The sequence below is a fragment of the Kogia breviceps genome, chromosome 7 (genome assembly GCF_026419965.1).
Source record: "Kogia breviceps isolate mKogBre1 chromosome 7, mKogBre1 haplotype 1, whole genome shotgun sequence".
In the NCBI taxonomy this organism is placed as follows: Eukaryota; Metazoa; Chordata; class Mammalia; order Artiodactyla; family Physeteridae; genus Kogia; species Kogia breviceps.
In genome coordinates this window covers 54,946,326-55,232,242 of record NC_081316.1, presented here as the reverse complement: position 1 = coordinate 55,232,242, position 285,917 = coordinate 54,946,326, and the positions used below count along the sequence as shown (strand labels likewise).

The 285,917-nt window shown below is 38.5% G+C and overlaps 2 protein-coding genes, 1 long non-coding RNA gene and 1 other non-coding gene across 32 annotated transcripts; 2 read left to right on the top strand and 2 right to left on the bottom strand.

The window, feature by feature from the left end:
• The first annotated feature begins 34,403 nt into the window (after positions 1-34,403).
• On the top strand, positions 34,404-72,300 carry CCDC83 (coiled-coil domain containing 83). Its single transcript, XM_067038336.1, has 10 exons — positions 34,404-34,498; positions 40,752-40,836; positions 47,695-47,857; positions 51,480-51,647; positions 54,820-54,911; positions 57,662-57,730; positions 63,231-63,352; positions 66,851-66,930; positions 67,637-67,839; positions 72,139-72,300. The coding sequence occupies exons 1-10, from the start codon at positions 34,404-34,406 to the stop codon at positions 72,298-72,300; spliced, it is 1,239 nt and encodes a 412-aa protein (XP_066894437.1).
• A 20,893-nt stretch (positions 72,301-93,193) lies between these two features.
• PICALM (phosphatidylinositol binding clathrin assembly protein) lies at positions 93,194-199,773 on the bottom strand. Of its 28 annotated transcripts, none has more exons than XM_059068488.2 (23): positions 199,212-199,773; positions 168,013-168,155; positions 164,586-164,661; positions 161,066-161,168; positions 145,228-145,321; positions 141,814-141,925; positions 140,070-140,176; positions 137,736-137,777; positions 134,332-134,417; positions 132,386-132,509; positions 131,978-132,114; positions 129,672-129,775; positions 124,381-124,530; positions 120,689-120,769; positions 116,448-116,555; positions 114,764-114,895; positions 114,641-114,671; positions 114,365-114,464; positions 110,732-110,755; positions 109,282-109,341; positions 107,677-107,781; positions 95,817-95,919; positions 93,194-94,539 (listed from the first exon to the last, which is right to left on the bottom strand). In XM_059068488.2, the coding sequence occupies exons 1-22, from the start codon at positions 199,339-199,341 to the stop codon at positions 95,827-95,829; spliced, it is 2,142 nt and encodes a 713-aa protein (XP_058924471.1). In that variant the 5' UTR covers positions 199,342-199,773; the 3' UTR covers positions 93,194-94,539; positions 95,817-95,826. The 28 variants fall into 28 exon arrangements, with proteins under 28 accessions (XP_058924471.1, XP_058924472.1, XP_066894424.1 ...); XM_059068489.2 differs by having other exon boundaries at positions 114,764-114,880; XM_067038323.1 differs by having other exon boundaries at positions 124,381-124,509.
• LOC136794504 (uncharacterized) lies at positions 199,061-218,537 on the top strand. Of its 2 annotated transcripts, none has more exons than XR_010841389.1 (3): positions 199,061-199,087; positions 200,371-200,573; positions 216,631-218,537. It is a non-coding gene; the product is annotated as an uncharacterized lncRNA (long non-coding RNA). The 2 variants fall into 2 exon arrangements; XR_010841388.1 differs by lacking the exon at positions 216,631-218,537 and adding an exon at positions 202,829-202,992.
• A 55,630-nt stretch (positions 218,538-274,167) lies between these two features.
• TRNAA-UGC (transfer RNA alanine (anticodon UGC)) lies at positions 274,168-274,240 on the bottom strand. The gene has a single exon. It is a non-coding gene; the product is annotated as a tRNA-Ala (tRNA).
• Between the last annotated feature and the right edge of the window lie 11,677 nt (positions 274,241-285,917).

Here is a 285,917-nt window from a genome sequence, read left to right as displayed (position 1 = left end):
GTTGCTCTGCGGATGTGGGATCTTCCTGGACGAGGGCTCGAACCCATGTCCCTGCATTGGCAGGCAGATTCTTAACCATTGTGCCACCAGGAAAGCCCCTTAAGCCTTTTCTTCACATTGATTTCATTGTGTTGTTATAGTTAGTTGTCACAGGATATGCCACTTCCCACCAGTTTTAAATCTCCCCCAATTCAAGGACCCCTTTTTTCTTTGTGTTTCTTCTCATGACTTCCACCCTTCCCCCAAACCCATCTCTACCCCAAATGACTGTACACCATAGGCACTTAATTAATGCTTGTTAAATTCCATCTCATAGTAGACATGTTACAGAGAGCAGCACTGTTGACACCATGGAAAAGTAAAAGAAATTAAACAAAAACCAAATCTTCTAGTGAAGACATGAGTTTGTCTTTAAGTTATGTTGATTTACAACCTCTTACCCACCAAAAATGGAAGATATTGCTGTACAAGATAATGCTGTACAATTACATCTAGTGTGGTAATGTGGTTATGTGACTTATAGCAAGCAGTAGGTATCAAATGTACAGCATTTAGCATGTAACTCAGTCACAGTACTGGGTCGCCACAGCAGGAATTTGGTTTTCTAAATAATTTGCAAATGCTGAATATCTTTTTAACTTTTGGAAGTACAAAACTTTGGCCTTGGATCAAATTGTGTTAGCAATCTCTCCACAGTCTTTAATAATGCCTTGCATTTCTACAGGGCTTTGTATTTTCAAAGCTCTTTCACTCTGATTATCTTGTTTGATCTTCATATCAACCCTATGATGTAGCAAGGGCAGCTATTAGTATCTGTATTTTACAGAAGAAGATAGGAGGGACTTGAGAGGATCCGGTTCTAAGCTCAGGCCAAATGGCACACTAGTGACACAGCCAAGATTAGAACCCAAGGATCTGTAAACCAGAGAGATTTCTGATATTTATGAACATTTTGATTTTTTATGACATTTATGAGCAATGGTCTTATGCAGACGTCCTAGTTTATATTCATGTGCATATATTTTCATAGAGTTCCTTTTAAAAAGTAAAGAAAAACCTTCATGGTGATCATCTCCCTCAGATATGTATGTGTAATAGTCATAATTTGTTACTTCAGTGCCTTTCATCTGCACATATCAACATGCATTCCAACATTAATTATTCTTTAAAAACATTTCTAGGTTTACTCTATCCATAAGAACAAATTTTCTTATTTTAATGTTTAAAGAAATAACATATTACTTCAAAAAATAAAGACCTCCAGGGACTTCACTGGTGGCACAGTGGTTAAGAATCCACCTACCAATGCAGGGGACAGAAGTTTGATCCCTGGTCCAGGAAGATCCTACATGCTGTGGAGCAACTAAGCCCATGCACCACAACTACTAAGCCTGCACTCTAGAGCTCGCTAGCCACAACTACTGAGCCCGTGTGCCACAGCTACTGAAGCCTGGGCGCCTAGAGCCTGTGCTCCGTGATGAGAAGCCACCCAATGAGAAGCCCGTGCACCACAACTAAGAGTAACCCCCGCTCGCCGCAACTAGAGAAAGCCCGCATGCAGCAACGAAGACCTAACGCAGCCAAAAATAAATAAATAAATTTATTTTTAAAATAAAATAAAATAATAAAGATCTCCATGTATATGAAATACCTAGAATAATCAAACACAAAAAGACAGAAAGTAGGATAGTGTTTACCAGGGACTAGGGAAGGGGGTAATAGGAAGTTATTGGATACAGAGTTTCATGGTGGGATGTTGAAAAAGTTCTGGAGATGAATGATGGTGATGGTTGCAGAACACTGTGAATGCACTTAATGCCATAGAACTGTACAGTTACAAATGGTTAAAATGGTAGATTTGTTACCGAACACAAGTTTGTGTGCCCAACACACAGTGAGGCCAAACAAACCGAAAAGTCAGAGTTTGGAGCAGAGAAAGGATTATTGCAGGGCTCTTGCCCAAAACCCCCCCCGAACTCCCTGAAGCATTTCAGCAAAGCATTTTTAAAGGCCAGGTGAAAGAGAGTCATCCCAAAGGGTATGTGATCCACTCCTGCACAATTCTCTGGCTGATGGTGATCAATCCTTAGTCCCCAGCTGGTCTGAGGGCTATGTGCTCATGATCGTCAAGTAGTTAATTTCTTCCACTTGGTGGTGGTTTTTAGCAAATGAAAAACTCAGGAAATATGCATGAGATACTATTATCTGGGTAGTCAGAGAGGAACTACAGCAGAGGATATGGGGGAGGGGTCTGTCCTGGGAAGGTCCCATAGGGTCCTGCTCCGTTACAGATTTTATGTTATGTACATTTTACCACAATTTTTAAAAAGTAGAACACCATCATATTTTATTAATATGATTCCCTCTAATAGAAGTTTCTTTACTTTTTTTTTTTTTTTTCCAATTCACCTTACCTAAGAGCCCCTTTACACTTGCTGTGGAAGAGACGATAGCAATCTGTAGGGAGCCCTACTAACCTTTTTATAAAACTCTAAAATGAGGTTAAGGTTTGTGTGATAAGGTGGGATCCTAATAGATTTTTATAGCTGCTACTAATCAAGTACTTCCTACCTGCCAGGTATTGACTAAATGCTTTTACCTATTATTTCATGTAATCATCTGAGCAGCTCCAAGTGATAACAGATGAGAAACTGGGTTATATGAAGGTTAAGGTACTTGCCCAGGGCTGAAGAGCCAAACATGAGGTAGTAGAATCTCCCTTCAAACAGCAGTGGTCTGGGTTACACGATTGGACTAAAGCAGGGTAACTTCCTCAAGTGCTCCTTAGGAGACTACTTCCTCTGTGCTGTGATTACCGTCACCTTCCTTTTACAGAATCACCATGTCCTGTGTGGCTAGGACTGTGCTGTTCAAAATGGTAGCCACTAGCCACATATGGCTACTGAGCACTAGAAATGTGGCTAGTCTGGAGTGAGATGTACCCCAAGTACATCTCAAAAAAAACCATAAAATATCTCATCAATAATTGTTGTGTTGACTAGATGTTGAAAGATAATATTTTGGCCATATTGAATTAAATAAAACATGTTATCAAAATTAATTTTTAAAAATTTTAATTTCATCTGTTTTCCTTTATTTTACTGTAGCTACTAGAAATTATTAAATTAAATACGTTGGACTTCCCTGGTGGCACGGTAGTTAAGAATCCGTCTGCCAATGTAGGGAACATGGGTTCAGTCCCTGGTCCGGGAAGATCCCACATGCCGCAAAGCAACTAAGCCCGTGTGCCACAACTACTGAGCCCGTGCTCCATAGCAAAGAGAAGCCACTACAATGAAAAGCCTGCGCACCGCAACAAACAGTAGCCCCTGCTTGCTGCAACTAGAGAAAGCCCGCACGCAGCAACAGAGACCCAACGCAGCCAATAATAAATAAATAATTCAATTCAATTAATTAATTTATTTATTTATTAAAGAAATAATATGTTGCTCTCATTCTCCTTCTACTGGACAAGGCTGCTCAAGGTTGCCTGGGTCACTTCTGCTACCTTAGTTCTTCACTGGGAGAAGGGGAGTAACCTTCATTTCCCGATGGCTCAGTAGAAAGTTCTGCCTTCACCTCCTTCCCACCATTGTGCCATGTCCAGAGAGGGCCTTTTGAGTTATCATGTACAAAATAGGAGAGACATATTGAAAGAGGTTACCTTTGTGTCTATTACTCTGCTTTTGAATTCAAAGCACAATAATTACAAAATGTTGTCATTACTACTGACTGGGGGTTTTATCCCCTATTCCTTTTCAATTACAGAGGGATCTTGAGTAATCATACATTTCAAGAACGGAATGTCTGGTTAAAATGAAACATAATCCTGGTCTACCCTTTGTTTATTCAGTTGCTCATTCATTCATTCATATATTCATTTCATATTACAAATATTTACTGAGTGAACATTATGTACATGGTATATTGCTATGAGGAATTCAAAGATTAACCAGATTAGTATCTGCTGCTGATTCTCTTTCAAAAATATATTCGTTTATTTCTTTGTTTATTACACTGGACATCACAGGCAGCCTGATATAATAAAAAAGCCCTGGACCAGGGGTCATAAGGCCCAGAATCTAGTCCTAGTTTTATGAGTTATGTGAAATGAGCAGGTCTCTTCAAATCCACATCTCAGGTTTTTTCATTTATAAAATTGTAAAGTATAAATATACCAACTCTGCCTATTGTGAAAATAAGATAATGAAAGTGGTAATCTACAAATGACCATTTCTTACTTATTAAAAGACACTGCATTAGAAGCCAAGAGACTTGGCTTCCTTTCTGGACCCTACTAACAACACACTGTGTGGTTTTAACCTCTCAAGCCTCAGTGTCCTTAAATTAAGAGGTTAGACTGCATAGATTCCAAGATGTCTTCCTGCTCAAAATCCCAGGTTTTAAGAATTTATGATTTAAAGTAATCATTCTCTGAAGATCAGCGTTTAAGTTTACCAGAGTCATAATTATCATATCAATTCTCTAGCCATAGATCTTATAGGATTTAAAAGTATGAAGCACTAGACACTTCCCTGGAAATTGTGCCTATTTGTTTGCAGAAAAATCTCTGCATCAGCTTTTTTTTTTTTTTTGTAACAGTGTTTTGTCCTCTGCATTTTTTAAAAGCCAAATGCAAGAGGACAGAAAATAAAGAAATTAAAAACAACTGTTTTGGGCTTCCCTGGTGGCTCAGTGGTTAAGAATTCGCCTGCCAATGCAGGGGACATGGGTTCAAGCCCTGGTCCAGGAAGATCCCACATGCCGCGGAGCAACTAAGCCCATGCACCACAACTACTGAGCCTGCACTCTAGAGCCCGCGACCCGAGCTGCAACTACTGGAGCCTGTGTGCCTAGAGCCCATGCTCTGCAACGAGAGAAGCCATGCAATGAGAAGCCGGCACACCTCAAAGAAAATAGCCCCTGCTAGCCGCAACTAGAGAAAGCCCGCATGCAGCAACGAAGACCCAACGCAGCCAAAAGTAAATAAATAAATAAATTTATTTTAAAAAAATAAAATAAAACCAACTGCTTCAATCACCTATTGGTGTGTAGCAAACCACTCCAAAACATAGTGGTTAAAACAATGATTTACTACTTCTCACGACTCTGTAGGCTGGGCGGTACTGCCGCTGTTCCCTCACTACTACTTGGAATTTCTGAAGTGGCTGCATTCAGCTGAGAGCTCAACTGAGGCTGGAACATCCAAGATGGCCTCTCATCCTCTGGGGCCACTCTCCACGTGACCTTTCCTCATCCAGTCTTCTAAGTCCAAGCTTCTGAAATGGCAGCTGAAGCCCAAACATTACAAGAGACAAGCCCCGGGCTTCCCTGGTGGCGCAGTGGTTGAGAGTCCGCCGGCCGATGCAGGGGACGCGGGTTCGTGCCCGGGTCCGGGAGGATCCCACGTGCCGCGGAGCGGCTGGGCCCGTGAGCCGTGGCTGCTGGGCCTGCGCGTCCGGAGCCTGTGCTCCACAACCTGAGAGGCCGCGGCGGTGAGAGGCCTGCAAAAAAGAGACAAGACCCCATGTGCAACTATTTGTGTCATGCTTGGTAACATACTCTGGCCAAAGCAAGTTCTGTGGCCAAGTTCAGAGTCAATACAGGGGATCTGAATATGTGGAGGCATGTTTCATCAAAGACCACCGAGGTAATAGTCTACCACTACAACTTCCATTTGACCGAATTCTAGATCTTATCCCCATCTCTCACACTTCTGCATAAATCACTCCATTCTTTACTTCTGTGCCTTGTGCATACTTCTATTTCTGCATATGTCACACTCCACTTTAATCATCAGTTTATATTTTTATATTTCCCACCAAAATGGGAGGTACTTGTACAGAGGAGAGACAGTGTCTTATTCCTCTCTGAATGTCGATCATCTATCAAAGTGTCTCCACATAGGAGATACTCAATTAATAATATTAAACCACCAAACTGAATTGTTTGGAACGTCACCAAATGTCAAGAGTAGAGCGCCCGATTTCAGATTGCACAAGGGCAAGTATTCCTAACCTAGGTTCTTTATTTTCACTAAACTCTATCTGAAATTTACCATTTCTTTCAACTGTAAATGTATGCAACAAACTACAGTAGTAATATCGGTAGGTGTGGGAGTTTTTCACCAACAGAAACCTCAACTCTTTTAATATCACATCACAAATATTGTACATATTACAATTTTTAAAATAATTTGAACAATCCATTTTAATATAATCGGTTTTCTTTGTAGTCCCAAGTATTTTACTTTATTCCATTTAGAAATATTATTCTAGGGAGTACGTGGGCTTCACCACACTGCCAGGGCTTTCAGAAAAGGTGAAGAACCCCTGATTAGGATGAGCATATGACTAGGGAGAATTTAATACCTTTGGAAAGACACCCCCTCCTCCTCCATCCCACTAGAGCCACGTCAGCACTACCTTGTTAGAAAAGCAAATTATCAGGCTTACCACAGACCTTCTAAATCAGAAACCTGGGGTTGGGGCCCAGCAATCTGTGCTTTTACAAGCCTTCCAGGTGATTCTCCAAATTCTTGCAAGTTTGAGAACCACTGAACTAGGGAAAACAGTAGTGAGTTGAAACGGAGCAATACAAGGGTAGCTGAAGACCATTTAATCAATCAATAAGTATAGACAGATACCTCCTATTTCCTCAGCACTGGGAAAAGTATTGTAGGAAAATGTTCTATATCTTAATTTGAGTGATTATAATGCAGATGTATACATATATAAAAAGACTTTAGGCTCTACACTTAAGACTAGTGCACTTTATGTGTGTTACATGTCAATTTAAAAAATAAGTATACATGAGTGTAATACATAATTCTTGTCTTTGAGGAACTTTCTGTTCACTTTAGAAATCTACTAATGCAAACATTTGTTGAGTACCAGAGGTGAGCTGGATGATAAGTGAATAGCCAGGCATGAAATCTGTCCTCATGAAGTCCTCATTCTAGTAGGGGAGTCAGAAAATAAATAGCAATTATGAAACAGTGATAATGTCCATTATAATTATAATAAGTACCACTAAATAATTACCATATTTCATTGATTCTAACATGTCCTTTTTTTATAGCTTAACATTTCTGAAATCAAAAGGTGTCTTAGATTCTCTAGTTGCCAGTTTAATTAGAAGGGTTTTCCTAATGGCATATAAAATAATGGTGCATCTTTAGTTGATGGCATCTTAGATTTTTGTGTAATTTGATAAATTCTAAACTATTAAGTACCACAGGTGTTCAAGGTTATGTAGATCTATAAGCATTCCAGGAGTCAAAAAGGGTTTCAAGAAAGAAATCAGATTTGTGGTTCCCAGAGGTGGGAGGTGGCGTGAGGGGAATTGGATGAAGGAGGTCAAAAGGTACAAACTTCCAGTTATAAGATAAATAAGTACTAGGGATGTAATGTACAACATGATTAGTATAATTAACACTGCTGAATGTTACATGTAAATGTTGTTAAAAGAGTAAATCCTGGGCTTCCCTGGTGGCGCAGTGGTTGAGAATCCGCCTGCCGATGCAGGGGACACGGGTTCGTGCCCTGGTCCAGGAAGATCCCACATGCCGCGGAGTGGCTGGGCCCGTGAGCCATGGCCGCTGAGCCTGCGCATCCGGAGCCTGTGCTCCGCAATGGGAGAGGCCACAGCGGTGAGAGGTCCGTGTACCACAAAAAAATAAAATAAAAATAAGGAGCAACCGAAGATTTCTGAGCAGAACAAAAGGTTAAGTCCAACACTGGTATACGGAACAGACTCAGCAATAGAGGCCATATGTATATATGTCCATTTTCAATGTTGGGTCAACGTTGTTTGAGTTTAAAAGAAGGAGACACACTGGCTCAGGGCTCAGGGAGGTTATGAGCTGACAGCGAGCCATGGCAAATACAAGAGTAGTACACCTGAGCATGTAGTAGAGACAAATGGGCCAACACTCAACCACTCCTCCAGACCCAGTGGGAGAGCACCCCACTGGGTGTTAGTCTCTCCAGCAGCCAGACCTGAAGGACCACGCTAGACTACTGTTGAAACCAGAGCCCGCTGTGCCAGCGTTGGGCTGCTGACTGTTGTCCCCTCCCCACTTGGGCCTCATGGAGAGCCCCAGATGCTCAAAGACTTGTTTATTGGCCTTCCTTTTTGAGGAGGCCTCATAGGCTTCCCCAATTCGTTCATTTAATCCTCACCACATCCATGTAAGGCAGGTGTTACCATCTCCATTTTACAGGTAAGGCGACTGAGGATCAGAGAGGTAAAGCAATTTGCCCAAGGTCACAGAGCTAGTAAATAGCAGAACCCTCTTCTGTCTCCTCTCAAAGTCTGTGCTTTGAACAAGTACTCTCTGTGAGTCTCAGCCCTAACCAGCCTGTCAGATCAATAGTTTCAGACCCCCAGGTATGGAAGCTGGAATTAGTACTAATACAGCCTGGGTTTGGTGTGCTCACCAAATTGCAGCCTTGTCCCTAGCCCCTGTTATGCTTGCCTGTCTATAAGACTGGATCTTACCGTAACTTTTTGCTTTGCATTTTAGTTACTCTGCCGGGTGGGGAGCCTACCCTGAATCCCTGACCCTTTGACCCTCTCCTGCCAGTCTTGTCCTCCCAGTCATGATCCTTCTCCAAAATAGATAACCCGCTGAAACCCCAGTCTTGTTTCTTGCCTGGATCTGACCACCATCACTGTCTGGAAACTGCTGCTGGGCCCCAATCCCTGACATCTGATTTCCCCCAGTTAGGTCAGGTCATGTCTAAGGCTCCAACCTAGAAACTAGAGCTGGGCTCAGACTGAAATAGAGCTGGCCAATAGCTGTGGAACATAGAGGTAAGAAGGGATCCAAGGAGAGTATCTAAGGATGAAGGCAAAGAGGGGAAGCAAGAGCCAGGCCAAAGAAGTATGAATCCCAAGGAGGCTGGCAGAGGGGGAACCAGACAAGAGGAAGGAAGACTGTAACCAGAGCCAACATTACAGAGGAAACGGGTGCATAAGGAAGGACAGAGGTGAGTGCAGCAACAACTTCCCAAGCATTTAAATATGGAGACAGGGCTTCTGATAGGGTCTACCAGTGTATAAGGTTGCAAACTGGTTCAGACACCCAGAACTGACCTCCTTCTGGCTCTGTTTAAGTCCTCAGGCACTATCAAGGACTGTTGGTTGCTGTGACCACAATCCAGCCCAATCCCAGCCTCTTCCGGCTCTCCACCTTCATTCATTCATTCACTCATTCAATTAAACATTTGACCCTCCACTAGAATATAAGCTCCATGCAGGCAGAAACACTGTCTATCTTTTTTCATCATTTTAAGGCCTAAAACCCAGAACAATGTCTGGCACGTAGTAAGCACTAGCTATCAATTAGTTGAACGAATGAATAATAAATGAATGTTTGGAAAATGTATTGAATTCTAGAGTATTTTCCGAGTTGTGACAGTAACCTTACTTAGAGTGCCAAGCACACATTGCCCGCTGATATTCACCAACAATAAAATGAGAGATTTGAATAGGCTAGCAGCCATCAACGTGTATAGTCTTTTGTCAGACACTTAAGACACTGAGATTATTTAAAAATTTCTAAGAGACAAATAGCACATGGACTTGAGAAAAGGAAAAAATACACTTTAATTAGTCAGGTTTTAGAACATCTAAAACAAAATAAATTTTTTTCTTTTTTTTTAAAGTTTAGAACTAATTTGTGGTCAATATTATCAATGCTACTAAACATTTGCCAATGGTTTCAAAATAATTTGCAACAAAGAATGCCTGCAATTTGTCAAAAATTATACAGTCAACATTGTAGGCAAAAAAATTATGGAGTTTGACCACAAAAGTTTCTAGACTTGAATGGAGTCCCCAAAGGAAAATATTGATGCAAAGCTTTGAAATTTTACTTTGTATTACTTCTTAGGGCACTAGATCAGATAAGACTCAAAAGTTTTCAGGATGCAGGTAAACTCCACATAAGCCCCAAATCATCTATGTACTGACTGCAGGATGCTGTGGTCAGTCAGGTTGGAGCTCTGTCAGTCACCTTCGTGTTCAGAGTAAACAAATAACGATTCTTGGACTTGCACAGAAACAATGGCAAACCCTGAGCAGGGCTTTAACTTTGAATTAAAAGAAACCACAAGCCACCAAACTGCTGACCGTGAACATGTTTACATTTTATCTGATGGGGGGTGAGTGCAAAAGAGTTTGAGTGACTTACAGAGCTGTTGTCCGTGGTGTGGTCAAGGGAAAGAGGACTGGGGGATATGCAATAAAAGGATCCAGCTACATACAGCTAGAGGCTCAGAAGGTCCCAGGCAAACTTGAGCTTGGGTTGGGCAGGTATTACTGTCTGTTGGGTATGTGAGTGGAGGGAAGGGACGCTTAAGTAAGTAACAGGTGTCAATCAGAGTGACATAGTCTATAGAAGACTGCTGAAAGTCTGGTTTATGATCATCAAAAGTGTCAGTCTGAATATAGGGAATGGTTGACAGAATTTTGTTAAAGATTTCTCACTAAATGTCATACTGAATGTCTCGGGGTAGAATGTATTGCATTGAGTAACATACAGAGAAAATGTTACAACCACCAGTGAGAGCTTGCAATGATACATTTCAATACCTAAATTGAAATTTAATTTCAATTTCAATTTCAATACTTCAATTTCAATTTCAATTTAATTTCAACCTAGATGCTAAATTCTGCCATTCTAGGTAAGATAAAGCAATTGAGGCACCAGCAAATATTACCCCTCCCTCTGCACTGGGTAATTCAATGCGAATAAATGAGCCAATAGGAAGTAAGCTCCTTGTTTACCAAGGAAGCAGGCTAAGAGGAGCAGGGGGAGGACTACAAGAATTTAAAGCCATGACCACAGACCGGGGCTCCTGTGGTCTATGTAATGTCTGTCCTGTGCAGATGACTCCCTCAGAGTCTATTCCACTCTTTCTGCTCTCTCCAGAGCCTTGACAGAGGTGAGCAGAGCTGAGATGAGATCTGGGATGAGTCACATCATGAGCGCTACTGTCTGCTACATTCATTCATAGGGAAAGGATGCTGGGACGATTAGGTATACTGCTGTAGCTAAGAGGTCAAAGAATGAAGTTTGCATAAATCAGTGCCACTTCCTTCTTTGTTTACTATTCCTATTACATAGCTTATTTACTTTTTGAAGTGTCTGATGCTGAATGTGAAACTCAAAAGAACCGTGAGGGTGAATTATAGATGAAAGGGAACATTCCTCTGGCTAGTTCCTAGAAGCTATTTTGCAACATGGAGCAATGCTTTTTATTTCCAGGCAAGTGGACTGTCTATAGCAGAACCTTAACTGGGGGATGTGTGGATGGGGAGGAAAGAGTTGGGTGCATGATTTCTAGCCAAGTTGTCTGGGGTTTGGAGCAGGGCTCAGCCTAAGCCAGAAACTGAAATATTAGGTAAGGAAACTGAGGCAGAAGCCCAACTGTACAGATTTTGGCAACACAAGAAGATTAAGGAAATGATGCTCAGAGTCAGAGAGCAGAGAACTGAAATTCAGGCTGTCATTTCCCATGAGTGTAACCCTTGACAAGTATCAACTTCTCTAAGCCTGTTTCCTTATGTGTAAAATGGGGATAATAATAATCTCATAGGTATATTGTGAGAACTAAGCTATATAAAGTATATAGGCTAAAAATAAACACTTCTTTTCTATTACATTAAAAGCTCCCTGACAAAACCTGAAGTCAACAGAAGGGAAGTTAAAGATCACAGAGGAAATAAATAAAATAGAGATTTAAAAAAATAGAATAAAACCAAGAGCTGGTTTTTTGAAAGGATAAACAAAATCGACAAACCTCTGGCCAGGCTCACCAAGAAGAAAAGAGAGAGGACCCAAATAAACAAACTAAGAAGGGAAAGAGGAGAAATAATAACTGTTACCACAGAAATAAAAAACCATAATAGAATACTATGAACAATCATATGTCAACAAATTGGACAACTGAGAGGAAATGGACAAGTTTCTAGAAACATACAGCCCACCAAAACTGAATCAAGAAGAAATAGATAATTTGAACAGACCAATTACTAGAAGTGAAATAGAATCTGTAATTAAAACAACAACAACAACAACAAACCTCCTGGCAAACAAAAGTCCAGGACCAGATGGCTTCACTGGGGAATTCTACCAAACATACAAAAAAGAACTTATACGGATCCTTCTCAAACTCTTCCAAGAGACTGAAGAGGAGGTAACACTCCCAAAGCCATTCTATGAAGCCACCAGCACCCTGATACCAAAACCAGACAAAGACACTACCAAAAAAAGAAAATTGCAGGCCAGAATCTTTGATGAATATAGATGCAAAAATTCTCAACAAAATCTTAGTAAACTGAATCTAACAACACATAAAAAGATCACACACCACGATCAAGTTGGATTCATCCCAGGTTCACAAGGATGGTTCAGTTTCAACATATACAAATCAATCAATGGGCTACATACACCACATCAACAAGTGAAAAGAAAAAAACTGTTATGATCATTTCATAGATGCAGAAAAAGCATTTGATAAAATTCAACATCCACTCATGATGAGAACTCTTACCAAAGTGGGTATAGAGCAAACTTATCTCAACATAATAAAAGCCATTTATGACAAATCCATAGCCAACATAATCGACTCAATGGTGAAAAGCTGAAAGCCTTCCCATTAAAATTTGGAACAAGACAAGAATGCCCACTCTCATCACTTCTGTTCAACATAGTACTGGAAGTCCTAGCCATAGCAATCAGACAAGAAACAAATAAAAATTATCCAGATTGGAAGAAAAGGGGTAAAACTGTCATTATATGCAGATGACATGATACTATATATAGAAAACCCTAAAGACTCCACACAAAAACTTCTAGAACTGATAAATTCAGCAAGGTATCAGGATACAAGATTAAGACACAGAAATCAGCTGCACTTCTTTACTCTAACAATGAAATATCAGAAAGGGAAAGTAAGAACAATCCCTTTTAAAATCACATCAAAAAAATAAAATACTTAGGAATAAACCTGACCAAGGAGGTGAAAGGCTTATATGCTAAGAACTATAAGATGTTCATAAAGGAAACTGAAGATGATTCAAAGAAATGGAAAGATACCTTATGCTCTTGGGCTGGAAGAATTAATATTGTTAAAATAGTCATATTACCCAAAGCAATCTACAGATTTAACGGGATCCCTATCACATTATCTATGACATTTTTAACAGAACTAGAGCCAATAATCCAAATTTATATGGAACCATAAAAGACCCAGAATTGCCAAAGAAATCCTGAGGAAAAAGAACAAAGCTAGAGGCATAACCCTCCCAGACTTCAGACAATACTACAAAGCTACAGTAATCAAAAGAGTGTGGTATTGGCACAAAAACAGACATATGGATCAATGGAACAGAATAGAGAGCCCAGAAATAAACCCACACACCTACGGTCAATTAATCTTTGACAAAGGAGGCAAGAATATACAGTGGAGAAAAAGTTAGTCTCTTCAGGAAATGGTGTTGGGAAAGCTGGACAGTCACATGTAAATCAATGAAGTTAGAACACTCCCTCATACTATACACAAAAATAAACTCAAAATGGCTTAAAGAGTTAAATATAAGCAAGACACCATAAAACTCCTAGAAGAGAACACAGGCAAAACATTCTCTGACATAAATCATAGCAATGTTTTCTTATGTCAGTCTCCCAAGGCAATAGAAATAAAAGCAAAATAAACAAATGAGACCTAATCAAACTTATAAGCTTTTGTACAGCAAGGGAAACCATAAACAAAATGAAAAGACTACCTATAGACTGGGAGAAAATATTTGCAAACGATGTGACCAACAAGGTCTTAATTTCCAAAATATATAAACAGCTGATACAACTCAATAACAAACAACCAAACAACCAAATCAAAAAATGGGCAGAAGACCTAAATAGACATTCTCCAAAGAAAACCTACAGATGTCCAATAGACACAGGAAAAGATGCTCAATATCGCTAATTATTAGAGAAATGCAAATCAAAACTACGATTGAGGAATCAATTCACATAAGTCAGAATGGCCATATCATCAAAAAGTCTACAAATAATAAATGCTAGAGAGGGTTTAGAGAAAAGGGAACCCTCCTACACTGTTGATGGTAATGGAAATTGGTGAAGCCCCTAAGGAGAACAGTATGGAGGTTCCTTAAAAAACTAAAAAGAGAGTTACCATATGATCCAGAAATCCCACTCCTGAACATATACCCAGATAAAACTCATAATTCAAAAAGATACACACATACCCCAATGTTCACAGCAGCACCATTTACAAGGACTACTACTCAGACATAAAGAAAAGAATGAAATAATGCCATCTGTAGCAACATGGATGTACCTAGAGATTATCACATGAGGTGAAGTAAGTCAGGCAGACAAAGACAAATACCATATGATATCACTTATAAGTGGAATCTAAAATATGGTATGAAAGAACTTATTTACAAAATAGAAACAGACTCACAGACATAGAAAACAAACTTATGGTTACTAAAGGGGAAAGGTGGGGGGTGGATAAGTAAGGAGTTTGGGATTAGCAGATACAAACTATTATATATAAAACAGATAAACAACAAAGTCCTACTGTATAGCACAGGGAACTATATTCAATATCTTGTAATAAACTAGAATGGAAAAGAATATATATATATATATATATATATATATATATATATATACATAAAACTGAATCACTTTGCTGTACACCATAAACTAAGAAAACACTGTAAATTAACTATACGTCAATAAGAAAAAAAGGTTAAAAAAAACTTAAAAAAAAAAAAAAGATTATAAGCTTCCTGAAAGCAAAGAATGAATCTTAGCAGCACAGCAATGGCTACATAGAAAGAGTGTTTAATAAATGTTTACTAATAAATGAAAAAAAATCCAACGTATTCCAGAGCCTATCCCCAAGTAAGGCTGAAGTTGTAGTCTATACACATTCTCATTCTTACTACTCAAAGGGAAGTTCATGAACCATTGACATCACCTGGGCACTTCTTAGAAACACCAGATATCTAACCCCAGCCGAGGCCTAATGAATCAGAAGATCCATTTCGGCCTGATCCCCAGAAGATTTGTTTACATGTTACACTTTGAGAAGCACTGCTTAGTCAGGAGTAACAGGAGGGATAAGCAGGCCTGAGTCTCCTGTTGGAAGACATCTAGTGGCTCCAGCTGGGAGGGACTGGGGGAGGCAGGATCTGTCAGATAGCGTCCAAAGTGATTCCTTAAATTGTGACTTCTGTCCATCAGGACCTGCGCAGATGGCCAGGCTGCTCTGCATCAGAGGAGCTGGGACCTCAGGCTGGCTGGGCAGAGGCAGTCTGCAGGTTGCATGAAGGTGTGAGCAAAGGTGGAGTTTCAGAGCCTCAGCCCGGGCTCAAAGGCAATGGATGTCCAGTCCAGAGGTCAAAGAGACAATAAGTCAAGTCCAGGTGTATCAGGTGAGAGAAGCTAAAACCAGTTATGCTGGTCCAGAGAGCCAGAGTCTAGAGAACAGAAACAGACAGTTCTACTAATACTGAGCTGCTGATGGGTAAGACACAGAGTGAGCTCTCCTTTTAGGAAAGGCTGCTCTTTGTTCAGGTTTGTAGCTCACCCCCTTCAGTGAGTAGTAGGTGGGTGTGTCTTTGTAGCTCTGTGTCTGTAGTCCATCTGAGGGGGCTCAGCATTACAATGAAGGCAGTGATGAGGCTTGCTGGAAGGTTCCTGTCCTGCCGACTTAAAGAGACAACAGGGTGGGAAAGTAAAAATTCCAGAGACTATTTCTGAAATTTTTGTGAAAAAATGGGCAGAAATTCCCAGGACCTTTTGCTCACACCATAACCCTGTGTGTTTTCCGTCAGGAGTGGGCTGCTCTTCAGGAGATAATAAGCCGACGCCCCCAGTCACCCAGATAGCATTCTCTCAGGGGGAACAACATGGAATCCTATTATTGGAGGATAGGATGTGGTAGTTTTCAATCACTTTTTTAATCCCTGTCTTCTAACACTGTCTTACTCAGATCCCTAACATTTGAAATGGATGTTAGCAAAGGTGCTCTCACTGAAGCGGAAGTTGGAGCCCAGAGCCATTCCCTTCCACCCCGTACTCCACAAGGCCCTCTGAGTCCCCTTGGTAGAATGTCTGGGTTCCGTGGGGCAGTTTGAGAAGCTCCACTTGCTCTGTACTGGTGCTGTCATTATACGAATGGGAAGGAGGCCCATGCAGACAAGGTCTTCCATGACCTGGCATTAGTTCACCTCACCATGGCCATTGTGGACTTTTCTTCACATACTCTCTCTTTGGGGCCTTTCTATGTGCTATTCTCTCCATCTGAAATACTCTCTGCTCCCTTCCATGCTTCATTTTCTTCCCAGCCTGCCTGACTCCTCTGGAACCTGAGGATCTCTGAAGAGGCTCATCTGTTCTGTCCACCGTGCCCAGCACAGTGCCTGATCAATAGTAAACGCTGTGTGTCTCCTTTTAGAATGAATGAAGGAGACCACTTACAGGAGCCTTGCTCCACAGCTGCTTCACCAGCTCCAAGGCTCAGAAATGCTGATGGCCCCCTCTACCCGAATATGGGCTGGTCGTGAGAAAATGCTTGTCCAGTCTGTGCTGATTCCCTCTCTGGGAGTTCTGATTGGTGTACAATAGTGTCAGGTTGAAGATCCATGTAACTGGAAAACTGTGTGTAGGAAAAGCAGAGTGAGACACCCTTAGAAAACGTTGGTAGGTCCATGTGGTAGCTGCCTTCAAAGGGGCCCTAGGGATTGGCAGATTTGGCAGGTTTTTATGATGACAGTTTTCAGACATCATCCTGACCTTCTGCTACACTGAGGGTTTAGAAATAAAGAGGTCTTAAATCAGACTACCTTCTAACCCCAGTAACCATATTTGACATTCACAGTAGGTAATCTTCCAAAAGTTCCACAAGGAATTATTCACTACTTCCCTGGTGACAAAATACAGCCATAAAACATAGTGTTGGTTATTTCTCAGGCATCTCTATGGTAGATGAATAAATCTCTCCCAAAAGACCCATCTGACAGAAAAAACAAAGAAAAAAGCCAAATAAATATGAATTAATGTTGTGCTAAAATTTTTCTGAATATGCAAGAAATCAGAAATGCTAAATCAACCTAGACCAAAATTGGCTCTCCCTATTAGTATGTGGTCAGTAAATTATTAAGGAAAACTAAGTATCTCTTTTGATAGTATTACCTTAAACATTACTTTCACAAGCATTGTAGAATGATTCAACAGGCTAACTCAAGTCTGCTTAAGCGTCATTTTATTTAAAGTAACACTTCCTGGTAAACAAGTTTTTAATTAAAAAGGAAAATTATATCTACATCTCTTGAAGATAAAGAAGAAACTACATAATATTTAACTATCTACAGTTTCTAACTCTACTTAACTTGGGCACCAGTTACAAAGGAAAACTACCTGGAAGGATAATTTCTCTCACAATAATCCCTTCCAATGAGACAGGACTTAGCAATTTATAGTGTTGACATACATGATTTCATTTGATCCTCTCAACAGTCCTGTAAGTCAGGTATAACAAGAATTAGTGTTAACTTCATTTTATAAATGAGGATGCTAAGCCTGTGGAAACTACATGACTTGCTCATGGTCACCCTGGTAGTAGGGTTCAGCTAGGCCTTGAACCCAAGGTTTGTGATCCCAGGTCTATCTCAGTGTCCTTATCATGAGGTAAACTATGGCTATGTCTGCCTGATGTCTTAGATCATATTCCAGAAGGACCTTGAGGGTCTTCTAGAGCAGTGGTTCTCAAACTTTATTTCTTAGAAAACTAAAGGTCCATGGTGGTACTTAAGAAGCCACCATAGGGAAGTGAGAAGACAGGGTCCTGGGCTACTATCCCAACTGAGCAACTTTGTTTATGTCCCATATACTGGATCTTTTAGGTAAAGTTTCTTTGGAATTCCACAGCTTTAAAAAGAAGTCTGGAACTCCAGAATACTAATCTAAACTACTCATTTGACAGATTGGAAAAGATCCATAAAGATCACATAATTTACCCAACTAAGACTAGAAACCAGTCCACTACTCTGTGATTGGGATAAAAGTTAATCCTCTCAGTACAGTATTTTGTCTACATCCAAAGCTGCCCAACTTCAGTGTGTTATCAGGAACATCTGCAGGGCTGGTCACAGAGTTCTGGGTCCCACCTCCAGAGGTTCTATTCAATAGTGCTGGGGTGGGGCCTGAGAACCTGAGAACCTGCATTCCAGGTGATGCTGAGGCTGCTGAACCAGAGAACACATTTTGAGAACCACTTGTCTACAGGATATAAAACAACAGAAAAGTCAACTGAATTGACCAGCTAATTGTACATTTCATCAATTTTATTTCATGCTGAGAAAATGGTAAAAGGAAATTCTCCCTTCAGAATTTATAAACCCATTGCTTTAACTACGCTTCTACACATTCCTCAACAGCTAGCATTGATATTCTATCACATCAAAGATCCTAAACTATCCATGTAGCAGATGGCATTGGTGTTCCAGCCCCTATCTGCTCATCCAGCTTCTGAGTTTACCTGCAATCGCAGTGGGCGGTTTCCATGCACACTGCCAGCTTCCCATCTCAATGGCTGACATCTCTTTGTGTCTCTGAGGACTTTCTTTAGCCAATAAGAGCTTGCTCAGTCCACAGGCAGTGTGTGTGTGTGTGTGTGTGTGTGTGTGTGTGTGTGTGTGTGTGTGTGTAATTAATGTTCCCACTTTCCTTCAAACAATGAGGCCATGACTGCTGAAAAATACTCCAGAGTCACTATCCCTCTGTGGGACAATTGGGAAGCTTGTTCAAATGACTCCTCAGACGGTCCCTAGTGAGACGGATCCCCAGTCTCCCACAGCATCAAGTTGCTCATTTAAAAAAAAAATTATTATTTAATTTATTTATTATTATTATTTTTTGGCTGCGCCAGGTCTTAGCTGCGGTACACAGGATCTTTTAGTTGTGGCATGAATGCGGGAATCTAGTTCCCCGACCCGGGATCAAACCCAGGTCCCCTGCATTGCGAGTGCAGAGTCTTACCCACTGGACCACCAGGGAAGTCCCCTAAACTTGCTCATTAATGCACCTTTTATTGGTATTTCTCCCTTTCCTGTTCACTTCTCTCACTTCCTTATTTGTGCTTCCAGGGATCACTTCCTAAATAAACTATCTGAATCTCAGGCTCTTGTCTCAGATTCTGCTTTTGGGGGAACACAAACTAAGACACTCTATCTCCAAGTTCTTCATCAAATTCATGGAAGCATCACCTGCTGGCTGACCCACATCTGCTCTTTTTCACCTTTCCATTCTATGCCCTGGGGCTTTATTCACAGGTTTTTGGATTGGCTAATCCAAGTTAAGTGCTAAATAAATAATACAATGATTGTTGCTGCCATAACAGTAACAAAAATACAGACTGTTGAATCATGTGCAGATATTCATGATTTATTAATTGTATACTTAAGTAGCCACTCTTCAGAAAGAGGCCCAAGTTCATTTAGTATCAGATCTGTGAAGGACGACAGCAGAAAAAAACTGGCATTATGCATATTTTTCAGGCATCATTATGAAAAGCAACCATCAATTCTGAAATGGAGATAAGTTTCCTCTTGTACTGTCAAAGCAAGATTAACTTTCAGCAAATATTTACATTTAAGGAGTGCAGTTTCAGCTGTGATGTCATTGACATTTGTCAAACTGCAGTTCAAATCTCAATTAAAAAAAGAACTGTCTGAGAAACAAATTGTCCTCAAATTGAAGCCAAATAATGGAGACAGATCTCTTTGGTTAAAAAAATAATTAAATTAATCAAACTTCATCCTAAATAATAGAGCTATTTCATTTATTTAATTCCACTCGTTGGTGGCTTAATTTTTTAAAGAAAACAGCCTGATTGCAATATAACTGACATATAATAAACTGCACAAATTTTGACATATGTATGCACCCATGAAACCACTGTGCTGGCTTATTTTTGAAAGCAATTCTACCTAGTTTTAAGTCTATATCATTTTAAAATCCACTTTCTGGAATAAACCATTAATTATCACACTTATGCAGTGATTCATTATGGGCTAAAGCTCTGTACATTACTCTCTATTTGAAACGGCTATATGAGTATGTTCCAAAGTGCATATGTGCAAAATAATAAATACATTCTAATCCCCAGAAATTATGAGGCATGTCTTACAAACAGTAATAAAAGCTACCACTTATTTAGCATCTATCATTGCCAAGGTCTATTTTGTAACTTTTTAGATACATCATTTGTAACCCTCAGAACAATCCTATGAGATCAATATTATTAACTCTATTTCACCAGTGAGCAAATTGAGATTAGAGACATTCAGTGATTTAGAGACACTTACATAGTTAGAACATGACGGAGCTGGGAACTAGATTCATCCCACTATGCTAATATTTCCCAAACCATTAATTTATTCAACAAATATATGCGAGGCTCTAGGTTAGATGTTGGAGATACAGTAGTGAAGGTCATGGTTCCCAACATCATAAACTTTACAGGCAGGGGTAAAGAGATATGCCATTTCATTGAAATATGTTCTGACATATGTATACACCTTTGAAACTGACAGCACACTGAAGATTATGAACATACCCATTACTACCATAAGAGTCTTCAAGATCCTGTGTAATTCCTGCCTCCCGACCCTACTCTACCCACGACAAAGCAACCATTGATCTGCTTTCTCGCGCTATACATTAGCTTGCATGTATTTATTGAGGCATAACTTACAAACTCACCAATTTTAAATGTAAAATTTGATGAGTTTTGATACATGAATATCAGCAAGTAATCACCATTACAATCAAGATACAGAACATGTGACAAGGAATATTCTAAGTTTAGACAAAGTTTTACCCTTAAAAGCACAAAGTTCATTAGTTTCAGAGAAAGTCAAGGGCGGTACACATGGAACATTCATGCCTTATCCCAGGAACACACCAAAATCAATGCCACCTTGCCTCCTTTTTAAACCTACACAGCTATGGGAACTTGCATTCTTGATTGTTTACAGGGAACTTTTATGATTGCCTATTACTCTTCTTACAAACACCCCTTTGGTGCTTTAGGAAATAACTTCAAAGAGAACATAACAGGAAGGGGGTATACTTTGATTCATTCACCACTGTGATTTCTCTGTCCCCAATCAGCCTAGTGACCCACAGTGGAAAGTTTCACCCAGCTCAAAAGTTTCTGTCAGCCACGCTGTCTCAGACTTCTTTCCTCTCTTTTTGTTCCCCAGCCTCCAGTCTCTTCCCATTCCATCCCTGCCTAAATATCACTGTTCCATTCATTTTTCTCAAGTCTCGCTTTTGGCATGCTGGGAAACATTCCGCGGCTCTACAGTGCTCACAGGATGAAGTCAAGCTCTATAAGGCCGCCTTTGTATGCTCCACCTGTTTGCACTCATGCTGATGAGCACCTGGGAGCCAGCTCCCCGGGCTGAACCAAGCGGCTGCCCGGCCCCAGCACAACGTGTGGAGCGTTGCATCTTCCCTGGACCCAGCACAACGTGTGGAGCGGACCTGGGCCTAGAAAAATGATATCAGGACTGTATTTGCTGCAAATGGATAAAAATGAACATCCTAAGCTTTATTTAGAGAGCCTAGTAAGGCCCTTAATTGGCATTGTTAAGAAATTTCAGTGATTTATGTGAATATAGGGATTCAGATGTAACAATAACTTAGAGGTTTTTTTGCTGCATGTGTAATTTCTCTGTCAAATACAAAGCATGCAGTGACTGGGTTACTTTCTGAAAGGATCACCATATTTCATTTATCCACACATTCACTAAATATCACTTGAGCACCTATTACATATCAGGCTCTGTGCTTAGCCCTGGTGGTATATTGGTGAAGCAGAGAGGTATCACCTGCACCCTTATAGAGCTAACAGATTAGCTGATGGGTCACTACAGGGTAAAGAGAGCCACAAAGCAGAGATAAAATGCTTTCTGGGAGCTATGGTAGACACTATTGCCCTGCCCATATCCCTTAGAGCTCACCAGGCAAGCCAGAGGTTTCTTCCCACCAGGGACTCTCAGGCTGAGTGAGAACTTTTCTGGCCCAGGGGAACAGGAGCTCAGCCCTTGCGCGGTGCAGGCCGTGATTGCTGGGGATCAGTGTCTTCAGGTGCAGCCCTAAACCAATGGCAAATGAGGATTGAGAGTTAACTACCCGGCTTCCACCCAGAGCACCCTGGCAACTCTGAGGTTGTTCCATGCTGTCTTAGCTTGAGCTGCCATTAACAAAATGCCATAGACTGAGTGGCTTAAACAGCAGGAAATTTTTTTCTCACAGTTCTTAGAGGCTGGATGGCTGAGATTAGGGTGCCAGCATGCTTGGTTTCCGGTGAAGCGTCTCTTCCTGGTTTGTGGGCTCACGTGACCTCTTGTGTGCCGAGAGAAAGACAGAGAGACAGAGAGATAGAGAGAGAACTCTCCGGTGCCTCTTTTTGAAGACATTAATCCTATTGCATCAAGGTCCCACCCTCACCATCTCACTGTAGGGCCTTCTTGATGTTTAATTACCTCCCTATAGCCCCTATCTCCAGACACAGTTACATTTGGGGTTAGAGCTTCAACATACACATTTTGGGGGAACACAGTTCAGTCCATAGCATACACTGTCTCCCAGAGTTCTCCACTGAAGCTGAGCCCCAGTTACCCATCTCTCAGTAAGTTGTTCATCAATGCATGCTGAATTGGCTTCTTTTTCTTCCCTCCTCATTTCCCCATCCTCCTACCAGAGCTCCCTGAGACTACCTCCCAAATTAACAACTTGCACTCAAATATCAGTCTCAGGGTGTGCTTCTGGGGGAACCCAACCAGTGACTGGAGCACACAGCAGGGAACCTGCCCTAGACCTGGGGGCCTGGATTTTAGAAAGCCTTACCGGCTGTGTCAGTAATTCTTTCCTGAGGGCTTTGTGGGAAGACACTTAAGGTCTTAAGCAAAGGAATGAATCTCTGGAAGAACGTGGAGAAAGGATTAGAGTAAATAAAAAGTAGAGTCAGGGCAACTAGTTGGGAACCTATTTCTTCAGTCAATTAGGGAGAAGGCAGTGAAGATGGAACCTGACATGGTGCTTAGTTCAGCTGCTCAACAAATATTTTTAATTAAGATTAATGAATGGGTTCAATCTACTGAATTTCTAGGTAGATTGACAGCTCGAAGGTTGATTAGGTCTAGGGTCTGGGGAAAGGAAAGAGTTGAGAATAACTCCCCATCTTCAGGCTTGAACAGCTAAGTAGATGCTAGTGCTATTGACTGAATAGGGACACAGCCTCTAGGAGAAGAGGCAGGTTAGAGGGGGTAGGAGATATTGAGTTTGGGGCATGATGTGACTGTGATACATCTAACTGATGTTGAGTAGGCAGCTGGGTATACAGGTTTGCAGCTGGGTCAGAGATGCATATTTGGGTCCCACCAGACCAGCCACATGGGAAATATGACCCAGAAGAGCTCTACTTTTCCTACTTTCTGGCATTCCCTCTAAAATAATATTTTAGAAGGAGTATGATGGAGAACTAATATTTATTGAGAACCTACTATGTGCCAGGAATTGTACCAGGCATTTATTTAATCTTCCGAACAGCCCAGAGAGGTATGCAATATTATCTCCATTTACAGATGAGGAATTGCAGAGCAGAAAAGAGAAGTAACTTATCCAAGGTCACACAGCTGGTAAGCAGCTTCAGAAAAACTCTGGACTTACTCCAAATTTCATGTTCTTAAAGAAAATAAGCATCAACAAAGCGTGGTTCTGTATCCTATGTCTCTCAGTCTCTCTAGACACCACAATGAGCAATTCGCAAAGTCAAGTGCATTCGGTAGAAGGATCTTTCAATGTCAGCACCCAAAGACTTCTCTCCGCAGTGCCCTGTTGAGCTACACATCCCTCATTTAGACAGTTCTCTCTCCAAGTGATCCCCCTGCTGGTGACCCTACCGTGTACTGCCCTAACTGAAGTCTCTCAATTTTTGTCTCTGGAGATTTGCTTTTTCTGGAAATATCTTCTAAAAGGAATCACATAATGTGGTCTTTTGCAATGGTTTTCTTAGCTAGTGTGCTGTATAAAAGGTAAAATATTTAGTATTTTTCAACACCATATGAAGTGTAGGGAGTAACCCCAAACCTCATTATTTCTTTTCATTAAAAAATACAGCACACTACCTTGGATGTGCTAATATTGATTTATAGTCCTGAAAATGTCCCAATTATTTTCCCTTCTGCAAACAAATACTTTTTTGTAGATCTGCATTAAACTTATACATTTCTTTGGAAAGAACTGACATTCTTCAATGTTATATATTTTCTCTTCAGGCACACATTTCCTTTCCAATGCAATATGCTAAGTCAAAAGTTTTGAGAACTTTAAAAAAATTGTTATTTAGATTTTGAACATATGCTAGCAGTATGTAGTTAAACGCTTTGTTCTTTTTGTGATATTTTTATATGACACACTTTCCCATAGTCTATTCTAAATCAGTGTTTCTGATAGACAGGAAAGCTACTGAATTGTGAATTTAAAATTTGGAAAAAAAAGTATGGAGGTTCTTCAATAAAGTTAAAATAGAACTACCATAGGATACAGCAATCCCATTTCTGGGTATTTATCCAAAAGAATTGAAATCAGGATCTCAAAGAGTATCTGCACTCCTATGTTCACTGCAGTATTAGTCACAATAACCAAAATATGGAAACAACTTTAATGTCCATTGATAAATGAATGGATAAACAAAACATGGTACATTCATATAATGGAATATTATGTATCTTTAATGGAAGAAGAAAATACTACCATTTGCAACAACATGTATAAACTGGAAGACATTATGCTAAGGGAAATAAGCCAGTCACAGAGGACAAATACTATATGATTCCACTTATATGGAATATCTAAAATAATCAAGCTCATAGGAGGGGGAAATGGGGAGCTGCTATTCAACAAAGTTTCATTTATGCCAGATGCATAAATTTTAGAGATCTGCTGTTACATATAGTGCCCATAGCTAACAATATTGTATTATACACTTAAGATTTTGTTAAGAGGGCAGATCTCATGTGTTCTTACCACAATAATAAAAAAAATCAAGGGGAAAACAATTATATAAATACAGTTCTTAAAAGGTGGAAATTATTATCTATACTGCCCTATTCTCCAGATATGAAGTAGTGTTACTCCATGAGAGAGTGGCATGGACATCTATACACTACCAAGTGTAAAATAGATAGCTAGTGGGAAGCAGCCGCATAACACAGGGAGATCAGCTCAGTGCTCTGTGACCACCTAGAGGGGTGGGATAGGGAAGGTGGGATAGGGAAGGTGGGATAGGGAGGGTGAGAGGGAGACACAAGAAGGAGGAGATACGGGGATATATGTATACGTACAGCTGATTCACTTCGTTATACAGCAGAAACTAACACAACACTGTAAAGCAATTATACTCCAATAAAGATGTTAAAAAATAATAATAATTCCTTTCATATGTTTGCTGGAGGCAGAGCTTCATAGACTACTTCCTGGTGTGGAGGTAGGCATCTCACCTGAGTCACAGAAGGCTCCAGACATTAGGCAAGCTGATAACTTGAACCAGGAAGATGAGGTCATTCTTTTTGCCAGTCGCTGCAATTTGGCAAAAGGCAGATCCTGAGACATGTTTCCTGGACCAGAAACTAGACCTAAGGGAGAGGCTCTTAGGCAGAAAAAGATTGGAACTGTGGTCAGTGGAGTTCATCCTGGAAACTGTCCCCATCCTGACTTCTCTCATCCTCCTCCACACTGTGGCCAGAGTGAACATTTGTTATCATAAAAGAGCGTGGTTCAGAGGACCCATCAGGATCTGTCCCTGCTTGCTTCTCCAGCCTCCCCTCTCGCTCCTTTCTTCTCTCTGGGACCCTATGATCTAACCATTAGGAAATTTCTTTCAGCTCCATGAGGAACTCATCATGCTCATTTTCACCTCTAGGCCTTTGTACATGCCCATGCCTCTGTGCCAACCCCTCTCACACCCTCCAAACTGACTCATTTCTGCTCACGGTCAAGACTCCGTTTAGACGTCACTTCCTCTAGGAATTCTTCCTCAACCCTCAAGGCTGGGCTCGGTTTTCCCTTAGCACTCTGCTTTTACCCCTGTTCCGGGGGTTATCCAGCTCTGTTGCAGTTGCCTATTAATTTGTCTGCCCCTCCCTCTTCCTAGACTGAAAGCTCCTTCAGGCAGAGACAGAATCTGTCCAGCATCTGCCCTCATGAGATACCCCAAGTTAGAACTGCCCAGTTAACTTGCTCCTAAATTCCTGATGCATAGAAACCGTGAGATAATAAGTGATTATTGTTGTCTTGAATCACTAAACGTTGGGGTAATTTGTCATATAGCGATGGACAACTAATGCACTATCAAAGCTCAGTGGCTTAGAACACCCGAATCTCAGATTCTGTAGGTTAGTAACTGGTGATCTCTTGCTCCTTGTGGCATCAACTGAGATCAACTCAGCGATACTCAGCTGATGCATGGGCTGGTTGGGAGCATCCAAGGTGGTTTCACTCACAGGCCTGGCACTTTGTGGGCTGGAAGGCAGGACTCAGTTGGTTAACCACAGAGCCTACACGTGCTCTCTCTAGCATAGTCGTCTCAAAGTAGACTTTTTACGTGGCAGCTGGCCTCCCTCAGAGCAAGTATCCCAAAAGAACCTGGAAGAAGCTGCATGAGTTTTTATGACCTAGCCTTGGAAGTAACATAGAGTCATTTCTGCCATATTCTGTTGGTTGAAGCAGTCATAAAGACCACCCATATTCAAGAAGAGGAAACAGAGATCCCATCTCTTGATGAGAGGAGTTGTCAAATAACTTTAGCTATTTTTAAATTAACTTTTAAACATATAATTTATATACAATAGAATGCACCCATTTAAAGATAATTTGATGAGGTTTAACAAATACATACACCCTGTAACCACCACTGCAATCAAGTTATAGAACATTTTCTTCATCCTAAAAAGTTCCCTCCTGCCCCCTTGTAGTTAATCCCCTCATTCCCCCCATCAGCACTAGGCAACCAGTGATCTGCTTTCAGGATTTTCTACAATTTCATGTGATATAGTATATAATTTCTCACACTCGGCTTTTTCACTTAGCTAAGTTCTTTTGAGACTCATCATGCTGTTAATGACGGGTCAAAACATAATCTCCTCTATGAGTTTGTCACCATGCCTGCTTAAAGGTGATGTAAACTTTTCCCCTCAAGAGAATATTTTACTTTACAACTTTTTTTTTGGCAAAACACCAATTTAACTGTTTCAAATTTGTCAGGAACAAGGTTTTTGGATAAGAAGTTATAGCAGGGCTTTTATACTTCTCAAAAGTAACTTTGTTGTCAGTAAAAGCTCTGATTTACTAGAAGTTTGAACTGGTTTACAAAGCCAATGGGTTAATCACTAGCTTGTGTTCCTAAAAATTGTGAGATTTAATATTAATACATTTAGTTGATTGCCTTATGGCCTATTTGCAGAGGTAATGAAAATAGGTTTTAAAGTATAAAATGCTTAGCAACAGAACATACCAAACAAGTTCTTTGTGTTTTTGCCAAAATCAGACAACATATTTGGCTTTTTCTACCACAGAAACTCTCCTGCCTCTATTTCTGCCTCATTCAACATGGCAAAGCTAACAGAAAATCAAGGTCAAATGAGGAAACTCAGCAAATGGTTTTTATCTGGCTTCACTGTTTGACCACAAACTGGCAAACACCATAAGAAAAACTGCACAGGAGATAAATGATAGGGTAAAAGTACATTTTTGACCATGGGCCCAGGCTCTAGCAAAAAAAGCTGGCCTAAGATTTATAGAAAGTGATTTGGGAATGAATTCTAAGTACTGAAGAATCACAAAATTGTTTTTCCATTGAACAGCAACAAAAAAATCCCCATGCTTTAAAAAATTTGGTGGTAGCTTTTTTTTGTCCCTCTTGCATCAAACTCTATTCAATAATTTTACCCCATATCCCCACCTGTTGTTATTATTATAATTGGCACTAAAGAAATATATAACATTAATAGTATAAAGGACGGTTCGAATAAGCTAGGAGACATAAACGATCTCAAACTGGCTAGGTTTTGGATGACTTTTTATTGATGAGAAAAACTACCTTAACCAAAGGTAATTAATATTTTTATTCACTGCTTCAGTTCCCTTCCTTAAGTTCTTAATATGTATTAATGTAACAGCATTAATCATAAAACATATGAAAATGTATATTTTTAAATCAAATTCAAGAATGCCAAACAGGAGACTTATGCAGAGAGTGGAGGCCCAAGAGAGCGCCTCATTTTTGTCTTCTGGGGACAAAAGGATGAATAATTGACTCTAACTAAGTGCTCTCAGGATGTAAGAAATTGTCTTGAGGCAGAGAATGAGAACAAACGCAGATGAGGAAAAGAGGAACGTTAGAGGTTGAAGGTGTGTGATATTTTTTTCCCCCGAATTAGGAAAGAGCTGCCAAAAGTGGAAAGAGAGGGAAAGACAAAATCTATACTGGTTTTCTTAAGGTTTAGAAGCAATAAAGTAAAACGAGAAAGAAAACAAGTCGGATAAAGGACTTTTAAAGCTGTAAGTTACCTTACAAGCATTTAGACCAGGGGTTTGCACTTTTGTTTGGAGTTAAAAGAACTCTTACACAGGGCTTCCCTGGTGGCGCAGTGGTTGAGAGTCCGCCTGCCGATGCAGGGGACACGGGTTCGTGCCCCGGTCTGGGAGGATCCCACGTGCCGCGGAGCGGCTGGGCCCGTGAGCCATGGCCGCTGAGCCTGTGCGTCCGGAGCCTGCGCTCCGCAATGGGAGAGGCCACGGCAGTGGGAGGCCCGCGTACCACAAAAAACAAACAAACAAACAAAAAAAGAACTCTTACACAAAACAAAAGTAGACAGGAGAAAAGCTGCCCAGGTGGAACGGGCGGGTAGGGGTGGCGGGGGCGCGCTGAATCCCCGTCACGCGCCCACATCCCAACACCGTAGGACGCTACGCGCTGCTTGAAAACCACAGACCAGTCCTGCCGTCTCATTTTACAGTAGAAGAAACAAGTGAGCCGCTTACGGTCACAGAGCCCGGATGTCAAGTCTCTACACTTCTCACCACTTCCCGGTTTGCCACTAGAGGGAGGCAACGTGGGCGAGCACGTCTTGCGGAGTCAGCTGGGGGGCTTGCGGCGGTGACAACCCCGCGGGAAGAGGTGGGAGGGCGCGGTACCCGCAGGGTGGCAGCGCGGGACCTCGGCCTGATTGTTCCCCTTGCGGCCACCAGGTGGCGCGCCTGGCCCACCGCTCGCGGCTGTTTGGTGGTGGGCGGGGGAGGCCCTAGCTCGCCGGTCGCCTTGGAAACGGAGGGCGCCGCGGCGGCGCCTGTGGAGTGAGTGGGCCTGCTCAGCCGGCCTGACGCGAGTGCTACCTCCGGACCCGTTACCGTGTATCCGCACCTGGAAGCCGTCGAGGGGAGGTCAGAAGGCTGCCTAGCCTCCTCGCTCGGCCCCGACTCCTTCCAGTCTGACACTTAAGACTTTACGAGCATCTCCGCCCCACCCCAACGGCCCTGCTGCAAGTGAAAGTTGAAAATGTCATCCATCTAGCTATTTTTAAATACCTTGATTTGAATGTATAGTTATTTAACATATCTCCAAACTGGCTCTATCTTACATTTTAAAGCTGTTTGGGGCTATATATACATAATCTATACAAAAAGAGATGGGTCTGAAATTTTGTAAAACTGTTAGGTGATATCACTACTAAGAGGCTTTAAATTCATTCAGGTTTTTGTTTTTGTTTTTGTTTTTTTTAACATGTGCTGGAGAGCATTTCTAAAATGTTTTCAATTGTATTGAAAATGTGTTCTAGCCTAATTGAGAATTTGAGTTTACAAGTTATTTTACTTTCCAAACTCAGGGTATATACAACATTATGAGCAAATAAATAGGGCCACTAGGAAAGAAAGTGAGCATGCATTATTTGCCAGTCAGTTATTCACATCAGACATTTATTGACCATCTAGTTTGTGCCCATGAGAGATGCTGACCTATGTGCCAACATCTGTGTTTGAATTCCCAAAGATATGAGTTGCTGAAGTAGTTACTATTCAGTATTTAAGGAGTTATGTTTTGTTGAAGATGAGTGCCTTGATAGTTAGATGTGTGCCTTTTAAGTTAGAATGCTGTTTAACGAAGGCTCTTGGAAGTACTGCATTATTGTTGTTGTTGTTAGATTTACCTAATGTTATAGCTTGTTAATGGCAAAGCCATGACTAGACTTTAAGACTTCCGGCACCCATATAGAGACCTTTTAACTAAATGGTGCTGTCAACCCCTGATGGAATCTTATTCAGAACTTTTGTCATTACTAATGCTATTAAGTAAACATCTTCCATTTTAATCTACATTTATATAAATCATTAGCTAACAAACATCAGGATCCATTTCAAACGTCTGGAAAGGTATTAGGGAGAATTGCCCTCCCTCCCAGCCTCCACAAAATTTGAAAGGAGTCATTAGGAGGCTTCTGGATATCCATGGCTCCACAAAGCCATGAAAAAAGTCATTAGGAGCTTTCTAGGTATTGAGCCAGGATCCTGAGACTGTGCAGGAAGGGACACACTCCTTGTTTTTTGGGTAATTTTTCGAAGTCAAGTAAAGCATTATGGGATAACAGCTCATTTGAAGAAGATGGCTACTATATGTCCCTTTTTACTAAATAGACTTCTTACTTTTCACTGAGAAGCATTTGGGGAATATTTTTTGAAACATTTTCTGACAGAAAATGATTATGAAATAGTCTCTGAAAAGGCTGGATACCTGAGTCCTTCAAACCCACCCTCCTCACCTGCCCTCACTATATAGTGTGTGTTATTGATGCCCAGACAGTTGGGAGAGGAAAAACAGACAAAAGGTCATGCCCTGGGCGAAGATCTCTCTAGCATGCATTACTTATATCGTTTTCTCAAGCCTTTTAAAGTTGCTCTTTTTTTTTTTTTTAGCTTCTGCTGGAGTATGCTTCTTTCTTCCTATCAGTCTGAGTAGAGAGCTCACCTCTTCTACATTTTATAACCAAGGGCCAGGAAAATTGCCACACAGAGAACAGGCATTAAATAGATGTTTGAAATTACTGACAAAGCCGATTAGGTGTCTGTCAGGAATTATTTTAAGTGAAATCTTCCTGGAAGATAATTACGTTACTTTGTGACTATTTTTCTAGAATTCTCACCTTTTACTGAGACAGAAATCCGGGACTTCCCTGGAAATCCAGTGGTTAAGACTTCGCCTTCCAGTGCAGAGGGTGAGGGTTCAATCCCTGGTTGGGGAGCTAAGATCCCACATGCCTCAGGGCCAGAAAACCAAAACATAAAACAGAAGCAATATTGTAACAAATTCAATAAGGACTTTAAAAAAATGGCCCACATCAAAAAAAAAAAAAAAAAAAAAAGACATGCTGAGATAGAAATCCTCTAGGTGGTCAGGAACTGTAAATCCTTGTAAATGTTTATTAAAATCCCCGTTGTTTGTAGTACATTAATGCAAAAGTACATTTTGAGGTAATGTCATCACCTTATTGCAAAAAGGCAGCTATTAAGCAGGCAATCCAACTGGCTTACTAATTTTCTGTAAAGTGTGTGAAACAATGAATCTTAATATAGTTAATGCACAAATCATTTGTGCTTAATGGATCTACATTTTCACTCATATTTTATTAAAATCCTCTGCCATGAGCTGCAGTTAGGTAACTAATTGTATATTGGTCAGAGAGTTGAAAACATTAGAGCCAGGTAACTGAAGTAATCGAGCAAGATGAGGTCATTTTTCCTCCAGCACCAGATGGGTACCATAGGTGGGAACCATAACTCTTTTTTTTTGTTGTTGTTGTTTTTTTTGTTTTTTTTGCGGTACGCGGGCCTCTCACCGTTGTGGCCTCTCCCGTTGCGGAGCACAGGCTCCGGACGCGCAGGCCCTGCGGCCATGGCTCACGGGCCCAGCCGCTCCGCGGCATGTGGGATCTTCCCGGACCGGGACACGAACCCGTGTCCGCTGCATCGGCAGGCGGACTCTCAACCACTACGCCACCAGGGAAGCCCTGGGAACCATAACTCTTGATCTCTTCTATGTGACTCAGAAAGAAAATTAGAAATTAATGTTGTTTTAGCTTTTAAATAAAATATTTTATAGTAAAAGTTTTTGTTAAATACTGTTATTATAAAATGAAACACTTGACAGCATGCTGTTTTTGTGCAACAGTCAATTTAAACATTCTAATTCTAAAATAGAAAATAATATAAAAATTCAATTCTGCATCTGAAACAAAAGAAAACAAATTTTTTTCCTAGCTGATAAGTTTCTGTGACCTGTGATGGTATAATGAAACATTTTGGTATGTAGCTTATAGAATTATTCTCAATACTTTCATACCTGAGAAGATATCACTTAATATATTGCCGTGTCTTAATATATTAAATCTTTCTGATGTGTCACCTTTGTGATTTTCAGTTAAAAATATTGTAGTATATTTGCATGCATGAATACTAGAATCGATTAGGATGCAAAGATGAACATGCTTGGCTGGAAAAGAAAAGTCTCAGCCACAAAGACTGAGCCTTGCTGGAGGTCTGGTTATGTAAGCAGCATGTCTGCAGGGGAAAAGTGTGTCTTCATTTCAGAGAGTTCCTCCACTTTGGATCTGAATGACCTATGTAGATTGCCTATTCAGTGATCCAAATCAATGATGAAGGCTGACAGTAGCAAACCACATGGATTAGTCTTTTCACCTCTCATCATACTTGGCAGCAGGCAGACATCCTCTGCTTTAGTTACCTGAAATTTAAAGAAGCATAATCTGGAGCCATAACTAAAGGGGCAGAGTACTTATTAAGCTCTTTCTATATGTCAGACACTATGCTAGGTGCTTTAAATATTAACTTATTTAATCCTTACTACAGCATTTAGAATAAGGTTTTTTTTCTCACTTTAGGAATGATGGAACTGAAGCTCAAAAAGATTCAGTAACCTACTCAAGGTCACACAGGTAGAAGATGGTGGTTCTAGGATTAAAATATGTCTGCCTGATTCATCCACCTGTCCATTCATTCATTTGACAAGGACTGCATCTACTGTGCTAGGTGGGGAAATAGAGTAATGCACAAGAATTACATCATCCCCACTCTCATGGAGTTTCCGGCCATTTTAACAAATAATTACAAACGTTATGTTCTTTCTACCACACCCAACTACTAACACACTGATTGAAGGTTAGGCACTTATTTTCTTGAGATTAATAAAAATCAAAAGATAAAAATCTGTCAAGGAAGACTATGATCTTAAAAGATGTGCATTAGTATCCATACCAAATCCACAAAGCTATTTCTGCTTACCATAAAAATCTAGGAACCTTGGGCCTGATTTTCTCGTTTAAAAAAATAATAGTTTTTATTATTAGTTACAAAAGCAATTAATAGCTGATGAACAGTTACTGTTAATAACATTATTATTATCACTCTTCTTATTATTTTGCATTTGTAAACCTCTCAACCATTTAAAAAACACTTTAATGTGTCCTTTTATTTGTTCTTTATAACAATCCTGGCCAAACCTAATTCTTTTGGATCCCAGTTCTAATTCTTTTGGAGCCTAGTCTCTTGGTGCTCATAGAAAGTTGTGCTGTTTGGGCTTCCCTGGTGGCACAGTGGTTGAGAGTTCGCCTGCCGATGCAGGGGACACGGGTTCGTGCCCTGGTCCAGGAAGATCCCACCGCGGCCGGGCCCGTGATCCATGGCCGCTGAGCCTGCGCGTCCGGAGCCTGTGCTCCGCAACGGGAGAGGCCACAACAGTGAGAGGCTCGCGTACTGAAGAAGAAGAAGAAAAAAAAAAGAAAGTTGTGCTTTTGTTTTGTCTTACTTTTTAAAAAAAGACATATATCGAGCTGCTTTTACATGTGGTGCACTCTACCAAACATTGTGGAGACATTAAATGATTGAAAAAGTTTAGCCCTTGCTCTTAAAGAAGCTTCACAGGGGCAACAGTTGTTGATGGATAATGTAAAAGAGTGAGTCTCAGACAGTTTTGGGTGGGGGAATGCTGCACCTGGGCTAAGCATGGAACTCACCAGACTCAAGAATCCAATTGATTCATGAGGTCCCAGCATTGTGGTGGATGTTAGCTCTCGGGACATGGAAGCAATCTGGATGGAAGAGCCAGTTTTAAATTAAGTCCCAGCAGTGCTTTATCTCGTAATAAAGCAAAGAATTTATTTATTCTTCCTATGTCTCTTTTTTAAACAGGTATTCTTCTTTCTAGCTGAGCAACACAATGGAAAACACATCGAAAACAAATAAAAAGGATATTCAAGATGGACCGCCAAAAGAAGTCAAATTGCCTATCAGTGAAGCACTTCTCGACTATCAGTAAGCTTAGATTATGAAATCCCAAAGTTCCCAGACATAAGTGGCAATCATTGCTGCTAAGACTCATATGACTCCAATGGAAAATGAAGTGCTCAAAAGGTATCAGCGAAGCTGGACTGGAGGTGGATTGGAGGCATAATTGCACTCTTGTGCTATGTGCATATTTTTTAAAGTTTTTGCACATTGACTATAACACAAGCCAAGCAGTAGCTATGAAACAGCATTCATAAATGGGTTTTGGCTCCCTCCCTCCCTTCATTGTATTATTGGTCACTCCTCCACATATACACAGCAGCTTGCAGGCTTACCTCTTCAAATACAGCATAGAATAGTTAGTGTACATCTATAGAAGAGTAAAAGAGGACAATTCTTTATTTTTTAATTTCTAGACATTCCAATTTGCATTATCCCCAAATGCCTGTAGATCAAATCCAAGTGATTTAGAGATAATTATTTTTAATAAGAATATTTCTTTTTTTTTTTTTTGCGGTACGCAGGCCTCTCACTGTTGTGGCCCCTCCCGTTACGGAGCACAGGCTCAGGACGCGCAGGCTCAGCGGCCATGGCTCACGGGCCCAGCCGCTCCGCGGCATGTGGGATCTTCCCGGACCGGGGCACGAACCCGTGTCCCCTGCATCAGCAGGCGGATTCTCAACCGCTGCGCCACCAGGGAAGCCCAATAAGAATATTTCTTAATGTCTCTGTCCCAGGCGATGGAGACAAAAGTAGGGGTGATACATATCCTGTATTTATGTTTTATCCAACTAACGGAGAGGAAGCCCCTTGAGAGCTTTTGAACCTCAACTTTGGGCCCAGGGTAGGTGTTTTAATGTGTAACGCTTAGGGAGTGAGTGAGTAAGTGTCAGTCTTTTTTCAAATAAGAATGTACTTCATGCATATTGAACAAGTATTTGAATGTTTACCAAATACAAGGCAAGTTCTGGGCACTGGAGGACACAGTGAACAGGACCACATGGTCCCTGCCCTAACGAAGCATGGGAGATGGACATTAAATACCTAGTCCAGTCTTTTCAAAAAATTACACAGCTCTAAATAAGATTCTATGAAAGAAAAGTGTAGGGTGCTGGGTAATGGTGTAACTGAAGGACTTGAAATAGATCAGGAAAAGCTTGTTTGAGGAAGCAATGTTGAGCTAATCTCTGAAAGAGGAACAGGTGTTAAGGAGACATAGTGTCATGGCCAGAAGGGTTTATGGAAAAAAGGCTGGGGTGAGGAGGAGCTGACCACAGTCTAGGAAGTGAGAAATGGCAGAGTGAGGGAGAGGGCAGAGCAGACTCTGGGGGTTTAGGCAAGGGTCAGATAAGCAGACCCCTGTGGAACACCTGGGCTTTGGAAATGGGAAGCCATTTACTGGAGGGCAACAAGGTTGAAAGTCAGGAGTTCACACTGCTGGTGACTAGGCCTTTGTTTAAGAGAATTGTTTTTAACAACATCCATCTCCTTGCAAGACTCCAAATCTATTCATATGTTCTTTTTAGAAGATAGTGAGTGAAAGGGTCAGAACACTGAGAGAGAAACATCCATGGGAAGGGACTTTTAACGAAGTTCCCTTTATTTTCTAGATAACAATTAAGTGATGACCAGATTGTACCTGCACTCATTTCTCAGCATAACTGAAAACTTTGCTCATCTTGTCTTAGCAGAGGTGGACAAAAAGTCCAACTCTGTGATTACAATCTGGTCTCTAATCTGCTTCCATGGCTCACAGTGATGACATCCAATTACAGCTCCTTCTCTCTCTTCTGGGTCAACCAGAGGGCAGTCTTTCTCCTCTTTAACAGAGGTTTACAAAGAGGCACACATTTAAAAATTCTCATGATCTAGTGAGAGACACAAGTTGAATATTCCCGTGCTTTTGTTCTCTTTCCTTTGTTAAAACTAAATAAATAATCTCATGGACTGGAACAGCCTAGGCCTTACTGTGCTCTTCTGGTGACGCTTTACTCATTCCATGTGTTCCGAGGTGACAGGACTTTTGTCACATGACAAATAGCCAGGACACCTCCCTCCACCATCTGAGGAAGGATTATCCAAGGGTCCCCTGGCAGCATCTTATATTTCTCTTGTACAATCTCAGCTCCTGACAAAGAGCTGAGGGCACACAGTAGGTAGTCAATTCCAAACAGTTAACTTAAAAAAAAATCTATCTCAAGAAAATAAAGTCATGAACCTATATGGTTGTTTGTGAAAAGCTGAGACTGCCAGTGTTGAACCTATAAAGTGATCATGTCTTAGTCTACCCCCACCCCTTATCCTCAGAGATTATGCTCTTAGATTCCCAGTGGATGCCTGAAATCACGGATAGTACCGAACCCTTTATATACTATGTTTTTTCCTATACATATATACCTTTGATAAAGTTTAATTTATTAATTAGACACAGTTAAGAGATTAACAATAAGTAATAATACAATAGAACAATTATAACAATATACTGTATTAAAAGTTATGTGAATGTGGTCTTTCTCTCCCTCTCTCAAAATATCTTATTACATAATGCTAAATCTATAAAGTGATCATCTCTAGGTAATGGTGGTTTTTATTTTTTCCTTTATACTTATTCCCCCAAACCCAGTTTTCTACAATGAGTATGGACATAGATATAGAAATAGGCGTGGATATAGTTGTGGGTTTAAAAAGTAGATAAAATTATAGATTCTTTTTTGGAATCCAAATTTGTTTTCTTTCTCAGAATTTTCAGTGAAATTGCATGGAAGAAGGAAGTTGACACATTACTATGTTGATGCAAATACTCAATAAACAACCTGTAATAAAAATAGAAAAGAGTTTTATTCAAGCCAAACTGAGGACTATAGCCCAGGAGACACAGATTCAAGAAGCACTTGAATTGTGTTCCACTGACTACGAAATGGGGAGGCTTATATAGGCAAAAAACCACAGTTACACGTTGTTTGTCAAGAATTAGGATTGGAGCTGGCAAGAAGTAAGGGTGCTTGTTAAGCAAGGATTGGTTGGGGTCCAAAATCACCACATAGTTATAAGGGGAGAACTTGAGACCATAAGGTTGCAGCTCACAGCTGCTGGCAGATATTGTTTTGAAAACGTCTGGTGGTGTCTTTGAGTTTGATACAGTTCAGAAAATTCAGGTTGTTAGTGATGCAGGAATGTATGTGAAACCACATCCACAATGACCACCCAACTCCGTTTTGAATGCCTGAACCACGGTTACTCCATTTTGATTTTTAAATGCATTCTTTTCTGTCATGGTTAAAGCAGATGTACAATGCATGTTTGACAGGCCACAGGCTGTCCTAGTTAGCATAAAGTTCAAGCCAAAGCATGTATAAGCCAGAATGACTTCCCCATACCTCAATATGTGAACATTTCTTCCATCAACTAACATTTTAATAAGGAGGGAAGGGGCAAGGTGACACATTGCATTACTATTAATTTCATATCGCTGTTCTTTAGAACAGTGTGATACCCTTTTCAAAGCACTTTATTGTATATTACCTCATTGGTTTATCATCCTATTTGCGTCAGCATTTAGTGTGATGTGTGGGTTACTAGGGCACTGAATAGATAAGGGAGATGTGAAAAGGAAAAATTATATGGAGAACAGTGAGGCTCGAATCCCCACAGTGGCTAATGGTGTGGAGCTCTGAGGCTCAGCTTCATCTGCATCCTGGTAAATCCGTCTCTGAGGCCTGAGGAGACTGAAGTGAATTCCAAGGGGAGGCTAGGTGAAGTTACACCTGCAACTACCATATGCTCCAGAGGGGGCCTGATGAAGCAGCCAAAGCCTTTAGGGCCTCTCAGAATCCACCCCACCCCCAGGCTTGCTGACGCCACTTAGACCTTTCTGAACTGCTCCCTGCAGAGGGAACACAAGACAAAGCCGTAGGTTGCTTGCTTCTAACTTCTCAGAGGGGAAAGGGTGGCGGGCTGAGGGTAGGGTTGCTAGACCTAGCAAATAAAAATACAGGATGCCCAATTTAATTTGAATTTTGGATAAACAACAAATGATTTTTTAGTATAAATGTGTCCCCTGCAGTAGCTGGGCCTGAGACTGGATGTAGTCTCCAGCCTGGTCTTTGCACAGTTAGTCATCCATCACCAAGGCAGGCTCTCGGCTGAAGCCAGGGAGTCAGTCTGTGAACCAGCCTGTTCAAAGATTCAGTTTCAACCGATGCAGACCACACACTTGTGATTCATTTACCTGCTTCCCCCAACCCATGCACAAAATTGGGATCACCGTATTTATAATTACAGAAATTATGTAAGTAATGAGCATGCATCTGCATAGGCTCTTTTCAGATAATTTTCATTTATAACATTTTATTTTTCCCCTAAAAATGGGAGGTAGAGAAGGCATTCCTTCAAATTTGTACACATCTAAGCTTTATTGAGGTAAGAAGTAAAAGATGGTTTATCCTTACCTATAGTCTTCTTACCGTTGTTGGAGACCACCCTATCTTTAGAGGTCCCTTCCATTTACCATCCTTCTCATAACTTGTCATTTCCCCCACAGCATTTATCACAGTGTGTAAGTAATATTTTCGTGTGTTTTTTTCTTTAAGGGTTAGTAAAACGTAAGCTCTTTGAGGGCAAGGGCCATGAAGATCTTGTTTGTCATTATCTCTAAACTGCCTAAAACAATGCTGGAGACATAGCAGATGCTCGTTAGACCTGTGTTGTGTGTCTGAGACGTGAAAGGGAACTCAGATCAACTGCAGAATTTTGGAACCAAGAAGGAAGCACAGAGTTCATCTCCTTTAATTCTCTTAGTTACAGAAGAATAAACCAAGGCCTAGAATGGTTGAGTCCTTAGGTGGAGAACCAGGCTGAAAACCCAAGTTTCATAGTATCCAAACAGAGCTTTTTGCCACTAAAGGACTTGATCACTTTTTCTTTTCATGTTTTGTTTTTTTCTTCATTTGGAAAGAAGGAGCCTTATTTTTCTCTCTACTAAGTTTACAATATCATGAATATAAATATTTTGGGGGAAGGACTGAGGATGTAATATTCAAATTCAACTGAAATTTGCTAAGCACTTACTCTATACTAGAAACATTCACATATGATTTCTTATTTTAAACCTTATACAAATACATAGAGCTGGGTATTGTTATCTCTCCCTTGATGGCTTGGAAATTGAGGTTCAGAAAATTGACTTGTCTGAGGTCATGTAAAGTAAGAAGTGATAGGGACAAGATCGAAAACCAGAGTTTCTCATTCTTTAACCACTCCTCTGTTCACTGTACCACAGAAGTGCTATATTTTTGTTTTGTTTTTTTAATTGAGGCAAGGGGTTTACATGGAGCTATTCCTCTTCCTTTATTTTGGTCTCAGATTTAAAGTTGTAAGATTTATTAGTTAATAGAGATACACTTAACACTTCAAACAGCTATCAAGTGCCTATACCAAAGTCTTTCTGTACTTTTCTATCTCTCTTTCGTACCTAACAGACATTCAACAAATACTTGTTGGGTGTTGAAGAAATGTATTTGTGTCAGGAAAGAAGCTTTGAAAAAGAAAAAGAAAGAAAGAAGCTTTTACTATTTATAGAAGAGATGGTATACTAATGAACTTGAACCAGTAGGTCAGCCTGGTTTACCTTACTGTTTCAAGAAGCTGTGCTTACCCCTGTAAATTCTTTGTTTTGTTATTTTTATATGAATGTTTTTGGAATTCTAGAAAACATGTTTTCTGGATGCCCTTTCCCTTTAAGCTGAATTATTTATAATGAGAAAGTATAAAAATTATAACTATGAAATACAAATGGGGATTGATTTTTTAAAAACTTGAAGTTATCTTTCTAATACATATTTTAGTGAGTAAAATATACTCAGAAACACAAAATCACTTAAGATTCTTGTGTGTGTGTGTGTGTGTGTGTGTGTGTGTGTGTGTGTGTGTGTGTGTGTGTGTGTTACGCGGGCCTCTCACTGTTGTGGCCTCTCTCGTTGCGGAGCACAGGCTCCGGACGTGCAGGCTCAGCGCGGCCATGGCTCACGGGCCCAGCTGCTCCACGGCACGTGGGATCTTCCCGGACCGGGGCACGAACCCGTGTCCCCTGCATCGGCAGGCGGACTCTCAACCACTGTGCCACCAGGGAAGCCCCTCACTTAAGATTCTTATCCCTAAATAGGTCTTTATAATATGTTTAATACTTTATTTCAATTCAAATTAATTTAGATTAATTTTTAAATTTTATCTCAGTTTTTCCTAAGGCAAATAATCGTAAAATACATCTTGTCTTTGTTATCAGCTGTCAAATAAAGGAAAATGCAGTAGAACGATGCATGGCTCAAATAAAGAAAATTAGAGAAAAGAACCAAAAGTATCATGAAAGAGTGAGTATAAAATTTAAAGCCAATATCTAGTCATTAAACATTTACACAAATGCTTTAAAAAATTGTGAGTTATGATGAAATGAACTCTAGGAAATTATCTTCTTTAGCCCTTGGAGTTGATAAATTTACACTATATTTAAATATATTTTTGTACATGGGAGACAAGAGGATACTGCTGTTCTTATTATATTAATTATAATGTCAAAGGAAGTCAGCTTGAATTGTGTTATTTAGATCATGTGGACACTGAATCTTATGTTGAAAATTTTAAAGCTCTGCAACCAAATTTATCTTTTAATTTCTTATATAACCACACTATAAAACATTGGTTCTCTATTTTCAATTTCTGTATCTGTTTTCCTTTAGATTTTCAGTGTGTGCATATGTAAATATTATCTGAAAAGTACAATCTCAGTTGTTAAAATGACTAATTTATTGTTTAAGTGATTTATTTTTATGAAATTAGAATAAAATGACTATCAAAGGGGTGCTGTATATGACTATCAGGACCAACAGAAATAAAGTTGGGAAGCAGTAAATAATAACGCATACAACTTAGCTCTTAAGGGGTCTCATGAGTGAGGAAATACTGAGGGTGTCTGCTATTAAAACATTTATTTTATATGTACCCTGAAATTTCCACACCTGTTTTATTTGGTTTTTGTCTAAAAAGACTATATCTACAAATTTTAACAGAATTTGGGTCAGAGACCTAAATTTGCATCCTGACTGTACAACTTACTGCTGATGTCATTTGGGCCAAACTGGTGTAAGCCTCAATTTCCCCCTTGTAAAATGAGGATTCCTGTCTTCCTTATAAGGTGAATTTGTTCATTGGTTCAGCAAATATGTATTGGGCAAGACAAGCCCTGGTGGTGATATAACTGTGACCCTGACATTGTCATGATTCTGAAGAATCAGTCACTTGCAATAGGACCTAAGAAACTGAAGTCTGTGGATGAGAGTGGTAAGGGGAAGTCTGGCTTAGGCACTTGGAGGCAGGTTCCACATGACGTGATTCCAGAGCACATGAGAGTGAGCCGCCATCAAGGGGCCAATGCACATCCCCTAGTGGTCAGCATGGGAACTCCCAGGCCAGCTTTGCGATTTCCATTTGGTTGTGGAAAGGACAACAGATCAGGACTGAGGAATCACTTTCCCATAACCCATCAATTGGAGCCAGAAACAAAGTTCTTGTTTCCATGAGGATTAGCTCAAGAATGCGATAGGTCTAAGTTTGCTCTTGGAGTCATTAGTGGACCCAGCAGTGAGGAGCATAGTAATGCAGACTCTAGCTCAACTGTATGTATCTATTTCTTTCCATTTATGCTGTTATTGCCACAGTTTAAGCCACCATCATCTCTTACCCATCCTTCCTCTAACCAGTACATTTTCCACAGTGCAACCAGAATTACCCTTGGAATACGGTAAACAGTGCTTAAAACCCTGCAGTGGGGCTTCCCTGGTGGCACAGTGGTTGAGAATCCGCCTGCCGATGCAGGGGACATGGGTTCGTGCCCTGGTCCGGGAAGATCCCATATGCCGCGGAGTGGCTAGGCCCATGAGCCATGGCCGCTGAGCCTGCGTCCTTAGCCTGTGCTCTGCAATGGGAGAGGCCGCAACAGTGAGAGGCCCGCGTACCGCAAAAAAAAAAACAAACAAAAAATACAAAAAAAACAAAACCCTGCAGTGGCTTCCTACTGCACAGAAAGTAAAATCCATAGTCCTTCCTAAAGTCTTCAAGGCCCTGCAAAAGCTGAGCTCTGCTCACCTCTCCAATCTTGTCTCCAGCCGCCCCACCCTTTGCTTACCCCTGCTTCTTTTAAATATTAGAAAACCTGATCTTTTTCTTACTATGGTACAACACATGTACAACCTTACTATGTACAACCTGTACAACAAAAAGGCTGTTTCCTCTTCCCAAAATGCTCTTCTCTTGGCTAGCCCCTGTTCATTCCCCCCATCTGAGCTAGGATGTTGTGTAAAAATATTTCTCCATTATTCAGTTGAAAGCCCTTTAGGCAGCAGCAATCAAATCTTACCTTTGTTTCTCCAGAAAGGCCCAGTATGAGTAGATGTTCAATAGATATATATTGAGTTGATTCACACAAACACCAGTGGGAGGAAAAAAATTTGAGGTCACAGATATTTAAATTGCTAAGTTAAACATGACTCATTAGCAAGATATATTTTTCTCTTCAGTTATGTCGAAATTGGAAATGCCCCTCTTCCTTCCTACCCATCATCTCTTCCTATGTGTTTAGTTCTGTTTAGATGATCACCTCACTTAGTATCTTTCTTTCTGTTTGCATTCATTGCTCCACTACATCATTAGGTATTTCATAGTTCAGCGTGTCCACATCCTTACTTCCCGATACATACTTTCACTCCTGCTATTCCCCTACAACAGCTCTAGCAAAAGTTGTTAATGACCAGTTAGCCAGCTTCAATGGGCTCTTTGTAGTCCTTTCTTTACCCCTCACTCCAGCAGTCACTCCTGTCATCTTGAAACTCTCTTTCCTTTGGGTTCCAGGATATCACTCTTAAATTTCCTTCTACTTCTCTGACCATTTCTTCTTGGTTTTCATTGTTTTTTTCCTAGAACCACCCTTTAATTAGGGTATTTATCAAGGTTCTGATCTCAATCCTTCTCTTTCACTTTAAACTCTCTGGATAATATTATTTAACATCATGGCTTCAAATGCCATCTTCATGGTGATACTTCTCATATGTATATGTAACAGAATTCTTTTTTTTTTTTTTTTTTTTTGCGGTACGCAGGTCTCTCACTGTTGTAGCCTCTCCCGTTGCAGAGCACAGGTTCCGGATGTGCAGGCTCAGCAGCCATGGCTCATGGGCCTAGGTGCTCCATGGCATGTGGGATCTTCCCGGACCGGGGCACAAACCCGTGTCCCCTGCATCGGCAGGCGGACTCTCAACCACTGTGCCACCAGGGAAGCCCCATAATCCTATTGAAAGTGTTCCCGACCCAATTCCAGCTTGTATGTGTGGAGGCTTCCTCTCACCAGCAAGCAAATCTCAGACACAAACGGGGTGTCTGAGAGTTCAGCTCAATTCTGACACTACCTACCAGGAGATAGGATCAGATTCCACAGGTAAAGGGCTCAGTCCCACAAGACCACCCTCCACTTCAGATGCCAGCTCCAGGTTGTTATTTGTGCTTCTGACCAACTGGCTATAAATCAGAGGCTTACACAACCCCTTCCTCATGTTCAATTAATTTGCTAGAATGGTTCCCAGAACTCAGGAAAACCCATTTACTCACTAGATTACTGATTCATCATGAAAAGGATATTAAAGGATATGAATCAAAATCAAGAGCCAGATGAAGAGATACATAGAACAATGCCCTGAACAAAGGAGCTTCTGTCCTTATGAAGCTTGGGGCCTAGCACAGTGTCACATGGAAGCTCTCTCAAAAAGGACCAAAAGACGCTCCTTTGTCCGGTTTTAATGGAGGCTTCATTACATAATCATGATTGACTAAATCATTGGCCAATAGCGGCTGATTCAACCTCAAGTCCCACTCCCTTCCCCGGAAATCAGGGGGAGGGAATGAAAGTTCCAACCCTCTAATAACTTGTTTGGTTCTCCTGGCAACCAGGCCCCTTCCCTCTCTCCCCACCTGTGGGATTCAAAAGTCACTTTCATTAACATAAACCCAATTGTGATGGCAGAAATTCCAAGGGTTTTGGGCACCGTGGACCAGGAACTATGGGTGAAAACCAAGTATAGCTAAGAAATATGTTTTAGTCATCTGAATGACCAAATAAATATATTTTTATAGATTACAATATCACAACTATACACTAAAAAAAAATGTAAAAACTGGTGAAATCCAAATAAAGTCTCTAGTTCAATTAATAACATTGTACCAATGTCAATTTCCTGGTTTTGATACTGTACTATCATTATATAAGATTTTATCATTGGGGAAAGCTGGGTGAATAGTAGATGGGAACTGTGTGTCCTATTTGGGCAACTTCTATTCTTGTTCTTGTGAGTCTTAAAAAGTTTTTTAAAAAGGCCATGAGATGGCCTTATAACAAAACAAAATTAATCCTTTCTTTGTAGCTTAATTACTAAATTTCCTTTCTTCTATTTTATAATATGATAATTATTCTTCCCTCAAATAATAAATGTACTTCACTTCGTAAGATAAATGTCATTTTTTAGCATATTGGTGGATATATTTAAATAAATTTTATTTTGGTATGTAGCTCAAAATAATTTTTCAGACGTAGTGAATTTTATAACATTGTCAGACACATTTGTTTTCTATTTGAAATTCATACAGGATTTGGGAAGTTTAATATAGATGTTATTAAATTTATATATATGCCTATACATGCATGTGGCCTTTTAGATTCCCAGGAATATGTCAGAGCTTTCAAAGCTCTCTCTGGACATCTCACCTGCAGCTTTCTTTTAAAGTTTTCTTTGTCAGCTTGTTGTTTACCTCAACTTTTATTACTGCCGCAGGGAGCTGTAATGTTCAACAATTGTTGACTGTTTTTGACAAACATCTGCCTCTGATTGTTTTTTTTTGTTTTTTTTGCTGTACGCGGGCCTCTCACAGTTGTGGCCTCTTCCGTTGCAGAGCACAGGCTCTGGACGCTCAGGCTCAGCGGCCATGGCTCACGGGCCCAGCCGCTCTGCGGCATGTGGGATCTTCCCGGACCAGAGCACGAACCCATGTCCCCTGCATTGGCAGGCGGACTCTCAACCACTGAGCCACCAGGGAAGCCCCCTTTGATTGTTTTTGACCAACATCAATCTGGGAAAAGGCTGCTCACACATTGGGTAAGCTCTGACTCAGGTCAAATAAAGACAAGGTTTCCCAGTGGGATTTTCCAGGTAATTACCAAATAGGTCAAATAATGACTGTTATTTGGGAATTGGGCTTTGGAAGAGTTCTGTTCCCCTCACTTCTCTCCATGACCCTCAACCCCAGGCTGCTAAGTTGCTGGTTTTTACCATAACCATGGGGCTTTTGGCTTTTAGAGCAAGTGAAAATGCCACAAAGCTCACTGTCCTTACCAAGATTCAACCATTTTTCTTGAATAAACACTCCCTGGAAGTTACTGCAAAGCCTTTAATTTCAAGAGTTCTGAAAAGTTGATTTTGACAATTTTTGCCAACTTTTTCTCATTGCTTTTATGAAGGAGAGGATTTTCAGAAGTCTTACTCCACCATTCCTGCTTACATCATGCCCAATAAGATTTTACACAGAAGGAAAGAGATTCAGTTTTCAGATATATCATATTATGAACCCTTCGGTACTAAAAATTCTTCAGAGACAGAATTATGATACTTTAGAATATTACAAACAAAAGATCAGAGAAGTTAAACCACCAAATTTTGAATATCATATCTTTTTAATCTTTATTTCCATTTTTTTAAATCACTCAAAGCCTGTCCAGTTCCCAGTCTTTTTTTTTTTTTTGCCTGTATTTCTCAATACTGAGTATCATCATAAAGTTAATTGTCTGTTGCTTTCTTTCAGCTTATCAAAGTTTTAAATTAAAATTCAAATGCACTGAAATGGCACTAATGTCACGCAGCCTGTGCAATAACTTAAAGAGCACTAAGGTTACATAATCCTGTCCAGGAGTTTATTAAACTAGAAATCAAATGTTTCAGCCCTCAACTTCAAAGTTTGTTGGATTAAGTGTTAAAGAATTGAGTTTTAGTAGGCCGTAGCACTATCAATAAATCACAGATATTTGGATTACCTGAAAGAAGTTTGCTACCCGAACTGTGGGTTGTGGGCCAGTAGGCTTGGCATCACCTGGAGCTTATCAGAAGTGCAGAATTGCAGGCTGCATACCAAACTTACTGAACCAGAATCTGCATTGTAACAAGGTCCCCAAGTGTGGGGTATACACATTGAAGTTTGAGAAGCACTGGCCCAGAGAATCAATTTTGGGAAAGAAAATACTCTTACAGTAGAGTATTCGTGTAGGTTAAGAGGATAAAAGACATGAATATCAGAAATAAAATATAATGTTGAAAAAGCTATAGTAAAGAGAATGTTAAATTATAGGAAAAATAATTTTTAAAAGAAGTATTAGAATATTTTAAGTATATGCATTTTATTAGGTTTAAGAAATTGAAGGAGAGACACCAGGAAAGTAAGGATTAAAACTTAAAGGGAGGCTAAGAAAATTACAAGGAAAAGGTATTAAGTTCACACACAGTAAAATATCTCTACATATACATAATAAGCTAGCAAGTGCAAGAATAAACTCTAAGTTGATTAAGTAAGAAACTTGGAAACATAGGTGGGATAGTCACAAAAGGAACACAGTCCATACTTCAGGTGTGGAGTATTGAAATAGTAACCATCACCCCAGAACAAGAGAATTAGGGTCATTTGTGAGAAAAAACAAAGAATAATGTAAATTCCACAAGAGCAGTACTTTTGTCTATTTTGTTCACTGATATATTCCTAGTGTCTAGAAGACGACCTGGCCTATGGTAGATGCCCCATAAATATTGACTAAATGAATGATATTTCCTAGAAAAGAAAGGTGTTTGTGGGAATTGAAGAAACTGACCTCTGAAATCTAATTTTAATGTTCACCGATCCTATGATAGGGTGATAGACTGGCAGATTAATAATGCAGGTTTTAATATGTAACTTTCTTTTCAGTGATTACTGTATTGATGGGTTTAATTTTGAGTCTTCCACATGTTCTTTAGAGATGTTATTGAGCAACTTATTTTCATTAAATATCTCTCATTTTGCAAACCTCAATGTGTAACTCTATTTGAGGGAAATCAATGGAAAATACTTCAGCAGATGTAATTAACAACTGTTGATATTCGTGACAGAATAAACGCTTAAAGGATGAACAGATTTGGCACATAAGGAACCTACTGAAGGAACTGAGTGAAGAGAAGTCAGAGGGATTAGCAGTTGTAACAAGAGAGGAAGTTGAAGAAGCAATGAAGGAAAAATGGAAGTTTGTAAGAGACCGGGAACAAAACTTGAAAGGTGATTTAGAAACTTAGAAAATTATCATAAAGCTGTATCAAGTTCTTTCTTGAATGTATTAATGCTTTTGTCTCCTAATATGTTCAAAAGGCTGTGAACACATTTCAAATGACATCATCACCACAACCACAAACACATATAAGTAAGTGGACGAGAGAGGGAAATAAAGTGGGCAGAGATACTGAAGCCAAGTGAGGAGGAGGAGTAAGGGCAGTGATCAAAAACAAAGACAGAAGAAACCCCTCTGACCCTTAACACCAGACAATATCCTGTTAGGTACCACCCTGAGCTCCCTGCAATGGGGATCTGTTCTTTTTTTTGAGAAATTCTTTTGTTTCGTGTCTTCACAGGCTTCAGCCCCAGTTAAGACTTGGGAATGGTAAGGTGAGTGTAATCATGAGGCTTCCTCCCCACCCCCAATATCTCTAAGGGAGCTAAGCCCCCTCTTTGGATGGGGAAAGAGGGATTAGAATTGGAAAAGGGGAAGTTTGTAGGACATGGATAGAAATGATGCTGGTACAGAAGATGAAGGACCCAGGACATAGTCTTGTCATGGGCTCAGGAAGTACCAGGGTTCTGAGGGTAAGTCACACACAGTTTTGACACGTGCATTAAAAAAAAAAAAAAAAAAAAAAAAAAAAAAGCCCTATCCCTTCATCATAAACTTGCTGCTCAGATTTCTAAAACTTTTGCCAGAACCTCTATAAATAGCGTCTCAGCTAGACAGCTGGAAAACAAGGGAGAGACTTGAGTGCTCTTAGGAAGCAGTATTCGAATCTGAAAGGTGAAAAAAGGGACTAGATTTTCTTGAGTTTCCCCAAGCATTTTATTTTATTTTTTTTTATTTATTTATTTTTTTTTTTTTTTTGCGGTATGCGGGCCTCTCACTGTTGTGGCCTCTCCCGTTGCGGAGCACAGGCTCCGGACGCACAGGCTCAGCGGCCATGGCTCACGGGCTTAGTTGCTCCGCGGCATGTGGGATCTTCCCGGACCAGGGCACGAACCCGTGTCTCCTGCATCGGCAGGCGGATTCTCAACCACTGCGCCACCAGGGAAGCCCTCCCCAAGCATTTTAGAGAGACTCCTTACCCAAGTGCTTGGCGCAGAGCAGGCATTCCATTTGTAGATATTTGTTATTTTGAAAGAAATAGTTACCGACACCAAAGGTCAATCAGCAAATTTCATTTTTAGGGGGTCTCTAAAACTTTCCCATAAGCCTCCTCCTGCCAAGTCCCTGTGTGGGCAACAGTGATGTCATGAGGTGGTAGATGTATTTTCTGGTCGGGCTCCTGTCCAGGAGAGTTATGCTTATGTTTGGAAGGAATGCTTTAAGAAGTTCACACCCTTGAGATGGGTGTAAGACCAAAGCAGATACTTAGATGTGCTCACTAAACTGCCTTCAAAGGGAATGGACCCGGTTAGTTAAGGTGTGCCTGTCTGTGGTTTGGGCTGAGTGCTGGGGTATGTGGTTGACTGGGGACATGCTGGGTGACTAAGAACAGGAGGGCTGGGCATGTGCAGTGATCCAAGGAAGAAAGAAGCCCACAGATGCTGAGGAAGAGAGGGAAAGAGAACAGATGTGTCTACAAAGGATCCCTGAGGAAGTGACATTTTATACAAGGTAGTCAGTCACTTTCAACTCAGTCTGGTTCTTGGAGCATCACCTGGCAGCTTGTGATAGTACAGAACCTTGGACCCTCATCCGGACCTGCTGCATCAGCGTCTGCATTTGGACATCCCGGATCCTAGGGGAGTCCTGGGCACAGTAAAGTTTGAGAAGTGCTGACAAAACTCCCTTCTTCCAATGTTTAGTTAGGACTCTCAGTTGCAAGGATAAAAATCCAATCCAAACTAGTACAAATGTAAAGAAGATATTAATTTTTTCATGTAAACAAACAGAAAAGGCAGGGTGCTACGGACCTGGACCCGGAGCCTCACATGCTGTCAGATCTCAGCGGTTTTTTTAAAATTTCCCTCTCTGGCTCCCCCACTCTCCCCCTTCATCACCCTCCCTCTTTTTTCCCCACCTCCTCCCCCTCCACCTGCTCCTCCTCTTACCCGTCTTCTCTCTCCGCCTTCCCCCTGAAAGTTGGCTCCTTTTTCTGAGAATGTTCTCCCTGTGAGGCTGGAATTCTGACCAGAGACACCTCTGAACTTACATCCTTATAACCTCAACGTGGAGACAAAAGAGACATGTTTTCCACCAGTGAAAAGATTTCTAGGGGAGGACTCCGAGCATTTGCCTAGCTTGGGGCACCTGCTCAGCCCTGGACCAATCCCTAAAGCCAGGAGAAGGGGCGACTGTAATCGGTCTACTTATATGACAAGGGACAGGAGACATGTGTTACTAGAAGGGAAGGGAGAGAGGAATTCTGGGAAAGTAGAGCAACAGCCACTACAGCCCCCTCTCTTTCAAAAGCTTCAGTGACATCAATCAACCCTCCCCACAAAGACTGAACATGATGCAGGGCTGAGACAGCAACAGTCTGCCCACATTGGAGGACAGCTGATCGCTGGGGTGCAGTGTTCTTAATTGTTTAATGATAATAACAAGTACCATTTGTAAGGGAGTTTAAAATATATTATCTTATATTCTTAATATATTAAGTATATATTAATATATATATATTTAAAATATATTATTATCATGTCTTGGAAAAAGACATGTCTGGAGTCCTTCTGGACCTCTGGACTGAAGAACACCTCTCTGGCCTGAATGGAATGCTTCAGTCATAAACATCTGGTGAGCATCACCTAATCGCCAGACTCTGTGCTAAGTGCTGGGTTGACAGAGATGAATAAGATGTGGTCTTGCCCTCAGGGGCTCTCAAACAAGATGATGCGTGGTAGTGAGCCAAATAGCCATTCAGTTCATTGGACCTGGCTTTTTGTAATGCTGCCTTTTCCAGAATATTCAGCAGCAGATACTCAGCCTAAAGACTGAGTAGAATATCATGTATAGGAAGTACACCAGGGCAAGCTGAAAGTTTATATGATTGAGAGGGCTACATATTTGTACACACGTAACTGGGGAACTTATGTTTCACTCTGAAGTCTCACTGTGTGGGGTTAGTGGAAGGCAGGTTATTATGACTATCATATGCTATCATTTCACACAAGGGAAGCTCAAACAATTGAACTTTAAATGATGGAGTCAAACAACTTACCAACAAAAATGGTCGCCAAGTACTGTGGAAGGATGTTAAGTTGAAATCACTTTGCCCAGACACACAATGACCAGAAAAATGACAATTTACTAATAAAAAGTATATGTGACATAATATATTGTACAAAACAGGACACTTATCAAGCTATCACAGGCATAATTTAAGCTTGTGGGTCCCTAGGCGTATAGGTTGATTGCATGTTACAGCTCTCAATCGCAGCCCCAAACCACACAACTACTTTATAATTGGAAGTTTAATTTTACTTAGATTTTGAATCATGAGGGATAGATAAACAATAGTTTGAATAGTTTAGATTTCCCTAAATTATAGATATAAAATAGTATTTATGAGTTGATATTTTCATATCAGACCTTAACTTCACAAAAACCGATTGCAACATATAATGGTTGCAAGGACAATAGAAATGACAGAAAGTCTTGATTTTCTTTCAACAGATATGAGCATCCAAATAAATAATGCTGAGAAACTATTTCTTGAGAAACTCAGTGAGAAAGAATATTGGGAGGAGTACAAGAATGTAGGGAGTGAACAACATGCTAAACTCATTACCTCCTTACAGAATGACATCAACAGAGTTAAAGAGAACGCTGAGAAAATGTCAGGTCAGTTGCAAGAAAGCTGGTTCAGATTCAATAAAAAAATCTTTCAGGGGCAGACATTTGGTGGAAGACAGAAACGGGTACCCCCGAATCATCCGTTACTCTCAGCTGTCAGCACAAGCACTACGTGCCTAAGGATTAGGTGAAGGGAGGAAGTAAAGAAACTATCCCAGGACCACCTATGAAACTGAGAAGGGGGAAGTAAAGGGACGGGAGTGTGTGCCTATGTGTGCGTAGAAACCCTGCAACCGACTTTGAGAAAGAAGCTTCATTCAGTGGGTGGTGTCTGCATGCTCTCACACCTGGGTCTGGGCCAATTCCACCAAGGTGGGAGGGTCCTGGGAAGGGGTTATATTAAAGAAGGAATTCACCTGAGGCAAGCTAAGGCAACCTGCCCAGGCTGGACAACCAGAATCATTATAGAAAAATGGCCAAGTAAATGCTAAGTTGCAGTCGGGGAAAAAAACAATGCAAAGCAAGCTTCGGCCTCTGAGAAGTGTGGTCAGCTTCTGAGAGGTGACCATATTAGACCGGGCATCTGAGCAGCCAGGAGTCTAAAGGCACAAAGTCATAATCTCCCAAGCTCCCATTTACAGTGTTCCAAACTTTTCTGGGAAGGAGACTTGTACATACTCCCAGTTTCTATGGCCGTATTCACAAATGTTGTGGTTAATAGTTGCTACCTGAAGCATCATCTGAATTTCAAAGGATAACAGGGAGATTTTCACATCCTCCCTTGTGCTAGCTACTCTGCTTTTAAGAAGAAAGACAGTCCATAGAGTTGTATATGGAATTTGGAACAGAGTTGGATGTTATTATAGCTTTTTCAGTATTAACATGAGGGAGAGCTACAACTTTACCCAGAGCATATTTGGTAATCTATTTTTTATGATTTATAGCAAATAATTAATATATAATGTTATCAAGCTCCAGTTTTTATGTTTTCTTTCAGATGCTAAGAATGTAAAATCCATTATAGCTCAACTCCTGATGCATTGCAACTTTTAGATTGATTGTTGTATTTTGTGTGGTAGAAAGTTTAAATAAATATCTACCATTAGTCTAGTGGACTAGATCCTGAACTGAAAAAAAAAATCCATCAGAAATGAGACTGGAATGATTAAAACATTCAAGCAATTACTTTGAATGAGATTAAGAAAAATACAGGTTTTATATATAGAGAGATAGATATACACACATACATACATACACATATCCATATATATACATATCCATATATATATGTGTGTGTGTGTGTGTGTGTGTGTGTGTAGGTTGGAATAATGAAGACGTCCATTTTCTTATTCTCCATATGTCAAGTTAGACTAGACCCAAAACCCAATGAACTCTTGTTTATAAACCTCAGCCACTCTTATTCCAGCTCTGTTAGAGGTAGAAACTGATGGTTCCTAGCCCCCTTTCTGGCCACTCCACAGCCTGGGAGAGCTCGTCCCTTCCCTCCTTCGACTCTCCCTTTCCCTCACCAAAGTTGCCATTGTTTGCTGCTTCTATCCTGGCCCTGAAGGCTCAGATCACTGCCTGCCAAAGACTTGCAGTTGGCCAAAGTTCATTTTCTTCAAAATATTTTTCAGTATCTGTTGTGTTCCAGGGACTGCGGTAATACAAAGATACGGAAGAGAAGTTTTTACACTCTGCTCAGAGTTTTCCTTGAATAGGGGAAGCAGTTATGCCAGTACAAAATACAAGGAGGGCTGAATAACTCCTGCCTAGCTCCCTGCCCCGCTTTCCAGAGCCTTAGATTGGCTCTAAACTATGGAAAGATCAGACCTGCAGATCTCCTTCCCTGTAGCCTAAGATCCTCAAGAGTTCTTAGTGTTGGCTTTGGTTGACTTGGTCTGTGAAGAAATGTTTCCCTTTGAAACAATGTCCTAAATGCCAGCTATGTTCCACAATACTCTCAGTACAATACAATTGTTTCATTATAGAATAAGTTAAATGGGTCTCTGTGGACCAGTCCAGAAATCTAGCAACAGTAATTGTCAACATCATTTGTATGGGAAGATACTTTCTGACTTCCAACTAATTATGCTTCAAATGTTATAAAGAAAACACATCTGATGGGGACACATAACACAGATGTTATCATAAAGCACAACTAACTTTGGCTATTCTTAGATTTGGAGGGTACACTGCCCTCCTGTTGCACACTGCTGACTACCTCACTGTATTCAGTCTTTGCTCAGATGTTACCTCCTCAAAAAAGCTTTCTCTGATCACCCTATCTAAAACAGAGAATTTTAGTTTTTCTTCATCACACACCTCACCACCTGAAATATTATTCATTCGCTTCCCCACTAGGATGTACATGTCAAAAGGGCAGGAGTTTTGTCTCTTATTTGGCAATATTCCCAGTGCCTTAAATAGTGTCATGCACATCAAAAGAACTTGATGATGATTTGTTGAATGAAAGAATGAACAAACTGGACTCATTTATCCAGCTTTATTTCTCTCCACTCTCTAAAGCAGCCTTCATGTCACTACAGCTTGCTTTCCTTAAACAGGAGTGTTGATTATATGATCTCTCAGCATCTTTCAAGGCCCCCAATTTTAAGATCCTTTGCTCTCTCAATTCTGACATTTATGATGTAAGAAAATCTGGAGAGGATAGAGAATCCTGCACTTCTTCATCTCTGTTCTCCCTTCTTGCTCTGAACCCAACTCAGAACATGTCTACTGACTTTCACAGCCCCTCTCCTACTCTCTCTCCTTATTCTGTCTTTCCTGCCCCAGGAAAAGCATGCCAAGAATATTGGAAAATTAGTTAGAAGGAGTTAGATGTAGAGGATGCCACTCAAGTGTGTAATCAAATCTCTTCATATTTTTGTGGTAGAATCAGAAGTTGTGTGATATGAAAGGTAGACGACGGCTGCATAGGTACTAAAGTGTTAGAAATTCTCCCTTTGGAGAGACAATCCTTTAAAACTATGACTATTCATGAGACAGATATCATCGTAAATGAATTCACATTAAGGTGTTAGTAAATTATTGGAGCATTTCTTCTAATTGGAGGTACTAGATGCTTCAGTAAGAATGTACCTTGAAAATTCAGAAAAGGAAAAGTACATAGAAAGGAGAGGTGGGGATCTTGGACAATAAAAATTATAACTTCATAGTTTTACCTAGGATCTTAAGGTTTCTAATTTTCTTTTTAAAGAACAGTATAAAATCACCCTGGAAGATGATAGAAAGAGAATAATCAGAGAAACTTTGTTGCAACTGAACCAAAAGAAGGAATGGGCCACAGAGGTATATCTCAATTTTCTTTCTTTCTTTTTTCTGATAGTAGATTTTTATTCTTCTCACACAGAATTTCAAAATTTTAACTGAAATGTAGTTGATGTATAATTCTTCTCACCCAGAATTTCAAAATTTTAACTGAAATGTTAGTTTCAGGTGTACTACCCAGGGATTTGACATTTGCATTCGTTATGAAATGATCACCATGATAAGTCTCATAACCATCTGTCTCCATACAGAGTTATTATTGACCATATTCCTTATGTTGTACATTACATCCCATGGCTTATTTATTTAATAATTGGAGGTTTGTACCTCTTAATCCCCTTCACCTATTTCACCCACCCCAAGTCCTCTCCTGTCTGTATTTCAATTTCCTTAAAAAATAAAGCTCCCAACCCCCATTTCTTTCTCATGGTGTATTATAATGGTCAGAAACGTGTTTTGAAATTAGGCAGTTTAGTTTAAATCACAGTTCTACCACTTACTGGGTGTATAAACTGAATTTATACTTGACTTTTCTGGGCTTTGGTTTCCTAATCTATAAAAAGGGGACAATAATAATATTTACCTTTAATGAATAGTATGAGGATTGGTAGTGCCTCATAAGAGCAAGAGCTCAGTACATTAATATTTATTTATTTTTAAGTATAATAATAATGGCTACAACAAATTATTAAATTAGATTTTGGATGAATTATAGGATGAAATATAATTTGTCTAAAAAGTACTTTCTTACATATGCAAACCTAAGAGAGTACACTTTACATTGCTGGAGCTTTAAAAATTGGGGATATAAAAAAATGTTTGAGATGTAATTTCCAATTCATGTTTTCTAATCTTCGTTTTGCCCCAAATGCCTGACTTTCTTTCCTTTTCACTGCCCTTCCCCTGTCTCCAGACTATCTCCTAAATCAGTGAGGTCCCTGCTGGGATTGTCTCTTTACCTGGAACATCCTTTCTTCAGAGTCATAAACGTCTGGTCTTTTCTTCACTGAATTTCAGTTGCTCTTGTTTGTTGTTTCCCTGTTGGTTCAATTGTTCTTTCAGTGTTACTATTCTACTGCATGATTTTACTGATTAACACAAATACAGAGGATGTGGAGAACTGACCAATGGTTTTGTCTGCCCATGCAATTCAGCCCCTTTGTTACTGAATATGATTAAATGGTGAAATCAACAATTAAGTAACCTCATCATAGTTAAGATGATTAAAGCTGCATAAGTAGATCAAATATGTTCTCAGTATGTACATTCAATATATAATGAAGACTGTTCCCAATACTGTTCCTAACATTTTATATTGAAGTCTCTCAACAATCCTGTAAGGGGAAGACTTGCTAATAAAAAGACAGAGGCACAGAGAAACTTTGTAACTTGCTCAGAGCATGTGGCAGAATAGAGACTTAAGATAGCTTCTTCAGATCATTACTCTTAATCATTACATTGTACATTTTCTTTTCCCCACATAATGCCAAACACCCACACACGTGAACCAGTTTTCCTCATTTTCTCCGGCCATCTTATGTGTTAACTTCTAAAATCTACTACTTTTGTGCAACCTTGGCTGCTTATTGGAGTCACCTGAGAAATTTGTTTAACCCAGGTGGGTCCTGGGTCCCACCCACAGAGATGCTCATGTAATTGGCCTGGGATGTTGCCTGGGCTTTTGGATTTTTCAGAATATCCAGGAGATTCTAATGTGTAGCCAAAGCTGAAAACACTACTCTATTGTTAGTGAATTAAGCCATTAGTCAACTAAATTCAATTATGAGTGACTTCCTACTTTTGTTCAAAGAAAATTCTATGTTCAAATAAACTTTAGACTTATCAGTTGGAGCTGAAGTATAAAAATTCCTGGTTCCTAGGAAATGGAGGGTCACTCTTAGGTCAATTACAATGATTTAAAGAAAAGAAATTTATTGCACATCTTCCTACTTTAAAGACTTACACAAATTTATCCATAACATAGTTTTAAATTATTTCAATCCATGCTTATGAACCAGAATATTTTCTTAATTTTTCTTCTTGTGGTTATGTCCTTCAGTTCCTGTGTTTGTAGCATGGTATCCATATAAAAGTACCTCACATATAACCAGAATCTGTCATCCATTATAAAGTTCCTTTGGGTGAAACTGTAAATATTCTAGTAACTGAATATGAATTTACATTTTAAGATCCTTCTGATAAAATAAGGATTCTCCTGTTTGCTTTGTCTAAAATGCCTTTCTCCAGGAGACTATCTAGCTACAGCCTGCTACCCTGAAACTACTGGCTATTAGGTTTGTAAGTATGTATATTGTTATTATTGACATGCAGAAATCTTTCCAACTAAAAAGGTAGTTATATAATCTATTCATGCCTTTGCTATATGTTGAATTATGTCTGTGACCATAAACTTGAAGAAAGTTTGATCACTGCAGTTTAATCATCTTAATTGTGGAGCAGATCAATTAATGACTGATTTCACCATGGCAGCCAGATTCAGTCACAATAGAGGCCAAATTGAATGGACAACCATTGTCCAGTACTCTCAATCACCTGTGTTAGGCAATGTAAATCAGCAAAAACAATACAATAGGATAATAAAGAAAGAACAACTGCACCAAAAGTTTTTAGGTATATTTCCAAAGTAATTGCAAAACATAATTTTAAATTATCAGATAAGTTGATTGTGTATCCCCATTGCTAAAACTCTTAAATGGTATGTGGCAGCTCTTCTTTAATACAGAAAAAAAATTTTTTTTTTTTTTTTTTAGAATGCTATAAGGTTCATTGACAAGGGCAGCTATCGAGAGATCTGGGAGAATGACTGGCTCAAAAAAGAGGTAAGTGGAATTTTTAGAAACAAAAACAATTTCTTCTTTTTTATTTTTTTGAACTGGAAATGACTTTTATTTATGAGCTGAATTCATGGGAAAACCATGGAACCGTGACTGACTGAGGTAAAATGAAATTCAAGTGGAGTCCTAATCTTATTACAAGTTGTTACTCAATGAACACCATAAATAATCTCAATAATAAACAGAAATCATTTTTGGTGTTACAATTCATATAACATATTCAAGTGTGCAAAGCTTCTTTATGTCCTAAAACTGATCTGGCTTTCCTCTGGACCCTACTTCCTCATGGGTGATGGGAGCAAGGTTTAAGGATCATTTTAACCTCATTCTCTGCTGTTTTAAACTGCCTCTGTAGGTATTCAAATTGGTAGGGAAGAGGTAAAGTTGTCATTATATGCAGATGACATGATACTATATATAGAAAACCCTAAAGACTGTACACAAAAACTACTAGAACTGGCAAATGAATTTAGCAAGGTAGCAGGATACAAGATTAACATACAGAAGCGGGTTGTATTTCTTTACACTAACAATGAAATATCAGAATGGGAATGCAAACAAACAATCCCTTTTAAAATTGCGCCAAAAAATAGAAATAAAATACTTAGGAATAAACCTCATCAAGGAGGTGAAAGACATATGCTGAGAACTACAAAACATTAATACAGAAAACTGAAGATGATTCAAAGAAATAGAAAGATACCTCATGCTCTTAGATTGGAAGAATTAATACTGTTAAAATGGTCATACCACCCAAAGCAATCTACAGATGTAATGCAATCCTTATCGAATTACCCAAGACATTTTTCACAGAACCAGAACAAATAATCAGAAAATTTATATGGAAACATAAAACACCCAGAATTGCCAAAGCAATCCTGAGGAAAAAGAACAAAGCAGGAGGCATAACCCTCCCAGACTTCAGAAAATATTACAAATCTACAGTAATCAAAACACTGTGGTATTGGCACAAAAACAGACCTGTGGATCAATGGAACAGAAAAGAGAGTCCAGAAATAGACCTACACACCTATGGACAATTAATCTTCAACAAAGGAGGCAAGAATGTACAATGGGGAAAAGAGAGTCTCTTCAGCAAGTGGTGTTGGGAAAGCTGGACAGCTGCATGACATCAATGAAGTTAGAACACACCCTCTCACCATACACACACACACACAAAACTCGAAATGGCTTAAAGACTTAAATATTAAGAAAAGACACCATAAAACTAGAAGAGAACACAGGCAAAACATTCTCTGACGTAAATCATAGCAATGTTTTCTTATGTCAGTCTCCCAAGGCACTAGAAATAAAAGCAAAATGAACAAATGAGATCTAATCAAACGTATAAGCTTTCGCACAGTAAGGGAAACACAAACAAAAAGAAAAGACAGCCTACACACTGGGAGAAAATATTTGGAAATTATGTGACCAACAAGGGCTTAATTTCCAAAATATACAAACAGCTCATACAATTCAATAACCGAATATTTCCACATAGATGTCGCAAAGGCACTTCAAACTCAACATACCTGAAGCATAATTTATTAAATTTCTTCTTAGATATTCTTTTCCTTCATTTCCTTTTTTACCATCTGCTCAGACACCCGAGGTAAAAATGTCACCATCAGCTTCTTTTCCATTTTCCTTGCTCCCATTTGACTGAAAAGAGTTGGTTAGTCTAGGAAACAAAAGAATTTAAAAATCAATATGCTTTCTATGATATTGACAATTATCTTGAAATTGCCTTTATAAAGTCATGGTGGGTAGGAATCCATACTATTTCCAAAACTAATCATGATGAATCCTCAATTTTAAAAAATAAGTATTAATTTTAAAAACTCAAGGTGAGCTCAATAGTTAAAGAATATTAGGGAGAAACTTGGTTCTTATACTTTTATTAAATATAACAGTATGATCCTAGTGATAATAATTTAACAATTCAAACCTTAAATTTTATAAGATATCATAGATGTTAGGTTCAGAGAAAATAACTACAAAAGTTTATATTCGACTGAAAAGAAAGGCCATTTTGTGCCTTGGTCCTTCCTACTAAAGCCACAAATTACATTGTGTTTTGTTTTATTTTTTAATTCTCATAATTCAGTGGAAATAAAAGACAGAAAAAATGTCAAGTTTAACTGAATCATGAGCAAAAAGAGCTCACTAATAAAGAACAAATCATATAATTTAAAATATTTAATTTCTCTTTATTTCAATAAATATTCATTTTTGCTGTTATTAAATTTACTCACAAAATTAATTAAAACCAGTTTTGGTTATAAGTACTATCACAAGAATTGAAAATTGCCTGGAAATAGAACAATGTATGTCAATTAATTTCTTTGAGGAAGGCTTAGAATGAGTAATAAGGGATATTTAACAGTGGAACGCCCCCAAATATTTTTCCATTTAACTATCTTTCAACAATAACCCAAAACTTACATCTCTGGGAAGAATGAGATGTCCCATTGCATGACTTTTATTATCTGGTTTTATTTAGCATGCTTATTAGGAAAATGAAGAAAATTCAAATTTCCAAATAACCTGGACTAACAACAAATTGAAAGCTGGAAAAACTAGGCAAAGGGATTCAAAGAGGTTAGCAATCAGAGTTTCAAACGTGAGGAGGCATAAAGCTAACTTGGATCTTGCAGGGGAAAATTTCAAAAGCATGCATTTTATTCAGGACCCTAGGTCCCTGACTTATAATAGTTTTAACTAAATTATCTTGCTCAATTTCTTAAGTACATTTCTTGGGTATCTGGGGAGAAGCAGGGTCGGGGAAGGAAAAGAGGTCTTCTAATTCCTTCTTTATACTTTTTTACCCCAGAAACTAAACGTATTTATATGGCTTATAAAAAGGAACTAGTTTTCATTTCCCTAACATTTCAAAAGACTGGGAGGGAGATAGCAATTGATGAGAACCTTACTTAGCACTCTATAGGGGTAGGTGATGTCACAGGATATCCATAGCTTGAAAGATTGGACTTAACTCCCCAAATGGCCCTCATTCCCAGCTTTGAGAGGAGACCAAGAATTGTGTGTGCTGCCTCCCAAGTATACCAAACCCTTAGGTCACACATTCTATTAATTCCTTCTTTTACAACCTCTAACTATGATTTTTTTTCTCATCCTTTGACATCTGAAAATTATAAACTTTTCCTTAAGGCATTCAGGCTTGTAATCAAGTTGATCATCTCTTAAAAACATGAGATCCTAAAGCACCAACACCTAGCTCTGTAATGTAGAATTATGGACTTAAATGGTTTTGTGAAATTGTTTAAGGCTGGTAAGTAATATATGCTTTTCTTTCCATCTCTAAGCCAGCAGCAATATTTGAGCCTTTTCTATGACACTGGTACTGTTTTATATTATAATTATTTGTATATTCGTTTACTGGATTTGTATACTTGTTCCCTCTTTTGAGGGAAGGAGCCACACTTTATTGGATTTTATATCCATCTACCTCTAGGACAGAGCCTTACCCACGGTAAGAATTCAAGCATTTAATAAATGACTTATGTGAAAGGGATATCCATCTGGTAATATACTGAGTGCTTCCAGATTCCAAAATACAATAATTTCAATGACAAATCAAAAATGTTAGTCATCTTCTTCTAAGTACTCATCTCAGTTATGCGCTTGACAACTCCTAACAAGAGATACGGAATCGAAACCCCTACCCTGTGCCTTTATTTCATCATATTCCCTGGAGACATGTTCCTTTTTCCAGTTTATCATTCTCACCAGCCGATCACTTTTTATTTTATAGTCTTATTTCTAATTCTTCTATTGTCCTGACTTCTCTGCACAAGCACATCTCAATCCAGCTCATGCTGTTTTGGAGGGCAGAGAGGGAAGGTGGGGATTTGTTCTAGTCACATTCTTCTATATATTCTTCCCACAATCAAGCTTTCCAGACGCGCAGGCCCAGTGGCCATGGCTCACAGGCCCAGCCGCTCTGCAGCATATGGGATCTTCCCGGACTGGGGCACGAACCCGTGTCCCCTGCATCAGCAGGCAGACTCTCAACCACTGTGCCACCAGGGAAGCCCCAAAATACACTTCTTAAAGATTGATGGGAACTCTATCAACAGAACCAGCAAACTTTGCTCATGTTTGAGTTAGCCACATTTCTTCAGTAAACATTAAGCTTGCTATATCTATGAAGGACCTTCCATCACCTGCGAGATAGAAATCAAACTCTTTAGCATTACTTGGCTCCCCTACTTGTCCAGTTCTTTGACTTCTCCCCATTCCCATTTTATTTCTATCCACACCAAAATGTGCCTTTATCCATGTGGTTCCTTCTGCCTAGAATATATTCTCTCTGGTCTGCTAGAGAATCTCTACTTGGCCTTCAAGATCCAGAAGAGAGGTCATCTCTTCCATTAACTCCCCCTTACCCCCTCACACCTGGCAGATATAGGGTGAACCTCTTATCTCTCCCACAGTCCCCGATGGCTTCCATTATGATTTTATCACACTATTTTCTGTTGCTATCACTCTTTCCCATTAAACTAGGAGATTCTTGAAGGTTTTGTATCTTATTGATCCTTTGTTCCCAAAGCGTACTATAGTTTTTGACACATAGTAGGCATACCGTACAATTACATGAATGAATGAATGAACATTTCATCTCTCTGATGTTTCTCGGGATGACTCCAGCACACTCAAGAGAGAATATAACTGTCCTATAGAGGCTGATAGAAAGGGCTCCTAGGCCTGTACTTCTCTTTTTTAAATGCCATAATAAAGATTTTTTCCCAGTATTATTAATTTTCATTGTGTTGTTTATAATTAAACTTAGATAGAGCCTCTTTTAGCTACTAACACCAGAGTGATAAATTAATTAGTCTTATTTTCTTATTTATCTCTGCCTCCAGCTCAGATAAATCCAGTGATGTTTCTGAAGAGTAGGAAAGGACTACTCCTGCCATTCAGTAATAACTGCCTAATCATGCAACCAAGTTCTCCAAATGACCAGGAAAAAAGTCCCACCAGTTCCTTCTTAGAGCAAACCCAGTAATAAATAATACAGGATACATCTTCCCCTCAGACATATGCACTTTAAAAAAAATTAATTAACTTATTCATTTTTGGCTGCTGTTGGGTCTTTGTTATTGCACGGGCTTTCTCTAGTTGTGGCGAGCGGGGGCTACTCTTCATTGTGGTGCGTGGGCTTCTCATTGCGGTGGCTTCTCTTGTTGCAGAGCATGGGCTCTAGGCGCACGGGCTTCAGTAGTTGTGGCACGCAGGCTCAGTAGTTGTGGCGCGCGGGCTTAGTTGCTCCACAGCATGTGGGATGATATTCCTGGACCAGGGCTTGAACCCGTGTCTCCTGCATTGGCAGGTGGATTCTTAACCACTGCACCACCAGGGAAGTACCACAAATGCACTTTTAAAAGTTGAATTTTTTATAGAGGACTAGATAGAACTAAGTCCATAAGTACTAACACCCATTCTCTTTTCCTGAGAATAGATTGCAAATCACAGGAAGGAAGTGGAAGAACTGGAACATGCTATTCATGAGCTGGAAGGAGAAAATTTGGTGCTTATTGATCAGCTGTTCAACTGCAGACTTGTGGATCTCAAAATACCCAGGTGAGAGTCGTTACATATCTAAAAAGTATTTTTTTAAACATTTGTATCTGTAAAAATTCTTTTTTTTAAGATGACAATTCTTTAATATTTGAAAAGAAAGGAACTCACAAAATGGCCATGGGGAAGGTATAAGATCATTACAACTGACCACTGGTCCAGTGCAGACTTCGAGTTGCTTTTTCTAACAATGCACTGTGGTCATAGTAGCAAACACTTAACATGAATGTCACAACTGCTGTCCTTCAGAAGCCTCTGGGCCAGCAGGGAAATTGGGCATAAAAATAAATGCATTAACAGTACAGCAGAAGAGGTACGGGGTTTGAAGCCAGCACACAGGAGGGAGTGATCAACTTGAGGGGAGATCCTGGAGATGTTCTGAGCATCTGGTTACCTTGTGGATTATAGAATGGTTTCCTTTGATAGTTAATGAAAGAGGCAAACTACTTTCTAGGCAGAGAACACGGCCTGGCATTCCAAGTAACATTTATTCCTGCATGAGAGAAATCAAATATGTATATGGCTTTGTAGTTTAGGTTATCTCTTTTTCTTACCCGACAAAAAAAAAAGTCTTAATATGCCAATCTTGATGGAAAATTAGAGCCCTGGAATGTGGTATTAAAACTCCAAGTGGCATTCATAATTTGGACAAGTAGTCGGCAACAAGAAATAACCTAAATAGTAACATGCTTAGGAAGATAGAGGAATTAAATCACACAAATGTAAGGTGTACATGTGCGAGATGGGAGAGAAACATCTGCGTCTGGGCAGAGAAGTTCAACATGGTGGAAGGGTCAGGAAAACATTTCCACCTGAGTAGGTCTGTTGCTTGTGTGGCGTGGAAAAAATACTATTTGAGACATAATAAAGTATTTATTGTTGGCAAACTTCCTAATGTGCTCCAAGAAGGGTGGATACAAGTTGTGGGGGTTTTGTTTGCTGAGCTAAGGGATGGCTGTCGGGATACAAGACTGGAGAAACTGGGAGATGGTGCAATTACTTTATAGGCTGAACACTGGGTGGGGCAGGACAGAGAAAGAGGCCACCTGCCTCCCTTCCACAGTCTATGTGTGCTGCCCTGGAGCCACAGATAGCAGTGTAAATGAGGTAGGCAGTCAGGCTGAATGAATTGGCTGATTACTGGACTCCTGTACTTCCAGTCTCTTGAGCTGATGCCCTTGGGGGTCCCTAGGGGGTGGGGGGCCTCACTGTCCCCCCAGGAGGCAAGGCTCTCTTTTGCCAGCCTCGTCCCTATGATCAGACCTCCAGCTCCACACTCCCGTCCCCTCTCTACCCCGAAGCACCTGGTGTTGCCACCACTTTCTTTGTGATCACGCCCAATCTCTGCCAGCTGTGCCTTCTAACCACTGCTCCGCCTGTTGTCCACTGTGTTCTTTTTCTCTCTTCCAAGCCAGCCAACCCTTAAGAAAGAGCTACCCTGTAAACTGCCAACCCCACTTCCTGCTTTGGTCAGCTCAGTCTAGGGCACCTGATTTGCTGCTGATGTGGATGTGAAGTGCTCATTATAATAAAGGGAAAGTCTTTCCTTGGCCAGAGAGAGCTTGGCAAGGACAGGAAAGGGAGATGAGAAACTTTTAATGGTGATTTTCATTAACTTGTTTGCTGTATTGTATGCAATTTAAACCTATCCTCTAGCTTCCCCACAGAAATTTTCAGTAAAATCCACATGTTCATCAATGCTTTGTGGGTTGGTTTTTCTTTAGTGAGAGACCTGAGTGCTTAGTTTTGCTTCAGAGTTGGGAGAGATGAATTCAAAATCTGTCCGAGGGAAAAGAAACAGCATGGGCGATGTTTATAAGAACTGGATTAGGTGCCCGGTATATGCCTCCATGGCACACTGAACTTTTCCTTTGTAACTAGCATTTATCACAGTAGTGACTACTTTTTAAACATCTGCTTCCTTGCTAGATTGTCCTTGAGACAAGTGTTTAGGACATCTTAGAATGACCCGAATAAAGAAACAGAGAAATGTGTAAACCCTCAAGTATCTGTTACAATGCTTATCCAGAAGGAAAAATTCAGGAGCTTTTCCTGTATCTATTTTCAAGTCAAAGAAATTTTAACACATACCGTGTAATTTATGGTAACTGCCCTTTCCACCTTTGTTGAGAATTTAGTCCTGTATATTCTGGTAGGGTGAGAAATAGACATGAACAGTACCCAGTAAACATATAAAAACTTCCCTATCTGGATGAAGAACGGGGTATTCTACCTAATAGAGTTACTGTATTTCCCATCCAGAGCTCCCCAAACTTCTTTCCTTCCTGACTCCCATAGAACATCATAGTATTTGTCTGATATATTAGATGAGCTGAATAAGCTAGAGGTGACTGCCCAGGGACTCCCATGCCACAGAGCTGAGGCTAGGTGGACCAGTACCTCAAATCTAACACTAGTTTCATATGATAACGTTCTGTAAAATATTTTCTATAACAAGTGTTGCTGCCCTGTGGTGGTACGAAAGTGACAATAAACTAATGATTAAGAGAGAAGCCAGACTTCAGAAGGTTACGGCGTTTAGTAAGATCTTAAGTTATTCAAAAGAGTAAAACCAGGAAAGAAGAGAACTCTGTGGCCTCAGACTTGTCCACCTGCAGACCAGAGTTTCACTCAGTTAACTCTTAAGAAGGTTTTAAGATATAAATATTGTATGTAGTTACATTATTTGCTGGAGCTTTAAGCATCTCAGATAACACTTCCTTCGTGGTCTTTAAGTAATTGACAGCCTGTAATCCAGGGGATTCACTCTGGATGCTGAGTTGCTAAGCATGAAGTGTGGCTGGTGCATCTGCAAGGGGCACTTGCTTCATGCTAGCTTCAGGCAAACTTCATGGCAATGCTGTATGGAGCTTTCAAGGTATCATGTCTTCTGACTGAAAATTCCACTGGCCTCTGCAGCGCAGAGAGCTGCAACAGCAGACGCAAACTCACCAGGCTTGGAGCTGGAACACGCCACTCAGCGAGAGCCAGAACCTAGGTGTCATCTTGGATTCCTACTGCTAACTGTCTTTCTCTGTTTCTCTTTATCTCAAATCCCATCCCATTTCTCATCTGGATTCCCTGCAACAGTGACGTAACTGGTGTCATGATCACTCTCATTTCTGGGACTTTAAGTCTGTTATTTCCTAATCTTGGGATGCCCTCCCTTCACCCCAAGCTCTTCCCTGGCGAACAGCCCCTGGTGTTTCAAGACTCAACTCAGGTTTCATCTCCTCCTGGAAACCTTTCCTTACCTCCTAAGGCTAAATCCGGTGCTGCTTCTCTCTGCCCCATGGCGCTCCTGACACTATGCTTCTCACATAAATACCCATCATGGTACAAACCATCACCATAAAACACTGTGAGCCTGTCTGCCACCCCACCGGGCCTGATGCCCCTTTTTCATCTGTGTCTCCAGCATCCAGCAGAGAGATAAGACACTACTGAGCAGGTGGTACAATATTTGTTGACTGACAGACTACTTTTCTTATCTGTTTTTAGGCGACTATATCTTGCTCAAGCTGTTGGACAAGAAGTGCCACATGAAGAAATGCCTTTGGAGTTGCCAGAAACATATATAGGTATTATTTTATTGTAATGGTGATTTTTTAAAAGTTGACAAACACTTAATTGTGCTTATTATGGACAGGAACCTTATATCAGAGAGCTATTCAGGGAATAGATGCCTGCCAGCTCCTCCATATTTCTCTTGTTCTTGCAGAGCGTACCTAACCCATCTCCTTTCTCTAGTCTTATTTTCAAATCAAAGTCACCATGTGTCACAGTGAATTAAATAGACACTGGTAGGGAGGGATGGAATGATGTCTACACTGGCATGGTTTGTGCTCCAGTTTAGCCAACCAACCAAAATACCAACACACTCACAGGTCCCCATGTGATTATTATAACTTAGTAGCTAACAGAAGGAAATACAACCTAGACGTGGTTTCTAATAATAGGACTTACTCTTACTTTAATACCTAGATTCTACATTTCTAATTCTCAGATTTTTCTCCTCCAGGAGATTCTCAAAGGTCTTTCAAATTTAAAATGTGACAAAGGAGTGTATATATATATATATATATATATATATATATATATATATATACACATATATCTGAATCACTTTGCTGTACACCAGAAACTAACACAACATTGTAAAGCAACCATATTTCAATTCAAAAGAAACTAAAATTGAAAAATAAAATGTAACAAAGTATATATTGTATTTTTATTTTTAATCTGTTCAAAAATTGTACATAATTAATTTCTTTGCACTCATCCCAGAAAAGTCACAATCGCAACCTGCAGAAGTAAAAAGTAGAGACTTGTTGAGCTTATCACTTGGGAGCAGTGCTTTACATCTTAGTCATGAGGATAGCAGCAGATACGGCCAGCATCTGAAGATAGATGAAGAAGAGAGTTCCGGTATAGAGTTTGGAGCCTCTGACATGAAACACTTACTGTATGAGGATGAGCGGGATTTCAAGGTAAGATTCATGAGAAAACATCTTGACTACTAGAGAAAATGTTGCTTTATTAGTTAGTGGAGAAAATTAACCTGAAGTATGGATGCTGAAAAATTCTATTTGCAATTATTAGTAAAATTTGCCAACCATTCATGTCTGTCACTAGATACTATTTTCACTCCTATCCTTGCCCAACTTACTACATATATTCATTTATAGACATCCATTTCTAGTATACCATGTAAGTTATCTAGTGCTACATAACAAATTACCTCAAGAATTAGTGGCTTATAACAATAATCATTTATTCTCTTTCAGGGATTCTGTTGGTTAGAAATTTGGGAAGGTCTCCAGTGGACAGTCCTCACTTGGGTTCTCTAGAAGGTGCAGTTATATTTGGCTGAAGGCTTGATTTGGGCAGGAAGATCCACTTCCAAGGTGGCTCACTCACATGGCTGGCAAGTTGATGCCGGCTAAACTGGGGGCCTCAGTTCTTCTTCACATGGGCCTCCTTACAGGGCACCTTTATTGTCCCTTTGTTACAGTATCTGGCTTCTTCCAAAGCAATCAGTACCAGAGACCAAATGTTTCATATGACTTAGCCTTGGAAATCTTATGCCAACACTTCCATCAAATTCTATTTGTTGATGTAGCTACAAAGTTCCACCCAAACAGAAACAATGTAGCTTCTGCATCTTGAAAGGGGAAGGTCAGCATCATATTGTAAGAAAATCATGTGGGATAGGATGTATATTAGCATAACCATCTTTGTAAAGTACAAACAGTCACATATACCATTAGGTGAAACCTAGGTTATCAAACCTTTAAATTTTAAAACGTTTTGGTACATTCCAGTCACTTTCACATCCACCCCTTGCTGTTTTCCCTCTTGGTACTATCAATAACCTTGAAAGTTCTCCTAGAACTTAAAGTCTGGTAGGAGAGTGATTTAGAAAGCAAAAGAAACTGAATAAATCAACAAAAACCATTTTAACTAAATACAACTCAGTCCTGCTACCATCAAGTGATAATTTAAAGACTAAAGCTCTAGTCTCTATAACACTCAAACACCCCCATGAGTATCTTGGAATCATGATGCCTTGTATGTTACAATAACCTCATGCTAGTGGACAACTGTCTATAAAATTCCCAACTTGCATACCATTTGGTTAAATGAAAAACCTTCTTACTTTTTATTTTTTTGCTTTTATCCATTGAATTTCTTTAAATTTCTTTTTATTTGACTTACAATGTTATGTTAATTACTGATGTACAGCAAAGTGACTCAGTTATACATGTATATGTATATATACATTCTTCTTCATATTCTTTTCCATTATGGTTTATCACAGGATATTGAATATAGTTCCCTTTGCTATACAGTAGGACCTTGTTGTTTATCCATTCTATGTATATCAGTTTGCATCTGCTAATCCCAAACTCCCACTCGTCCCTTCTCCCACCCCCTCTCCCCCTTGGCAAACCACCAGTCTATTCTCTATGTCTCTGATTTTCTGTTTCATAGATAGGTTCATTTGTGTCATATTTTAGATTCCATGCATGATATCATATGGTATTTGTCTTTCTCTGTCTGACTTACTTTACTTAGTATGGTAATCTGTAGTTGCACCCATGTTGCTGCAAATGGCATTATTTCATTCTTTTTTATGGCCAAGTAGTATTCCACTGTATATATGTACCACATCTTCTTTATTCATTCATCTGTTGATGGACATTTAGGCTTTTTCTATGTCTTGGCTATTGTGAATAGTGCTGCTATGAACATAGGGGTGCATGAATCTTTTTGAATTATAGTTTCATCTGGATATATGCTCAGAAGTGGGATTGCTGGAGCATATGGTAGTTCTATTTTTAGTTTTCTGAGGAACCTCCATACTGTTTTCCATAGTGGCTGCACCAACTTACATTCCCACCAACCGTGCAGGAAGGTTCCCTTTTCTCCACACCCTCCCCAGCACTTGTTACTTGTAGACATTTTAATGATGACCATTCTGACCAGCACGAGGTGGTAACCCATTGTAGTTTTGATTTGCATTTCTCTAATAATTAATGATGTTGAGTGTCTTTTCATGTGCCTGTTGGCCATCTATATTTCTTCTTTGAAGAAATGTCTCTTTAGGCCCATTTTTTGACTGGGCTGTTTGGTTTTTTGTTGTTGAGTTATATGAGCTGTTTGTACATTTTGGAAATTAAGCCCTTGTTGGTTGTGTCGTTTGCAAATATTTTCTCCCATTCTGTAGGTTGTCTTTTCCTTGTTTATGGTTTCCTTTGCTGTGCAGAAGCTTATAAGTTTAAGTCCCATTTGTTTATTTTCACTTTGATTTCTATTGCCGTAGGAGACTGACCTAAGGAAACACTGGTATGATTTATGTCAGAGAATGTTTTGCCTACATTCTCTTCTAAGACCTTACTTTCCACGGAAGTTTTTGATGTGGTGGAAATGTTATTTATTGTATGTGCTACAGACTGAATTTTGTCCCTGCCCCTCCCCCAAATTCATATGTCGAAGCCCTAACACACAATATGACTATGTCTGGAGATACAGGCTTTAGGAGTTAATTAAAGTTATATGAGGTCATGAAGATGGGCCCTAATCTGATAGGACTGTGACCTGATAAAAAGAGGCTTTGCCTTGTGAGAACACTGTGAGAAGGCAGCCATCTGCCAGCCAGGAAGAGGCTCTCACCAGAAGCCAATCATGCTGGCATCCTAATCTTGGACTTCCCAGCCACCAGAACTGTGAGAAATAAAGTTCTGTTGTTTCAGTCACTCAGCCTGTGGTATTTTGCTATGGCAGTTCAAGCAGACTAATAGAGTATATTACTTCAGAATCCTGCTCCAGATGGTTCTGAAATATATGGTAGACTTCCATCAATTTACTATTCTCCCATCTCACATTATTGTAGCTCTATAATTATGTATTTTAAAAGCTATAGTTATATGAATTTTTGAGAAATATTAATAAAACACTGCCTTCCTTTTTCATTCTTTGATCTCCTAAATTCTAATAAATGTTTATTAAGACCCTCACAACATGCCAGGTACTTGTTAGATGCTTGAGAATTTAAGGGGGAGAACAGGAAGAAATGAAGTCTCAAAGACACCTATGTGGCAGGCATTACCGTAAATAGTGTACATGCTAGTAGAAAACTGGTAAGAACATCATTGATTACTGTACAGGAGGAATGTACCTGTATCTGTCTCCCTGACCAGTCTTTTGCCCCAGCATTTGGTACACAGCCTGGCACATAGTGGGCACTCAGGAAAGGTTTGTTGAAGTGTTGAAGGAATCCAAAAGAAGGAGTTACAGCTTGGAGAGGCTTCCAAGAGGAAGGCACACTGGGTAGGGCTGGAGCTGTTTCAAGTCAGTTTGGGGTTTGCTGTGGGATTTCATATAAATTAGACTTCTAATTCTGTTTGTTGATATCTGAAACTATATTCAGTTTGACAGAATGTGGCAAGTTTTATATCTATAGAAGATCCTGTGAAATGTGCAAAACCCATGTAGATTTGCTCAATATTAAAATACTTATCATCAGGCTTCCCTGGTGGCACAGTGGTTGAGAATCTGCCTGCCAATGCAGGGGACATGGGTTCGAGCTCTGGTATGGGAAGATCCCACAGGCCACAGAGCAACTGGGTTCGTGAGCCACAACTACTGAGGCTGCGCGTCTGGAGCTCGTGCTCCGCAACAAGAGAGGCCACGATAGTGAGTGGCCTGCCCACCGCGATGAAGAGTGGCCCCCGCTCGCAGCAACTAGAGAAAGCCCTCGCACAGAAACGAAGACCCAACACAGCCAAAAATAAAAATCAATTAATTAATTATTTTTTTTTTAAAAAAGATATTTACCTTCAAAGATGTTTGCAGATCATTCATTTTGTTCTTGAACAATATAGAAAACTCTGCTGTGGTTATATCCTGGCCAGCAGAGGGCTACGTAAATGCAGCCCATACTTCCTACTTCCTTTTACCAATTAAAGAGCTTGCAGAGAATATATCTCTCCACTGTAGTTGATGTTCCCTCCCCGGCTCAAGCCCCCAAAAGACAAGCCTGCAAGCCTTGCTGCCTGCTCTTTGGGAGATTTGCCTACCATGCCCCCACTGGGTATATAACTTTACTGAGTGGTTTTTATTTACAGTAGCTCTCATATTTCACATGTTATACAGCATTCAGACAATTAGGAGGGCAATGAAATCTGTCATACAGAGGCCAACTATAGTAAATAAAACCTGATCTATGAAGGCCGGTAACTTGCTGAATAACCTCTCCTATTCTCCTCTGTGTCTGTTCACCACAGGATTATGTAAACTTGGGCCCCCTGGAAGTGAAGCTCATGACTGTGGAGAGCAAGAAAATGCCCATCCATTTCCAAGAGAAGGAGACTCCAGTCAAATTCTATGAAGATGTCAGGAGCCCAGAAAGCCACATCACATATAAAATGATGAAGTCTTTTCTCTAAGACTGAAATATGCAAAGTAAAAACAACTTCTTATACATTTCCTTTGGGAACTGAGGTATATCAGTCGCACATTTTATTTACTCTTTGGTCCATTTTTAAAGCAGTTGTTATTTCTAAAGGTCATAATTACATTTAAAATCAAAGATCTGAGTATTCAGCTATTCATTTACTTGCGTGGCCTGAGTGACAAAAATGAAAGTACACTTTATATTTCAATATTCAAGTATACAGGAGCATGACAGTGGGCCAAGATGGTCTCTGAGGTTGCTTACCACTTAAAAATTTACTGATCAATCTAGGATGCCAATATGAAATAGTTCAATTAGGAATTTTCTGAGAAAATTTAGAGGTTTGCATAGCACTGACTACACATCTTTGCTTCTGAGGGTGCTGAATGATAGATAGCCAGTCCACAATTCAAGTCTACTCTTCTTTAACCTAACACTATAATGAAAATCAAACATTTTAGAAACAAATTTGAGGGTGGTAATTTCTTTTATAAAAATATTCCATCAATAGGGAGGTCTAGGGCTTCCCTGGTGGCGCAGTGGTTGAGAGTCCGCCTGCCGATGCAGGGGACACAGGTTCGTGCCCCAGTCTGGGAAGATCCCACATGCCGCGGAGCGGCTGGGCCCGTAAGCCATGGCCACTGAGCCTGTGCATCCGAAGCCTGTGCTCCGCAACGGGAGAGGCCACAGCAGTGAGAGGCCCGTGTACCAAAAAAAATAGGGAGGTCCATCTCCCATCAGCTATATCAAGTCTAAACTGCTGAGTCTCTATCCAAGGTCCTTACTCCTTCCCTCTTATTGGTACCACAAGCCAAGGACACTCTGACTGTGCCTGAATTTGGCATCAGCTTTCCATTTTAAAGCTAGTTCTACTTATAAAGATTTTTACAAGAAACGCCTTGTTTTTCTTTTTTTTTTGAAACATCTTTTAAATATAAGGCCACAGAGAGATTGAAAGTAAATACACCATGCAAACATTAACCAGAAGGAAGTTGGTGTGACCAAACTATTAGACAAAGTAGACTCTAAGGTAAGAAGTGTTAAGAAAATAACGAGAAAATGAAGAAATATATGTCACAATAATCAGATTAATTCATCAGGATGATATAACAATTCTAAATAATAATATAATCTCAAAATATATAAAACAAAATTTACCAAACTAAAAAGCAATATGGTAACCTTATGTATATTTTACCACAATAAAAAAGAAAAAAGGCAGAAACAAATTCACCATCAGACTTGAAGGTCTTACCACACCTCTCTCAATAACTGATTAAAAAACAAAACCAAACCCCAATCATTAAGGATGTAAAAAGTTAAACAACTGTAGATTACACATACTTTTCAAGTGTACATAAAATATTTACAAAAATAGACTATATCCTGGGCCATAAAGTAAGTGACAACAAATATTCAAAAAGTTGAAATGCATGGAACGGTTCTCTGACCACAGTAAAAAATAACTAAAAACAACAACAACAACAACAACAAAGCTGTAATTTTCAAGTAAGCAAGATACTTCGGAAAAGCCTATGTGTGAAAGGAGAAATCACAAGGAAAAAAATACTCGGAATTATAATGAAAAATATGACATCAAAACTTGTGGGAACCAGCTAAAGTGATGTTTAAAGGGAAATTTATAACTTTTCATGTATTAAAAAGAAGAAAGTTTGAAAATTCAATCATCTAAGCTTTCATCTCAGGAATCTAAAATAAGCAGTAAAAATAAACCCAAAGAAAGTAGAAGAAAGGAAATAAAGAGCAGAAATTAATTAAATAGAAAGTTGACATAGAAAAGAGAAAATCAACAAAGTCAAAAGCTGGTTCCTTGAAGGGTTAATTAAAATTGATAACCCATAGTAAGACTAATCAAAAAAGAGAGGAAATAAATGAAAAAGAGACATCACCACAGAATTACAGACATTATTAAAAGGATGAAAGGAAATTAAGCAGAAAAAAACTTACCCCATAAATTTGACAATTTAGATGAAATGGAAACATTTCTTGAAAAATATTTCTACAAAACAGGAGGAAATAAAAATTCAGATTTAGGCCTAGATATGTTTTTAAAAATCCAATCTGCATTTAAAAGATTTAAGAAGCTAGCTGGCTTGCTTCACTGGTGAATTTTTCCAAACACTTCAAAAAGATACAATACCAAATATACACAAACTCTTTCAGAGAATAGAGAAAAAAGAAACACTTCCAAATTATTCTATGAGGTCAATATTATTCTAATACCAAGACCTGGCAACATCATTACAGGAAAAGAAAATTAAAGGCCAGTATTTCTCATGAAGATAGATGCAAAATCATTCACAAAATATTAGCTTATTGAATCTAGCAATATTATAATATATAATATTTCATGAATAAAGAATGCAAGGTTGGTTTAATATTCAGTAATCAGAGTGGAAACATGAATGAGATCAATGGATTATATCAATATCAATACCCTGGTTGTGACATTGTACTATAATTTTGGAAAAAATGCTTATTTTTAGGGAAACTGGAAAAAGAGTACATGTGATCTGTCTGCATTATTTTTGTACAACTGCATGTGACTCTAAAGTTATCTCAAAATTAAAAAATCAAGGGTAAAATGAACAGAACATAGGTGGGAACTCATATGACCATCTCACTAGATGCAGCATTTGATAAAATTTAATAATGTGATAAAAATTCATAATATGATAAAGCTCTCAGCAAAGAAGGAATATCTTTTTTTTAAAAAAAAAAGCCCTGTAGCTAAAATTGTATTTAATAGTGAAATATTAAACATTTTCCCATTGAGGTCAGGAACAAGACATATATTCACCATCACACTTCTATTCAACAGTATTGACTAGAACTGGAGTGCTCTAACCAGGCAAGAAAAAGGAATTAAAAGCATAGAGATTAGAAGAAAGAAGCAAATTGTCTTAGAGATGTCAAGGTTTTGTATGTAGATAATCCAAAGTAATCTACAAACTACCAGAATTTACAAGTGAATTTATCAAGGTCACAGAGTACAAGGTCAATAAAGATCCAATGTGTTTCTTTATACTAGCAACAAACAACTGGGAAAAATAAAATATAATAGAATCAATAACATCAAATATCAAGGAATTCATGCAATGAAATATAAGCAAAATTACTATGCTGAAGACTTCAAAACATTGTTGAGAGAAATTAAAGAAAACTTAAATAAATGGAATAAACAGAGAGATACACCATTATCATGAAGTGGAAGATTCAAAATAGTTAAGATGTCTGTTCTTCCCAACTTGATCTATAGATTCAGTGCAATCCAAATCAAAATTCCAGCATTTTCTTGTAGACGTTAACAAGTTTTTTGTAACATTATTATGGAAATTTATAACTTAGGCAGAAGACTTAGGATAGCCAAAACAATCTTGAAGTAAAACAACACATTGGAGACCTTAACACTACCAAACTGCAAGACTTAATATAACATTTCAGTAATTAAGACAGTGAACTACAGGCCCAAAGATGAAGAATCAGTCTGGTGGAACCGAATAAAGAGTCCAGGAAACAAAGCCACACATTTACAGTCTCTTGACTTCTGCGAAGATGCCCTTATAATTCAGTGGGGGGCATGGTCTTTTTTAATAATAAACAATGCTGAAGCAATTGTATATCTGGGAAAAAATGAACATTGACTCTTACCTCATACCATACACAAAAATCAACTCAAAGTGAATCAGAGACCTAAATATGGAAGGTAGAACAATAAAGCTTTTAGTAGAAAATATAAGAATATTTTCATGCTCCCCTGTGCACATCCAATAGATCCTCAAAGCCTATGCCTGAAATTTTAAACTACAGCTGGTACATGGGTAAATGTGGATTTGGTAGTGTTCCACATGGCTCCATCAAGCCTACTGCTCCCCGTATCAACAACCTCCCTGGGAAAAATAAAAGTCATAAAAATAACCAATCATAAAAAGATTGATAAATTGCATTTTATTAAAATTAATATCTCTTTTCATTAAAAGACACCATTAAGAGAGTCAAAAGGGGCTTCCTTGGTGGCGCAGTGGTTGGGAGTCCGCCTGCCGATGCAGGGGACACGGGTTCGTGCCCCGGTCTGGGAAGATCCCACGTGCCGTGGAGCGGCTGGGCCCGTGAGCCGTGGCCGCTGAGCCTGCGCGTCCGGAGCCTGTGCTCCGCAGCGGGAGAGGCCACGACAGTGAGAGGCCCGCGTACCACAAAAAAAAAAAAAAAAAAAAAAAAAAAAAAAAAAAAAAAAAAAAAAAAGAGAGTCAAAAGGCAAGCCACATATTGGGAGAATTTATTTACTATACATATACCTAACAAAAAAAATCATATCCAAAATAAAGAACTTGTACAAATCAGTAGAAAAAAAGACTTGAAGAGGCACTTCACAGAAGAATATATCCAAATGACTAGTAAGCCTAAAAAGGAGATCAACACTATTAGCGATGAGGGAAAAGCAAATTAAAACCACGATATACTATATACCCACTAGAATGGCTAAAATATAAAAGTTGAAAATAGTACATATTGACAAGGATACAGAGTGATTTGAACTCCTCTCATAGTTGATGGGAGTATTAGTTGGCACAAACACTTTGGAATATGTTCGGTAGTAATTATTAAAGCTGAACATATATATGTATGTCATGCTCCAGCAATTTCACTCTTGGCTTAATATGGAATAGTAACAAGTGGTTATGTTTACCTGAAGACATGGATAAGAATGTTCCTAGCAGCTTTACTGAAAATAGGCCAAAACTTGAAACAGTGGTAGACTAACAGCAGTGGAATATGTAAGTAAACTGTGCTATATTCATGCAATGGAATACTATACAGTAATGAAAGAATAAACTATTTCCATATGCAGCAATGTAGATCAATCTTATAGACGTAATATTGAGTGAAGGAAGGCAGACACAAAAGAACACATACGGTATGATTCCATTTACACAATGTTCAAAAACAGGACGAGCGTGCTAATCTTGATGACAGAAGTCAGAAGAGTGATTACTTTTGTGGAAGGGAATGACGAGGATGGTACATGAAAGAGTTTTCTGGTAATTTTGATGAGTGGCAGTTAACATGGATGTGTTCACTTTGCAAACATTCATCAAGCAGGACACTTAAGATTGGGTACTTGACTGATATGTTTTATACTTCAGAAAGATGAAAAAAGAGCCCCCCCCACACACACCCAGGGAATTCCCTAGCTGTCCAGTGATTAGGACTCCTGTGCTTCCACTGCAGGGGACACGGGTTTGATCCCTGGTTGGGGAAATAAGATCCTGTAAGATGAGTGGCACAGCCAAAAAAAAAAGTCCCCCCAAATAACCATATTCCAATCCACTCCATGAAGTGACAGTGTGAACGGCAGGCAGCAAGAGTGTTTCCTGACAGGAAGGCAGAATACTTTGTTAGGACAATCTTTCAAAGGTCAAGAGAAACAGAAATGTCCTTGGAAAAGTTAGTAACAATATGGAGTGAACTGGCCAATTTTCTTTTCAAGAAAGAAAGGTAAACTTTTAATAGATAAGATCTTTACTTTTCTTGTGTAGGAAAAAAAAATTTACTGACTTTCCACTGGGACAAACCAAAGAGCTCCCAGTAACCAACAAATATAGCCTATATGACAGCTCATTGGTTTCAGTAGGTCAGCAGAAACGGACTTTCACATTTGGAAAGTTCAGACCATGAGATTATTAAAACAAGCCAGGCATAACATGGTAGGATTCCAGCATTTATTTGTTAGGTGTGGCAGTTTCTCCTTCACAATGTGAAATTGAATCAGAAGAAAATATCAAATGACTAAAAGTCCTGTTTGCTGCCAAGATGTCAGAGTGGAAAAGGCATCCTTTGGAAAAAGGGAAGAATTTTCTTTTCTTCTGTTAATATTATTCCTTGCGTTTAGAATTTGCAGATAGCAGTATCTCTAAAACAAATCTTCGGGATTTTCCTAACAACCTAGATTCTTTTTTTTTTTTTTTTTTTTTTTTTTGCGGTACGTGGGCCTCTCACTGTTGTGGCCTTTCCTGTTGCGGAGCACAGGCTAAGGACACGCAGGCTCAGCGGCCATGGCTCATGGGCCCAGCCGCTCCGCGGCATGTGGGATCTTCCCGGACCGGGGCACGAACCCGTGTCCCCTGCATCGGCAGGCGGACTCTCAAACACTGCACCACCAGGGAAGCCCAACGACCTAGATTCTTAATAGCTTAGGGTGGTAGCCCTGTTAGATGACTACATTACAAGGAAATCTCAATAAAGTTGTACCACTGTGAACTTCCTATCAGTGTCACTTATCCAACAAAGCATTTATCAAATGAATCTTTGCACCCAGGCACTGCGTGTAGGACATGAGGGAGGCAACATGAAACTGCCCCTTTCCTCAAGATACTCACGGTCCAGCAAAAGTGCCTGATGGGTCAAGGAGCCTCTCAGCCTTGGTGTAACCTGCTTTCACTCCTGAACACTAACAGCAGAGAAGGAAGAAAGGAAAGTGGGAGATGGCAGAACAGGATATTCTAGGTGGTGTGGTGGTTGTGCTTAACTCAGAATACTTTATTTTTCACACCTTTAGTGATAGGTTTGGAAAAGAAATTTAAGATGAATTTTGGAGGATTTTATGTTGGTTTCAGTTCTCAGAAAAACCAAGCATGTGAGTTCTATATGTTGTCATTCAAGACTGAGGAAGAGGGGACAGGGTGTTGGCAGCTTTAGCATCAGGCTGGGAATGTGCTTACTGTGGCCCAGGAACGGGATAGGTTTGAAGAAATTAAGAAGGTGTAAAGAGACTGGGTAGCGTGTGGGGAAACACTCTGGGATCAGGCTGGGTGCCTTGAATCTTGGGCAGTTACTTCACTTCTTTCAAGCCTATTCTCCTCAGTATTACATGGACCTAATTCCTGTATTTCAGGATTGTTTCAAGGATTACAGAGACTGTATGTAACCTGCACACAGTAGATATGCAATACATGGCAGCTGAAATGATAACTGACATTTAACAGCACTCTCTGGGAGAAAGGCCTAAGACTTCTGCTTGTCTTTACAGCACATTCACTCAAAGGTACACAGAGAGTGCCCGTGTCTGATCCATCACATGCTGTGAGGTGCTGAAAAAGCTCTGATGGCAGCTGGGCCCTGCGTGCTTGTATCAAGGGGCTCACTCTGTCCTGGAGTTGTTACTGAACCAAATTTGGGTCCACTCACCTGTGTGCAGTAAAGGCAATCTACTGACACTAGGTTGCGGTGAAGAGAAGTGCAGCATTTATTGCAGGGCCAAGCAAGGAGTATGGGCCATTAATGCTCTAAAGACCCAAATCCCCTGATGGCTTTCAGGGAAAGGTTTTCAAAGAGAGGGTGAGGGAGAGGGTTGCAGGTGTATGGACATTCAAGATCAGCTTGTGGACATTCTTCTGATTGGTTGGTGGTGAGGTAATTGGGAGTCAACATCATCAACCTTCTGGTTCCAACCAGTCTGGGGTCTATATGCTTGGGGTCAAAATGCAGTTTACTTCCTCCACCTGGCCGGGGTTTCAGTATCTGCAGAACAGCTCAAGGCCATGGCTCAGAATATTACCCACAGCTCTTGAAGAGGAACTAAAGATCCTGGACTGTTTAATGGCTAAACTGTTATTATTTTGTCTTGCTTGTTTTCCTTTCTGCATTTTCTTACTTCTCTGATTATATTTGCTCTTTGGGACCCTGGGAGGGCCTAGGAGGCTAAAGTTTTTCTACAAACAAGATGCAGGCGGAGAACATAGGAAGGGTCTGTCCTGGGAAGGCACCATAGGATCCTGATCAATTACAATCTCCCCTTTTCTTTGATACTCCTCAATCTTCAGGGAGAACAACTGGAGAACAAGGAATATAGTTTTGGATAGAGAGGTTAGTCAGAAACTCAGCAGAGGAACTCACTTCTAGGGGGGAATTGGTTTCAGGCTGGCTGGAAAGAGGGCTCAGCCACCCACTGGTGTGAGGACTCTAAAAAGCCCTGCCCTGGATCTGCAGATCTACATCAGGTTGTAGGGATAAGTAGTAAACCCAGTTCCAAAATTCTTATGAGTGCAGTGGAGGAAGGGCACTCCGCACTGTGGGGCAGTGGTAACAATTTTGTTTCTTTCTGAATCCTAGAGTCAGACACTGGAGTGATTCAGGGTCAGGGAGACCAAGGGGATTTTTGTGGCAATAAAGGGCTGTTTGTTAAAAGCCTGCTTGATCTTTGCTTGTTTTACTAGATCTCAACACAACAGTTCTCTGTATTTTTCTTGGAATAAAACTGGCTTTTGCACTAGACACAAGGAACTGTGCCCTCAAGCAGCGGAGGCTTTCTAAATATTAGTGACGTTAATTTGATTAAGTATTTCCATTTCCTACTCCTGTGACTTTGTGAGGCTCAAATTCCCAGAAAGGCTGCTTTTTTGACCATGACTCTTTAGGTTGGTTATGTTTTAGGTCATTCTGTTCTTATGATCTATGTAAGTGCTAAAAAACATCAAGACACTTTTAAAAGATTCTTCATATGGAAATGTTTTCAGATTTCCAGCCAGCAAAAGAGTTTGAAAGGACTGCAGATACAGATATCCTCAAAGATTCTTCGTAAAAGGTTTGTCAGCATTTCCTTCCTCGAATCCTTTGCTCAACTCACTGACCTCTCGCCTTCTTGGGTTAGGGCCATCTTTTTGTATAGTCTCAGCTATAAAAATATGCTAGGCCTTGCAACATTTCCCTCCTCCTAAGAGGGATGAAAATTAACTCTGCTGGATTCCCTTCTGCCTGACTGAGGCCAGTGAAGCATTTTTATCTTTAAAGCCCTCAGACACCAAATCAGAGGGATGGTGGGCTCTGGCCTCACTTGAGGTTCTGGTGCAAGTGTGCAATTAACTTCAGATCTTTGATGTTCTTTGACTGCTACATTTCATTTTGCATGGGTCATTTTCTCCTAGCCATTTAAAAAGTGTCTTCTGTGGCTGTTGCACTATTTATGTAAAAATGTCAACTTGGCATACAGCAGGGCCTAAAATCTAGTGAGAAGGTACACGTTTCCAACATGCTCGTAACATTTGCCGAACACTAACAGTTTGGATTTGCTTATTTTTCCTTCTAAAAGCTTTTAACATTTTTTGCATTTAATTCCTTTGAAATATTTAAATTCTAAAACTATAAACTATAATTCTTTCTTAGGATATCTCAGATCTCAAGTTACAATATGTGACATGGTAGGGTTTTGAAGTCATTGAGCAGAAAAGGTTCAAGAAATTAGCAATTCTTTTAATAAAAAATGTATGACTACGATAGCAGCTGCTAGTTTTCCTTCAAATCTATTCTCCCCGTTTCAATAATACATTCATTTAGTTGTTGAGTTGAGAATACGGTCACCCCAATTAAAGTCTGTTTCCCAGCTTCCCTTGCAGCCACGTGACAAAGTTCTGGCCAATGGAAGGTGAATAAAAGTTGTGCACAATTTCTGGGTCATCCCTTTCCCTCCCCTTCTCCCCCCTCCTTTCATCCTGCTGCTTGGAATGTAGTTCTGCTGCTCAGCCACAGTGGACTGTGTGACAAGAGGAACACCTTAAGGCCCGTGGAACAGCAAGACAGACACCCAACACCTAAAAGTGGACACCTAACAACCCTGCAAAGCTGCCGTGCCCACTCAGACTTTCACGAGAGAAAGTAAACTTCTGTCTTGTTTGAATCATTGTTAGTGTGAACTTTCTGTTACACACAGCCAAACCTAATCCTAAAACAGAGACTGACATGAATATTAATCTCACTGAAGTCAATGTTTTCAATAGTAAAATGTAGTCTCCAGGACACTAAATAAGTCTTTGTGGTATCTACTCTCTGTTATAAATTTTAAAAAGGGCTCAAACTACTTTAGAAAGTATTCTGCTTTATCTGAGGGCATCTAAAACTGCCGACCTAAGTATACTTAGATTTGTCGGGCTTGCTGTTTTCAAAAGTGTTCTGTCACACCAAACTACAGTATTGCTGAAGCTGCCTCAGCACCCAGGACTCCTGCTTGAGGTCATGTGGAGTCAGGGGCTCGGGGTTCTGCTTTGGAAGCAGCTCACGGACCCTCCACCAGCACTGCGCTGACATCAACTATGCAAACAGAGCAGGTTGGATAAATACAAAGACTGATATTTTCAAAGTTTCTTTAGTAACACTAATAATGGCAAACACTTAAATGCACTTATTAAACGCACTTTACTTACATTAACCTAGTTGATCCTTCTTATAATCCTATGAGGTAGGGTCTCTAATCATTCTCATTTCACAGATAAATAAACAGGCAGAGGGAAATTTAGTAACTTTCCCAAAGCCTCCCAGCTAGTAAGAGACAGTCAGGATTTGAACACAGGTGTTTTGTCTCCAGAATCTAGGCTCTTAACCACAAGCTATTCCACATTCCAGTAAGCATAGTAACTATGTATTGAACTTCTATCATGTGCCAGGCTGTTTTAAAATGCTTCCATTTATTAATTCATTGACTACATTGGCCCTATGAGGTAGGCACTATTGTACCATTTTATAGACGAAACTGAGGCACAGGGAGCATATGTAACTTGCCCAAACTAGGGTTTAACCCCATAGCAAGGCTGCAGAGTCCACACTGTTACAGCTATGCTGCATTTTCTCATCAAGCAGCAGGTGCTTTCCTCAATGATGGAAATGCTTTCAGAAGGGAAAGAGAATGCTCTTCAAAAAAGGAGCATTTTCTTCACATTGTCCTCCGTATACACCTGTATTCCAGGCTCTCAATTTGCCTTTCTTCCATCTCCCAGCCCATCTCACCTCCACTCCGGACCACTCAGCTTTCCCCTTCCTCCCGCTGATTTTTCAGCCTATCTCCTCTCTTTTTTAAAACTTCCTTAACTCCTTCTAAGTAATTAATGCTGTTAGTACATTCTTTTTTTTCAAGCTCTATTGAGATATAATTGACAAAATTTTCAGGTATTTACAGTGTATAACGTGATGATTTGATACACGTATACATTGTGAAAGTATTCCTGCCATAAAATTAATTAACACATCCATCACCTCACATTCTTACCTTTGGTGGGGGGCAGGGTGAGAACATTTAAATTCTACTCTCTTAGTAAATTTCAATTACACAATATAGCGTTATCAACTATAGTTACCATGCTATTCATTAGATCCTCAGACCTTATTCTTTTTATAACTAAAACTTTGTACCCTTTTACTAACCTCTCCCTATTTCCCCCACCCTCCAGCTCCTGGAAACCAATTTTCTTTGTTTCTTTTTTTTTTTTAATTCCACATATAAGTGATAGCATACAGTAATTGTTTTGCTTTTTCTGGCTTATTTCACTTAGCATAATGCCCTACAGTTCCATCTATTTTGTCATAAATGACAGGATTTCCTTTTTTTTTTTTTTTTTTTTTTTTTTGCGGTATGCGGGCCTCTCACTGTTGTGGCCTCTCCCGTTGCGGAGCACAGGCTCCGGATGCGCAGGCCTAGCGGCCATGGCTCACGGGCTTAGTTTCTCCGCGGCATGTGGGATCTTCCCGGACCAGGGCACGAACCCGTGTCTCCTGCATTGGCAGGCGGACTCCCAACCACTGCGCCACCAGGGAAGCCCTTTCCTTCTTCTTAAAGATGGAATATTTCATTGTGTGTGTATATTTATCACAATTTTTTTTATCAGTTCATCTGTTAACAGACACTTAGGTTGTTTCCATACCTTGGCTGTAGTGAATAATGCTGCAGTGAACATAAGAGTACAGTTGTCTCTGAGATAATGGTGCTGTTTCCTTTGGATGTACACCCAGAAGTAGGATTGCTGGATCATGTTCTATTTTTAACTTCTTGAGGAACTTCCATACTGTTTTCCATAGTGGCTGTACTAGCTTACATTCCAATCAACAGTGCACTAGGGTTTCTTCTCTCCAAATCCTCACCAGTATTTGTCATCTCTTGTCTTGTTGATAATAGCCATCCTAATAGCTTCACAGGTGTGAGGTGATATCTCATTGTGGTTTTAAGTTTCATTTCCCTGATGATTAGTGATGCTGAGTACCTTTTCATGTACCTGTTGGCCATCTGTATTTCTTCTTTGGGAAAATAATTATTCAGGCCTTCTGCCCATTTTTAAACTGTTTTTTATTTGATGTTGAGTTTATGACTTCTTTATATATTTTGGATATTAACCCCTTATCAGATGTATCATTTGCAAATATCTTCTCTTGCTCATTAGCTGCCTTTTCTTTTCATTTTGTTTAGTTTCTTTTGCTGCACAAAAGCTTTTTAGTTGATGTAATCCCACTTTTTTATTTTTGCTTTTGGGGTCAAATCCAAAAAATAATTGCTAAGACCAATGGTGAGGAGCTTACCCCGTTTTCTTCTAGAGGTTTTCCAAGCTCAGGTCTTACATTTAAGCCTTTAATTGAGTTGATTTTTGTATATGGTATAAGATAGGGGTCCACTTTTATTCTTTTGCATGTGGCAATCCAGTTTTCCTCACATCAGGTATTGAAGAGACTATCCTTTCCCCATTGTATATTTTCCGCTCCTATATTGAAAATTGACCATATATGCCGGGGTTTGTTTCTGGGCTCTATATTCTGTTCCACTGATCTATATGTCTGTTTTTATGCTAATACCATACTGTTTTGATGACTATAGCTTTGTAATGTAGTTTGAAGTCAGGAAGCATGATACCTCCAGCTTTGTTGCTCTTTCTCAAGATTGCTTTGACTATTCAGCATCTTTTGCGATTCCATACAAATTTTAGGACTGTTTTTCCTATTTCTGTGAAAAATGCTATTGGATAGGGCTAGGTAGCATGGAATTGGTAGAGTGCTTTGGGTAGTGTGGACATTTTAATAATATTAATTCTTCTAATGCATGAGTACAGAATAGCTCTCCATTTATGTCTTCTTCAATTTCATCAGTCTTATAGTTTTCAGTGTATAGACCTTTAACCTCCTTGGTTAAATATATTCCTAAATACAGTTGACCACTGGAAAACATTTATATGTACTTTCTTAGTCAATATATACTACAGTACTACATGATCCATAGTTGTTTAAATTTGATTAGCAATATTCCATTGAAGTTTTACATCTATGTTCATCAGCCATATTGGCTTCTACTTTTCTTGTAGTGACCTTGCCCAGTTTTATTATCAGGATAAAGATGGCCTCAAAAAAAGTTTGGAAGTATTCTCTCCTCTTTTATTTTTTGGAAGAGTTTGAGAAGTGTTGGTATTGATTCGTTATATGTTTGATAGAATTCACCAGTGAAGCCACCTCATAAATAGCCAGTGCTGTGGGTCTCATAAATGCAAGCCTTGTTGGTGTTTTGGGGGCCCATCCTTTATGTGGAAGTCTTGAAAGTTGAGGTGCTAAATGTGGGATCCAAACCCTTCACTCCTTAGGGAAAAGCTGGAACTGGACGTTCCCTCCCAATTGTCTGGTGCTGTGCTGGGGTGGAGTTTATGGTGAAAGTGTGTCTCAGCCTTACCTACGTGTTTTGATGCGGGTATTTGTGTTCTCATTCACTTGATGTGTAACGGTTGCTCAGCTATGACTAGATTTCCTATACACGTAATTGCTCCATGTGTAGCTGTACATTCAGTGTGCCTGTGGGATGCGGGGAGGTCAGAAGTCTCCTGTCACCTTGGTCAACCTTCAGTAAATGCTCCTTCTACTGTTTGTGTCTTATCTTTGGTCAGCTCTTCCTGCTACTCCTCACAGGGCCTAAGTTTTGCTCATACTTAAGGACTATTACAATTGTCTCCTGACTGATTTGCCATTTCCTTCTTTTGTCTCTCAGTACAGCAGCCACAGTGACCTTTTTGCCAACAAAAGTTCTTAAAGAATCCTCTGCTCAACGTCTGCAGTGGCATCGCAGCTCAGAATGAAATCCAAACCTCAGCATGACCTAGAAAGCCCTGGCCCACTGCCACCTCTCTGACCTCTGCTCCCACCAAGCTCCCTCTCACCCACTCTGCTCAAGCCTTCCTGGTATCCTTGATGCTGCTCAGAGAAGATAAGCATAGTCTCTTTTAGGATCTTTGGTCTCTCCTCTGCCTGTGTATGTAGAGGGCAGCCAGTCACCACATCTTACCATCTTGCTTCCTCACTTCATTTGTCTTTGCTCAAAGGTCATCTCATCAGAGGTCTTCCTTGATAACTTATAGAAAGTAGCACCATACTCTGATCATATCAGTCTATCCCTTCACCCTTTTTTTCAGAGTACTCATCGTGTCATGAAATCTGTCCATTGACTATTCTCCCAAGAAAATACACTCCATAAAAGCAAAACTTTTTTTTTTCTGTAGAAACACGTTTATTCAAATGACTGGCAGGAAGCAGTGGCAGCAGGGGGTGAGGGTGGCCAGGTAGACACTGTGCAGATTACCATTTCTCCCCTACATCTCTTGTGATCCTGCTTTGAAAACCACCCAAGCTATTGGCATCAGGGTCAGAAATACTTTCCCTCCTCTCCCAAACTGAATAAATAGCATCCCTCTCCCGAGCCGGGAGGAGACTCATGTGCTGAGCTTGGTGCCAGGTCACAGTCCACAAAACCCTTGTTTATTGTTTCTCATACCTAAAACTACTGGCTCATAGAAGGCTCTCAAAGTGTCAAGTGGATGAACAAAGTAAATTTACTTTCATCTTAAAGAAAACTCTTCCTTGGCCTGTATGCCCTCTTACTGTCCTTTACCTTTTTTAGTTCATAACCAAGCTTCTTGATACCTCTACATTCTTCCCACCTCCTCAATTCCATGTAATGTCTTCTGTCCCAGCAATGCCTGGGTATAGTTAGGGGTAGGGTTTAAATTACTACCTGCTCAGTCCAATGGGCAAGTTTGAGGCTTTATTTCACTTGAGTTGACTATTCCTGACTTCAACTATGTCCTTGACATCTCTTTATTGGTTATTCTCTAGTTGACTGTTCTTTCCTGGTCTCCATTAATTCTTCACTACCCTTTAATGGAAATATTCTCTGGGACTCATCACTGAACTTATCCTTACTCCACACAGTTGTTCCTTTGGTAATCTTGATCACTGTGATGTATTCTTCCACATATTTTCCATACTTTGGGTTAATTTCTTTAGATTTCCGGAAGTGGGATAAGAGGGCAAAGGATACAAATATTTTTATGGCTTTCTGAAAGGACTAATTTACAGTGCCCCTAAAAATGATGGTTGCTAGTTTTCCCTCCCAGGAGTGACAGGATTTGTACAGTGAAAATAGGTTAAACATATAGATGCAAAGGGGCAGAAAACTTGAGTTCTATTCAGTGAAGAGAAAATGTCTGAGCAGAAGGACCTAGAATGGAGGTATGAGAAAGTTTGAAACTGTTGTAGACCTTGAATACTTGATGAGCATTGAGCCACACAAGCACACTGAAGGATTCCAGCAGTTATAGTGCAGGATTGAAGGGCAGGGGCTGGAGCCAACCAGACAGATGAATCAGCATGTGATGGATAATCCCCACCCTTCTCTGGAAGCTACAAATTGAGGAGAAAAGTGTCAAGTGTGGAAACTTTGTGAAACATGTATGGTAAGGCTTGCGATTGAGAAACTATGCCTGAGAAGCTGCTTGTTAATTGTGAAACTAAAAATGCCTTTGGGTCCTGTAGTTTCCCATAACACAGGACAAGTTTCCTGGGGAGTTCCACTTACCTTCTAAATTTCATATGAAAGTAGAACTCCTGCCGATGAGTGGGAGACCCTCTTCTCTACTTAGTAACCGGCAGGGAATCTTGTTCTCCTAAGCATTCAGACCAGTATTCCTCCTGTCTTCAGTGGAGACTCCTTCCCTCCACCTCATTGTCAGCAGACCAACCCTTCCCTGAGGGTTGAAAACATCTCTTACCTTTGGTTGGCTTGGGAACTGGCAGAGCTTGCGGTAGTGTACACTGGCTTCTAATCTGCAATGATAACAGTAAAGATCTGAGTCTCTAATTGTCTACTATCTGCTGACATAAACTAATCCATGAGACTCATGCTGCTTTGTGTTGCAGGGATGGGGTGGGCGTGGCTTCAGGGAGGAATACATTCCATTAATCTGACCTCTTAGTCTCTGATATGAACAATTCCTATTTTTAAACTTATGTGCTATACAGCAATTGAAGTCCCCTAGCTAAAACCCGACACCCAGGTTATTCACCTGGGTACATTTTCTAAAAGTATAATTGCTGGGTGAAGGGTAAGAACTCTCAAGTCTTCTGACAACATATCACCAAAAGAAAAAAAAAAAAAGTGTACTGGTTTATACTCACTTCAGCTTTAGATTATCAAACTCTGTGTACTCTTGCCCATGCTGTTATACACACAGATGCCGTTTGACAGGCAAAATGGCATCCTCCATAAGAGTATACAGCACAGTGGTTATGGCAGACCTGGAGCCAGACCATATGGGCTCAGGACTGCAGCTCAACCACTTAGCTGTTAAGGATCACACAGTTTACCCCAGCCGCTAGGCCTGTACCCTTATCTATAAAATAGGTATAACAAAGGTGCCTCCTTCACAGACTTGATTAAATGAACAATCCGTCCAAAACCACTCAGAACAGCCTTACACTTGGAAAGCACTGTTGTTTTCATTTGAATTTTTCAGTTTCTACTAAACTCTTTTCATTGGTCATTAGTATTTTCATCTTTGGTGAACTGTTTTTTTAATCATATCCTTCCCCTTTTTCTATTTGACTGAGATAGTCACCTGTATTTTCCTTCATCTTTATAGTTCCTTACATTTATACTTAACTCACTTGGAATTTATGTTGGAGGGAATTCCATCCCCCTCCCCCAAATAGATAGATGATGCTAGTCAAACTGGCTTATATAAATACTTTTGAAATGCCATCTCAATCACAGAAACACCTCAGTTATTAGGTTTATTATTTGTATGAGAAAAACACTTGTGTTTCTCCTTTACTCACACAATATACACCAGATGTGTGGGTTTTCCACACCAATTTTAGCACAAACCCCATAGGTTATGGGCTCAGTCCCACAAGATTGCCTCCCCCCACCCGACTTCAGAGGCCAATTACAAGTCCAGGTTGTCACCTGTACTCCTGACTGATCAGCTATAAATCAGGGCTCCTGCGACCGGTCCCCTTGTTTTAATAATTTGCTAGAATGGCTCACAGAATCTGGGAAAACACTTAAACCTTACCAGTTTATTGTATAATAAAGGATATGACCAAGGATACAGATGGACAGCCAGATGAAGAGACACATAGGGTAAAGTCTGGAAGAGTCCCGAATGCAGGAGCTTCTGTCCCCATGCAGTCGGGGTGCACCACTCTCCTGGCACATGGATATGTTCACAACCTGGAAGCTCTCTAAACTCCTTAATATTATCTTTTTTTTTTTTTTTTTTTTTTTTTTTTGCAGTATGCGGGCCTCTCACTATTGTGGCCTCTCCCGTTGCGGAGCACAGGCCCCGGACGCGCAGGCTCAGCGGCCATGGCTCACGGGCCCAGCCGCTCCGCGGCACGTGGGATCCTCCTGGACCGCGGCACGAACTCGTATCCCCTGCATCGGCAGGTGGACTCTCAACCACTGCGCCACCAGGGAAGCCCAATATTATCATTTTTATGGAGGCTTCATTCACAAGGGCACAACTGATCATTAACTCTGTCTCTAGCCCCCTCCCCCTTCATGGAGGATGAGGTTGCGGCTGCCAAGTTCCAAGCTTCTAAACTTCTCTTGGTCTTTGACCGGCCCCCATCCTGAAGCTATCCAGGAACCTATCAAGAGTCGCCCCATTAGAACAAAATACACTCCTATCACCCAGGAAATTCCAAGGGATTTATAAACTTTGCGTCAGGAACTAGGGTCAAAGACCAAAAGATGCTCTTAGTGCTCACCTATCACTTTGGAAATAATAGGGATTTTAGGAGCTCTGTGCCAGGAACCAGGGACAGAGTCTATAATATGTACTTTCTATCATTTCACATTATGCTATTTTGTTTGTCTTCCTTTTACGTCAATATGACACCAGTTTATCGTACCTTTATCGGATGAAGCAAACTGTCATTTCTTGATTTGTACTTTGGACCCATAGTGATACAAATTCTGTCCACCATGAATTCCAAATTCTACATTTCAATATAGCTGTCAAAAGGTCAGCTCCTAGCAATAGCTGTTATGAGCAGCAAACACTGGCGCGGCCATTCCTGCATCTGCCTCTGAAGACTGCTGGCTGGGCTCCTTGGGATCTCTCCCTGAGTCTTTCCTCTCCTACAGCAATGCCTCTGCCTCCTCCAGGTACATGACATCTGCCATCAATGAGTAATCACACAGAAGTGAAGAGCTTTTCAGTTGCCTCCCTACTTCAGGACAAAAATGATGAGAGAAATGCAGATTTCACTGCCTTTTAGGACGCCACTGAACTAGATGGCAGTGCCAGTGCAGTGTGCTTGATACTTCCATTTGAAGTGTTCTTGAAATGTCAAGCAAATCAACTGCAAGTTCTGCACATAAGTGCAGACCCTGGAGTCCAGGTTCATGAAGGAGAGAGGGGGCTGCTTACTTCTCTTCTGATATTTCTTTGCCTTCACTCCAAGACAAGGTCACACTAACCCAGCGCTTATTTATCAAGAGTACAGGACAGCTGCCAAGTGCCCAGGATCAAGGCAGACGGGCAGGCGCCTGACTGCAGAAGGCTCAGACAGGTTGAGGTTTAGCTCCCCAGGTGATTCTCACAGAGACTTTTATTTCAAAACCAACTTTGGAATTAGCTTTTGTAGCAGATAAAGGAAAAGCTCTTTGGAATGAGAACTTATTAGGAAGTGAAGTTTCCATAAAGCTTTCTCCTTGCTTTTCTCTCCTTCTAGGTGTATGCCTAAACCCAGAGTAACCTACTCTGTCTCAGAATGGTCACACCTGCCCCAATAGTAACACCACAGAAAGACCTTAACTTTTGACAATGTGGGTAGTTTCATACAGCAAAAAAACTACACCTGCATGCTACATCAGTAACAAAGGGGACATTTCCTAAGTACTTATAGCAAAATTAAACTAAAATACTAGCTAGAGACTTAGAAAACATTTCTGGTTGGTGACACACTACAAAGAATGCCACTTCTTAGTAAAAGCAAGGAATCAGCTTGAGGTTTTCTGAGAGAGACCGCATGGAAGATGATACTGCAGCCATTCCATTCAGAGCCTATTCAGACTGCAGAATTCTAGGTGTAGTCAGACCCACGGAAGGTAGCAAATGTTGACAGAACAAAGATCTAAGCTAGATGCAAAGGCCACTGACGGAAGCTGTGGAGCCATCTTTTCTCGAGGATAAGATAGATTAAGTTCACCTGGCTGAATGCTGTGGCCTTTCCATATACTGTGAGCTAGCCACTGCTGAACACACAGGAGCCACCCTCTCCTGAATACAGAGATTCTGTTTTTCTCAATTGAGTGCTGGAGAATAAGCATTTACATCAGTACTCTGAATTCTCAAGAATTTGGAAACATGTTTATTAGTGACAATAAACAGGAGAAGAGCCTTGGAATTACTTTAGTTCAAGGAGAAACTTATCCCATAAAGGCCTGCTTTCCAGGGGTAATGTTTTGTTGGCTCGTGGAGAAGTAAAAGATTCCTGCTCTAACATAAGGCCTCTTTCTAAATATGGACTCTCACAGTCAATGGTTAAGAAAAGTATATCTTAAAAAATATAATGAACAATAATAATGAGATGTTAAAAGAAAAAATCTTGCAAATGATCTGGGATGGGTTAGCTGCCCTCTGCTAACAATCTTCATCTCTTTCTGCAGCCACTACCAACTTGTTAGCTGGGTAGTAAGATGGTGAGGGCATATACAGGTTTATAACCTGATTTAGTTATGTATTTTTTTATGTATTCAACAGCTGACTTACTTCACCTGTTACATTTTGATTAAAGTTAACATGCTCATGTGTTTTGTGTTTTTCCCTGTCAATGATGTCTGGACATCAGAGCAGGAGGTGGTAAGTATGTTTCATAGGAGAAGACCATCTGAGAGTAGAGAGTGGTCATCAGGCGAGACCACAGAGGGAAATAATTCCCTTTTCAGTTTATGCACAGACAGAACAATGGACCATGATACAAAGACCTGACTCCAATGTCTGTTAGTTTGTCAACCTGAGCAAGTTCCTTATTCCAATCTGTAAAATGGCAAAATGTGGATAATACTAATCCAAAAAGTCCAGAAGTTTGAACAATAAGATGGAAATGTTTATGAAGGATTTCACAAACTTGAATATGTTGGAAAAAAAAATGTAGTATAAAAGGAACAAGCCATAGACCTCAAATATAACATCCACTCAAACACCACCAGGAGAGACAAATCAAAATCTGTGATGATGTTAAGGAAGTTAACTTACAAAAGTACATTTTCCAGTCTGTATGAAAATGGTTTAATAATAGTGAAACTTAAAAAGTGGTAAAATTAACAAAGTATATTGGTTAAAGACTATTTTTTCCAACCATGGCAAATAGTATGCAGACATTTATCAATGCAAAGCTTTTAGTCCCTCTATCATGTACTCTGAATCCTACTTACTATTCAACATGAAACACGATACAGTCAGAGGTTTCTTTGGCAGACATAATCACATGCATCAATATGTCAAATTCAAAGCATTTTCTCCCTTAAACTTACCTGACCGAAGGCATCTGATCAAAAGACAAAAATGAACAGTTTTAATAAGCAGTTCAGTTTATCAGTGTCTAGAAGGTAACAAAAAGTACCAAGATCAAGCTTTTTGGAAGTTAAAAGAGAAATAAATTTTACATTTTATTAAATCATCAAATATAATCACTTGGATATACTTTTATTAGCAAAAAATAATAATACCAATGATAAAGAAAAGAGGAAAAAAGTAAATGTGCCTCAGACCAGAATACCATAACAAAAGTTTTGTGGAAGCTGCATTTTATTTGAAAATCCACCCATTTTTGCTAACATACATTTTAATATTGTAAACAAAAATAGAATCTGCAGAGACAATGCAACAAGTATGCTTAACTCATGTACAGAATTGCTTTCCTACAACAAACTGTCCTTCTTAAGGCCCCTCTCAACCCAAATGTTAAGATGTATTTACACAAAGCACCGATCAACAGTGCAGCTTAATTCTTTGTTAACTAAACTCTTGGCTAGACATTAACTTTAAAGATACTATTTCCCCTTATTTAAAAGGTACATGATCATAACATGGCATGAGCCAAATAAAAGGTTCAAGGATTTTGTCCCCTCCCCTCCCCCCATAACACCTCCTAGAGTTTTACTGAAAAGAAGGAAAGTCTTGAAGTGAAAGCAATTCCTCACATTCATTTTGGAAAGGCCCTAATGTCAAATCGAAAATAATGACATGCCAAGCACAAAGCAGTAAAGTTCCTTCCCAATGCACTAATGCTGAATTTAAAATGTAGTGCTTTTCCCAGTTCTGTGAACTGTTCCCTTGCAAAATCCTAGGTACAGAATTGACTATAAGGATTAATGCATTTATAATGCTTCCCTAAATCCCATAGAAACTGAGAATTCTTAAGCGATTCAGACCTATGGACTTGCCTTAAAATATTTAGTGCTCTTTATGTCAGCTGAAAAGCATTCTGAATCAGATTCATTCTTATGGATAAAAATCAAACATACTGTGTACATCCATACTCATTTTCATAAGGAGGTTTGATACAATATTAATGTTATGTAAATTGATAATCATAAATAAATACAAATACTTAAGGAATGTCTACTGCAAACTGAATATATAATTTTTTAAAAAGAAAAGTTAATTTTAGTTACTGTTTCTGTATCTGTGAGGACTGGAGAAAAGAAAGATACTGCATAATTAAGAATTATGATTTGATCCCCCCCAAAAGAGTCCTGTTGCATTACAGTAAAGGACACAGCTCTTCTCTCCAGGCAGCTTTTCCAAATACAAATTTCACTCTTTCCAAATAAGGGCTTTTCTTGGTAGGTTACTGATTATGGGTATTAATTGGAGATGAAAGAACTGAAGAATTAGTCACCAAAAAGACAGTCTGAATTCATGGCAATTCTTGGCTTTATAAACTGTATTGATACGTTCTCGTATAGACTAGTCCCAATTTCCTTCATGGGCCTTCATTGGGTTACTGTAGCATTCTAATGAGAGTTTAAGAGACAGCAGTTTGGATTTTGCTGGAAGTAAGTATTTGCTGCTTGAGCACTTGTCTTTTTGGAATAATTCCATTCTCTTCCATCTAGTTACATAAACTGTATCTGGGGGGGAAAAAAAGAGTGTAAGTTAATTCACTGCATTGTAGGATACTTTCTCATAAGTAAAAATGCTTTGTGCCTCTTACTATTCAACTTGCCTGGTAGTGTTCATGGCATGCTTATCACAAACCCTGATTACAAAACGAAGTCATCAGTATTATCAGCTTATCATGAGCCAGAACTCAACATTTGAAGCATAATTACAGGAACTTCCAAATATCTTTCTAATTACTAAAAACCAAGGGATATCGGAAGAAAGAAGATGAATGAATGATTTTTCCATGACAAGTTCAGAAAATCTCTCCATGAACACAAATATTCCACATAAAAATCTCATTTAGGCAACAAGCAAAATTTGAAATATTATTTCCAAATATTATAATAAAATCAGAGATAATTAAGGGAATGGTAATATTATGTTTACTAAAAATTTCTAATATAAGTCAAAATCTGAAAGATCTACAAAAGAATACTTTTCAATAGGGTGTCTAGTAACTAGTCACTCAGATATTTCACTCATGATATCTTTATCCTTTAAACTGCTCATCCAAAGACATTACTGAAATAGATGTGCTAATAAACTGTTGTTAAATCAGAAGAGTACAAACTCTCAAAGATCCAGAAGGTGTATCTACACTGGGGGTTACGGCATCAAGAAGAACAAATGACATTGTCTTCCAGGAAAAGAGGCAGTGTGGATCAAAAGCAGAATCTTTCTATCAAAAAGGGCATTGAGTATTCACTTGCCTTTAATTTAAAAAAATATATAAGCTGTTTTTTTGGAAAATACTACAATTTTAAAATGAAAAAGGCATACATAAAAATATAACCCTTTAAAGAAATTGTTAAAATGAATTCTTCACAATGAATCCTGGCCATCATATTAAAACTAAAGATGCTCCTAATAAAGCTTGAATCCAGTGTGTAAAATTGTGTTGTTCTCTATAAATCTTTTAAGACTGAATAAAACACCCAGTTTTTAACGGGCGGTGTTTGAGCTCATCCATCTGCTGTGCACAGTGGATGCTTATATGTACATATGTGAGATGGTCCTTTGATTTCACATCTTCTAATAATGTTAAAGATATTTTCCAAAAGTTCTTTGTCCTTATGCCCTGTCTTGACCTATTCTTCACCTAAAGAACAGAGGAGGAGGAGGAAGAGAGGGAACCTAGAGTCCTTTAAAGAAACAAAGGAGAAGAGTAAATTGTGCTTAATGTTTGGTACTTTTTAAAAGTAATGATATTTAAGTCCCCATCTCCCCCAACAAGCAGCAATACCTAAAGTGATTTATAAGAAATCCTCCAAAGAGAGCTCTGCAAAAGGGTCCTTTCCTGAAGCTCTGTGAGGACTGTGACTGGAGGGGCTGGATGCTGCCGACAGCTAGGGGAAAAGAAGACAGAGAGAGGGAAAGAAAAAAAGATCTCAGAATGACAGAACATGAAAGCAGAAAATGTAATGAAAGAAGAAGTGGTTTTTGTTTTGTCATCTTTAATAAATATAATGGCAGCCCTTGCAGAAAGGGGAATTATTAAAACAAAAGTTTCAGTCACAAGTCGAGTTAAAGGGTATCCAATGACATGTGTTTTTCAGAAAACAAATTATTGTTTCTGAATTCCAAAGGAATAAAGTCTTTTACCCGAAAAGGTCGAAATAAGCTGACCCATGGTTAAGACTTTTATTGTATGTGTGTGTGGGAGAGGGGAAGACGGGAACCACAGTCTAATTGTGAGCCACAGAAGATGGCTTCCTGTGTCCTGTCTGTCAAACGCTGTGTCAAATCTGACCTCAGTCCAGACCCAACACATCTAGCTGCAATACCCTTTCCTTCCTTCCTCATAAGATGTGGAAAGTCCTGTTCCCAGTGTACACACTTTTTTGACATGGAGTTGCCTCCTGCCTGTTTATCTGGACATGCCACAGCTGATGCTTATACTCTGGGAGGTAGGAGGAGCTTAGAGGTTATCTGGTCCAACTACCCCGTATACTGCCCTGAATACATGGAATACTTAATTAAGATCTTTGGTTCAGCTTCCTGTTAGAATACATTCAGTTCTTGGAATTTGCTCCTGTTGTTTAATTTGAATATACAGTAAGGCAAGCAGACTGTTGAACTCCATAACATATCTTTAGTATCCCTAAAGTACCAAGATGTTCATTTCATATATGTATCTCCTTCACCAAGCCTACTTTAAGAGTATTTTAAACCAAATATGAGCCATTTTAGTTTGGAACAAACTTTTAATTTTTTCCTCCTCCTGCATCAGATTGCAGAGGCATGCAAGCACAGGAATGCTCAACTGAGCATTAAATCAAAGTTAAGACTAAGCAGAAATAGTTTCAATTCATACCTCAACATTCGAATTCCTATAAAGGATTTCAAGGCTCAAAATCTGTCTTTGCTGGGTCAAAGTGATCTCATTTCTACCTTTTTATTTTCTTAAGAAAAGCACTATAGAGAATGAAGAGCCAATGAGTTGTCAACGAATATTACACCACAAGCATATGCAATTTGTTGTTTTGGATGCCAAGATTAATTTACAGGTTTAGAAATAATCTTCAGTTATATTAGTGGTTGAGTCATTTTCTTAATCCATACCTTGTTCTCAGAAATAAATGTTCAAAGACAATGGGAAGAGACAATGGAAGAGTTGATGGAATTACACAAGCAGCTACAGATGGGAGGACAGGACAGCAGGTCTGGGTTTAGAGATTCAAGTATCATCCGTGCCGAGACAGAATAAGGTGCAACTTAATTGGAAAGACACTTCCTCCTCACCTTTCAGACCAACCAGGATGACCATTCAGAAGTGAAATGATTTTAAATGATCCCTGAGCTGGAGGGAGTTTAAGATTAACTGGGTTTTTCTGCAAAACATGTTTTCTTTTTCATTTGAAGTTAAAAAACAACACCACAAACCCCCTGCTTACTGCAGATAGATAAGCATCCAAAATCAACAGTCTCCCATGAGAGTCCCACACTAAAACATCTTCTTAAATCAAATTTTCATGAGGGTAGCAGTCTGAAGACCTGACAGTCTCAGAGGAAAATGCCCCTGAAGAATATGGTCAAAGGCAACACCAGAATTCTGTTCTTTTCCATATGTGAGCATACTGGGAGAAAAGTCCTGGAGGATTAAAAACAATGTTGAAGAGGATCAATTTTCCTTGAGGGAAGAAGTGCTAGTTTCTAACTAATACTTCTACCATTCTGTTAAATTGGCAAAATAAACACATACATATGTCTTATACCTATAAAAAACATGTAGCTAAATTAAAACATGAGAAAACAAGACTTAATATCCCTGCAGTAAGTTTCATATCATCAACACTCATTTCAAGCAGATGAAACCTTGGCCCAGACTGGACTGGCTGACTGCAGAGAGTGCCAAGGACTGAGCCATGGAGCAGCCCTTCACCAGCTGGCCCCACCCCTTCCTGGCACCTGCACCGAAGCATAGGCACATCATGAACTGGTGAGAAGGTACTCAGCTCAGCAAGTAAATAAGGAAGCAGAAGGAAAGGAAACATACTGCAATTGTCCAGTTAATGCTCAAGGAAAGAAGGAAGAACAAAGTACACAAAGGAGCAACAGGATCCTGGTGGGTGAGAAGCAGCAGGATTTAAAGAGCCTAAGAAAGTCACGTTAACCCTCCTTTACTTGTAATTCTTGGGAGTAGACTAAAGAACATGTAGGGCTGCTACGTACTGGAGGATAAGGAATTTAAAAAAAGAAAAAATCCAATGATCATCATTAATTACAAAATCACCATATTTTACAAGCCAGCGTAAGACAAATTGTAACTGACCATTCCAGTAAAATTCTACTACAAATATGCCAACACACACACACATACTCCAAACAAAAGAAAAAGACTTTCACTCATTTATTTCAAGTAACAATCTCTATACCAAAATTCCCAGAGCTAAAAAATTAGTACAGCTATCAGTTTGTTCAAATTAAATCGACTTATCTCACAACTAAATATGCCATTTAAACAAAGCAGTCAGTCTCACTAGTCTAATACAGACATACTTAAAGTCTTCTCATTTTATAGGAAAATGAAATACTGAGAAGCAGTGAAAGAAGAGTCGCATATAAATAAAAATACTAAAATGTACAAGTAACTGATGATGGATGGCAACTCTCAGTTGACATTCCTTCAACCCCTGCCACCACTCTAATCAACCTTTAAAAAAAAAAAAATGTTGAAATAGAAAAAAAAAAAAAAATCTAATGTTACCAAAAATCTTTGTTTTTATCTCCAGAGCAAAGATGTTTTTTTGGCTGTAGTGTGTGTTTAGTATAGTAAAGACAAGAGTACAGAAATCATAAGTTAACTCTACAAAAAAGCAAACATACAGCGAATAAAGGAATTTTTTAAAAAGAATTCTATCAGTACACTAAAGATCATAAATAAAAATGGTTACTCCTTCATTCTACTCCCATTCAACACCAAAGAAAGAAAATTTCATGTTAGAACAGGAAAACAGCATCAGTCTCAGAAAATGAACCTAGTGCAATTGAAAGCTTACGGGAGAATAAAAGACTGGGTATTTAAGGACAAACTTGGCTGTGCTTAAAATTCTTAGAGAAGAAGCACCTTTGCCACACCTTTACATTTGAATTTGCATCCAAAAACCTGGATAGCAAATAGCAATGCTGTAAAGACTCATTTTGCCTTTGTCGAAGAAGCAAAGTTAACATCTTAGGAAAAAATGGGTATATTTCCTTTGCCTGGGATGAGAGAGCACAGTTTTATGGAAAGATGGAAAGGAATCTAATCCTGGCTCTTTGGTAAAATAAGGTTAAGAATATCAAGACCTCATACCCACATCCCCGTTAATGGCTGTCTTGATGATTAAAATATACAAAAAGCACCCTGGCATATGTTAGTCACTCAAATATTAGTTCAACTTCCTTACCACCTACAATCAAACGCTCATCTAGTCTTACATAATAGGAGCCACTCTGTCTTGTCTGTGTTGCTCTTATAAGAGTTCTTATTTTACCATCAACCAGTCACTTGTGCTTCCATATTATACTCACCTTTAGGCTCCTCAGATGTAAGAAACATATTCTCCCTGTCTCTTGTTCAGCAACTAGCAGTGACTTACACGTATTATAAGCATTCTATAACATGCTAAATTAAAATGTTTTTTGGTGATAAAACAAGGTCTGTATAAAAATGGTCACCAAAGTCAGATATTAGAAGTATTAGAACTTCCCTATTAATTTTTACCCTTTAAAAGTGTCTATTTTTACATGTTATTTAATGTACATAACATATTGTTGTAGGGATATATAAATATAAATACACTGAGGGTACATGCTTAAAGAATATTTTCCTGATATTGCTGTGCAATGGAAGCATTTTAGAAACCTCAGCTCTACTTAATATGATTTCACAGAGATGTCATATATAAAACTGAGCACAGAATGGTATGTTGTTTGTGAATAATGTTAGACCACGGCCAGACCACTGAATCCAGATGCATAGGGATATAAACATATTAAAATTTTATACTAAAGATAATGCTATTCTCAGCTGCCTCTGTGAAGTATGGCTAAAAGAGAGGACTTCTTTCTCTACTGCATAAGGTAGAGGGCCTGTCCTGTACGTTGAGTCTAGTGCCTTTTGATAACTGCTTCTTGGGTTTATGCTTAACACAACCCATCTTGGGCTTCTGCCCATCAATAACATCACAAAGTTACACCAACCTTACTCTTGTCACCTTCAAAGCACTACTTCATCTTGTTTTAGGGGCACCAGACAGTGACCTAAGAGGATTTCTCTTTGAATATATGTTGTTTCTAAACCTCTCTACTGCTGGAGTCCACATAACTTAAAACTATTAACATAGGAGTGACATTATTCCAAAATGGCATCTAAGTCATCTCCTTAGAATTATGGCAACCTAAACTGACAAACAGTTAAAGAAGACCAAATTGGAGAGAGGGAAATAGATCAGAAGATTTCCTAAACTCATGGGAGGAAATACTATTAACTGACCTAAGCCAAAAATAAACATTTCTGTATATCAGAAGTAATTGCAAGGGTAAAAGAAGTCTGTTTAAAGTTCCATTTGATGGATGGAAATCATGAAAACTGGCTCAAGCTTATTTGAATAAAATGTTCACTGCTCATTCATATTAGATAGACTCTTACCCCTTGATAACCAAAGAAAATGAGAAGCTGTAAGGTTTATGTCAACTGGTATATAAGGAGACAAAATAATAATTACATGTGCCTACAATGCACCACTTATTTGCTATTTATTGAAAATATGGCACTTTTGTTTCGTTAAAAAAAATTTCCAAACTGTGTTCCATATATGAGCTTGAGGCTACCTGCTTTTACCTGATTTATCTATTGGGCTTGCACTAAAAACGTCTAAGACAGAGTTCCTTAGACTTAGACATTTTCAAAAGAGGTTTGCCCCTCCCCACAAAAAGAGACTTATAAACTATATTAAAATGGACCAAATAAAGATTTTAATTACTATAAAATAAAGCTTGGTACTTTAGGGTAACACCACCTCCACAAATGCTGAGCCAATTCAGGTGCTGCTGACTGAGTCCTCAAGAGCAGTGTGTCGGGTTCCTGTAAACAATGTCCAGCGTCTACACCTCACATGGATGATTCAGGCCCTAATGCAGACGGTGCTCACCCAGCCTGCCCCATCCCCACACCCCAGTGACCACCCTAGCCTGTGGCTCTCTATGAGTTTATCTGATGTCATCAGATAATAGTGAGTCATGATTAAGGTTTCAAAATAATGAACTATGAATTATTATATTTACAATAAAGATAATTTGTAACACATGGGAAGAAATATAAACTGTATTATTATAAATCAGAAGTTGGGAATAGGGATGCCTCATGGAATAGAAACAATTTTTGAAAATAGGGCAACCTTGTAACATTTTCTTCCTTATAATCATCAATAAAAAACATAAACATCCACATTCCTAAGTCAATTACAAATATTTTCATTTGGACCTTTCAACAAACTTATAAAGTACACAAGGTAAAATCACCATTCTACAGATAAAGAAACTGAGGCTCATCAGTTACATAGACAACTTTCTCTGAAACACCTGGTTAGTGAGGAGTTGAGCTGAGAGTCTGTTGAACTGTATCCCCTAAAAAGATATGTTGAAGCCCTGACCCCATGAATGTATTTATGAATGTGACCTTATTTGGAAATAGGGTCTCTGCAGTTATAATCAAGTTACGACAAGGTCATCAGGGTGGGCCCTAGTCCAATGACTGATGTCGTTGTAAAAAGAGGGAAAGGCCATGTGAAGACAGAGACACAAGGAGTACGCCATGTGAAAGAGGCAGAGACTGAAGTGCTGCAGCTCTAAGTCAAGGAATGACTGGGGCTACCAAAAGCTGGAAGCGGCAAGGAAGGATCCCCCTCTAGAGAATTCAGAAGCAGCATGGCCCTACTGACACCTTGTTTTTGGACTTTAAGTCTCCAGAACTGTGAGAGATTAAATTCCTGTTGTTTTAAGAAATCGAGTTTGTGGTACACTTTGTTACAGCAACCCCAGGACACTAAGAACAGACTCGAAAGCAGATGTGCTGACTCCAAGGCTGGTGCTTTGCTTTCTCTCTAAAATTTGCTATCTGAATCTCAACGCAGCTAGAATTCATACCTATATATATATATATATACACACACACACACACACACACATATATATGTATGTATATATATACATATATACGTATGTATGTATATATACATATATATACGTGTATATATATGTGTATATGTATATGTGTGTATATATATATATATTTTTTTTTTTTTTTTTGGCGGTACGCGGGCCTCTCACTGTTGTGGCCTCTCCGGTTACAGAGCACAGGCTCCGGATGCACAGGCTCAGCGGCCATGGCTCACGGGCCTAGCCGCTCCACGGCATGTGGGATCTTCCCAGACCGGGGCACGAACCTGTGTCCCCTGCATCGGCAGGCGGACCCGCAACCACTGCGCCCCCAGGGAAGCCCCCATGGCTATATTTTAATACACAGAAAAAGTTTAAGAGAAATAATTTTTTAAAAAGGACTTCTCTAGTAAATGTTAGACAGTCAATACACCTGTGTGCTTTCTATATTCACCGTGCTGTACACAATCACTGATGTTCATTATGAAGATTTTGCAGAACTTCACAGTCACCCAAGATTTTATGAATATGTTCTAAGTTTTGTTTAAAACAAGAATTAGATTTCCACCTTTTAGAAAAAAATGTTCTCAGCAAAAATCCAGTGAAAAGGCCTGGTCATACATGTTGTCTTATTAACAATAATGGTAAGCAGACGGGACTCCTCGAATTTTTGTTTTGACTGATTTGGGTATGCCCAGGAGACTGCAGAAATATTCTCACCTATGGTCCTAAATCCCAATTCCCAAAGTAAATCCCCTCATGGGATCTTCTACTAAGCAAGGATGAATGAGTACAACACACTGCTGACAAGGCAAAAGGCCTTCACAGAAATGCAGCTGGGCAGATCAGCTGACAGAGAGGCACTGCCAACACCCACAGTTAACATACCAAGAAAGTAAAAAAAAAACAAAAAACAAACAAACAAAAAAACTAAACTAAGCCTAAAAGCAAAGAGAGCTATTAGTTCTTATACACAGGAAAGTCATTAAAAAGGCTTTTTTTTTTTTTTGGTAAGACTTGAATTATTCCAATATCCAAAGCCAACAGTGTCCCCATTTAGATCGGTAAAAAGCACTCACAACTAGCCATTGTGTCCTTTCAGACACTTAACTGATGTCATACTTACTTAAATTTGTCCAACACAAACAAAACCCAGCAGCCATTTTACATCTTTAGCCACATCCTCCATTAAAAAAACCCTCAAAGCCCCCAATACCAATCAAGAAAACAATAAAACTTTTAATATGCTTATTTTAAAAATTAAATCCCCAAATGTAACACACTCTACTATGGTTTTCATATTGCTTTTGGGAAAACAGATAAGTGATCAGTTTGAGTTTCTCATATAAATAAGTGATAAGAACATAATAAACACAACGCTCCCCCTCAAAAATCTTCAACATCTAAACTGTCTTAAAAACATTAAGAGAATGTTAGTTCACGTCACAGTAACTTAAAAAAAGCAAAACTAACTAGGTTAACTGTCTTCATGCTTAGTAACATAATAGCTGCATACTGCAACACAGGATGAGTTTATAAAATACTGACCAGCAATGGACATTTCAATTTACATACCAGTAAGTACCAGTAAGATTTATACAAAGCATGAGTGAGAGGGCGCTAAGAGTCCCTAAACACATTAGTAAATGGTAACAGACAATCAAATAGTATGAGGAAGCACAGAAGAGGAAAAAAAAAAGCATTAACCATAGGTATCTAGTGTTTTCCATGTAGTCAAACATCTAGAAAGATGCACTCATGTAAAAACATTTAAAAAAAAAAAAAGCTAAAACGTTAGGCATGAAACACAAGAACATAATACCCATCTTTAAGCATCTAATAGTTATATTAAAATTATCTTAAAAAATACAGAGTAAGCCAGCACAAAAAATGGGAACAGAACAGAAGAAGTGTATAGGTGTATAGGGAGGCATAATTTCAACACTACAGTGTAGTCTCTTAAGATTAAAGCTATACTGAAGACCATTTCCTAAAGAACAAAAAGTCTGAGCTAACAGTCATGTGGAAGGTATTAGCTACTTTCTCACTAGCAGGCCCTAACACAGCACTAAGAGTAATCTAGATATAATTTAGAACACACAACACATTGTTTGAAATACCTCACTAATGGTAATATGATAAATATATGTGGGAGGGTTGAGGTACTCTCAAGAATATTAACTTGGTTCAATGGTAAGGAGGCAAGAGACCAGGAGCTACAAGTTACGCCTTTGGTAAGTAATGGCTCCCAAAAGAAATACTTCAAGGAATAGGAAAAGATTTTTGACAAGAGCTGGAGAACTGGGATTTGATTAAAAGATTCTATTTTGAGGGCATCTGACTTATATTTAAACTATCATTTACTTTACAATGTACAAAGAGACGTCTCTGCCTCAAGGAATTTTTATTGAAAAAAGAGCAAAACAATGAGAAAACAATTAAAAGGTAATTCATTAAGAAAAATTATTTTGGTTACTACTACCATTGGATGGACAAAGTTAATGCAAGGGACTAGCTAAGAATCATTAAAATACTAAAGCAGGAGAAAATCTTTCCTACTTCAAAGATAAATAGTTTAATTTTTAAATGATTAAAAATATTCAATCATTAAATTAAAGGTGTCTTCATTCTTCAGGTAACAGTCATCTTTTAACTTATGGTCTATTAGCCATGAAATTAAACCAATTTTCAACACTGCTATAAATTATTACAATGGTTTTAAGTAAGTAAAGATATACCAATGAGAAGCAGATTAAGTTATGAAATGGTAAAGGTTAAGTTTTCAACCAAATTCACTTGTTTGACAAATAATGTTCAAAAACTATTATGAATCAGGCACTGTTTTAGGAACCATGAACACAGAAGTAAACAAGCCACATATAAGCCTGCCTCTATGAGGGTTACAATCTAATATAGGAGCCTCTTGCTAGATGAGATGGATGGATGGATGAATGGACCAATGGATAGACTGATGGACAAACAGATGTCAAGTAGTGGTAAGTTCTATAAAGAAAAATAATGCAGAATAAGGAAAAGAACTTCAGATCTCAGAAGAACTGAAAAGGGACAAGACATGACTAAGAATGAGTAAAGAGTAAATGTACTTTATGACAGACAAAAGACTTCTGGAAAAGACAAACAGCAGCAGAATACTGGATACTTATCGAGAGTTATAAAGGCATGGGAATTGAAGAAGCTGAATATTCTGTTTATTCATTATTATTCTTACAAAGAGGGGGATTTTGTGAGGTAGTTTTTATGACAGAAGGAAAGCCTTACATTTCAGTTATATTAGATTCGTCTCCTCAGATTTTTGAATATGGAGATGATACAAATGCTGCCTATAAAAGTTTACTCCAGTATCTACAAAATGGATTAAATTAGAAAGGCAAGAAAAGTTCCAATTTGGGCAAAGGATATAGACTGCAAGAAGGGTGGAGCTAATAATAGCAGAGGAACAATTAGTGGGACTTTATGACAAGACATATGGAAAACAAAGGGGGAACAGGAATTAAAAGTAACATTATAAAATTTAAGACTCTGACTTTCAACTGATTCAAATAACTGCGTAAGAAGACCAAAGCCTCTTTGAGCCACTTTACTGCCACCTGATTTTCTTTTCCTAGTTATCAATTTCCTTCCTTCACAGGCTTTACTCAATCAGTAATATTTAAAATTAAGTACTCACTTCCAATTTGATTTCTCAACTAGAAACTTATTAGCTTAATGTTCTCATTCTCTTCTCTTCTGGTATAATTAGAAAAATGGAGTTCTATCACTCTTTCATTTAAAGAACTTGGAAATTCTTGCACTTTTTTTGGTGTTTCAGTGAAAGTTACACGGATTTCAAAAGGAAACAGGATATAAAATCTGTGTTAAGAACACATGCCAGGGGGCCAGCAATTTTTTTAAAGGTAGATTTTTTAACTAAGTTTTTTTTCCCCATATTAAAAAAAAACCCTCATATAAAACGTTTCAAGGTTATAAGTATTATCCAAAATTGTATAGGATGCTCTTGACAACTACAGTAGTTATATCCCAAATGCATAAATATAGTTTATAATACAACAGGAAACCCAAGGAATTAGCAGAGTGCTTCAGTGCTGACAAAAGGAAGACAGTACTACTGTCTTGACCACAGGGGCTGAGTTGCACTAGTAGAGAGGCAGTGTGGCACAAATGAGCACTCGACCAGGAATCAAGGATTCTGGGAGCCAAGTTGCATTTCACCACTTATTTAGTTGAAGAACCTTTCCAAGTCTCAACTTTCTTTATCTATAAAGATAAAGGATGATGACAATAGTGATCCTAGGCACATCTACCTTCAAGATTATTTCGAGAATAAGATGAGATAATGTATGTGAAACTGCTTGGAAACTGTCAGGCAGCAACCAAGGTTAAGGTAACAATATATTCTGCTTCTGAGACAGAAGCTTCAACTGGATCAATACAAATAATTTTGGCAATATAACACTGTATGCACTGGTAAGTGTAATATTTATATCCATTCAAGTGGAAAAGGAGTAAGTTCATTACCAAACGCTCCCATGAATGTTTTCAAATAGCATTAAACACATAAAGTAACCAATCAGTTGGCATCGGAAGTCGAGAAAGGTGTACTTTAACAATCACGTCATTATTTTTAACTGTTAAACGATATGAGCACAGCCACAGATATAGAAAGACAAGCTGTCCTATCACTTTACAAGGATCTCATTCCATAGTATGCAGCCAGAGAAGTAAATAACAGAGAAACTTCATATCTCCTCTCGTAACCACAATGAGAAGCTTTTTTCAAAAAAAAAAAACCAGATTTCCCTGATGCTAACAATGAGATGAAAAAGAAAGAGTGAATATTTAGGTGAATTTTCTTGAACTGGAAGGCGGCCTTAGAAACATTTGAAGAGGAAAGTCTTTCCTGTGAAGACATTAGGTCAGCATGGCATTTCAAGCTATTTTGCCCTTTTGGGGGGGTTTACTTTTAAATATGATCTTTAGCAGCAGGAAGTTATCTAATGAAAAAACAGCATTCACAACTTTTGAAGACTTGTCAAGTTTCACAAACATCTCAAAGGCAACACCTTTATTGTAGCACCATTCAAGCCAAGGCACTGAGTTCTGAGTTCAAGGTTTCTAAGGCCCACAAAGGAGAGCATGTCAGAATCATTATCAGAAAAAAGATTCCTTAACCTCAGAGAAACCATCCTCTGGACCCACCAACTGTAAGTTAACAAGAATTTTCCATCTTTAATATTTGTAATCTGTTTATCTTTTCTTTCCAAATAATCAATATTCCTAAAAACCCTTAGATGAGAAAGATATGCAAAGAAAATAACATCTACAATGAAGGGGAAAAAATGCTAATAACCTGCTTCTCGAGTTGTATAAAAGGATTTTTTGCTATTATATTTCTTCCGCATCAAGCACATTAAAACAGTTACGTGTAGCATGTTAATTAGTACCTGTGCTCCTGATACAGGGCCAAAAGGGTTTGGTGGTCTCATGACAGGCTGGCTGTATATTAAGGTTGGTTGTGTCATTACAGGTACACTTCCCATTTGAGGAGGCTAAAAAAAACAAAAAATGTCAAGTTAAAGGATGTTAACTCACATTTTCCTTATTATGAGTAAGTAAACAAGAAGGATGACAGGGACGAACAGTACTAGTACTTCTGCAGTAACTCTAAGGGAAAGTACCTGTAAATGCAAATAAGACTGACAGCTACAAATTTTTAAGAGCGCTTTTTTTATATGGAAAGTCTTTAATGTGCTCATCTTTTAAAGTTTGCAATAAAGCTTAACTTTTTCTATATGAGTTGCAAAATTCAAACTATGATAAACAGACAAAATAATTTAGACCAAAAAAATTTCCAAATTTGCCAGCTTTAGACATGGGAAACTTGAAAGTATAAAATGGCTAAGACATTTCAAAGCAAACTGCCTTTGTATATCAAATCAAGTTCTTAGGCCATTATGCAAATAAGCACAAGGGAAAATAGTTGATTGTTTGAATAAGTTTACTCCCAATAGGGTTCTTTCATTTTATTTCAGACATTTTTAGGGAAAACCAAGAGGCTTAAATTACATACAAAGAGGTTAGTTCATTCTTAAATAATTGAAAATAAATCTCAACCAACCATCTCTTTAAAAATTACCACTCCATGGTATATAATTAATGTAAGTGACAAAATAGAGTACACACTGACCAACATATTATTTTGGTTAAAATGCTATATTCTAAAATCTTATCTTTCTGCAAGTTCTATTTAACCTTTTAGGATGACTCCTATTTGTAGTGAGAGATTCATTTTGAGTTTTTTGTGCAGACACCTTTCTAATGTAATGACTACTAATCCAAAAGCTGTGAACCTTCTTCATATGCAGGAAAAGAGCTACAGATGTATAATAAATGAAGAAGTAGCAGAAGCAGCCACAGCAGCAATACCAACGGATGCAGTGTTGCCTCCCACCAGCAACAGTTCCGCCAAGTGTGTGGTGGGCTGAAGCCACTACCTTCATTTCTTATTTATGTGAGTCTATGTATTAAGAGATTTGGGAGAGTAAGGGCAGTCTAGAATGTGGGTTGTGGACAGCTTAAAGGTTTAAGGACTGTTTCTGTACTATCCCAATCATGTCATGGGAAAATTTCTGCGGTCTTTTCTAAACTAAATTTACCCCTACACAATTCAAGAAATATTAATTCCCCCCTTCCCCTAGAGTGGTATTCAGGTTATAAGACCTCACTGGTATTAATGTAAGGTCACAGCAACAAAGACTTGGAGTTAACATTAATGTTTAAATGAGTTCATAATGAAGTATAAAATGCCTAGCAAACTTATGAGAGGAAAATTAAGTCAAGTAAATACAGTGAACATTAATAAATATTATCTGTTGCATAATGACTATTCTAGAAATACTTATGAAACCTATGCTATGGTGCAAGGTTCTGTGTTGGGCATTAAGGATATATGTGGCACTAAGTTCTTTTTTCAGTTAAGTTGGGAAATAAATGCATGTTAAATGTGAGTCAACCTATTTTCAAAAAGCTGTGCTGGGAAAAATACTTACGATTCCATATCCTATCATGCCTGTTGGTGTAGTAGCAGGATAGGCCATTACAGGGGGTGCCTGACATGATGAAAGAAAAAATAAACAAGGAAGTATAACTCATGTATGTCAATGGAGTTCAAGGAATTAATAGCTGTAGTTCCACTAAAAAGAATTGCTAAGACAGCTGTGATTAAATATGAAATTTGTGTTCGTTAATAATTGTGTCAATTAAAGCTCAATGAAAAAAAGTATCTTGAAATTAGCGGAAAAGCAGAATTATCAGAAAGAAAAAATACCATTTAAAGTTAGATACAACAGTGATCTAAGATTTTAATGTGCTTTTACAAGCTTTAATAAAAATATTCAGATTTTTAAAAATACTCAAAGTTCTAAAATTTAAAGTCTATCACTAACATAAAAAATGTTTGCCTGGAAAAGTAGCATTACTGAATGTTTTCCTAGGTACTTCATTTTTTGAGCAAAAAAACCCATAAAGATCCCAAATCAATGAACAATCTGATCTTCCAAAAAATTCGTTTCTAAGGACCTCATTCACTCTTTTCAAATAACTCCAAAGATTTCAAACCACTATGGAGTATGACTATTTCTAAGAAGCACAAGTTCTTACGCAGAGTATGTATACTAGCATTCCTTCTAATTTATTCCATAAATTATTTAAACTATCTTCTGCAAAGCACCAATTTGGAAGAGCAATACATTTTTAAGTCTGTTTATGCTTTAAGTTCTAAAAGAGCCATCTACCACTAAGATGTTTAAGGTCCCTTCCTCCCCACACTTTAACTCAAAATATACAATCTCAGCACAGAATCATTTTAGATATATCTGCTGTCTTAACAACATTCCGTGTGTGTGTTATCTTATAATAAAAACTGAAGCTGAATACAGGTGAAAGACCAATAACACTGCTAAAACATGAAAAAATAACAAATTATATGGCAATTTGAACATACACATGGAGAAGTTAAATGAAGCATAACTAAAGTGAACAGTTAAAAGTTTAGTATTTGGGTAAGCATGTAGGACTTATTGGTCTCTCCCTACTTAAAAACCAAGAGCTGCAAGAGCAGTAGACAAACTGCCAAGTTCAGCAGAAGCCTGTAAGATTTCATGCAATTGTTATTTTCAACATTACCACAATCAACATTTCCCTTCATTCAGAAGTCATCAAGTGCATAGTGGCAGCACAGATACAGACACAGACACCCAGCCATCTGGCAGCAAATGGCAGAATATTAAGCAAGAAAAAAAATTTATATTTCCCATGCCACCATCAGAATCAATTCTGCAACAAACCCACAAAATCAGTAGATGCTAGGAAGAATTTTTGGCACAGTGAAAATCTGAATGTGAAAACAAGTAATAGCTAGAAGGTTATGAGATTCTGCTACAGCATTGGTTAACAGCATGCCAATTTATTGCAAAAAAAGGCTAGTTTTTGGTCACTTACGTATTGTGGAAAATGCATGCCATTCTGTTTTTCCCAGGGAGAACAATTACATAATGCAATAACACTGGATTAGAACAAGTACTTACACAACAGAAAATACATAGAGAGCATTTTAGTTCACATGAACATTCATTAACTACCTAAAATCCCTTGTATTTCCAGTATCTAATGGAAGAACATCTATACTAAAACACTATCAAGGTTGACAAGGGAAATTTAGTCTTTGGCATCATCACCTTACTTACATAATAGTTTATTGATTACAAGTGTCATCAAAACATAAAATCTATCAGTAGCATCAACAGTGCAAAATTCAGTGCATCCCATAAACAGGGTTGCATTGCATAATGTCTACCACAGAAAAAAAGCAAACAGTAATGAAAAGTTGGTAGTGTAACATTATATATTTTAATAAAACATCAATGAATGTTTAAAATTTTAAAAAATTTAAAAACCTTGACAGTGTTTAAGGATTAATAAAAAGGTTAGAAATGTAAAGAAATGTCAAAAGCAGCAGTTTATCTAAGTAGTGAATCACATCACCAGCCCTAAATGTTAGTCATTAAAAAGAACCTCTATAAAATACAGACATACAAATGTTTTAACAAAATCCTTAAGAGATGATATACCGTACCATATACAACATAGCATCACAGATATTGCTTCTCATCAACAAATTCTAGATGGTTAGATGCCTATTACATGCTAACAGTCAATCTTAAGTCAAGTGCTATTCGCAAACTTCTAATACTTCATACAGATTAATACTAATTTAACACAAAATAAGAAAATATTCATTGTATTTTTATATCATTTGGATTTATATCATTCCTCATATATTATCAATGTATAATTCACTCCTGAGGCTATAAAATCTACTAACCTAACCTCCTGCCATCCCTAGTCAGAGAGGTGTGTTAGAGTGGGAAAAACACTGGCTTCCAAGTCAGAAGGGATGGATTTCAATTTAAATCTGCTTTCTAGTTGCTTTGCACTTGAGGGGAAAAAAAAATTGCATAACTTTATCCTTACAGTTGGGACAATAGCTCCTCAAACTCCCCCAAGAGTGCACTGTTTACAGACTCAGGATAGTGTGTGTGTATGTGTAAAAACGTAAACTATTTAAATGCAAGGTTTTATTATTGGTGATGGTAGTGACCACTACCAGAGAAAAAGTGCTGATTTTAAAAGGTGGCTAAATTTCAATATTATTTTCCATTAATGAAGACTGAAACTAATAAAACTCTTTAATGTCATGTAAAACTTTAACAGCCCACTATTTTTAGCTCAGCCCTACTAATTTTAACATACAATTAACCCAAGGAAAGAGCAAAACAGCACAGTGCTCTAGAAGAGATTTAATAACAAAAAGTAGCTATAACAAGGATAATGTGGGGAGATCACCTCCGTGCTTTTTAAGGACCTAGAGGGTGGGAGGGAGACTCAAGAGGGAGGGGATATAGGTATACATATAGCTGATTCACTTTGTGGTACAGCAGAAACTAACACAACATTGTAAAGCAATTACAACCCAATAAAGATGTAAAAAATAAATAAATAAAATGAAAGAAATTTTTTAAAAAAAGAACTAATGCCCCTGAAGGTATATTTTTTTTTAGAGTGGGCAAATGGGGATATATGTATACGTGTGGCTGATTCACTTTGCTGTACGGCAGAAACTAACACAACATCGTAAAGCAACTATACTCCAATAAAAAAAATTTAAAAATTAAAACAAAAGGATAATGGGGGTCTCTAACAACAAGAGAAAGGATACAATGTGTGGCTTGTGTAATCAAATGCTGCTTATTAGCACACACCGTTGCAAGAAAGCATGTTTCAAATTTTTCTACAGAAAGAAATTGTTTTTCTCCAACCCAGGGAGACTTACTGGATTGGTAAAACAGCAGCTGACCAAGGATAGGGGTACGGCCACAAAACTACTCTGGGACGACCATACCTTACATTAATTAAAACCATTAGAACTTCTTCAGTACTGGATGCTAACTCATTAATTATCATTTACAATGAATTTTCATTACTCATGGATTCTGTATTTGCAAATTTGCTATGCACTGAAATTTATTTGTAATCCCCAAATCAATACTTGTGGTGCTTTTGAAGTCATTCACATACGTGCGCAAAGTGGTGAAAAATTTGTCACCGGATGTATTCATTCCTAGCTGAGGTCAAACAAGGTGGGGCTGTGCCTTGTTTCAGCTCTGATATGAAGATGACCAGAAGATGGAGAAGTAGGGAACACTGTAGTATACTGCAAGAAACTCTGGCTCTGGGGCCAGCTGGATAGGGCAGGAGTCTCTCAATTCAGGCACCTATTAGTGGGGAGGCCTCAGGCAAGTCACTTAACACCTCTGGCACTCACTTTCTCTTTTGTAAAATAAAAAACTATATAATCCACTAGAATGAGATTTTTGTTTTGGGATTTAAGATTATAATCTATGTGAGATGTGTACGTGTATAGACATATTCAATTAAAACTATACTTGTGGGCTTCCCTGGTGGCACAGTGGTTGAAAGTCAGCCTGCCAATGCAGGGGACACAGGTTTGTGCCCCGGTCTGGGAGGATCCCACATGCCGCGGAGCGGCTAGGCCCGTGGGCCACGGCCGCTGGGCCTGCGCGTCTGGAGCCTGTGCTCCGCAATGGGAGGGGCTGTGACAGTGAGAGGCCCGTGTACCGCAAAAACAAAACAAAATAAAACAACAAAAACAAAACTATACTTGCTTGGCTTTTGTTAATACTGTCATATAATTTATGTAGTTGATTCTCCTTATTTGCTGCACTTATATTCTTAAAAGTCACCAGAACGCTGAATTAGTGAACACTGCCTCATCAGTGCAGCGGTCCCCAACCTTTTTGGCACCAGGGATGGGTTTCAGGGAACACAATTTTTCCTCGGGTGGAGGAGTGGGGAGAGAATGGCTAAGGTGGGAATGTGAGCGATGGGGAGCGGCAGATGAAACTCCGCTCACTTGCCCGCCACTCACCTCCTGCTGTGCGGCCCGGTTTCTAACAGGCAGCAGACCTGTACTGGTCTGTGGCCCCAGGCATTGGGGACCCCTGCATTACTGAACACTGAGCCATTGTTGGGGGAAATACGTGTATGTGTGTGAATCTAGCAATTGGTTCAGTGTTAAGGTTATTTACTTATTGTAGATAAATAAATAATAGATTTGAAACCAGCAGTAGAGAATAGTGATTAAGAGAATATGCTCTGAGGTAAGGCTGCCTGGGTTCTAAAAACCCACCCAATCTCTGTGATCTGGGCTTATTACTTAATAACCCTGTGTTTTCATTTCCTCATCTGTAAAACTGGGATAACAATAGTTACTACGTGTAAGGTTAATGTGAGGATTATATAAAACAAAACCACATATTATTTGTTAGAATGATGCCTGACACAAAGTAACCTTTAAATAAATGTTAGCTACTAAAATGTACCTGGCAAACACAGTCAACCAAGCTTCCTTTAAAAGAAATACAAACTACTTGTATTTCTAAAACTTGGTAACAATCTTTCCACTTATGCCTTATCACTATTTTAAAAACATTTTCATGTTATACATTTACCTAAATCATTCATGTTAGTATATAATGAGCTTTTCCAACTCACCATTGTTGCAGCATTCCAAGCAGTTGTTGGTGCAACCTTTGGTTGCCAGTTAGATCCTCCAGTTAGCTTCTTTTCACCTGGCTGACTCCAATTTACATCACTTTAAATAAATATGAGAATATTAAGTGTGTGTAATTATGAAGTTTCTTTACTATACATTTAGATTGAACAGAGCATTTAAGATGCAGATGACATCTCTACACATGCTTTCTTGAGAGGAAAGCCTAATCAACCTCTAAATGGCACATAGGGAAAGAATACAAATAAAACACTCACTTCTTAGTGGTTCCATTTCCAATGCCAAGATCTAGGACAGGAGAAAAATGAAGCATTTAAAAACTAGAATGATTTTTATAAAACAACTTATTTTAAAGATTAAAGAATACAAAAAATACTTACTGCCAACAAGATTGGCTAAGGATGAATCCAAGTCATCAGATACTAACTTGTTAGGTGGGAGTTTGGCAACAGGAAGACTCTGGTTCTGAGAGGCCACTGTTGGTTTGAGAAGTCCACCTAGTTCATCAAAGCCTTAAAGTTACAAAGAGACGAAATAGGATTTGTAAGGAACTTTATGGTGCTACAGCTTTCTAAAGGAGGTCTCTGCCTTTTCTCCTTGTTTGTTTACTGGAGAAGTCCTCCAGGAAAATGGGCACTAATAAATGCTCTTAAGTGGAAAAAGGAGAAACCCACCATTTCAAATCCCTTCTCTGTGAAAAAGAAGGGAATGGAATTAATTCGTCCCCTCAGCTGACAAAATTTTCTGAAGACTCACTTATACCTGAAAAATTACAGGTAAAAAATATATCTCTGTAACTTTGAAAAAAAAGTTGCTTTTAAGAAACAATATTTTATAGACCTTTTTATACTCTTCAAAGTAGAAAATGTAAGGTATATGTAAAACAGTATATTAGAAGCAAGTGAAAATGAACCACTAGGTTATCTCTTTTCCTGTCTAAAAACAGCTAGCCTAAATTATACATAAGAAATAGCTAAACTAAACTCAAACTGCATAAAACTATCTACTAAAGTAGAACACTGCTTAAAAATTTAAAAAATAAAAAATAATTTAAAAATAAAATAAAATCCCTTAAGGTTCGCTACCAAACGGTAGAAGGTAAAACAAATCCTATCAACCAAACCACCAAAGGACTGAATGGCACAACCCAGGAATACTAGAAAATATGAAAAAGAAAGTCACCAAAAACGGGGGTTTATAAAATATGAACAATTGGTTTCTATTTCCTTTATCCTTTTTCCCAGCAAGATAAACTCAAGAGGAAAAAGTCAAATGCATCAAAAAATATAATTATAAACCTACTAGTGCACAGAAAAAAAAAATTCCTAGTCCATACACATTCTTTATAAGTTTGCTTCTTACTTTTGTATGTATACTTATGATAACTAATTGTATATTATAAAATTAACAACACCTCAATATATTTCTTCAAATGGCTTGAGTTTAATTACTACACTTACCACCCCATGATGAAGAATATAATTTGGTGCCAACTTTACAGGAACTCAATCTTTACAAAACTTCAAATACCAAGATGTTAAATGGAAACCTGGCTCTACAGATTTATAAAGTTCTCTTAAGATGACTAAACAAGCAAACTATAAAACAATAAAAAGCCCCTGAACCCACAACTCTGATATTTAATTATTCTAGCTGTTCATTACACAGACTACCTCAACAAGTCAAGGTACCACAGGTCATATTTTCCTAGTTTTCAAAAAAGCCAATTTCATTTCAGTAAAGGTAAAAATTAAGAGTAAAAGGTACAGCATTCTACACACAGTCACTAGCAATTTAGCAGTCTAATCTGAGTAAAATCTCTTTTTTTCTCTCTTATTTAATAGCTCTGGGAGAAACAAAATCTACCCAGATTCAAAATTGCCACTAAGAAAAGAGTAAAGGTTAACAGTCCCTTGAAGCTTTCTTCTAATGGCTGGGGAAAGAGGAACCACTTCTTACCCCAATTTCATCTATTTTACACATGTTAAAAGGACCACTATGTGTCCTTACACAGACTCTAAACTAGAACATTATAGTAATGTTAATAAAGCAATTTTTTCTTACCCCCAGAATCTACAATAACGTTGGTAGACTTATTTCCAAACACAGATTCAAAGTCAACATTAAGGCCAGCTGAAGGATGTGGCTGTGAAACTGGAGAAGGAGTGAATCCTAAGAAAAACCAAAATGGAAAAAGCTCAATTCTTTAATAACTCTACATCTACAGCTCTTTAACAATGATGACAAAAGAATGGAAAAAGCAGTAAATTCCCAAAACAAAAAACAAAGCCAACCCTTCAAGCAAAATGCTTCCTCAACTACCACATCTCTTGTGATTACATTTTCCAAAACAAAATCATCCCACTAAGAAAACTAACAAAGGAGCAAGTGAAGTTGAACTACTAGTTTGTTTCATTACAGAAATAACATTTTTTTGCTTATTTTTTACCTTAAACTTGTAAGCTGATGTTAAAAAACCAAACACATCTAAAATTCTAGGATTTTGCATGAAGCCAAATTTAATTTAAGGAATCATTTGGGAATAAAATAAGTATTCTGTGGTGCTTTAAAAAAATATGAGTCTACTTAGTATCCCCCAAGAGTCTTTCTCCCTCTACCTACTCACCTTCCATATTTCTCTCACCTTCCTTCCTTTCTCCCTTCCTTCCTTCAATGGTTAATCAAAAGCTATATGGTTTAAGTTAATTTGAGAAGTGACAGGATTCTGAAAGTTATAACCCACTAATCCTTATGACACCACCTTGTGTGTAGATGTTTTTTTGAATATTAAAAAAAACCAAAAAACAGACTATTTTCAACACCCAACCACCCTCTAACTTCAACTTAACTACTTCCAAAAGTGGAGCTGATATGTATAATCGAATATACTAATTTACCTAACTGCTCTGAAACAGCAGAAAATTTATTCTTTCCTGTCCATGTTACACTGATGGTAGTGGCAATAAGGCAACAGACACCCAGCTCATGTTGCTGAAACCAGACAATGCTGAAGTAAACGTTAAGATTTTCAATTGTGTGAGGTTGTGTTTTGTGAGGTGAGGCTCTGAATTTCCAGAGGCTGACAAGAAGATTTAAAATCATCTAAAACCATTATGGCTGTCACATGACTTGGGGAACTTTCAATCACTGAGTACATATCCAAGTAGAGAAAAGCCTAGCAAGGATCACAAAGAAGGAATTCTTTTTTGCTTTGTGGAACGCTCTAATAAATGGCTCCTGAATTCTCTTCCATTTCTAAATTCTATAAAGTCAAAATGTTAAAAATTTTTAAATGTCTGGTATTAGAAGATTAACAACTATATCATTAAAAAGAAGTTAAACTTTTGAGCCCTAAACAGACTCTCTCTCTCTCTTCCTATCCTAACTTTCTGCTAAAGGACTTTCAGTCTGTAAGAATCTCACTTTGAACTCTTAATGTATACCACAAGGATAAAAAGAAGTACAATAATGCTGTACTAAAAGGACTGATCTTAAAGAAAAACAAAAAGTAGGACAAAATTTGCTGAGAAGTTCAAGAAGGTTCTCAAAGCCAGAGAAGCCAGAAAGCAATGACTTATTATTAACAATGACCCACACAAGCTAGTATACATCAATGATACTACTTTAAAAGTAGCATTTTACATCATAGTATGAATATTCTGTAGGGCACAAAATTTTTTAAATGTACAAGTTTGATCTTATTCCGTAATTATTTAAACCCTTAAAATGCTCTTAACTCAAAGACACTGGTCATACAATGAGAATACAAGCACTATCAAAACATAAAGTAATTTAGTAAATAAATCTGACCATTCATCAAAACGCTCCTAGAATTCTAAAGATATACTGATTTAACAGCTCTTTGAAGTATACGAACTGCTTAAGAAATATACCATGGGCTTGATGGTTCTTCTCATAACTCCTTACAAAAAGAACAGATGTATCTACTCAAGAAAGACAAAAATCTATCATGCTTAATTATATGCCCATGCTAAACCACCACACACAGCATTCTTTAAATCATCCTGGAAATAATATCTGAGCTATGATATCATTAAACTTTAGAAAACACAGGGAACAATAATTTATAAAGTAGGACAGCATACCAATTTCTCTTTTCCCTTGCTATCTTGTCCCAAATTTTCTAGATTTTGATTGACATCAGAGATGAGCCTATCCTTTATAATAACACAAAAACAACTTCATTACTTTCTGTAAAGAGAGGAGCCATCTCCTGAGGTCCCTAGGGGCATCAATCTGTGAAATTATATTACTGCCTAAAAGTATAAAAGATCTGAAAAGATATAAAGTAATCCAGAGCTAGTACCTCAAATTTTAAAAGCTTCTACATAGCAGAAGAATAAACTAAAAGGGAAATTCTTAATGAATTATAAAAGTTGATTAGATTGTCAACCTTTAATTTTTAAAAGTTACTTGAAGCAAAGTTACAGAATATCACCATTTCAAAAGAGCAGATTTAGGGACCCCCCCAAAAAAAGATGAATAGGCTATCAAAGTTAAGGTTAATTTTATGAAATAATCACTACACTGAACTGCCTAACTCTTTCATTTCACAAAGCCCAATGAAAACTCTGTCACTGAACAGCTCCAGTTCACAGATTTACATTTAGAAACCACTCTACTACAGGGCAAATCTTGAGAGGACAATAGTAAGGTGACTGAAAGGTACAAGATGAAAAAGCTTTGGGGATAGAAAGGCAATCCAAACACTTTTGAGAAAAATTGGCTGGGTTGTTTAATAGATTTTGGTGGTAGTTCTGTAATAAATAGGCCTCATTCTTTTTTGAGAAAATTGCTGCTACTATTTATTAAACATTATGCAAGGGCTTTATAGATAGGTTATTATTTAAACCACACAATAACACTATGAGACAGTTATTATTATCCTAATTTTACAGATGAGGAAACTAAGAGATTAAACAACTTATCCAAGGTAAAATAATTAGTAAGTGGCAGAATCAAGACTTAAACCCCAATTTCTTTGATTTCAGAATCTATTAAGGGTTTTTGGTTTATCCTGAGCATTTCATCTTATATAAATTAGTAGGTAAGAAAATTAGTTTTTATTATTATAGCTATAATAATTATATGTATTTATCAGGACTCTTCAAGTTTTATGAACTTCTTGAGCTTTGAAATAGCAAATACTGGGGTAAAAAATAAATAGCCCTTGGCAATTTAAAAATCTATAAGCAATACAAAAACAATGAGTTTTCAAGATTATATCTAATGATTAAATAATTTAGGTAAGAAGTATACTCCAAGTATGAAATGATCTGCATACATAAGATAATTGCTTTTTTTTTCTGGCCTCGCCCTACGGCAATGCGGGATTTTACTTCCCTGATCAGGGACGGAACCCTTGCCCCTGCAGTGGAAGCACGGAGTCTTAACCACTGGACCCCCTTGGGAAGTCCCCACAAGTAGTTCTCGATACAAGTAGTTTTAATGATAATTCTGTGTCAGGCATTGTGCTAGATATTATACAGGCATATATGTACACCTCATTAATAATCCTGCAAGACATTATTATCCCAATTTTCATAGTCTTAGAAAGGTTAAATACTTGCTTAAAGTCACACAGGTAAAGAAGTGTAACTGGAATTCACACCCAAGTTCACCATATTCCAAACATTTTCTTTCCGTTAAATGCCCTCAACAATTTCATTTTTAAACACTTTTAACCATGTCTTTCTTACTGCCAGTCAAGAACCTCAGTCCTTCAGCTGTGTCAAACCTACTTTTAAATGCCAACTTAACTAAGGTAACAACTCCTATACACAAAAAAATTCAGCTGGATTTTGAGGTCTTATTGCTACTGCACTGGATTACACAGAATATATTTAGAAAGATACAGATCAAATTGGTTACATGTTCCTGGAAACTACTTCCCATTTCTATGGCCTTTGCATAGCGCTGGAAAAGCATGCTTCTTTCCAGTATAATCTCCCTTCACCTGTGCCACAACTGTTCATATCAAAATTATCTGCCATTCTATCACTAAGATCTATACACAGAGCTTTAAATTCCATAAGCCTATAATATTAAAATGTTATAAACTCTTCTGAAAATTTGGAACTTTTGAGAATGAATAAAAGCAGGAAGATGCCAGGCATCCATTCATAAATCATGTGTTTAATCAAGAAAAACAAAATTAAGCAAAAAACCACCTGTTCTTCAAAACCAAGTATTTTTTTCTTACCAACTCATTTTAAGGAAAACAACAAAAAGAAACCCCTCTTGCATAAATAAACTGATAAATTTTAGAGATTATTGTTACCTACCTCCAAATAAACCAGCTACAGTAGAAGGCTCATGGCACATAAGGGTAGTATTACGATAAGCTTGAGTACCACAAAAAGAATCTGACAAGGCATATAAGGGGGGAAAAGAAAGGACAGGAAAAAAAAAAAGAGAAAAGTGAGAAAGTAAGGAGGAACAGTTAAGAGTGGAATGGAGTAATTAAAAACAAACAGAAACAAACAAACAAACAAAAAAAAACAGAGGAGTCCAAGCCATTGGTGTTCTTCAAATTACTACTTAAAAAAAAAAAAAGCACTTAAGCCTCCATTATAAGTACTATATTTATTTATTTATTTATTTATTTATTTTTGGTATGCGGGCCTCTCACTGTTGTGGCCTCTCCAGTTGCGGATCACAGGCTCCGGACGCGCAGGCTCAGTGGCCATGGCTCACGGGCCCAGCTACTCCGCAGCATGTGGGATCTTCCTGGACGGGGGCACGACGTGTCCCCTGCATGGGCAGGCAGATCTCAACCACTGTGCCACCAGGGAAGCCTCATACTATATTTAAAATATATATATAAATAATATTCACAACAAATTTTTTTAAATAACCAATACTGCATTTCTTTAGATAAAGAAATATGAACCAGTTGGCTTTTTAGTCAATACCAACATGTCTTCTAATGTCTTCTTTTGCAGATGAGGAAGCAGGCCTAGACAAGGTCACAAACATGGTATAGCTGGGACTACAACCCACTCCCCTTGACTTACAAATATCAGTATTCTTATAGCTTTAATGAGGACAAGCTACCAAGTACACTGAGAATCATATCATCAAATCAAGGTCCTCCCCTGGAAGACTTGGAAGGTATCTACATACCTAACTCTGGTCTTGGTCGTTCTCAATCCTATATAGAGCAGGGGTTGGCAAACTACAGCCTGGGGCCTATTTTTATATGCCCATGTGAGCTAAAAATGGTTTTTACCTTTCGAAAGGGTTGTTTTAAAAAAAAGAAAGAAAAAAGGAAAGATGATGACTCAAGGATTTTATGCATCCTATAAAAGCCTAAAGCATTTACTATCCGGTTCCTTACACCAAAAGTTTCCTGACCACTGTTCTAGAGCACTATCCAACAGAGCTTTCTAATAACAGAAATGTTTTATAAATCCACACAATATGCAGATTGTGCATATGGTACATTACGGTAGCCACTAGGCACATGTGCCACTGAAGAACGGAAATGTGGCTAGTACAAGTGAGGAAGTAAAATTTTAATTTTATTTAACATTTAATTTTAATTAACCTTTAAATGATGACATGTGGCTAGTGGCTAATTAGACGATACAGTGCCAGGAATGGCACACCTTGGGTGGTCCCCTCATGCTCTTACTACTCTGAGTAAGAAAGTATTGAAATTTTTATTACACAACTCTACTTCTCAGGAACTTTCAACTTGCATTGAAAGACTTATTAAAAAGCCTCTTCTAGGACAGGTATCAACAAACTACAGTTGCTTGTCTTTGTAAATAAAGTTTTACTGGAACACAGCCAAGCTCATGTGTTTATGTCTTGTCTACTGCTGCTTTCATGCTATAATGTCAAAGTTGAGCAGCTGCGAAAGAGATCGTGTGGCTCACAAGCCAAAAATATTTACAATCTGACCTTTTAAGAAAAAGTTTGCTGACCCCTATTCTAGACTAATGCCTAATGGTTTGACATCAGTGGTTTTTAATTTCCCCTTCTGCACTCATTTTCATTAAAAAAAGAAAAGTATTTAACAAGATTTTCTCTAATGACAAAACTTGGCAGATGTGATTTTTTTTAAAGTACACTTCATACATTCATTTGTATTATTTGCCCTCAGAAAGAGAAAGATAAGGGTTTAAATGAAAGTCTGCACTTAAATAAGGGAAAGAGCACTGCAGAGCAAAGCTGCTGTCTCCTGCTGTAGGCTTTGCTCCCACTAGCTGGGTTATCTTGATTAACTTTTCTAGGACTCAGGTGATACATCCATAAAATGGTAATAATGTTCTCTTACGACTATGAGAGTTGAGAGCTGGACCAAACATTCTCTGCAGGTTTTTGCAAACTCTAAATCACCAATTCTATGATTTTAATTTTCAAATGGACCGAATGACCTTGGAGTATATAGCCATCAACTTTACTAATCTGCTTTGCTTTCTGGTCTTCCTCTTGCCCCAAATCATAGGCCTTAAACTTAAAAAACATTAGGAATATGACATTTCTAGTATATTCCTCTTATTACAGGCTTTCCTTGAAAAGTCAAAATAATAATTAACTCTCTCACATGACTTTTATATATTTTTACTCTGTTTTTGTTTATATGTAAAATAGCTACAACCTTCAGCACTTAAGGTTACTGCCCTCCATTCTGTCCCCCTTCAGGGGAATACAGATATGACAACCTGAAGCCCATGCACTACTCTGAGCTAAAAGATCTAAATATATAGTCCCAAAGCAAAGACGTATCTGTTTCATATTCCCAAGTTAAGGCAACTGACTTAAAGATACAAACAGCCATATTTACAATATACAGACTATTCATATTCAGTAAATACGAAGAAAAGATAAACCTAAAAAACCACCACCTCAACAGAACACTCCAAAGATAACTCTAGCTACCCCTTATTACCAAGCAAAAAGGCACTCCATCTGACAAATTTCTAGAGCAACAAAATGTATAATTTAGTTTCAATTACTTTTTATATAAGTTTTAAATGTATTACAATATAATAAAGGAATTATTGCAACCAAATATTACACTTTAGAACTATTAGACTAGTTGTATAACTGGAGCACCTGCCTTGAAACTTTCTCAGATCTCCAACTACTGCTTTCTAGTCACCTTCCATCCTCCCCTCTCTAAGATATATCTTAACAGAATATGGCCACATGATCTACCTAGAGTACACAGACGACTTTCCGCATGCTGCTTTAATCAAAGATTTAAATGTGTCACCGTACGTTGTTTCTTTGAATTGAATAAAAACAGTTTTCATCATCTTTTAAGGGGGTTTAGCATCTTTTTAGCAGGATTCAAAAACATTTATTTCAGTTTAGTATGTACTTAAAAACGTATTCTTCCTTGTACAACTTTGGTATGAAATTTTGCCTTTTTATAGATTTTTATACCACAATTAAGGCTATTCAGTCAAGTTGCTTTTCATTTTCTACTTTTCATCCCAGGCTAACAATGAAATGAGACCCTTAAGACTGGACAGAGGGTATAGTGGGTCTTATACAATATAAAGTTGTACCATTATTTGAAATTAAAAAGGGAAAACAAAGAAAGATTCAGAAAGCTACTAAGAGTGATAATCACCCTCTTTCTCAAGCAAAGAGGGAAAAATATAAGCACACATAAACACGAAACTAAGTTTAAGAGATGTTACGCCTTCATTCAACTCTCCTAATAATCACCTCTCTGAACTAATAAACAGGATGTAGCATGAGACGCTACAGTATGATAGAGAACAAAACAAAGTCCAATTTCAAAGGAAATTTTCTTTCCTAAAAACCTGCATTAAATAAAATTAGGGATACTGGCATAAAAAAAATCTCACTACACTATTGCTATTTAGTTTACTTTAAAATTTATTATTAAAATACAAAGTAATTATTGCAGTGCTTTAAAAAATAATGGATACGTTAAAAAAATACTTAGGCAGTATAAACATTAATTGGAAAGAAAGGTTAAATGGTACTTTACCAACAAACATTTCATGAGTAGGTGTCCTAGTAGTAAAAGTGGATACATCTGAAGAAATGGGAGGGTGAACATCACCACTACTTTTTGTGAGGAAAGGATTTAAGCTTGGAATGGCATCATCAACAGCATCTACAGTAGCAGAGAAAGGATCTGTGCAGTCCAAGTGCATTATAGCAAAATGAAGAAAGGAAGTAAATTAATTAGTATTGTAATCAGTCAAAAGATGCAAAGTGAAAAGTAGTAGCTATATTATTATTAATCTAAATGCAAATGATCAAATCTAATCACCAAGATAGAAGAAATTCATTTAACATATTTTAAAATGAACCCTCAGAAAAAAATACTTATGTGTCCATAACAACAGTAGCACACAAAGTCTAGATCTGCTTTACATCAGAAAGCCAACAGTCATGTAGTTAAAAAAGGAAAATATGTAAGAACAAAAATATTTCTATAAAAGAGCCATCTACCCTGAACCGTGTTCCCCACCCAAGGTGGGAGTGTATCAGTTCTGGTGGCATAGCTATGTTTACTCACATAATTCATATAAATAATTAATTCAAATGTGGAATAAGCAGTATTTCAAAAGCCAAAGGGAATTAGGGGTTTCTAACAAGTGAATATAAACTCTTGTATAGGTTCAGATGTAGGAAACAAAATAATAAAGACAAAGAAAAGGTCTAATGATGGGAAAGGAATTTTAGAAAAATTAAGAACAGAGACAAAAGACTGGCCATCCCAGTAAACTGGGATTAGCTTTGAAGGCCTAGCTATGAGTTTTAAAGCCTAAATGATTTGGAAGGAATAACAAAAGTATTGTTCCCTACTAGAATGGTACCAAATATGTACTTTATTATCAAATTTAGAATCACATATTTACTATACCTATACCTCATTCAAGATAACTGTCACTGTAATGACTGAAAGACATTCATCATACCTTAAGTAAATGGGGAGAAGAAAAAAATAAAGAGCAGCGAAAATACAGTGTCATAATTTTTTCTCTTATAACACAATTAAAAATGAAAAGATACTCCTGTACTTCCAGCCAGTGCCTGTTCTTGCCTCTTCTAATCTAGTTTGTGGTCCTTACTTAAGAATACAGTATTAAGCACTGTATTCTACTCTAAGACTGTATGATAAAACAATAAGGAAGCAATGGCCTAAGGATCAGCTTCTGCAAAACAATATAGGCACACTTTATCCTTAAAGTCAATAAATTCAAAGCTAGTGTTCCACAAATCGTGCAACTGCAACTTTAAAAAGAAAAATATCAAGATAATATTGAGGTCATTGTATGAAGTCCTACAAACATATCAAAACTCACTGATGTACTATTCTAACTCAAATGATCATGTTAAACATCTTTCCCATCCCTCCACTTCTCAATAAATGGAACAATGGGGGAAAAGAATCAGAAAAAATGATTCAGAAATAAAAAGCAGAAAATAGTCAAAATTAAGATTCATTTTTTTGTACTAAAATAAAAATGTAATGATGACCACTCTAACTCCTTCTTGTATAAGAAAGGAGTTGCGTTAAGTTTAGAGTTGACCAGTTTGGCTGAAAATACTACTTTTAAATATTTGATAGAGGCATGGAGTTTTCAAAGTACATCATACTTTGTTGGACAAGTAACACAAAACTTCTCTCTGGTTTTCCATGCAAAAGAAGTCATGAGAGAAGTCATTCAAAAAGAGTATACACATTTCTACAAGATCTATTAGGTTCATGAGAAAAGACATGTTTGGAAAAAGTTACTAGTTATCTGCTATTCTACTGATTGACACTTTTTACCTAAGCACTTAATATCAATCATTTCCTATTATATGAAACATCCTGAAGAAGAATATGCAGAAATACACCAGTGAATCTGTATGTTTAGATCAGTCAGACAATAAGAAAAAACAGCTCTTAATCTACCTTGACAAAACACTACTACTATGGGTAACAGATTAACATCATTTAGATTAGATGATGATTTTTAAATCTAAATGATGTTAGTCTACTATACCATAAATGATTAATTCAAATTCATTGAAGATAAAAAAAATAGTAATAATGTTCCAGCTATTCCAACTTAAACTGTACTTATAAGACTGGCAACTCTAAAATTCCTTATACTTTTAATAAATACTTTTTTCCATTATTTTTATCATTATTCACTTGAAAGTTTAATTTTATATTAGAGTTATAGAAAAATAATCCAAAAAATTAAAACAAAAATAGTACCAGTCATATTACAGTCTTGAGGTAAATATTTGATATCTACATTTATTCACAGAAAATTGAGTGTTTTCATAGTGTTGTGTGTCTCATGCCAGCTGAGACTAAAACAAATTCAACTTCAGAAAGGGTCACTCTTTTTTGTTTGAATTAAATTTTGAAATCTTGCTTAAAAATATACAACAGTATACTTAACCTGGTAGTACTGTAGATTTTTAGACTTGCTGTAACTCAAAGTTTTCAAGGTGATGAAAACTGATATCTCAAGATATTAGTATTCAACACCAAGTGCTTGTTTAGATTCCAGACCATTTCTTGAAACATCAAAGGCTCACTAATAATGCAATGAGAGAAACAGGAGAGCTTGTGTTCTCTCTCTTCAATGTTCATTTTTAGGTGGCTCCTTAAAATGCCTCACATTAAACATACGAACTTTATTACCTCCTCTTAACCCTATACCACTAACCTAGCTGTGATTGGGAATACACATCATTTCTGTGGTGCTTATAAGAACTAAATTAAATTCCAAATCTGTTGTTAACATCCATTTTTAGCAAATGAGAGCAAGGAAAGCATAGAATAAGATTTTAGAATTATCAAAAAAAAAAGCATACCTTTGTTTTGTCACATACTATAAAAGCATGATGTGAAATGCTACATATTTCAAATGTTCAGGTAAGTGGTTAACTTAAAAAAAATGCCTTTTAGCATTTACTATTATGATCAAAGCTTTTTATATAAAAGATTTATTTACCTTAGTAACTTTAATTTTAAAAATAAAGAAAAAGTCTTAATCTGAATGTCATGAGTATGAACAATACAATGACTAAATTAGGAAGTATTCAAAGTTCTTGGCTCAAAATACTCTTCCACTATCCAATTATTCAGAAGTCAAAACTCTGAAATTATCACTAACTCAGAAGCCAAATATCTTTATATGAAATATAAGACAAGATTTCCTTCTTCTTAAATTGAGGGGTTTATATAAGATCACTGTCCTTTCCTTGTATATAATTGTAAGCTTTTGGAAAAATAGTCAGTTGCTACTTACTGCCTCTGCTCCCAACTATACTTGATAATACTTTTTTTTAAAAAAAACAGTTTAACAGTGTCACTTGTATACAGCAAGCCTAATGTTAAAATATGGGGGAAATTTTGATGAAAATAGTACATAAACCAAAATACCCTAAAATAGAAAAGGAAATCATGATTAAATGTACTTCCACACTGTATTCACACACAAATTGCCATGGAATATTTCTTCTACCAGAATATAAAACAATTTTTACAGGCTGAAATTACTTAAAATTATTCTCCCACAGTAAGTCTATCTGCCTTCATATACGAGCTCAATAATTCCAAGCAGAAACTTTAATTTGTCATTGTTAGAATTAATTGTACACGGTATCCAGACAAAACAATTTCACAGTTCAGTTTCATTGAAATGCTAATTAGTTCTCGTTAAGCCTTCTGTAAAATTTTTCATCTATCTAAAAATACAACTTTTCAGCCTTAATTTTAGAAAAACTGGTTTGTTTTTTTTTAAAAGGTGAGCAAGCTAAAACTGCTTAAAGGGTCATGTTAATCCTACTAATGTTTCCTAAAGCAATTCACAATAAGCAGGAAATAAGCATGTAGATTTTGGCAGATTAAAAATCCTAAAATTGTAATGACCATTCGAATATTAAGAAACTGCTTTCTTAACCTTAATTTGCTATCTACAGACCATTCAGATAAATAATTCTAAAATATTTACTGACTTTAAACTAGCTTATCATTTTTAGAAATTACTCCCAGATCTTAAGAATTAGCTATATTAAACTAGCTTTCAAAATCAATTAGTTTTAAAAATCAAGTTATGGCTCACAAAATTAGTCTAAAAATCTAGTATTTTAGTGTTTCACTATTCCTGTTCCCTGCCCTGTCTTGAACCAGAAATAACCCGCCCCCCAAAAAAGAAATGTCTAATCATTCAACAAATATTTACAAAGTACATGTTATGTATCAATAAGTGTTCTAGGCATCAGGGATATATCACTCAACAAAATATTTTAGAGCTCTTCCCTTCACATAGTTTACATTCTATTATATAAAATATAGTCTTAAGAAATAACTATTAAAAAACCCAATAAAGTTATTAACTCAAATCATTAAAATAAAGATGAAAAAGTCTAATACACCATAAAAACTCACTAGAACAATGAACCCTGCTATGAGAAGTAAGCCAATCAATTCAGATTTTACATGTGAGCCAACATAAATTTTAAGGTAGCTTGCCATTCTCTAACAGTTCTCTAGACAGTGTCCTTTCTCAGAGTATCTTTCCCTCCCAAATAATTTTTCAGTGTTTATAAAATAATATTGATACTTATATAAATACAAACAGAAGTACCAAAACCAAACAAAGGAAATAATTTGAAAACATACTAAATGTCTAAGCAAAACTGCTTAAAAACTGACATGGACTAGGCTCATTCCTTCAAAGATGCTAGGTCATGATCATAATACGGTCACCTTAAGATTAAAGAACTACTCAAGGTCAGCAAACTTTCCTGTTGGTACTAGGGGAAAAATTCTTAGAATACCAAAATCTTAGAGGTCTGAATTAAATCAACATTTTAAATACAAGTAGCATAAAGTTTGTCATGACGTTCCTGCAGAGAAGATAGTGCACTGCCTGATAACACCATCTGAATTTTATCAGAACTTTATTAGATGCGTTTTCCCCTCTGCAAGTAAAATTTTTTTCTATACCAAAGGTAAGATAACCATTACACATCTTCAGGTAATAGAACAGAAATTCAACACTGAAAGAATGATTTCACAATTAAACATACATTTGGTCCTTTTTCGTCTTCAATAAACTTCATTTCATAATTTAATTGAACATACATTCCAAAATTGCATTTATAAATGAATGGAAATGTCTTCAAGGGGCAAAACAACTTCACTGTCATATTAGTATTTTTCAAGTACTCATGTATCAAGTGTAAGGCAAGTAAACCCCATAGAATGGGGAGGGGAGATGCCTATACAACATACAAAGTAGGTTCATTAATGCTTACCTCCCCATGTACTTGCTACCTGAGAAGCAGCTGACATAGGAAGTACAGATGGGTGAAAAGTTGGCTGTTGCAAATCAAGCAGATCATTTGGTAGCTTTGATGTGCTAGGAAGATATTTTGAAAAGATGCTTTATTTATTAGATAAACTTTGCTACATTAGCCACTTCCCTCATCCACCCCAGTAAATAAAAACATTAAAAAGAAAAGTGAAAAAAAAAACCCCAATAATATAAATCTCCAAAGGAAGAACAGGTGCAGCAAGATAACAGTTGCATACCCCTCATGTAACAGTATATTTCTAAGGAGGCCTGGAAAATTACTCAAGTACCATATCTTAAGTTTACAGAGGATTCTAATAGCCCTTCTGGAAAGAATCAATGACTTCCCCAGGAAAAAACTAATTTCTTTATTGAAAAGAACCTAGAACCTAAACAACATAATTTTAAAATATGAAACATCATGGCAATTAATTTTTTTGAAAGAAATTTGTTTTCTTAATCTTAATCTTCAAAAAACTTCAATTACATTTGCAACACCAATACCCCTACAAAGTAAAATACCTGTTAACCTTACCTTTATTGCTTCAAATATCAAACAACATATGAACAATACATGGAAAAAATTATACATGCATATATGAAATAAATTTATAACGAAGCCACTCCATCACACAACTCTAGGGGAGTACTACTTACGTAATATATTTCATGTTACGTGATTAAGGAACAACACACAAAAAGATCCCAGTTTCCATGAATTGAGGCATTATGTGTATCTCAGCATAGATTATTTTTAACTTACACTTATTCAAAACCAAAAGTTTTGAAGACATATCTTTCAGATGTAAAACATAGTTTTATAAGTAGATAAATCAAAATACAAATGCATTTAGTGCTTTGGGGAAAAATACAGAATATGCAATAAGCATTCTGTAATAGGCTGTAGGTTTGTCCTCAATTACTATTAAAAAGGTGAAAATGTTGAGGGTATTAAGTGAAATAAAAAGATTAGTTCTTCATCTAATAATTTGTTTCATCCTCAAACCGTCAATATTCTTTTCCATTTACCCCCATCCCCCCACCCCACTAAGACAGACTTCTTTTTAAGGTCCCTAAGTGAAAAGCTTGACACTTAATGGGTGCAATGTTACTGGGGACTAAGGAAGGTATTATACAAAAATCAAAACAAACAAAAAGATAAAAGCTGAAAGAGAAATCCATAGCTAAATTCAACATCTACTAAGACTTCAGGGAGCAGGAAGCAGCAGAGTTAGTAGAAGTTACACTGAGCTGTGACGGAAGTAGGTAGGTAGAAGGGAAGACCGTTTAAGGATGAGTTAATAAAATACACAGCAACAACAACAAAATCAAAGAAAAACAAGCAAACAAAACACCCCATCACTCTCTATGTAGCATTTACCATGCACTAAGCACTGTGTTAAACCCTATACTAGTGATCCTGTGACCCTGGCAGAAATGAAAATTCTTGGGCCTTACCCTACAGGTGGGGCTCAGAAATCTGTGGTTTAGTAAACCCTCCAGGTGATTCTAATGTTAGGTAAAGACTGAGAACCACTGACCTATACCATACATTATCTTGCTTGGAAACTGAGGTTTAAAAAAAAAAAAAAAAAAGATTAAGAAATAAATGAACCAGGATTCAAACCAGAATCTGAATTTCAAATTTCTCTAAACCACTCTGAGGTAAAACATTGGAGGAATTTAGAAAAATCCAGTTATTCTAATTTGCTTGGAAATATAATATTTGTATTGTTAAGTAGCTTGAAGTTGGGCTGGTAGGCTTTAATACCACAGAAATCTGGCAACTAAACTCTTATTGTGTCCCAGATTACTGAGTTTAACACCAGGGACTAGAAATGAAAAACATTTAGCATCCAGTGAAAGGATATCCTGAAATACATATCATACATACATATCCAAGAGTTATACATAGGGCCTTGAACCATTAGACACTTCACAAATGAGTTTAACTATAGTTAATTTTTTTTTACAATGAAACGTTTGCCCAGAGATAACCCACCACCTTTCCAATTGGTATACCACCACCTTTCCAATTGGTATAAGTCTATCATTTAGCCATATCCCATTTCTTAAATATTTGAAATATAAAGTCTATCACTTTATATTTAGCTACTATACCACTACCACCATTTATCACTATCTCCTTTGTGTGAATTTATGATTACAAAATCATGTATCAAACTAAACCTGAAAAACTCTGCAAAATTTCTGTTAGAAGTCTTTAAGTCTAAGTATTCAAAGGTAATCATTAACCACTCCACCTACCTGTTAGAAGAACTAGGAGTAGAAAATATGTCAATGGCTGGTGCAGTCATTATACCCCCTGCTGAGGTGGACACAGGAGAGGCTGCAGTTGTTAAAGAGGTATGAGGTTTCTTTGCAAGTTCTTTTAGGCGCTGTTCCTGTTGAGAAAGGGAACTACCATAAGGAATCCAGAAACCAGATTTGTTTGTATCGCCTCTGAAAAAAAAAAGCATTTTCTAATTTTGTTTTGATAGCAGAAAGGTATTCTCTGTTTTGCCATCATTCAATGTCAGGATGAAAAATTAGACTACTGAATTTCACCCCATTTGTACAAATATTTATTAAATACTGTTAGTCTGTACAGAAGTCCCAATTACTTTATGAACTCCTATACTTGTTTTTCCAAATAAAGAGAATGCACACACCTACCTTTAAAGCTTTTAAACGAGCCTGTTCTTCCTCTAATGCTGCCTGCTTTTCCCTTTCATCCACTTTGGTAAGAGACAGGCCAGTGCTTGCCAGGGAAGAGACTGCATTGGAAAGTGTTGTTGCCCTAGGATAATCAGACAAAGGTAATTTGGTTTTTTGCCAAACATTTATTTCACTGGTTATGAAATGGTCTAGTAAGCTAGCCATGGACAGGCACCATAATTATGAACTAAACTTATGGAGTCAAAATCCGTACTTCAGATGAAATATTCTACCCACTGACCTAGAGGATTATTAGAAATTAGTTGATCTAAAGTAAGTGTTAGACTTTGGAAAGGGTTCACAGTAAAGGTGAGGGACACTGCCTCTTCCAAGCCCCAAGGTAAGGAACCAATGCAATTAGAGAAGAGTTCATATACTTCTAGGAAAACTCTGATATGTAAAAAGTATTGAATTTCTCATAGGAAATGATCTTCTGCTAATTTACAGCCTGGGTTTGGTAGTACTACTACAGAATACTAAAACATAAGTACCAGCAATAAATAATGTATGTCTAGGTATGTTTCCCTTATAATAACACCCAAAGATGTCATTCCCAGAGGACCAACAGGTTCTCTCAAAGGAAGATCAGTTTCATTCCAGTCACTGGTCCACCTGGCACCCCCTTTCTGTCTGCTACCCTTTTGCCAAGCTAGAATTTTCTTTTCAAACATATTATATATGCACAATACATCATTCCTCAAACCACCGCATTTCCCCTATATCAAAACCTTATCCAGATCATAAATCCCAACATTTAATTCCCAAATGTTAATTCTAGGCAAAATAAACATGTGTGGTAACATACTCCTCAGTGACTGCTATTAATTTTCCTTTTCTCACACACCAAACACCATTAATTTCTACTCTAAGCACACATGTGGAAAAACTAAGTTTTATATAAAATCAATTTTATAAATGAGCCAATATAAAGACATAACTCAGAAGACAAAGGAAGAGTAATACTGTTGTAAAGAAATACAAGAAACCCAGAAAATTTTATGTTAAAAAACATATGAGGTAAATCGGTGTACCTGAGCTACCTGGCTATATTTTTCATTACTTTCTCAAATATTCGGGCCTTATAACTTGGCTTATACTTCTAAAAACCTATTAGAAAATTCAAAAAACAAATCTGCAATTAAAAAGCATTAAAATCCAGTAATGACATTTTCCTTTACAAATTACTTAAATTTTGTTGCTAAAAAAAAAAGTTCTGAAACAACAATCAAAAAGAAGAGTTCTCATTATACTTCACACAAATTTCTTCTTCATACTTCTAAAAGGAAATCTTCATAATAAAACATGAGAGTTACTCAAGTTACTAACGAACACAAAAATCATGTTACAAGGTCAATACGCGATGATCTATATTACTTTCAATTTGCTGGTCTTGGTCTTGGAAATCAGCTAAAAGTCTAATAGAATGATTAAAATATGTCCACAATCAACCCCATGAACTGGCATTACAGAAAGATGATGAAATCTTATGTCAGACATCCTAGGTTTGAGTCCCAGAATTACTACTGTACTTCACAGGGCTATTGTGAGGGTTAGTCAAATCTGTAAAAAAGGCATCTTGTAATTATTATACACCATATGAACCTAAGCATTTCATCTTTAAGAGAAATACTGACACTATGAACACCATTCTAAACCACGTAGTTTTCACTGCCATCATCTTAACAGATGCTTACATTCACTGAAAATTGGGAACTATCCCCAAAACTTACATGTGTTAATCCTTAACAGCAACTTTCTTGAGGTTGATACTATTATTAAACCGACTTACAAATGGTTAAATCAAGATAAAGAGAAGTTCAATAACTTGGAACTTCAGCTAGACTCATCTACTTTCTTAGAAGCATCACTACTGTTCTTTGCCCCACAAAGAATAATGTACCTACCTGCTTGCAGCTGTAGAATCTTTGATTTTCTTTCCTTCCAAGGAAGCTAAATGTTGCTCCAAAGCATCAAGAAGACTGCTGGGGGCCTAAAATTGTACAAATATTAAGACTTTCTTTCGTCAAAATAAATCAAGAATCATCTAACACAGGAGAACAATAAAAATAAATAGGTATATTCCTCATGATCTAATTAACAGTGTAGTTTCAGCCACCTAAGAATGACACTATTATTTTTATTACATAAGCATGACCTGGTAATACTCCTTATATTAATAAACAAAGATATAAAAGCTAAGACTATGTGAACATGAAACATGAAGAGAATCTTAGAATTGTCTATATTTAACTTATTTAAATTTTAGATAGAAACATAACCCTAAAAACCAGACATACTGTTGAGCATGGTCCTGGTACTTAATAACTACTCACCGAGTAATTGAAAATGTCCAAACACTATTTCTGAATAGTTATTGACAAATGAAACTGAAGACTAACATCAAGGAAACACAAACTGAAATCACACTGAGATATAACTTCTTACCCACTAGAATGGTTAAAGTTAGATAGACTAGTAATATCAAATGTTGATGAAGATACAGAACAAATGCAACTGTCATACAATGCTGGTGGGAGTACATCCACCTTGAAAAAAGCTATGGATTTTTTTAAAAAAATAAAGTTAAATATACAACTACCTTAATTACCCAATTCTATTCCTAGCTATTTATTCAAGAGAGAGACAAATGTTATCTCCACAAGACTTGCTCAAGAATGTTTTAAGCAGCTTTATTTATGATAGTTAAAAAACTGCAAATAATCCAAAAATTTCCAAATTTTCCAATTTAGAAAATAGATAAACAAAATTGTGGTAAATTCACATGATGGAATACTATTCAGCAATTAAAAAGAATTAATCAATGGTATATTCAACAATATGGACAGATCTAAAAACATTATGATGAGCAAAAGAAGCCAGATATGAAAATAGTTGCATGATTCCATTTATATTAAATTCAAAATCTGATACAAATTATTTTATTAGAATTCAAAATAGTGATTTGTGTGGAGCGGATTAGGGAGTGACTGGAGGGGACAGGAGGATTGGGGTGATGGAACTGATTTATATGTTGAATGGGGTGTTGATTACACAAGTGTTAATGATTACCAATCCTCATTCAAATAGATATTTACCTCAATTTTTTTTAAAGGCTAGCTTTAAACCTTCAGTCTACATGTCAAATCTCAACTTAATATGAACAGTTAATTACTTTCAAAAGGAAATCTTTTCTGTGAGTTGAAAAGGAATTGTTCACTATTTTTAAGTGAAGCAAATACATCAGTGGCATTCACTTACATCAAATATTCTTTAGGATTTCAGATAGTTTCTCAATTTACAGGGATCCAAAAGCAGTTGGAAGAGACAACACTAGCCAACTTCTCTGCCAATTATGACCTGAACAATTTCTTTCATCCTGTATTTTCTCTCTACATATCAAGACCTTAGCACAAGAAAGATATGGTAGAAAAAACTGACTTCTTTGTCGATCTAAGAACACATGTGCGCTCCCTCAACACCAACAAAACAGCAGGCCAACTACTGTCCCAAGAGCTACTGTCTGAGATGATGATGGGAATGTTAACAATAGCGGTTAACATTTTAAAAGCTCCTGTAACACCACAGGCACTGTGCAAGCTACTCTGTATGTAATCACTGACCCTATGAGAAAGACACTACTACATATCCATTTTACAAATAAACAACCTGAAACTGAAAATTAAGCAACTTGTCCCAGATCACATATCTGATACATAGCAGGAGCTAACATAGTGTGCAAGGTTTGTCCAATCTGAAAGCCTAGATACTAACTACTACGCTACAGAATCCTAAATTAAAACTGTGGTCATTTAAACTGTACTTTCTTCTTTTCTGAAGCTTTTAAGCTGTGCTTACAAATATTAAACTACCTAGTTATGATAATTCATAAACTATTTCCCAAATCCCTTCTAAATGTATCTGGCTATTCTTTAAAAGTCGAACCCACATTACAAAGAGTGAAGGAAATGTGATATTTCACATCCTAAAAAGAGCAATTTATAACAAACAAAAGAAGAATAAATAATCTTAAATTTCCTCTCTTGTTTTTAACTACCATCTTCCCTAAAGTATAAAAAACTTTGTTTTAATTCACTTGAAAATTTCCTGAATCAGATATCATCAGTGAAGAGGGAGGGATGGAGGGTCAGAGGCTGGCCCTACCCAATCACAATACCATGAATATTACAGTACAGACACATGATAAGAGTCTGGCCTGAGGCTGATGCTTTTTAAACAAAGATAGGTGAAGCTGACATGACAAACGGGGTAATGGGGTAATGGCGTATCTGAAACTGCCAAATCAGCTTATACTACATATTGTTCAAACAATGACTCCTCTCACATTTAGCCTACAGTAATGTGCTTAATCTTAATGACGTCAATTATCTCATGTGGGCACATGCAGAAATTTTTTTATTTACATAAAATCCATAACTAGATCTAGTGCATACTCTTAGCCTGGTGATCAAAGGGATGAATCAGAACAGAGAGTACAGAGAAAAACAGTAAGAACCTTGATACATAAGGATACTTTATGCCAGGTACTGTCATTCTTAATACTCAGTAAACAAACATCAGAAAAGGCCAGAACTTCAGGTTTAAAGTTTCCTTCCCAGAAATTTTTAGAAGATAATGATGTTAAAAATAATATAATAGCTAGCATTGAGTACTTAACGCTCTAAATATTTTTTAGGTATTAACTCATTTAATCCTCCCAACTACCTAATGAGATGGGTATTGTAATATCTGCATTTTGGAGATGAACCTGAAGCACAGAGTAACTTCTCCAAATCACAGGGCCAGCTAGTGGAACAGCCAGGACTCAAACTCAGACTCTTAGACTCTTTTAACCCAACATCATGTTTTGAGGTTTATCCCATTTAATATATTTACCTGAGCCAAAGAGCCAAAGTGGAAGGTTTAAAACAGGAAAAATAAATCCTGTACATAATAATTCTCTACCAATAGTATACTGAAATTTTTGTTTTTAAAATACCATTCTCTAAGTTCAGTTCTTTCTTTCTTTTTTTTTTTTTTTTGATAATGATAATGATGAGAAACAAAGAGAGATTAAAGAGAATAAACTAAAGGAATAGTAGAGTAGTGGCTAGCTCCACCAATATGAGATGAGTAGATTTTATACGGTAATAATGTAAGAACAATTGCAGCAATGCAACGAAATGTTAAAATCTGTCAAGAAAAATTACACTGATCTCCTTAACAGCAGGGGCTGCATATTATTCATCTTTGTACCCTTCATATCTAGCAGAATATAGCTGGCAGTGATTGGTATTAAAACAATACTTACCTGTGAAAGGTCTGGTATATCACCTCTGTCAATTCCAACTTGCTGTAAGAAGAAGCAGCATTGTATTTAATAGATAAAATTAAAACAGCGTGTTTTATAAGTAAAATTTAGAAAATGACATTTATGACTAGTACTGTGAGCAATATTTTAGAAAGAATTCTTTAAAATTAGAAGAATATTTAATCCCCACAGATATCATTCATTACTTCCAAGGACTCAGATGTTGACTGATGGCTCTAAAAGTTCTAACAGGAGGGGAACAAGAGTTGGAAATTCAACAAGTCTATTAAGTTACCATCTCCACATCTTCTAAGCACCTATATAAACTACCTTGTCACAATCTGAAAAATCCATCACTTCTATGACAAAAACATTACACCAAGAATGAGAAAGGCTGACCATGAACAAGTCCCCTGGGGCATAAGAAGAAGTTAAGGAACAAACCTAATGACAATGACTCTCCATATAGTATGCTTTCCCTGGCAATCACCACAGATAACAATTTTTAAAACCTATGTTCACTCAAGCAGGTCAGGTTTTATACAAATACCAAGTGATATTTAACTAGGATATAACTGTCCCCACAAAGCAATCTCCATACACTTTCATGATGTTCAGGTACTAGGTAATTTCTAGCAAAAAAGATAGGAGCCATTTCTATTTATTCCAACACCCAAATTTAAAAATTCTTTTCCCTCCCATGAATATATATTTCATTTCCTAATCATTCTCTCTTCCTTTTCTCAACCTCTCAAGGGCCAGTCCCAGAATGATACCAGTAGAAACTTTGATAAAATAATACATACTAAGATCTTAAGAGCTAATTACTAATTGATATATTTGTCCTCTTCAAACACATTTGAAAAGGTTACTTGCATCTTTTTTCTTTTTTAAGTATCATTTTAACTTTATTTATTTTTATTTATTTTGGTTGCGCTGTGTCTTCGTTGCTGCATGTGGGCTTTCTCTAGCTGCAGGCAGCGGGGGTTACCCTTCATTGTGGTGCGTGGGTTTCTCATTGCAGGGGCTTCTCTTGTTGCAGAGCATGGGCTCTAGGCACACAGGCTCAGTAGTTGTGGCTCCCGGGCTCTAGAGCGCAGGCTCGGTAGTTGTGGCGCATGGGCTTAGCTGCTCCACAGCATGTGGGATCTTCCCAGACCAGGGATCAACCCCGTGTCCTCTGCATTGGCAGGCATATTCTTAACCACTGCGTCACCAGGGAAGTCCCAGTTATTTGTGTCTTTACTCCAAGAACTAAGGTCTCATAATGAAACTGCTAGCCCAAAGACCGCCTCATGAAAGAACAAAAGAAGCCAAAGGAAAAAGCCAACAGACTAAAACTTTATTTAAAGAATTTACTAGAATCATAGCATAAACACTACCTTTTTCTGGTTTTAGTATGTGACTGACCCTAAAGAAATGGGGAAAAAAACAATGATTTATCCTTGAGAGAATCCAAAATAAATTCAGTACACTTCAAAAAATAGCTGATTAACACCACAAAGCTATTTTCTTCAAAGGTCTCATCGTCCTTTTCTATCCTATTCCATCTGCTACAGAATAAAACATCACTATGGTAATAGAGCTAGAATCACCAACTTGCTAGTTTCAGATTAACTACTTTGATATTATTAATCGGTTATACAGTCTATTCATCTTCTAGAATTATCCTGGCAAGACACCCCTGGTGGTAATGCATAGAGGGCAGAGAAAGGGAAAACAAACAAAAATACTTCAAGTGCTGCCTCTGTGCAAGCAAGATAATGCCCACAAGCATTACCACAACTACCTTCTGTGACAGTCTCAGAAAATTATTTTTAAACAGATTTGTAAAATTAGATTATCCTATAACCTACGTCCATGGTTTTCATAATCAATGACAAACAATAAATGCACTATATTCACTTCTGAAGGGAACAAAACATTTTGAACCATGTGGCTCCAGCTGCAACTCTCGCTGGAGAAAAGAGACTTGCACTAACATAGAATATTCTCTACCATGTTGAATAGAATCAATCTTCTACAATACATGGCCAATTCCAAACATAAAAGTCACTGCCACCTACCTGATTTTACAGAGAACTAAACAATTTAAAAATAGATTACCTTTCAGTATTCAATACGGAATTAAATATACAGGATTTTTTTTATTCAGTATTATATCATATTCATACCATAGCACAGAATTCAATATAGCATAGTGATATAATTGAATATATACCTTACTATACTTAATACACTTCTTTCACTTGGATATAGACTGATTTCTTTGAAATGCACACTTAAAGACCAAAAAAGCAACTTAAGAGATACAGTCATTTAAAGACAGTTTACCTCTGCAACTTTGAGAAACTCTGAGATTCTTGTCATCCTAGTCAGGAACTTCTTATAGATGTCAAGACCTTCTTTGCACTGGTTCTTTTTCATATCAAAATATTTTTCTGCCAAAAGTAGATGTAAATATACTTTTATTCACTTCAAAATATAACACTCAAAAAGGAAAAGGATTTAAAACAGCTCCAAAGAGATTATATTGATGTCTCAGAGAACACATTCACCCTACAGAAAAAATAGTGTTAAATAAGCTTAGATATTTAAAGCAAATTAGAGATGCTGTTATATTAAAAATTAAGAAATTATAACTTTACTCATATTACTAGTATGTTCTACAATATTTCTTCCCTCACAATTCCCTAAATATATACTTGCATGTTAATACAGATCACATTTGACTCCATTTAAAACAATGCTAATATCTATTTCCAAATAATCTTACTAATGCTAAAGAAAGATGGGGGCTTCCCTTGTGGCGCAGTGGTTAAGAATCTGCCTGCCAATGCAGGAAACATGGGTTCGATCCCTGGTCCGGGAAAATCCCACATGCCATGGAGCAACTAAGCCCGTGAGCCACAAGTACTGAAGCCCGCACTCTACAGAGTTCACGAGCCACAACTACTTAGCCCGTGTGCCACAACTACTGAAGCCCGTGCTCCTAGAGCCCATGCTCCTCAACAAGAGAAGCCACTGCAATGAGAAGCCTGCGCACCGCAACAAAGAGTAGCCCCCATTCACTGCAACTAGAGAAAGCCTGCACGCAGCAACAAACACCAAACTTAGCCAAAAATAAATAAATTAATTTTTTAAAAAAAGAAAGAAAGATGGCAACTTTTCCATGTCCAAATGTCACCTGGAAAGCTAATTTAACTTAATATATAAACAGCTGTAAAGAGCTTAATTTATACTAATCACAGAGTGGGAGACTATGCCTTCCAAAACTTTGTAGAAAAGAAAACTTTCCATTTTTCACTTGTTAAAATAAAAAACAAACCCTATTTCCCTATCTCCATAGATTAAAGCATCCCTGAATGAGTCTCTGTTAAGCCAGCCTATGAAAAACAAATTTAAATAAATTCTAAAAAAAAAAAGTACCGAAAAGGGAGAACAATTACAGTGGAATATTTGAAATCTGACACTTGATACTTTGGCACACTTTGCAGACTGTTAATTGTCTACTTCAACCAAATCCCATTAAAAAAATTAGCATCTCTAAGCAAAATTAACTGCATTCCATATATATTGAATACACAGTATTCAAGTGCTTTACTTTATACAGTAAAGCACATTCCTAAAATGCCTCAAAAGTAAAAAGCATCCTTAAAAATGCATGTTTAATTATTTTAAAATAATTAGCAATCTGAAAATTAAGTTTAGAAAAAAATACCAATTTTACGGTTAAAGTTCATTTTGGAGTAAATTGGGAGGAAATGATTTTCCTGAGACAGAAAATTCCAACTTAATTTTTATGAAGTTTTTGTATTTCTAAAAATAACAAAACTGATAGAAAAAACAGATATATCTAAAAAATACAAAATTCATCTAGCTGAACATTCTAGCTGTATAAGTATTTAATCACTTAGCATGTGTAGTCAGATATAAAATTCTTTTCTCCAAACTGTTACAATGAATGACTATATCTCAGTGGATTTTTAGGCAGCTTTAAGTAACAAATTAGACAATATTATTTACTATATGACACAAGATAAGAAATAAAATGTTATTAAACTATAGAAATATTTACCCAACAGGTTAATAATTCCTTCATTGTATGCTGCAAACAGTCTAATGGCATCTTTGAACAGGAGCATGAAGGCAGCATTTATTACCCCATTTGTAAGTTCATTACTATTAACCTGGAAAAAAAAAAAAAGAAAGATTAGCTAATGTTTTGTTCTAAAATGACAATTATTGCCTTCAAATTAAAATACAATGAATTCAAACATTTAGGTGTATGAGAGGAAGACATTTATCTCTAGCAATCAGAGTTATAGCCATATAGTGCAAAAATCTTGATCAGAGTTCAGTTATTTAAAAGCTACAAACACAAATCCTACAACATTCAATTTAGTTCAGAAATAAGTCATTGAGAACAAAAGTACCCTTTAACTCTTGAAATTCTTAGGCTACATCTCAAAAGTCTTTTAAGTTCATTTCAACATTAAATACTTCTAATTGCAAAATAAAGCCCATTTCTGGGTAGAAGTTCACGCTGAGTCATGAAGAATTTACTGAATATTTTTAAATCAAAATATATTTATTAAATGGCTACTACAATCACCAAGGCACTGAGTTAAGCTAGGCAGAATATATATTTTTTTAAAAATATAACTTTTCCCAATATTACAAACAAGCTCACCTTCAAAATGGTTATAAACATTTCTACCTCATACGGTTACTGGGAGAAATAAATGATATACTGAGTGTAAAGAGCCTGATGCATTACTTTACAAATAAATGATCAATATTTATTATTATTAGTGAATTATGCTTTAACAAAAAAAGCACTTATTTGTTTACCAAGAAATACGAGATATACCTTTAGTTTTATCTTAAAGAATCAAAAGGATAAACCAAATTTATCTTAAATTCCTTTTCAGATATCTAAGTACATGATAGTTACCTTGTTAGGTATAGAAAAGTACAAGCACAAAGCTGAATGGTAAGCAACCAACTGGTAAATATTTGCAGAATATCTGACAAGTTTGACTTCCATTATAGAGAGAATTCTATAAGACAATTCACAAAATAAAAAATACATATAGCTAACAACATGTGAAAAGAAGTTCAACTTCACTGACCAAGTAAATTAAAATAATCAAATTAAATTACTGAACTATCCTTTCTTGAGCACCAGACTAATAGGTATCAAGATGATCAAAACCAAGGTATTATTCTATACAGATAAGGATGAAGAAAAACAGGCACCTATTGACAAGTGACTGGCTCAACCCTTCTGGAGTGTTAAGTTGGCAATATTTAAAATTTAAATTCCTTAAAAATTTAAATTTCTTAAAAATTTAAATTTCTTAAAAATTTAAATGTTGGGACTTCCCTGGTGGCGCAGTGGTTAAGAATACACCTGCCAATGCAGGGGACACGGGTTTGATCCCTGGTCCGGGAAGATCCCACATGCCACAGAGCAACTAAGACCATGCGCCACAACTACTGAGCCTGCGTTCTACAGCCCACAAGCCACAACTACTGAACCCGGGCACCCCAACTACTGAACCTGTGAGCTGCAACTACTGAGGCCACACTCGACAACTACTGAAGCACGCACACCTAGAGACAGTGCTGCGCAACAAGAGAAGCCACCGCAATGAGAAGCCCGCGCACCATGACAAAAAGTAGCCCTGGCTCGCCCCAACTACAGAAAGCCCCCACGCAGCAATGAAGACCCAATGCAGCCAAAATAAATAAAAAATAAAGTTAGTATTCCTTTAAAACAAAAATTTAAATGTTTATGTCCTTGAACCACCAAATTCTTTTTCTAGGCATTAACCCTATAGAAACAGGTTTATAAATGTGTAGATACACTATTATCTAACACATACAGAGTATGTGGTGTCCCTCCCTCTTCTGTTTTATTTTCTCCACTTATTTTCTGAATTAAAAAACCAAAATACCCTAAATATTTATCAACAGGAGGATCAGATAAGTTGTTACACACAATGCAGTATAATAGACACTGAAAAGAATATGCAATTTTATAAAGGTACCCACAATAAATTAAGTGAAAAAAAAAATTCATGGTTGGACCCTTTCTCTATAAAAACCAAAATAAAGCTCAGTAGTTACATTAATCCCCTGTCATCTAGACTAGGGGCCAGCAAACTTTTTTGTAAAGGGCCTGATCGTGAGTATTTTAGACTAGCAGGCCATATGGTCTCTGTCACAACTACTCAACCCCGTTATTACATCAAAAAAAAGCAGCCACAGACAACATGTAACCAATGAGCCTGTTCTAAAAACACAATTGTGGACACTGAAAAATAAACTTCATATACTTTTCACCTGTTAAAATGTTATTTGCAACCATTTAAAACTGTTCTTGGGATTCCCTGGTGGCGCAGCGGTTTAGAGGCCGCCTGCCAATGCGGGGAACACGGGTTTGTGCCCCGGTCCGGGAGGATCCCACATGCCGTGGAGCGGCTGGGCCCGTGAGCCATGGCTGCTGAGCCTGCGCGTCCGGAGCCTGTGCTCCACAGCGGGAGAGGCCACAACAGCGAGAGGCCCACGTAATGCAAAAAAAAAAAAACAAAAAAAACCAAAACTGTTCTCAGTTCACAAGCCTATAAAAAAAATACTAGTTTGAGAACCTGTTCTAGTCTATAAAGCACTTTCAGGATTCATTTATTGAATGTTTACTGAACACTATCTATGTGCCACACACTACTGACAATGGGGACACAGCAGGGAAAAAGAAGAGCTGGTCCCTGCCCTCCAGAAGCTTAAAGACTACCAATTAATAGCATAACACTAAAGGAAAATCAATTTCAGCATAAAACTGTCACAGTTCCAATCACTAACTTGCACTTACAAGCTCTAAAATACAATGTCTTTAAGCTAGATGCACCAAAAAAGAAAAGACTTGTAAATGCTAACACCTAACATATTACAAACAAATGACAAAGCTGGCAACTTGGTTCAAGTAACAGTCATTAAAACAAAAGTCCAAGGGAACACAACGTCCTTGGGCAATAGCTATATAACATGTTGTTACAAGTATATTTGAACTTCCCTTTATTTCTCAATAACTGTCATGCTTTGAGTTCTACAATGCAGACAAAAAATGAAATATTAAGTTAGTTCATCATAAAGAAAATCTTTATACATTTTTAATAACTAAAAACCATTATCAAAAGAAAGATTTTCACATCCATCTCTTCATCTCTCCATCACTTTCTTTAGCTTGTATACCCTATAATTTGGGGGTTAGAGAAGCACCACCAAAGAAATCCGAATAAATCTAAAACAATTATAAAAACGGAAAGTAATCTGATTTGGGACCACATTTATAGAAAATACTTAGGCAAATAGGATATTAGTGTGAAAAAATTAGTCTATGATAACTTGAGAATAAAAACTCTGACCAATTAAAATGATATAATTTTTAAAATCTCAAATTATAAAAGCATTTATGCAATCAACTTACATTAAAATCAAGAAGGGCATCCATTTGATTTTGAATAATTGGTACAGTTTTTAGGAGTTTTTCTGTGTTCATTGTTCTCATAACTCCATCAGCCCTGTTTTAAAAACAAAAACGATTGAGTTTGTTATTAAATCTACATTTTGAACTCCCATCTGGTTCTCTATTTTAACAGATAACAAGGTGCTAAAAAACATCGCATGTTTTTAAGTCCTTATTGAACCTGAAACCTCAAGAATCAATAGAAATCATATAGAAAAAACAGAAACAGGAAACACCGTTATGTCCAATATCAAGGTGCTCATTTAAAATTAAAAAGAAGATATAAAGCATGAGACATAAAAATAAAAGCTTACGTCATATAGCCAAGTTTGTACTACACTTTTTACATGAGAAAATCATCTGATCCTCACACCACTCGTGTGTAAAGGGCAGTTTTACAGATTTTTTTTTTATTATAAATTTTAAAAAATCATTTTCCTCAAATCACTAAATAGGACACAATGGAGTCTGCAGTTGATCACAAGTCTTGGTGAGCACCACTTTATTTAAGGTACTTTATTTGTGACTCAAATCAAAATAAAATTATTTTATTATAAAATAAAGGACAATTTTACCAAGTCATTCTAATCTGGCCATTAAAATAAGTGATAATTAAGAGGAATGGTTTTTAATAAAATGTTGTTAAATATTTCCAAAAATATTTCTTTGACTATTTCTTTAGATATTTCTAAAAATAGAGAAATATCAGCAGTACCACATAAACTAGAATTTTACAAAACTGACACCAAAAACACTAGTTAAGAGGTACTGGGGTTAAGGCGCAGAACTAACACTAAGTGTTTATCATATATCAGGCTCCATATTAAGGGCTTGATGTATGTTTTTCAAATCCTCACAAAAATCCTGTGGACAGTCTTGTCCCATTTTATAGACAATGAAATTTTAGGTTCAGGGAGGTTATGACTATCTAAGTTCAGAAAACAAATTCATTTTAGGGTCAGTATGTAAACCCAGGTGTATGAGACTCCAAAACAGTGCTTTTCATAACCTTTTGGCAGAGGAACAAGACCCTTTCAAAAAATATATAGGTTTTCCCTAATTTACTAATGATCCATACTTATTAACAGCTGTTCTACCCTAAGCTACCCCTTCAACCACAACTCCAGATACCAGAAAAACAAGCTATGAAAAGCAAAAACAGTGCTTTGCAGGACAAAACAAGAGTTTAAAGAACAAACACTGGACTGCCTTACATAGGCAGCTACTGACCAGCTTTAGTCCAACAACTCTCCCACATAAGATGTGTTAACCCACGGACACCTATACTCTCTCAGGTATTAAACTACATTGACTAGAGTTTGGGATAAGGACACCACTCCCTCTTTCTAACCCTTTCTTTATTCTCATACACATCACATTCTCGTTTTATCAGTCACCGTTAGTCCCCTTTTAGTTCTTCCTCTCTCTCCTTGCTGAAGTAATTTTTGACCTCCCGGTCACTTCCCCTCCATCACAGAAGACTTGAATACTGGCTCAGTTTTTCTCAGTTAACTTCAACATCTTAACATGCACAACCAATCCAACATCTTGATCGCAAAATCCCTTAACCACAACCCCTATTCCTATAGTCAGATCCTGACCTTAACTGCCCATTCCCACAAGAAACAACATTATCCCTACTCCCACTCCTACTCCCTTACCCCCACCTTAAGAAAAAGACAAAATTTAGACACCTTATCCTGACAATAACCTTTTAACTTTCCAGCTGCCTTGGTCAAGTGTCCCATGGCAAAAACTATTTGACTTTATCATAAACTTCAATGCATGAACCCCACCACTACCCACACTGATCCCTTTTCATTTTTCCTTCTTTAATCTAGCTTATAATTCCACAGATCATTATTATAATCACTCCCTTGCTAATACCCTAACTCTCTTACACCTCTTATTCCCTTGCAGTCACCTGGCAAATTCACAATTCTGGGTGAACACACATTTATCTTCTCCATGCCTGTACACATACAGCTGAGTGCTACTAAAGAAAACTGAGTAAACTGGTAAAACTACAAATTCTTGATCATCTGGCTCAAATGGGGACTCAGCATTGCCAGCAGTCCTCTTAGCCTCTCTAGTGAATCCCTCCCCTGAGTACTTTCAAACCACCTTCTCCCACCTGTCCTTCTCCACCCCTCCCCCACACCCAACACACAAACTATCAGCTCATAATTCTCAAAATATTTCATTCAGAAATAGAAAATGACAACAAGAGATTGTCTGATTATCTTGCCACCAAAACTACATTTATCTGATCTGCTCCTATTACAATGGAGGAAGTCTATTTCTTTCTATCAAATGTAAATATCACTCACACAGGTCCTTTGGATCCCACTCTGCCACAATCTTTGGTTATCCTCTTTCTCTCTAACACAGCAGTGACCAATAGAGCTATGTGCAATGGTAGAAATGTTCTACACCTACACCATTCAGTATGTTAGCCACTCGCCACACATGGCTACTGAGCACCTGAAATGTGGTTGATGCAACTGAGGAAATGAATTTTAAATTTTATTTCAGGTTAATTTAAACAGCCACACGTGGCAAACAGCTACCATAATGGACAGTGCAGATCATTAATCTTTTACACTAGATCATTCCCATGAACATGCAAGCGAAGTCTACCACACTTCAAACACAAACACATACACACTTGCACTAACCCCATATTCCCATTCAGTTACCACTTCTATGGCATAGTCAAGCATACTTCTTAAAAGATTTGCCACTTCCTTGCTTTCCATTCATTATTCAATTCACTCCAGTATGAGATCCACTCTTGCCTCTCCATGTTGCCCCTCCAATGGGTACTTGTCTAATATTACCTGACTAGACTTCTCAGCATCATTCAAGTTTCCCTCTTTCTTGTAATACTCTGTCTTAGCATCCCCTATATCCCTCACTCCTTGTTTTCTTCCTACCTCACTATCACTTTTTTAGTCTCTTTCATTGACTCCTCATCCTCTACTCATTCTCTAAAATAAACGCTGTGTATCTCAAGATGTTTCTAGGCCCTCTCCTCTCATTCTGTATTTATTCCCTAGGATACTGTCATTCCCAAGGCAGAAATTACCAAACTGCCACTGATGTATTTATATTCCCAGACTAGAAATCTCAAAGTTCCTAGTTAGCATTGTTGAATTGCCTAATTGATACCTTAACTTATAAAAAATCACAGGCATCTAAAAACTAATATTTCAAAAACTAAATCCTTAATTTTTAACCACTATACCCTACCCTACACTGTTCCCAAAAACCTTCCCAGTAAAAGGTAACATCTCCCCAGTGACTTAGGCCAGAAACTATGGGGATGTTTTTTTATTCTTCCCTCTCTCACTAGCCTACACATAATTTCATCCCAGAGAACTTTAAATTTTTCAGTTAAGAAAAATCCTAAGTTATCACATGCTTACATCAGACTTCAAAAAACTCAACTGACAAACCCAAATACTTAAATATGATTCAGACCAAATGTATGACAATTCATACTCCATGTAGAACACAAGTTTTTATTACTTCTTAAATAGATTATAATTAAATTCAGATACCTGCTTCCCAAATATAAGAGCAATGAATTAAAGGATGATCATCCATATCCTTACTCACAGATAATACCTCTATTATTCTTTCTTTTGCTTGTTATGTAACAATGTCTTGTTACTTTGAACCGTACTAATTTAGAATTCAAGATAATTCAACATGGTAAGTTAACACTATCAAAAAATGAAATGTTAAACAAATAGAAAATGAAGGGACCAATCTTTTTTTTTTCTTTTCTTTTCTGGTACGCGGACCTCTCACTGTTGTGGCCTCTCCTATTGAGGAGCACAGTCTCCGGACGCGCAGGCCCAGTGGCCATGGCTCACGGGCCCAGCCGCTCCGCGGCATGTGGGATCCTCCAGGACCAGGGCACGAACCCGTGTCTCCTGCATCGGCAGGCGGACTGTCAACCACTGTGCCACCAAGGAAGCCCAGGACCAATCTTTAACACAACCAACTAAAAAGAAATATCTACAGGCAATTTATTGGATTCATTTTTCATAGAACCATTTAATGTACTATTTAGAAACACCTAGTCATCTTTTCAAAAACTATTACATATCTACTATGTTTAGATACTGTGGAAAGTCCTGAAGATATGAATCTGAGTAAGATTATATTGTCTTCATGGATAGACAATCTCATATAAAATCTAACAGAAATAAGGCTTCCTCAAAAAAATGATATTTGAGTGAATTCTTGAAGAATGACTAAGAATTTGCCAGAATAACGAATAAGGGGCTAGATAAAAGAAGTATATTTAAGTGAAAAGTCATTTAACCATACAAGGGTAATAATTCCTTTTGATTATGAATATCCTATATTTCTATTAAAAATTACAGTTAATCTCTACCTCAATTTCTAAATAACAAGATATATTCTAAATGAATTAAAGATTTAAATATAAAATACTGGATCCATAAAAATATCCAATGAAAACATAAATAGCTAGTTGATCACTTTGGGGTAGAAAACCCCGCTCCAAGTTTGCTTAAAAAACAACAGCCATAAAAATAAAGATAACAATTTTTATTAACACATAAGATTTTTTTTAAGTTTCAATACTGCTAAAATAAAACCAGGAGCAGTATTTGTAACCTGTGACAGTTTATTTTCCCAATAAAACCAAAAGCTTATTTGTTAGTTTGCCATATGCTATAAGCATTACATAAAATATATCATTTAATTCTCACAACAATCCTAATAGATAAATGCTATTAACACCACCATTTTACAGATGAAATAACTTGGAGCTTAAGTCAAGGCTTCCCAGTTGTGCCACAGCAGACTACTATGGTACAAATGGATTATATGTATGCCAACACATTAATGCCTAACCCTTCAGCCTCAAACAGTCTTCTCCATGTAACCCACTGTCCTGTACAAATAATGTAAGTTTGTGTGGCATGATGTGGAAATAGCAGCAAAATGATGGATATGTAAAAAAAGATACTTGTTCTTAGGTAACAGACACTAAAGTATTAAGAGCTATACAATGTAAAAAGGCATAAGGTATGCAATCCACTTTCATATGGATCAAAAAAAGAAGTATACAAACACACATACATTAAGAATGATTAAACAAATGTGACAAAATGTTAAAACCTGGTAAATCTGAGTAAAGTATATAGGACTTATCTGTATTATCCTTGCAGCATTTCAGGAAGTGAAATTACTTCAAAATAAAATTATTTTTAAAAACTTAACAAGCTGGCTGAAATATACTACTAAAATCTTTCATCTAACTGGAGTGAAGCTAGAAATCAAACCTAAATTTATGACTAAACAGCCAGTTAGTCTTAAGACAACAGAAAAGAATTGTAAAAGCCCAAGAGAGAAGTGGGCAAAGGACACTGAAAAGCAATTAACAAAGCATGAATGGCATTTTTAAAAAGAGAGAAAGAGGCTCAATATCACCATTTAAAAATTAGTTCATCAACCAACATAAAATAAACATCTAATGAGATACATTTTCATGATGATGGAAGAAAACAGAGGAAGAGGTATTTATAACTGTAATTAACTCAATAATGTGGTACCATTTTTATCAATGGCAACTTAATATTTTCTAATAAAATGGTAAATGTCTATAACGTTCGACTTGTCAATTCTAAGAATTTATTCTACAGGAAACTTCACTTAATGCAACCAGAGAGAGGACAGACAGAAGAATTACAATCGTGCAGCCTACAGAATGAAAACCACAATCACAGACGGATAGACAAAATGAAAAGGCAGAGAACTATGTCCCAGATGAAGGAACAAGATAAAACCCCAGAAAAACAACTAAATGAAGTGGAGATAGGCAACCTTCCAGAAAAACAATTCAGAATAACGATAGTGAAGATGATCCAGGACCTCAGAAAAAGAATGAAGGCAAAGAACGAGAAAATGCAAGAAATGTTTAACAAAGACCTAGAATTAAAGAGCAAACAAACAGAGATGAACAATAAAATAACTGAAATGAAAAACAAACTAGAAGGAATCAACAGCAGAACAACTGAGGCAGAAGAAAGGATAAGTGACCTGGAAGACAGAATGGTGAAAATCACTGCTACATAACAGAATAAAGAAAAAAGAATGAAAAGGAATGAAGACAGCCTAAGAGACCGCTGGGACAACATTAAACGCATCAACATTTACATTACAGGAGTCCCAGAAGGAGAGAAAGAGAAAGGACCTGAGAAAATATTTGAAAAGATTGTAGTCAAAAACTTCGCTAACATGGGAAAGGAAATAGACACCCAAGTCCAGGAAGCACAGAGAGTTCCAGGCAGGATAAACCAAACAGAAACATACGGAGACACATAATAATCAAACTGACAAAATTAAAGACAAAGAAAAATTATTAAAAGCAACAAGGGAAAAATGACAACATACAAGGGAACTCCCATAAGGTTAACAGCTGATTTCTCAGCAGAAACTCTGCAAGCCAGAAGGGAGTGGCATGACATATTTAAAGTGATGGAAGGGAAGAACCTACAACTAAGAATACTCTACCCAGCAATGATCTCATTCAGAGTCAATGGAGAAATCAAAAGCTTTACAAACAAGCAAAAGCTAAGAGAATTCAGCACCACCAAACCAGTTCTACAACAAATGCTAAAGGAACTTCTCTTAAGTGGGAAACACAAGAGAAGAAAATGACCTCTAAAAACAAACCCAAAACGATTAAGAAAATGGTAATAGGGACATATATATCAATAATTACCTTAAATGTGAATGGATTAAACGCTCCAGCCAAAAGACACAGACTGGCTGAATGGATAAAAAAACAAGACCCATATACATGCTGTCTACAAGAGACCCACTTCAGACCTAGGGACACAAACACACTGAAACTGAGGGAATGAAAAAACATATTCCATGCAAATGGAAATCAAAAGAAAGCTGCAGTAGCAATACTCATTATCAGATAAAATAGACTTTAAAATAAAGAACGTTACAAGAGATGAGGAAGGACACTACATAATGATCAAGATCAAGGGATCAATCCAAGAAGAAGATATAACAATTATAAATATACATGCACCAACAAAGAAGAAGCACCTCACTACAAAAGGCAACTGCTAACAGCTCTAAAAGAGGAAATCGACAGTAACACAGTAATAGTGGGGAATTTTAACACCTCATTTACACCAATGGACAGATCATCCAGACAGAAAATTAATAAGGAAACACAAGCTTTCAGTGCCACAAGAGACCAGACAGATTTGATTGATATTTATAGGACAGTCCATCCGAAAACAGCAGATTACACCTTCTTCTCAAGAGCACACAGAACATTCTCCAGGACAGATCACATCTTGGGTCACAAATCAAGCCTCAGTAAATTTAAGAAAATTGAAATCATACCAAGCATCTTTTCCGACCACAATGCTATGAGATTAGAAATAAATTACAGGAAAAAAATGTAAAAAACACAAACACATGGAGGCTAACCAATACACTACTTAATAACCAAGAGATCACTGAAGAAACCAAAGAGGAAATCAAAAAATACCTAGAGACAAATGACAATGAAAATACCACAATCCAAAACCTATGGGATGCAGCAAAAGCAGTTCTAAGAGGGAAGTTTATAGCAATACAATCCTACCTCAAGAAACAAGAGAACTATCAAATAAACAATCTAACCTTACACCTAAAGGAACTAGAGAAAGAACTAACAAAACCCGAAGTTAGTAGAAGGAAAGAAATCATAAAGATCACAGCATAAATAAATGAAATAGAAACAAAGAAAACAATAGCAAAGATCAATAAAACTAAAAGCTGGTTCTTTGAGAAGATAAACAAAATTGATAAACCTTTAGCGACACTTATCAAGAAAAAGAGGGAGAGGATTCAAATCAATAAAATTGGAAATGAAAAAGAAGTTACCACAGACACCGCAGAAATACAAAGCGTCCTAAGAGGCTACTACAAGCAACTCTATGCCAATAAAATGGACAACCTGAAAGAAATGGACAAATTCTTAGAAAGGTATAACCTTCTAAGACTGAACCAGGGAGAAATAGAAAATATGAACTGACCAATCACAAGTAATGAAATTGAAACTGTAATTTAAAATCTTCCAACAAACAAAAGTCCAGGACCAGATGGCTTCACAGGTGAATTCTTTCAAATATTTAGAGAAGAGCTAACACCCACCCTCGTCAAACTCTTCCAAAAAACTGCAGAGGAAGGAACACTCCCAATCTCATTCTATGAGGCCAACATCACCCTGATATCAAAACCAGGGAAAGATACTACAAAAAAAGAAAATTACAGACCAATATCATTGATGAATATAGATGCAAAAACCCTCAGCAAAATACTAGCAAACAGAATCCAACAATACATTAAAAGGATCATAAACCATGATCAAGTGGGATTTATCCCAGGGATGCAAGGATTCGGATACTGTAAAACTCTTAGAGTAAAACATATGCAGAACAGTCTCTGACATTAATTGCAGCAATATCTTTTTTAATCCATCTCCTTGAGTAACAAAAATAACAATAAAAATCAACAATACTTAAAAGCTTTTTCACAACAAAGGAAACCATAAACAAAACAGAAAGACAACCAACAGAATCGGATAAAAATGCTTGTAAATGAAGCAACCGACATGGGATTAATCTCCAAAATATACAAACAGCTCATGCAGCTCTATGTCAGAAAAACAAACAACCCAATAGAAAAATGCGCACGAGATCAAACCAGACATTTCTTCAAAGAACACATACAGATGGCTAAGAGGCACATGAAAAGCTGCTCAACATCACTAACAGAGAAATGCAAATCAAAACTACGAGGCACACCGGTTAGAATGGGCATCATCAGAAAATCTACACACAAATGCTAGAGAGGGTGTGGAGAAAAGGAACCCTCCTGCCTGTTGGTGGGAATGTAAATTGATACAGCCACTATGGAGAACAGTATGGAGGTTCCTTAAAAAACAAAAAACAGAACTACCATATGACCCAGCAATCCCAGTACTAAGCATATACCCAGAGAAAACCGTAATTCAAAAAGACACATGCACCCCAGTGTTCACTGTAGCACTATTTACAATAGTCAGGTCATGGAAGCAACCTAAATGTCCATCAACAGACAAATGGATAAAGAAGATGTGGTATATATATACAATGGACTATTACTTGGCCATAAAAAGGAACGAAATTGGATCATTTGTAGAGACGTGGATGGACCTGGAGACTGTCATACAGAGTGAAGAAAGTCAGAAAGAGAAAAACAAATATCATATGTTAACGCAGGTATCTGGAATCTAGAAAAACTGTACAGATGAACCGGTTTGCAAGGCAGAAATAGAGACACAGAAGTAGAGAACAAACATATGGACACCAAGGGAGGAAAGCAGCCGGGGGTGGGGGAGGGTGGGATGAATTGGGAGATTGGGATTGACATATATACACTAATATGTATAAAATAGATAACTAGTAAGAACCTGCTGTATAGCACAGGGAACTCCACTTCACTGTAGAGTAGAAACTAACACAACATTGTAAAATGACTATATTCCAATTAAAAGAACAAACAAAAAAACCCTGCCCAGTCATATGGGTTGGCCCTCTTTAGGCAGAAGAGTGGATCTTCTCCAGGGATCTCTGATCAGATCCCTGGAAGCTAATTTATAACAAAGCCCAAAGCTAATGGCTCCCTATGAGTGCCACAGCAGCATCCACATACAAGGTGTCACGATGAGGAGTGGGCCTTTGATAAATCACAGAACTACTATGCTGATTAATACTTCTGCCCAGTTTTCTTATTGAAAGCCCTGCCATACACTTTGATACTGTGTAAAGGCTCCTTATTCCACATGTCCATTCCTAGGGAGTAAGCCCAAATCTAGTTTGTTATTCCCCCTTATTCTCTAAAACAATAATACTTGTATATACATCTAACATATAATTAAATGTTACTTACATTAAAAAAAATGCAACCATATGTAAAAGAATGGTCAATATGTTACTTTTGTAAGGTTAAAAAAAAATGGGAATAAATCAAATGTACATCTAGAACATAATTCTAAAGCCATTCAAAAGAATGAGATGGGGATTTCCCTGGTGGCACAGTGGTTAAGAATCCACCTGCCAACGCAGGGGACACGGGTTTGAGCCCCAGTTCGGGAAAATCCCACATGCCACAGAGCAACTATGCCCGTACACCACAACTACTGAGCCTGTACTCTAGAGCCTGCAAGCCACAACTACTGAAGCCCATGCGGCCTAGAGCTCGTGCTCCTCAACAAGAGAAGCCACCGCGGTGAGAAGCCTGTGCACTGCAATGAAGAGTAGCCCCCACTTGCCACAACTAGAGAAAGCCCGTGTGCAGCAATGAAGAGCCAACACAGCCAAAATAAATAATTTTTTTAAAAAAAGAAGAATGAGATGGATCTATGTGTACAGACACTGAAAATACCTAAAATATATATTAGGGGAGGGAAGCAGTCTTCAAATAATGTGATTACGTAATCTTCTGTGTCCCTTCATACATGTATTTACACACAGAAAACTGATTAGATACACCAAAATATTGTTTAAGTCAGAATGCTATGTTGCCTGAATTTTTGTAATAGTTTATTACTTTTGTAAACATAAAAATTCGTTACCCTAGTAAATAAAACTTTACTATTTACTACACAAACCCTCTCCAAAACTGAAACAGTCTACTGAAGTTTTTGCCATCATATAATAAATTTCATGCCTTCAACTTATACTCTTATGTTCTATATTTTTCTTTCTTATTTATACTGATACCTATGTGTATGTGTAGGTATCTTGGTATTTTATATACCCAGATACATACACATGTTGTGCTATTCTTGATTCCATTCAATCATAGGTCCTCTTTGATTCACTTTCCTTTTCCTCAGCATTAAATAAGAGTAACTTCCTTTAAATCAGTACTAATTCCATTGTGTATAATCAAGGGCTGTTCTCATCCAAGTAATAAACGTTTGCTCTATTAAATATAAAAATGCAGCAACACTCCTCAATTGTGAAACTGGCCCTTCAGATTAGAAAAAAAGTTACAATTTAAAAAATATATTAATCTGGGACTTCCCTGGTGGCGCAGTGGTTAACACTCCACACTCCCAAAGCCAGGGGCCCAGGTTCGATGCCTGGTCAGGGAACTAGATCCTACGTGCATGTCGCAACTAACAGTTCACATGCCACAACAAAGGAGACTTGTGCCACAACTAAGGAGCCAGCGAGCCACAACTAAGGAACCTGTGAGCAGCAAGTAAGATACAGTGCAACCAAATAAATATTTTAAATATATATATATATATATATATATATATATATAAAATGTGGAATCTACAAATATCTTGATCAGTTTTAACTGAACACACTTTACAGGAAAGTATTAATATAAACCCAGCTGGAAAGTGTTTTACTGGACAGAATACTGAGGGTTAAGAATCAGACCTCTAATATGATCTCCTCTATCATAATCACCTATAAAGTACCTAAATATATGAAACAAAAATCTGTGGAATTCAGTTTTGGTAGGTTCCAAACTCATCACCTCCCAATTAATTTGAAACAGTGACACAGAAACATTTAACTTCAGCTTTAAAACTTCTTAAATAACTGAGAGGTTACTTTATATTTGTATTAAATTTTCCATTTCAGTCTAGTAATTTAACATGTCAAGAGAACAATTTAAAGGAACATATTAATTGCGTAGCTCCTTCCTGAGGACTCATCATATATCCTAAAAAAAGCCTGTACACCGGACTTTCTATCAGGTATAGAAGCACTGATTCTATCATTCATGAGATTAGTTCTCATGACAAGAAGACTGTGATTTAGGGTATAGCCAAGAAATAAATTCAACCTCTGCGTTCAAGATTAAAAAGAACCTTAAATACAAAACAGCAATGGAAGAAATTACACAAGATAAACAGAAAGACATCCTGTATTTATGGATTAGAAACAATGTGTTAAGACACTTAACACTTCGCAATTTGATCTACAGATTAAATGTAATCTTTATCTAAATCCAGCTACCATTTCTGCAGAAATTGATAAGCTAATCCTAAAATTCATACAAAAATGCAAGAGATACAGAATAGCCAAAACAATCTTGAAAATTAAGAAGAGAGCCAGAGAACTCACACGTCTCAATTTCAAAACTTACTACCAAGCAACATTCTTAAAGACAAGTGTGGTACTGGCATGAGGACAGACATAGATCAACAGAATAGAATTGAGAGCCCAGAAATACACGTTTACATTTATGATCAATCCGTCTTCATCAAGACCATTCAATGGGAAAAGAAAAGACTTCAACAAATGGTGCTGGGATAACAGCATATCCACATACATAAGAATGAATTTACACCCATACCTCATACCACATACAAAAATTAATTCAAAATGGATCAAAACCTAAATGTAAGAGCTAAAACTACAAAACAGAAAAAATGTAGGAGTATATCTTTGTGATCTTGGATTAAGCAATGTTTTCTTAGACATGATGCCAAAAGTACAAGCAACCAAAGAAAAATAAATAAATTGGAATCCATCAAAATTAAAAACTTACGTTTTTCAAAGGATACCATTAAGAAAGTGAAGACAAGCCATGGGAGGTGAAAAAGTATTTTCAAATTATATATATGATAAGGAACTGATGTCCAGAATATATTTAAAAACTCTTGCAATTCAACAGTAAAAGGACAACCCAATTAAAAAATAAGCAATGGACTTGAACAGACATTTTTCCAAAGAAGATATAGAAATGGCCAATAAGCACATAAAAAGACACAACATTATTATCCATCAGGAAAATGCAAACCAAAACATGATACATCACTTCACACTCACTAGGACAGTTATAATCAAAGACAGAAAATAACAAGCACTGACAAGAATGTCAAGAAATTGGAACCTGTATACATTGCTGGTGGGAATGTAAAATGATTCAACTACTTTGAAAAAGTTTGCTACCTAAGGAGGCAAAAGACCTGTACTCCAAAAACTATAAGACACTGATGAAAGAAACTGAAGATGATGCAAACAGATGTAAAGATATAGTGTTCTTGGATGGGAAGAATCAATATTCTTAAAATGACCTTACTAACCAAAGCAATCTGTGGATTCAGTGCAATCCCTATCAAATTACCAATGGCATTTTTCACAGAATTAGAACAAAAATTTTTAACATTTGCATGGCAACACAAAAGATCCCAAATAGCCAAAACAATTTTGAGAAAGAAGAATGAAGCTGGGGCTTCCCTAGTGGCGCAGTGGTTGAGAGTCCGCCTGCCAATGCAGGGGACACGGGTTCGTGCCCTGGTCCGGGAAGATCCCACATGCCGCGGAGCAGCTGGGCCCGTGAGCCATGGCCACTGAGCCTGCGTGTCCGGAGCCTGTGCTCCGCAACGGGAGAGGCCACAACAGTGAGAGGCCCGCATACCGCAAAAAAAAAAAAAAAAATGGAGCTGGAGGAATCATGCTCCCTGACTTCAGACTATAAAACAAAGCTACAGTAATCAAAACAGTATGGTACCAGCACAAAAAGAGACATATAGATCAATGGAACAGGATAGAAATAGAAAACCCAGAAATAAACCCATGCACTTATGGTCAATTAATCTATGACAAAGGATGCAAGAAGATACAATGGAGAAAAGACAATCTCTTCAGTAAGTGTGCTGGGAAAACTGACAGCTACATGGAAAGAAAGAAATCAGAACATTCTCTAACACCATATACAAAAATAAACTCAAAATGGATTAAGAACCTAAATGTAAGACCAGATACTATAAAAGCTCCTAGAAGAAAACTCAGGCAGTACACTCTTTGAGATAAATTGTAGAAATATTTTTTTGGATCCATCTCCTAGAGTAACGGAAATAAGAACAAAAATAAACAAATGGACCTGATTAAATTTAAAAGCTTTTGCACAGAAAAGGAAACCATAAACAAAAAAAAAGACAACCTATGGACTGGAAGAAATTTGCAAACAATGCTACCAACAATGGATTAATTTCCAAACTACATAAACAATTCATACAGCCTAACATCAAAAAAAGAAAACTCAATCGGGACTTCCCTGGTGGCGCAGTGGTTAAAAGCTGCCTGCCAATTCAGGGGACACGGCTTTGTCCCCTGGTCCCAGGAAGATCCCACATGCACTGAGCAACTAAGCCCATGCACCACAACTACTGAGCCTGCACGCCCTAGAGCCCGCACACCACAACTACTGAGCCCACGCACAGCAACTACAGAAGCCCGCATGCTCTAGGGCCCGTGTGCAGCAACTACTGAGCCAGCGTGCTGCAACTATTGAAGCCCATGTGCCTAGAGCCCGTGCTCCACATCAAGAGAAGCCACCTCAATGAGAAGCCCAAGCACCATAATGAAGAGTAGCCCCCGCTCACCGCAACTAGAGAAAGCCCTTGTGCATCAACAAAGACCCAATGTAGCCAAAAATAAATTAATTAAATTTTAAAAATAAAATCCAAAAATGGGAAGAATAAAAAAAAAATTTTTTTTTAAGGGCAAAAGACCTAAATAGATATTTCTCCAAAGAAGATATACAGATGACCAACAGGCACATGAAAAGATGCTCAATATCACTAATTATTAGAGAAATGCAAATCAAAACTACAATGAGGTATCATCTCACACCAGTCAAAATGCCCATCATTAAAGTCTACAAATAATAAATGCTAGAGAGGGTGTGGAGAAAAAGGAACCCTCCTACACTGCTGGTGGGAATGTAAACTGGAGCAGCCACTATGGAGAATAGTATGGAGGTTCCTTAAAAAATGAAAAATAGAGTTACTATATGATCCAGCAATCCTATCCTGGGCATATATTCAGACAAAACTCTAATTCAAAAAGATACATGAGGGGCTTCCCTGGTGGCGCAGTGGTTGAGAATCCGCCTGCCGATGCAGGGGACACGGGTTCGTGCCCTGGTCCGGGAAGATCCCACATGCTGCGGAGCGGCTAGGCCCGTGAGCCATGACCGCTGAGCCTGTGCGTCTGGAGCCTGTGTTCCGCAAAGGGAGAGGCCACAACAGTGAGAAGCCCGCGTACCACAAAAAAAAAAAAAAAAAAAGATACATGAACCCCAATGTTCACAGCAGCACTATGTACAATAGCTAAGACATGGAAGCAACCTAAGTGTCCATCAAGGACAGCTGAATGGATAAAGATGTGGTATGTATATATATATGGTGTCTCTATATGATAGATTATTATTTGGGCATAAAAAGGAATGAAGTATTGATGCATGCTACAACAAAGATGCTATAACTTGAATACATTATGCTGAATGAAAGAAGTCAGACACAAAAGGCCACATATTGTATGATTCCACTTATACAAAATGTTTAGAACAGACAAATCCATAGATATAAATTAGATTTGTTGTTGCCAGGGTCTAGAGAAGAGGAAAATGGGAAGCAATGAAATGTTTTGGGATTAGATAGCAGTGATGCTGCACAACTTTATAAATATACTAAAAACCACTTAATTGTACACTTCAAAAGGGTGAATTTCATGTTGTGTGAATTGTTTCAATAAAGCTGTTATAAAATTCAAAAGAACTTTGAAAATCCTAGTGCAAAAAGTATCTGATATACTTCTTCAGAGAAAAATGAAGTTCACTTTTTAAAACTGGCCTGAAATTCCATAATTCATAATCAATAATGCCTATGATTTATATTTTAAAATATTCAAATCCATCAGATGTCAAAAAAAAAGCAAGCTTAACTCACCCTCTTTTCACTTTTGTGAAATCAAATGCAACTTGTCTGTATGAAACTGCTTTTTCATTTAGATATCTACTATACCGCCTAATAAAGGTAGACATATCATATCCTGTAAGAAACAGAAAAGGGTTTTATAAATTATTAAAATCCCAATTAGCTTAGAAAACCAACTCATTTCATCCAATGGCCATATTGTCTTGTTATCCCACCTTCAATTTAGTGATGTAAATTAAGTGACATTAAAATCTCTAACACTTAACGTTTTTAAAGTCAGTTATGTCATATGTGGCTTAGAAAAATCTTCCCCCTTAGAATTTCACTAAAATAATAATTCTGCTTTACTTCTGACCAACATTCCTATCTTTTATTTATCAGGAATTGAAAAGGCTGTTTTCTTATACTACCTGATAACCTCATAACTCAAATTTAATATCCTATGGAACCACAACCCCACTCCTTAAATCATTAATCAATTTAATAATTTTCATACTTACCAATCTTTAGTTGCATATGACTTAGAACAACTATAACTTATGTGTGCCAACCTTATAAGTAGTAGAGAAAATTACTGCATAGTACAATGAAAGAAATGGCAATATGCAAGTTTAAGGCCTAACAAAAAACAATTATGTGAATGTTTTCAACTGAACTTTCAAAATGAATACCTAAATCATTCTAAGATTTTGTTTCATCACAATCATGAGATTTGAAAACTTCAGCACCATAAAATCTAATCAATATTTTTTTAAAAAAACAAACAACTTGTGTTTTAGCTATTGCCTGGCTCAGTGAGGTCTACAAATTTTTGCTTCTCATTGTAAAAGCAGGTGCATTCTATCATTCTATTTTAGTTCATCTTCATCTAAAACATTCAACTTTAGTTGTTGATGGTCTCTGCTACTTTAAAAAGATAATATCAAATACCAAAACAAGAAAAAAAAGAAAGAAAGAAAGAAATAAAAGTAAAGTGACTGGATTTAACATAATCACCAATTCATTTATTCAGCAAATATTTCTTGAGTAGCTACTTACTTGCCACTGGAGAAAAATCAGTAAATAGAAAAAAAAATCACTGCTCTCAGATATTCTCATAGCTACTAGTGCATTTTATAAGGTGTTACATACTCACACTCTTCAGCTCTTTAGTTAATATTGTTCCCTCGAATCCACTCTACTCCATCCTCGCTAATGGGAGAAATCTCTCTTACCTTTCAAGGCTCACTCTCTGAAACTTTCCCTGAACTCTTTGTGCTCCCATATTATTCTTACTCCAAGTACAGCTCAAAGCTATTAGATGTACACAGTGTCTATCCCACTCACCAGACTGCAAGTTTATATTATATACACTCAGTATATATTTAAGAAAATATACCAGACTCCACCCAACAAAATACATCAGCAATCAAAACTACAAAAACACCACTGAATTATATACTTTGAATTACCATTTCAGTCTTACCTTCATAATCTCTTTAGATGTAAGCTTTAAATAAAAGGCCTAAAAACTGTTCTCTACGTAAAGGGAATGAAAGCCTTAAAACTTTATCACTAGAAGTGCTTAATTTCCATCTTAAGAAAGTAGAAAATCAGTAGCTAATAAGACACAAAAAACCCACTTGGACATATGCATATTTTCTGCTCTAGAGTAGTGGTTTGCATATTGCTTTCCACAGACTCATACAGTTCAAATGAACTGAATAAGGGGGAAACCAGAAATAAAAAGATGAACAGGCAGAGTTTTCTCCATATTCTGGAAAACACAGCAGCTCCAGTTTCATCTGTTATATATATCTAGCTTCTATTTAAGATTTTATTTGAAAAAGGGATTCCACTGCTTCATCTTTTTTTCCCTTAACTATTTAAGGCATTATATCTCTCATTAAAGTAAAATCAACCTTGTAACACTTGGTCCTATGTATAGATTACAGAGCTTCCAGAATCTCTGGAAGACTGGGTATTCAATTCATTCTAATTAATACTTCCATCTGCCAAAAGTAAACAAGTATTGAACTGGACAGTTCCTAAACACAAACACAGTTAGTCACTAAATTCCACTGTTGTTTTTTTTTTTTTTGCGGTATGCGGGCCTCTCACTGTTGTGGCCTCTCCCATTGCGGAGCACAGGCTGCGGACGCGCAGGCTCAGCGGCCATGGCTCACGGGCCCAGCCGCTCCGCGGCATGTGGGATCTTCCCGGACCAGGGCACAAACCCATGTCTCCTGCATCGGCAGGCAGATTCTCAACCACTGCGCCACCAGGGAAGCCCTCCATTGATTTTTATCACCACAAAAGCCACAATTCAGGCCCTCATTAACTCTCTACCAGATGACCAAAATAATGATCAGAGTAGTCTCAAGGTCTTTAAGACTTTATTCACCGAATCCAACCTGCACTGTGCTATGGTGCTGTCTTTATAAAACATACTCCCTCTCTCCTCCTCCCTCAACTCAAAAAAGTTTGATGGTTTCTCGCTGCATTACAAAATCCCAACTATATCAAAGTCTTTTGTGCATGATTTTGGCCCCAAACAGCTTCTTGAGGGCTATCTGTCACTACATGTTCTCTAATACCTCAACCTATATTCTATTCACATTCATTTGCTCTATAAATCTTAAACACCCCATGCTCTTTCTCTTTCACATCCACGTCCATCTGTGTACCTTTGCTTAAAGCCAACTCACATTCTTTCCCATCTTTCAAAGCACAGCACACATCTCACAGATCTCTAAAGATACTTCTCCCAGTTGAACCTTATTGCTGAGTATTCTTTTAGTATGTCTTAGTATATGGTCTTAGTATGTCCTTTATGAGGCTCTTCCTAGAGTTAACATTCTATAATGTTAACAGCCTAGTTCTGGAACTAAGTATAACAGATCCCATTAAGACAGAATGTACATGGAGGGTGAGAATACCAGATTAGCAATTTCAACTTACTGAATTAAAAGTAAAATCAATAAAATAACAGGTAAGTATCAATGAACAATTCATCTGAATAACACATTATGCTTACCTTTGCTACTAAAATGTATGATATTCCCAACTACATTTCTTGGAATAAAGCATAAAATAATAACAACAACAATGAAAGCAGATACTTACATAGTGTTTCCTATTTGCCAGGCATCATTCTAGGCACTTTACATGTATAACTAGGTTAAGCCTCATGATAATCCTACAGGGTGGGTACTATCCTTATTCCTGATTTTACAGATGCAGAGAGGTGAAGTACTTGCTCAAGTTTATGCAGTTGGTAAGTGTTACAGATGGGATTTAAATGCAGACAGTCCAGTTCCAGAACCCATGCTCTCAAACTTGCTACCTTATGCTACTTTTCAAAAAGCTCTGGGTGTCAAGTAGTGAAGTCCATCTTTATCTTCACATAAAAATACAGTTTCTCCTTCCCTACAACCCTCACTAAAACATGAGGTTCCTCCATAGCACATGTTCTAAAGGAAAGAGTTCAACTCTGCAGCAATCCTCAAATGGGGTCACTCTTGATTTTCTATAATGAATAAGTTGTTTTTACCTTGCAATCCACTTTTATCCAAAAAATTGCTTAAGTTAAACAACGTGTTTCTTGAAGCCAAATACTGAATAAAACGCTGGGGAAAAAACAAAAACAAAGAATTATGTCAAATAGTACTGCCATCTAAGAAACTCTAATTTGAGAATTAGGGGAGAAAGTGGTGGTTAACACATTCCATTAATCTTACCTAGTTTAAATTTATCATCCTCAATCCTCCTAAAAACGTAAAATATATTTTTCACTAGCATGCAGGAATTTATTAAAGTCTAATGCCCACAGCTATGGTATTAAAGTTAAAATAAAAGGAAACAGGCACTTTTAAACTAGAAGCAGTAATTTTTGGCTTTACTATAGCATATTATGGCTATAGTTAATCATACTCAGATGGTGCCTTTATTTTACACAGATACCTGGTGACTCAAAAATTTTTATGACTTTTTTTAAAAAACAAAATACTTGTAATCATACTAGAATATAATATCACAGACATCCTCTTATCCACTGTCCAGATTAAACACATTACTTCAGACCCCTTACAGAATCAAATTACAGACTATTGAAGACACATGCCTTCAAAACCATTCCCTTCCCTCCCTCCCTCTTCAGAGGCAATGACTTTTCTGAAGTAGGTTTACATCATTCCCACAAATGTTTTTACAATTTTACTACATATATAAGTATCTATAAACTGTACATAATTTTGTTTTCTATTTTAAATTTACAGAAATACCATACTGTACTTATTCTTTTCCAATGTGATTTTTAACAACTTCTTCCAAAGAATTATCCATTTAATACATGTACATCCAGTTCATTCATTTTAAACAATGTTTGAGCATTTAAATGAACTATTATATCATTGTTTCCATTTCTGTACGGATATTTAAATTTTTTGCAATTTCACTATTATTAAAAATGTTTCACTGACATGTTTGTACTGGTCTCCCACCTGCAAACATACAAGAGTTTCTCATGATATATACTTAGGGTTGAATTGTTGGGTCAGTATGCATATGGAAGTTCATTTTCTCAAAATACTGTCAAAATCCTCTCCAAAGTGCTTACCACAGAACACTACCTTAGCTTCCCTTTACATACAACCTCTAAAATAGCTAAAGAAACTCCTTTCGATTCCTTTAAAAGGATTACTTTTTTGTAAATGTATGCAGAGAATTATTATCAATTTTATGTACACCATCACTTCTCTGACCCAATCTTGTTCATCGGAGATCACCCCAAACAAACCAGGATTTTGAAAAACAATTTGTAAATCAAAGACTCCTGTTTCATCATTTATCCTAAAACAACCTGTTTCAAAAAGGTGTTAAAATATCCTAAGAAAATATTACACTCTATGATTTTTTAATAAGTTTTGATCATTCTTTTTTGTGGGGGCAGGCCTGTCCTGTGCATTGTAAGATGTTGAGCACGCCAGTAGCCTCTACCTACTACATGCCAGTAGCATCCCCTTCAGTTATGAGCAATGTCCCTTGGGGATGAAAACCACTCTCTGCCCTTGCCCTATTTGAGAACCACTGTTCTATGTAATTTCCAACACCACAGCACAGTGAAATCCTATGCATACTCTCACAGACTAATAACACCTGCCAATGCAAAAACCTGAGGGTTGTACAAACTAGGATCAAAAAAAGAGCAGAGCATTGGATTTCTCTTAGCTGCTGAAGGGGAACTAGAGTTTATCTGAAAACCAGTACTGAACTGCTACCTTTCTCTTTCTGTCAGTCAACTATAAGGAATGACAGTCAACTTTCTGGGTTTTTTGCCTTTATCAAGTTTTTGCTTCTGGTATTATCACCTTATTTACCTCTCAAAGTCACCACTGATAGTGTGCCTCTTTATCCAGCATTGTAGCTGGTTATATTTGTGGCTTTTTCTTTTTAAAGAATAAACTATATATATTTTTTTAAAAGGTAAAAAATACATACAAGCCTGAAATTCTTCTGAATAAATGATCATGATCTTAGACAAACACATTCCTGATGAAAATAGAAACTAATATCCTAGTTAAGATCAAAATGTTTCGAGTTACACGGACTCTAGTATATCCAAATTTTTCTATTGACTCTATATACTGCTCATAATGAATGAGAAAGCAACTGAGTAACATGTCCTAAAAATGGTCATGTCTGTTAACCTAGGTAATCATATTTCAGATAACGCTTCTGGAACTAATTGTTAAAACTTAAGAACTACAAATAAAATCATTCAATGAGGTACTGTAACAGTGAATAATCAGAAAACTAAATTTCCAGGGAATAGAAGAATTAAGAAAATGATGGACCATATGATCAATTATGTAGTCATTAAAGATGATAAACAGAAAGAACACAGAACATGGAGATGCTTCTTATGGTGTGATATATTAAAAAGTTAAATATAATATTTTATATAAATTATGATTATAGCTATAAAAAATACTTTGGACAGGACCAGAAAGGAACATCAAAACATGCAAACAGATCTGCTGCAATGTAAGAGTTATGGGTAGATTTCTGCTTTAATTCTGAACTCTAATGATGTTCTCTTTGGTATCTGTCAAAGATAACAGCAGTCTCATGACTGAAAAACCCAAAATAATGAGTAAAGTGATGGATGTCAGAAAGTCATGTTTATAAATCTGATACCAATGAATAAAGTCCCTCCCCATCTCTATGGGAGCTATCTCCCAGCAACCAGTGGTCTGCATTTTTCTAAGGCACATACCAAGGTACTAAATTTATCTAGTTCCATTCAAATTTTCTTTTAACACAGTTTAAAATATTCCTTTTGACACAATTTTACAAGTAAGTATACTAGACTGGGAAAATCACCTAAGGTAAGAACTCAAAAATTAGCTATCATGGAAAACAAGATGATTCTCTCCAAACATTAAATTGCAAAAGCTTATGCATCTTATTTGTTACCCTTTTTGGGGAAACAAAGGCTTTAGACACAACTCTCTGCTGAAGAAGGCATTCTTCAGTCAGTCTCCTCAGCAAAATGCCATCTTAGTCCTTAATATTACAGCCTTGAACTAGGCAAAGAGCGTCTATAGACAACTACATCAGATCCGACAGAAGTCTGATTGGGCCATGATAAAAAAGCAAATGAAAATAGATGAACATACAATCTATACATAAAGGCCTGCAAAAAATCAGTGACGCTTATAGAACCCATCTCTAGGCATTCATCTTTGCTTCTTGATCCCATTACTGAAAGTGCCCTGTGCTCTGACCCATTTTCTGCTTTCTGACTTAAAGGTCATCTTTCCTCAAAGTGTAGAGTCTACAGTTATATTTCTGTATAAGCAACTTGCCCTTTTTACCTATATTATTCAGTTGCTATAGCCATTTCTGAAGTGTAGTGAGAGAAACAAGCTGAATCAGTCAACTCCCCAGTATACTTGTTAACTAAAAATACTGCTTACCTCATTTCCATACACCATCAAATGATGAGTTGTAATGAGAGATTTGAAGACCACCACCCAACTACTGTTAGTAGTTCTTTCAAATAAACTGTCTGCCAACTGAGGGATGTTCACATTCATCTCATTTGTGCACTGAATTAAGTCTGCAATAAAAAAAAAAAAGATTTACTCTGGCTTTCATTTATTTTTAATGCTAGATATGCATACTAATAGGGTAAAGATCTAAAAAGAGTAGAGCAACAATGGATAGTTTGCAGAAGTTGTTAAAAATCTCTCAAGAGAACAATTGAGACAGTATTTCTACCTGAGAAGTAAACAGGGCATTGATTAATATCACACAATTGATCAATAATACCAGAAAGTAAATCAAACTCCTTTCACCCTTAAGTATTTTATTTATCTCAAAAGGAACTGTTTCAAGGCCTTAAGTAACACTTTCAGTTCTCCTACTACTCATAAACCTTCAGAGTTATAATACTAATATTATTCACCCCTACATTTAAAAAAAACTTTAAAAATTCATGCATATGGAAGCATAAACTACCTGAAGTTCAAACACTTTATTAATATCCCCCCTCTAGAATGCTGTGTTTGCACTAATAGAGCAGATATGTGGTGAGTGGATAGGATTCTCAGTTTGTTCATATAAACTAATTCTCATTCTTTTCTCCCTTCAGTTCTACTAAGTTAGCTCAGTTTTCACTTGGTATCAACTAGCTAACACTGACAAACAAAACTGAAAATGAACCGAAAGTTTCTCAATGCAATAAATTTCCAAAGAAGTGAGCCAGGAATTCTACTCGATTATTACTCTGAACAGTTAAAACAATGTAAGTTTTAATTTTATATTTTGAAATATAAATAATTGGAAAGCATTACCATAAAATCCTCTAATACAAATTGTTTTAGCACCAAAACTGAAAAAAAAGTTAATATACCTCAGTTTCACCTCCAATCTGCTTCAGAGATATTACTGAATTCAATGAAGAATGACTGAATTCAATGCAATTACTGAATTCAATGCAAATTCAATGAAGAAAATACAAAATATGGTCCAATTTAGAGACTTAATGAAGAGGAAGACCAAGATATGAGTTGTTTTATTTTTAAAGTATGCATAAAACAAAGTGTATAAATACCTCAGTTATAACTACCATAAAGGGGAAAAAATTAGTTATCTGTGACTCATCAGCAGTTTTGTCCACTTTTAACCTTTAGTACCTAATGATTAAATATGAATTCAAGCGACCTAACTTGGCCGCCATTGTTAGTAAGAAACATCAATGTTAACTATGACCATTTATCTGCTTATAATCTAATTAGGTCTAATTACTATACAAAGTAACATTTGATAAGCAAATGCATTTTAGATAAGCAGTTACCCTGGCCCACAATTCCTGAAGAACAAAGCACAAAACAGTCAAACAGAATGCCCATGGAACAGGAGAACAACACAAGGTTTTCACAATTGAGACTACCTGCAACAAAAATTAAAAAGTACATTCAACTTGGTTTGTATGGCTCAGCTTCTGATATTTTACTTCTGGTATTTTATAATTTGAACTCTGCCTTCTCTGAAACTTCTTGAATAGTACTTTATACCTGTCCTATGGTACTGAATATATTGTACTTGCCTTATTCCCGAAGATAAATTTTCTGTCTCTCTCAAAATATAATTTACTGGGGGCAAGGCCTATCCATGTCTTGCTCATTCTGAATCCTTTAAAACTTCAAGCACAGTGGTCAAGTTCTGAACTTTATAAGAAGTTGTATCTCTAGCTTCCTTTTTTCCCATGGATTTATCTTTATATATTTTTCTATATCCTTCTAGAAACTATCTTGATAAGCTATTCAGTTCTTAAGTATAATAGTTACTTTCTCACAATGATATCAATAGTCATTTTACTCCTCAGAATCTTATTTTAGTTTCCAAAATTGAATCTGTCACAAAATTTCTTGTCACAATACTCGCCCAAAGGTACTCCTACCTGTGTGTGTTTATAAACACTCCCTAGAGCCAATCAGTAGCAATCCCACCTTCTCTTCTCCATCCCGTTATCACTGCCAAAGCCAGAGTTCAGATCCTATTTTTCCTTAACTAGAGGTCACCACTTCCAGGAGCATTCAGAAATTGGGGAGAGTGATTATCACGCTCTCTGAGACTGGCATTTAATGTCAAGGATGAGGGAGACTATTATGCAATGCACAATTAACACTCCACAATTAAAAATTATCCCACCCAAAACTGTCTCCACTGAGAAAATGCTGGACTGACTGGTCTCTTCACTCCTAACCATACCTAATTTGGGGTCTTACCCACGCCACACTTCCAAACATTCTCTAAACTGGCCATAAACTGACCTATAACACAACACTGATTGTCACTGCCTAACCTCAATGATGTCCCAACTGCTTACAGGATTGGCATACATTTCATCTTTGTCCATATCCTCCTTCTTGAACCTAGCTTCCAACACAGAACCACCTTCCAGTGTTCTGTAATGTACCTTGCTGTTACACAACCAAATACTTCCATTCTTGCTCATTCTTCAAAACGAATGATGTCTTTTCCTTTGTGAAATCTTCTCCTCCAAAGACTAAGGTACCCACCAAACAGATATTAAAGCTGGTATATAATTCTACATTTTCATTATTTACTTCCACATCATTCTCTTCTTCTAGAATGAGAGATTTTAAAAGGAACCTGCAAACACTTTTGTTAGTAATTTCCATACTCTTAATCAGGGAGGTAAGTAAACTGCTATATTAGTCAGATAGAGCCTGATCCTAAATGAAGCCAAAAGTATAGATTTCAGTTTCAACAACTACAGTATTTTATATATTAGAATATATATATTCTATCTATGCTATATTCCCTTTGCGATCAGGTCTCCTCTCTGCAGGACTTTGCTTCAGTTACACTGTCTCCTTTGCAATGCCTCCCACGAGCCATGTACCTTTACCTCAGGAGTTCAGCACTTCTGTTCCTTCTGCCTAGAACACTCTTCTCCCAGATATCCACATCTCTCTTACTCCCTGGCTTTATTACTATAGATCTTTGCTCAAATGTCATCCATCAGAAGAACATCTTTCAATATTTATAAAAAGTAATAAAGCCTTAAGGGCACTCCTCTACGTCCATACCCTCATTATACCCTCTTACTCTGCTTTATTTCTCTTTGAAGCACTTATCATCACCTAACTCATTTTAATTTGTTTAATGTCTTTCTCTCCCAATTAATGTATAAGTTCCATGAGGTAGGGCTCTATTATTTTCTCTGCTGTATCCCCAAAGGCCTAGAATAGTGCGACGCATACAGTGGTCACCCATACTTTTTAAACAAATACACTTATTTTAGTATGCACAAGGACAGTCGTAACAGGACCATCCAAAATGGTATTTATTACGTAGACTAAACCAATGATCCACAACTCTTTGCACAACCTGCTGTTCCCAAAAAGTTAAAAAACAAACCTGAGCCCATCACATGTGAAAATTTTCAATTTCAAGTTAAAGGGGATCTAACAAATAATGGTTTATCGTAATGCTATGAAAACTATATAGTATGCTTTAGAAATGACCACATAAAAACTGAAGGAAAACTCCAGAAGCTAAAATGTAACACTTCACATATAACAGGAAAAATGAGATAAGAGTTCATGCATGAATTCAGAGTAGACCAAAAGCAAAACCAAAGATATACAAACATTACTGGGAGAACAAATACTGCACGGGTTATACAAACTCTGCAGAACACACTTCCCCATAGTACTGTAACTCAACCAGTCATTTTCTCCAGGGGTAATTTTTCCTCTGAACAATGTTTCTACTATAGTAGTAACCTGAAAATGCTTTTAAGTCTGAGCTCCAACAATTCAGGAAGGAAAATGTTTTGCCCACCTCTGACTAACCAAAAGCAAATTGTTTCAAACAAAAGTCAAGCATATCACGGGAATCTTGATAGCTACTGCTTTTCTCATTCTCAATCCAGATGTCATTTCTTAAAAAGCACAAACTTGGTATTAAACTTCCTTTACCAATCAAAAGGCTTCCAAAGTAGAAACTCATATTTTCTTTTAGCTATTTACCTTAAGAATATTAACTGTAAAACCTTCTTTAATATTACATTAGTAACAAATCCTAAACCCTACACTCAAAAAAATTACTATATGGCATATAGATTCTCTGCTTAGGTAGGTGAGAATTCATGAGAATTTCTAGTATTTAAGGGCAGGGAGAAAATAGGCCCACTATGGAAATGAAGAGCATTTTTCCAAACAGAGACAGCAGAAGGAACCAATCCCTACTATATTAAAAAAATGTTCTCACTTTTATTATTTAATATTCCTCTCCAACAAACAAGGTCTGGGGTAGATAAAATAAATGTTAATTGTATTAACACAGGTTAGGTGCTTACCCATAGGTAAGGTCACAGGAGCTCACTACTAAATATAACAGATTTATTAATAGAATTAAATTTTTGTAAAAGATAAGGGTGCTTGGAAACATATACGAAGTGAATACCCAACCAGCCAATTTAATGCAAGTTCTAAATTTCTAGCTAACTAAAAACAAAAAACAGAAAGAATCGTGAAATGCAAAAAAAAAAAAAATTTGTATTCAAGGGAAAATGTTCAGCAAAGTACAAAAATTCAGAGGTAACTAGTTACAAGATGGTTTCATTAATCTTACAGCCATATTCGTAGAACGGGCCACATGTCTGTATAGACCTCCTCAGGCAAAGTTCACCAACTTTAGAAACTTACAGGACTTGGGGCTGACTTCCACAGCAAGTCAGGCAGTCCAGCCAGTGGCATGCACCATTAGCAGAATGTAGAGGCCTCAAGCTCCCATCTAAACAGGCACTCTCTAGGCTATATCAAAACTATGCTGACACCCAAGTAGATTTTCTAATAAATGAGCTTGCCTAAAACTCGTCTTTAAAATTAAAAAATTTATATATATATATATATATATATATAAAATCATTTAGCCACATATCATTGTCTCTTTCAAAAGGGTCACTTCGAAAGATACTCTTTTTGTAACCGCTTTCATAATTGATTTTAGTAACATAAGATTGATTTTGTCAACCATCCAGAAAACTGGAGACATACTCAGTTTGGAAGGCAAATTAAGTGGTTCATCAAATGTTCCTTCACTGATCAGACTCTGAAATTTTTCCTGGGTAGGAGTACAAATAAAAAGAAAAAATAGTCACCAAATATCCAGTAACTAGAGGATAAAGAAAACAGTTTCTGAACTTTTGCTATAAAGTATTGGCACAATTTTTTTCACTTAGCAAAAGTTTGAAAGTATTTAGAAAACATGCAAGCTGAAATCAGACCTCAGCCAAAAGATGTCTGGGAAACAAAATGAACAGTCTTATATCTTACTCCATTCAATTTTTTGTGTAAGGGGGTCACAAAACAGGGTCCAAATTAAGATGTAACTGTTACAATTTTATCTTTAAAGTTTGTAGGATCCTCTGTGAGAAACATGCTACACTTTAACATAACTTCCATTAGAATTCACTCAAAAATACAGTCTTCACAGACTGATTTATACCTTAAGAAATAAATCTAACCAACATTTTAGTTGGATGTTAAAATTAAAACTAGGGAGAGACTCACAAAATATAGAATGCTCAGTACAAGTAATAAGGATTGAATTAATTTGAAAAGAGGAGAGAAAGGAGCATTCAAAGTACTAAAAAGAAATGACAAAGGTATCTAAAAAGGCTTTGACAAAAGTACTACGATGCTAGGATACCTAAGTCACAATGTGAGTGGACACATCCAATAATGGAGCAATAGTTCATTAAATGGCAGCAGTCTGACAGTGAAATACTATGAGGCCAACAAATACATGGCAAGAAAAGCTGAGTGGGAAAATGTTCACAGTATATTATATCAAAACCACATTAAAGGGACTTCCCTGGTGGCACAGTGGTTAAGAATCCGCCTGCCAATGCAGGGGACACAGGTTCGAGCCCTGACCCAGGAGGATCCCACATGTCGCAGATCAACTAAGCCCACGTGCCACAACTACTGACGACCCCGTGCCTAGAGCCTGTGCTCTGCAACAAGAGAAGCCACCACAAGGAGAAGCCTGCGCACCATAACAAAGAGTAGCCACAACTAGAGAAAGCCCGTGCACAGTAATAAAGACCCAATGCAGCCAAAAATAAATAAATAGACTTTTTTTAAAAAAAACACGTTAAAGAACAATGCAGAGTAAGATTCCATTTTCTAAAATCACAGATATACTGTATTTTCTGATATACAGTGTATCTGCCCAAATATGGGATGATACAAAAAGAATTGAACACTTTCAAATTACTCATCAATTAAGTTATGTATGAACATGTAGTTAAAACCAATACGTAACAGAACTATATCACTGTTATTTCCATAACTTCACAAATTTCAGTAAGCACCTCTCATGTCACACAGCAAACACCAATCCTGTACTGTAATTCATTCCAGACCCTTTGGAGCATATTATGATCTATGGTTGAAAGGACAGCACTGACATGTTCCTTTATTTCCTCAAGGATGTGAGGAAGAGGAGGTATCAGTACAAGAGTTGCATGGTGTAACAGCTGGAAATTCGGCAGTCACTCTTGCAGAGGTAGGCCAATATTTTGAATACAAGCTCAATCTCTCACCATGGTAGGTGAGTCTTGAGGAATCTCCAGAACCCATAAAGTAAGGCAAACTCCCATCTTACAAAAAAAAAAAAAAAAAACCAGTTGCAGCTGTAGGAAAAATCAATCTGTTAGCACAACTAGATATGCTATTTGTCACTGTGTTTTCTGCAAAATGAACGGACTAAGGATTCACACGTGAAAACTAAGAAATGTAAAGATAACTCTACAATTTGATAATCATATATTAGTATAGTTATATTAATAGTATGATAGTATAGTTACTTTTAACCTGGTTATTGAGTAGTAAGTTTTTCTTTAACTATTTTTTTTTTAAACACCGTGTAAAAGGAGAGGGTTTTTTTCCCCTTTAGAAACTATTCAACAGAAAAGCTGCTATAAATATTCACAAATTCTCTCATTACCTGGTTTTCTGCTTATTTTAAACAAAGTTTTTTTGAAGAAGATATTAACCTGAAAACACCTCCATCAGTGCTAATTTCAGGAGGCCACCAAAAGAAATCAATTTTTTTAGAAAGAGGAATTAAAAACAACAGATTTAGGAAGTGTTCGGTGCCTTCAGAACACTTTAAAAAACAATAGAAGAGAAAGAATTGACCTCCTTTACATGTAGCAGAAGAAAGAAGTAGAACTAAAAAGGGAATTCCTAAGAGAAGAAAGAATTCAGATGGAACTAGGTAAACAAAGCCAACCCTAAGGTACTCTACATTAATATTTCACTGAAATTTAGCTCTTATGTCACAGATTAACACAAGCCAAGTTTGCTGAGTTGTCCATACTTTAATTTTAAAAGTTCAAAATAAATTGTTTTAGTTAATGGAATCATCACGTAGTTGCCATAAAATTTTAATCACACACCAAGCATCTTCTTCAAATCAGCTCAACCTGTCTCTTAAAATTAATCTATTATTATTTATGCATCTGCCTCTTTACCAAGCAATCTGTCATACATAAAAGTCTTACAACAAGAGCAGAAGAAAGTTTAAGTCATGAAAGCGCTACACAGAAAAACATATACTCCTGGAATACTCTCAGAATTCACTGCCACTACCTTCTTTTTCAAGTGAAATGGTTGTCCCCACACCCACTATCAAAATGTTTTAGCCTACTATGTAAAAGCATTCTTAATATGAAAAAGTCTGAAAACCTAAAGCTTTCTCCATGGTGTTGTGGTGTATTCTGCATTCCTACCACTAGATGGGAGACTGTACAGAGAAACAATAGGACTGGCAAGAACAGACATGGGTTCAAGCTTACCTATAAGCAGACCCCTTAATTTTGAGACTGCTTAGGATTCCAGGTAATTTCCAAACCTAGACAAGTTTAGCCCCAACCCAGATTCCAAATAAGATCTTAGAGGTAAGGAGAATCACATTTTGGTAAGCACTGCCTCAGAGGTAACTATTATTCTGTTAATGTTTAATTTACCAGATAACGTAAGGCAACAATAAAAAGTTACTTAATAGAATAAAAACACATCACTTAATATAAGAATTTAAAAATTATTTAATTTTATTTAAACAAAATAAAAACATTACAGTGTTTCAACTTAAAAAAAAAATCACATGTCTATGGTATAAGCACAAGGCGTTCTCCTTCCCTTCTCTGAAGATCTGAAGCTTCAGAATTACAATCCCACCTATAGAAAAGAAAACAAAGTACAGATTGAGTAATTTAAGAGTAAATGCCAAAATTACAAATTCTCTTTGTACTACATTCTAGGAACTTAATAATAGTTCATCAGCCCAGTTAAGGAGATATAACCAGGATTCTCAAAAACAATCGAACACTGGATCAGAAACACACAAAACCTGATTTCCTAAGCAAAATAAAAGGTCAACTAACAATACATTACAAGTTCTGTACTTACCTCCACCAATGCTGTAAACCAGAACAGTCCAGGGCTGCAGAAAGTATGGAAAGAATTCTTTCATTCCACTGAGACCAGGAAAAAGGAACCAAAGCTTGAGAGACTCTATGAGTGCAGATCAGAGTTCTCTAAAGGAGAAAAAAATTATGTGGAGAGGTTCAAAGAACTGGGACTAAGTCTGTAGAAAATATGTTATTAGTAAGGGGTGATCAGTGCCCTGATTTTCCTGGAACAGTCCTGATTTACACCTGTTGTCCCAGTGTTCCATTCAGATAGCATATACTTCAGATAGCACATACTTTCACTCTTGAAAGTGACCCAGTTTGGAATATAAATCATATGTCACTCTAGTTATAAGTGACCTAATAAAAGTCTACATGTAGCTAAGGAATTAATAGACAATCACCATCTACTCTGAGTATATTTGCATTTTTCTTTCTCTGAGGGCTATACCATTCTATTTTGTCCTCTCATCCCCAACAAAAACCTCTACTCAAATGATTCTCAAGTTTCTTCTCTGGGGAATTGGAAATACTAGAAATTTTCACCTCTATGTCCAAAAATATCTTTTGCTTAAAAAACAGGAACATAATCTTAACTGTAACCTGACTGTCCCACCATTTTTTTTAAGTGATCAAGATTCATTCTTTGCTTTTTAAAAATAAATTCAGGAATCTTTTGTTCCCTTTTATCTTCCACAACGTGTGGCATGGTTCCTTGTACACGTGCTGATATGATGGTATAAATTCTTGTAGAGTTATAGGTGAAACAAAAGTCCATTTCTCCACTCTAAGATCCAGAGGGCAGAAGAGAGAATAAGAGGCAAAAAGTCCTCCCCATAGCTAGGTTAATGTTATTCAGTAACAGCCAACCAACCCCACATCTAAAAAGTAGGAATCCAAAAGAATTTTAATGGCTTCTCTTAAGAATTTAAATCTGCCTAGACAGAGGGAATGACAAATTGCAGTTAGCCTCTGTGCCAAAGTCTACTCACCCAGAAAACACAAATTTCATGTCCCCAATGCAATTAGAACAATAGAATCTTTATATTCCATCTTCCCACAACTTTGCAAACTTCAGTACAAGCAAACAGAAATCCCATTTCTTCTACAATACTCACTGCATACTATAATATGCCAAACAGTCTTAGGAGTTAGAAATATACAATAGTGGACAAAGTTCCTGCCATCATGAAGCTTATATATTAGTGGGAGAGACAATCAATAAACAAATGAACAAAAACATGTCATATGGTGAGAAGTGCTAAGGATTTGTTAGCCCTTAAGAAGAATGGGGCAGGTACTTGGGGGAGGTTGCTATTTATACATGATAATCAGGAGTCTTGCATAAAGAGACTTCTAAAAATTAACAGCAACAATGGTGGGTGTCACCAGTGGCTTGGAGGCCTATGGAACTGACCACCATGATTAATTACCATCTTCCACATAGTAGGGAAGTACCAGAGGCATTCCATTCATTCTATATCACCTATGTGTGCTTCACCCTTACCAAACCAAAGTCATGCTGAACAGCAATCTTGTTGATTCTGTAAAGCCTCTAGTTTTACGTAGTTAAGTAGAGACAGTGGAAATCTCATTTATTCACACACTTCACAATTAAATCAAAGCAATATGTTCACCTTCAGTGAGTCAAAATGGTACCAGCCATCTACTACAGTTCATAAAATAGGCATCAAGAGACCCCTCAAAGCCAGTGGGTAACAAAGGGAATGCCATTTCTGAAAAACCTTTTTTCAAACTGATGTAAATAGTAATGACAGATATAATCAAAAATAGTAAGCATCAAACAATAACCCACCTACATGGCTTTAAGTTTTGAAATAATGCTAAGTGGAAAATGTGAGCAATAATATATTATTAACAAATCCCAATAAACTAAAACCAAAGTATTTTTCCTAGTAAGTTTAAACTTGAGCCTTTAAGTTTCTACAGGAAAAAATAATCACTTAGAGTATTTCAGCCAAAAGATTTCCATTCTCACACATTTCGTAACCATACAACTGTTCTTATAAAATTCACTATAACTCATGTTTGCCTATTTCTCAGCATAAAAAAAAAAGCTGAAAATTTCATGACAAATGACTTCCTTGAAAGGCATAATATCTTCTGAGATAAAAATATGCTTTATGAGATGTCAAAATTGAAGATATTACTTTTTTTAACTTAAAAATTCCATGTAAATTATGCAATAATATTAAAGAAAAAAATACCAGTTTGAATCTAAAAATCCAAGCTTTGGCAATTAAAAATTGTTTGTTGATCTGAAAACAACACTATTTCAGAACTATGCAGGAGAATAGGGAAGGAATTTGGTACATTTATTTAAATTCCAAAATAAAGTTATTTCAGTTGTTTAAAAGTCATCAACCGATTAGCTCTTCTATTAAAAGTTGACAAGATCACAACTTATTCTACACAGTTAGTTATGGATTTATTTCCCCTAAATATAGGCTTTAAGTATTTCTCAATACAAGACATTTTGATAAACAGATCTCTGTTGCTAGAGAATTTGGAAACAATTAATTTAACACAACATATATTGTACATAGTACTTACAGTGGGTTTTAATTTAGTTCTGCTTTTAAGCACCAACTTCAATAACACTAATAATAAAAGACTAAGAATAAAAACAGTTGATTCTTTCATGCAAGTATCTGTATTTAGGTAGATAGATAATATCACATATATTTTCAAAATCCACATTCTGTCTGTGGATGGATATCTGAAGAGTTCCGCAAATTTGAAAGAATGTATCTTTCACTTGGTTTGTTATGGTAAGGTAATACAAATCTTAAATGGTCCAGACAAGTAGCAGGGAAAATTTAACCACCTTTCTCCCTTCAATTTACAATACCACCCTTTCACCAATTTCCCTTTTGCTACAGTGACAAAGGCTCCCCAAGTAGCCTTCTACCCAACTAAAATGCTACTACTTTGAAGACTACTATTTTTAGGCTATGATCCTTGCCTAAAGACAATTTTTCCCACCAAAGGTGGGGGGATGGTTCAGGCGGTAATGCCAGAGATGGGGAGCGGCAGATGAAGCTTCGCTTGCTCATCCACCACTCACCTCCTGCTGTGCGGCCCGGGTCCTGCTAGGCCAGGAATCCTGGCCTAGCAGGACTCAGGACTCCTGGTATATGGGATACCTTCCAGAATGACTGGGATTGGCCAGTGAGAAGGCACGTCTGTTTTTAGTTCTATTCCTTTAAAGTTCATTTCTCCCTATTAGAGCTCTTCTCTGACTCCACTTATTTAAATGAGTCTATCCTAAGTGCTATTCATTTCCAAAATGTGTCCAACAGTAATGATGGGGATGCTAATTCCACCAATCACTAAAATTCTGCTCTAGGCTCTCCTTCCAACACTCCCATGCATGGCTGAATCCACTTCCATGTGCTAGGACTGTACTATAACAGGACGAAGTGACATCAGAATAACCAAAGGATCCAGAACCAAATTATAGATTCACTATTTTACCATTATGACTTCAAGCATGTTAATTAGCCACTCGGTTTCAATTTCGCCATTTTAACAACAGGGATAGCAGTAATTAATTTTCACAACAATATATACTGTAAGACAACATATTTAGAGTACTTTACAAGCTTTAAAGCATGATTAAATATTAGATATCATTCGTTTTACTTAGTTTCGTATTTTACTGGTGAGTTTTCCCTCATTTTAGTAGACTATTCCTCCATCACTTTTCCAATACAGTACTATGAAACCACCTCAAACTCAAGGACATCTGCAAAACCTTCAAAATGTTTATAAAGCCCAACTTCTTCCACTGAGAAGTGTTAACCAGTTACTTGCACTGGATCGTTAGAGAGGCAAAATCTTTATACATAGGGATTTCTTCATACTTTATAACAAAGTTCTTTCACATTCTTAGTCTTTTGATTTTGTAGTACTATAGCCTTGTGACAAGGCAAGGGATACTTTGTTATTTCCATTGTAAAGATTTAAATAACTTGCTTACCTTGCCTACCTAAAGTAACACAAACTAGTATTTGTGTTTGTGCTGGAATGTCTTTAAAAGAGTATTTTCCAACTAGAGGAATGGATGAAGATATATACATATTTTCCTCTCAATTCTCTCTCTCTTCATTTCACATGGTTTGAGTCTTGTCTTCACCTTCTCTAATTATTCTAAAATTCACACATTTCTTTTTAGCCCTCACAAATCTAATTACTAGTACAGACAGTAACCACCTCCTACCTAGTATAGTATATTCTGCTCATTAGCATCCTCCTTTTCATTCTGACTACAATAAACTGAAGTTGACAGGGTATAAGGAAGGAACCATATCATTCAACTGAAGTTCACAAGGAATGGGTTTAAAGAGTTTTGGCATCCCCATCTCCAAGTGACTCAGAAACTGCAAGCCTTAATTTATAAGCAAGGTTTAAAAAGCCAAGAATATTACAAAGCAAAGTCAACTCACCAGACTTTAGGTGAGTAGGGCTTACATGATTTTACATGAGAGGAACACATAAGGCAGTTTTCCGGTCATCTGCCATAGATGTAATCATTCCCAATTCTAAGTAATAGGAGAAGAGGTAAACTATGTTAAAAAGGGCCTCAAAAACTACCATACCTTCTGGTTGGTTGGTCACTGGCTAAATTAGGAAAACCTAACTCTGATGAAGAAAGTCAAAGAAAAGGCACTTGTACGTTAAGTCTACAAGCCCAAGGATAGGAAGCAGCTTAAGCTTGTCTTAAAAAGGTTTCCAAGGCCTCCCTGGTGGCGCAGTGGTTGGGAGTCCGCCTGCCGATGCAGGGGACACGGGTTCGTGCCCCGGTCTGGGAGGATCCCACATGCCGCGGACGCGGAGCAGCTAGGCCTATGAGCCGGGGACGCTGAGCCTGCGCGTCCGGAGCCTGTGCTCCGCAACGGGGAGAGGCAACGGCAGTGAGAGGCCGGCGTTCCGCAAAAAAAAAAAAAAAAAAAAAATGGTTTCCAGCTCCTGATCGGAAGAAACGGTTTTCTCCCAGCAGTTAAACAAGGAATGTCTCGGCCTCCTCAGCTGCTTTATAAAATATCAATAGCTTTCTAACTTAGCTGCCAGTTGCAACTCTGTAACTAATTTCTTTTTCTGTAACCGATTTTTAAGTCAGTACTTAGAGTTGTTGTTTACTGGCACTCAGCTATGTTTATGCAGTGTTTCTGGGATGTGCTACAGAAATCACCTGTAAATAATGCCTTGGTCCACTCTAGGTCGCCAATTCAAAACATTTTGCAAGAATATGAAGAACAAAAATAAAGGAGGGTTTATACCATACCATGTCTAAAATCTCATCCTGAATTAATACCTAACACAAATTCCAAACCTGATAACTAATACACAATTACATAGTTCTGTGAAAAGTTACAAAAGTTAATGCTGAGAAAAGAAAAATAAAGGAAATACTGCCTGCTAAACCTTAACTTCTCAGTCATTGAAAAGCTGGTGTTACTTCTAAAAAGAAATGTACAAATGGAAATAAGGATAATGTGGTTATATCTTCCAGATCTGAAAACTGAAGACAACGTGATCATGTAAAGAACAAACCAGATCTTTCCTCCTTGAGTTTCATACCAAGAGATCAAACACAGCTATCCTGTAACCCTCTTGGATATGCAGTTCTTAAAAACAAATTCACTGTACAGCAATCCATTCAATTTTGTATTTATACCAATAAATCTTCACACTGGCCTTATAAATCAAAACTAGACCCATTTCCCCACTACATCTCATCTGAAATAAAGCTAGTAATTGCAATTAGTGAGATGTTTTGTTTTCTACTCACCTAACATAAATGCTACACATTTCCAAAATCTTGCCCCTCTCCCCCAAAATGCTACCTGAAGATAGACAAACTTAGCAGTTAAAAAAGATACCAACAAATATTAAAACAAGTTTCCTAGGTATAATTCATATTGTATACAACTAAATATTATTCTAAATGATATCAATAAGTTGCTTACTTAAAGTTACAAAAGGTAAAAAGACTGCCAAAAAGAAAGATGGCTCACACTGTATTTGACAAGTTAACTCAAAACTAACTACACATACATGTACCTGCAAGTAAAACTTTTTTTTTTTTTTTGCTGCGCTGCACGGCTTGTGGGATTTTAGTTCCCTGACTGAACCCAGGCCTTCGTCAGTGAGAGCGTGGAGTCCTAAACACTGGACCGCCAGGGAATTCCCTGATCTTCTCTTAGTGGTGGTCCTAAGAACACAAAAGGCTGCAGGCCAAAAAAAGAGTAGGCAGCTATACTCGGAAAAACGTATGTGGTGTTGGTCTATTACAAGTTCCAGCATTAATAAGTAGACATATGCAACCCCCATCCACAATATATATCCACAGTATACATATACTTCAAGAAACAGTCTCCCCAACAAATAAACAATCTTTGAAACAAAACTAACGCTTAATTTCTATGGTTCTATGAAATTAAAATAAGGTGTAAGGCATTAATTCACAAATTCATCCCTTAACCAAATAATTTTAAATTACTGTGCAAATGAACACAAGGGGATGGATTAGTGATGCTCCATTATATACCCTCAATTGATCTCCCATTATAACCCAACAGCCAACAAAAGCAAGACAATCACCAGTGTACATCATTTAGTCTGTGGCAGTAGTTAAGGGACCACCACCATCACCGCTTTTCAGGTATCAAATTCATAATCCTAGCATGAACACTATGAACTTATCAGGTGAACCAACCAGCTAAAGACCAAGACCATATCTGAATATTTGCAATAAAGATTCTGTCCAGGAAATTCACATTTAAAAAATAAAACAAAAAACTGTTGACTAAATAGTTCATTCACCAGCCCAGTATATTAAGTCCATTATCTTCATCAAAGATTTATTAAATATTTACTAAGATATATTGTTATATACCAGGCATTCATTATATTCTGGGTATTGGGGATACCAAGACAAAGCAGAGTCCCTGTTTTCAGGAGAAATAAACATACTCAGGATGCTCTGAGAGTTTAAAAAAAAAAAAAAAAAAAAAAGAAAAGAAAACAGAAAAAAGAAAATGCCTCTGCAGAGGGATAGAGGAGCAATTTGATTACAACTGCTGCTGAAGGCTTGACAGATATGGCTCATCTGACCAACCAGAGAAGGGGGAAGAGGGGAGAAGGGTCCTGTTCTCCCTCACCAAATAAGGGCATCCAACTCAAACATACGTGCCCCAAGGGGGCAAACAAGAAAGGAAGATAAACATCCTGTGGTCAACCTGGCTGACTGAAGTGAAAAATTCAGAAAAGAAAGCATTTGAAACATGGTTGGAAAGGCTAATAGGAAGTATTTTATTATCAAGTATTTTAATATTTTACATAATTCACATATTTTTAATAAGATAGAAGAAAATTCACATTTTTGTTGGCCATTTTCTCCTAAAACAAAGTCACGGAAAACAATGCTACCCCTCCCTCCCAATGGCAGTAAAATATGTAAGTTAAAATTGTTTTTCAAGGAAAGATGATATATTGGTAGGTGAGCTACTCTAATTAATGGAGAATGAAGCAAAAGCTCATAAAGAAACCATCCTTAATCTTAGTTTCCAAAGCACCAGGCCAAGAACAAAAAAGCTAAAGGGGCACAAATATAGCATCACAGAACAGCAGAGCAGGGAGGCAACTGAGTAAGGGATTTTCCTAAGGTCATATGGAGCTGGGGCCAGCACACCACACTCCAGTTCAGGGCTTATTCCTCTAAAAGCATAAGAAGTATAAGAAGTTGCTGTTTCCAAATGTAATCTTACATATTTACAGAAATTATATTTCTCAAAGAAAGGCTTTCTCCTAACTATATCCCATTCCCTAAAAGTTCTCTGTGAGCTAAGAGATTCCCCAGATTGCCTGACTACTACTCAAGGTTCTTCATTGCCATTTAAGTGCTAAATTTATTCTCTATTTCCTTTTATCATATTTTGTGCAACACTGAAGACTGAGTTTCTTTAAACTTTAATAAAATCTCTATCTTCAGATCAAAATTAGGAATATATTATTACTGTTTAGAAGACTTCTTCAATAATTCATTCCTGTGCAATCTATAAACTCAGAGACCCCCAAAACCTTAGATATTGCCACTATTAATACAATCTATAACCAAGTTAATATGAGATATAAAATCTCATTCTCAGCTTCAAGATCAGCAAAACTTCTTGCCTTCCCTATTTTAAAACTGGCAGCAGAAAACATACTGCAACTTTGAAAATCAGCTCTAACTATGGTTCAACTTTACCTACAGCAGCCAAAAGCTACCAGGAGATGAGATATATCTAAAGGTCATATGATTAAAATCCATACTCTCTCCACAATCTCACCTCAGACAATTGCTCCAACTATCTCTCTCCTTATGCCTAACCTGTCCTTCCTCTGGCCTCAAAGCACCCCATTTACCATCTCCAGTTAAACAGATTCCTTTGTTCCCCAAGCACAGTTCCGGCTTTACTACCTACAAATGTTTGCTCAATGCTCTTTCCTCCACCTGAAATGCCTACTGCTCCTCCCTAATTATCATTTAAGGTCCATTTCTCCCCCTTATCGAAAGCAGTTCTCTCTCTCTCTCTTTCTCTCTCTCATTTTCAATAACATCTGATCTGAGCTTATCTCACACTGCCTGGTCATACAACTATCTGTATATGTCATCTTCCTTACGAGACTGAGGACATGATCAGCAACTTCACTTTTAGATTTCTCAATAATCTCAACACGGTAACTTGTTTATATAACAGACACTCAATATGCAATTGCTAATGAGTATATTAATTTCCACTAGACTAAAGTCTTGTTTGGTAGAAATCAGGCTTTAAAAACCTAAAGAAACTAATAATTAATGTATCCTTTGTAGATAAATTGATATCAATTGTTAAACCACATATGTCAGACATGCCCCCAAGAATCTTATCAAGCTTTTCCTCTTCACGTTGACCACCGTCAGATGATAAGATAGTTTGTACTTAAGTTCATTCATAAATTTGGAACTCAGAAAAACTTGACTTGCACCCAAGCCCACAAAAGCCATGAGATCAGTGTACCTGATTTTATTTATTCAGTGAGCCAAACCACCATGTATAACAACATTCAGAAGTACAACTTCAGGTGCCAAAGTTCATCTAGCGCCCTGCACAAATGGCAACAGGATTGTAGATTCCTATCTTCCTTCCCTTTCAATAACCCTACCACAAATCACTGGTAAAAAGGAAAGCCTATTTCTCCAGTTCTGTTACACTGGCATCTAAAGCTAGGAAAGCAGCTAATAAATGGGAGGAAAGGGGATCCTAAAATCAGGATCTGGGGAGAAGAGACCAGAGTCTATCAAGATAACTCCTGTCCTTACAAGACATTTAAGGGCTCTCTCTCCAACCTCATCTCCCTCTTACTCTCATTAACACTTTACATTCCACCATACAGCACTACGTAAAGTTTTCCCCAAACACATCAAAATGCTTTCTTGCCCTTGTGTCCCTAAATGTGCTAATCTATTTAGGAGGAATCCCTTTGTCCATCTGGCAAATCACTGTTCATCCTTAAAATTCTTGTTACCTCCTCTAGGGAGCTATCATTAACTCCTTCAAAATTACTCCAGCCCCGACTTTGATACTTTATGTAAATATTACGCATTTATCTCAATTATTACAATTATTTGTTTACACATTTTCAACATCAGATCTCATGTTCCTTTTAGAGTAACTATTAAGTGCCATTCATTTTTACATTACTTTCTAGACCTTGATCACTTTTCCTTAGCACCCCATTTAATGCTTCTAACCAGGGGTTTTGCCAGCACTGTTCAATTCAACAGAACTCAAATCTCAGAACTTTCATCCCATATTCTTGCTCACAGAACAAGCAAAAGATTTTAATACAGTTTCCTAATTTTACTAAAATAACATGAAGTTTTAAAAAAAGATTTGCTCTTATAATTCTCTTTTTTCCACTCAGGCCTTCTCCAAGAAATATCAAGTCACACAAAATAATAAACTCTTGAGTCTGTAGGTACACAAATGAATTAAGATTTATCTACATTACACATTCAAAAAAAATTAATTTGGATTTCCATAGGCAATTCACCACAGAGCCCTAAGACGAGGACAAAAAAGGCATAGGTGAAGTAGGTAGTAGGAAGAAGCCAATCAAGGTCAACATCCAGTTCATTCATCATAGCCTATTAAAGACATACACTTCATTTCTATCTTTCTTTGAATTTTACAAGTTTTGCTAATATCTTATAACAAAAAACACATTCATTTAGCAAATAAGGCCTATAGCATTCTGCTATCAGGTGTGAACTATCACAGATAACACAAAGTCTAAAACCAAAGACTGCCTGGAATTCACTTACAACAACCATACATTAGCAAATAATACTCATAATAACAGGGAAAAAAAAGAAAACAAAACCAGAAGAAACATTTGAAATCAAATATACCAATATTAAGTAGGTCCTGGAATAAACAATATTTTAAGTGTGTCAAACTACCCTAATTTTATATAATCTAACTCTGGAAATTTACTTCTTAACTTCCATAATTCCTCACATTTTCAACAAATAAAAAATAAAAATTTATTTCATCATGGAAACAGAAAGAAGTTTAAACAGACAACTACTACTTATAGCAAAGGCATTACCCCTACAGTAATCTTTCTCTTCCTTTATGTAAAAAATCCTAAAACATTCTTTGATAACATATTAGAAACCCCTCATGAAAATTTCATCCCTCCTTCATTCTTTCAACCTCTTTTTATTGCTATATGCTCTATTTAGCACAGTAAAAAGGACACACAAGGATTTTCTGTAAACACTTATAATTATAGAAGCTATACGTACCCCAATGTCCACTGCAGCACTATTTACAATAGCCAGGACATGGAAACAACCTAAATGTCCAACAACAGATGAATGGATAAATAAGATGTGGTACATGTATACAATGGAATATTACTCAGCCATAAAAAGGAACGAAACTGGGTCATTTGTAGAGATGTAGATGGACCTAGAGTCTGTCATACAGAGTGAAGTAAGCCAGAAGGAGAAAAACAAATATCGTATATTAACATATATATGCAGAATCTAGAAAAATGGTACAGATGAACCTATTTGTACAGCAGGAATAGAGACGCAGACATAGAGAACAGACATGTGGACACAGGGTGGGAAGTGGAGGGTGGGACAAATTGGGAGATTAGGTTTGACATAAATACACTACCAAGTGTAAAATAGATAGCTATTGGGAACCTGCTGTATAGCACAGGGAGCTAAGCTCCATGCTCTGTAACAACCTAGAAGGGTGGGATGTGGGGGTGGGAGGGAGGTCCAAGAGGGGGGATATAGGTATACATACGGCTGATTCACTTCATTGTACAGCAAAAACTAATACAACATTGTAAAGTAATTTTACTCCAATAAAAAAAAGAAGTACAAGTCATTATGGAGAAGTACAAGACACTACGGAAACATACACACCATTCTGTGTAGACAAAAATAACTGCTTATGGACACTCATGCAACTATGTATTATCTCTTCACACATTTAAACTATCCCGAGAACCTTAAAAAAAAAAAAAGTTTGTTGGATTAGATTAATTAGTCCATCCAGTGGAAAAATGTTTGACTTGAATTTTCCATAGTCAATGAACTATTACCAGTACTGGAGAATGCCATCAAGGAAAATTTTTCCTCCCTCACTAATCTCTATTTCCACATTACACAGAGGTAGCAGAGTTGTACCCCATGTAAACCTCAAAAGAAGGGGAAAAACTCAAATATCCTTCATTTTCCTTAACATCACCTTGAGTCCACACACCAAATATAAAAATTAACTTAAAGTTGATCAAACGTAAAAGACCTAAAACTCTTAGGCGTAGGTGAGGTGTAAATCTGAGTAACCTTGGATTAGCCAATGGTTTCTTAAGATATTATACCAAAAGCACACATATGCAAAGAAAATATAGACAAACTGAACTTCAAAATTAAAAACTTTTGTGCATCAAAGGACACTATCATTTATTTTAAAAATTATGAATCACTATGTTGTATATGTGAAACTAATATAATATTGTAAATCAACTGTACTTTGATTTTTTTTTTTTTTTTTTGTGGTATGCGGGCCTCTCACTGTTGTGGCCTCTCCCATTGCGGAGCGCAGGCTCCGGACGCACAGGCTCAGCGGCCATGGCTCACGGGACCAGCCGCTCTGCGGCATGTGGGATCTTCCCGGACCGGGGCACGAACCCGTGTCCCCTGAATCAGCAGGCGGACTCTCAACCACTGCGCCACCAGGGAAGCCCTGTACTTTGATTTTTAAAAGGGCAGGGGAACACTATCAAAAAAGTGGAAAGACAAGACACAGGATGGGAAAAAATATTTTCAAGTCATATAAGGATCTAGTATCCAGAATATGTAAAGAACTCTTCTAGCATTCCAAATAATAAAGAACCAAATTTAAAATGGGCAAAGGCTCTGAATAGACATTTTTTCAAAGATATACAAATGGTCAATAAGCTCAACATCATTAACAAAATGTTTAACATCATTAGTCATTAGGGAAATGCAAACCAAAATCATGATATAAACTATATATATATTTAACTAGGATGACTACGATGAAAAAAAAAATTTTAAATACCCTGAAAATAACAAGTGTTAGCAAGAATACGGAGAAACTGAAACCTTTATACAGTGTTGTTGGGAATGTAAAATGGTGCATCTGCTGTGGAAAACAGTCTAGTAATTCCTCAAAAAGTTAACATATAACCACCATATGACCCAGAAATTCTTGTCCTTGGTACATACCCAAGAGAACTGAAAACACGTTAACACGACCACTTCTATACAGATGTTCATAGCAATACTATTCTTCCCTGGATTTAAAGGGATAAACAATCCAAGTGTCCATCAATGGATGAATGAGCAAAATGTGGTATATCCATACAAGGGAATATTATTAGGTTATAAAAAGAATGAAGTATTGTTACATGCTACAACATAAATAAACCTTGAAAACATTATGCTAAGTGAAAGAAGCCAGACATGAAAGGCCATGTATTGTATGATTCTACTCATATGAAATGTCCAGAATAGGAAAATCCATAGACAGAAAGTAGATTGCTGGTTGCCAGGGAATGAGGATGGAGAGATGGGGGGAGTGATTGCTAACAGATAGGTGGTTTCTTTTTGGGGTTGGGGGAAACGTTCTGGAATTAGATACTGGAGATGGTTGCATACAACATTGCGAATATATTTTATGTTTGTTATGTGAACTACATCTCAATTTAAAAATTGCATTAAAAAATCACTTTGCCTCACAATCCCCCTTTTCACATTAGCTTTGGATTAAATAACAATATCTCAAATCAGTCAATACCATGCATGATAATAAATTTCTGCAAACAATCGTTTCTAATACACCAAAAAGGTCTGCAAATCCTCTCTGGTGTGACTACCACCCTATTTACTTTTTGGTATATACCTGAATTATGATAAGATTTTTGCATATTACATGTACTTAAAATGTTACATTTGTATTTCTCAAGTTTCCACAAGATAACTAACTCTATTGCCAGCACATAAAAATTTTAACATACATACACACACACACACACACACACACCCCATGACCCTTGTTCTCAGAGCTTAGAAATCACATGAGGAGATCTATAATCAGCAGAAACATGTACATTAAAATACAGCAACTGAGTATACCCTATGAAGTCACTTGTAAAGTATACCTGCAATCTTTAGTGAGGGAAGAAGTTTGGAAAGCATATGTAGCTTCCTCAACCACTACTTGAAAGAAATGTCCCTTGAGTAAAATCAGGGCCCCTAGCAAGCTTTCAAGTACGAAGTTTATGACTATAAATACCAGCACCATTTCAGAAATCACTGCTGGAATTCCAAGCATTCAGAGCCTACCAGCCCCTGGAATGAACTGATGATCTGGATTTAGTGGTCTTACTATCATGGCCATCACTACTTACCACTCCAACCTTTGCTTACCCTACAAGGCTTCGTTCTAAAACAGCCATTTCTTTTCTTTTGCATCTTGACGTTATCTATTCCGCGTACTTTAGGCCATCACTACTACTACTCCAACCTTTGCTTCATACCTCACAAGGCTTAATTCTAAAACAGTCATTTCTTTTCTTTTGCATTTTGACATTATCTATTAAGTGTACTTTATCCTTCCTTATATCTAAAGTGAGGCTGCCATACAGTTATATACTGGAGGCACCCTGCACATAGATTATAATGTGATCAGCACCTCCTAGAGTTGCACAAGGAAGCAGCTCTGATAAACATTTCAAATCTAACTCTGGTCCCCTGTTTAATTCTTAAAATTAATTTCTACTCTTAAGATCACATCCTCAAAAACATGCATTTGAATATAGTTTTCAAACTGAGTAGCTGTAACCAAGAAACTTTTTTTCTTTGCTATAACAATACTTTGGAAAAACCACATAATATCTAAACAAAACTAAACCTCAATGCCTCATGGGTGCCATGAAACATAGCAACTTGTTATAATCTTTTTTATCAATGCTACTGAATGACTTCATATATAATTTTGTAACCAGGTGATTACCATTCACTGCAACTAAGATAATGGCCATAAAAACATTATTAAAGTATCTACTGGAATAGATCTCTATGATGTGTCCATACGTTGTTCCTGGAATAGCCTGTGCTGTGACGGGAGATTACGTGTAATCATTCAGTACTTACTGGGCACCCAAAGGGTCACTGATTAGGTACTTTGAGAAGAGACATAGAACAGTACAAAAAAGAACAGTTCCTATTCACAGAGAAAACACACATGAACCCAATATATATATAAAAGCATAATACTAAGTACAGTTTAATCCAAAAGAAAAAAATATATATATATATATGTAAACTTTAAGTGGTGATAATAATGTTGGACTGACAGAACCAGGGGGAGTTATTCAGTAACGTCTTTATGAAAGAGGTTACTTTAAATGTGAATGTTAACAAAAGCAAGTTAGTTTAAAGAAGGTTTAAAAGGAAGGATGCATCTGTACTGACAAAGAGGTGAAGATATTTTGTGTCCAAGGAATGGGATTTGCAAAGGCTGGCTAATAATTTGAGGGTCAAGAACTTATTTTGGCTCAACTGGTACCTAACCTGCTTGGCTAAAAAGAAATAGCTTAGATATATTTAAAACAAAACAAAACAAAACAAAACAAGTGAGGAAAAGTAGATCAAGAGTCTCAATTAATGATGGACTCTATCAAGGCCTTTTAGGAAAAATTACATTATTACTGTTAGAGACTCTTTTTGCCCCCCAGAAGTCTCCTTTCCAAGTCACACAGCACATTCTTTCCAATCTACTCAACAGTATGACATAATCAAAAGATCACGTCACATCTCTTGCTCAGTCCTACAATGACTGGGCCACTGTTACCCATCAAATCAAATCAAAATTACTCTGAGAATTTTTTTTTTAACTCTGAGAATTTAAAGGACCAGTTACATCTAGTTTCTGAGTATTCTTTTCTCCCCTCTTCTATACACCCTTCCTTAGAGTTGCATTTTTTAAGTCTCAGAACCTTTACAATCTTAAAAATTGAAGACCCCAAAGAGCTTTTGCTTATGTGGTTTTTCTCTATTGGTATTTACTGTGTTAGAAATTAAAACTGAGAAATTTTTAAATATTAATTCATTTTAAAATAATAAAATTCATCATATGTTAGCATTATTCATAAAAAATAACTGTATTTTCCAAAACCAAAATTTAGAATAGTGGCATTGTTTCACATTTTTTCCAAAACTCTTTACTATCTGGCTTAATAGAAAACAGTTAGATTTTCATATCTGCTACTACATTCAATTTGTTGCAGTATCACATAGCCTCTGGAAAACTCCACTATACAATAGTGGAAGAATGAAAATAGAAAAGGAAAATAATGTCTCAGCATTTGAATATAGTTTCAATTTCACAAATACGCTGAAGGGGTCTTGGGGACTCCCAGGAATCCCCGGAACACACTTTAAGAAACAGCCATGAATAGATAAACATGGTCTAATTCATTCCCTAGAATAGAAAAGCATTACATAAAAAGTTACACTAAAGTGAAAGCCAGACCTGATGCTAGATTACCTGGGTTCAAATCCCAGTTCTCCTCTTCCTGGCAATGTGACCTTGGGCAAATTACTAAACTCAGTGCCTTAGTTTCCTCTTCAGTAAAATGGTGATAATAATAAAATCTCTTGGACTTCGCTGGTGGCACAGTGGGTAAGAATCCGCCTGCCAATGTAGGGGACACAGATTCGAGCCCTGGTCCAGGAAGATTCCACATGCTGCAGAGCAACTACTACCGAGCCTGCGCTCTAGAGCTTGCGAGCCGCAACGACTGAGCGAGCCCACATGCCACAACTACTTGAAGGCCGCACGCCTAGAGCCCATGCTCTGCAACAAGAGAAGCCACTGCAATGAGAAGCCCACGTACTGCAACAAAGAGTAGTCCTCGCTCGCTGCAACTAGAGAAAGTCTGCACGCAGCAACGAAGAACCAACGCAGCCAAAAATAAATAAATAAATTTAAAAATAATAAAATCTCTCACAAAGTTGTTGAAAGGAATAAACAAGTTTATAAATGCAAAGTGTTCAGTAATGTGAGTGCCCAGCACAAGGTAAGCATAAAAAAACATTTGTTAAATAAATATAAACACAACCTATGGGCTTCCCTGGTGGCGCAGTGGTTGAGAGTCCGCCTGCCAATGCAGGGGATACGGGTTCGTGCCCCGGTCCGGGAAGATCCCACATGCCGCGGAGCGGCTGGGCGCGCGAGCCATGGCCGCTGAGCCTGTGCGTCCGGAGCCTGTGTTTCACAACGGGAGAGGCCACAACAGTGAGAGGCCCACGTACAGAAAACAAACAAACAAAAAAACACAACCTAGGCATAAACACAAAAAAAAACACATCTAGCTGTGAGTACTGCCACAATATTCTAATGTAACTTGAGAAATCCTTAATATTCTGATAACCTGGCATATTACAATTCTGAACATAATTTTTAATACGAAGGTTTAAGTTCACTAAAATTCCCTTTTAAAGGAATATCATTAGTAAATTGTAACTGTCTATAAACAATTCTCCATGAAAAGAGCCATATACACAGTGAATATACAAAATTCTTAAAGATCAAATCCAAAAATTTCAATTCTCTAGAGAAATATATAAAGCCATTTAACTAGGAACATACTGAGACAGAACACAAAGTAACGGAAATGCCACTTCAGCCACCAAAAGAACAGGAAAAGCAAATATTAAGCCTTTACTTTGAAAATCTAACCCTACTTCTTCTTGGTAGGGCTCTAACCTCTTGCCAAGAAGTCTTTAAGTTTATTTTACTTGCTTCTTTGACTTTAAGGGCAAAATCACGGAACTAAGCACTTTGAAACTGAATAAAACAGAAAAGACTTTCTATGTATTAGGGTGAACTTTCACATTAAATATTCTAAATGATAATCAGAGTCAAAATAAACTATTTTATTCAAATTAAAGCAATTCTGATGACTAATTAAAATCAGTTATTTTAATCAAATTGGTGAACTTTCACATTATTTAAATTAAAGCAATTCTGGTTAGTTAAAATAAACAATGTATTTTTAAAAATTCCCTGGTGGTCCAGTGGTTAGGACTCCGTGCTTCCACTAAAGGGGGCACGGGTTCAAACCCTGATCAGGAAACTAAGATCCCACAAGCTGTGCGGCACGGCAAAAAAAAAAAAAAAAAAAACGCGGAGGTTAAGAATCCACCTGCCAATGCAGGGAACACGGGTTCGAACCCTGGTCCGGGAAGATCCCACATGCCACGGAGCAGCTGGGCCAATGCACCACAACTACTGAGCCTGTGCTCTAGAGCCCGCAAGCCACAACTACTGAGCCCAGGTGCTGCAACTACTGAATCCTACATGCCTAGAGCCCGTGCTCCTCAACAAGAGAAGCCACCACAACGAGAAGCCCACACACCGCAACGAAGAGTAGCCCCCGCTCACTGCAACTAGAGAAAGCCCGCGCACAGTAATGAAGACCCAGCACAGCCAAAAATAAATAAATAAATAATAAATAAATAAGTTTTTTTAAATTTAAAAAGTAAAGTGGAAGAGCTTAAAAAAGTTAAAAAATAAAACATCTAATTAAATATCATACAAGTGCTTTACAACTCAAATGAGAGAAAAAAAGCAAGTCACTTCATAATGAGGTTTCACTTCTTTTCAGTTGAAATTAAATTCTAAGACATCTTTAAAAATTATTCAGATATATAAAATATGTAAACATAAAAAGCACTGCTACAAGGATAAAAAATAGATGAATAAAGTCTAAACAGTATTTCTTAAAGTAACAAGTCCACCAGTGAACTTTACAAAGAAATTTTAGAATTAATTTGCTAGTTACAAATAAGGCAGCTATCGAAATGGCTATAGGTAAAATTCTCTTCAGGTTTCTCTTTTAAAATACATACTATTCAGAAACATAACTAAGTATGTCAAGGAGGAAAAACTTACATTTGTGGAGTTCTACTATATACCTCCTTCATTTGACATAAGTAGTCAAATCTTAACTATTACCACTTTGATGACTCAATTACCATTTTTTTGTATTTCAGAACTATTAAAGTAGTAAGGGACAGAATACATCAAATAATGAAAATGAAAATATAAATCATACGATTAAATCTTATGGGAAAGAACAGTAAGCCCAAACATAACTATGAAATAATTGTCCATTTGGAAAGCCCCAGTTACCTTATTTCTAAACAAGCGCCATCTAGGGGCAGATCCTCTACTTACTATCTTCCTCACAGGTACCTTCTTGCAAATCAGATCCCAGTTACCAGATATATTCTTGACAATACGCAAACTAAGCACCCATTGGATATAATTAACTAAGACATTAAAAATCAATAATTTGCTTCGAAAGATAATTATTTTGGGTGCATGTCAATATTTTATATGTATTTTCAATGGTTATACAAACAACGAACCCAAATACAAATTCCACCCTCTACATATTCAAAACATTCACAAATTCTTACTTTAAAAACAATGTTTCCACAATTAAAATTAGCCAGAGTCTAGAGCCAGTACACAACACACAAATACCCACACTGTATCTACCTTAGAGATATGCTTATAACGGATACTTAATAAGAAAATGATCTTGATTTTGTTGTACAGAATGTAAGGCAGATGGTGGCTGGAATGAACCGTCCCTTGAAATTAACTGGAAAAAATATGGATAAAAAAGTGAAAACATTAGAGCCATTAACGTAATATTTCATCTCAGTGAAACATGCCCCAACATAAATGCCCAAGGAAAGTAAACAAGTATAGAAAAAAAATGTTCTTGTCAACAAAACAAGAGTAAAGGTTGTGATATCAGGTAAGAGTGTTTTTACTTTAAGAATTTATAAATTTTAACACTGTTCTGTCTGTACTTCAACCAATAATGTTTTAAGTATTCTATACCCTCTTTAAATTTAGTTAGAGATGACCTTCTATGCTTACGACTTGCCTCTCCCATAGCTATGAGAAAGGATTAAATTAGGTAATGGTTAATAAGTGCCTGGAAAACTGAAGTCCTTCAAATACAAGGCTGCTGTTCTTCTATCTTGATTATGGCCATTAGAGGCCTGAAATTAAATGCAAACCATGTTTATTTTTAAAAATATGTTTCAGGTTTGACAACTCTTTTCACACTAAGGACACTACTTAACATTATTATCTACTGACCCCTATAAGCAAAGCAAAAGCTCTTTCTTAAACAAGTATACAATGTAGTATGAATTACGCCATAATTCATGGATTACAATCATCATTTCCTAATATAGACAGACCTTGGCCAAGTACACAGAAACCACCTCCACACTCTAAAGGCTTATAGGAAAAAAGTCTTAAGCATATTTTTGTTAAATACTAATATTGTAAAAATGAAATAATTTTCATTAGGGTCAACTAATTAGGCAACAGTTTCTCAGTATATTAAAAGGCGCAAGAGAACTAAACTAAGCCTTCACTAGAAAGAAAAATTCCTAAAAGAGGAAAAATTGTATCTACATTAAAGACTTAAAAGTCCATGATGTCAAAACCCAGAATTGTTTGTGAAAGCCTTTTCAATTTCCTCAAAGTATGTTGAAGTGTGTGGGGGCAGAAGGTGTTTACAAAAACCACTCATTGGTCAGACTTAAAATTTATTCCATTAGTGGAACTGGTTATAAGGGTGTTTTAAACAACAATATAAGGAAAATAGTATTACTGTATTTTAAAAACCTCATAGAGTAAGTGGCTCCTTATTCATACAGATTTTTTTAAAAAATCAAACATTACCAGGAATATTCAGGTTCTAAAGAAGTGGGAATTTATAAAAAGCAGTGATAGAGAAAAAGACTACAAATGTGAGATTATCCATACCAAACTTAATCCCAGTTCTTATCTGCAGCAGCTTCCATTACAAGAGAAAAGGCTAACATTCATAAAACCACAAACAAGTCTCACTCTCCTAAATTTACCTAGCCTATTTTCTGACCTTTTCCACAATGTGTTAGAACTGCAACATTTGAAATAAGAACCTTTAAAAAGACTTTTAAAAGCGGTATCTATTCGTGTTATAATTTATCATTTTGAAGGGAGAGATGAGGATAACAGTTCACAAAGTCACAAGTAGTTTCTTCAACGCCAAAAACAAACAATAAAACCAACCTAACAAAAGAATTAACAGTGTTAGGGCAAACCATAGATTGGGTAGAGCAAGCCAAGTAGTCATTTGAAGAGAAGTAAACAGTAGAAATGTCTACTCCAAATATCAGACAATCAAAAGAGGCACTTAACGGCTTCATAATGTATTTTAAAGAACTTTCCATTTATAAATGTGTCACCATTTAAATATATTCTGAACTCTTTAAAACAGTCAAGGATTAATAGTTAACAAGCAGCCTCCATGAACCGCACATCAAAAGAAGAAACAAGCAATAATGATGCTTTTTTAAACTTTTCCACAAGGAAGTAATAAGTCACAATGAATAATGGGTTTGTCTGTAGCAGTAACTTGTTCTAAAGTACTTCATGAGCAAAGTATCTTGGAAGAATTCACATTTTGTACATTTTTTTAAAAAGCGCAAACCTTACGGCCAAAGTCCAAACGAGAACTCAAAACAGGACTCCTGTCAGTGAATTCCCTTTCAGGACATGCTCACTCTTGCTTCAAACAGTAAAGCAAAGTAACTCATGTAGGATGAAGTCAGTCAGGCTTCTGTGTCCAATAGCCATTAAAAAAGGAACTTATCTATTACAATGCCTTTTTCCCTGTTTCCCTGAAAAGTTTCAGGTCAAAGCTCCATTGAGTCAAAGCTTGAGTAATCCACTGATCTTTGTACCTTGAGGTAAAGGAGTGGAATAAAAAAGGAGGACATTACAGGTGGCTTCCAGGTTTGGAAAAAGTTGGGAGGAGTTAGCTCTAGTAATTGTAGCTAAGTTAGTGAATGGTGTAATATCATGCGTGTAAGAAAAGCTAGTTCCTCAAAAGATAACCAGCATAAATTAAAACGGAGTCAAAACTCAAGCATCACCAAATATCTTTTTACCAGTTTTTTGAAGGATATATTATTTGTAGATTTGATTATTAATCTATTTTGAATTCCAATAGTCTACGCTTCACTCAGGGTTCTGAATTCAAACCGCCAGGCTTAACAGCTCTAGGAACTGATACCAAAATCAGCAAACCCTTTTCCATATCCCCATTAGAAAAAAAAAAGGGGGGGATGACTGACATTCACAAATTATCCCAGTCAAAAGCATGAAAATACAATGATTAAACCCCACCAGAGGTGATTAAAAATCCCTAAGTTCCACAAAGCTTTCCCTACACCAACGGAATCCCTTCACTTTCACGCCCACGAAGAAAGTAGTCAGAGGAAAAAAGTCGGATGTTGAGTATGATATTTACAATGAGACGAAAGAACTTAAGTGAAGCTACAGAGGCAAAGAAAGGTAACCAACCCAAGGGCGGAGGGGGTGGGAGGAAAGGTGGAAGAGAAAACCGGGAAGGGAAGGGACAGAAGAGGCTAGTGGAGCAAAGGAAGTGGGAATCACTTCAAGGGAGGCGGCCCTCAGGGTTGCGGAGAAACAGGGATCCGGGCCCACGGAACCGGGCGTTTACGGAAACCCGAAGAAGGCTAGTGGGGAAACAATAGGGCAGTGTGGCCGGGAGCAAGCGGGGAGACGCTCAGGAGAGGGCGGCTAGGCAGCACGGGACGGGTGGGAATCAAGAGTAGAAGGCTGCAGCAGACAGAGGAGGCCGGGAGTTGAGGGGCTAGGTGGAGAGGCAAGTTGGCCGGCTGTGATGTGTATCGCGGAGCACCGGGCAGAGAAGCCAGGGTCCCCTAGGAACCCGGGGGGGAGTGGCTTGTCAGGGATTTTTAGACAGGGAACGGAAGCCGTGAAGGCAGGTGTGATGGAAGCAAAAAGAACACAGCTCGGGTGAGCACAGGACCCGCCGCGCCAGAGAAGACGCAGGGAGGGAAGAGGCAGCTGAAGCGGGGAAGAAAAGAGATGGGGAAAAGGACGCGCGCGGGTCGCGGGGGCAGCGGTCGGCTTCACTCACAGTCCAGGTGCTTTTTCTTGGGCCCCATGATCTCGTGGGTCGTGGCCTTGCATACTGTCTTGGACACGGCGGAGCCGGTGACACTGTGTTGGGCGGCGGTGATTCGGTCCGTCAAGCTCTGGCCGGACATCTCTGCGGCTCCTCCGCCACCCCTCCCGCTCGGCAGCCGGCGGGGACTGGGACCCCCAAGCGCCGGAGGACCCCCACCCCCCCTACCCCCACCGGCTCCTTCTCCGCCTGCCGGCCTGGGGCGGGGCTCAGGGCCGCGCGCTGCCACCCAGCCCGGAAAGAACCGGCTCTTGTCACCCGCGGGGTCAGGCAAGATATCGGGCACTCCCCTGCCCCCGCCTCAGCTCAGCCCACCCCCTCCCTGGTCAGCTGAAGCCGGGCAGGGCAAAAGGGACAGGCAGCTGCAGGAAAATGGCGGCGCCAGGCTCCTCCTCGGAGCTTTCCGGGCTGCCCCGGGTCACGTGACTCGGGCACCGCCCCTCCTTCTCTGTCTCCCGCCCCTTTTCCCTTCTCTTTCCTCTTCGACTCAGGCCCTCCCTCGCTCGGCGAGGGAAGAGCGGGGCGGTGCCCGCGCGTTACGTGATGGAACCCGCCGGGCGGGCGCAACAGGAGGCTCCCCCGCGGAGGCAGTGCGCGGCCCGCCGCGTCACGTGATGCTCCCTGCCAACAGGTCGCCCGAGGCTGGGCTCGCTGGGGTCACGGGGGGCGGGGCGGGGAGAGGCACGTATGCCTTTTCCGCTCTTCCCCGACAAGGGTGTCCTAGTGTCTGTGGTAGAAACCAACTGCTTCCTGAAGAGGAGGTGCAGTTACCTTCACAGCTCCCCCTGAGCAAGGGGGTGTCAGAGCTGCTTGGGCTTTTCTAGCAGAATCAAGAACGTGTTTAGGGAGGCCCCCAAAACCATCCTCCTGGCTTTAATGAAAAGGAAAAGGCTTCCGTCGGCCCATTCTCGGAGGCTGTCAGCAGGCCTCTCCCTACAGTGGGTATTGAAGCTCTCCCTGCTTACTTACCCCAGAAGGGTTGGGGTTTTTTTCCCCTTTTCTTGAGAGGCTTGGAAATGTCACCTGTTTTTGTTTATCTCTCCCCTGAAAACTTGACACATTGCTGCCAGTCTAAATTTGGATACTAATTGGGCCAGTATTCTTTCTCTAGGGTGTCAAATAGGACAGGAAACACACAGCTTCACTGGAATTTGAAACGGGAAGTAGTACGATGATGTCAACAGAGATTAGCTGACCCTACAAGGCTGACTGCTGTGGTGATTAAAGGTCCAGACCATAGAAGGAAGTGAGAAGGTAGTAAGTGGAGAAGTCCCATTCAGAGAATCCAGACATCACTACCTGCCATCTCGCCTGGTTAGTCTTTGTTCTCTTTGGCCTCTTTTTCTCTTGCGTAAGCCAGATTTTCAGGGAAAGAAGACACTTGAAACTGTCCTGTGGGCATTTTAGAGGAATTATTATGTCCTGTGAATCCGTTCTATGAGATCCAGATCTATTTCACAAAGTCTTTTAAAATGTTAAAATGCCCCACTTTCAACACAAGTTTAAGGATAAATTTTAAAATCTCCATGAATGTTAAATTACCATGATAGTCCTATGTAATCTTGCTAGTTTCAAATGAAATGCTAACATACTCAAAAAGTCTGTGTACACCATCTGCCAGCCAAGTCCAAAATACTGTGCTTCAATCTGGTGACTCTCAAAAGATGCAAAGCTAATGGTTAACATTTTATGTATCATCATGAATTTTGTGGTCTCCTCCCATTCCCTTTCCCCCCCTTTTTTTTCACTATGGCTGGTGAAAATTTGCAACACCATGCTTTTGCCGAGAACATAAAGTGCTTAAACCAGCAGGCTTCATCTTTGTCAAGCCAGCCCCAAATTTCTCAAAACTGTAATGACTTCCTTCAGTGCATCTGCAATCCATCTGCAGTTTGGTGCCCAGTTTGCTGCCCTGTGTCCATTGGGCCGTGGAGTTACCCAATTCTTAAGACATCCTTACTATTCTTCTGTGGGTTCCACTTAATAAGTTACCAGGTGGCCTGAGCCTCTGCATTGGTAGACCCCTGCTGAGGTCAACAGGAGCTAAATCAGTAGCTAAATATTTCACCTTTAGGGAAAATGTAAAAGTTATTCCTAAACACACAGAAGGCAACATGTATTTTTTGCACTACTATGAATGACATTCTAGGAAGGTACTTCACCATTACTTTTACCAAAGAGATTCTTACAAACCACTATTATTCAAATAACTGTAGACATGTTCACCTTATAAATAAACTAGCTTCTGTTAGAAATATCACTGTACTTTTTTTCAAGGGTATATTTTAGAAGTTTCTAAATATGTAAACAATTAGTGTCAATTAATTGTTAGGGTCCCCTAAATTAAAAAGTATATTGTAGAGAGGTGTGAGGTACAGGGGAGGGAACAACCGTTTTTTTGAATGCTTTCTATGTGCTAGGAACACTACATGAATTTTTTCATTTAGTTCTCATTACTATAACTCTAAAAAGTATTGTGCAACTTAATACAGGGAAGAAAAAAGTCTTAGAGGTTAAATGCTTATATAATTTTTCTCTATTGCTTAAAAAAAAAAAATTAAGTCTTAGAAGTCCCAGAATCCCACAAATACTCAAGTGATAGAAGCAAGATTTAAAAACTCATTGTCTTTCCATTACTTTATCTAGATTCTTTAGGCAAGACTTGAAGCAACTACCATATATATTAAATTCATTCAGCAAATACTTCTTGCCTGCATACCCTGTGCTAGGCATTGCTAGGTGCTAAGATAAAATAATGTGTGAGGCAAACATGATCTCTGTTTCTTACACTATTTTAAATGGCAACAGAGGAGAAAAATAAGTGGGGAGAAGAAAATATGCTGCACCTGAAGAATCTTTATGATGTCTGTAACTTTAAAGTAAGAAAGTGAGGGAGAAAAAGAATATGGAAGAGGGGATTGATCAGAATTTTTACCCTTTATTATTTCAATTAAGCCCATTCCCAAATCCAAAGAGTCTACCAGTTCCCTATTCCCACTCTTCTTAGACATTAAGGTTATCTAAATTATAATCTTTTGACATTCTGTTAGCTAAGCTGACATGAACAACTTGGCAACCCCTTCATCCCTCACCTTTCAATGTTTATGTTTCCTGATGCTGCCAAATCAGTTAAAGATCATAATCTTATATAACCTTACACAAAGGTAAGGACTTTTCTTTGAATGTAGCTGAGCTCTCGCTAGAACCTCCAAGCAAGGACTTCACTTCCTTATTCAGACTCGCAGCATACACCTTTGTGATAATAATAATTACATGCAACTGTGTTGATTACTTACCCTATGCTAAGCACGTTACATGCATTATCTCAGTTAAACCCTAAGACTGCCTCATGACCTGAAGTGGCAGAGACACCTCTGAATTCCCCAAAGTCTGTTTCCTTTTCTCCTGAGCACACATACTATGTTTCCCAGCCTCTCTTGTGATTAGTTGGGGTCATGTGACTGACAATACACGATGGACTGTGGACAGAAACGATGAAAACCGTTTTAAGTTTTGGCCCACAAAACCTCCTACACATGCGCCATATTCTTTCTTTCCCTACCTACCAGCTGAATGAAGATTTCAAAGAATCTAGAGGAACTAAAAACTGCAAAATAGAAGAAGCTTGGGGCCCCAAATTAGTCCTTGAAAGAATCCTGCCCCAGAGAACTGCATGACCAGGAACACCTGTATTGGATTTTGTTTTATTAAATTATGCCTCTAAAATTTTAATGCTGTGTTTTGTAGTAGTAATTAGCTACCCTACCTAATACCCTTCTTTTCTCTCCATTTTACTGATGAAGAAATTGAGGCTTAGGAAAAGTTAAGTAACTTGCTTAAATTTGCTCAGCTATTAGGTAGGGAAGCAAGGATTAGATCTCAGGTCTGTCTGACTTTAGAGCTTGGGCTCTCCCTGCTTGAGATCCTCGTGATACTATTTTATGTACTTCTAAAAACTTTATTAAAATTTTCGTACACACTGCTTCACCTAACATGCAGAAAAGACAGAAATCAGAGTGACCACCAGGGTCTCTCACATATGTGAGACTGTCTAACTATCTTTAACTCATTCCTGCCACATTTTCCTTTCTTCCAGGTATATTAATTCTATAATTTCAATATGACTTGCAATATATTTGGGACTTTTATACCTCTTGAAAGATGACATGTGGACTAGCTCTTAAATATAATCCTTCTCTTAAAAGGAAAGACTAACCAAACCTTGACCCTGAATCATCATCAAAAACTCTTTAAGGGCTTCCCTGGTGGCGCAGTGGTTGAGAATCCGCCTGCCGATGCAGGGGACGCGGGTTCGTGCCCCGGTCTGGGAAGATCCCACATGCCGCGGAGCGGCGGGGCCCGTGAGCCATGGCCGCTGAGCCTGAGCGTCTGGAGCCTGTGCTCCACAACAGGAGAGGCCACAACAGTGAGGCCCGCATACCACAAAAAAAAAAAAAAACTCTTTAATTATGAAGCAGAATAAAAATAGGATACCTGTGCTGTTAAGGTACCTGGGGTCCATTCTTGTCTGTAATATAAAGAGGCTGAATCAAGTAAAAATGTATTAGAGCATGCAACACTGAACTAAAAGATCAGAGTTTCAATGTTAATGGTAAAATTAGGTTATTAAATTTTGACCAGTAAGTATCACTAAAATTAAGGAGATTTATTAATTCATTTGAGGCAATGGGAGAAATACCAGTTTGGAGTCAGACACACTTAGGTTCAAAATTCTGGGCAAGTTATTCAGTTTCGTTGTATGTAAAACAGGGGTAGTAGCATATATCTTACAGATTTCTTGTCAGGATTAAGATAATGTACATTTGTAGCCTTTATTTAGATTCCACGTATAAGCGATATCATATGATATTTGTCTTTGTCTTCATTCAGTATGACAATCTCTAAGTCCATACATGTTGTTGCTAATGGCATTATTTCATCCTTTATTATGGCTGAGTAATATTCCATTGTATATATGTACAAATGAACCTATCTACAAAATGGAAATAGAGTTATAGATGTAGGAAATAAACTTATGGTTACTGGGGGTAAGGAGTGGGGGAGGGATAGATTGGAAGATTGGGATTGACACATACATACTACTATATATTAAATAGATAACTAATAAGGACCTACTGTATAGCACAGGGAACTCTACTCAATACTCTGTAATGGCCTATATGGGAAAAGAATCTACAAAAGAGTGGATATATGTATAACTGATTCACTGTGCTGTACACCTTAAACTAAAACAACATTGTAAATCAACTATACCCCAATAAAAATTTTAAAAAATAAAATAGTGTGCATAAAAAACTAGTACAGTGCTTGACACACAGTTGTCACTCAATGAATAAAATCATTCAACAAACATTTGCTCAGAATTTACTATGGGCAAAGCCCTCTACTAGAGTCTCAGGATACAGACATAGATTAGACAAAATGTTAATGCAATGTACAATTAACCCTTGAACAACATGGATATAAACTGCGCAGGTCCACTTATACGTAGATTTTTTTTTCTATAAATATGTACTATAGTGCTACATGATCCCTGGTGGTTGAATCTGCAGATGCAGAGGTCGTACTGTAAAGCTATACATGGATTTTCGACTTGACAGTGGGGTGGGAGATGGTGGGTAACTCTTGCCTTGTTCAAGGGTCAACTGTATTAAGTAATATGATAGAGGTATGCCTAGAGTACTATTAGAACAAAGAGAGATGACACCTAGTTCTTCCTGGTGGGATCAACGAAGGTTTATCAGGGACAGTGACACATAAACAGACTCTTGAAGGATGATTAGGAATTGTGAAGGAATCAAGGAGAAGTTATTGCAGGCAGAGGAAAACCACATCTGCAAAAGAAGGAGCCATTTGGGGACTGCAAATTGTTATATATGGCTGAAACACAGTGTATGTGAGGTTTGTATTTATTCAGTCAATCAGCGAGTAGTTACTGAGCACCTACGTATGCTGAATAGTGTTCTAGGTCCTGAAAACACATCAGTGAACAAAATAGAAAAGTTTTCTGCCTTCTTGAATGGTGTGTATATTCAAGTGGGGCATTTAACGAATAAATATGAAACAGATGCAGGGAGAGAAGAGTGCTATGAAGAAAAATTAAGCAAGGTAAAAGAATTGAGAGGACTTTAAATTGGATGATGACAAGGGAAAGCCTATCTAAGAAGGTGACATGTGACTTGAGTGGATTGTGGGAGTCAGTGGTGCAAATATTGGGGAGATCATTTTGCATAAAGGCAACAATTAGTACAATGTCTCTCAGACAGGAACAAGATTAACTTGTTTGTGGAACAGTAAGGACAGTGTGGCCACCAAAGAGAGAGTGAAGAAGAGAAAAAGATTTAGGAAATGATCCCAGAGATATGACCAGATTATGAAGGGCTTTATAAGGCATGTTGAGGAATCTAGGTAACATCTAGAGTTAGATATCCCATGAGAAAAGACAGCCCTAGGTCCCTGGAACAACTAAAGACTGCATGAAATAGGCTGTTTCCAACCAAGACAGCTGGAACAAGACCCCATTTGTTGCCATGTTCTTCTTTGTACCTGTATACCCTTCGGTTTGCATCTTTATCTTTTCAGCTATTTTCTTCCCCCACTTCAGGATTAAGGTCCTAGATAGCTAATGGACATCTGCGTCCTTTACTCATGGTATCCCCAAGACCTGTATTCCTCATACACTAGTAAAAAGGGAAAAAGAAACTTGATTACATAAGGAAAGTCCAAATACATTGTCACATGCTTTCATTGTTCAGTTTTCAAAATCTAAGAATATGGCTTTCAAATGCCTTTCAAACTCTAATAATTTTTGTCTTAGTTCTGTCTGCATAGCAGTTACCAGATATATGATCTTCAGAGTCTTAAATGCTGCTGCACAGCCACTGCTAACACTAGATGATTTTCAAATGATCATCCAAAAAAAAAGAACAAGAAAGCCTGATACTTATAGAGGTCAATATGACTACCATGAAAAATTCAATATGTAATTGCAACTTACTAAATAGCAGTGCAGATCTGGATTGATCACCTCTCCAGAAAAATAATAGTCTATCTTTCAGCTTAGGCTGCAAATTGACCAAAAGAAGGGGGACTGAGAAGTGAAGCAAAAACTAATGATTTGCCAAATGAAATGAAGCAAAAACTGAAATTATCCACTGTACCATTCCATGGTATGTAATAAAAACTATTTAAGCTCTTATTGTTTTAACACCAGCTTATTTAGGCCCATTTGTAACAATATAAGACCACAAATAAACTGATTTAACTGTAACTCTGCTTTGTAACTCAGATTCATAGGTTCTAGTAATTCAGTTACTTTACAAATTCTAACCAGTTCCTGCCTAGGCTACTAATATCCACCACAAAGGCACCCTATGGTTAATCCTATAAATATCTTCCCCTTACCATCCCCTTTTGAGACGTTATTGAGACTCTATTACTGTGATGCTTCCCCTTATTAGCAACTTTAACAAATCCATGTTTTTATGATGAAATATTTTTCTCATGATCTTTGTATGGAATGTGGCAGACTAAATCATATGCCCCACAGAGGTGTCCATGTCCTAATTCCCAGAACCTGTGAATTGGTATTTTACATGGTAAAAGGATGTAGCAGATGAGATTAAGTTGAGGATGGGGAGATTATTCTTTATTATCTGGGTGGACCTGATGTAAAGGGTCCTTATAGATGGAAAGAGGAGGTCAGAGGGAGAAGAAAGCTATGTGACAACAGAAACAGAAATTGGAGAGATGTGACCACAAGCCAAGGAATGCCAGTCACCTCTAGAAGCTGGAAGAAACAAGGAATGGGTTGTCTCTCAAGCCTCTATAAGGAACCAGCCCTATTGTCACCTTGAAGTGAATTCTGGAGGTTACAGGTCTAAAGTAAGACAACAGAATAAATTTCTATTATGCAAGTCACTGAGTTTGTGGTAATTTTGTTACAGTAGCAATAGGAAACAAATGCAGAGAACTTTGGCAGGAATTTGGATTTTATTCTAAGTGAGATGAGAAGTCATCAGATGGATCTCTCTCTCTCTCTCTCTCTCTCTCTCTCTCTCTATATATATATATATATATATATATATATATATATATATAGAGAGAGAGAGAGAGAGAGAGAGAGAGAGTGCAAGATAGAAGCAGGGGAAGTAGGAAGGAATTGCTTTAGACAAGAAGAGAAGTCAGTGACAGTGACTTAGATTAGAGTGGAAGGCATGGAAATGAACAGTAGATAGATTTAGGTATATTTTTAATGTAGAATCAACAGAATTTGCTGGTGGCTCAAATGGTGGGGAGAGAATCTGTGGACAGTGACTCGAGGGAAAGAGATTATACAAGGATGACTTCTAAATTTTGGCCTGAACAAGTGGGTGAATGCACAATAGGGGCAGATGAAGCTGGAATGAAGATAGTAGGCAGGTCATGGAGAGCCTTGTATGCTGTGTTTAGGAATCTGGATATTGTCCTGAAGGCTAGGGAATGCATTGAAATATTCTAAGTACAGGAATGGGATGGAGGTCTAACTGACCTTTGTGTCCCTTTCATTTTCTTAGTTCAATTAATACATTAAAAGATGTCCCAAAGCCATAAACCATTATTCCATCTCTTTCCTCATTCTCTACCTGTGTAATGCTTTGGTTTTTAATTTAATTAAAGGCTTGTTATGAGAAAAGTTATCAAGAAAGTTCTGAACAGCTAAGCTTGCATTTTATGGTCTGCACTGGGCCTGATTTACAGAAGTCTGATAGATTAGAAAACAAAAAGCTTATAAAAATCGTTGTACTTGTTCATAACACTTAGCCCAAGGGTAGATCAAGGGAAAACTGGTTGGTGGGTAGAGGGCATTGTAGCAGTGGCATTAGAGTGGGGAAGAAGGAGATAGATTCTAGAGATATGAGGGAAAATGAATAGAACTTGATAAAGAGACTGCATGAAATATGCAAGGGAGGACACAAAGTAAAGGTTGGTTCCTAGGTTTCTGATGGGATTCATCTGGATACATCATGATTCCAGTTACTGAAAAGGAGGAACCTAGAGGGAGAGGAAGTTGGGAAGATGGCAGGGAGAGAATGATGCATTCAATTTGGATATAATTTATTTTTTAACTAATAAAATTGATATTTTAAGAGCAGTTTTAGGTTCACAGCAAAACGGAGTGGAGAGTACAGATAGTCCCCATAAACCCCTGTCCCCACACGTGCACAAACTCCCCCACTATCGATGTCCACAGCGGTACATCTGTAACAATGGATGAACCTACACTGACACATCATTATTATCCCAAGCCTGAAGTTTACTTTAGCGTTCACTCTTGGCAGTGTACATTCTATAGGTTTGGACAACTGTATAATAACAAGTATCCATCACTGTAGTATCATAAAGAGAAGTTTCTGCCCTAAACATTTTTGTGCTCTCCCTTTTTATCCCTTCCTCTCTGCCCCCAACCTCTGTCAACCACTGATCTTTTTACTGTAGTTTTGCCTTTTCCAGAATGCCATATAGTTGGCATCATACAGTATGTAGCCTTTTCAGATTTGCTTCTTTCACTTAGTGGTATGCATTTAAGGTTCTTCTATGTCTTTTCATGGCTTGATAGCTCCCCTTTTTTGGTGCTGAGTAATATCCCATGGTCTAGATGTACCACAAGGTATTTTTTCATTCACCTACTGAAGGACATCTTGGTTGTTTCCAAGTTTTGGTGATTATAAACAAAGCTCTATAAACATCTGTATACTGGTTTTTGTATTTTGTATAGACATAAGTTTTCAATTCATTTGGGTAAATACCAAGGAGCACGAGTGCTGGATTGTATGGTATTAGTATGGTTAGTTTTGTAAGAAACTGCCAAACTGTCTTCCAAAGTGGCTGTACCATTCCCACCAGCAATGAATGAGAGTTCCTGTTACTCCACATCCTCACCAGCATTTAATGTTTTCATTGTTCTGAATTTTGGCCATTATAATAGGTGTATAGAGGTATCTCTTTGTTGTTTTAATTTGTAATTCCCTAATGACATATGATGTTTAACATCTTTTCATATGCTTACTTGCTATCTGTGTATCTTCTTTGATGATGTACCTGTTCTGGTGTTTTGCCCATTTTTTAAGTGGATTGTTTGATTTCTTATTGTTCAGTTTTTAAAGTTTTTTGTATACTTTGAATAAGCCCTTTAATCAGATGTGTCTTTTGCAAATATTTTCTCCCAACCTGTGGCTTGACTTCTTTCTCTTGACATTGTCTTTTGCAGAGCATAAGTTTTTTATTTAATTAATTCCAGCTTATCATTTTTTTTTCTCTCGTGGATGTTGCCTTTGGTGTTGTATCTAAAAAGTCATTGCCATATCCAAGGTTATCTAGGTTTCCTCCTATGTTATCTCCTATGAGTTTTATAGTTTTGCATTTTACATTCAGGGCTATGATTCATTTTGAGTTAATTTTTGTGGTGGGTATAAGGTCTGTGTCTAGGTCTTTTTGTTTTTGCATGTGGATATATTCCAGTACCATTTATACAGAAGACTATTTTTGCTCCATTGTATTGCTTTTGTGCCTTTGTCAAAGATCAGTTAACTATGTTTATGTGGCTGTATTTCTGGGCTCATCATTCTGTTCCATTGATCTATCTGACTATTCTTTAGCCAATACCACACTGTCTTGATGACTGTAGTGTTATAGTAAGTCTTGAAGTTGGGTAGTGTCAGTTCTCCATCTTTGTTCTTCTCCTTCTATATTGAGTTGACTTTCTGGGTTTTTTACTTCTCCATATAAACTTTAGAGTCAGTTTGTCATTGTCCACAAAATAACTTGCTGGGATTTGGATTGGGATTGCAATGAATCTATAGATCATGTTAGGAAAAACTGAAATCTTGACAATACTGAGTCTTCCTATTTATGAACATGGACTATCTATTTATTTAGGATTTTTTAAAAATATCTTTTACTAGAGTTTTGTAGTTTTCCTCATATCAACATTATACATATTTTGTTAGATCTGTACCTAAGTATTTCACTTTTCTGAGTGCTAATGTAAATGATAATGTGTTTTTTTTAACATCTTTATTGGAGTATAATTGCTTTACAATGGTGTGCTAGTTTCTGCTTTACAACAAAGTGAATCAGTTATACATGTACATATGTTCCCATATCTCTTCCCTCTTGCGTCTCCCTCCCTCCCACGATAATGTGTTTTCAATATCAAATTCTGCTTCTCTGTTGCTGGAATGTAGGAAAGTAGCTGAGTTTTGTTTATTGGCCTTGTATTCTGCAGACTTACTATAATCACTTACTAGGTCCAGAAGGTTTTTTCTTTTGTTGATTCTTTCAGATTTTCTATATAGACAATTGTGTCATCTGCAAACAAAAATATTTTTATTTCTTCCTTCCCAGTCTGTATATCTTTTAATTCCTTTTCTTCTATTCCTTCATTATATAGTTTTTCTTTTAATCTCCACACTTTAAATATTTTACTCCACTCTCTTCTCACTCACGTGGTTTCTGAGAAGTCAGATGTAATTCTTATCTTTGCTCTTCTATAGGTAAAGTGTTATTTCCTCTGGCTTCTTTCAAAATTTTTTTCTCTATCGTTGATTTTCTGAAGTTTGGATATGATATGCCATGATGTAGCTTTTGTTTTGTTTTTTATTTGGCATATATCCTGCTTGGTGTTCTCTGAGCTTCCTGGATCTGTAGTTTCATGTATGACAATAATTTGGGGACATTCTCAGGCATTATTGCTTCAAATAATGCTTCTGTTCCTTTAGCTCTTTCTTTTCCTTCTGGTATTCCTGTTACACATGTTATACCTTTTGTAGTTTTTCCACAGTTGTTGGATATTCTGTATTGTTCTTTCAGTCTTTTCTCTCTTTGCTTTCCAGTTTTGCAAGCTTCTATTAGTATATCCTCAAGCTCAGAATCCAGTCATGGACTTTCCTCTGCCATTTCCAGTCTATTGATGAGCCCATCAAAAGCATTCTTCATTTCTCTTACAGCGTTTTTGATCTCTAGAATTTCTCTTTTATTCTTTCATAGTGTTTCCATCTCTCTGCCTACATTATCCATCTGTTCTTGCATGTCGTCTACTTTTTCCATTAGATCCCTTAACATTTTAATCATAGTTGTTTAATCATAGTCCCCAGTCTGATAATTCCAGCATCCCTGCCATATCTGACTCCAGTCTGATGCTTGTTCAGTCTCTTCAAATTGTGTTTTTACATTTTTGTATTCCTTGTAATATCTTGTTGAAATCCAGATGTGAGGTTCTGAGTGAAAGAAACTCCAGTGAATAGGCCTTTTGTGGTGTGGTGTTAAGGTGTCAGGGGAGGAAAAGCATGCTATAGTCCTATGATTTGGGGTCTCAGTCTTTTGGTAAGCCTGTGCCCATGGACTGTGAACTTTACCAGTGCTTCTCAGTTTTTCCACCCCTTAGGTAGAACAGGATGGCCAGAGGGGGCTGGAGTTGTGTATTTCCCTTGCCCCAGGTAGGTTAGGCTCTGATAAAACCCAGCAGGTTAGACTCTGCTAGTTTCTCCTGAAGATAGACCTTATTAAGAATAACAGAATGCTCTGGTATATTTCAAAATGGTTCCTTTTCTCCTCCCTCTGCTGGAAACACCAGGGGAATTTTCTCTGGTGTTTGCTGTGAGGGCCTGGAGGAGCTCCTAGAAGTAAAACTCACAGAAATGGGGGCCTCCTTATTCCTGAGTTCCCCTGGAGATTTTAACTCTCAGACTTGTCCACAATGAGACACCAGATTGTTTTTTAACAACTTTATTAGAGTATAATTGCTTTACAATGGTGTGTTAGTTTCTGCTTTATAACAAAGTGAATCAGCTATACATATACATATATCCCCATATCTCCTCCCTCTTGCATCTCCCTCCCACCCTCCCTATTTCCCCCCTCTAGGTGGTCACAAAGCACTGAGCTTATCTCCCTGTGCTATGTGGCTACTTCCCATTAGCTATCTATTTTACATTTGGTAGTGTATATATGTCCATGCCACTCTCTCACTTCATCCCAGCTCACCCTTCCCCCGACCCCATGTCCTCAAGTCCATTCTCTATGTCTACATCTTTATTCCTGTCCTCCCCTTAGGTTCTTCAGAACCTTTTTTTTTTTTTTTTTGATCCCATATATATGTGTTAGCATATGGTATTTGTTTTTCTCTTTCTGACTTACTTCACTCTGTATGACAGACTCTAGGTCCATTCACCTCACTACAAATAACTCAATTTTGTTTCTTTTTATGGCTGAGTAATATTCCATTGTATATATGTGCCACATCTTCTTTATCCATTCATCTTTCGATGGACACTTAGGTTGCTTCCATGTCCTGGCGATTGTAAATAGAGCTGCAATAAACATTGTGGTACATGACTCTTTTTTTTTTTTTTTTTTTTTTTTTTTTTGCGGTATGCGGGCCTCTCACTGTTGTGGCCTCTCCCGCTGCGGAGCACAGGCTCCGGACGCACAGGCTCCGCGGCCATGGCTCACGGGCCCAGCCGCTCCGCGGCACATGGGATCCTCCCGGACCAGGGCACGAACCCGTGTCTCCTGCATCGGCAGGCGGACTCCCAACCACTGCGCCACCAGGGAAGCCCCATGACTCTTTTTGAATTATGGTTTTCTCAGGGTATATGCCCAATAGTGGGATTGCTGGGTCGTATGGTAGTTCTAGTTTTAGTTTTTTCAGGAACCTCCATACTGTTCTCCATAGTGACTGTATCAATTTACATTCCCACCAACAGTGCAAGAGGTTTCCCTTTTCTCCACACCTTCTCCAGCATTTGTTGTTTGTAGATTTTCTGATGATGCCCATTCTGACTGGTGTGAGGTGATACCTCATTGTGGTTTTGATTTGCATTTCTCTAATGATTAGTGATGATGAACATCCTTTCATGTGTTTCTTGGCAATCTGTATACCTTCTTTGGAGAAATGTCTATTTAGGTCTTCTGCCCATTTTTGGATTGGGTTGTTTGTTTTTTTGATATTGAGCTGCATGAGTTGCTTGTAAATTTTGGAGATTAATCCTTTGTCAGTTGCTTCATTGCAAATATTTTCTCCCATTCTGAGGGTTGCCTTTTCGTCTTGTTTATGGTTTCCTTTGCTATGCAAAAGCTTTTAAGTTTCATTAAGTCCCATTTGTTTATTTTTGGTTTATTTTCCATTTCTCTAGGAGGTGGGTCAAAAAAGATCTTGCTGTGATTTATGTCATAGAGTGTTCTGCCTATGTTTTCCTCTAAGAGTTTGATAGTGTCTGGCCTTACATTTAGGTTTCTAATCCATTTCAAGTTTATTTTTGTGTATGGTGTTAAGGAGTGTTGTAATTTCATTCTTTTACATGTAGCTGCCCAGTTTTCCCAGCACCACTTACTGAAGAGGCTGTCTTTTCTCTACTGTATATTCTTGCCTCCTTTATCAAAGATAAGGTGACCATATTTGCGTGGGTTTAATCTCTGGGCTTTCTATCGTGTTCCATTGATTTATATTCCTGTTTTTGTGCCAGTACCATATTGTCTTGATTACTGTAGCTTTGTAGTATAGTCTGAAGTCAGGGAGCCTGATTCCTCCAGCTCCATTTTTCTTTCTCAAGATTGCTTTGGCTATTCGGGGTCTTTTGTGTTTCCATACAAATTGTGAAATTTTTTGTTCTAGTTCTGTGAAAAATGCCATTGGTAGTTTGATAGGGATTGCATTGAATCTGTAGATTGCCTTAGGTAGGATGGTCATTTTCACAATGTTGATTCTTCCAATCCAAGAACATGGTATATCTCTCCGTCTGTTTGTATCATTTTTAATTTCTTTCATCGGTGTCTTATAGTTTTCTGCATACAGTTCTTTTGTCTCCATAGGTAGGTTTATTCCTAAGTATTGTATTCTTTTTGTTGCAATGGTAAATGGGAGTGTTTCCTTAATTTCTCTTTCAGATTTTTCATCATTAGTGTATAGGAATGCAAGAGATTTCTGTGCATTAATTGTGTATCCTGCTACTCTACCAAATTCATTGATTATATCTAGTAGTTTTCTGGTAGCATCTTTAGGATTCTCTATGTATAGTATTGTGTCATCTGCAAACAGTGACAGCTTTATTTCTTTTCTGATTTGAATTCCTTTTATTTCTTTTTCTTCTCTGATTGCTGTGGCTAAAACTTCCAAAACTCCGTTGAATAATAGTGGTGAGAGTGGACAACCTTGTCTTGTTCCTGATCTTAGAGGAAATGGTTTCAGTTTTTCACCGTTGAGAAAGATGTGTTGAGCCACCAGCAATTTGTCAATTATAGTTTAGGTTTCCCTATGTTGGTACTGGTTCCTGTGGAGGTTTCTGTTTTGTGGGTTTCTGCTCCAGGAAATTGTGATTCACTGTGTTCACCTGTGTGTCTCTCCAATTTTAGGAGTAGTTTGCTCTGTGACCTCACTTCTCTGACAGATGTATGAAGAGTTCATTTTTCAGTTTGCTCAGCTTTTTACCCGTTGTTATGACAAAGTGCTGACTTCTAAGCTCCTTATATTTGGGACCAGAAACCAGAAGAGGGGATTTTGAAGTGCTCATGAGACACCCAAAGTATACCAATGGATAGTAATGTGGCTTTCAGTAAGCTGGAGATACAGGCCCAAACGATAAGAGTGTACAAGTTGTGCAGTTGGTGAAATCATGGCGTATATGAAGTCTACCCAGGAGTGAGCTCCCAGGGGTGAGATGGAGTCCTGGGGAATTCCAACATTAAAGAGGCAGCATACAATTTTGAAGGAGCACTGAAGATATAGCCACCCTCCAATAAAATTAAATTTTCTCTGGTACTTTGTTGTTGCTCATATAAATTTATCAAAGTTCATTACCTTTTATTCTTTTACACCCACACCTCCCACACCCCAATTAACTGAAGCAATTATATTACATAATCTTCTCATCCTGGGGCAATTTTTAACGTGGAGACTTTTAAAAAGTATAATAAAATATTTTAAACTGCCTTTTAAATTACGATCTATAGATTGTCCTATAAATTTTTTGTTTAAAAATATCACTGTAAAGAGAAGATATTTTATTCCAATTGGCAGGCCACAGAAAGTTTTGAGTACCAAGTTCTGAGCCTCCAAAAGTAGGATTAAAATTTTAGATACTGAAAGCTTCCAGGAAACAGCAGCATTCTGCCTGCTACAGTAAAATGAAGACAGGAGGGATACATCTGCCAAACTTGACATTGTAACTAAATTACTTTGTACTGACATAGCTTTACTTTAGCGGAGAATGTTTGTGGGGATTTTTAATCAGATAAAAATAGGGCTGCTGTTTTCTCTATACCAATTAACATAGTTGACATTTAGCCAGATCTGCCCTGGACACAGCAGGGGATGTACAGTTTGTCCTGATTCTGTGGGAAATGAAAAATACAGCACTTGGCACAAGAGAAAATATGTGAACCCAAAAAATGTAGTCAAATATAGCAAGTCAAATTAAGAAAATTGATTTACAGTCTATGCTTTCTAGAGAACAAAGGAGGAGGGAGGACTCTCTGGACTTCTGAAAAAATTAGGGATCTTGAATTTAACTATTAATATTACATATTAATGAATAAACATATTTAGTTAAAGACTTTCCTACAACCCTATTAAATATGCAATTTGTCTTACTGTGAGTTTGAGAAAGGAACTGGTAGTGTCTCAAGCATAGCATATAAAGACTTATTTAACATTTCTGCACAGTCAGCCTAGATGTCATCTAGTCAAATTCTTTCATTTATGGATGAGGAAAATTGGTCCCAGAGATGTTAAATTACTATTTATGAAGTCACTCTGATACAATGCCCTCACAGACCCTTTGGCTCATGGACCAAAAACTTTATGGGGACATCAATTCTATAGTAACATTTCAAATAACCAGAGTGTGTGAAGAATAGTTTATTCTAGTTCATTTAAACTGATGGTTAAATAATTGTTTGAAAGAAAAGTGTTTTTATATTTATAACTGCTTAAAAATGTATCTAAGATATCTTAGTTCATAGTCCTACCTTTATAAGTAGTGGGTTGAAAACATGAAATTGCTGATATTGGATAATTATTTACCCACAAAAATCACAAATTTCATATGGTTCAACCTAAAGTAGGAAAGTGAACTGAATTGAATATTTAAATAACTTGTAGTAACTCAAGTTCATCACTCCAAAGAGTATTTTGTATAGTTTATCATTATGGCTTCAAATATAGATGGTTCAAGTGGCTATATAGGAAATATTCTGGTTCCCTAAATACCTTGAAAAATTTGGGACCTGTGCTAGCCAGCCTCCATGATGGACATCAGTGATCCTCACCTCCTGGTATTCATGTCCCTGTATGGTCCCCTCTCACAATGAACAGGAATGGCCTGCGTGGGAACATTGAGGAAATCATGGCGTGTGTCTTCTCAGGCTTGATCATAAAAACTATTGCAGCCTTCACTTTGCTCTCTCTTGGCTCACTCACTCCGTCAGAAGTCCATCACCATGTTATGAGAACACTCAGTCTAACGGAGAGGTGCACGTGGCAAAGAACACAGGCCTCCCGCCCCCAGGCTGCATGAACTTGCCAGCCTTGTGAGTGGGCCATCTTGGAAGCAGATCCTCTGGCACCACAGCCAAGTCTTCAGAAGCTCTGACCAACATCTTGATTGCAACCCCAGGAGAGACCCTGAGCCAAAATCACCCAGCCAAGCTGTTTCCAAATTCCTGATCCACAGAAACCGTGTGAGGTATTGTTTTAAGCCACTAAGTTTTGGGATAATGATAACTAATACAGGACTTTAAAAACATATCTCTGCCCTATGTATTAGTTTCCTAGGGTGACTGTAATAAATTACTACACATTTCGTGGCTTAAAACAACACAAATTTATTCTCTCACAGTTCTGGAGGCCAGAAGTCCAAAACCAAGGTGTTGGCAAGGCTGCACTCCCTCCTAGGCCTCTAGGGGAGAACCCTTCCTTGCCTCTTCCCGCTTCTGGTGGCTCCATGTGTTCCTTGGCTTGTGGCTGTGTTAACTTCATTCTGCCTCCACTTTCACATGGCTTTCTCCTCTTCTCTGTGTGGCTCCCCTTTGTGTGGCTCTTACAAGGGCCCTTGGATTTAGAGCCTATGCAGACAATCAAGGATGATTTCATATCCAGATCCTTAATATAATTACATCTGCAAAGACCGTTTTTTCAAATAAGGTCACATTCATATATTAGAGAATGTGGACATATCTCTGGGGGCGCCACCATTCAGCCTACTACATGCTATATGAGTTTATATATAATTTAATATATAATTTGCTTAAGTCACCTAAAAGAGTCATGAAAACAAAATGATAACAGTCATAGTGATAGTAATAATAGAAGACCTGGTTAATTGAGTGCTCTAGTGAATGGGTTTAATTCTCAAAGTTGCATCATATCGTCTTTTTGTTTTTATGAAGAGGAATAAGAATCCTGGGTTCTAGCCACAAAAGCTTTACTTCTATGATCTCCCTTTCTTTTTTTTTTTGGCCATGCCGCGCAGCATGTGGGATCTTAGTTCCCCAACGGGGGATCGAACCCATGCCCCCTGCAGGGTAATCATGGAGCCTTAACCACTGGACCACCAGGGAAGTCTCTCTATGATCTCTTTTAAGGGAAACTCCTTTCCCCTAGCCTTTTTCCATGTGTGGATACCTCCACTAGAATAAGTCCCCTGGCCTCTCTTTTCCTCCACAATCACTCTCCCTAGGGCAAGAGGAGGGATTTACTTGATGGGTGAGTTCAGGAAAAAGAAATGGACATGCTGGTTAGGGCCAGGATGGTATGAGGCCAAGGAGGCATCTGGGGCACAAAATTTAAGAAGGCGCTCACACTCAGGGTCATGAGACAGACATGGTCATGAGCCTGAGAATGCGGGCCTCCTTGAATTTTGCACCCTACACACTCTAGTCCTGTGCGTAGCATTCACCTGTTTGGATCTGCCTGCCTGCAGAGGCCTTGTGTCTGGTCTGTCTCTGCTAAATGGTAAGGGGCCTGGGCCTGCTTAGGGAGGCCTGGTGTCTCCAGTGGACCCATGTCTAGATGAGTAAGTCTACCCAATTTGGGGGTGAAATGTATATCAGATTGGAAGATATTTGGTCACATATCAAAGCCATATCTTCCCATTTAGCTTTTTACCACTAATAAAGCTGCTATTTTAATCTTCAGTTATCTGAATCCTATATCTGTCTCTCAGCTGATTCCACAGTCAGGTAGAGGAAAAGAGCGCTATTAATAACATTCACACACACGCACATCACAGTTCCCTTATCGATTAAAAATAAAACAACTAGATAACACTAGGAGCCTTTATAGCATTGTTATGGAAGAGGAAGGAGACAGAGGGATGGCATTTTGTTTGTTTGAAAATATTGTTTACAGCTCATGTGATTTCCCTGGACCTATAAGGCCCTAACTCCATTCCAGGGATTATATTATTGGTCTCACTCCAGTGCCCCTCTGTGAAATCCTCCCTGCTGGATGAATCAAGAGCACACCAATCTTTCTCTACTTTAATCCTCTATAATACTTGTTTGGACCTCACTGTTCACAGTTCTTAGTATCTATTCTCTAATTTTTCCACGTATACATCATTTACCCCTTCAATTAAATTTTAAACCCTCGATGTTGGCCAGTGATGTTGGGGCACATTACATGAACATCATTACCCATTTATTGATTGATCAAATTAATAGGAACACTTCTTCAAGAAAAACCCTCTTATCATGCTTTTCCTCCATGAAGATCATTTTGTCTCAGAAATCATTCTTTATTTCAGAACATAGCACAGAGATTTTCCACATGGACTGTTTTCCCCAAGAAAACTGTATAGTACTTAAAACACCTAAATCCCTTATGTAATCCTCTTTAAGGTATTCATATTTCAGAAATGTGCCAAATTTTTTTGCTGTTAATTCGCTTTCCCAGTTTCTTAATTTGTGACTCCACTTGTGAGGCTACTGATTTAACTATATTATTTTAGACAGGCCAAAATACCAGTTAGGCCAAAATGAGCTTGCTGTGTATGGACTCTGCCCAAAAGGCACACCCCTAACATATGTGGATGTGAGACCAGACGGTACATAGAGGGCCACATATCATATGTCTACATGTTTAAAATTTACATATCAAGTTCTCAAACTTTTAGAGAAAAAGAACACCCTATACTTCTACTTGACATATTTTCTCTTTTCTTTTCTGAATTTCACGTTTACATTTTTCTATTTCTATCTTGGCCTGAACTTGTACTCACTCACTCTTAATGCTCTAAAAGACTGAAAAACAAAATGTAATTGTATTCAAATTTTGAATATATTTTCCATCAAAAAAAATGTAAAGTAAACAAAACAACCTGAAAAATTACAATTATTTTTGGATTAAGGTGGTCCAAAACTGCAAAATTTCAGTTATAAGATAAATAAGTTCTGGGGATATAAAGTACAACATGACAGCTATAGTTAAAAATCCTGCGTTGTATATTTGAAAGTTGCTAAGAGAGTAGATTTTAAAAGTTTTCACCACAAGGGGAAAAAAATTGTAACTGTGATTTAATGGATGTTAACTAAGCTTATTGCAGTAATCATTTTGCAATATATACATACAGTTGGCCCTCTGTATCAGTGGGTTATGCATCCATGGATTCAACTAACCATAGATCAAAAATATTTGAGAAAAAAAAAGTTCCAGAAAGTTTCAAATAGAAAAACTTTTATTTGCTCCATACAGGTAACTATTTACATAGCATTTATATTGTATTAGGTATTATACGTAAGCCACAGATGATTTAAAGTATATGGAAGATGCTCATAGGTTATATGCAAATACTACACCATTTTATATAGGGGACTTGAGCATCCGTGGATTCTGGTATCCAAGGGGGTCCTGGAACCAATCCAGAGATGACTGTATCAAATTATTATGTTGTACACCTTAAACTTACACAATGTTATATGCAAATTGTATCTCAGTAAAACTGGAAACAATTGCAATATTTTATGTGTTATTTTTTTTAACATCTTTACCGGAGTATAATTGCTTTACGGTGGTGTGTTAGTTTCTGCTGTATAACAAAGTGAACCAGCTATATGTATACATATATCCCCATATCTCTGCCCTCTTGTGTCTCCCTCTCACCCTCCCTATCCCACCCTTCTAGCTGGCCACAAAGCACAGAGCTGATCTCCCTGTGCTATGCGGCCGCTTCCCACTAGCTATCGATTTTACATTTGGTAGTGTTTATATGTCCATGCCACTCTCTCACTTTGTTCCACCTTACCCTTCCCCCTCCCTGTGTCCTCAAGTTCATTCTCTACATCTGTGTCTTTACCTCTATTCTGCCCCTAGGTTCTTCAGAACCATTTTTCTTTTTTTGTAGATTCCATATATGTGTGTTAGCATATGGTATTTGTTTTTCTCTTTCTGACTTACTTCACTTTGTATGACAGACTCTAGGTCCATCCATCTCACAACAAAAAAATCAATTTCATTTCTTTTTATGGTTGAGTAATATTCCATTGTATATATGTGCCACATCTTCTCTATCCATTCATTTGTCAGTGGACACTTATGTTGCTTCCATGTCCTAGCTATTGTAAATAGTGCTGCAATGAACACTGTGACTCTTTTTGAATCATGGTTTGCTCAGGGTATCAAAAAAAATTTTTTTCTAGAGAATTCAAAATTCTCTCCCTGAAAATTGAAAAGGGAAAAATAAATTGTAGTTATTGAATATCAAAATTTTAAATCAAAATTACAGAAAAAAATTTTGAAAGTTTATTTGCATTATTTAAATATTTTAATTAAAATAAAAGTATTCTTGATTCTCACATTGACCATCCAGTGGCCAATGTGAGGAACTGATATCACCGCTTCATGTATGTTTTGTTAGCCTACATACACACACATGTAAGAGTAATATGAATTGTTTTATGTTGCAAAATGTCCCTCAGCCATCATGTTCAATTACTGCAAATAATATGCGAATACACAAGTACGTCTGGAGACACAAATTAAAACGTGAAGAAAGGCAAGAAAATGGATGCTTGATACTCTAGAAAGTGATACCAAGCTATGAAAAATCTCTTGCGCTCACACTGTCTGAGAGGAGGAATCTGAAAAGGTAGTCTTTTATTCTTCCTAGGTGTTTCTACTATCTAATACCCAAATTGCTGATATACATCTCCAAGTATGGTGGCGATATAATCCACAGGACTTCATAGCATTTAGACGCAGTTGCCTTTTCACTCAAGGACATAGGAGAGGGAACATAAAGAAGCATTTCCCTGGGGCCTGAATGCTGTTGAGCATGAAAGTGAATGTTTAAGGACATACTGTGTCAATGCTGAGCACAGAACTCAAGTGCCAGAGGTGCCCATGTGCTATTTAATAAATTTTGTGTGTGTTTTTATGATAAGTGGGACCTTCTAAAACACAGGGTCTAAGACAGGGCCACCTTTCCCAGGGAGCAGAGTTGGTTGCACTACTCCAAAAGTCAATCATTGAAAGTCAGAAAGTTCGTTCTAGTCCCTTACGTGATTCATGGATTAATGAATTAAGTTATTTGTAGTGATACAGTATAATAGTGAGAGCACACAGACTCTGGAGACATAGTGCTTAGGTTCACATCCCAACTTTGCTACTTAGTTTTGTAACTTTAGGCAAGTCACTTAACCTTTCTACATCTCAGTTTTCTCATCTGTAGAATGGGGGTGCTGATAACAATAACTACCTTGAAGGACAGTTGCCATGCTTAGAAACACCTGTCTCATTGAGTAAAGTGTTGAGAACAGTACACGGATTATAGCAAGTTATATATATGTAATTATATATTAATATAATATTATATAATGATTAATACAATATATTAGTAATTACATGATATATCATTATTATTATATATGATTATTCTATGTTTTAAACCAATTCATTCTTGGAAATAACACAATCATTAGTAATAATTATAATAATTACAACTAGTTTTTGTGTGCCTTCTATGTGCCAAGCACAGCATTTACATTATATCATTTGAGCCTCAGAACACTCTTGAGAGGTAGGCATTATTCTCAGTTTTCAGAGGAAGAAACTAAAAGTAAGACTAGTTAACTAATCTGCTCAAGGGCACAGGTAGTAAGTGACTGGGCTGAGCTTCAAAAAGATGTTTTCTGAGTCTTCAGCCTGTATTTTTTTCACTTTGTTCTTGGTGAATCAACCATGTCTCTTAATCCCAGATTCCAAGTTCACAGAGTACAATGTTACTATTATTCTTAAGGATGAAAATTGTAAGTAACTTGTCATCACCAAACTTTGAGCTCCTTGAGGGCAGAGATTGTTTTATTCAGCTCTTAGCACAGTGCCAGGAACACAGTTGACACACAATATATGTTTGTCAAACTAGAGAAAGACAAATGTAATATGATGTCACTTACATCTGGAATCTAAAAGATGATACAAATGAACTTATTTACAAACCAGAAACAGACTCAAGGACATGGAAAACAAATTTATGGTTACCAAAGGGAAAAGGCAGGGGTTGGGGGTAAGAGGGACAAATTAGGAATTTGGGATTAGCAGATACAAACTACTATATATAAAATAAAAAACAAGGTCCTACTGTACAGCACAGGAAACTAAATTCAATATCTTATAATAACCTATAATGGAAAAGGATATGAAGAAGCTTATATATGTATATGTATAACTGAATCACTTTGTTGTACATCAGAAACTGGTGTACATTGTAAATCAACTATACTCCAATTATGTATATATAGGGTTAGCAAACCAATGATGATTAATCTGGAGCCAAGAACAGGCTAGGGAAATTAACAAACATAATATTTTGTGACTTGAGAGTCTAAAATAGATTCATTGAGCTAACTGCAGTACTACCTCTGCTTCATGTAACAAAATGTTATATGATTAAATAATGATTATTTTTTTTTTTTTTTTTTTTTTTTTGCAGTAGGCGGGCCTCTCACTGCTGTGGCCTCTCCCGTTGCGGAGCACAGGCTCCGGACGCGCAGGCCTAGCAGCCATGGCTCACGGGCTTAGTTGCTCCGCGGCATGTGGGATCTTCCCGGACCAGGGCACGAACCCGTGTCCCCTGCATCGGCAGGCGGATTCTCAACCACTGCGCCACCAGGGAAGCCCTAAATAATGATTATTTAAGTTCAGTCATTTCTATACCCTTAGTTCTTGTTTTGACATGTTTTACCCAGGGCATGTAGGCCTTGACTCTGCCATGAAACTTTTTGAAGTGAAGACTAGGAACATTCAAATTCTTTTCTTTCCACTATTATTCTCAGTATCCTTGCTAGAAAACAAATTACAGGATGTTTAGAGAGATGTTTTCCTTATTTAGATTTGAACTGCATGTGGCTATATTTTTCTCAGAAAAATCTCATGGTACACACAGGTTCATACCAGCTTGGGATATTGTTATTTGTTTGCCTGCCATTTTAAATAACATTTAAATTTAAGTTCGTATATTTAGGGATACAGTGATGATTCTATAGAGTCTTATTCTGAGTTTCAGTTCTTCTGGAGTTCCACAAGGAGCAACCTGCATCTACTGAACAACATCCTAAAATGCATTTCCTAGCAATTTGTAGGAGGAAAAAAATGAACCGCCGCCAGTTCTTCTACTGGACCAGAAGCAGCAGCTATTTATTTACACTTTAGTCCAGACCAAGTTAGTGGCTAACCAAAATGGTGATGAAAAGAAAAAAAACTTGTGTCAGACGTAATCCCAGATATCCACTCCTTCATCCTTACTTGGTGATGGAAACTTGAGTTAAGCTGGGTTTATAGCCACTCAAAAACAAACAAACAAACAAACAAACAAAGGTTATTTTACAGTTAGGTATGTCTATATAAATAAATTCTAATCAGTGAGATGTTAGTAGAACTGTCCTTTGCAATTTCCTGGGAGACTCCTGAAAGGGAAATCGTGCAGCCTTCTTCTTCACCTCTATCTCCTTCATTTGGACTGAAAACAAATTGTGATGGCTAGAGCTCCAGCAACGATTCTGGATCATCAGGTAGAAGCCACGCACTGTAGGTGGCAGAGCAAGAGGGTAAAAGAATCTATCTCTGATGATAATAGATCTGCTTTACCAACCCCGGACTGCTTACTTCCAGACTTCATTCATGTAAGAGAGAAATGAATTTATATCTCATTTAAAACACTGTTACTTGCTGCTTTCTGTCTTTCTCATCTGTACCTAATCCTAAGAGACAGAAGGATCTATTACAGAGCCCACATATATTTTTCTCTCTTGGGCAAAGCAAAGAGAAGGATTTGACCTTATCTCCACGATCATTTTCTTTTTCTATTCCCCACGCTGAATGATTATCCTATTTCCATCTGGCCCACAGAAGCCGAAGACAGCTACACAACTTCAAGAAGATTCAATTTGTCAATTAACCCTAGTTTATGAATACAGTAGCAACTTTTCAAATAATATGCTTATATTCTCCCAAGATGACTTAATTAAATATTCTGGGTTTTGTTCTATAAAATTAGTTTAAATGATTTCCCTGCTCTTTACACAGTTCATTAACTTTACACCTTTAAAATCAGAACCTTTCCTAGAGTACTAAGCCTTAGAACCTTTTCCTAAAGTACTAAGAAAGGTAAACCAGCCAAATGTGACTTTTAACCTCAAACTTCAACCTGGTTTATATGTAGCATTGAAAAGAACCACACACTTGTTTCTCCTAAAAGCTTAGCATTTCTTTTCAAATGTTCCCTCATTTTTATAACCTAATCTCTAAAATCTTTCAATCTATTATTATATATTGAGTCCTATGTTGTAAGGTTATAAATTCATTTCTTTTAAATTTTCTTTTTATCCTTGAAAAGATATTTTACATTTTGAATAGTGAATAATTATTAGGGAGGTAGATAAGAGTAGGGGGTGGGAGGAGAAAAGAAAATGAAATGAAAAAATTAGACTTTAACACAAAAGAAAACTTATCTAAGTGCACATTAAACATTTTGGCCAAGAAAATTCTAATAAGAAATACCAAAAGATTTTTAACCGGCAGGAACAGAAGAAGTCTGACAAAACCAAAAGGCAGGTTTCCTTATGATCTAATAAGATAATTTTGTCTTCTTATTAGCAAATGGATGTTTTAAAATAACACATGGAAAAATATGCTCAAATGTTCCCCCAATGGTAACAATGTGCATGATTCAGTCTGTGAGCAATGGCAACTTACCACGACGCTGGGGAAATGCACACAATTGCCAAATCATATCCTCAGGCACCAGAATGTGTGTGAGTCCTCTACCCACTACCGACTCATGTCTCTAAGTTATGTTGACACACTTATTTGTCATGTGTCTGTCTTTAGTCAGCAGTGTAGTGTCATACAAAGAGCACTGGGTTCAAGGTCAGAAGATTTGAGCCCCGGGCCAGGCTCTCACACTTCATGGCCTTGTGCATGCCGCTTGACCTTGCCCAGTGTCAGTTTCCTCTTTTTTTTTTTTTTTTTTTTTTTGCGGTATGCGGGCCTCTCACTGCTGTGGCCTCTCCCGTTGCGGAGCACAGGGTCCGGACGCGCAGGCTCAGCGGCCATGGCTCACGGGCCCAGCCGCTCCGCGGCATGTGGGATCTTCCCAGACCGGGGTACAAACCTGTGTCTCCTGCATCGGCAGGCGGACTCGCAACCACTGCGCCACCGGGGAAGCCCTCCTCATCTTTAAATTGGGGTTAATAACACCTGCACTGCTTGCTCAGAAGTCTGTTGTGAAGATCCAACGATGTGTATGTTAGTGCTTTGTAAATTATAGAATAAGCATTCTCTTACTGCAGGCTTTTCTGCCTATAACTTCGGATCTACCTTGATATTTCTTTGCCTGAAAATCTCTTTTTGAAAATTAAGAGTGAGTCTGAATCCCTCAGTTACCTCTTTCGAGAACAAATCCCTTATCCTCTTCAGCCTCTTTATCACAAATGGTGAGTTGTACTAGATTGATAGGTCAAACTTCTATTCAGCTGCAGAAAAATATTTTAAATAAATGTATTCAGAAGATCAGCATGTAAAAAGGACAGAAACAGTTTTGCTCTTAGTTGAGATGGTTGAAGCCGGAATGAGGAGAACTCAGAATCCTGTTTAATTAGACTTTCCCCCCACTATACCCCACTCGGGCAGCTCCTGAAGACTTCCCAACAAAACTCAGATCCTTCCCACTCTAACCTACACTGTTTTTGTTATGATTCCAGCCCTTATGTTTCTATGATTCTTCATGCAAACTCTGTCTACTTGAAAGGGGTAAATAAAAACTGTAGTATGTTATGGACAGATAGGTGCCTTGGCGTCTGAACTCTTACTAGCTGGCCAACAAATTTGCTGAAATACAGCCAAATCAGTTTAACCAGATAACTACCAAACTCCTCGAGACAGAAGATGTCTTTAAGAAACTACGTGAAATATCTCAGCAGTCCCCATGGAGCTGAGAGCTCTGCCTGAAACTATAAAATAAATATTGAATGGTCAATTCTCCTAGCTGTTCTACACTAAATATACAGCAATTCTGCAGGCTCTTTGAAACTGCTTTCAGTAAGAATGACTCAGAGATGAAGAAGCCACTTATAACAAAGCAAGTAATGCAATACCATTTCTCAATGCCCCAAACAAGAGAGCTTGCTTAGGGAAGTTGGCTTCAGAATACACAGATCATATAATCGCAGAATGTCAGACCTGGAAATAATGCTAGAGAACAACTGGTCTATTTTACAAATGACAAATCTGAAATCCAGAAAGACTGTGAGCTGCCCAAGATTAGGAATTCATTCAAGCTTCATTAAGTAAACATTAGCTGAGTACGAACTATATGCCAGGTGGTAAGAATAAGTAGGCGAATAAAACACAATCCCTGTCCAAGTGGTGAGAAAAGACAAGTAAATCCATAATTGCAGTTAGACTGTTGCAAAACCAGGTTTCAAACTTTGTGTCCAAGTTCTGAAGCCAGTGTCTGTCCCACCACCTCACACACTACTCAAATCAAAAAGCTTGAGAAATTTGTAGTGGGGAAATATGGCCAAAATGATCCAAAGATAAATTAATGTCAACTAAGCCTCAGTTTTTGGGGTGCACAGGTACTTATCCCCATTTCTTAAGGACCTATGAGTAATAAAGAGGGCTCTATCCTAAATGAAAAAAAATTCTTATGACGATCGCTCACTAATATTTATAAGGACTTCTTAGAACACTGAGGAAATCACGAATGAGAAAGTCCTACAAAGAAAACTAATGATAGCATGGCCTTTGCTCAACTTTTGGAGAAGATGCCATCAAGGTCAAAGTCATGAAAAATTCCATTAACTACTGGCCTACTTTTCAACCTACTTAAGCAAGAAAAGGAGACTTTAATCAGCTGTTTTCATGGGTTTATTATTTTTCTTTAGAATGTAAAATACTGAAGAAATGTACAAAATTTCAAAGACCTATCCAGAAAGAAAAACAAAAACAAAGCCGAACAAAAACCTATGGCCACACCTATAAAATCTCATTTCTTCATTACTGGTAAGATGCTAACATGAATTCTTTCTTGCCAATTCCTACCTATTGTCTTTTCTAAACTGCATTGTGGTTTTCATCTACAGTAAAGTAAAATCAGCACATATACCTAAACAAGAAAACGTTAGGAAACTACATCAATATCCCTACATTTATTTGGCAAAAGCCTAGCATTAGTAGACCTGAGGTCAGGCCCCTTACAAGGAATCCATCATCTATCCATCTATTGTCCATTCATTCATCTAGCAAGCATTTATTGAGTGCCTTCCTCATGAATACCATGACATCAGAAGCTATGTGAAATACTTACAACATAGAATAGTATTTCTCAAAATGTAGTTTGAGGATCCACCTGCATCAGAATCACTTGGAGAACTTGCTAAAACCTGAGTTCCTAGACTTCACTAGTATTAATCATTTATATTGGTTATAGCTCCCTATAGCTCTGAAAGCAACAGAAACCAACTCGGGCTACCTTAGGCAAAGAAGGAGCTGATTGGAAGGATATCAGGGGTTCACAGAATTGACCAGAGATTGGAACCAAGGAAGCTTTAGAGGAGTCACAACAAAAATCATAAGGCAGGAACGATGTGGTCTGCATGCTGACGCTGCGACTATCCCCAGTTCTAATGTCATTGCATCACTGCTCTAGACTGAAAGTTCTGAAAAAGAGTCTCCAAATGATGGGGCCTGCAGCCCAGGCTCAGGGGACTTTTCTGAAGACTACACAAAGGGAGATTCCACTAAAAAGAAATTAGGAAGAAAATAGGAAATGGAGTTAAATGCCAGTTAGTCAAAACTGACAAATGACTAGGTAGCTATTAACTCAGAATCTCTGAGGGTTAGGCTGGGAGTTTTCTACATTTTTTTAAACAAGTTTCTCACAATTAAACAAGCTTCTGCAAAGTCTGAGGAACAATGATGTGAAGGATAGGATCTATACCCTAGAATGCATTTCAATTGATTTTAATTGAAGTGGAAAACAAAGACATCTTATTTATGAAACTGAAGAATAATTCCAAGTTTCTTATCAGATATCTCCCTGTAGACATTGCCCCCCATGTCCAAAGCTAGGACTCATTCTAGTTCCTGCTTTACCTCACTCCCCAAATCTAATTCACCAACACATTCTGGAAATTCTGAATAAATTCTTCTGAAATAAATCCTGAATTTCACCATTATTACAATGATCCTACTCTAAGCCACCATCATCACTCATCTGGACTGCCATAAAAGCCTCCTGTTTTGGGCTTCCCTGGTGGCTCAGTGGTTGAGAGTCCACCTGCCGATGCAGGGGACACGGGTTCGTGCCCCGGTCAGGGAAGATCCCACATGCCGCGGAGCAGCTGGGCCTGTGAGCCATGGCCTCTGGGCCTGAACGTCCAAAAATGAATCCTGTTTTCACTGTTGCTCCTCTATACTCCATTCTCTAGCCAGAAAATAGAATCATCTTTAAAAAACACAAATCAGTCCATATCTCTCCCTTGTTTAATTCAACACTGTCCATGGCCTTTCACTATAACTAAAACATAGCCAATAGTCTTACCAAACCCTATAAGATCCTACATGATCTGGCCTCTGCCTACCTCTACGGTCTCACCGCCTACCTCTCACCCTTTTCCTAAATTCACCCCAACTAAATTGTTTTTTCTTCTGTCCCATGAACCTATACACCAAGCTCCGTTGCACTCAGTGCCTTTGGGTTACTGTTCTCTATGCCTGATATGCTTTTCCTGGACCTTTTTATAGCTGTCTCCTCATAATTCAGGTCTCAGCCCAGGGATCACATCCACAGAGAAGCCTCTTCACCTGTCCTCTCCCTATTAATTAGATTTATTTGGGGATTTGATTTTTTAAAGCTATATTCATCTATGACTTTAATTTTTTAAATTAAGGAAAAATAAATATATAAACAAATAAAATAGCCTCCCTAGTCACTATTATATGACTTTGTTTTGTTTTCTTCATTATAATCATAATTTTCTCAAATCAATATTTTTATTTATGAGTTTACTTGTTTATTGTGGGTTTCTCACTATAATGTAAGCTCTATGAGAAGGGGGATTTGTTTCAATGACACCCCCATGTCTGCCATATCAACCAGTTTATCCCAGCACCTACAAGGTCTTTTGTACATCGTAGACTCTCAATAAATATTTGTTAAGTGCATAGATTTCAGTTGCCTAAGAGAGGTAGTTTTCTCTTGGCTGAGAATGGTCACATGCATTCATTTAAAAAGAATGTTTTAATGAAATATTTTGTTCAAATTGGGTTCTGTTTGCATGTTAAGATACTATTGCCAGAGACTTCCTTGGTGGTCCAGTGGTAAGACTCCACGCTCCCAATGCAGGGGGCCAGGGTTCGATCCCTAGTTGGGGAAGTAGATCCTGCATGCATGCCACAACTGAGTCCACATGCCACAACTAAAGATTCCTGAATGCCACAGTGAAGATCTGGAATGCCGCAGCTAAGGCCCAGAGCAGCCAAAATAAATAAATAAATAATAAATATTTTTTTTAAAAAAAAAAAAGAAAAGCAAGAATCCCCATTTATCTCTTTTAAAAAAAAGAGATACTATTGCCAATACTTGTTCACGTGGAATGTGATACAAATGAGAAATTGTCATCATACAGATAGAGCTTAAAACAAAGATGGCAAATAGTATCTTTATCCATTTCAGCATGTCAATGGTGAGGTTCACATCAAAGTAAAAACTCAAGAGCAAAGTTAATGTTGACTTGGATCTGATAGCTAATTTCTGAGTTCTGCTTTCTAGGCAGTGGTGAACTGGGTGGAACTGCTAATGTTGGAAGTGAAACCAGAATATGAGAACGCTCTAGGCTGGTTTGCAGCACAGTGAAAATGGAAGAACAAGAGGTAGAGGCAGCTGCCTAGAGACTCCAAAATGAATACACAGTTCTGAGGAAGAGATTAGGGCAAGTGATTTAGAATTAGGGCTTTGAAAAATAAGGCTCTCATTGATTGAATGCCTATTATGTGCCAGGCCATGGCCTGTAATCCTTACAGAAACAACTTAGATAGGTATTATTTCCCCATATTACAAATGAGTAACCTGAAGCTCAGGGAGTTAAATGACTTGCCAAAGCCACATAGCTATGTAAAAAGTAGAGCAATGACTTAAATTAGATTTTTCAAATCCCAAAGTTGATGTGCTTTCCACTGCACCACACTGTCTTCCTTCCATTTATCACTGTGATTTCTGATGCCAGGGGATGTGGCCACCTAAGTGAAATGTCCAAGCTGAATTGGGTTCAAGGTTTGCTGACCAAATGGGTTTCGAGCCTCGTGCTCACCCCTCTTCCTCCAGCATCCCCTCGGCAGCTCAGCTCTACCTCTGTGCGCTGGGGAAAGCATCTTCTCTGGCCGTAGCATGAGGGGAAGAGGCAGCTCAGCGAAATCACTGCTGAGAGCCTGGGCAGGATTAGGCCATGTGATCTGAAGAGCTGAAGTGTGCAGCCCACAGAGAGAAAGAATTGGGTAAAATGCAAAATTGAAGAGGAGGATAAGTGTAAGAGGAAAATCCTCCTGACAGAGGTGAATTAGTTATGGGACTAACTCCCCAAGGGAAGAGCTGTGGCTCTGTTTTCCAACTCCTGAGCAGAAAATACGCTGCAGAGGACAAGGAGGAGACTGGGGGGGGTGGACATCAATGACTAACAGGCACTTTCCACCTCTGAGTTTTATGAAGATGAGTGAAGCACTTTTGAATGGAGGAAGGAAGAAGTAAAAAAATATAATAAAAATGGAAAGATGGAGCTGACTAAGGCACTGCAAATATCAAGAGGAATGGAGGCTTTTGGCCCTCATGCTGAGTGAGGAAAATCATTTCTTCCAACCAGGAGATGCAGAGCTGAGCGGTGCAGAGGTTTGAATTCAGAGTTCAGGCTCTGCCACTTACCAATTTTATGAACCTGAGCCAATTACTTAGCCTTTCTAAGCTGCAAATCAGGAATAATACCCTATTTTATTGGCCACTTCTCCATATAATATAAGGCTAACCCCATTGCAGAGGGTTCTTGTGAAATCTGAATGAGAGAACTCATGTAAAAACAGTGCCTAGCACGTGGTAAGCACTCAATGAATGACAGTCATTATTACTGGTCGTGGCTCTGTGTGGAGGGGGAAATATAGCTGGATCATTATTATCAAGGTCAGATTGTAGGGACAATTCCTCCCTTCATTCTTAACAATGGTGCCTCCTTGGTTTAATTATTTGCTATGCTGTTAGCTCAAACCCTCACTGCTGACTTGGCTTTCCCTCACAGAGAACATGAAGCCCAGATATGGTAGATCTCATCTCTCTTCTTTGGCAACCTTGCCTAAGAGAAGCTCAATCCATGTTGGTACTCCATATGATTCAGAGGATAAAGCCATCTCTCCATGGAAGGGTGTTGTGCACAGAAGCTAATACTAATGACATTTTATATTTATTCAAACTTTTACAGTTTACAAAGCACTCTTACCTCAGAAGGGTTACTATCTTCATTTTATAGATGAGGAAACACAGACTTAGAGGTGAAGTAATTTGATTAAGGTGACATAGATAATTGGTTGGTGGAGCAGGGATCCACACACAGCTTCTCTGACCCCTAGTCTGGAGGCGTTTTGTGCCACAAGATGTTATATAGGACACGAACAGCTAGCAGATTAGAAAGCTAGTTGCTTCCAGTGATAAAACCTTTGAATTTAGAACAGGAAGGAACTTTCAGATTACCTAATACTGTGAGTTTTAGACTGTGTCCAGGGAATCTGGTAGGAGGTGGGGAGAGTCAAGCAGGAGGTGGGATTGTATGCAGCTCAGGTTTTGTTAATTACATTGATAACATTACAATGTACTTTGATTAAATGTTTAAAATATTAAGACTTTCCTTAAAAAAGGAGAAAGTTTGAAAATCCCTGATCTAGTTCAACTGTTTCATTTCTCCAAGTAGGATACTGAGGCCCAGTCTGGTTAAGTAACTTGTCCAAATCTCTTAACTACTCAGGGGTAGGGCTAGAACTAGGACTCTGTCCTTGTCATCTGCTTATTTTGTCAGTGTGCCATAAATGTCCTCATTCTCCAAATATTTTTCTTTGATTACCTCAAGCAAGTCACTTGCTTGTGGCAATCAGATCATCTAGAAGAAAGTAGCCCTGGGGTTAGTTTCTCCTGACTACTCACTACATGACCTTGGATCAGTCCACTGATGATCTCTGAACTCTCAGCTTTTCCATAGGTTAAAATGGGATGATAATTCCTGTCTAGGCAATCATCAGTGGTAATGTTGTGATGACTGCAAAAAAGAACATGTGGAGGTTCCCAGAGTTCTTGAGGGAGGGAGACTCAGCAAGTTCAATATGGTATTATTTACAAATGCCTACCAGGTATGTCACTGCTTGTAAGCCAATCTCTACAATTTACCATGTTATTTATTTGTTGTTCCTCAACTGAGAGGGCAAGGTTGTTTATTTTGGTAACCATGTCGAGTACTACTGGTTTGTGAAATAGCCTCAAAAACTTCTTATCACACTGGTTTTCTGATAAGACTTTGTGATTTCTTACTACTTACACGTGGAAAGTAATCTTTTAAGGTTAAATACCTTTCATTCTCGACAAGTTACAGAGGCAGCTGTCACTGCAGGGTTCTCAAAAGCCCGGGGAGCCCAAAGCCAGATGAGATCAAAGGACTTGTGTGCATGTTACAGGGTTTGGAAGCCTTCCACCTAACTGGCAGTTTCTCCTCCTTCAACAAGGAATACTAAGAAAATACTATCACAGACCTTCAGACTGATCTTGAAAGCAATCTAATTTACTTGTGACTTTAGCCAAGTTTTTAATCTCTCTGACCTTGTTTTCTCACTTGTGGAAGGCAAATATTTATTGCCTTCCATTTCCACCTCATAGGGCCATCAAGGATCAAAAGAGAGAGCACAGGGTGGCATGTGAAGTATTTCCTAACGTAAAATCATTGTTATTTTTAAGAATTTGTAAAATGTTACATTTATTTATAATGTGCATTTTAACTAAATGCTCTCAATTTGTTAGAAATACCCACTTAGAATGATCAGCCACTCAGGTTGAAGAGAGGTGTTTCAATTAATGCTGATCTCTGTGAAGAAAGTAAAGTGTCAATACTGAGCATGGCTGAGTTAGATCTAGGGAGTTATCTCCTTAATTGGCATTATCGCAAAACAAGAAATATTTTTATATTTTCAATTAAGAACATTTTAAACTAAAAAAACAAAAACAAACAAACAAACAAAAAACAAGAAATGAAACAGATCTTTACCAAAATTCTATCCTGAATCTGCCAAATTTCTAACTACCTCTCTTGGAGAATAGTATTTCTATACTTACCCATGTTGATTATTTTAAAAATCTGGACCTAGTTTCCATTATGCAGACAAGCCAGACACAGAAGCCATCCAATATTTTAAGACTACAACATCTACTAATGGATGTCTGGTTAGAAACAGTGTTGGCAGAATTCTGGCAGAGGCATTTACTCTTACTAATCATGTGGAACAGGGCTGCATAATCATGTCCACTTGTATTAAGTCTACCCAAGACTCATATTTTACAAAGGAACCACAAACAAGCACCACCCCTAAAAGTCTTGGGATTTTCCTGGAAGAGGCATTATGTCAGAACTGGTTCAGACCTTCCCAAAGTCATTGCCCCAGCCAGTCATTTCACTTAGGACCTTCTTTACAAAAATGACTTCACAGAGTATAGTGGACATCGGGCTGTTTCACACAATGTTTAGAGACATAGACAGTATATCCTATAAATGGACCATCCCAGACCAGGAAAATTCTATCAGACATTTCCTCAGAAACCACATCAAAGTGCTTCCCTTGCACATGTATTAACAGATCCCTAAGGTAGAAGGACATTCAATCCATTCCCCCAACTCTGTCCCAGGAAAGTTATTGCTAGTTGTGCATTATCATTTTCTTTCCTAGCTGGACCTGGGATAGAATCATCAGTAGTTATTCATCAATAAGGAAGAAGGACAATGACATTCATTTTGACTGCCTGGACATTGTTACTGTATCATTCTTCTGGGGGAGAGTAATTTCTGTCTATTAAAGGAGACAGATTCCAAACTTAGATATGTGATAAATCATTTGGTATTTAATAAAATTCAAGGCATGCACATAGCCCTAAAAATTATAATCAATAAGGAGCAAGGAAAATGAATAACAGCAAACCTTTAAAATGGAAATCCTTAGACTAAAGGAGTAGCTGTTGTTATCATATTAGTATTACTCAGTATTAAAAATATCAAGATACTGTCATCGGATTTCTTTCCCTTCTACCTAGTTCCTAGACCTCCAAGGAATCTTCATTTTATTTTCTGAAATTAGATGTTGATTCAAAGATTTTAGAAGTAAACCATGAATTGAAGACAGTAAAGAAGCATTAATTTTTGCAGATTACTATTAAATAACATCTTTATCCCATATTAATCATTTGATGACAGTGTTTGTCAAATATTCCAAAGATCTACTTTAGAAATATCCCGTATTATCTGAAACCAAACCTCGTTATTTCAAATGGATTGGAACTTGGCTCTGTGATTAAAAAGGGTCCTATGTCCCTCCTCCTTTCTTCCCTTCCTACTTTCCGTGCTCCCTCCCTCCCTCCCTTCCTTCCTTCTTCCTTCCTTCATTCTTTCCTTCCTTCCTTATGGCCTTATGGTGCTCCTTATCTATATCTAAGGCAATATTTCAGTGGAAGGTGTACCTCAGGAAACAATGTGCTAACATGTTCACGTAGTAGCATTGAGACAAAGAGATGTATTTGCAAGGCATGATGCTGTCTGTAGTCATTTGGGCTCCGATACATCCTCTATCAAGATGTTTGTGCCTTGATTGTTGATGAAGATGTAAAGATTATCCCTTTAATTTTTAACATTGTCAGAGTTAATATATACCATTTACTTTTCGACATTGTCAATGTTAATAGAAACCTTTTAATTTTTAACATTTAAAAAGTTAATATAAACTCCATTGATGCTTCTCAGCTGATCAAACACAGGAATGATCACTATGTACTAGTTGTATCAGTAGTTTTTTCAGTAGGGAGCCAGTACATTTTTTTGGTGATGATATTGTCAACAGTCATAATGATATCTACCTATATTTAGATTATTTATAGTACTGTCAACCTCAGTCCCTCTTTGAGACTCTCCTTGGGCCACTGCTCATAACTCCAGGCTTCTTCCCCAATTGCCTCTGTAATCTCATGACCCCTTCTCAATGCTGCTGCTCCCCCAATCCCTGGGCCTTCATTCTTTAGATGTACATCAAATCTATCCTTCATTCTTCCAAGTGTAGTTAACACAGGCTATGATGTGTGGTAGATTTTACTGAGTATATTCATTTCCTAGGGCTGCCATAACAAAGTAACACAAACGGAGTGGCTTACACAATAAAAATTTATTGCCTAAAAGTTCTGGAAGCTAGAAATCTGAAATCGAGATGTTGACAGTGTTGTTCCTTCTGAGAGCTATGAGGGAAGAATCTGTTTGGAGACCTTTCTCCTTGACTTGTAGATGGTTCTATTCTTCCTGTGTCTCAGGGTTGTTTATGCTTTATGTCTAGTTGTGTCCAAACTGCCCCTCTTATAAGGACCTCTATCATATTGGATTAGAGTCCATCCTAATGATCTCATTTTAACTTGATTTCCTCTGTGAAGACCCTATCTCCAAATAAGGTGACCTTCTGAAGTACTAGATGTTAGGACTGCAACATATCTTTTTCTTTATAGTTTTAGTTTTTTATAATTTTCTTTATAGTTTGTGGGGGACACAATTCAACCCATAACACTAAGTCTTGAAGGTAATACATGGGAATACAGCATAGAAAAGAAAAACTTAAACTGAATCTCAAGTGTCATTGTCATGGAATCCATTGACTATGTTACAGGGTCTGATTCTCTCTTTCCTTCTGTCCAATCTGCTACCATGTTTCTGGGCCCAGCTCATCATCCTAGATGGAAATACTATTATGCACATCTCTCACTTCCTGTGATGGTTAATTTTATGTGTCAAATTGACTGGACCACAGGGTGCCCAGATATTTGGTCAAATATTATTTTGAGTGTTTCTGTGAGGGTGTTTTTGGATGATATTAACATTTAAATCTTATGAGTAAGGCAGGTTGCTTTCCATAATGTGGATGGGTCCCACCCAATCAGTTGAAAACTTCAACAGAACAAAAGGCTAGCCCTCCCCTGCCTTTTCCTGTCTGACAGACTTAGAATGGGAACGTCAGCTCTTCCTGGTTCTATAGCAGCTTCCAGCTTCAAGACGCAAACTAGGACACTGGCTCTGTAGAATGTACACACACACACACACACACACACACACATACACACACACACACACACATCATTGGTTCTGCTTTTCTGGAGAACTGTCTTTTATAGTTTAATATTGTATGTGTGTGACTTTGTACAGAATTAGCCTTGTCTAATTAGGACTTAGCACAAAACCCCCCAAAGTTTAAACACATCAGAGCTGAACCAAATCGGACTCTTGAAAGAGTGTTTACAGGTTGGAAGGGGAGGAAAAAATCCCCCTGACTCTGTGGCTTGACTTTCATCTTTACTTTGGGTCTCTTTTCCTGATTCTGTATGTCACCACATCACCTGTTCATGCCTCATCCAAGGCTGTGTGGGTCCACCTTTAAAATTTTCAATGTGGACAAAATTGTTTCCCTTGGCATAACTGAGACAGGCTGGTATTTTCAAGAACAGCTTTACTAAACATGAGGGAAAACAGAAAAGAAATAATTACAGAAAACATACACAGGATAAAAATAGCCAAATTTCCAACTGCAGTTTTCTGTTTCTAAAAATTGCATTAGAAGTAGGAAAGCTTTAGTGGGCCTCAATCTCGTTTGCCCTTAGTCAACCGCATCCCTTAATTTTGCCGTATCCTGTCTGGACTCCTTTCTCACCTCCAACACTTCATCAGCCCCTGAGCCCTTCAATCTTGAGCTGCTATTCTGATTTTTTTGAATCCACATCTCAAAGAAAGAATACCCAACAACTTACTTTTTATTTTTTTATTTTATTTTTTTTTATTTTTTTATTTTTTTTTTTTTTGCGGTATGCGGGCCTCTCACTGTTGTGGCCTCTCCCGTTGCGGAGCACAGGCTCCGGACACGCAGGCCTAGCGGCCATGGCTCACGGGCTTAGTTGCTCCGCGGCATGTGGGATCTTCCCGGACCAGGGCACGAACCCGTGTCTCCTGCATCGGCAGGCGGATTCTCAACCACTGCGCCACCAGGGAAGCCCAACAACTTACTTTTTAAATTAGCATTCTCCTAATAAAAATATTCTGGACTACCAAAGACCAGTCAAAATGCCTGCTTACAAGAGATTTTCAAGTTTTGAAATTGAAGATCCACAGAGTCTCAAACATTACCTCTTCTCAATACTGATATTAAACCAGCATAAAGCAAAATGTATTCTAGGAGATGATCCCTGGGATAATGAATATTCTCTACAATGGCAAGTAGGGTTCTGTGGTCAAATACTTTTGAGGAATGTTGGGTTAAATTAAGTTTTGCAGTTTTCTCCACTGCATAATTTCTCAACTCATCATGTAGTCAACAACTATTTATTGAGCACCTATTATGTGCCAGGCACTGCTCTAGGTACTGAGAAAACCCTGGGGAAGAGTGAATAGGGAAGGTAAGATCCTTGCCTTGCCTTCATAGAATTCACTTTCTAGGTGGAGTTCACCAAGAAAAGTGAACAAACAAACAAATAAGATTTCGAATAATCTTCACAGCCAAGGATTGTGAAGACCTCAACGGGTGATGTTATAGGGAAGAACTGGAAGTGGGGAACCCGGCAGGCTGAGGAAACAGTGAGTCCACAGACCTAGCAGGACAAAGGAAGGACAAACCTAGCATGTTGGAGGGAGAGAAAAGAGCCTCTGTGGCTGGAGCTGAGAAACTGCACGTGATGAGGTATGATCTTAGAGAGCATGGTAAGAAGTAAGGTTTGATTGTTGTGAAATGGAAAGCAGTTTGAAGTGTTTTAAGTCTTGGTTCAATCTAATTTACAATTTGGAAAAACAAGCAAACCAACAAACAAAGAAACAAACAACCTCTCCTTGGCTGTTGGGTAGAGAATAGAATCTAGAGGCCAAGATTACAAGTGGAAACCAGTTAGGAGGCTCTTGCAGGCTCTTGAGATGATGATGGGGTTGTCAGTGCAGATAGAGAGATTGTGGATGGCTTCAGCACACTTTTGAGTAGAGACAACAAGGCTTCCTGATGGGTTAACGTGGGTAATAGGGACCAGAGGGACCAGAGGAAGACGGTAATAACTTCCAGCTTTGGGGCTTGAGCAATTAATTACATGTTGGTAATATTTACTGAGCTGGAAAAGACTAGAGAAGCAAGGGCTTAAAGGCATGAGGGAAATAAAGATATTGTTTTACCCAAGGTAAGTTTAAGATACCTATTACATATGTAAGAGGTGCTATCAAGTAGACAGTTCTTACATATCTATGAGTCTGGAGCTTAGGAGGAAGGTTTGAGATATAAATTGGGAAATCATTAGCATACAGATGGCATTTAAAGTCCTAGAACTGGATGAGATCACCTAGGGAGAGCTCAGAGAGGAGTTAAGGCTCACAGACAAGCTCTGAGGCGCCTCAAATTTAGAAATCTTGTACAGACGAGAAGCCAGTGGAAAAGACATGTGCATCAATGACTCTATGAGAGGCAATACAAAAGGCAGTGTTTCCCAAACTTATTGGACCTTGGAACCTTTTGTCACATAGCATCGCACAGGCCTAGGGTTCCAAGGACAACCTTTTGGGAAATACTATTCAAACCCTTCTAGTGGCGCTCCACTGTGGCATAATAGATTAACTTCTAAGGGGACATAGGTAAGTCTTCTCCCTCTAAGCAGAGAGGTTTTTCAATAAAAGCCCATCAATTCCTAAACAAAACAGTTCCCTGATGATACAGGGCAAAAAATACACCTACAGGAATCACACAGGTGCCAAAGGCAGTAGAAAGGAAAGGAGGGCTGTTCCACCATTGCTTCATGGAGCCAAACCCCACATGCTGGCAGTTTTTAGCCTTTTTACATTAATAATAGTTATTTTGGTGGAGAAATGAGATTGAAAGTCTGAGGAGAGCACCAGGGAGTAAATGCTCTCTTTGTGTGTGTGTGTGTGTGTGTGTGTGTGTATTATATAACTTTTTTCAGGTTACTAGCATTTCTGTGTTTCTATTTATATACACTATACCAGAGTATAATTTGATGCTCTGGAAAGAGTTATTTGAAAGCGTGGAGTCCTAACCACTGGACCAACCAGGGAGTTCCCAAGGAAAGAGTTAATTTAGAAAAAGATATATTTCTCTTTTTTCTAGTTAGTTTCTTTTGTTTTTTTTTTTTATAAGGAATAGAAACTCACTCAGGTATATTATTGGGACCTGAGGCAGCCCTAAGGACAGATTTCTCTCTACAACACATTTTCCCTCCTTTTCTCTCTCTCTCTGTGTCTCTTGTGCTCCCTCTGTCTCTCTCTCTCTCTCTCTCTGTGTCTCTGTCTCTGTGTGTCTGTCTCTGTCTCGCTCACACCCCCCCACACACACACATACCACATACATGTAGGCTCAGAGGATGTATGTTCTTTCTCTCATAGGACCTCTGAGACCTCTCATTTTTTTAGTTATGCACTGAAAGATCATAATAAAATTCTCTATATGTGCATACCACAATCTAAGTGAACCACATATGTTATGAACTGAATGTTTGTGTCCCCGTAAAATTCATATATTGAAATCCTAACCCACAATGTGATGGTATTAGGAGGTTGGGCCTTTGGGAGGTAATTAGGTCATGAGAGTGGAGCCCTCTTGAATGGGATTAGTGCTCTTACAAGAAGAAACACAAGAAAGATGATCTTTGTTTAAAAAAAATTATTTATTTATTTAGTTAGTTGCTCTGGGTCTTAGTTGCACGTGGGATCTAGTTCCCTGACCAGGGATCGAACCTGGGCCCCCTGCATTGGGAGCGCAAAGTCTTGACCACTGCACCACCAGGGAAGTCTCAAGAAAGATCATCTTTCTCTCTCTCTCTCAGCTATGTGAGGATACCAGGAGAAAAATAACCATCTGCAAACCAGGAAGAATGTCCTCACCAGACGTCAGATCTGCCAGGGCCTTGATCTTGGACTTCTAGCCACCAGAACTGTGAGAAATAAAAGTTTGTTGTAAGTCAATAGCCTTATAACATCTCACACTGGCTAAGACAACACAATTGGTCTCGGAGGTTTGTTTTATGAGGAGACCAAGGTCCAGAGAGGAGAGACACAACCCAATGGAATGAGCCCTTGATGGGTTTGATAAGCCTGAATTCTGCCCTTCTGTGACTGTTGGCAGGTGGCTTCATCTGGGTCTCAAATTCCTCTTCTGCAAAGGGAGGAGATTGGGTGGAGATAAGATCTTCAAGATGCATTTTTCAGCATTTACAGTTTGATTTTATGATTTTGAGATGGAGTGACTTGGCTGAGGTCATACAGCTTGGTGGCTCATGGCAGAATGGGAGCCACATCTTCTATCACCTGTTTTGTTTCATTACAGCAAACTGCGCTTCCACTTAAAAAAATGTGTAAACATCAACTCATTTTTCTCATCTATTTGGATAGCTGTGAAAAACACTGCACAAAGGCAGCATTGTACAGTGAAAAAAGTATAAATTTTGAAACCAATGAGACCTAGGTTTTGATCTAGGTCTACTTTCAGCTCCGTGACCTTGGAGCGGTTACTTAACCCCTCTCAGCCTCAGTTGTTTTGTTTTTTTGTGGTACGCTGGCCTCTTACCGCTGTGGCCGCTCCGGACGCGCAGGCTCAGCGGCCACGGCTCGCGGGATCCTCCCGGACCGGGGCACGAACCCGTGTCCCCCACATCGGCAGGCGGATTCTCAACCACTGCGCCACCAGGGAAGCCCCCCACAGCCTCAGTTTTGTCATCTGTAAGACAAGTGTATATGACACCTGCCTCACAAGGTTGCTGATCAGATTGAAACTGTGGCTATAAAGCATCACAGCCATAGTAGGTACAAACATTCTGTCTTAGTACATTCAGGCTGCTATTACAGAATACCATAGACTGGGTGGCTTAAACAACAGAAATTTATTTCTCATTGTTTTGGAGGTAGAGAAGTCCAAGATCAAGGTGCCAGCAGGTCCAGTGTTTGGTGAGAACCCACTTCCTGATTTGCAGATGGCAGAAGAAAGACTAGCAAGTTCTTGGCCTCTTCTTACAAGTCCCATTATGAGGGCTCTACCCTCATGACCTAATCACCTCGTAAAGGCCCTACTTCCTAATATCATCACATTGGAGGTTAGGATTTCAACATATGAATTTGGAGAAGACACAAACATTCAGTTCATAGCATATGCTATCTCATATTTCACATCTCCCTCCCTCTTAATTATTTGGGGAGATAAAGAATTATAGCACAGAGTTCATGAACCAGGATGAGGAGGAGGCATGTGGTGGCTTCATTTTATGTATAAGTAATATTTATTGAAGCAATCATTGTAGGGACTTCCCTGGTGGTCCAGTGGTTAAGATTCCACGCTCCCAATGCAGCGGGCCTGGGTTCCAACCCTGTTCAGGGAACTAGATCTCGCATGCCACAACGAAGATCCTCCATGCTGCAACTAAGACCTGGCGGAGCCAAATATATAAATAAATAAATATTTTAAAATAAAATTAAAATTTATTATTTTTTTTTTTTCTGTGGTACGCGGGCCTCTCACTGCTGTGGCCTCTCCCGTTGCGGAGCACAGGCTCCGGACGCGCAGGCTCAGCGGCCATGGCTCACGGGCCCAGCCGCTCCACGGCATGTGGGATCTTCCCGGACCGGGGCCACGAACCCGTGTCCCCTGCATCGGCAGGTGGACTCTCAACCACTGCGCCACCAGGGAAGCCCTAAAATTTAAATTTAAAAAAGGAAATCATTGTAGTTCTATCCCTCTTGTTGAGAATCTTTTCAAAATATTAGTTTGAGTTCCTTCTTTGGAAAGCACGCACCGAATATAATTGAATCTTTCTTGATGATTGAAAATCTTGCCATGTCTCGGGCTTTTTACTCAGAACTTGAATTCAAACTATTCAACTGCCTGGATAAATATGTAGAAAGTGCAAAACTTAGTTTGAATATGTTGAACTCAGGAAATCTTCTAGAATTTTGTTGTTTGTTTTGAACTGAAATCTTTGTTAACGACTTCTTTGTGGTTCAGACTTCTAAATAGCGCAAACATTCCATTTATAGATGAGGATCTTGGATATTGTGTTCTGATTAAACAAATGATCAACAGATTTTCTTTTTCTTTTCCATTATGGTTTGTCACAGGATATTGAATATAGTTCCCTATGCTATATAGTAGGACCTCTTTTATCCATTCTTTTTTTTTTTCTTCTTTCTTTGTAAACACACATGTACATACATACATATGATCTACATTTTTCCACACTGCCTGGCTTGTGGAATCTTGGTTCCCCCCACCAGGGATTGAACCCAGGCCCTTGGCAGTGAGAGTGTGGAGTCCTAACCACTGGACTGCCAGGGAATTCCCTGCCAGGGAATTTATCCATTCTTATATAATAGTTTGCATCTGCTAATCCCAAACTCCCACTCCATCCCTCCCCCACCCCCTCTCCCCATCTCAGCAACCACAGGGTTGTTGTCTATGTCTGTGAGTCTTTCTGTTTCATAGATAAGTTCATTTGTGTAGTATTTTAGATTCCACATGTAAGTGATATCATATAGTATTTGCCTTTCTCTTTGTGAATTACTTCACTTAGTATGAAAATCTCTAGGTCCATCCATGTTGCTACAAATGACATTATTTCATTCTTTTATGGCTGAGTAGTATTCCATTGTGCATATATACAACATCTTCTTTATCCATTCATCCGATGATGGACATTTAGATTGTTTCCATATCTTGGCTATCATGAATAGTGCTGCTATGAACATAAGGGTGCATGTATCTTTTTGAATTATAGTTTTGTCTAGATATATGCCCAGGAGTGGGATTGCTGGATCATATGGCAGGCAACTCTATTTTTAGTTTCTTGAGGAACCTCCATACTGTTTTCCATAGTGGCTGCACCAATTTACATTCCCACCAACACAGATTTTTTTTTTTTTTTTGGAATGCCTACTTTGTTGAAGGACCTGAACCAGGAATCATTTTGAATGTGAGGAAGTATAAAGATTGGTTTGAGGCCTTAAGGAATATGTACTGTCATTGCAGAGGCAAGACATAAACTCATGAAAAAGTAACTATAACAAGATCCTGATAAATGAGTGAAGTCTTTATAAAGAAGTCAGTACTGAACTGTGGTTGGATTTGGACCAGCAATGGTCCGTGATAGTGTTGCAGGAAGGGGGACTCCTTCCAGGGCCTGAGAGTGGGCTCTTGTCTAACACTCAGAAATGAATTGTCTGAGGAGACACACGTGCTGACAAAGCAAAAGACTTTATTGGGAAGTGGCTCCAGGGCAGAGAGCAGCAGGGTAAGGGAACCCAGGAGAACTGCTTTGCCACGTGGCTTGCAGTCTCAGGTTTTATGGTGATGGGGTTAGTTTCTGGGTTGTCTCTGGCCAATCACTCTGACTCAGGGTCCTTCCTGGTGGCGCATGCATCACCCAGCCAAGATGGATTCTGGGAGGTTGGTAGGACATATGGACGGGCATCTCCTCTCTCCTTTTGACCTTTCCCAAATTATTCTGGTTGTTAGAAGCTTGTTAGTTCCACGTTCCTTACCAGGACCTCCTGTTGTAAGATAACTCATGCAAGTGCTTACTATGGTGTCTGGCCAGGGCTGGCAGTTTTGGTCAGTGGTTCCCCTAACAATAGGAGGAATGTTTGCTAGGGAAGGGTTTTTAAAGTAGAGAGAATAATTTGAATATATGCCCAAGGTGGATGAGAAAGCTTGGGTATATCCAAAGGACCATAGTCGTTCATTTCAGAGAAAATTCAGTCTAATGCAAGATATTTAGTTGGGATTTTCCTAGTTTCTGATACCATGTACTGAAGATACGGATCTCTTGAAAAGTGTTTCTTAAGCCCCTGTAGTTGTGGGAAACTGTGATCTACTGTACATTCTTTTGTAAATTAGTTTATCTCTGTGGCCTGATAATATGTAGGTCCAAGAGAATTCACAGGGCTTCAAATTTGCCCATTGTTAGAGGCCTGGACCCATCTCTTAGACACCAGACAGCCCTACCAAGACCCGTTCTCCTTTGTAGAAAGGAACCCTTAGAGCCACAGGATAGGTCCTGGATTTAGATCCCCATTGCCCTACCTTAAACATCTCGAAACAGGAGTGTGGAGGAGGGAAAGAAACACGTTTCTCTAATCTCACTTGCCTCACCTGCCTCTTGTTTGCCAGCCCAGGCCTGTGCTCCCCGCCATCCCACACTGGCTCCGTAAAAACAAAGTCAGTTTCTTCAGAGAGGAAGATAGCATTTCACCTACCTGGTCAATGGACTTACACACAACTTCTTTTTGAAAGTGGAAATAATAGAAAAGTGGGAAAAATCTGTGTAGGACCCTGACATGACTTAGTCAGCTTTGTGGAAACCATCACTTCCAGAAGAGGTTTTAAAAAAAAAAAAAGCATGACATAGCCATGTGTATTCCACATTGAAGTATCTAGGCAGCGAGCCTCTCATTAAAAATTGCTGGATGGATAACCTCATCAACATTTCCAAGCCTTGATTGATTCTGAGAAGGAGAGAAAAGAAAGGTTGAGATTCTCAAACTCAGCTTTCCATGTGTAAAGCAAATCTAGACTATGCCAAAGAACATGACCTTTTTGCTTTTTAAGGAAGCATTTTATACTGAACACCAAATGAGGAAGGCCCTTGGTCTAAGGCCTCCCTGTCTAAGGCCAAGGTTCCCTTCTAGTCTTCTCTTCTTTTTTTTTGTCGTTTTCCCATATCTGGCTTCTCTTTTCCTGCCCTCTACCTTCAATCATAATGCAAAACTGCTTCCTTTCCTAACAAGGCACAGGGCCAAAGTGGTAGAAATGGAAGGGAACTAAGAACCACTGAATTCGCCCTCCTGGCTTTTGAGATAAGGAAAATGAGGCCCAGAAAGATAAAGTGGGCTTGTTGAGTGTAAGGATGGTAAGAATGGAAGGAAGTGGTGGAAGTTTATAAGATTATTCATATAGTGTTTGATGGTCTATAGAGTGCTATCATACATGTGACCTCATAAAACCTGTGATGTAGGTGATATTGTTATGTCCATTGTACAGGTGAGGAAGCTGAGACCCAGGGAATTCTCCTATAAGGGGAAAGAGCACATGCCTTTTCATCAGGTCAACTGGCCATGACAAAGCCTAGTGACTCTGCAATACCAAACTCTGCTCTGAAGGGCAAGGCATACGAAGATGAATGACGCTGCCCGTGTGCTCATAGCTATTAAGAGAAGTTTGTCAGTCTCCCCTAAGGCTGCCCACAGGGCACCCTAATGCTGTCAAAAAATTATCTAAACCCTAGAGAGTCTGAGTCCCATACAGCCATTTGACTCCCTTCTAAACATGGCTACATGGAAACTTTAGAAAGGAAGGGCCAGTTTTTCTGCAGAGGAATCTACATTTTAAATTGCACAAAATTGAGAGTCTCTGAAATGTGAAAAGTAATAAATTAAAGTTGGCTCAAGGTTATAGAGAGATTTGGAGTTTAACTGGAAATAGAGATGAGGTGGGGATGAACTAAGGGCTTTCCACCCTCTTCTTAACCAATCTTGTACTGTTCTTTGTGAAGTCACCCCCTCTGTGGCCCTGCCTTATCACAGTGACACTGACAAGTATATATATTTTTTTCCACCTTTTATCCTTGGTAAAAGAATCGATCAACAACTAGATCATACCCTTCATGGATGGTGAAAAAAATCATCTGGAACCTCTGTTCATCTAAGATTAGGTTCAGCAAACTGCTGCCTATAGGCTAAATCCAGACTGCTGCCTGTTTTCGTAAGCTCATGAGTTAAGAATAGTTATTACGTTTTTTAATGGTTGAAAAGAATTAAAAGAAGAAGAATATTTCATGCCATGTGACTACAATATTAAATTTAAATTTCAATGGCAATGAAGTTTTATGGCAGCCACTTTTATCATTTGCATTTTGTTTATGGCTGCTTTTGTGCTACAGCAATGGAGTTTAATAATTACAACAAAGACTATATAGCTCTCAGAGCTTAAAATATTTACTATTCGGCCCTTAACAGAAAATCTTTGCCAAACCTTGTCTTAGAGCACTAATCATACTGTATGAGAATTGGTTCTGTTCACATCCATCTCCCAAGCTAGACTTTTGAGCTTATGAAAACCTCCACTTTGCTTAGAATGAGGCTTCACTCCTGATTAGCCCTCTATAAATATTTGTAGGATGAAAGAGAAAACGAATGAATGCTGTGGGTTTAGGAAATTCAGTTCCCTTTTCTGGGCCTCAATTTCCCCTTTTGTGAAATGAGAGTTGCCTAAGGTGAACTTGGTCCCTTCTAGTTCCAACATTCTATATTTTACATTAAAGTTACTGTAGCCAAAAATCAATATATCACATTTAGCTCATTGAATCTTATTTTCCCCAACTTTGCAATTTCCTTTAGTGACCTTCTGAATATTGGTTGGTTTCCCAGGTCTGTCAGTATCATGAAAGGGATGCCCTCACTAGCTAACTTCAGTGGAGCATCTGATGTCTGTGTGTGTAGTATGTGCATTGCATGTAATGTGAAAATTCGTTATAAATCAATAACTTCCTTTCTTCAAGTCTGCTTGTCTTGTATGAGTCTAGTGACCTAAACAATTTTCTCACGGCATGGTCGCCATTAAGAATCTGAAAAAAAAAAAAAGAATCCAAATGTGTGGAGTCCAGAGACCACACTCTGGATTTATGGCCACCCCTTCACCTCCATCAAGATACATCTGTGTGATAGGCCCAGAAACTAGCCATCTGCTCTTAGAAATTTTCACTACTTAGAAAAACTTACTACTTGAAAAGGCCTCCTCGAAACCTCACAAGCTCACAGGGCCATGCCCTCGGTTGGTGTTTGGTGGACACCTTCATGCAAAATTAAGGTCCGATGTGTTATTAATGTGATTTGATTTAAATCTTTATCCTGCACTGTTTCCTCCTAGAAGGGTCAATGCCTCTCTCTAACCCCACCATTGTCAAGGGGACAGAATCTTAGAATTGAGGCACCTGTGACAGGAGGACACATGCTTGCCTGTCACTGGGGCCTGATGAAACTTTCCTGTATGGAAGTCAAGACCAACCCTCATACATTAGGTGAAATTTGTCTTCTGGACTCTTCTGTTCCCTTTTCTACCCCTTCCCCCAGGGTTCTAACACTGTCCACTGTTTATCCTGGGCCTCTACTATGAGGCAACCAGTGTGGGAAACACTCAAGCTTTCAGTTCAGTATCTCCTTTCCCTTTCTCTTCTAAACAACCAGTGGAGAGGTAGAGTGGAAAAGGGTAAAGACCTTAGAATCAATTTAGTCTGAGACCCACTTCTTCTACTCATTGGTGGGGCTTCAGTTCCTATTATCTGTTAAATGGAGATAGTAGTTATCATCTCCCTTCGTTAATCACCCAGAATCCCTTACAGGCAAAGACCATGCATTATTATTTTTTTTTAATTTATTTATTTTTGGCTGTGTTGGGTCTTCATTGCTGTGCGTAGGCTGTCTCTAGTTGCAGCGAGCGAGGGCTACTCTTCGTTGCAGTGCACGGACTTCTCATTGTGGTGGCTTCTCATCGTGGAGCACGGACTCTAGGCACACGGGCTTCAGTAGTTGTGGCACATGGTCTCAGTAGTTGTGGTTCACGGGCTCTAGAGCACAGGCTCAGTAGTTGTGGTGCACGGGTTTAGTTGCTCGGCAGCATGTAGGATCTTCCTGGACCAGGGATTGAACCCATGTCGCCTTCATTGGCAGGCGGTTTCTTAACCACTGAGTCACCAGGGAAGCCTGACCATGCATTATTTATTCTTCTTTTTATCTCACACTCCTCAGGTACATAGCATGTGGCAAATAATTGACATATGCCTCATACAAGCAAAATGGAACTGACTTTACGTATAATCATGCATGATCATGAAATGTGGAGTGTTGGAACTAACAGGAACTCAAAGACCTATTCAGTTCAGCATCACCAAATGAGAGGCAGATGTGCCCCACCTCCTACTTCTGTGCTAAATGGACAGAAACTGTCAATGTATTCTTTCCAGCTGAGTGTCTTTCCTGACCTGAGCTTCATAATCTTCAACAACGCTCTTTGGGAGGTCACTCTCATTGACCATTGGACTCAATTATCACTGGAGGGAAAAAAACCTATATACTCTTCTGAGTTCAACTTCTACCTTAGAAATGAAGAAACCTAGACCTAGAGAGATGATATAATTGGCCAAGATCACAGAACTAATTGCAGGGTGAGTTGGAGGTAGAATATAGGTCTCCAGATTCTTCATCCAGTGCTCTGTCCACTACATATCAATTAGGTTCTAATGAAAGTCTCACTGCCTTTAAACCAAGGAGTGAGCACTGGGGGATATTTCTAGCAAGGACACATGTTTTGTTTTGCTTCCTTTGTTCCTGTTTTGTTTTGGTTTTTTGGAGATGGGAGGGCAGTTTCGGAGGCAAGTAAATTATTCAACACACTTTCACTGACATCCTCTTCCAGGCAAAGGTGCAGAGAGGCAAAGGTCTCCAGAGAGCTAGTTAGATAAAATGAGGACTCTGCCCAGGCCTCTTAGACCCATAATCAAATAGTGAAAAAAAACAAACAGGCTGATTCGTGAGCTAACAGAGATATACTTATCTCTGTTAAGGGTCAGGGGGCATGACCACTCAATTGATAGAGAGGTCTAGGAGGGCTTAACAGAGGAAGTAATTTCCGAGCTGATTCTTCCCCAAAAGAGTCAAAGTCAAAGAACGGAAAGAGTGTTCTATTAGAGGGAACTGTGTACACAAAGGCATGAGCTGGAAAGAGCCTGTGCACGTAGGGAGGCTAACAAAATGTTTGGCATGGAAGGAACGTTGGATGAGGTGAATTGGAAAGGAGAAGGGAGGGAAATAGGGCAGTATCAGAAGAGGGATATGGAGAGATAAGCAAAAGCAGCCTGCCTTGAAAAAGTCTACAAAGGCTGATAACACAGGTATATATATATATATATATATATAAAATTATAGTGCCTGATAGAATGATCCAAGGTTTTTCAGCAGCACAGGGGACCTCAGGGATAATTTCCCACTGGGGGTTAGAGACTATATCCCTGATAGTCAGGCTCAGGCAGGGTTGGAATTGGTCCTTTTGAACTTTGGGGATTCAAATAGAAGTTAAATATCTGCAATGTAATTACCTACCCAACTGTGTTCTTTTTGGATCATATCTTTAACTTAATGGTCCAGATCCTAAACCTCAGCACACTGCCCAGTGGTGTGCCCATTCCCGTGATGTAACATGTTGTCTGTTTTGTTCACCCCTATATCACCAGTGCCTGGCACCTAGTAGGTGCCAAATAAATATTTGTGGAATCGGTCTTTTAAATGATGTATTTTTACCAGGGCAAACACGCACTCTAGATTTTTTTCAGAGTATCTTTAAAATATCCTGTCCCTTGGTTGCCATTAGTACAACTATCTGTCATGCACCTGGAGTTCTGACTTAGAAAATATGGTAACAGAACCCATAGACACAATATAAGAAAGCTTCATTCTCATTTTCAGAAACTCTCCCTATACCAGCTGGTGTGTTTTGGAGGGAGGTGGGAAGAGAATGTGGTTTTGTGGAGACACTTTTTCTGGCCTGGAGGCTGCAGCCACTCCCTTCTGCATGGTTGGCTGCCCATGTGGGCTCAGACCAGGGCAGCCACTCTGACTTGTTCTTTGTCCACTGAACACACAGACTTTGGGAATCTTGGATGAAAGTGGAAAGTATTAACATCTTGGAAAGGATGTAGTTGGGTGCTTGTGACCTTGTTTGGGTCTTTCCAAACAGGTTTCTGGCTATTCTATTGGGAGAGGAAAACTTCCATATTTGCAGAGATGAAAGACTATGCTATGTCACAGACTTTGCTCCACCCTCCTTGGAATGTAACATTTAATGTACTTGATTATCATTGTCAAGTGGATCATCAGTGAAAATCATTATCAACCCTATATGTCCCCCCCTTTTTTTGTTTCGTTTTAGGTTCAGATGTCAAATTTGCTAGGTACACATAACTTCTTTAAAATATTTATTTACTTATTTATTTATTTTTGGCGGCATTGCGTCTTAGTTGTGGCATGCAGGATCTTTCATTGCGGCATGGGCTTCTCTCTAGTTGTGGCACACAGGCTCCATACGCACAGGTTCAGTGGTTGCAGCATGCAGGCTCTGTAGCTGTGGTGCGTGGGCTCTGTAGTCGCGGCACGCGGGCTTAGTTGTCCCGCGGCTTGTGGGATCTTAGTTCCCTGACCAGGGATGAACCCGGGGCCCCTGCATTGGAAGGCGTATTCTTAACCACTGGACCACCAGGGAAGTCCCTAGGTTTTGTTTTGTTTTGTTTTGTTTGAGTTAAGGAAGAGGCTTGCATTATACTCTGACTCTTCACAGCCTATCTCTTCCTCTCCTTGAAAATTTTGAATCCCTTCTGTATTTAGAAAACAATAGAGAAGGCTGCCTTTCTTTACCACCCTCCCATTCACCCCAAATAAGAACTTTTAGAATTATCTCCTCCACTTGTGTCACCACTTCATTCCCAAGCCTTCCTAATTCTATCCGCAAATTATTCTCTCATCTATCCCCTCTTGTCTGAGTCATTCTAACAGCCTCTTAATTGATCTCCCAAACTCCAAGATCCCCTAGTCAGGCCAGCCTCTGCATTGCTTCCTAAATCACAAACTAAACTGTGACATCCTCCTCCTCTGAAGCCTATGCCACTCTCCTCCTCCAAAGCCATGGGCAGCTCCTCATCACACAGGGAGTAAAATACAAAATCCTGGGTATATTCAAGACCATGTTGAGTCTTGACAATGCTTTATCAGTCAACCTTTGGAAATGAAAAACGAATAGAAGAAACATTAGTTTATACAATAAACTGGATATATTACATAAAAACTGTTGTCCAAAAATCCACCGCAAATGTGTGCCTATATGTGTGTATATATACATGTAGATAGATAGATAAATAGATGTGTATATATACACACAGTGTTAGAGTGGTTATTTGGTTTTCTAGGCAAGCTGACAAAAGTCTATTCACTGTGTAACTGTAGATAGACTACTGTGTGTGCTATTAAAACAAATTACCCAACAATTCCAATAAATAAAACAGGAAAGCCACTAAAATTTAAAATTATTTTAAAGAAATATAGCTTGACTACTGGTCGTAAAGGTGACAAGATGGACAGACAAGTCCATTTGTCTTAATAACTAACGTTTACTGCATGCTTCCAGCACGCCAGGTCATGTTCTAAGACTTTTGCAAGCATTAGCATTACAGATATTTGTTCTCACAACAACCTTATAAAATAGAGATTATTTTCGCCATTTGACAAACAAGGAAACTGAGGCAGGGGTAAGTTAAATAACTTTCCGAAGGTCACACGGGGAGTGGTAAAGGTAGGAATGAGGCAGCTTGGTTCCAAAGTTCCTGCTCTAAATGACAACTCCAGATTAAGAGCCGCTGGAGAATCATCAGGAAGAGTCAGGGCCAGTTACTTCACAGAGGAGGATACACAGCAAGTGTCTAAAGCCATCAGTAAGAGACTTGCTGGGGACAAGGCTGGGTAGTCAGGATTGGGGACTGGGTATATGATGTTTGGTTGAGGTCATTTTGATGTTAGGGATATTTTGACATTCACACTTAAGTCATTCTCTATACAGAGTGAAGCATTCAGTTTTCAACTTTTAAAAGAGCATCATGTCCTCTGTGCAGAAGAAATTCAGTCTAATGTCAGGATGAAGTGAGGACCAGATGGGAGATTCAAGGAAGGGGCTGAATCAGAGATGTGATGGGAGATGGTAAAGCTTAGAAAAGGGGTAAGGTTGTTAAACATGTTTGCTCATTTAAAAAAAAGTGATTGGTGATATTTAGGGTCACAGAATGTCCACGGTGTCAAAATGGGCGGAACAAAATATTGTGCTTCAAAGAGTGACTTGCAGGAGGAAGAGGTTAAGCAGTGTGTGCTAACTGCAGCCTGCCTTGGGCAGAAGCAGAAGCAAGCCTCAGGCCAAGCGATGGGAGGAAAGCTGCGTTCTGTCCTGGTCGTCAGAAGGGGCAAAGAATTAAAACACCGCCTTTGCAATGGATGAGTTTACAGACTTACACGAAGTGTGACATGACTTGAAAGATAAGACACATTTTGGAAACATCTTCACGTGTTCTCTTTTTGCTTTGGAGTATTTCCCATCGGAAAATCGGGATTATTTGATGAAGTGGCATCACCTCGGGTATACCCATGGATCAAGACAGAGTGTTGTGAGAAAACTGGCATATAGAACCAGGTTCAAATCCAGGCTCCATCACTTACCAGCTGTGTGTCTTCAGGCAAATCTCAACCTCTCTGATCTCAGCTCCTTCCTTCATTGATGAAAAGGGACTAACAACCCTACCTAAGTCTCAGGGTTGTTGTGGGCCTTAAATTGTGCCTCAGCTAGTCAGCATTCAGTAAATATTCATCAAACGGCAGGAGTGGTTAGTGAGATTACAGCTGAGTCTTTGTTTTCCTTTTCTGCATTTCTTAAATTTTCATGAGCATATATGGTGTTTGTAATTAGAAACAAAAACAGTCAAACATTCTTTTTAAAAGGGACAGCCATAATTTCTATTTTCACATTTGTTTCTCCACCTTTGTCCCTTTCACGTCCTCTTTCTACTGTGTAAAGCTTGGGTCCTTTCTCCACAGCCATATTCAGAGGACTCCATGGGATGCCGGTTATTCTCTGGACTCCTGCAGGGCTTTGCTGGGGGCAGCTCACTGCACCCAGGCCTGCAGGACTTAAACGAGGCTGAGATCAGTTGCAGCTCAGGGCCCGTGGGGAGCTCTCTCCTCTCCATTATGCATCAATCCTTGTCCTGCCATTCCCTCTGTCACTGAGCTAGCTGCTCCCCGCCGCCCCCAGTCCTCAGAGAGCTCCCTTTTCTTCCTTCTTCTAGCTTCATTTATTCAGCACCGAGGCCTGGAGGTGCTGACATAGGCTGCAGGAGTCCAGCCTGCAGTTGGTCTTTGGAAACCAGGGAGGGTGTGGGCAAGTGCATTAAACAAAGAAACACGCTGGCAGGAAACCAGCTTCTAGTCTTGAAGCTTCCCCTGGTTCTTTACTTTTTCTTTATAATTTTAGGTTTGTGGGTCCCAGCTCTCCAACTTGCCTTCCGGAGCTGCCTTAGCAAAAGAGAAAAGATGGATGTAAAGATTTGAGGCTGAGTTACACTAGCCCCTGAAGCATTGCAGCACCAGGAAGCATAACCGGGGGCCCTGTCACATTTGCAGCTACCCGGTCTGTGCACCCCCTCACACAAAGTCCTCATCTCAGTCAGGGAGGCAGGGGAGGAGCCAAAGGGCCAGGATCTCTCTGAGTGTGTGGCTTCTGAGAGCACAGGTGTGGTTCATCATCTTCCTCTCAAACCCACTCTTGCTGGCAAGTTCCTCTCTCTGCAAACATTGCTGCCGTCCACCCAGATGCCTAAGTTAGAAATCTCGGTGTCATCCTTGACCACTTCCCCTCCTTCACACCCCACATCAAATTACACATGCCACCCTACTTACTCCTTTAAAATGGCCCTCAAATCCATCCACTTCTCTCCATTTCCACTGCTACCAACTAGCCGAGACAAGCATGGTCTCCTGCCTCTACAACTGGTAATCTCAAATAGGACAGTTGTTTGAATGCCAGGTAACCCCAAGATGACAGCTAGCGAGGATAAGGAACATGCAAGTGTCACACAGGTAGTCAGTGACAGACAGATCCAGAGGAGAATCCAGGCTTCCTGGTCCCAAGTCCAGCACTGCCCTGGACATCACAAGGCTCTATTCGTTCATTCATTCACTTTGCTGGCTTGAGACCCTAATAGGTGCCAGACACAGTGCTAGACGCAATCACTGTCTCCCTCTGGGGGTGACTCCCCATGTTGGATTCTGGTTTTCTGCCTGTTAATTTATGTCTTGCTCCTGCCTATTCTCAATGGCAGACAAAGTAGGGCATCTCACAGGCCCCTGCGGGTCTTCACACTCCAGCATTCCACAAGTGGGTTTCTGCATGTTCTACTCAAAATAGCTTCTGAGCTAGTGAAGCCAACAGAAAATACACACACTGAGGCACTTCAACCAAGAAAAGGACTCTACAGGAGTCCAAAATTTAAAGAGAAAATATTTTCCTCTAGACCAAACTTATAATCTACGTAGAAAAGGGGAACAGGAAAGTTGATCTGGTTCCATTTTCATTCCCTAACTTCCTGGGAAATCAGTGCTCAGAGCACGATAGTTTACCCAGTGTACTCAGGATTCCAACTGATGCACTTAATGTGTGTTAATAAAGGTGTACTATGTGCCAGCACAGTAATGGGTGCTGGAAGCCCAATGCTATATCACAGAGACAGGTATCCTGCCCTAGGGGACCTTATAAGCTAATGGAATCAGACCTAACCTATTACTTAGTTTCCTTTTAAGTATATCCATTTCTAGATACCATGTTTACAAATTTCAAATACAGGATTACAGAATCATAGATTCTAGGAGACATAAAGGAGATATTCCAATGCCTTTCAGCCCTGAGCCAAGGTTCAAATGTCTTTTACAGAATCCCTGTCAAGTGACCATGTGGTCACTCCTTGGACACAATCCAAGCAGGGGATTTCTTGCCTCTAAGGTGATCTATTCTATTTCTAAACAGCAGGGGAAGTTACAGCGCTCTTCCCTGCGTTGAACCAAAGTCGGTTTCCCTAAAACTCACACTGCCTCCTGCCCTCTGAGCCTACACAGGTCAAGAGAGTTTCTTCTGCCCTGAGTTGGCACTGGGCTACATGAGCCTGGTTATAATGTCCCCAAGCATTCTCTTCTCCAGACAATATATCACCACTTGATTCCACCTTTACCCATACACGTGGTTTCGAGCTCCTTCTCTAGTCAAATGGACAACAGAGCTACTCTCTCCCACTCTCTGGAAATATGAAAAGAATCTTCACATAAACAATGTTACTCGCCTTGATTCTCCCATATTACGCTCAGAGATCATGTGACCGTAGAGCAAACTTCTTCCACCTCTGCAACACCCCATCACATGCAGAGCTCTGTAGATAGCTTTGAAACAAGCAGGTCAACTTTATTATTCACCAACTAGAGTTAATAATAGTGAACTTTCAGGGTTGTTGTCAGTCATACGAACGTTGAGTTAAATACTTCAACAAGTATTGATTGAGCAGCCATCGCGTGTTGGCTCTGAGTAGGACACAATCCTGAAGAAGACAGAAAAGACCTCCACCCTTAAGGGGCTTACAGCCTCAAGTCTGAGGATAAGCAGCTCTCCAAGGGTCGCAGAGGATTCTAACCAAATCCCAGGGGTCCCCATCACCTAAGTTGGAAGCTCAAAAATGGTACCCACTGTTTATGAGTATCATCATGATGAACAGAGATACAACCAAATTAGTGCCAATTAAACCCTTAGGTGGTACAATTTCCTTATGAGAATACTGCTTTCAGAAACAGAAGAAAGACCATAGTGGTATTTCTTATGAATAATAACTATTATAACTCAGATTGTCTCATTTTCTCCTCCTAGAAACCCCGTTTCCCATATATCAAGGTGTTTTATAATAAATGAGCTGAGTTAGTTTCCATGCAGTTTCTGTTTTCGTCAAATCTGCATCTCTTTCCTAACTTGGTCAAACCGAATGAGAGACCCTAGTGCAGAAGAGCAGCTTCATGGAGGAAGGTGCAGCTGCACTTAGAGGCACGCTGCCAGGCTCCCCTCCTCCATCTGGCTGTGTGCTAGGGCAATTATCCTGTCCATGAAGCTGTCTTCAGCCATCATCTTATTCAGCATGCTATGGACAACAGAATGTGCTTCTAACATCCAGGAGACTTTCGGCTTTTACAAAGCTGTGTCTTGGCTTCCTTATCATTCCACGTCACATAAGTGTTTGGTCAAGGAACTGATAGAAATGGAAGAGTTATTTACTGTAAAACACATAGTCTCTTTGCTCAATTGAAACCGCTGATCTTCCTGTTTCTCTTTTACCATCAGATAACCCACCATCTTAGGTGGGGTGTGTGTGAAACCACCATCTAATAGTTTACTAGGGGAGGGGAGTGACCACAGGATGTCATCACCTGTGTCAGAAGAGTAGAAAATATTTAGCAGGAAGGACTTCACACTTGCATATCTGAGAAGATGTTCCACGTCCACCGTGCTGCTGGGATGGGCGTTAAGATCTCTTTCATTTAAGACCCTTCCACTGGCCCTACATGCTGACAAGATTTTCAGATAGTATCTATGTATTGGTGTATTAATCATAATGATATTTATAATGGCTAATATTTGTTATCTATAATTAGCCTAGCATCGCACTTGGCACGTGATGTACCTTATCTCAGTTGATCCTTACAACGATCTTCTGCGCTAAGCATCATTCTCCTTTTTCACATGAGAAAACTGGTTCAGAGAGGGCAAATGGCTCACTCAGGGTAATTTAATACAAATGCCAGGATTCAGGCCCACTCCAGTGTCCACGACCTTTTTATTCCCTTAACCTACCACCCCGTACACATAAATCCCCATTCAGAATAGAAGGTATCAGGACGTCCTTTCCCCACTACTTGTTTATTCCCTTCCATTGTTTGTGTCCTTTGCCATCTCCTACAGAGGATTTAGTTCCTACGAGGAAGAGATAACTTATTCATCTTTGTATTCCTCCCCCAGAGAAGACAACACCATAAGTTCTCAGTAAGTGCATTTTAAGTGAGAAACACACACACAAACCAGAATACAATGCTATCGCTAGAATTTCTGACTCCTACTTCAAAATTACAATAAGTATCTCATTTTTAAATTAATTATGAAGCAAATCACCTTACAGAGCCTATGTGGTAGAAGCCGTGGCATGACTGAACAGTAAACCCCCTTTTCACTGTGACTCCAAATTGTACATCTTTTTACTGTCCAAAGCCAGAGAGAATGAGAACCTCCCATCCTTACTGTACCACCCAAAAAGAGTTGAGCAGAGACATGCAGTTGTTCAAGTATGGTTACAGGAACTTGCTGCTCTGCACAAATAAAGAATCTTCCCCGGAAATACAAGAAAGTGGTAGGACTTATTGTGCAGAGTGCACGGGAGGAAAGCTCTCGCCTTCATACAAGCTTGGCTTCACTTAGACCGGTTGCAGATTGAGAGGGTTCTTGGCATTAGTATTTAAGACTCTGACCCCTGAAAGTCGTCCTTCCAATTGGAATGGAAGAAGCATGGAACAAATAGGTGTATAGGGATCAGCGAGCCAGGAAAGAAAGCAGACTGGGGGTGGTAATAATGACTCTCCACATTGATAGAGTGTTTCCTAAGTCCCAGGCACTTACTCACATTGTCTGTTTTAGTCCTTACAACAGTCTGAGGGGTAGGTACATTTTAAAGATGAAGAAGTGAAGCTTAGAGAAGTTAAGCAACTTGCCCAAGCCCTCCTTGTTGGTAAATGTAGAGCTGAGAGAATTGAATCCAAATTTTTCTGACTCCAAAGTCTAAGCTCTTAACCATTAATGCTAATCATTAACTACACTTACCTAATCATTTCATCTGGGCGATCAAGGACTAGAGGTTAAACACTTAGAAACACACTGCATATTATTTATTGTCTTTATATGTATGTAGAAGCTAAATGTATAATTCTTGTTTTGTAAGATGGATGCTTTCATTTTAAATTAATCTTTTTGTTGTCAGTATAAGTCCAATCTAACAACCTCCTCTAGACAGTATACAAGGACAGGTGGATTCAGCGCCTCCAGCCTGACAATTTTATCCAAGAAACTGATGCCCAGAGTGGGCAGACGGGACAAGCAGCAACCATCGCAGACTCAAGCCTGATGAAAAATGCTACCTGTTTCACTTATGTTTGCAGAGGGGATTATGATCTACCAGGGATGTCATGTATATTATTTCATTTGATCCTCTAAGAAAATTAGGAGGTACATAAGGTAAGTAATATCATCTCTATTCTACAGATGAGAAGAATCTCCCAGAATGACAAGCCTATAAAGAGGTAGAACTGGGACTCCAGTTCAGGTCCTGAGAATTCAAATCCCAAATAAATGAACTTCTAAACCTTTTAGGCTTTCAATAATGCAGATGGAACTGTGGTCAAATCTTGGCTCTACCATACATCTCTCTGAGCCTTCTCTCTCAAATAGGGGATGAGGATATCTACCTGACAGGATTTGAAACTAAATGAAATGATGTAGGTAAAACCCCTTTGATAAAGTAGTGAACAGAGTAGATGCAGAGCCCATCTGCATGGACCTTATAGTCCGGAGTTAGGAGGTGAGGAGTGAAAAACAAACATTCAATAATTACACACTTAATGATCAAGTTACAAAAATCATAAGTGCTATAAAGAAAAAACACAGAGTGCTTTGCAGGTGGAGAATAGGGTAAGCTAGCCTCCTGAGTGGCCAAGGGAAGGCCTTCCTTGGCAATGACAGCTACTCTGAGACCTGAGAGATGAGTGGCAATTAACCAGATGACGTGGGCAAGGTGGGAGGCAGGTGGGTGGATTGCACCACTGGGTAATGAGCGTCATTGATGAGGAAGCTTGGAGCCCTTGAGGAACAAAGAAATGACTTGTGTGGCTGAAGTGTAAAGAGCTCCAGGAAGAATGATGTGTAAGAATGCTGGTGAGGTAGGCGGCCCCAGGCCATGTGGAGCCTTGCAAGTCAAGAAATTTGAACTTTATCCTAAAAGCATTGGGAAGTGATCAGAGGGCTTTAGGCAACGGCGCAACATTAGATTTGAGCTTTAAAAATGTGCAGGTCCTCATTAGGGAAAGCTGGGGTCTTTTTAAAAGCTTTCCATTATTATTATTATTTTTTTTTTTTGCGGTACGCGGGCCTCTCACTGTTGCTGCCTCTCCCGCTGCGGAGCACAGGCTCCAGACGCGCAGACTCAGCGGCCATTGCTCACGGGCCCAGCCGCTGCGCGGCATGTGGGATCTTCCCGGACCCGGGCACGAGCCCGTGTACCCTGCATCGGCAGGCGGACTCGCAACAACTGCGCCACCAGGGAAGCCCTGAACAAATAATTTTTTAGCACACCTTATATTGTAAAGAGAAATATAGGCTGTGTGTTTGAAACACAGAATGAGAAGACCTAGACTGGGGCAAGTACCAGGTCCTCCCTTTCTTACTTTCAGGATCTAGGACATGTCACCTCAAAGACTATTTTTGCTCTTGCCACCTAATTTAGCTGCTTCTCTCTCTGAGCAAGATTTGACTTCCAAATCTCCAAAGGACATTGGAAACCAGTGTACACATTTCTGAGAAGCTCATTTATCCATGCTTTGTGTGGAGCAAACATTGATTAAGCATCAATAATACAACCAGCATCATATTGTGTGCTGGGGGTACAGATGGGTAAGAGAGAGGGCCTCTACTTAGGGAACTTACAGTCTGGGGTAGAGTTAGGCCAGAAAAATAACTAAGTAATCACAATAAAGTAAGATCTATTACAAGAGAAGAAGCAGGGAGGCAGTAACTCACAGAACCTAGAGTCAAAGAAAGTTTTAGAAGAGATGATTGGAACATAGTATGTGCTCAATACATGTTAAGTAATACATGTTGAGTAAATAAAAGTTTGAGCTGAGTCTTTTTTTGTTTCCAACTCGAGATGTAATTGACATATAACATTGTTTAAGCTTAAGGTGTACTGCATGTTAATTTGATACACTTATGTATTGCAAATGATTCCCATCATAAAGTTATTGAGCTGAATCTTAAAGAATGAAGGGAAGTTTAACAGGGAGAAGAAGAGGAGTAGGGAATGAGCAAGATGCCAAATACCAAAAGAGTGGTTTCCTGAGATTATTTTATCAGCAGTCATCTGGATGGGCTGAAAAAGAGAGATTATGGGTGAGGAGACCAGTTAAAAACCTAGGGCAGTAATCCCGGTGAAAGGCCAAGAAGATTTAATATTCACTCAGCAGTAATCCTGGCTTTGCTCAGTTTGCCTGACACCAAGTTGCAGTAGGTGGTACAATGTATGGCTTGAAAGTGTTTCTGCGTTTCCCCATGAATGGATGTGTGTTCTCCCTCATTAAGGCAGAGACCATGTCATTGACCATAATCCTTATAGCATCGAGTTTTGTGCTCTGTACCCCATGTATACCCACCAAAAGTTGGGTTGACAGTTGGATTCACTGGGCTTGAGTGGGAGCATTCTTCCCTCCCATGAGAGAAAAGGCAGATTTTGGAAGGGGCAGAGTCAAGATGGCGTACTAGGAGGAAGTGGAATTCCGCCTCTGCACAACTAGAGCACCTACCAGGCTCCGGTGGGGGACCACGGACACCTAAGGGGACACGTACCCCCAGCGACAGGGTAGGACGTGGGGCCTGGGGGGAGTGAAGGGGGAGGAGAAGTGGAAGAGGGATGGGACAGGCGCCCCTGAGAGGCAGCTGGGGGAGGAGAAAGGAATCCCTCACCCGAAGGGGGAAATTGGGGGACCACTGGGAGGACAGAGGATCAAAAGGGAGCGTGGTCAGGTTTCCCCGGCCACTGTGGGCCCCTGGGAGCCTGCTGAGATCCCGGTCCTGATCTTCTGCCCATCGAGGCCCCCTCCAGCCGTGCAGGTCCTGAGGGAGTGGGAGGGAAGGAAGGGAGAGCAAAAGTAAAGACCAGACCTCCGGGACCTGCACCCCTGAGGGGTGGCCTGGGGAGGGGAGGAGTTCTACACCCAGCGGGACCCACCCATGGTTAGAGGTCCAGTGGCGACGGGGGACACCCTGGGGGAGATGATAGGGCGGGCACGGAGGAATGGAAGGGAAGCGCTTTCCCTGTCCACTTAGGCACCAGGGAGCCTGTTGGGCTCCTGGGCCTAATCCTCTGCCCTCGGAGCCTCCCTCCTGCCGCACAGAGCCCAAGCCCCGCCCCTACACCCCCACCCAGGTCCCTACCTCTACACTTGGAGACCCCCTGAGACCCCCTCCAATGTACTGGGACTAAACCTCACCCACACACCCTCACCCAGGGCCTTACCTCCTTTCCACGTGCTGCCTCTCCCCTTCCACATAGGTCCTAAGCAGAGGCCCTGTCCCATGCTTGAACATCGCCCCACCTAGGCCCCGTTCCCCAAGCTCTTTTCCTGCTGTGTGGGTCCTGAGCCTAGGTGCCGCCCCACCCCAAACCCCACCCCTGCCTAAGTTCCACCCCCCCAAACTCTGCCCACATAGCCAAGGAGGGGAAGGAGTTTTTTTTTTTCTTCTTCTTCATTTTTTTTTTTTTTAGATTGGGGTTCTGTTTTACCTTGTTGATTCATTGTTGTTGATTCATTTATATTTTTAGTTTTCCTAATAAATCTTTTATTTTTCTAATTTTATTTTATTCTTTATACTTTGTTATTGTTCTCTCCTTTTGGCTTGTCCTCCCACATCCCCCTTTTTATTTATTTTTTCTGTTGTGGTTTTATTTTACCTTGTTGTGGTTGTTTCAATTATATTTTTATTTTTCCTGACATATTTTTTATCTTTCTAATTTTATTTTGTTTTTTATTCTTTGATATTGTACTGCTCCCTTTTTTTCCCCAATCAACAGAATTAGAAATGAAAAAGGGGAAGTAACAACTGACACTGCAGAAATGCAAAGGATCATTAGAGATTACTACAAACAACTCTATGCCAATAAAATGGACAACCTGGAAGAAATGGACAAATTCTTAGAAAAACACAACCTTCTGAGGCTGAACCAGGAAGAACTAGAAAATACAAACAGGCAAATCACAAGCACTGAAATCGAAATTGTTATTAAAAATCTTCCAACACACAAAACTCCAGGACCAGATGGCTTCACAGGCAAATTCTATCAAACATTTAGAGAAGAGCTAACACCCATCCTTCTCAAACTCTTCCAAAATATAGCAGAGGGAGGAACACACCCAAACTCATTCTACAAGGCCATCATCACCCCGATACCAAAACCAGACAAAGATGTCACAAAAAAAGAAAACTAGAGGCCAATATCACTGATGAACATACATGCAAAAATCCTCAACAAAATACTAGCAAACAGAATACAGCAACACGTTAAAAGGATCATAAACCATAATCCAGTGGCGTTTATCCCCAGAATGCAAGGATTCTTCACTATACGCAAATCAATCAATGAGATACATGATATTAACAAATTGAAGTATACAAACCATATGATAATCTCAATGGATGCAGAAAAAGCTTTTGACAAAATTTAACACTGGTTTATGATAAAAACTCTACAGAAAGTAGGCATAGAGGGAACCTACCTCAACATAAAAAGGCCATATATGACAAACCTACAGCCAACATCATTAGGTATCATGATATACCATGTTCTTGGATTGGAAGAATCAACATTGTGAAAATGACTCTACTACCCAAAGCAATCTACAGATTCAATGCAATCCCTGTCAAACTACCAATGGCATTTTTCACAGAACTAGAACAAAAAATTTCACAATTTGTATGGAAACACAAAAAACCCTGAATAACCAAAGCAATCTTGAGAAAGAAAAATGGATCTGGAGGAATCAGGCTCCCTGACTTCAGACTATACTACAAAGCTACAGTAATCAAGACAGTATGGTACTGGCACAAAAACAGAAATATAGATCAATGGAACAGGATAGAAAGCCCAAATATAAGCCCGCGTACATATGGTCACCTTATCTTTGATAAAGGAAGCAAGGGTATACAATGGAGAAAAGTCAGCCCTTCAATAAGTGGCGCTGGGAAAACTGGACAGCTACATGTAAGAAGTGAAATTACAACATTCCCTAACACCATACACAAAAATAAACTCAAAATGGATTAAAGACCTAAATGTAAGGCCAGACACTATAAAACTCCTAGAGGAAAATATAGGCAGAACACTCTATGACATAAATCACAGCAAGATCCTTTTTGACCCGCCTCCTAGAGAAATGGAAATAAAAACAAAAATAAACAAATGACACCTAATGAAACTTAAAAGCTTTTGCACAGCAAAGGAAACCATAAACAAGACGAAAAGGCAACCCTCAGAATGGGAGAAAATATTTGCAATGAAGCAACTGACAAAGGATTAATCTCCAAAATTTACAAGCAACTCATGCAGCTCAATATCAAAAAAACAAACAACCCAATCCAAACATGGGCAGAAGATCTAAATAGACATCTCTCCAAAGAAGATATACAGATTGCCAACAAACACATGAAAGGATGCCCAACAGCACTAATCATTAGAGAAATGCAAATCAAAATTACAATGAGGTATCACCTCACACTGGTCAGAATGGTCATCATCAAAAATATACAAACAATAAGTGCTGGAGAGGGTGTGGAGAAAGGGGAACCCTTTTGCACTGTTGGTGGGAATGTAAATTGGTACAGCCACTATGGAGAACAGTATGGAGGTTCCTGAAAAAACTACAAATGGAATTACCATATGACCCAGCAATCCCACTACTGGACGTATACCCTGAGAAAACCATAATTCAAAAGGAGTCATGTATCACAATGTTCATTGTGTCACTATATACAATAGCCAGGACATGGAAGCAACGTAAGTGCCCATCGACAGATGAATGGATAAAGAAGATGTGGCACATATATACAATGGAATATTACTCACCATAAAAAGAAACGAAATTGAGTTATTTGTAGTGAGGTGGATGGACCTAGAGTCTGTCATACAGAGTGAAGTAAGTCCAAAAAAGAAAAACAAATACTGTATGCTAACACATATATATGGAATCTAAAAAAAAAAAAAAGGTTCTGATGAACCTAGGGGCAGGACAGGAATAATGACACAGACATAGAGAATGGACCTGAGGACATGGGGAGGGGGAAGGGTAAGCTGGGATGAAGTGAGAGAGTGGCATTGACATATATACACTACCAGATGTAAAATAGATGGCTAGTGGGAAGCAGCTGCATAGCACAGGGAGATTAGCTTGGTGCTTTGTGACCACCTAGAGGGGTGGGATAGGGAGGGTGGGAGGGAGGCACAAGAGAGGGGATATGAGGATATACGTATACATGTAGCTGATTCACTCTGTTATACAGCAGAAACTAACACAACATTGTAAAGGAATTATACTGCAATAAAGATGTTTAAAAAAAAGAGAGAGAGAGAGAAGACATCATCTTGAACTCAACCAAACCTGCCTGTTACCTTTCCCCTCAATCCTGATATGTCCTTTTACTTGTTCAGCTTTACCCATGCCCCCTAGCTAGAAACCTCAAGATAATACTAGAACAAAGCTGGGGCGGGGTTGGGGGGGGACAGAAATCATTTTTTGGACTTTTAAGAACTAAACTTTTTCTCCTCCAGGATCCTCAAAAGAGTTTTTCCTCTCATTCACACATAGAAAGAAGTAGGTGATCTTAAGATCAAGTGATGCCATTTCTCTGAATCTACTCTAAACATACACTCACACAGGTACATAAAGAAGCATCTATAAGCATGTCCTTTGTAAGAGAGAAAAAGTGGAAACAGCCTAAAAGTCAATTAATAACAACACAGGCTAAATAAACCATGGTATATTCATAACAAAGTATACAATGCAGCAGCCAAAATGAATGAAGTAGTTCTATAAGTGTGAATACAGAAAGCACTCCAAGGCTGATTGTTTAGTGAGAAAGGCAATTCGAAGAGTGATCGATATTGTATCATAGCACTGGTATAAAAAAAATAACCACCAACAAATCAACAGCCTAAAACAGTAAATTGTCTCCTATGGCTACATATATATGCATTAAATGCATAGAACATGGTCTGGGAGAATACACACAAAACTGGTAACAGTTTGTTACCTCTCGGAAGGTGGGAAGGGAACCAGGGCTGAGAATGATTGTCAAAAATTTTAGTGTTATCTGTATTTAAATTTTTTCACAAGTGTAATAATGCATTCATGTGTACATAATTTAATCAAAGATTTTAAGGTAAGAAAATCATTAAGGATGTGCAGTACTGGTTCTTTTTAAAAATTTAATTTAATTTATTTTTTATACAGCAGGTTCTTATTAGTCATCCATTTTATACACATCGTATACATGTCAATTCCAATCTCCTAATTCATCACCCAACCACCAACACCCCCTGCTGCTTTCCCCCCTTAGTGTCCATACGTTTGTTCTCTACATCTCAATTTCTGTCCTTCACACTGGTTCATCTGTACAATTTTTCTAGGTTCCACAAATATACATTAATATATGATATTTGTTTTTCTCTTTCTGACTTACTTCACTCTGAATGACAGTCTCTAGATCCATCCACGTCTCAACAAATAACCCAATTTTGTTCCTTTTCATGGCTGAGTAATATTCCATTGTATATATGTACCACAATTCTTTATACATTCATCTGTCGATGGGCATTTAGGTTGCTTCCATGATCTGGCTATTGTAAATAGTGCTGCAATGAACATTGGGGTGCATGTGTCTTTTTGAATTATGGTTTTCTCCAGGTATATGCCCAGTAGTGAGATTGATGGGTAATATGGTAATTCAATTTGTAGTTTTTTCAGGAACCTCCATACTGTTCTCCATAGTGGCTGTATCAATTTACATTCCCACCAACAGTGCAAGAGGGTTCCCTTTTCTCCACACCCTCTCCAGCATTTGTTGTTTGTAGATTTTCTGATGATGCCCATTCTAACTGGTGTGAGGTGATACCTCATTGTAGTTTTGATTTGCATTTCTCTAATAATTAGTGACATTGAGCAGCTTTTCATGTGCTTCTTGGCCATCTGTGTGTCTTATTTGGAGAAATGTCTGTTTAGGTCTTCTACTCACTTTTGGATTGGGTTGTTTGTTTCTTTAATATTGAGCTGCAAGAGCTGTTTATATATTTTGGAGATTAATCCTTTGTCTGTTGATTCTTTTGAAATATTTTCTCCCATTTTGCAGGTTGTATTTTCGTATTGTTTATGGTTTCCTTTGCTGTGCAAAAGCTTTGAAATTTCATCAGGTCCCATTTGTTTATTTTTGATTTTATTTGCATTACTCTAGGAGGTGGATTAAAAAAGATCTTGCTGTGATTTATGTCAAAGAGTGTTCTTCCTATGTTTTCCTCCAAGAGTTTTATAGTGTCTGGTCTTACATTTAGGTCTGTAATCCATTTTGAGTTTATTTTGTGTATGGTGTTAAGGAGTATTCTAATTTCATTCTTTTACATGTAGCTGCCCAGTTTTCCCAGCACCACTTATTGAAGTGACTGTCTTTTCTGTCTTTTCTCCATTGTATATCCTTGCCTCCTTTGTCATAGATTAGTTGACCATAGATGCATGGGTTTATCTTTGGGCTTTCTATCTTGTTCCACTGATTTATGTTTCTGTTTTTGTGTCAGTACCATATTGTCTTGATTTCTGTAGCTTTGTAGTATAGTCTCAAGTCAGGGAACCTGATTCCTCCAGCTCCATTTTTTTCTCCTCAAGACTGCTTTGGTTATTTGGGGTCTTTTGTGTCTCCATACAAATTTTTCATTTCAATTATTGAATTGTTCATCTCTATTTGTTTGTTCTTTAATTCTTCTAGGTCTTTGTTAAACATCTCTTGCATCTTCTCTATCTTTGCCTCCATTCTTTTTCTGAGGTCCTGGCTCATCTTCAGTATTATTATTCTGAATTCTTTTTCTGAAAGGTTGCCTATCACCACTTCATTTAGTTGTTTTTCTGCAGTTTTATGTTGTTCCTTCATCTGGTACATAGCCCTCTGCCTTTTTATCTTGTCTATCTTTCTGTGAATGTGGTTTTTGTTCCACAGGCTGCAGAATTGTAGCTCTTCTTGCTTCTGCTGTCTGCCTTCTGGTCTGCATTACTGTTTTTAATAGTGAAAATTTTGAACTACCTAAATATCTAGCAACTGAAGTATGATTAAATCAATCATGGTACGATCATATGGCAGAATTTAATAAAAATGATGCCATTCATTTTTATATGCACAGGTGTAAAGAAATTAATTTATAGTTCCATTTAAAAGGAAGCATATACTAATTATTGTTTTCTGCATTATCCCTTTTTTGTGAACAAGTACATTCACAAAAAGGTTTGAGATAATTTTATATAAAAGGTTTGTAGGTGTTTCTACATCAGTGGGATTCTTGTTGTGTTTTCTTTTTTTGTGTGTGGTATGCGGGCCTCTCACTGCTGTGGCCTCTCCCTTTGTGGAGCACAGGCTCAGCGGCCATGGCTCATGGGCCCAGCCGCTCCGCGGCATGTGGGATCCTCCCGGACCGGGGCACGAACCCGTGTCCCCTGCATCGGCAGGCAGATTCTCAACCACTGAGCCACCAGGGAAGCCCATTGTGTTTTCTTTTGCTTCTTTATTTCCTAATTTTTCTATAAGAAATAAGAAAAATCCTATTTTAGAAAATGTAAATAAAATGAGGAAATTGAACTAGGAATGATGAGAGAGAGAAATAGTTAAGAGGAGGAAACACATGATGGTAGATGGGGATAATAAAGCAGAGAAAAGATGTTACTGGGATTTTTTTTTTGTTATTGGGATTTTTTTTTTAAAAAGAGATTTTCTTATTTTCAAGAGAGTTAAGGGGAAATTATTTTTGTTCTCAGAGTCTTTCAGTATACTTTCCAAGCCATCAAATTCCTAAATATAACCAAAGATGATGATTTTACAAGTGAGCCAACATAAACATGGTAGATGTTTATACTTCTACATTAACAACATGGCATTAGAGCTGCAAAAGTTCTTTCAAATTGGCTCTTTTATTTTTCTAAAAATTTCCATTTTGAAGAATCAACATTGTGAAAATGACTCTACTACCCAAAGCAATCTACAGATTCAATGCAATCCCTATCAAACTACCAATGGCATTTTTTACAGAACTAGAACAAAAAATTTCACAATTTGTATGGAAACACAAAAGACCCAGAAGAGCCAAAGCAATCTCGAGAAAGAAGAATGGAGCTGGAGGAATCAGGCTCCCTGACTTCAGACTATACTACAAAGCTACAGTAATCAAGACAGTATGGTACTGGCACAAAAACAGAAATATAGATCAATGGAACAGGATAGAAAGCCCAGAGATAAACCCACAAACATATGGTCACCTTATGTTTGATAAAGAAGGCAAGAATATACAGTAGAAAAAAGACAGCCTCTTCAATAAATGGTGCTGGGAAAACTGGACAGGTACATGTAAAAGTATGAAATTAGAACACTCCCTAACACCATACACAAAAATAAACTCAAAATGGGTTAAAGACCTAAATGTAAGGCCAGACACTATCAAACTCTTAGAAGAAAACATAGGCAGAATACTCTATGACTTAAATCACAGCAAGATCCTTTTTGACCCGCGTCCTAGAGAAATGGAAATAAAAATAAACAAATGGGACCTAATGAAACTTAAAAGCTTTTGCACAGCAAAGGATACCATAAACAAGACCAAAAGACAACATCAGAATGGGAGAAAATATTTGCAAATGAAGCAACTGACAAAGGATTAATCTCCAAAATTTACAAGCATCTCATGCAGCTCAAAACAAAAAAACAAACAACCCAATCCAAAAATGGGCAGAAGACCTAAATAGACGTCTGTCCAAAGAAGATACACAGATTGCCAACAAACACATGAAAGAATGCTCAACATCATTAATCATTAGAGAAATGCAAATCAAAACTACAATGAGATATCATCTCACACCAGTCAGAATGGCCATCATCAAAAAATCTAGAAACAATAAATGCTAGAGAGGGTGTGGAGAAAAGGGAACACTCTTGCACTGTTGGTCGGAATGTAAATTGATACAGTCACTGTGGAGAACAGTATGGAGGTTTCCTGAAAAAACTACAAATAGAATTACCATACGACGCATCAATCCCACTACTGGGCATATACCCTGAGAAAACCATAATTCAAAAGGAATCATGTACCACAATGTTCATTGCAGCTCTATTTACAATAGCCAGGACATGGAAGCAACCTAAGTGTCCATCGAAAGATGAATGGATAAAGAAGATGTGGTACATATATACAATGGAATATTACTCAGCCATAAAAAGAAACGAAATTGAGATATTTGTAGTGAGGTGGGTGGACCTAGAGTCTGTCATACAGAGTGAAGTAAGTCAGAAAGAGAAAAACAAATACCGTATGCTGACACATATATATGGAATCTAAGAAAAATAAAGTCATGAAGAACCTAGGGGTAAGACAGGAATAAAGACACAGACCTACTAGAGAATGGACTTGAGGATGCGGGGAGGGGGAAGGGTAAGCTGGGACAAAGTGAGAGAGTGGCATGGACATATATACACTACCAAACGTAGAATAGATAGCTAGTGGGAAGCAGCTGCATAGCACAGGGAGATCAGCTCGGTGCTTTGTGACCACCTAGAGGGGTGGGATAGGGAGGGTGAGAGGGAGGGAGACACAAGAGAGAAGAGATATGAGAACATATGTATAACTGTTTCACTTTGTTGTAAAGCAGAAACTAACACACCATTGTAAAGCAATTATACTCCAATAAGGATGTTAAAACAAAAATTTCCATTTTGAACCCCCCTTTAAAATATAGCATTCCCCTACCCCCCCACCCCCTACGCGCCGCCATCCCTGCTATGGCTTTAAAGTTCAAGATGAGGCAGAGGATTAACGTAGCAACATTTAGGAGGGAGGATGGGGCGGGTGGAGGAGCAAGAGGGAGGTAGGAGAAAGTTAAGCATTTGGGTAGGAAAAGGAAGGGAGGACATTTTTTTGGTGTTACCCTCAAGTAGGACTACCCAAACTCTAGTATGTATTTAGGTCATCTAGAGATGTTCTGAAAAGGCAGGACTGGGGCAGGACTCCCAGATGATGCTCATACTGCTGGTCCATAGATGACTTTGAGCAGCAAAGCCTTAGAATCTGGGAATTTGCTATTCCACCTTGGTCCATCTGCATTTCAAACTGGAAACCTCTTTTGTGACAACTTCTTCCTAACCTAATATTTTTGTTTTTGTTTTTGTTTTCTGTCAAATAAAAGAATTGATCTACATGGTTTCTAAAATCTTTTCAGCTCTGACACTTGAGGAATCTATAAAGGAGATCTTATATCAACAGGAAGAAAAGAAAGAAAAGAAAGATGTGCCATCACACACAGAGCTGCCAAGGATCCTGTACATGTGATATTATAATGGAGGAATTTTCCCCTTGTCTGCCCAGATGCAAAAATGTTATTGGACTGAGAGACTGGGAAACTTGCCTGGTATGAAATTCTAGTACCCCGACTTCCCGGTTTGGGCAATTTAGCGTCTTGGGAATCTGTCCTCGCCCCTGTGAAGTAAGGCAGACCATGTAAACAGGCTCTCCAAGAACCTCAATGTGGCTCTGGCAGCTTTGATTCTGAGGTCCTCCATCTTTGGGGCCACCCTCGGCTTTCATCTCATTCCCATACACTGATCAGCAGCCAAATTCTGAAGCCTCTTGAGCTTAAGGTCCCAGCCAAATGGCCCTACAGCCTTCCTGCTCAAGAAAGCCTCCAATTCCCAGCCTGCGGCCAAATCCGATTTTCCTAGCAACTCAAACCTTTCCCCCATAGCACCCCGCTGGATCCCAAGTCTCCCAGACATTGCAAACCCTACACAGGCCTGTAGCAGCCAAGCCTAAGGGAACTGGGCAGGCCTACAGTGATGTCCTCAAAGGCAGGCCTATCCTCAAAGTGAGGATCAGCCCAGAGTCTGATAAGCACAGGGTAGGAAAGGGACCTGCTGTAGTGAGATTACCCAGACCCTGAGGCAATCTCCTGCAGCTCTGCCTCACGCCTCAACAGACCTGCCCTCCTTTCCCTTTAAATTACCAAACAGGCCTATAGCTATTCTAACAAAAACTCACAAGTCACCCATAAACATGCCTGAAACACAAGCTTCTGGCAGCTTCCTGTTGTTTGCCTAAGCTGGCAGTGGGAAGGCAGCCTGACTCCCCACCATGTTCCTGAGACCCTGTCCTCAGCAGACACTCAGGGCATGGCCTCCGGAGGTGGCCACTTGGGATGCAGTGACCCTGAGGGCTGCCGAAGGGTTTATTTTTTCCCTCTCAGTCCCAGCCTAGGCTGGGCTGAATGATGGGGCTGCCGGTACAAAGGGTGCTTTTTATATAGTTCTTCCTTGGTATTTTTGGTGTCTGGAAAGGGCTTTCTCTCCTCCCACGGTTAATTAGCAACATGAGAGCATTACCCTTTCCTCAACAGAAAGTCTGTTCCTGGCCCCGAGGCCCGGCAGAGGGGGCGGCAGGTGTGGCCAAATGCTCCCTGAGGTTAACCTCAAACTTAAACTTAGAGGTGGTTAGAAGCAGTGTGAGAGGCAGGGTTAGCTTCCATTTGGGGCAGAGTGGGCAATCGGGCACAGGTCCCTGACAAGCTAGGGAATTGTTTTCTAGCAACTCAGTCAGGTGAGGGGATAGGAGAAGGGGGTGGGGAACCAATGGGTGTTGGACACATTTGTGAATTGTTCCTACAACAAAGGCTTTTTAAAAACAACAGAGTGGAGCTTTATATATTTGAATGAGAAGCCCACAGAAGGACCTATTGTCAGGAGGAAAAAATTGCATGAGTAATTGTGCATGACTTCAGTCTTCCCAGTTGAAATATTAGGCGTGTTAAGGGTGACTGTGGACATTCCATTGTTTTCAGTGTGGGGAAGAGGGAGGAAGGAACTCCTGGGAGGTGGGGAGGTAAGAAACTTAGAAGCTCTCCCCCACAACTTTTCCCTGCTGGGTCCCATGTTTCTTCTACTTAATTGAGCTACCACCTCCTACAGGTAGCCTTCCTTGATACATAACTCCTATCTTTTCATTATTTACTAGACTCTGATACTATTGGTAGGCCACAGCACAGTGGGCCTGGACTCCAGGACCAGACTCCACTACTTCCTAAATGTGTAACCTTGGGCAAGTTACTGATCTTCCCTGTGCCTCAGTTTCCTTATCTATAAATGGGAGTAATATCTACCTTCTAGGGTTGTTGAGATCATTAAACGTGTTAATACATATAAGCCACATAGAACAGTGCCTGATGTATAGTACATACTCAGTAAATATTAGCAATTACTATTTTTTATTTGTAACCACAGTGGCTAGCAAAGTTTGTACTATATCATAGGTCAGAGGTTTTTCAACCCTCATATGCATCATAATTGCTTGAGGAGCTTTAAAAATCCATGGGCCTGGGCTCCATTGGTCTAGCGGTGAAACCTGGTCATGGTATTTTAGAATTTCCCTGGGTGGTTTTATTATGCAAACAATGTTATAGCTGCTTAATGAATATTTGTTGAATGAATGTATGAATGAACCAAATGGGATTAGAACAAATAAGCTCAGGTTACCCCTTCCTTAGGAGCATCAAGACATGATTCGGTCTCCTTCAGAAAGTTGTCTCCGCCTGAGACAGGCTTCAAGCAAACAACATGACAGTGAATATAGTGGAATATATGAAAGAATCGCAATTCTATTCATCTCAACATGTTGCAATATTGAAGAAATAGGGAGAAAACGATTGGTGCTAATATTAGAGATCAATAAGTATTTCCTCTTGTTCTCCCTTCTGTTGATGCAGACTTATTGCTCAGACAGACACCATAACGACTCTAGCCAGAAGCTGAACTTTGACCTTTCCTCCAGCTTTAATTTTAATTTGCAATCCAGTCGTTAATTTAGTGGACATAATAAAACATTTAAAGACCTCAAATAAAGCATTTGCCCCACTCTAATATGTAATTATGTGCAGGATAATAACACAATTGTAATAAACTGCTTTACCTAGTTGGCTTACAAAGTTTAAACTGACTGCTGCTTGTAGAACATTATGTCAGGTATCTCACAATAGAAATAAGAAACTATTGCCAGGGCCTAACATATATTGGTGGGAGAAGTAAAGATAAACATTCTGAAAGCTAGAGAAAAATAAATAGAACAGAAACAAATGTAACATTTAAACAGTGTATAGCAGTATAAAGAGGGCTTTGGAGTCAGACTTTAGGCCTATTTCTTATTAATTGTGTGACCTCAATAATTCAATTAACCTTCTAGAGTTTCAGCTTGCTCATTGACCAAACGTGGATTTTTTTAAATTTATTTTTTGCTGCGTCACACGACTTGTGAGATCTTAGTTCCCCGACCAGGGATTGAACCTGGGCCCTCGGCAGTGCAAGTGCAGAGTCCTAACCACTGGACCACCAGGGAATTCCCCCAAATGTGGATTTTTGTTTGTTTGTTTGTTTGTTTGTTTTTGTTTTTGTGGTATGCGGGCCTCTCACTGTTGTGGCCTCTCCCGTTGCGGAGCACAGGCTCCGGACGCGCAGGCCCAGCGGCCATGGCTCACGGGCTTAGTTGCTCCGCGGCATGTGGGATCTTCCCGGACCAGGGCACGAACCCGTGTCTCCTGCATCGGCAGGCGGATTCTCAACCACTGCGCCACCAGGGAAGCCCTCCAAATGTGGATTTTGATGCCTACATCACAGGATTGTTGTGAAGCTTCAAAGCGACAATATATGCAAGTGTCTAGTGCTTTTCATTAAATGAAATTATTTCAATTAACAAAGAAGCTGTATTCCAACAGCATGCTTTATTGTCAGAAATTTCATTATCAAGAGGAGAGATAATATGTAATGGGGGAAGAAAACAAGATGGAGAACTAAGCATAAACATACACCAGCTCTCTCACCCCAAATCCCTTAAAAGACAGAATAATGGGTAAGTCCCGAGCAGTAGCAGCGAACAAGAGAGGAGGCAAAAAATGCCAAAAATCTGGATAGACAGCATGGGGGGTCAGACTGATAGAGAACCCAGAGCAGAGTATGTTTAAATTAATTAATTAATTATTAATTATTTTTTGGCTGCGTTGTGTCTTCATTGCTGCACACGGGCTTTCTCTGGTTGTGGCGAGCAGGGGCTACTCTTCGTTGTGGTGTGCGGGCTTCTCATTGCGGTGGCTTCTCTTGTGGCGGAGCATGGGCTCTAGGTGCACGGGCTTCAGAAGTTGCAGCACGCGGGCTCAGTAGTTGTGGTGCATGGGCTTACTTGCTCTGTGGCATGTGGGATCTTCCCAGATGAGGGCTTGAACCTGTGTCCCCTGCATTGGCAGGGGAATTCTTAACCACTGCGCCACCAGGGAAGTCCCAGAGCAGAGTAATAACATACTCCAAAACACTCTTGAGAGACAATTAGAAGCAGAGGATCTCCAAGCTCTGAGGAAGCAGATAGAAAGAATGAGAGGGGATTGTGAAGCAATCATCAGGGTTATTAATCTTTAAACGGCTCCCTGAGCAACAGACCTCTCTCCTTCTTTCTCCACTTCAGGCAGCTGCAGGTGGGGGTGGGGTGGGGTTGGTTAACCTCAGATAAAATACAGAGCTTCACTCTAAGCAAGGAAATCACCTGTCCCAGGAGGGCACCTGCTGGGGTGTAAAGGCCTGTGAGAAAAGCACGGCTGAAAGTAACCTCAACCACCTTTCACAGACACATAAAGAAGAAAAAGAAAAATTGTTTCTGTCCAGTTTGTCAACTGTGGCTTCATTGAAGTAAATGCCTCCCTATGTTGTCATTTGGGGATGGATGAAGTGGGAGGGGGATGATCCCCAGGCCTGCCTGCCTGCCTGCTCCAAGCAAGTTACATGGAAGACTGTAGTCAAAATGTCCTACTTATAGAGTCCTAACTAACCGTCTAGTGATCAGAGGAGCCTGTAGAGGAAACAGCTCAAAACCGAAAGAGAGGGACTTCCCTGGTGGTTCAGGAGTTAGGAATTCACCTGCCAATGCAGGGGACACAGGTTTGAGCCCTGGTCTGGGAAGACCCCACATGCCGCAGAGCAATTAAGCCCGTGCACCACAACTACTGAGCCTGTGCTCTAGAGCCCGCAAGCCACAACTACTGAGCCCGTGTGCCACAACTACTGAAAACCACAAGCCTAGAGCCTGTGCTCTGCAACAAGAGAAGCCATCACAGTGAGAAGCCCATGCACTGCAATGAAGAGTAGCCCCTGCTCACCACAACTAGGGAAAGCCCGCGTGCAGCAACAAAGACCCAACACAGCCATAAATAAATAAATAAATAAATAAATTTATTAAAAAAAAAAAACCAAAGGAGAAACTTAAACAAGATGCCTACTAATTAACCTCTCCTTTAAACATAGATATGAATGGAAAGCCACGTATCACCACTTCTTGAGGAAATTCAACAGCTCTAAAGAAAAGGACTAACAATAACAACAAAAAGATGAACAAACTGAAAACTGATGCCAGAGAAAAGACAGATAAAAGAACAGAAAAAAAAATTGTAAAAATTCTAAATAATATCATCCTTAGAAAGATGCATGGGGATATTGCAGGAGGCTGCTGTGAAAAGGAAACAAACAACTGCTAGGATAAAGGAAAAACCACAAGCAAACAAAATGGAAATTTTAAAAGATGATAGCAAAACTAAGTAAAACAATGGATAGAATAAATAATAGGATGTATATGGCAAAAACTGGGGATACTTTCCAGAAGCTAAGTGGGGGTATATCTCCCTGAATATACAAAAAAGTTCAAGAATGGAAATTTTGAGAGAAAAATCAAGAGACTGCCATGGACTGAATTGTGTCCCCTTCCTCCCAAATTCAATGTTGAACCCCTAACCTCAAGGTATATGGGGACAGGGCCTGTGAGGAGATAATAAAAGTTAAATGAGGGCAGAAGGGTAGAACCCTAATTTGATTGAGCTGGTGCCCTTATAAGAAGAGGAAGAGACACTAGAGCTATCTCTCTGTCATGTGAGGACACAGTGAGAAGGCAGCTGTCTGCAAGCCAGGAAGAGAGCCCTCACTAGAAACTGAATTGATCAGCACCTTCATCTTAGCCTTCAAAACTGTAAGAAAATAAATTTCTGTTTCAGCCACCCAGTCTATGGTATTTTGTTATGGCAGCCCAAGTTGAGTAATATAGAGACACAAAGGATAGATTCACAAATGCCTCCATTCATTCAAAAGAAGTATCAAGAGAGAACTGAGATTTGGTGGGGAAGAGATCTACAAAAAAATAAGAAAAGAAAATTTCCCCAACTCAAAGAAAGGCTCAAGACTTCTTAGGGCCTGCCAAGTGTCAGGCAAGGTAAATTTTCAGAGCCAAGAGAACAAAGAAGAAAACAAAGAGAAAAAGAATTCAGAGAAGAAAAACAGGTTTCCTAAAAGGAACAAAAATGAGATTGGCTTCCAGACTTCCAAAAGGTAACTGCTGGGCAACAATGAAGCAATAACTTCAAAATTTGGAATTAAATACTTTTGAGCCTAGAATTATGTATCATACTAGCCAAACTAGCATTCAAGGGAGAGAGCCAAATAAAGACATTTTCTATTTCCCCTTCAGATTGTCATAAATGAGGAAACCTGATTAAATCCAGCAATAGCAAGGTTTCAGGGGAAATGGTACTCTCAGACTCTGTGAGAATGTCAATTAGTACAACCATTTTTTAGAGGGCCACTTGGAAGTGTGTATCAAAAATTTCCATTTCCAGGGCTTCCCTGGTGGCGCAGTGGTTGGGAGACCGCCTGCCGATGCGGGGGACGCGGGTTCGTGCCCCGGTCCGGGAGGGTCCCACATGCCGCGGAGCGGCTGGGCCCCTGAGCCATGGCTGCTGAGCCTGTGCGTCCGGAGCCTGTGCTCCGCAACAGGAGAGGCCGCGACAGTGAGAGGCCCGCATACCGCTAAAAAAAAAAAAAAAAAAAAAAAAAAAAGTTATGTGAATGCGGTCTCTCTCTTTCAAAATACTTTTTTTGTACAAATGTAATGCCCTTTTTGTCTTAACTAAGCACTTTCTCGCACTGTAGCCGTAACTTTTGCAGTTTGAGGTTCAACAGCAAAACTACCACGCATTTCTTTTTCCTTCTTCTCAATTTCATGGATAGTAGATTCATTCTTACTGTATATCTTAGCAACCTCAGCGTGCAATTGTTTTCTTTCCTTAATAAGTCAAGAACTTTTACCTTTTCACATTAGGGAAGCATTTTATGGCTTCTCTTTGGCATATCCGGATTGCCAGCATCACCGTCCTGGAGCTTTGAAGCCACTGTTAAGCAAAATGAGGGTGACTTGAACACAAGCACTGTGATACTGCAGCAATCTGATGACCTAGACAGCTACTAAGTGACTAAGGGGCAGGATACATCAGACAAAAGGATGATTTACATTCCAGGTGGGATGGTTCGAGATTTCATCACGCTACTCAGAACAGCACACAATTTAAAACAAATGAATTGCTTATTTCTGGAATTTTCCATTTAATATTACAAACCATGGTTGACCATGGATAACTGCAACTGCAGGTAAGGGGGGACGACTGTACAGACTAAGCACTAAATAAATGAATATTATTATCATAAAGTGGATATTAGATGTCATGAAAAGACATTAGATATTAAATTGCTTCCAATTTTGAGCTATCGGGGGCACTTACAGTGACACAAAATTGGATGACCTAATATCTATTAATAGGACAATGGTACAGCCATAGTGTGGAATACTATGTAGCTGTGAATAAAAAGGTTATAGAATTATACTGATTGTATGTGCTAGCACAGAAAATCTCAAAGACATTGCTAAATGGAGGTGAGGGAAAGAAAGCAGATTACAATATGCAATATGTACAGATTATCCCATTAAAAAATACAAGCATGTTATACTGGTTGTGTGTTCAGCAGCATACCACAGGGAGGCAAAGCAGGAGGAGCTGTCTGCCCTGGGTGTAGGCAGTAAGTGGACGTGTCAACCAAGGATAACATGAAACAATAATTTTAAACAATAACTTGAAAACAATGATAAATAATAGTAAAATCTGCTTTTTATTATCACCATGAACAGTGAAAATAAACAATGTCAGTGATAAAATACTCTCTGTCGGGGAGTTTCCTTTTCCCCCAACCTGTAACCCTGTATGCTCCTGCATCTTTCCTAAGTGCCTGGAAAAACTTAGAAGAGGAACTTATTTACAGTACTTACTAAGTAGAAGGATAATTTACAGAAGGAACTGGGGTTGAGTGAGGGTGTGTTAAGATGTTTTTTACCTTTTATTTGTTAGCTTGTTTATTTCTTTAATTTTTTGTAAAAAATATATTCCTTCATTTATGATTACTTGCTTGTATAGTTAAAACATTTTTAATCTGAAAAAAGGAAATAACATGGTAGGCAAAAGGATTTATTCTAGGAAGTCAGAAAAATGGAGTGAAATGGTAGCATATAACCATTCTTCCAAATATTTTAGTTCATGGAATACGGATTAGGTATAATGATTGCATTTTCAGAACTAAAAATCAGAACCCAGTACCTGCCAAAGAATTTTTGGTGAAACTTCTGAGTAGGAGAGGCAGCCTGGGACATCCAATCTGGATGCCAAAATAATAGAAATTTCAGGACAGTCTGATGGTTTATTATCTCAAATAAACTGTTTGAACTGGGCCTGTCCATAAATCCCCAATCCCACTTCATTTTTGGATCCTGTTGGAACTGAGCTCCTGACACGATACCCACTTAAAACCCAGCATTCAGCTTGCCTTACCCTAACTCCCCACAAGTCCTGGGCCTCACAGACTTTGCTCCCCCTGAGAATTGCCAAGAGCACTGCTAATTTCTCGATTGCCTCAGCAGCCTCCACAGGCATACTGTCTGCCCTCACCTAACAGGGTAACTGTTTTCCTGACTCTATCAGCCTCCCTGGTCCCCACTGGCCTTCTGTACCCACAGCGTGGTCTCCTTCTGCATCCCCACCCTCCCAGCTATCCCCCCGGCCCCCCGCCTCCCTCTGTGTGCAGTGGAGCCAGCCTGGCCTGAGCTACTGATACCAATCCTGCTGAGGCTAGCTCAAACAGTCCCAGGCGGGCTTCCCTGGTGGCGCAGTGGTTGAGAATCCGCCTGCCGATGCAGGGGACACGGGTTCGTGCCCCAGTCCGGGAGGATCCCACATGCCGCGGAGCGGCTGGGCCCGTGAGCCATGGCCGCTGAGCCTGCGCGTCCGGAGCCTGTGCTCCACAGCGGGAGAGGCCACAACAGTGAGATGCCTGCGTACCGCAAAAAAAAAAAAAACAGTTCCAGGCACAGGGTAAGCTGAGGCCGTGGAAATGAAATTTCTGGGTACAGAAAGGAGGAGGGTGATAGACCCAGAGAAACAGGAAAGAGTTTGCCAGGAAACCAGACTGACGTGGGCTGAGTGGAAAAGAGAAGTTGGAGCAGGACTCACAGAACATCTTGGGGCCAGTAAAGGAAGTGGGAGAGAAGTAAGATCTGCGCATGCACAGCAGTTTTAAGTGCGAAAAAGGATGTCAAGGTAAATGCACGGATTCATCACTGAGAAGGAGAAAATGGAAATGTTCCAGTGGGCCCTGGAAGATTCTGCTGGGGAACAGGGTAAGAACATGTGTCAGGAAGACCTGCTCCCCGTCCAGGCTGTGCGACATCAAGAAAGTTCTTTAACCTCCTGAGATTCACCTGTCAGCTGGGGGGCCTTCTAAACATGAAATAAATACAGGTTAAGTAAAGCTCTCGGGCCAGCATTCAGTAAATCTGAATTTCCTTCTCCTTCCATCAAAATGTGGATGGTCACGATGCAAACTCACCTGCAGCCTCTCACTCCCCACTCCAGCCTCAGCATTGAGCAGTGGACACAGCAAATAATCGCTAATTATGATAGTTACCATAGAGACAGGGCATCTTATTGCAGGTTCTGTTCTAAACACTTTGCAGCATTAACTCCATCCTCACAGCAACCTATGAAGTAGATACTATTACTCCTAGTTTACATATGAGAAAGTTAGGGCTCAAGAAATTTAAGTAACTTGCCCAAGACGCATAGCTGATGAGAAGCAGAATCCTGCTGTAACTGCAAAACCCATGCTCTTTAACGCTGCACTAGATTCCTTCCAATAGTAAGGCAGACAGTAGAGAAAGGGTTAAACAAGGAAAGGTCCTATCAGAGGCATCCATGGAGATGAGTGGGAGAGCTCCTGTTATCCTGTGTCCTTGTGTGGGGACAGCTGCTATAGGAGGATTGCTAGGGAGCTCCCATTTGACCGTGGGATCCAGGGGAAAAGCTACAGCTAAGATGAAGTAATAACCCCCTCCACATCTGCCACAGATGGGTGATGGCATCTGAGAGGAAGCCAATCACATATGTAACCAGTGCAAACAAAGCTGTAGACAGGGGCATTGCCTCATGTTATGAAAGTATCTTGCAATAAGGGATGGGGTAATAAGTCCAAAGAGGAGGGTGATGAGTTGGCAGGCAGTCTAAAACAAGCCGAGTTTGCCTACGTGACTATAGCTCTGTCCACTCGAATTCCAAATGTTCCATCCTGGTTCTCCAGGCACAAAGCCTTGGGATGAGGAGAAGGGCCTGAAGGAGACACCACCTGGGGAAGGTCAAAACGAGTAATGTCCATTCAGTAATGACAGTGATATGAGGTTTTCATTAAGGTTATAATCATCACCACCACTTCATTTACTCACTCATTCGTGTATATATCCAGGAAATATTTATAGAGAGCTTACCGTGCCCCAGGCCCTGTGCTAGATGTAAGAAGTCCCTAGGAGCTTAAGGGTAGTCAGGAAATGGTAGAGAGCAGACTCTTTCAGCACAGTCAGGTAAAAGCTCTGCTATCAGTGAGGGCCTACCACAGGCTACCACCTAGTCCTCCCTGCAAGGAGGCAACTGTGTCCTTGGGGAGTCAGGAAATGCCTCCAACGATGTGCAAGCCAGATAGGGCGTTTGAGAAGAAGTCCAGCTCCCTCACTATATAAAGAAGGAAGCCATGGTGGACCTGAGTTATAAAATGGATAAACTGCAAATCAAGACTACATATGGTAAGTATCAGCTGAAGGCACTATCACAAATGTCCCAGGAGTTTAAGGGAGGCAAGTATCACTATGAGTTAAGAAGACTTCCTCGAAGAGGTGGGACATAAGCTGGGCTTTCCTGGAAAAATAAGGGGTGTGGTGTGTGTGTGTGTGTGTGTGTGTGTGTGTGTGTGTGGTGTGTGAAGGCGAGAGCCTGGTTTTAGATATTGATCAATTATTCCTTTAGTCTGTCTAATTTTCTTTTATCTGGTTTGCTAATCACCCAAAGTCCTTCAGAACTTCAATTTTAATTTTTGTTCTTTTGTTTGAGAAGATCTGCCACAAGATGTGATATGAATATTTGCACAGGCTTTGGAGTCCAACAGACTTGGAGTCACATTCAGGCTCTGCCATTTCCTAATTGTGTGACCTTAGTGTCCTCATCTGTTAAGTGGGAATAGTAATACCTACCATAGGATTATTATGAGTATTAAATGAAATAATATATGTAAAGCATGTAGCATAGGGCCAGACACTCAGGAAACATCTAGCATAGCTCCTTAAATGTTGTGATTATTACTTACCTGCAAGGACCTTATGACATTTACAGTGTATTCATTCAGTTTCCATTAATTCTTTTGTTAGGCGTAGTGCCAGGCACCATGCTAGATGTTGAACACAGCCATGTACCAGGCAGACATTTTCCCTGCCTGCTCAGGGCACTCTAGAGGGAAGTCAGACATGTAAACACATGCTTGAAGTACAACGTGAGGTGCACTGTTAATAGTGCATGGCAGGTAGTAGTTACTGGTGGTCAGTTCTGGGTAGGCTATGGCCTTGAAAGGCCATACCAGGGCCTGTGGGGCCTGACTTCATCAGGGTGCAGCAGCCCTGGAGACCAAGCTGAAAGATGCCCCCAAAAGCAATGTCATTACCACTTCTTGATAGCTCTAAGCTTGCTTTATATTTTCTACAATGTCATTTCCATTTATTAGCAGAATAACCTGAATAGAAAAGGAGGTTCTCTCTTAATAGTCCAGCATCCAGCAGAAACTACAAGAAACAGTAGAAATGCACCTGAGCTTAAGCTTTGGAAAATTTTCTTGGTTCCTCCTCTCTTCCAGTATGCGAGTACCTGTGGTATCAAGTGTCCAAGATGGCTCCCAACAATCCCCACCTGTGCACATCCCACCCTTGTGTATTCCCCTTCTGCATTGTACCATGGTTAGTCTTTGTGACCAACAGAAAATGGCAGAAGTGATAGCATGGCACTTCCAAGGTTAGGTTATAATATTGGATGCTCTCTCTCACACAGGCTCTCTCTCTTGTATGACTTGCTTTGGGGAAAGTCATGTCTTGAGCAGATCCACAGAGAGGCCCACAGGGCAGGGAACTGAAACTTCCTGCCAACAGCCAAATGAGTGAGCTTAGAAGTGGGTTCTCCAGCCCCAAATGAGTTTTCAGAGACAACAGCCCTAGCCAACAGCTTGACCCCAAGAAAGACCTTGAGCCAGACCAGCCAGCTTAGCCATTCCCAGGTTCCTGACTCTCAGTATATAGGTGAGACAATAAATGCTTGCTTTAAGCTACTAAGTTTTAGGGTGATTTGTTTTGTAGCAATAGATAACTAATACAGTGCCCCTCCCCCTCCCATGCTTCAAGAATTCTGTTCCTTCCCTGTCATGGCACTTACCACACTGTGTTGTAATTACCTGTTTACATATCTGTCTCTTACTCAGACTGTGAGTTTAATGGAGATTATGTCTTATTATCTTTGTACCCTCACCACCTGGCACATGCCTGGCCCGTAGCAGATGGTGAAAAAACTGTTGGATGAATAGCTTGCATTTGTATGCCACATTAGAACTGACAAAGTATTGATATCTTGTAATAACTTATAACAGAAAATAATCTGAGAAAAAATATATATATAACTGAATCGCTTCCCTATATACCTGAAACTCTCACAATATTGTAAATCAACTGTACTTCAATTTTAAAAAAAATTGACAAATCATCGGTGCATTCATTCTCTCATAGTTTTTTGTGTGTGTGTTTCATCTTCAGTTTTGATTGACACTTGATGCTTGCAAATTTTGAAACCAATTTTGAGATCATGACGACTATTCTGAAGAGATTTCAACACCAGCACTAAGATTTGTATATTCAGTTGGTTTGCAATTAACTTGTTAGCCATTTACATAGTGTGTAGTACAGATTTGTCACAGGTCAGATCACAGTGTTGAAAGAAAGAAGTACCTTCCTGTAATTAGAAAGGATCCCCTAATCTGCACCCAGCTTAAGACATCCAATGTACAAGAGCACGAAAACCATCATAATACTGTGGCTCCAAGGAAAATAGTTTTGATAAGGAAAATAACCTAAGCTTCTTTTTCCCATTTTAATTACTGACGTCTCTAACAATCTCATAGAGTCTTCAAGACAACTCTAGGAGGTAAGTACTAATATCATCCCCATTCAACAGGTAAGGAAATTGCAGCTTGGTGATCTGCTTGATTATCTCACAGCCAGTAATTAATAAAATCAGGACTCAAACCCAAGTCATCCAATTCTTTGTCTATGTTTCCTCCTCTACACCAAACTGCTCTTCATTTAGCTTGAGGGGTGGGTGGGGTAGGAGAAAAATTAATCTAGAGAGTGGAGTGTTGTTCGGTCATGGATGGAGCTTCATAGAAGGGACAGCGGACAAGAACATGGCTCACTTAAGTGTAGGCCAGCTCTCTGTGAGCCTTCCCCACACCCCACATTCAATATTTTACTTAGTCCTCATAAAAATCCTAAGATAGGAAATCTGTTCTTTTCATTCACACTTTACAGATGAGAAAACCAAGGCAAGAGCTCACATATGTTAAGTAATAAAAGCTGAGACTCAAGAAAATGCATTCAAACTTCTAGTTCAAGCTTCTTTTTGTAAAACTCAAATTGCTTCCTCTTCCCAGTACTGGACAAATGGCTTCCTCTTCCCAGTGCAGATAGAATTCCTGCTTCCAGCCAGGGACACCCGGGGCAAGATGTCACAGAGTCTCAGACAAAGTGCAGACATGACTAACAAGGATCCTACCTGTGCGGCAGCGTCCCACCTCACCCCCATGCTGAGCTCCAATCATGGATTCTCAGGACCAAGGTCAAAGGTCTCACAATATCTCTTTTACCAATGAAAGGAAATACGCTGTTGTGCTTAGAGAGAGTTTCAGTTTGCACATCTTTAAAATGGGGAAAAGAATTACAGCGATGATTAAATGAGATGATGTATGTAAAATGGTTGGCATGTAGTAGGTATTCACAAGCATGTAAATACTCTTCTCCCCTCTGGCTATCTCCTATACCCTTCGGGATATTTTAAACACTAGGGAACACATCCTCTTGTGAGCCCCTCTTCACCCGCTAAGCTGAAGGCTTAGCAGCGGTAGTGGAAAGTCAAGGGAGCAGGGGAAATTTCTGAGGATTCTGCACAGAGTCTCCAGCCTGGAGGGAGCTCTGCAGTGGATTTCTGCTTCATGTCAGCTGCACAGTGGGGCTGGAAGCCCTCCATCTTTGAGGGCAGGTATCATGCTGAGGAGAAGAAGCCGCAGCTGTTCTGTGGGCCCCTAATGGAATGTGGTTCAGGGGGCTGATGCCTTGCTGAGTTGGGTAAACTTGGCCTGTTTGCTTCCATCCAAGAGACCTTTCACATTGAGGGCTTAGTGACCAGAAAAACATTGCAGAAGCCAATAACTTCCATTCTCCAGGGAGCCAGGGAGCAGACAGTTTCTGGGCTGGACATCAGGGACAAACCCATGAACTGTGTGTGAGAGGGCCTCTGTGCTCAGGGCTCCATCTGATTCCAGGACAGGGAGGGCTGGTTCCATGAGCTAGCAGACACAGCTTCCTGCCCGGGAGAGGATCTGGGCTTTGTCTCCACATGAGCCAGCATTTAGATGTGACCGTCTAGGGTTTCATGGATGAGCTGTGGTGGTAGCCAGGTTCCAGATGCAAGTTGGAGTGAGCCTGACTCTTGCGGTTCTATTCAATGCAGTTCAGAGCAATTAAATAACCAAGTGAC

Coding starts and splice junctions, on each gene's coding strand:
- CCDC83 (XM_067038336.1), top strand. CDS start 34,404: ATGGAAAACACATCGAAAACAAATAAAAAGGATATTCAAGATGGACCG. Junction 40,837..47,694: donor ACCAAAAGTATCATGAAAGA/GTGAGTATAAAA, acceptor TATTCGTGACAG/AATAAACGCTTAAAGGATGA. Junction 51,648..54,819: donor GAACGCTGAGAAAATGTCAG/GTCAGTTGCAAG, acceptor TTCTTTTTAAAG/AACAGTATAAAATCACCCTG.
- PICALM (XM_059068488.2), bottom strand. CDS start 199,341: ATGTCCGGCCAGAGCTTGACGGACCGAATCACCGCCGCCCAACACAGT. Junction 132,510..134,331: donor GATTCTACAGCTGCAAGCAG/GTAGGTACATTA, acceptor TGATTATCCTAG/GGCAACAACACTTTCCAATG. Junction 114,672..114,763: donor CTTAGCCAATCTTGTTGGCA/GTAAGTATTTTT, acceptor CTCCTGTCCTAG/ATCTTGGCATTGGAAATGGA.